Genomic DNA, 246,924 nt, shown 5'->3' with positions numbered 1-246,924 from the left:
ACGGTACAAGAGCGAACCGTGAGGACCGAGAGAAAACGAAAACGAAGACGAAAGAGGGGACAGGGAAATGGAAGGAAGGGACGAGAGAAATTGAGAGAGACCGTGTGTGTACCGAGAAATGAAAACGATTACGAGAAAGGAGGAAAGGGATACTTGTCAGATTAAAAGGGAGGAGAAGGGAGAAGGCCACGCGACTCGGAGACCAGGCATAATCTTGCTACATCTACACCCACGCTTACTAACCGACCACTATACCTCTGAACTCCGCCAGAATATTTCGCCTTGACCACTTTAGGTTCTATCCTTTCTTCGGCCTCATTCCTTTATCTTTTCCATTCTTCTTTTTCCTTTTATTTCTCGTTGCTTTCTCCCACTTTTTCTCGGTACAGGGAATCGGTCGGTGGCCCACCGGTTCGTAGGAAACGTTAAACTTGTTCTTGGGTATTTCCTTAACAATATTATCCACCAAAGCGTGAATCGTCTCACGAAATGTTGATTTTTTTAATGAATTCCATTCGGTAAAAAATTGTGTTTACTTGCATTTATGGAAATAAGCGAGGTCGTGTAAAAATAGATATTCCTGTGAGGTTCGATTTATTTTCTCTATAATTTTTTTCCACCCCTTACCAAACTCGAGACGTAACCCATTCCAATGCGTGAAGATAAAGGTGATGTATATCGCGCACAATGCCATCGAAAATAATTTTGCACGATTGCGAATAAAATTTGCTCGATTCTGAATGCTGATGCAAGTTCCTGAACGAAACGGGAGACCCATTTTGCGCCAGATACGAAGCAGATCGTGGAAATCTGCGTTCGCCGCTTATCGCAGGTGTCTCTGGCCTTTACGACATTATTGCAGATTATATTTGCAAGAAAGTTTCCCGCGTGAAACAGCCTGTAGCACATATGCGAACGGAGTGCGTTACCCTCGTGTATCGTTCTCTCTTATCGCCCGACAACCGCTTATCAAGCGCCAGACTGGCAGACTCTCTCCTCAGGTGAATACAGGTATACATCTGTCTATAGTCGCACCTATCTACAGTAGAACTTAGAGAGAGAGAACGATCTTTTTGTATCCTCCCTGTTATCGCGAATTCCGGAGCGTCGAGCTTCCATCCGCCACGTTAAGTCAACGGTAATTGAATTCTCGGTACTTGCTGATACGCTTACACATACTCGGGCCTATCGTGGTAAAAGGCATCCACCTCCCTTAGAGAAACGCTCCAGATCCATACATTCCCGTTTCTATTTCGTTGCAAGCGTCATTAAAAAATATGATCATTTTACTTGCGTGGTTATTCTGTTACGAAAAACATGTAAGGTGGAAAGTCTAGACTTACAATTATTAGGCTTGCTTTATTATTTTTTTAAAAAGAAAATTGTAGACTACTTTGTATTGGAATTTTGCATATATATTTATTGAAGTTTTGAGTATATACAGTATTTTTTTCAAGTACAAATGATGAAAATTGTATGAATTACAAATTGTTGAAGAAACTTCCACTAAGGGAGTATTCCGGTTTAGACATGCAATTCTTAGGCTTGCTTTGTTACTTTTTTAAAACGAAAATCGTAGACTGTTTTATATTGGAACTTTGCACATATATTTACTAAAGTTTTGAGTATATACAGTATTTTTTTCAAGCGAAAACAATGAAAATTGTACGAGGTACAAATTGTTGAAGAAACTTCCACTAAGGGAGTATTTTAGTCTAGACATGCAATTCTTAGGTCTTTCAATCTTGCATTTTATAGAAACAAAATCATAGACTACTTTGTATTGGAATTTTTTATATATAGTTGTTGATGTTTTGAGTATATACAGTATTTTTTTCAAGTAAAAACAATGAAAATTGTACGAGCTACAAATTATTGAAGAAACTCCCACTAAGGGAGTATTGCAATCTAGACATGCAATTCTTGGGCCTTTCTCGTTATTTTTGAAAAAGAAAATCTTAAAGTACTTCATATTGAGATTCTGCATATATATTTACTGAAGTTTAAAGTATATACAATATTTTTTTCAAGTAAAAATAATGGAAATTGTACGACTCACAGATCATCGAAGGGAGTTCATCTTTAGGGGATATTTCGCTCTACACATGCAATTCTTAAGCTTTTGTTATTTTTGGGTAACAATGTATAATCTTCTAATTAGAAGCCAACTTTACAATAGACTATTGTATATGAAATACTAAAACATAAATTTCTGAAACAGAAAAACCGATTTAGTATAGAAATTTACAAATAATGGAACGTAACACGTAATACATAGTATACAGGTTGTACGCATTAAACTTTGTCACCTTTTTTTGGCATTTCCAATAATGCAATCAAAAAATGTTTCAAACAAAAGTTTATCAGTTTTTGGTGGACTACGTGTTCGCATAATATTAAATCTCAAATAATGCTGTTTACATAAAAAAGTCGATGCAGACTTGACATTTTTAAATGGCACCATATGTTCTTAACATCATAGGATTGCTTCAAAATTCAATTATGTATTACACCATGACTTTGAAATGATCTTGAATTCAATAATTTTGCACAAACGTAATATTAACAAAAAATTGTTTATTTAAATCCATAAGATAATTCAGGTTACATCAAATTTTCAAATCGATTTTTCATCTTCTATAATACAATTTCAATTGCAATGTCGTCATTTTTTTCTGGAGCATTTGAAACTTCTGAGACTTATTTCACTTTACATAGAATCTCTATACACGTATATACAATTGTATTACGTTGTTTTATACAAGATCCAGTTTACGAAATTTTTAAATTACATTCTTTAAGGAACCAGAAGATATAGAGACATCTCTGATTTTGATAAATATACTTTTTTCGCGTTTTGAAAAGTATGTAATATGTAATGAATAGATTTTCAAACTGATTTTACATCTTCTATAATACAGTTTCAGTTGCAATGACGTCATTTTTTTCTGGAGTATTTGAAACTTTTGGGGTTTATTTCATTTTACATAGAATCTCTATACACGTATATACAATTGTATTACATTGTTTGATACAAGATCCGGTTTACGAAATTTTTAAATTACATTCTTTAAGAAATATGATATAGAGACATGCCTTGATATTCGTCTGAGCAACTATTATTTCTATGTTAATAACAGTAACGTCGTCGTTTATCAAACTTATTAAATTCGTTCGGGCTTAAGTTTTTCACGTCGAAAGTGTTAAGAAGAATAAGGAAACGAAGGGGACGGAATTGAATTCGTTTATTCGTAGGCGAGTTCTTAATTTAGAGGCACTCGAAGAATTTATCGTGAAGTTCCTGGAGAAGGATGCTCGTCCGGTTGGTCGCGTGCCAAAAGCAAATTACCTTAACGAGGAAAAGAGGGCCAGGTTTTATTGGAAATCACGTAGCAGAGAAACGGAAAGGGACGGAAAGATCGGCGAAAGAATTCGCTGCCAGAGGTGCACCTTCGAAGACGCGACACCCACGAATAACACGGACGTAGCCGGACCGTGGAAACCGTCGGAGGATCGAATTCAATGGGACACCATTGTTATTTATTCTCCTAGGCGTGACTGGCCATGGTCCAACGGCCCACGTGGCCGCGATTATTTATAAAATCGGTACCGAATAGGACGACGTGCTGCGCGTTAACGAGTACCGGTGTCGCGTCATTGTGCAATCCTGGACGAAACGCCGCTCTCCCATAAATAAGAAAACAAGAAAAAGTTAACATGGCGCTTCGCTAATAACGCCGATAGTCGGCGCGTCGTTTCTAATACGATAACGGTTTACCGCGACGATCGTGCGACGATACTGTCGCGTTACGCCTCGCATAATTGGATGGGTCCTCTAAGGCAATGCATTTGAAAGACGCGAGGGACTTAATAAGTACGTCGTCAAAATAAATTTCAGATAGATTTATTATTTCTGCTCCTCGACGTTTCATTTACAGGCGTCGTTAAATTTAATAATGCTACAATCGGAGGGGAATATAATTAATTAAATGCAGGGACCGACGCTTCCCGTTTCGAATCTCAATTATTATTAGAAAAGTTCCATAACGAAACATAAAACGTTAACGAAAGAATATGGCGATTTCGTTCCTAACATGTCTTCTGGTTTGCAGAGATTTTACTGTTTGTAGATGTTAGAATATATTTCCACGCTAGGTGAATTTTCTGGATCGTTGAAATGTTTTTTATATCTGTCATTATAATCAGAACATCGTTACTGTTAGAAGTAGACTGCGGATTTTTATTAATAAAATTAATGAAATGGGAGCTGTGTAAAGCGTTGTCTCTAAATGCAATAATTCATATCTTACTCGAAGTATTTCTTATATTTTTGCACATTAAGTGCATTCTGTAGTTTTTTATAATTATAAGATACATTTTGAAAGTTACGATGAAAGGAGTAATATCTGTTGTTAATTGAATTATTAATAAATAAAAGAAAATTATAAGACGAACCAGAGATAAGCACGAAAGCAGTCTAAAATCCAAACGAGTACGTTTTCGAGCTGCGAATTTTTCGAAGGGTCCTTGTACGATTGAATTATTAATAAATAAAAGGAAACGCGCTTATAAGGTAGACGGTAGATAAGCAGTAGATCTGCGCAAAAGTACATTTAAATCACCAATAAACATCGTGTTCGCGTGGAATGCTAATAAATTATCCGGTGGCAATCCCCTTTCTACGAGATACTGGCGAACGGAAACGAACGCACCAAGGCAGTCGTAAGCGTGGAACAAGATGGAAGAAACGACGACTCTCTGTATATATATGCAGGCACCGACTAACGAGTTTACATTTTAATCACTTGATCGATCGATCTTAATCGATGTCTCTTCCTTTCCGATAAATCTCTGAGGATCGTCGGCCTCCTCCGCGATCACGGAGGTCTCCTGCGGCATACGCCCGCTTCTGTGCATCCTGTGTAGCTCTGTGATATATTCACCAGCATTCCACGCATTCCGACCTCCTCACTTTGTCAGTAATTCTTTACGAATTTAATTCGACGAAGTTTCAAAACCGAAAACAAACGGAATGGACGAACGACCACTAATGACTGAAAGGAAGTATTAACTATAGATTGTCTGACATAAAGGTTTATATTTAAGGAATAGTAAAATAAATTATTGTTTCATAATCAAGTATGTTGGTCTTTTATGTGGAATCACCAGATACAAATATAAATTCATGGTACGACTCTGATTTTGGTAAATATGCTTTCTTTCGTCTTTTATAAAGTATGTAATATGTAATGAATAACGATAAAATATTTTAGACAATGTTTACTATTTTTGTTTGAAGCACCTGCATACGTATATGCGCGATACACTGTACGTTCTCCACTCTTTTTACGCATGTCATTAATTTCGTCCATTCAAGAGACAAATAATATCACGCCAGGACAGTAAAGCGATGAAAACACCGTAAAAGCTGCCATTTTGTGGATTTAATACACCATAGTGTACTATGGTGAATAATTATTTTCTATAATATGCAAAATAAGTACCCGTATTTCGATGAAAATAGACGAATACTTTGCAAGAAATATTACCAAAGAAGTACTAATTCTTAAAATATCGAAACAATAGAGTTTTAAATCAAACAATGTTTTTCTTTAATATTTTATCCTATCGTCAGAATTCAAGATATTCAAGATGGTCAAACTGTTTCGTGAGTCATAGATGCCTAATTACAAGGATAGAACAATAATTAGATTCCCATATTAAAACACAAATTTGCAATTTAATTTATAATAGTTCCTCTAGCCAAAAAACAGTTTAATCGTTCATAATGGTTAGTTGGTAACTAAAATCATTTAATTAGAAATCGTTGAAGAAACTCCCACTAAAAGAGGTCTTTTAAGCTTATATTTTTTAAAAAGAAAATCGTAGACTGCTTTGTATTAGAATTTTGCATATATATTTGCTGACGTTTCAAGTACATACAGTATTTGTTTGAAGTAAAAACAATAAAAATGGTACGAGCTACAAATCGATGAAGAAACTGCCACTAAGATGCAACCAAAATCATTTAATTACGGATATCAATCCTTCTGTCTTAATTTATAAAATATATCTTCCAACAAAAGCGATCGATTTAACATAGAATCACCTCCGTATAATAATTATTGCAAAGATCACTTGTCTCCAAAGAAATGGAACTTATCTCGATAGATTTTAAATTACTTATTTTTATTTATCGTCAATAACTGCTAAGATGCAACCAAAATCATGTAATTACGGATATCAATCCTTCTGTCTTAATTTATAAAATATATCTTCCAACAAAAGCGATCGATTTAACATAGAATCACCTCCGTATAATAATTATTGCAAAGATCACTTGTCTCCAAAGAAATGGAACTTATCTCGATAAACTTTAAATTACTTATTTCTATTTATCGTCAATGAGATTGAGTTGAGATTGCATAAAAGTCTTGTTCATATGTCAATTTGTGATTTCAATTTGACTAGACGTTCGGAGACAGACAATTCGAAATTTGCTCGATCGTATCGTATGAAATATTTAACGTTGGAGTTGAAAAGACTGGTATGTAGTCTGTCATTCAAGCGAACGGTGATAAGATTTATTGCCAAACTCATTGAAGATTTATGATCGTTGCGCATAATACATACATTTTCAGTTTTGATAACACAAATTATTCATTATTCCTTGCGCGGACGTTGTTATTATCAGAGAAGTTGTTTGGAATGCATTTAATAGGACAACATTTGTCACGATGGACATTTACAGGAGACAATAATGTGAAAACCAGTAAATCACCTAGTCGCGCGTCATTAATCTAAGAAACGAGGACTAACGTGGCGTAATTCCCGTCATTCGTGAAACTCGTGCATTAGAATTGCCACAAAGAATGATATTTTATGGGATCGGGTAATGCGCGATGCATTCGATATAGGTTTTAGCGATTTATATGCGATTTCAAAAGTGATTTAATTAGGACAATACGTTCTTCGATCGAACGAAGATAATATTCATGTCGTTCCATTTATTTTGTCCTAGAAAAATAATCGTTATTGTCGAAGCTGCAAACTTTTAGAAGCGTAGGCTTATGCACGAGCAACGATAGATTTTCATCCATAAATAATTGCTTGAAAATGTGACGAAATGGCTGCAAAGACAATAAGAAAATTAATAGAATACTGTAATAATTAAATAAAAGTATTCGATATGTGTTTTAATTCGTGAATTATTAAGTTGTCCTGGTGTTTTGTTTTTCGTTCCTTTCGTTCGATTCTTGATTTGGTTTTCATGTGTCCTGTCTATATATTACTTTTGACAAATTATGAAAATTAACCAGCCTTTCTCGTATCAAATATTCTAAATATTATCATTTTCTACGGGATATTATTTGTGTATTACTAATGGAGGTTAAATTTTATAATTATTCTTGTAGAATAACTCTAACACGTAAAAAAATTCATTCCAATACCATTATAAATAAAAAAAAATACAATTTATAGAATCGTTAACTTTCCGTTCTTGAAAGATGCTCTGATAAGTTTGTAACAAATAATAGATGCTGTTGATGGTTCGTTTTCAAAAATAGATAATACACTTGATATTACTTTGAACAATAAACATCATATTCAATAAAAATACAGTTCCCTTACCATTTTAAATTCGGACGTATCGTACGTGACAACCAAATAAATTTCAGATCGATACCGGGGTATATTTACATGTTTTCAAGCAAGTAACTTTAATTTGTACCGTTCGACGAAACGTAATTAGCGAACGAACAAAATTTAAACGTCAACGTTCCCATCGAAACTATCGGTCGCGCGATCGAAAAGTAAACAGCAGGAACGGAATCTATATTCTAGATAACATATTACTCTTTTCGACCTGATGTAATTTCCCATTGCCGATTCGCCCATTCGTCATGTCGTCGTTTTATTGTCAGTAGAACGTAAATGTAATTTCACGGAGGTAGAGACTGGAAAGTGACACGAGGAATCGTTGTAAGCCACCTCGCTGCTGCACAGTAGAGACAGATAATTGTGCGCCAGTTTACGAGAACGATAAGTTAGCCCCTCACAAAAACTAATACCCAGCAAATAACAAGCATTACTTCTTATACTTACACGGGCATACGGGCACGATGTCGGCCCTCTGGGCCAAACAGAGCCCAGCCAATATTGCATTATGGCTGCATGATATATGCATTCACTCGTTTTACACCTCTGGTTACCGCGTACCTGGCTACGCACAGCCTCCGCGTTTATAAGTGGTTTAATGTGCACGATGGTGGCTGGAAAATTCTGAGATAAGGGAAAAACTCAAATCGAGAACTTTCATTAATCATACTAGGCGTGACCCGAAACTATACATCCTTCCAACACGTTAGGCAAATGCACCTATTGTTGCGGATTCTTTTTCTATTAAGGTTGAAATGCACACAAATAATTGTTATGCCCTTAAAAAGTTTGTACAATTCGGTGAACTTGCAGCTGAAGAAATAAAGATATTGTTCGATCATTACTAGACTGCGGATCTTCATGCAAATTCATATTTTTATTACTAAAATTAATGAAGTTGGAGCTTTGTAGAGGGTTGTCTCAACCCCTAGATATAATAATTCGTACCTTACTATAAGTATTTTTTATATTTTTGCATATTAACTAAATTCTATCTAATCATTACTACATTTTTCATGTATCGATATTTAAAAGAACATGAAAGATGCAAAGTATTCTTTTGATTACCAAAGGATTGTTCTTTAAATAATAAATAAATTCATCGTACGGTTTGAAACCGATCAGGAAAGAGTTTCTAGTCGTTTTTAATGAGGAAATGAAGTTCTCAGAATTCCTCCACATTAAACTCAACTTAACAAAATGGGGCGTTGAAAAGTAGAAAAAAAAAATTTTACGAATAAACAATCCATCGAAGGAGGTTAAAACTAAACTGCAGACGATATATTATTTTTTTGAACTCCAAAGACAATAAAAAAGGGGTCCATTTGCTTTCAGAAATTTTAATCTTCGCGTTAAGAAATTATAACCGAAACTATATTTTGTTTTTTATTATCACCAATTACTAAGTATATTATTATTATTTATTATTTAATCCCTGCCTAGTAAGCTTCCAGGTTACATGTTTTCATTTTTCCATGTAGTAAACTATAATTGCACATGCTTTCTTAATCCTTTCCAATTATTTACGGTCAGTCACTAAATATATATACAGCAATCGATGATTACTCATATTTTAAGGCCGTAATTACTCAGTTCTCGACATGTTCGTTTTCCCTAAATGGAGGCAGTTCCTTTTGACTGAAAGGTGGGGTTATATCGGTTTGCGTGTGGCCGTCGAACCACACCGTTCCCGAATCGTTGGGATCTTGTGCTACCGGGTTGTCTTAATTGGACCAACCATGAGTACACACACACGCACATAAACTCTGCTTTTTCGGCGATCGTCCTTATCTGGCCGTTATTCGTAACTGCTACTACTTGGTAACTGGAAATGTCGTCGATCCTAAATGGTTACACGGTGAAACGTAGAGGGGCAGACAAAGAAAGGTAAAACAAGAATTAAGTTAAGGAAGTAAAAGCAAAAAGAGAGAGATGGGGAGGGGGAGAAAAGGGATGGGGCAGGGAGAATCTGATAATTCCGGCGAAGCACACCGACGGGAGGAACATCGATTCGTTAAATTCGATAACACTATCGTGTCTACGACCGGCTAGAAGTTACCACAATAGAGGCCTGCGAGTACGTTTCCTCGATTCAGCCGAAACTGATACGCGCGTAAATGCACTGGTTCGCGAAAGTATTCGAACGCTCGCTAATAAAACGTTGAACAATAAAAATATGCATATCAAACTTAAGTTCGAGAAGTAACAGAATTGTATGTATTAAAAATTTGTAACGAATCCGATAATTCTTGGAGAAATTATAGTATATGCAAAGACGAGATTAACTGGGTAAACAATGTTTTTGTACAGAAATTTAAAACATTTAAACAAGTTTCATGTTTTACTATGAATGATATTGGTTTGTAATAGTGTTAGAATTAATATTAAAATTGCGTGAAGTTCAATTTACGAATCACGTCTGCTTTTGGAATACCTATACAGGGTGTTCGGCCATCCCTGGGAAAAATTTTAGTGGAAGATTCTAGAGGACAAAATAAGACGAAAATCAAGAATACTAATTTGTTGATGGAGATTTCGTTAAAGAGTTATTAACGTTTAAAGTTCCGCCTGTACTGAATTTTTTTCTAGAAAGTGGGTAGGATTTCGCGGGTAGGTCAATTCATAAAAAATTATTGTAATTGATCCCCGCAACCGAAAATAATTTTTCCAGAACGATTTGAAATTTTTTAATTTTTTCGAAAAATTTCACATCTTCTCGAATTTTTTTCTAGAAAGTGGGTAGGATTTCGGGGATAGGTTTATTCACCAAAAAGTATTGTAATTGACCCCCGCAACTGAAAATAATTTTTTTAGAACGATTTGAAAATTTTTTTAGGCACCTGCCCCCTGTCGATTTTTCCTAAAAATTCGTTTTTGATTTTTAGAAATTTTATTTGACGCCCTACAGAAAAGTTGTGTAATACTTTTTTGTAGGTACTCATGAGCTCTACTTCAGAAAAAAGTTTCATTGAAATATATTCATAATTGTAGGAGTTATGGTCGTTTGAAAATTGGACCATTTTTATGGGGTTTTTCTCATTTTGCGGGGTTAAGAATCAACTTTTCGAATATTTTTGCGATTTGCACATATTCTCCATCAAAATACGCGTAGTTTGCTTTTTTAAACATTAAAATCGTTCAATCCGTTCAGAAGTTATGACGTTTTAAATATTCGCATGAAAATTCGGGCAGACATTTCTGGCCAGAAATTATATTTTCGGTAAGGAATTTTTTCCTCGAAAATGCGTAGGATTTCGGGGGTAAGTGTATTCACCAAAAATGATTGTAATTGACTCCCGTAACCGAAAATAATTTTTCCAAAACGATTTGAAATTTTTATTTTCCGTTGAAAAATTTCACACCTAGAATTTTTTTCTAGAAAGTGGATAGTATTTCGAAGGTATGTGTATTCACCAAAAATGATTGTAATTGACCCCCGCAACCGAAAATAATGTTTCCAGAACGATTTCAAATTTTTGAATGTAATTGTTAATAACTTTTTAACGAAGCTTTCATCAACAAATTGGTATTCTTGATTTTCGTCTTATTTTGGCCTCTAGAATCCCCCATTAAAATTTTTCCTAGGGGTGGCCGAACACCCTGTATAATAATATTCTTCTATAGTGAAGGTAATCGGTAAAAATATCGGTATAAAATATAGTAAAAGAAATCATTGAAGGACGTAAGTCAGGTATTTTTTTATAAAATATTACCAATGATCGAATAATTATTATATGAGAAAATCGTAAGAAATATAATAATACTTGTAAAACAAAACTTTCTGATACAATAAAGTGTGGTATAATTATGTGTTAGTGCAGAAGGTGTGATTACATTTGTACTAAAGGACCCTTTCATAAATAAGTAAATAAATATTGCATAAAGCTGATCAATAAGTGTTTCAATTTTTGGAAAATTCGAACGAGTAGATTTACAAAGCAGAATCAATCGTTAATAATAATTGCATTCTGATTTATTATCACGCCTTGCAGAACTTTCGTTTGTTCGAAAAGATTCTATAGACACGTTGAAATTAGCTTCGCGTCTTTTCGCTGGCAACGTAAATCTTTCGTACGGATAGGCGTCGTGCGGTCTTTCCCATTTATACGCGTTTAAAATGTAGTTTCCATCGGCATTCTATGACATAATGCGAGCAGTCACAATGCAACCGTTTGTCGCTGAATTAGGCACGGTTTAGCGGCCATTCATGGAATTTTCTGGCCAACGACAATACGGTCCCATAACAGGATTGAAAAAAGATTCGCACCCGAAAGTGCAAAGGAGAAACCCAGATGGAAGATGGAAAAAGAGAAAATGTACAAGTAACATATATTTCATAGAAAATGAACAGGGAAATAATTTAGTAAGATTTTAAAACTGCATCGAATAGATCAATCAAAATTACAGAGTTCAAAAGAAAGATGCAATTTTTAAACGCATTAATATATAAAAATGAATAAAATTTAATTCATAAAATACAATAAATACGAAACAAACACTATCGAGCACATTATTTTTTCTATTTTTGTTTCTTCTATTTCCCTTTTTTTTTATATAGTTGAGATTTTTTTAAACGATGTTATTTTGTTAACATTAAAATTATATTTTATTCTTCTTTTTTATAGAAGAATTGTAGGCTACATCTGTAAATTTAATTACTAGAATATTAATTTTGAATAAAAGTATGAAACATCTTATTGCTGACTTAATTGGAAAATATAAAATACCACGAGGTAGTAAATATTTCGTTTGATCATTTACTATTTAAAATAAAAGTCATCCATTCGGAGGAATGCTTGGGACATTTCCGGTAGTGTCTCCCAGATATCTCGCAGGAAGTTGGAGACAGCTTACCCTAAAATCCGTATAACGACGAGAAATGGGTACGGTTTGACCAAATGTGGTCGCTTCCACGACAATAAGTTGACCTCGGTAAACGCCCAATGGACAGTCTGCGGCATTGTGACCGCCGGTTTCTTTTTTAATCGTTACGAATTCCGTCATGGGCGAATTTATGTGTCGATTTTCTGGGTGGTCGAACGGACGCGGCACCTGTTGGGGGCAGAATTTTCTGTGAACTTTTCGCGCGTTACCACGCCCTGAACCGATGCATCGCGTATAACGGAAGCGCCAGACATACTTTCACAGAGTTTTCACCCTTAAAAAGGTTCTCCTGCGAGCGAACAGCCCTTCGATTCTTCTCGAGATGCATAGAAACGGTCGCTTCCTGCGCGCAAGACATTTCTCCGAGTTTGTCGTTATAAATCTTCCGTGTCGTTGATTCTTAATCCTGGTCCAATGGACTCCGGGTCCGTTTGGACCCATTCAAACTATAACGCTTTGCAGGTCATTCTAGAAAGACGCACACGTGCTCCACGCGTTGAATATATTAAAATTTATTCTAAAACTCCTTTCTGGAACTGAGTAGCCACCATTGATGACAATTGTTTTTCGTTTCTTCTCTTTCAGTTAACTGTTTTGTTTTATTTATAACGAACAGTGGACTTCTGATACTTCACTATCGATTCTTGCAATTCATTTTTCTCGTTCTTCTTTAATAGTAGGCTTAACGTCGCATCAACGGCCAGGTTATTAGCGACGATATATTTATAATTACAGTATTTGGTGTAGAATCTTGGTTTCCCTAATGTACTCAAGGGGATCGTGAATCTTGTTGGTCTCGGTGCTATCTTTAATTGCGGGTTCAATTTTATGCTTGTTATGATAAACGTCGTACTTAGGACAGGACAGGATTAAATGGTCTAGCGGGCCGAGAACTTGGTTTGATTCATACACTGGGACCGGTTTTTCATTTAGTAGGTAAGAGTGGTCGATCCTAATACGGATGATGGCAACTTGTTCTCTCTTATGCGAGGTTTGTTACATTATTAATAATGAAAATAAGTGACAACGATTTTAGACATTGCTTTGGACTATCCTTGAACTACCAGAAAACTGACGTTTATTTATATTCGAATCATTTGACATCATTATCATCAATTTAAAACAGCCATTTTATTTTCACTTGTTGCTATCTTGCTTAACTTTTTTCATACGATTTTTCTTTTACATTTCCGATACGTTCTTACGATAAATGTATGTAGATATTATATAGATACAGGTATGTTGTTAAATTATCTTCTAATTTCACTTATGTAATCTAAAGACCCATCTTTAGTTATACGCGTTATATCAAATGCCTCGGATTAACGTACATATTTCATTAGTCGAACGTTATAAATGTGAACGTTGGAATACTTTCGTGTATCACGATCGTTTCAAGGGGGGATCGTACATACCTATGCAATCAGAGCGAGCAGGGAACAATGAGAACGAGCGAGACCTTATAAAATATGTAGTACGGTATCGGGACTGGTATCCCAGCGAGCGAGGATTAATATCAAGATGGAATCTCTTCTAATGGTTATTGACTTGATATTCGCTGTCCGTCGGTACTCAATTTACCGAAGGCGGGACCACTACAGGCTACAAAACACGCGTGTGCACGCTGGTGAAACAACGGCGAAGAAATCGACCAGCCATTCTCGATCCGAGCAGATCCTCGATCGAGAAACGTGTACCGCTGACGCCAGAGAGCCGCAGACGCCGCCAGAAGAAACGCTCAGGAACCTGTCCCGGACAGGCCGGTAGATAAGCAACTGCAAGATAAGATACGCTAATTGAGAGATCTTAATTGGAGGATGCACGGACCCGCTCGGATCGTTTTCTCTGGCGGACATACCGCCGCCGTCACGGCTATTTCTTTTAGGTCTTCGTGAATCCTTCAACTTCCTACACCGGGATCACTTACGACTGCGGGGCGCGCTGGAAAAGTGGCGAATTTTAAGGGAACCGTAGAAACAAATTATACATTTCAATGGAAATTCGTATTATTATTTTATTACGTCAAATTAAACATCAACGCTTCGATTGCTGGGTCAAAATCTTTCACAAGTGAAACAGTTTGTTCTTAGACAATTGGATACTATGTACTTGGGAGTCTTCTAGTGTGAACCTTTGAAAAAGCGACTTTCTTTTTTGTTCAACGCTTCGATTGTTGGGTCAAAATCTGTTACAAGTACAACAGTTTGTTTTTAGACAATTGGAAATTTATAGGGGACAGGGAAGAGAGTGAGTGGATTCTAAATATAAAATTTTAGCTTAGAGAATTTAATAATTTTCAAAATATTAAGTTAAGTTTGGCTGTACATATTTAGATTGAATGAGATCGTAAGGGGAACCTACTATTATTTTAGTGTAATTTTTGTTTTGGAACAGCCTGTACGAACGTTTAATACAAATCCAAGGACAGTGGCGAGTAGACTCGTGTCACAAGCCTTCTATTTTTCGTCGTTGATACCATCTGGCCAAGTGTACCTTTCGTATGGATCAGTTCCCGAGCTACGAGATACTAGTTCATACAGATGAAAGAGGATCGTAAAGCAGGTATTATCCCGTAAGATAAAATTTCCGGTGGCGGAGCACGAAAACGGCCGACAGGGGTAATCTTGGGATCTCGATGGAGGAACGCAAGGCACGGGGGAAACTGCCTCTCGTCCATTGGCGCGTGAATTCGTACGGGGTTACGGGGGTACCGTGGATCTAGAGAAAAATAAAAGGTAGAAGGAGCGAGAATAGGGTGAAACTTAACGGCTACGCCGAGTCCCAGGGCTCGTGATTTCTAGATCAAACACTCGAGAGCGTTAAGAAGGAAGTCGGGAAGGGGTGGGTTGTTTGAGTCGGTCGATCCGTGCGAGAAAAAGAGGTGTCAACGAGCTACTATGAGGGATCGAAATTGGAGGACCCATTATTTTTTTTGGTTGCTCTCTGTCTTATTCTTCTATCCCCCCTCGATCCTCGTATAGGAACCTTTCTATTCAGGATCCCCGGGGAAGGGTGAAAAGGGTGGGGTTGCAAGCGAGAAAATTTTTTGACATTATTTAAGGAGCCCTCGTGAAACCACTCCCGCAGAAATCAACGGTCGGAATTGGAGTACCGGCGGGAGTGAGACGTCTATCTATGCCTTCCGCTTTTTCTTTTCATACATAAAGGAACGTAATACCTTCTGAACTGTCGCCGTAAGCAGAGAACCCGGCCGTTCTCGTCCGATCTGATCGCCATTACTCGTTTGATTTTAGCTTTAGGTCTGGGTTAGCGGATTTGCGCATCGTTGGACACACGAGTGCTTATGGATTCGATGAATCCATTCTCGGGGATGATAAGGAGCCACTCGATCGAAAACTTTACAGGCTAACCGATTTTAATCTGTATATGTATGGGACCGTTTATCTTAAAAGTGGAGTAAGTCCATGTTTGGAGAAAAATATTTATATATAATTTAACGCGAATTTTTTGTTTTTAGAGAATTTATAATTTAAATATTGAAATACTTGCTTATTTACAATAATTGAAATTTAGTTAGTAAATGGAATTGCGTAGTCATTTATTTTATTAGTTGTGCAAGGCCATTCATGACTTTGAAAAAAGATATTTATCAAGTTAATTATTAAAACACCATTTATATAATGAATTCACATCTATTTACACTAATAGAATTTTATTCAAACTGTGTAGACTTAATCGGGAAGGAAAATGAATTTACACCACTTTGAAAATAAGCGGTCATAATTTACAAGTATATTGGATTTATTTATATTAATATATTATGGTTTGAACTCGTATATCCTGATACATTTTACTCGATTTTGCGTATACTGTTTTCAACAGTAGAGTCAAATATTATATATTACAATTAAAAAATTCGAAGTGAATTTTAAATATCGATAAAAATGTAAAATGGGAAATAAATAATTTATAACAGCGTTTGCTCCATTCCATACTATACGTCTTTTGTTTGAAATACTTTTCAAGTATGTAATTTATTTGGAAGATTTTACCACTCTGTATTATAACGTATAAAAACTATTTTATTACAAATTGTGGAACAATGATGTTTTCTTAGCATTAGTTTCAGGCGTCGTTAATATGGAAACCATTATAACTCATTTACTTTCTCAGGGAGCCACGTTTAAAAGGGTTGCTTAATTGCCAGTATTAAATTACCAGAGAACTAAATCCCTCGCGAACATTACCATGTAATAAATTAGCTCACTTTGCATAACTCGTTGAAGTAAATTAAGCGATAACACCTTTATCATAGTGGGGTGATTTTGTAGCCCTACTTTCTTACTGATTAATCATGATTAAAATATAGGGTGTTCATCGATACGTTTTTTAAGTAACTGCAGGGATTGCTGGAAGTGTTCATTTTTTGTTATTTTATGCTAGTATTATTCTGTCCTCTATCTTTTATAATTCAAAACTTTTGTAAAAAATTGTCTTTCGCTGCACATATAAGCAAACTAGATAAATGAACATTCTCGATATAGATATATTAAAAATAGAAAGAGTGGGATTATTTATTTGTGACGACTTTGGGTGTGATTGTATCATTGACTACCTAAATCAATTATTAATTTAATAAATTCATAAGAAACTGTTGAAAATCAAGCTTAAATAGTAATAATTAAATAATATGTTATTTACATTTATTTGTCTCTCTATAATGCATATTTATAAATATTTATATAATAGGTAAATATATTATTAACAGAAAAAATTTACTCGAATAAATTTTCTATTGAAAATAAATTTAAAGTGGAGGTTCCCCAACACATAGGATTTGAGTTGGTTCAAATATTCAATTTATTTATATAGTCAAGTGATTATTAAGTGGTTTTATATTCGTAAAAGAATTACTAAATAATAGACAAAATTTATTTGTTGTTATTTGTTGAAAGTCAAAATATTTTCTACAATATTGCTAACATAAACATATTCAAGATACATATATCTTCGAAAACACAATGGTCTTTGGATTCGCGAAATTATCAGAAAAGCATCGAAAAACCTGAAAATATCTCTAGAAAAATGCCCCTCCTAATCGAGATCCCCCACAGCCCTAACACTTTAATCTACCGAACTTGAATTAAGTAAATCATTCGTTATAGTTTTCTAACCAGAGCCAAATAATTCTATCTTCTGTTACATATCTCAAAGAATACAAACTATTGTTTACTATTTATTGACTAGCGATAATTCTCAAAAATCGATTATCAAAACGAATTTCTCCCCCGATTACTTCGCGTAATGCCGTCGTTCTATCATAGTGGAATTATCATAGAGGACGAGGAATGATTGAAATAAATACCACAAGATATAGCAGTGTATGAGCGTGTATTTGACAGTGTTTTTCCTCTCTCGTACGGCGGCACACATTATTAGAACTCGCAGTACGTATGCGATTTAAGGTGGAATGTTATATTATTGCTAATTGCTGCCGGGTGTGCTGCACTCGCTGTAACAGGCTGTTTAATTTAACGAAATTCAACACTATTGGTACGATTTAACGCAGAGAATCGTCGATGCAAGAAAACGATTTTACATTAGTTTTAGTAACTCGAAGGTCGAGTTAACTGTCGAGATTATTGCCGACCCCTTTGGATCTTTCCGATATAAAAAAGTTTGAAATTACGATTTATTTGGCCGGCGTCCAGCGTCCGCCGTGCAAGTTTCTAAACAGAATTTACCGATTTTCCACGACGCGAGCGCAGCACGTCCGGGATACATCGACACATCGATTTAATGGGTAACGGGTGGGCCTCTATGTTACAACGCGAATTATAATGTAGAATATCATCATCATCATCATCATCATCATCATCATCATCATTATCATCCTCATCATCATCATCATCCTCATCATCATCATCATCATCATCATCACCACCATTATCGTCGCCGTCGTTCATTATACAACAATCATCGTAATAATTATTATTATCATCGTTTCGTCGCGATAGATCACCGTGGTATGCCTAAGACAAGTCAGTATTAAATATCTTACAATACACATCATCTTCCATATATTTATTTATATATATATTTATACTTTACCTTTTTTTTCTTTATTCATTATGTATACTATCTATTTATAGGGTATCAGATTCGTCTCTTGTGTTCCATACGTTTACTTTTGCCGTTCTCGTTTAGTCGATAATGAAAAAAAAGAGTAAAAAAAAAACAATAAACAAACAAACGGAGGGGAAGGGGGTGGGTGGGTGGGGGTTGAAGGGTGGAGAGGTAAATGGTCGTTTGGTGCTCAATGTCAGGTCACGTGTCGATGATGGGATTCATTTGTCGAATGTGTTTATGCATTTTTTTTTTCCGCACATTAAAAATACGATCCTCGTTTAAAAAATGTCGTCACTGAACGCTAAACACAACTAGATACGTACCGCTTCGAAATATCGAACAATCGTAGAAAAAACGTGGAGTCACGTAATATAAAAACTAAACGCGAGATGATGACTTGACGTCGAGCAGACTGATGAGAAAGATTTAGTGACAAGTATTATATTTCGCTCGTCGGAAATCGCTGCGCTTTTTCATTTTCGTTTTTTCTTTTTTTTTTCGTTTCGTTTTCCTCGTGGATATTTAACCAACACGCAAACGCTTTGTCGCTCAGTTGATGAAGCGCGTGAACACTATGAAAGAACCGCCTCGTCCGTTCCGTAAATTTCTTAACTAACAAACGTCAACTGTTGTTCTCGAAACACCGTTGTATGATCATCTACGCTTCCACATACAAAACAAACGAGTAGGTTAATTTTTTCGAGATGGCGTTTACAACATCATATTACGATACAATACATTACGCATTATATTTAATTTTTTTTTTTTTTCTGTTAATCGGTTATAAGCGTTGCAAGTTTAGGTCTTTCTTTCCTCGATGGTCAGCTGCTGACATTTTTAATTCTGTTTCGCGTGCGACATCCATCGTACTTAGTTTTGTATATGCCACGTACCGAGAGACGAAACAAACGAAATAAACGATAAACTAGTATTTCGTGACTCCTATCTCGAAGTACCATACGATTAGAGATAAAATAGTTACAAACGGTAGACGCTTAAATAAAAAAAAAAAAAAAAATAAATTCATAACAAACGTTACGCGAAAATTGCTAAAAATTGCTAATAAAAAAAAAAAATCTTACACGATTATCTACAATAGCATCCCCGATTCGTCAGACGGAACGTGGCTTCTCTACGAGTAATTTGCTGCCTACTTCTTCTCAGCGACACATATAAACACCGTACAAGGTGGAAATAGGGCCTCTGTACGCACTGCCACTTGTATGAAAACAAAATTAACTAATCAGCTATTGAGTATTTTCGGATTTAAGATTTAACATTGAAATATGTGAGAATCGTTAGGTCTGGGGGGGAAATAAGCAAGGAAAATGATACACAGTCGCGTCGGAAAGTAAGTTACTCGTCCATTGATAAACAATGCAAATAACGATAGTTTTTAATCAAACAATATTGGTCCCTCAATATCGTTTCATTAAAGAATTCATCGAGTTACAGAGCCAACGATTCCGAAGGAGCACGTTTCATCCTTGGAAAGTGAGTCATTCATTGATAAATAATCCATTCGTTGGTTAAATAATGGTAGTTTTAAATAAAACATTCGATAGTGATCCTTCAATATCGTTGACATTTGTTTCGACAAAAAATTCACCAATTTGCAGGGTCAACGACTCTGAAGAAGTTAATAATTCTTCGTTTTTAGTAGATGTCTGTTGCAACATTTATTCCTATACTCTTTTTGAATGTCGCTAAAACCGAATCTGAAACGAATAAACATTGATATTTTAAGGGTAGAACGATCTACTGATTGCAAAAGACTTCGACAAATCGTTATAAGTTCAAAAAGCTGTCGTACAGAGTATTAAGATACAATTTATTGCAAAATACTAAAAAGATTAGGACGAACTCATCTTCCAACGCTATCATTGTAGTCACGTTGCAATTATGTTATCTCTGTACGATAATTCGTTCGTTGAATTGCTGCAAATATTCGCATACAAGAATCAAACATATTATCTGATTTGTTTCGTAAACTTACTTTCGGACGCGACTGCCCGGCGAACGCAAATTTCTATCTTAAAATAGATTTCGCATCGTCGGTAAATAAAGTATGGTTTTTGCTCGGTAAAGGGCGAGGGTGAACATGGAACCAAACACGGAGGGAGATAAAATGAAGAATCGCGAATAGAAAATGCGGTTCGCGGGTAAAAATGGCGAACGGCAAACGAAGGAAGAAGGTATGAATAGTTTCGAACGACTCGAGTCAGGAATGAATAAAATAAAAAGAGAGCAGCGCACATTTCCGTACACGTACGAGTAAAAGGTCTTTTTTCTCGAGCGGTTTGGTTTTTTTTTTTTTCGTAGTATCTAAATATGATTTCAATAAATAAGCTACCTAGGGAGCGATTTCTTTTTGGGAGGATAGGGGTAGGCGCTCCTTGCGTGGCGAGCCAGCGAAAACGAACGTCTCGGGGATGGCTCCTCTCGGCTTTAGTTTTCACGCCCTGACCGTAACCGGAAAAACAAATGAGAAATAAAGCTAGACGAACGACACCCGCGTAGCCGAGGAACGTTACATCCCCGAGCATCGTTGATTCGAGTCGCCACCGCGTCCTATATTTGAGTTCCTAGCCTAGTAATACAGTCTGCGATAGCGTCCTAAGGATTAAGTTCATCAACGATCATATATAATATATTACACACACTCACACGCGTTTCGAGGTAAATACAATCGCACGCAAATATCCACGCAAAACACATACGCTCGTACACGGACACGCAGTTTATGACAATGTTCTCGGGGACTTGTGTCACTTTCATTCTCGTCAGAAAATAGACTTCTGTGTGATTATAACGCACCACGCGGCAAAATCGCGATAGAAAGTAACCGTATTTTCAAGAACGCCTCGTATAAAATGCTCGGAGATCTCGTTATTATTTATCTGGTTTCTAAAAATCGTTTTGAATAGGTTTACTAAAAATATATACGGTATCGTATCCTGCTTTCCGTGAAGGTGTATACCGATTTTTCTTCTTTTTTTTTTTTGTCGAAAAGGAGCGTGGGAGAGGGGGTGGGCCCGTTGGAAGTAACCGACAATGGGTTCTTTCACACGCCGTCCATACGCATGTCTTCAAACGCACGCACACGCACACAAAATTACACACACTGGCGTGTGTGTACAGGGTGTTTGTTTTATCTGGGAACACGGAACATCTCGAAAAGGATTTCAGGTACGAAAAAAATATTTTCCTGATTTTTTACGTCGATGGTCAAGTTACGATAATTTTTCATACTATAATACAAGTTCATACGAATCCAATGAGGTATACTGGTAAATCTTTTTGGGTATCAGGAGAGATATAGTGGATGAAATTTTTATGACATCATGATTCACCGATAAAGATTTGTTTTATAATTTTGTTTTGGTTATTCTTACGACAAATATGAACAAACTCAAGAGTTTATATGGAAAGACACTGAAATACTGATTGAATCAAGCTTCCGTTTCAGGATGAGTATTTAAATTGAAATGTATAATTTATAGTATGATATTATGATATTTAAAAGAGTTCGTCTTCAATCAGAATTAAGGGGAGAATTTTTAAACGCGAAAACATGAAAATAGAAGCATATCGCGATTCAGGTTTCGAGAGGTAGACAACAAAATTGGTAGATCTAGTACACAATTTGTTGAGAATTCGTGAAAAATACTATATGTTGTATATTTTCAATCTTTTCAATCGTCGTGTAACTCGAGTTAAAGACCATATTTTTGGATTTACGAATACTTCTCAATTTCTAGGTGCACAGACATTGTAAATAAGAAATGAGGGGCAAGGACAAAATTTTTTCCTCTCACATTACAAATAATATATTTATGAAATGGGTGAGGTTATTCGAGTAAGTCAGGACTATAGTACTCCATTAATACTAGAATCTATCTATCGGAGGTGTCAAAATGATTTGTTTTTCAAAAGAACAAGTATTACGACACAAAATTGTGTTTCTTCTAGAAGCATTTGTTTGAAACTAAATCAGACATATTCGTTTACACGTGAGAACTTTGGAAAACATAAAAGCAGTACAGTAGAACGTTGATTATCGAATTACAAGTGGAACATATAAGTGTCTATAGTACTGCAAACTTTATCATTGAGGCTGTTTATATTTTGAAATTGTCTTGTAAATATTAGATATAAACACATAATCAGGAATTGTTTCATTTACATTATGAATGATACAAGAGAAAGAATGGTATAGGAATTGAACAGTTTTGAAGGGAGTTTCTAGTTTAGAGAAAACAATAAATGCCTTCCAAATATTCAGTACAGATGAAATAAAAAACTTGATTGAATCGAAGAAGTATTAATATACTTTTCATAATTATTTTATTTTATTGGTTTTCCCAGATCGATTATTGGAACGAATTTCCCTTCTTAATAATTCTGATAATCAACGTTTTATCGCATAGGTATCCAACAACCGAGCAAACATAGCTCACAAATTTGCTTCGACAATTTTTATTCAACGTATAAATTTACTTTCCCAAAAAAAGTATTTGACCTATACAGAAATTTGATAGGAGAAAGTTCCGAAATTCTAACGAAATCAAAAGGTTCCAAATGACCCATCTCGATACATGTAAACAAGAAAAAAAGTAACGAAAACAATTTTCAAAAAAGGTACACTGAAAATTGGGTAATCATTAGCATTAAAATAAGAAACTAACTCGACCTTAAAATCTTCAAAATTTGCGTTGAAAACATTTTTCTCGTATCTTTTCAGTCTTTTTTCGAGCGTTTCGCGTTTCCGGATATGACTGGCCTTGTACAAATTAGATTTATTAGAAGGGTAAAAAGTTATTCGGCGTCTGGGGGGTGGGGGGAGAGAGGGGGGGGGCAGTCGTTGATAAAATAGCATTTCTGAAACAACCGCACCTCGACCTTCGACGTCGACGCGACGGCGAGGAACTGCGTGTACGTCGCGAGCACGCACTTACGCACACATTTTTCACAAACACACACGCCGGGCAGGCAAGCAGAAGGCGGACAGACGGGCACGCATGCACGCATACACGCTACATTAGGCGGCGTAATTAGCACAGCGAGCGAGAGAGTTTGCGCGACACGAGCTCTACTGCGCGAGCGCGCGGGAGAGTCGCGTTTCAGCGCACGCCCACGCCGGAAATCTTGTTACCGTTTTTCGCGCGACAGGCAGAAACGCACACCGACACGTCGCGACCGCGAAATCGTCGCCACGGATCAGACGACGCTCTACGATCGAACCGATTTAAGTTCGATATTCAACCGTTTCAACAAAAACAAAAAAAAAGAAATAAAATTTTGTTTCCTTTCTCGAAATTCCGAAATTAATATTCCGACGGTGCGCGCGCGCCGCTCTCGCGTCCTCTCCGCGCATCTATTGCGATTTGTGACAGCGTTTGAAGCACGACGGCTGTTCGATTGTGCAACGATTTAGGCCGATCGCGTGTGCAACGTTATATTTCCTTCCATCGCTAAACGATCGACAAGTATTACCAACGAATTTCACATTCTCTCGCAACCTCTGTCCCGCTTGTCTCCCGGTTTTCGAATCAGCTTCGAGCCTGATGGAGACCACGAGAACACGATCGATGGGGGCTTGTGAATATGGACAAAAAAAAAAAGAAATAAAATGATCGATGACAAACGCTGAGTCGAATGGATAGAAAAAAAAAGAGAAAAAAAAACGTATGACATTTAGCGATGGGTACGAAAAGGGGAACTTTTACGATGTCGTCCGTACTTGCCTGAAAGGATTCAGTCGGGGCAAGTTGTGAAATAGAAATCTATCGACGCGCAACAAAAGTTTATATATCCGGTTAGACTATACCTTCCGTACGTTCGTACGCTCCTTCCGCGACTAAATTTCGTTGTTTACCTCTAACGAACATCGTCAGTTGGAAGAATGTACGCGAGCGAGCAGGAAACGTAAAGCGAGCCAGCTTTATTCGTTGCGATCAATCGAGGCGCGTGCTTCGGTGCCGCGTTTCAGGTGATGCCGCGTTGTGGATTCCTGACATCTCAACCGTACGTTCTACCAATGTATTTGGCAATCTGATCTCAGGTTCTCACAGGTATGGAGGAGGCAGTCTTGATCGGCGAGCCAATATGCGGCTCAATACTTACTGGTCTCGACGAACAAACGCCGTCTTCGCGGTACCGAGACCTTCTCGTCTTGGCGCATCTTCCAACGATTCGAATGCCGATAACGATGCGTCGTATGTATAATCTCCCTCGTATTGTCGACCTGCAACAGGGAGTTCTTTGTGGCCCTCATCACGGGCGACGGTTTCTTCGATCCAAAGTACGGATCCCGCGGATCCATTCCACCCATGTCGGCGTTCACCAGGCTGTTGTGATGCTGGATGTCGGTGTGGGGATTGTACTTAATGAAGTTAAAACACTCTTGCCGACCGCGTGGATTCTTCATTGGCTTGCCAAACTTGTTGAACCCTAAAAACCGCGAACTGTTCTCCACGCTTCTGTACCTCAAATACGAACCGTTGTACTGCTCGTAGAACTGGCACCTGGGACCCTTTTGCTTCTTAGGCTGCAAACAAACGTATACAGATTTTACTTAGTCGTAGTCTACAAGCTGATGAAGGTGTAAATGGCTAGACTTAAGATACGAATGTAGAATCATAGAGTGAAGAAATTTTTCCTTTGGAAGTATGCTTGCAAACGCTTCGTTAAGAAGGTACAGTAATGATTCGTAAAATGAACGTCGATCTGGGGTTAGCATGTTCATTTTTCGTACAGCGATAGTGAATTTCGACATCAGTAGTCGCTTTTATTTTTTGCCGATTCTATTATTTAATTATTAACACAGTAAATAGCATATTTTTAAGAATATCCTTCTAGAGTAAATAGACTGTGATCTTTAAATGCCAGTTGGCGAGTTCAATTTACGAATCACGTCTGGGGCTCATTTTAAGAATCATCACTGTATTGTCTTCTATATTTACAAGACTTTGGAACGAATAACATCGAAATATGTAGGGTAAAAGTAAGGGAGACCAATTTTTCTAAATTTTATTTGAATCACCAATCTAATAAAAAGTATTCTCAAGTATATTTTGATCCTTTATTTTTAATCCCCTCGATCTTGATAAGTGGATGCATCTTATAAAATCATTCGTAATTTTTTAATAATAATTGAGAAAGCTATTATGCTTTTTGCTTCAGTAGTTAAGTTTAGCATGATATGTTTCCAAAATAAAAATTGAAGAAAATACACTACAAAATAAATTTGAAAATATTTGAGTGACAAAGTCACAACGTATCAATTTGCTCCAATATGTGCCTTCTGCATATGCTCTATATATGCCTAAAGTTTCAGAATTTTAAGAATTTCCGGTTTGGAGATCATCCCTTGTTAGGGAAGTATTAGATAGATGTATATGAAATTTCGTATTTTGTGTATTTCTATACTTTAGAGGATCCACGGAAAATTTTCAGAGAACATGCAGATAGATTAAACGTTGACTGTACTATCAGTCGCGGATTTATAAGAATTCAAAAGGAAAGGGATAGAAAAGAAATCACAAAAGAATTCGAGGTTCTGAGAATTCAAAAATGTTACCTCTAGAAATTATAAATAGCAACGTAAATATTAAAATTTCGACGATTGTTCAGAAAGAAACAGTTTGAAGGGATCAAAATTCAGATAAGAGATTCCTTTTATCAATTTCTTCCATACTTAGCTAAAAAATATTGCAATTTTTGATAATTTCTAATTAATTCCACACACGTTATTATGCAAAGTTTTTTTTATTTCTCTATTTTGCAATTATTAGCTTTCACTAGTTTCCTATTCAGGAAACGTGTTTGACAGTTAAACTACGTTATAATAATGTCCTTAAATTACAGTTTTGCAATTTGTTGTCGCGTATAAATTAATTCGCTTAAGGCGACGAAATTACGTGGAATTATATCCACTAATTATGAGACAAACAATTACCAAGCCAACAAGTTTCCCCTGCTTGTTGAAGCAAATGTATCGCTGGCTCTTTTCCGCAAAGATGTATAATTTCCTACTAAAATCTTCGGACTGCGTCGTAAGTTTTTCTGAAACATAAACAGGAAAGAAACTCAATTATCAAATGGAACAAATAAATATTATTTCTAATTATACAAGAATACTTCGATCGGCATATTAAAACAAATTGTAAATTTACAATTTTCTTGATATTATGTTCCACCAAGGTCTTAGTTATGGTCAATAATACTATACGATAAAATAGTAAGAGGCAAATATTTGTTTATTAAATTAATTCCTCTGCATTAAATCATGTATGACATTTACTCAAATTGAACTTTATTGTCTTGGTGTCATGAAATGACCATCTTTAGAAGCATGAAACAGTAGTGAGTCCAACAAGCAACACGTCAGGCATTGTATGTTTCTCGAATTTCAATTGAAAAAAGAATATCATCGAGGCAAAGGAATCGATCAATTCGGTTTTAAGGGAGGATATTTTATCCTATATCTACCATATGATAAAAATATATTCCAACGCTCAACACTTTACGAAAGAAACGTCAATCTTTTGGGCAAGGAATATTTTGGAAAAAATAAATCGAAGACGACCTAAAATCGAATAGAACCTTTCAAAGACAGCCATTTTTTCGTTGGATTGGAAAATTCACACTTTCGATTATCCGAAAGAGTTGAAAAAAGACATTATCAACCACGTTACATAGAAAAATAATTAAACTTAGGAAACAATTTCAAGTTAAAATTTTAAAAGGCTTCTTTAAACACCTTTGGTAGAAGTAGCATTGAAGACTATTAGGAGTCGAAGGATTATAATTCTATGCCAGTTGGGTGGGGACAAGCTAGAAAAATGTTTGTCCAAAATGCTAAATTTTGGAGAATCTCGCGAAGTCGATTATAGGGGGGAAATAATGTGATTTAGGAAAGTATTCAGAGACGTCGGTTGTCGGGGTTAAATGACAGAATGCAGTAGGCAAACCGTTTTGTGGTTCAGTATGCGAGTTGGCATATTTCCGAGAACAGATCTCGTCGCAGTTTATGGCGTGAGTTGTACCTACATCGATGTTCGGAGGCCCTCTTCCAGGCACTGTTCGGCACCGAGAAAAGAAGAAAAGGTTGGTTAAGCCTACCGCCGGGGCTAGTTGGTGCTAATGAAGGTGGCACAGACCGACCGGTGTGTACTTTTCCACTTAGCGGATCCTGTCATGCCTCGACCCCAAAGTGCACGTTGCGCTATGTTCAATGCAACGGCGTGTCCCTCTTTTTCTTTCACACCCGCTATTACGAAATTCTGCTGACCGACGAGCAGGCGTCCTTTGTTCCGGATAACGAAAAAAAAAGAATAAAGGGCTAGGTGTACAGGTGCACCACCCAAAATGACCGTGCTTTCCACACGGGAAACCATTTCCTACTTTTCACGCGAAACGTACTTGCCATTTATTTATTTTATTTTAGATCCGGTTGAACGACTTTTTTTCTTTAATCGAACCTTTCTATCGGATGATTCGGAAAATTCTTCGCGTTGTTGCAAAACATTTACAGTTACTGTTCTTATTAATACTTTCTATTTATTTTTGTCGTATATTGTTCAAGCAGTTTTGTTTTTCATTCGTTTAAAAAACAGAAAAGAGAATATAAGAAAGAATAATATATATTTTAAAGGTTTTTTATTCTTTTATTCGAAAGTAAATATTACAATATTACCTATGAACATGACTACAAACCAAATACAATTTTACACTATAATAATGCTAAAGATGAACAAGGATAAATTATCAAAAGAATATACGTCACAAAGAAAAAGTAATAGATGGTCAATGACAGTTTTTTCCATCTATTAGATACGACATTAATGTCTATAAACTTCGGGTATTGACAAATCCAGAACATCGTTTAGATAGAAGAGTTTTTTAGGGGTTAACTAAAAAAATATAATTTATCGATATGCAACAATATAAAACAGAATATAATTACTATTGAAGAAGTAAAACCAAACATTTATATTTTAATATGATGCAATCTGCTCATTCGTTTGAACAATTTACTTACACGTACGTTTAACGTCATCTATAGCGACAAGACTTTTCACTTTGCGATTAAAACAATCAATTCTGAACCTTTGAACCTTTTGCTTTTTTTTTATTTATTTAAAAGAAATAAATTCAAATTAATGAATGTGGTTACGAAAATAAGTACCAAGATCTTAATTTACGCAGTTTCCAATTGTCTAGAAGCAAAGTTTCGTTTCCGCGGACAATTTGAGGGGTTTGGTCTGGGCAGTGAACGCGTTAATGTTTCGACCCCGGGTTCCATGAAGGCTAAACGTTCGCATAGCGCAGAAACACGAGCGGGAGTAACGGTATTTAATTTGCGTAGCGTCGAAAAGTCGGGAGGAAATAATTAATTTTCGTCTGCGTTACAAAATAACGTTCCTTAATTGATAGATGCTCGACGGTAAAAGGTACGATGTCGCGATTGTGAGTTTTTCTTCGTTCGTTTGCGAGCCACACGAGCGTGGGTATAAGCGTCACGCGTAGAGAAAAGGAAGGAGGTAAGTCTGCAGGGTGGCCCATTTGCTGGAGCCTCGTTAAATTCAAGTGGTTCTCGTCGGGTGCCTTCCCAACATCGAAATCAAGAATGTCCCCGAACTGCCTCGTAAAGTCCCTCTTTTTCCCTCTTAGTTCCTCTCTCTTTCCCTCCTTCGTTTTTCTTTTGCGTTTCTTTTTCTATCGCGGCCTGCTACCAGCCTTCAGGAACGAGAAAAAGCAAGAAAGGACTTAATCTGAGACTGTTTTCTGACAAACCTGCCATAGTCTATAGTCCGCGCCAATTAATTGCGGCACTTTCGTTAATTAATTGGATTCACCTTTCGGCGGATGTCTATCGTAATGGCATCATCTACGGTCAAGTGGGCCAGTTTCTTCTTGTTTTTTCTGCCACTAAATACATCTTACTCCGGAGTCGCGATAATTGATCGTTCCGCGATTGGAATCGATACGTTTTATACGAAATAACTTTTGTATTATTTGTCATAGCAAAAAGAACGTTTCGAAGAAATGTTGCATGATATTGTAAGGGACGGTACAGGTTTCACTCTTCAAATTAACCCTTTTACAGACATTCACCTTTTTACGTTATAATTTAATCTTTCTCCAGACAAACTTGTTTTCTTAAGTTGTTCTAAACTAAATATTTTATTGCATGTATCTAATAATTCGTAAACATAAAATGATATGAAATTAACGTAAAATATTTATTTAACACTGCAAGTATAAATTCTCATCAATTATCACATAAGTAATAAGAAATGAAATCGCAAAAAACAACAAAATTATATTGCATTACTTCACTTTTGAATTACCCACAATGTTAGTTTGCAAAATGGTGATTTTGATTTGCAAGAGGATAATTATGATCTGTAAAAGAATTAGTTTTCTGTCATTTAAATATTTTCTTGAAATACGGTCAACTTAAATTTTCTAAACACAATGAGTACTTTTTCTTTGTGAATTCGTTTAGCCAATTAAATTCTGCATAAAAATTGAGACATTTTTAAACGATACTATATTAAAAAACAGACTGACAACGAGCGAACAGTTAATGAAAAATGATTTCAAGTTAAAATTCTGAAAACTAAATTTAATCCATAGAAAAGATCGAAAGTTCGTCGAGTAAATATACACATAGAATAAAAAATTTATTTTCGTACAAACAAACCGAGTTCGAATATTACCCAAATTTTCACAACGAACTTTCCGAACAATCGAATAATTTGACGAAGATTGCTGAGCGAATACGGAACCATAATGAGCGTTATCGATGACAAAGTCCCGATATTAGTCAGAAATATGGGGAACAAGTTCGAAAGTATCGCCAGAAATTTCCTTCTTCCGCTTCGGAACGTCCGCTTTTCAATATGAAACACAACGTACCTGCGAAGAGCGGCGACGAAAGAAAGTACGACGATAACAACCCGAAACTAATACCACTGGCTCGAAAGATGATACGTGTACGTTATTTGTTTGTTCCAGTTACCCATTACCGAACTCCTATACTTCCGATACCTAGTCGCCGTCGAAGCAATCGCGACGAAACTTCGACTGTTCCGTTTGAAACGACGGTTATCGTTATCAAGTAAGAGAAGGGTGGTTCGTGCATAGAGGTCTGGACGACGACAAGTACGGTATTAGATATTAGGTCATTCCATAAGTTCGTGCCATTTGTCCTTTTCAGACTATTGGAAAGGAATAGCAGAGTACGCAGGGCAGTTTGAACTTTGGGTAATCGCGTATTTAATAACCTTTTACAAACGTCCGCACACTGTTGTGTCTTACAATAGACCGACGATCGTTACAGTAATAGATGAGAAAACGAAGCACTAATAAATTGATGTCGTTGCTCTCTTATCAAGCCAACACAGGCTGCAGTAATGATTCTTAAAATGAACGTGTTCACTTCTCGTACGGCGGAGGCGAATTTTAACACCAGCAGATGTTTATACACAGCGATATCATTGTCGTTTATTCAAAGGAAAAATTTATAAATTATACAGGGTGTTCGGCCACCTTTGGGAAAAATTCTAATGGGAGATTCCAGGGGCCAAAATAAGACGAAAATGAAGAATACCAATTTTTTGATAGAGGCTTCGTTAAAAAGTTATTAACGTTTAAAGTTCCGCCTGTAGAACGGCAACCTGCGTACAGCTGCGTGCGCACGATAGTGGTTCTCACTCAGCATGAGAAACTCTACTTAGTGACGTGTCGCCAGCCATACAGTTTTCTGAGTGACAGCCACTATTGCGCTTACGCAGCTGTTCGCAGATTCCCGTTCTATAGGCGGAACTTTAAACGTTAATAACTTTTTAACAAAGCCTCAATCAACAAATTGGTATTCTTGATTTTCGTCTTATTTTGACTCCTAGAATCTCCCATTAAAATTTTTCCCAGGGATGGCCGAACACTCTGTATAACATCGAAACAATTTTATTGTAATTATTCATTTTAATTTAGCCAGAATTTAATGCATCGTATGGTATTATGTTATTAAATTTTTTAATAATTTAACGTGGTAAATAGCACATTTTTAAGAATGCCTAAAGTTAATAAGCTGTCTTTGAATGCCAGTTGGCAGGATCTGACGAAGAAACCGAGCGGTTTCTGGGCTCTGAAGGAGATCTCCCAAGTTGCGAAAGATAGAAATATTCAACTAACGAATCATGTCTGGGGTTCTTTTTAAGAATCATTACAGCAACGAGAGTAGAATTTTTGATTTGGTAGAAGAGAAAGTTCTAAAATGAATGTCACCTATTTTGTGTATCTCAACACTTCTTCGTAGATAATAAGTATTAAAATATTGAACAGTCTAATGAAAAATTAAAAAGGATTTATAATGTCTGTATACATAATAGTTTCCAAGGAAAAAGTGGGAAATGGGTTTTCAAAAAATTGTATGATACGTTTGAAACACTCTTTCAATTTCTAGTAAAAAATTTGACACAAACTTATGGGATCACTTAATATTAGGACATTTAGCCGAAAAGCTCACAATATTTTTAATTGTTGTAACTTTGTAAATAATATTCGTACAACCTTTGTAAAATCATTTTAAAGACAGAACCCTATACTTTCATGGCTCTAACACGTTTTTGTTGAGTTACTGACTAACGACAAACTTTCTTGCAACTTGCTGACAAGCTACTACGTAGTTGAAAAGTGATATCAGACTTCACGATAACGACTTCATGACGGAATAGTAAAAGTATACCAACGCCTTTTACTGTAAAAACTGTGACAGACTAATCGTTGGTTGTATAATCTCATTAAAGTGTAATTTCATTACAGTTGCCACGATACACGTTGATTACACATTGATTGTATAGTTTTTAAACACTGTATACATTTATTTATTTATTCAAGTCGTGAATATCGAGATTACGTCAATACATATTTCTCTTATAATACACATCAGAAATTGCTAATATTGGAAACGGGCTTTCTATAAATCGCTACAACTTACGCACATGTTATTTGAATAACATATCCACTTGCAAGTTTTTTAGTAATCTCTTAATTACTGCTTCCACCATCTAGTTCAATTTCATATTCATCAAATTTCTTTTAAAATGAAGATTAGAACGCGTATTAAATATACAACGACTCTTTTTCTGATACTACAGAGCATAATTAGAATAATGGGGCAAATTCCAAAAATTGCACACTGTTTAAAATAGTTTGTTTCAGTAAAATTGATTCCTATTTCCTGTTAACATTAAACAGACCATACAAGAGTCAACGTATCAAATAAAACAAGCATATTATTTTATTATTCTCGTAATAAACACGTGTTTCGTAATTTTGGACTTAGGTCACTCCAATGGCGACGATGCAACGCAATAAACGGTCAGAGCTCGATCACGGAAGAATAAAATTTAAGCATAACTCGAATCGCTTAACTCGAAACCAATTGATATTTTTCGTTAAAAGGGGGAGGGGGAGGATTGGGTTTATTTATGGTATGCTCTCGTATTCGGCGAATGCGCGAGAAGATGAAACGAGGAGACGAAGAGGAGGCAGCTAAATTTTTCGCATCGGATCTCTGTCTTCAGTTCCCCGAGCTTCCTCTCCTCGCACGCTCTGGTTCTCTCTGATCGAAGCCGCCGCGAGATTAGAGGCTGCCAAATGAATTAAAAGCCAATTTTAATCAAAAGCGGGCACCGGCTTTTAGGCACGATTACCCCCGATAATAACTGGTAGGATGGGCCCTGCGCGTAAGTAGGAAAGAGCGAGACAGAGGGAAAGAAGAATGGATCCCATATATTACTTCTACGTGCTCCTCACGATACAGGAACCGATTCTTCCCTTCGTTATAGGTTCGCAACTAATAACTTTCTTCCATAGGAAACAAAATGCTCCCAAATTGTTATCCAATCCGAGACATTCTCTTACCTCGATACGAGGAAATAGCGAAAATCATCTCTATCCGTGTTACGAAATTTTTTAACAAAATTAGACAGACGTTCGAAATTATTTTCGTTACTTTTTCCCAACCGGTCGACTGAGAACCACTGGTGTGCCACAATTTCGCGATGTCGACGTTATGAAAGCTATAATATAACGCGAAAGCGAGCAGGCCAGTACCGACCGCGTAAGCAGAGGAACAAGGGAAAAGAGGGCAAAATAAGAGAAGGAAAGTATAACCGCGACTCTTGTTATAAGCCTGCCAGGTATAATAGCGATCCTGTCGTTAACACCTAAACGCACGATTCGTCGGCGCATGGGAACGGTTCTGAGTAACCGCCGTCAATGCACAAGATTACAACGAAACGCAAATAAAGGAACGCGCACCGGTTGTCACAGTACGGATGAAGGCTATGACAGGTGCAACCCTGATTTGCCCGACTGACGCGGTAATCACGGCTCTCGGAAACTAGAATAATTAAATTCCAAGCTGAAAGGTTATTGTTGTGGCCGGCATCTCTCTCCTTTCGACGTCTCTTTCGTCAAAGGCGTATCCATGGCAGGACAATCAATTTAAAATGTAATTTTCATTGGAAATAAATGACCCGAAAACCGTGATACCATTTACTCGACGAATGGTTTTGTTTAATACGTTGACTCGTGTATATTTTGTTTAATATTAACGATAGATAAGAGTCAATTTTAATAAGACTGCAAAAATATCTGGAATAGTGGCACTAATTCAATTTCTTGGACTTTATTATTCTGCGTTTGTGTATTATATTGGAAAGTAATTATTAATTAAGTTTTAGTGTAGCATTTTTGTTCTTTTCTAAACAAAATTCTAATAAGCGCCCTTGACTTTCATCTTTCTCTTAGGTTCTCTTCGATAAGGTTCTTATTGTGAAGCAGAACTGCTCCAATAATCACAGATTTAATATAAATTATTTTTCACTATCGTTAACACGACGGTACACTATAGATAAACACGATAGATACGTTATGTACGATGTAAGCTATGGTGAACGATTTTAAAAAAATTAAGAACGATGCTTTGTCTTCCTGCAACACGTTGAATGCCAAACATGGCGACGCGATGAGCCACGAGCACTCATCGTGGAGCAGCAGCGCGTTTGCATCGAGTTAGACCTATTATACAATTGTTTTTTCATCAAATCGAAGGAAGGATCAATATGTAAAATTGTGGAAATTTTGTATTTAATCTTTTTTAATATATTATATAAAAATCTATTTTGGAAAGAGAACAACCCTTACTATGAAATCATTATTTATTACTGAGCCTATAAGTGAAGGCTTACATTTTGCACCTCTTTATTTGTTTTTCCGTGCAATGTGAATTGAAAATTTGTTGCATAGTTTTCTTTTACACAGGGGGTTCGACCACCCCTAGGAAAAATTTTAATGAAAGATTCCAGAGGCCAAAATAAGACGAAAATCAAGAATATCAATTTCTTGATTGAGGCTTCTTTAAAAAGTTATTAAGAGATTAATTTATAGAATTTCAAATCATTCCGAAAAAATTATTTTTGGTTGCAGGGGTCAGTTACAATCATTTTTGGCAAACAGACATACCCCCGAAATCCTACGCACTTCCGAGAAAAAAGAGTAGGTGCAGTAATTTTTTGGCAAAATTAAAAAATTTTAAATCGTTCTGAAAAAATTATTTTTAACTAGGGGGGTGTCTTACAGTGATTTTTGGTCATTACACATATCCCCAAAATCCTGCTCAGTTTCGAGAAAAAAATTCATTACTGAAAATATGATGTGAGGCCAGAAATGTGTCCCCAAAATTTCGTGTATATCTTTAAAACACCATAACTTCTGAACGGATTGGACGATTTTAATGTTTAAAAAAGCAAACGACGCGTATTGTAGTGTAGAATATGTAGAAATGCTAAAAATGTTCGAAAAGTTGTTCTTTGACCCCGCAAAATGAGAAAAACCCCATAAAAATGGTTCAATTTTCAAACAGCCATAACTCTTACAATAGTGAATATATTTTAATGAAACTTTTTTCTGAAGTAGAGCTCATGGATACCTACAAAAAAGTATTAGACAACTTTTCTGTACAGCGCCAACCAAATTTATTAAAAATGAAAAACGAATTTTTAAGAAAAATCGACAGGGTGCCTAAATTTTTTCGGTAAAATTGAAAAGTTTCAAATCACTTTGAAAAAATTATTTTCGATAATAGGGGTCAATTACTATCATTTTTGGTCAATATACATACCCCCGAAATCCTACTCATTTCCTAGAAAAAAATTCGAGAAGGTGCTGAAATTTTTCGGCGAAATTAAAAAATTTCAAATCGTTTTAAAAAAATTATTTTTGATTGCAAGGGTTAATTACAATCATTTTTGGTGAATACACATACCCCCGAAATCCTACGTTCTTTCGAGAAAAAAATTCTTTACCGAGAACATACTGTGTGGCCAGAAATGTTTCCCCGAAATTTCATGCGCATGTTTAAAAAATCATAACTTCTGGATGGATTGAAGGATTTTAGTGACTCAAAATTCAAACAATGCGTATTAATGAAGCTTTAGAGCAAAAAATACATTGGTAAAGTCTACTCATACATCTCGTCTGTGGTGAGAACTATAATCGCGTGCACGTAGCTATTCGCAAATTGTCATTTTACAGACGGAACTTTAAACGTTAATAACTTTTTAACGAAACCTCAATCAACAAATTTGTATTCTCGATGTTCTTCTTATTTTGGCCTTTAGAATCTCCTATTAAAATTTTAATAACCATGGTGGCTAAGAATTTACATATGTTGTTTGCTAGATAGGTGGACCACTCCATGAATTTTGAAAGATTCGCTAGGTTGTCGAAAGATCATTATAAACGACGGAATCCGAATTGTTCTTAATCCGCGATTCGGTAACAAATGTGTACCGGGGCGGTCGTTAATTATCCATCGCGATTTTATAGCATATAAATCAACACGACCCGCGCGGTCGTAAAACAGATTCGTAAGGTCGAGGTGGCTAATTAACGACCGGTACGCAAACAAACAATTTTCTACGCGCGGCTAATTATCTGTCAAGTCCTCCGGACTCGCGGAGGAGGTATCCACGGAGAGTCGTTTCGCCGCTCCGGCAGTCAGAATTCAAAGCTTCAAGGACGCTCTCACGGTGTCTGAAACCCTCGCGCGAGGACGGTCCGTTTCGCGAGCGTAGCTTGAGTAATCGCCGGTCAGGAGAGGCTCGTTGTGCGGAGTAAAGTGCCGAGAGAGGCAGGAGATACGTGTAACAGAAGGAAAAGGTGGAGGCAGAGCGGCAGCAACGGTAGACGAAGGAGGTGGAAAAAGGTGGAAGAGGTGGACGAATGTGATGGATCTCGGGGAGGTGTAGACGCGGCGCAGCGTGCGGCGCGAAAACTGGCTCCTCTGTTTGCACAAGCCTTCTTCCCTCCTTTCAGACCTTCCTTCTCTCCCCTTCCTCGCGAGCAGGAATCAGAAGAGGAGCCGCCTCGCACTCGCGCCGCGGATAAGGCGGACAGCTCGTTGCTGACACCGACCACGAATACATTCGTGGATTCGACCTTACCGTGAAATCCTCCTGGTACTCTGGCGCTAATGATCGCTGCCACGATGCCGGAAGCCCGGTATCCGGACATTCATAAGGCTACAGAGTACCATTCGAACGTGCTCGATGCTCGAAAAATCTTTGAGAAGACACGAAGAAACGAAGGAACGTTCGCCAGTTGCGTTGCTAGTCTGACCCAGGTCATCTGCTCCGTACTCTTGTAATTATGGGGTTGAGCCCATAAGTAATTGCCCTTTTTCGTGCCAACTTTACTCCTCTTTTTAAAGAGTCGCTGAACAACTTGGTCTGTGGAACGTGTTTTCCATTATTGCGTGTAATCTTTTGTAAAAAAAAGGAACTTCCTTTGATGATACAAATGTTTGAATCAATTCCTGAACATGGTCTTCATGGTAAATGTTTGTTCATTTACAGAGTTTAGGTCTCGAGACTAGGTTTGACGAATGAGGAAGTTGAGGTAAAACGGACCATCCTAATTCCTTAATTTTTCTTACGTTTCTCTTGAAATTGGTCTAGTAGTCTGGTTGATTGTTCAACACACAACGTTGCTGTAGTTGTTCCTCTTTGACCCTTCTTTCCATGAAGTGTCTTCAGATTCTGGCTGAAGTTGTTGATTTTCAGCTATTCTGTGTGACACTTCTGCTTGTACAGTTCTTTGGTACAGTGGACTCACGGAGTTTGAACAAAAATACCAAATAACATTTGATTAAACAAGAGATCGTCTATTGAATGAGCGGGGTTCCAGCTGAGAAGGAAGAAAAACGAAAGAACGTTGGGAAAAGGATCCATGAGGTCCATTAGACTTCCAAAAGAATAAAATAAACCACTGCTTTATAAATATAAGTCCATTTGCATCATTTGGGCCAAGAAGTGTCAACAATACTAAAGAAAGAATTGGACAAACGAAGGATCACTCGTATTATTATTAGAAATTCTTACTTCTGACATATAATATCAACAGAATAAACTCAACTGCACATCGATTGGAAGAATCAGACTTTGAAATTAAATGCAAGATGGGTGTCTTAATTTTCTTAGGAATATCTGAAAATTCGAAGATACAAAATCGAAGATACAAAAAAAGCAATATTATAAAGTTAACAAAGAAAGAAACGAAACGACGAGTCCAGGTTTCAAATATTTTCATCTGTTCGTAAAAGTTAATAAGATGATTTAAACGGACACTGGTAAGAACAGTTTTCTTCCGTTTTCATATGGTAAATAGATAAATTTGCATAATGTACGATTACACGTCCGATAACTGTTGCTTTTCCGTCAAAGACCAAGTACACCCGTAACTGTTTATGCAATTAATTACATTTATTCAATCTCTGCAACTCCCATTGGAGATATTTCAATGTCTCGCTTCCGAGATGCAACTGATAATATTCATGGGCAATTTGTCGTCGAATTACTCCTTTATACGTACCGATAAGCGAGGCTTGATAAATCTTTCGTAGAGATAATCGTCAGAGCATTACGAGTACGAAACTTTCTCTGTAACTTCCATTAATATGTTGAACTCGATTTCTAGAAGAACGACCCTGAACCCGACTTGGCGAAGGCACGACGACGACGACGGTTCTAATAAATAAGTACGAAAACGAGTACAAGCTCCTTCCGACACAGTTAAAGACGAGATAAACAGTGTCTAGTCGAAAACAATCGAGACGAAACGAGACAACGGGACGCTGTAATTCATCGTGAGTTCTCGATGTCCGCCTTCTTTTACTCCTTTCGTTCCTTCCTCTCCGTCTGCGTTCGTCGACTCCGCGGAAATAGAGCTCGGTTATTAGTTCGAAAAGATAAAACTCCAGCTAGAAAGGGGCTCTCGGTGGCGCTTGGTAGCAAAAGCGAACGAGATAAAGCCTTGCCCCCCACTTTGATCGATAAGAATCGCTATAAATTTAGATCTTTAGTGCCCTAGCTCCAAACGTTTATTTCTTCGAGGAGTTCGCCACTCTTTTGTTCGGAACTCTTATTAAATCGGCTCCACGCATTCTCCTATTTGATATATCTTGGTCGAAAACCATGCATAATTTTTATACTCATTATTCTATCGTTGTGTAATTACTTTAATCGGTTCCACGAGGCTCTTACGATGGAAATATACTAAACACGACTATATTTCAATAATTTTAATTCCATTTCTTAGGATTGCTGGTTCGTAGCACGCCTCAGTGTTATTTTTTTAGCGACGCACACGACAGAAGATATTTTTAAAAAGATTTGAAAGATGTTCTTATTATTGTTGATTCGAAAATTAGTCCTCACCTAGACCGTCATTTTAACCATCAACTTATAATCACAACGATAATTAACCCCCTGGAGTACAATTTAATTACGAGAAATTGTTCAAATGTATACTATTCAATTATGGCAAGGAGTTGCAGAAAAAAAGAAATAAATTACAGTTTGCTACGTTATCAACAAACGGTACAACGAACGAGTTTCCAACTGCGGATAACATCGATCCGTATCGCGTGACACTTTTGGTCTTTGCGATTGGTTCGTATAAGAAGGAATACGTGGAAAAATGCACCGGGGCAAACATAACAGATAGATTGCCAACGAGGTCAAAAATCTGATTTTAGTTTACATTTTAGGAGGAATCTGGACCATCGTAATACGAGTGATTGAAGATGGAGGGAGAGACTCTTTTGCCCCTGTGCCTCCTCACTTGGAAGTTTACCAGCTTCCTACAATACATTTCCTTCTTCCACTTTTAGCATTACAAAAGACTTATTGCATTCAAGGTGATTCACACCACATGTATTTTGGTAAATACTATTCTGTTTTGGAAACGCGGTAAAAGTAATTGTTTTCATCAATCAAAATTACTCTACAATTGTACTTGCATAAGATATGTGCTTTGGTCTCTCTATGTGTCTCGATTTTTAATATTATATTTCAAATTTAAATTTAACTACGAAAAATAATTCGTATCTTTAACATTGTTTCTATTAATTTTAGAAGTTTAACTTGAAATTATTTTCCTTGTTCAATCATTTCTCCTCGATTGACTCTTTGGCTTTACAAAAATATTCTTTGTTCGACAATTATTCCCACAGTCATTTGGTTCCAAATGTAACGGTATCGAAAGACACCTCTTAGTCGAAATAGGTGTGCATAAAACAGCGGTAGAAATAGTGTTAAGATGTTCCTCGTGTATTCTAGGTCAGTGTAATTAATTACAGTTTTACTTACGATAGGGTGCATTGTGATCATCGCGTCCTATGGCATTGATTTTGCGGGCCATTACGGTAACATTGCCGCTGCTGCAAGTCGAGTAGAGACTCACGGAGCGCACCATTGCCGGCACCGCCCCGCACATCACCACCTGTAATCGTAAACACATTTGCACTATACTAACCGTTCGCCAGAAGCTACAAACTTCAACGAAAATGCTACTAAAATTCGTGTGCTTTCCGACGAAAAAAATTAGGCGGAGAAGTAATATTTATATCTGTCGAAGAATCGACATCTCTATTTAGAGATTAGCTATACAGGATGAGCCAATAAGAACTATTATTTAACATATCTTGTTATTTATTAGGTTTATTAAAAAATGTGTCGATAGATCTTTTTCTTAATGAGATACTAAAAGACTAACAAAGGTATATAATTTGTAAGGGAAATATGAAAATAAATGTGACCAAAATACGAGCAGAAATCAAACTTTATTCGTGATCCAGGTCACACGTCTCCGTAGTACGGTCTACTGTTTTGTTTAGCGTATTCTATTATTAGCTTAGGTATCGATTCAAATAAATTTGCAACAATATCTTGAATCTTGAGCGCGTGAGATATTTACTGTTTATACCAAAACACTCGCACATACGTCCCCTATGACTTATATCGAAATTTAATTATTTGTTTAATTTTACATTAACGAAAAATGGTTTTTCTTTCGGAGTTATAAAATATAAGAAAGGATAATAGAATAGTCTGAAGTACAAGAATAATTAGGTTTCGAAGAATAGTACATGTAAGGTAATAGGAGGAAAATACAAACACGAAAGAAAGTAGACAGAAAAACAAAGTATAGAGAAGTATGTGTATGTATTTATTGTTTACATACAAAAGACAATAATAATTTTTTACTGAATAATATAAATATCTGAAACAATACGCTCGATCATTATAAACAACCTCAAACATACAAAGTGAGCCACATAATATGACGACTCAAAATAATTCTCAAATACAAAAGATATTTGTTTCATGAAAAAATGTTTTCAATAAAAGTTACACGGTTTCCAACGGGACATTTAGTACCTCAATCAGATTCTCGTTGCTTTAGTTTTGTCACATGAATGTTGTAATAATATTTCTGTATGTTAAATTTGATGTTTTATTAATTAAAAACTTAAATTGTTCCATTTCTTTCAAACCATCTTCCGAGATCTTTCATTGTAGTCTGTGACGATAATTAACAAGCTAACGGAATCCCGTAAACGAATAAAATTGATACTGGTGTATTCATTTTATAGTAAAACCGTGTAGGACTGATATCTGAATATTCATGGAACGTTGAATTTAGCGGTTTGAAGACATTTGTGGTATCGAAACTCTCGCGGAAGTCCCCGGTGACACGCAATAGCCTTTGTGTGAATCGTGCGGCCATCAAAGCGTTAATCAGCGTGAGAGATACACGTTCAAGTGTTTCCAGAGTCATAGCATTACACGTCCTAACGATACGGTCCTTCATGTCTTCGAGTGTCGTTGGTAGCTCGCGATAAACTTCGTTTTTTAGATGCCCCCCGGAGAAAGTAATCAACCGGCGTCTAGTCAGTAGATCGAAGTGACCATGAAATTTGTTCTTCGAATCCAATCTATCGATTGTGTCTTTGTAATGATTGCCATGCTTAAGCATAACGAGCAAAACTAGTCTTTGTGTTGATACTGTATCGTTATTGTTTGGTAAGGTACATTTGTTGATAAAAGTGGCAACGTTTCAGAGAAAAAGATAGAATGTTATTTCGCTAATAATCCTTGAACATTTAGGTTGTGGGATTCTTTTTGAGATTAAACAGAACTTGGAATCATCATTATGGATCATGCATTAACCAACATAAACTTTTTTCTATCTTTCACCGCTCAGAAGCTGTGGACGTGGCTAAAGTGTAATTTTAGCATTTTTTATTCCATCGTTTCTTCGCACGAGTATGCTTGATATTTTCTACACTAATCGTCACATTTTTATCTTTCTATACCGAAGGGAGGAGGGAAAAATTCCAAGAATAACTGTTTTCAAACACGAAGAATGTCTCTTTCTCCACTCACAGCTATTAAAGATACGAGACTCTTAAATTCGACTGAGATAAGATATTTGATATAATACAAGATATTAAATAAACTTTTAATATCTTGTAAATTCTTTTGTCGGTCATAACATGTGCTCCATTGAACCAAATATGTTGTTCCTCTGATATTTGTCAAGGTCATTTTATTACACAATTAATTTATCACACATAAATGAAAATTTAAAAACGTTAATTTGACTTTAAAATCTCTCCCACTACACATAAATATTATATAAAAATAATATTTATACCGTACGGTGTCCTCCTTTATATCGAATAATTTTTGTAAAATTTTGTTTATAATATTCCATTATTTTCAGTTTAAGGAAACACACTTAATAATAAACATTAAAAATCAGGAATGAAAAGATGCAGATTGCGATGCTCGTAATCGGTTTTTATCGTACCTTTACGAGTTGTAAATATTGATCTGTTATTTTTTAGCGTACAGCATGGGACGCAATAACTTATAATAACCAAATTAAAGTTTTATATGCATTCCCGGAAAGTCAATCATTATTTTACCGCGCAATAAACGACACGATCGGAGGAAGAGATCCGCAGTTCTCAGGATTTTTGAAAAGACGAGAAGACACATGAATTCGCGCGTGTTTTCGGTTCGACGACCGAACACAGAATCGTTAAAGGAGTCACAACTCTTTCACGACCGCGAACAAGAACATTTTTACGGGCGATTAACAAATCATAGCATCGAATCATCCGTCGAGTCGTTTGCCGGGTTTCTTTTTGCGGTTCGTTCGCGGGAGTAAAAAATGCACGGTATTGTAAAAAGACAGAAGAACGTCGTTAGAGCGGAGACTACAAAAGATGGATACCGATGGCAAGGTTTGTTAACGAACGAACACGGACTGTCCATTAATGGCCACGAAGTGTGGCATCTTTTTTAGTTTTAGAAGTGGCGCCGTACCAATGTTACGACGACCAGACAAACATTTCCAGCGCGTAAGTACTATACGCAAATATTCCGTACGCCTTGATGCTTGTTTATTCCCGGTACAACGAAAAGATGCTTTTATATTTTGCTCAAAAATGTCAACGAAATCAAATCCACCCTTTACACTTAGAAAAAAGATTGGACAGGACTAGATTAATGCATAATTATTTATTTATTATTTTTAGTACAAAGTATATTTTAAAAAGAATGCTCTCTTGCTGCGTGTAATTTTATTTAATATACAAGAGACTTAATTCTTTGAGTATCGTTAAACAAATTCCTTGTGCAAAAAGAAATCAAAAAGTCTTTTACCATTTTGCAATCCGCGGTTTTGTTATCGAGATATAGAAAGTTAAAGTTTTTGCGCGTGCGAATGTATGGACACGCCTTCGAATGCGTGAATTGAGTCTGCGCATGCGCGCGATCAGCTGACTGGGGATATCACTAACGCGCGCCATGAATTCCATCGATAAACTTTAAGCATTTAAGTCTCGAAAACAAAACCTCTAATCGTAAAATGGCAAAGGACTTTTCGATTTCTTTTTGTTCAAGGAATTTATATGTTTCGTTTTATCCCATCATTTTAAATGGACAGAGAGCTAATTTAATAATAACCTTAAAGAATGTACGAAAGAAATGGAAGTTTCAAAGGAATACACATAAATACGTTAATGTATAAATTATTTTTACCTGAACAACAATAGTAAAAATTATTTACAAGCGAAAAACTCCTACGTGTGCACGTGTATGTTTTTAACTGACATTTGCTGTATAAACTGTCACATAATTTTGGTATAATTATCGATAATAAATCTTGCAAACGAACCTTATCTGATAGTTTCATCGGAAATGTTCAGATACTTGAAGGAACGAATCTAGATGTGGGATGATTATATTATAAAATGATCAAACTTCGAAGTTCGAGTTTTTAACGGAAGATTCTCACGTAACATATATTAATTAATCAATAAAAAGAATCGACATAACAAAATTATTCTCTGTAATTTGAAGGTGTCTTCTTTTATCTATAAAAAGAAACACTCCAAATTGAGAATAGTCTTTCCAAAAAAAATTCGTAAATATCAGTTACTTTTGGAGCTGTCACGCGAGAATCCCACTTAAAAGTTGTGTTGCGGACAGGTTCAATTATCTCGAGAACGTGGCGTTTAGCAGAGCCGTAATTGATTTCGAATAGAAACGGTGCTTGGTATATTTTCAAGAGGTTTTTGAACTTCTAAATTGGTCCCTTTAAATGTCATCGAAGTCTTCGGTGGGCAATTGTAGAGACTTCTTGTTAAATTGACTTTCAGCACGCGATCCTCCCGAAGCTCGACCTCTTCGTGCAACGGGTATCTTTGATCTGACCTAGTCACCGTTCGTACACAAAGATCTGGCACGTATCCGCTTACGTATCCATCGAATAATGTAAGTATGTAAGTTTACGGATTCCGCACGAACGCGGCCAAAGCCCTCGTTCAAATTTTACACGGCTCGTTAAAGGCACTGTAACTGGGTCAGCGGTATTTCCCTTAAACTATGGATACAACGTGAAAACATTTCAGACGACTGGAACGCTTTTTTAAATGTAATTGTGGGAAAGTAGAACGAACGTTATCTATCTTTGATACACGAATAGCCGAGGGTTATATTTGGAATTCGTTTTTCCATCGTGAAAATTCATACAACGTACGTCAGTTAAAGTGGTACATCTACACACGTAGGAGTCCTTCGTTTCTAAATTATTTTTACTATTGTTATTCGAGCCAAAGTGACTCTTTGTTAACACATTAATGTGTACTCTTTTCATGTATATTAGTTACGAACTAAAAACTCTGTTTAGAGTATATCGATTAAGAATCGTACATTGATTGCTTTCTAATACTTTGAAACAACTACGACTAGCTTCAACCATTCCTGAACGATATTTTACTTCATTTTATTTCAGACATGTTTCATAATATTAATGTCTGTTGATTTGGGTGGCGTTTGTATTGGTTTCGGACAATTATAGAGTAACCAACTTTTTGCAACTTTTTGTGAAGCTTCCTTCGCACATTCATCAAGATTATTATTAAACTAGCCCTCTGTTCGTTTAAAACGATGGGATAAGAAGAAACATATAAATTCCTTGAACAAAAAGAAATCGAAAAGTCCTTTGCCATTTTACGATTAGAGGCTTTGTTTTCGAGATTTAAACGCTTAAAGTTTATCGATGGAATTCATGGCGCGCGTTAGTGATGTCCCCAGTCAGCTGATCGCGCGCATGCGTAGACTTGATTCGCGCACTCGAAAGCGTGTCCATACGTTCGCACGCGCAAAAACTTTAACTTTCTATATCTCGATAACGAAACCGCGGATTGCGAAATGGTAAAAGATATTTCGATTTCGTTTTGCATAAGGAATTTGAATATTTTGGTTTGTCCCATCGTTTTATGATGCTCGAAGGGTTAAGTGTTTCGTATATTAAAGAAAATTAGTGCGACTTGATGCACATAGACTTTACTAACTTCGCAATCGATTGGAATTTTTACACATAGGAACGAACGTGAAATAATAATTTAAAAATTAATATTAGTTTGTGTAACAAGTTCATTTGCATCGATGACGGTACTTTAATATTTACCATTTGATAAATTAAAAGCAGCCATACAATTTCTTAATATAACCATTGTTTCTATTTAGGAAAGAAGTTTAAAGCAATAGAAAGAAAACTATTTAAAAGAATTAACTAGTTCCAAAAATAATATTTGCTTTATTCCATGTTTAAGGAAACATATTAAAAATTAGGAATGAACAAAAGAACAATACTCGTCAGTTTGTATCATTGTTACGGGATGTAACAACTGAATAATTAAATTAAACGTTCTAAGTTCGAGTTTCGAAAGAAACGCAAACGAACGGGTTACACAACCTAACAGTAGGAAATAAACATATTCTGTGCAGTTACTTACCATCAGGAGGCACAAAATCTTCGCTAAAACGGCAAGCTGTGGTAACCTGCAACAATCAAGAATATACGTGTTAAACGTCAGTTTCTTAGTATTTGGATTTAAATTAAAATTACAAGCTTTTGTAAATATTTTTGGGGAGAAAGGCCAATTTTCGTTCCCCGAAATTGCATCAAGGCAGCCAGTCGCGTCTATTATAATTTTAAATGAATTCTGGGAGTGCAAAGGGTTAATAAACTTTAACCCTTACATTAATATTACATTATCTAAATCTTATTCACAATGTTACTTCACGATTTATGAACACCCTATTATTCAGATAATGTTATATTTCATATACACTTACTGACAAAAGTTAAGAAATAACACAATCGTTTACTAATTTCTATACAGGATGTTCGGCCACCCCTGGGAAAAATTTTAATGGGAGATTCTAGAGGTCAAAGTAAGACGAAAATCAAGAATACTAATTTGTTGATGGAGATTTTGTCAAAAAGTTATTAACGTTTAAAGTTCCGCCCGTACTGAATTTTTTTCTAGAAAGTGGGTAGGATTTCGGGGGTAGGTCTATTCATCAAAAATTATTGTAATTGACCATCGCAACTGAAAGTAATATTTTTGGAACGATTTGAAAAATTTTTTTTTCGTCGAAAAATTTAGGCACCTACCCCCTGTCGATTTTTCTTAAAAATTCGTTTTTGATTTTTAGTAATTTCATTTGACGCCCTACAGAAAAGTTGTGTAATACTTTTTTGTAGGTACCCATGAGCTCTACTTCAGAAAAAAGTTTCATTGAAATATATTCACTATTGTAGGAGTTATGGCTGTTTGAAAATTGGACCATTTTTATATGGTTTTTCTCATTTTACGGGGTCAAAGAATAATTTTTTCGTTATGGTTAGAATTTCTACATATTCTACACCAAAATACGCGTTGTTTGCTTTTTTAAACATTAAAATCGTCTAATCCGTTCAGAAGTTATGACGTTTTAAAGATATACACTAAATTTTGGGGACACATTTCTGTCCTCACATTATATTTTCAGTAATGAATTTTTTTCTCGAAACTGAGTAGGATTTGGGGGGTATGTGTAATGACCAAAAATGATTGTAATCGACTTTTGCAACCGAAAATAATTTTTTTCAGAACGATTTGAAAAATTTTTTTTTTGCCAAAAAATTTCAGCTCCTATCCTAATTTTTTTCTCGAAAGTGGGTAGGATTTCAGGGATATGTCTGTTCACGAAAAATGCTTATAATTGACCCCTGCAACCAAAAATAATTTTTCCAGAACTATTTGAAATTTTTTAATTTAATTTCTTAATAACTTTTTAGTGAAGCCTCAGTCAGGAAATTGACATTCTTGATTTTCGCCTTATTTTGGCCTCTAGAATCTCCCATTAAAATTTTTTACACCCTGTATTTTCCTCTATCTTCTAGGATACACAGGAAACTAAAATTAGCACAGTAAGATAACATTTTATTTTGTTTCTTCAATTCAGTTCAATTTTAGTCTTTATATTGATATAGGAAATGTTATTTTACTATTATTTTTAGTTTCAACCTATAGATCCTGGAATTAGTAAACGAATATGTCGTCTTTTAACTTTTATAAGTATATAATGTCGTCCAATGTACCCTTCATTAAAATAAAACAACGAGCAACAGATTATCTTTTGTGGTTTTCGTTTTGTATCGCTTCGAAGTTCCATCGGTCTTATTGGAAGATCCTGTACAACGGAACCTAATCGTTCGCGATCTCCGAGTGATTAATGATATTCAAATAAATTTCGCACGATTACCTAGCACGGTCCCATACGACGGACATTACTATTAGCAGCGGTACAAATTGAAAGCACGGGACGCGGCGGATCGCTCCTGACAGATAAGGAAAACATGTACGAGATAATTAGCGGTGGAAAGAAATTACGGCCGACAAATTGCAACGTGTGGCTAGTTCACGATTCTATCTTCATTCCGATACGTTGATAATATTTCTGTAATTAACGGAATGACAAAATGCTGTTGTTCGTAATCTTCCTCTTTTAACGCGCGCTCGTAAGAAAGTACTTTGCATATTATAGAGCAAACCGGTACTCTTAGATACCATTAATGGACACGCAACTGTAATACAAACACTCTACAGTTTACTCGAAAGTTTATGCCTGTCGAAAATTCATTCGACGTTCGAAGTTAGACAAGTTTTGTATTGATAATCCGATATTCTTCTTAATATAAATTCACGATAATATTAGTAACGATTTGGTGGTAAGATTGTTTTCATTGAATATTTCTAAATGTTCTTAAACGATTAAGAAAGTTGTTTAAATTGTACAAATTATAGTGATTTGATTTTCATTGGTGCTTGTTAGTATTTATTTTAAAGGGCAGATTCTGGTTTATTGTATGAAGTCTGAAGGAACTGATTATGAGCCAAAATTATTAGTTTTGTATTTGTTTCCAGGCTGCAGAATAATGTGTTTTAATGTGAACCGAAGGAACGGTTTCAACGCTGCAAAAAGATAACCCATTCCATAAATTTTCGATTGACAATTGTGCAATAAATATTACTGCACAAAAAGTTCGATCTTTTGGAAAATTTACAGTAGAATACCTTTTTAAGAATGTCAGAAGAGGTAATAATACTTTAATTAACTGTCAGACAGCAGGGAAGTCGGTTTCAAAAAAACACGATGGCGGATCTTATGTATCGATTGCATTTGACAGAATAACGATCCAATATACATGTACATACAAATTATTTTAGACAAAAGTTTATCCGAAGAAACGGTTTCAACGCTGCAAAAAGATAACCCATTCCATAAATTTTCGATTGACAATTGTGCAGTAAATATTACTGCAAAATTTACAGTAGAATACCTTTTTAACAATGTCAGAAGAGGTAATAATATTTTAATTAACTGTCAGACAGCAGGGAAATCGGTTTCAAAAAAACACGATGGCGGATCTTGTGTATCGATTGCATTTGACAGAATAACGATCCAATATACATGTACATAAAAATTATTTTAGACAAAAGTTTACCCAAAGAAACGGTTTCCACGCTGCAAAAAGCACACAAAATCGTACGAAAGCATAAAAATGTCCGGAATGGCCCGAATCCAATTGGGAACTTATGGTCGAAAATATTGCTAAAAACATGGAGCAGAACCGTATCGATAAATATTTCTCGTCTCGCGCGAAGAATCTTCGGAATTTAAAAACATAGTTTGCGATATCTCGGTCCCGGTGTTGAATGTTCCTCGACGGATAATAAAAATAAACAATGATTCGTAAGAGACTGATGGCAACTCGTGCGTTTCGCTGTATAATTGTATCGAATCGTTATCGAACAATGTTTTTCCACTTTCTACGATCCACTTTCTCGTAGATCGGATGTATCCGCGAGCGGTTAATCGCTCTGGCGAATTAAAACATCGTAACGGGCGTGTTATTTTCTTCTAACGATGTCGTTGATTTACGATAGCGAGAGGAAGAAATCGGGAAACGTTGAAATTAAGAGTAATGACGGAGAACGCCGTGGATTGTAAATAATAACCCAGTTGCGTACGAGCTGCGTGCGGTAAGCCGCTGGAACAGAACTTGCGTAATACGAATGCATCTCGTGTTACAGAACACAGGTGAACAGCAGCAGCCACCAACGGTACCCATGACGCCGGGGAACGTTCATTACTCGTTCAGTTTAATTCAGCTGGGTTATTGGCTCGTTGGTGGATCAGCGAGGTGGACCCAAACGTTCCTTTCTTTTGCATCATCCCGCCTACCTCGTTCGTATGCATTTTGATGCGTTGGAAGGAATTCCGTTGGCACGCCAAACCTCTTAAAACGCTTACATTATTTTGCTCGCGTCAACTGAATCTTTGTAGGGGAACGATAGCAAACTCTACCCACCGAATTCCCTCGTAATTGTTACTTCTCGATTCAATATCTCGTTGCTCGATCCACCGTTACATTTTTGCCAAACGTTCCCCAACGACTACGGGTCCATTCGAATAAACTATTGGGGCTTCGAATCTCCGTGAAACTCTAGTTTTTAAACAGTACTAAACGAGCTCGCGAAAGTTTAATAATAGGTAAAAGTTTACCTACAAATACAAATAACGAGAAACCTAGTACCAAGATGAGAAATAGGAGAATAAGTCCGCCATTTTAAGGGTTAAAATCGTACACCTAATGGGTTTTTCTCTCCAAATTTGAAAATCGTATTAAATGATTGAAATTTATATACACGGATATATTGTTTCATATTTCCTTATTTGCTGTGTGACGGAAATTTTAGGTGTATACAGTGTATTAAATTTAATTTGCCAGCAATTTTTAGGAGAATACTATCTAGCATAAATTATTTACATTAATATTTCTTGTAGGAGAATCAAATGTATTTTCAACGTATTTTAATTGTCGTTTTTTATTATTCACTACACCAATTGTAATTTTCTTTGTAGGATACTGATTTTAGTTAATGAAAATCTTAATTATTTTCATGGAAAACTTTGAGTGGGTTTTTTTTATTCGATTATCTATTAGACGACAGAAACTTGTTGGTCCTTCATTTTGTTCTATTTTCTTCAGAGTGTTTCAGTCAATTTTGTCAAAAGTTTTCATTAAAAATGTGTTGGAAAAAATAGCAAACCATCAGTTAATAGTGAAATAAATTACAAATCTTACGAAATGTTGATTCTTTTTATAAGAAATCGTTAAAAATGGATTGCAGGACTAAATTGCCTCCCGTGGTGTAAGTCGTGTGCGGATGTGGTGTGTGAGTGATAAATGTCGCGGATACGATGAAATGTCGGCGGCTTTAGAACTCGTTATCCGAAATGACACTCGACACAGATTATGTAAAATTTAGATGTTATATTCATATTGCAGATCAAGCCTGTCCACGCGCCCGGACACGTGTCCAAGAGCCTCCACCACCCTGATCATGTCGCTATAGTATGACAATCGTGAGCATGCGTAGAGAAACAGTGACACGCGTGAAACGTGTGACTAATATCGACACTTCCCCAGAGATACTGATACCTTCATTTGTTTCGACACAGCGTTGGTAACACGCGAGTGATTTCATTCGATTGAAAAAATAATTTATTTGCAATTGTTTAGTTACGTCTTTCGATAAATATCTGTACGTCGCCGTATGTTTTCCTCCCCACAACTTCGCCTTCGTGCTTCTTTGTTTCTCTTTGCTTTAGTTTCTGCCATCGTTTGCAACGTTCGAATATTCGAACTCGGCAGATCCGAGATCTCGAAACATCCGAATAATTCGAAAGATTCGAACATATTACGATCGAATGTTTAGTGTAGAAAAAAGGCAAAAATAGAATTTTAGCTACTTCCTTTCACTCTCATAAAAGTGGTAGGCGAAAAATTCTTCAAAGCTGACAAAAAATGGAAAGAGTCTATAGATTCGTATAAAAAAAGTACAGATGGTTTTCGGACTGTAAATTATGAAATTATATCAGATCTTTAAAATTCAAAAGAGCTGACAGTATATGGTCGATTTCTATTCTAAAAATTTACGTGAAAATTAATATAAAAAACTCTGGAATTAAAAGTTTATTTTCAAAGTGTCTTTTTTTATTTCTTTGAAATTCCTTTATATCGTTAATATTAATATGAATTATTTTAGTAGTAAAGTAATAAATTAATTAACAACATTTGTTCGAAAAGTAGTACATATTACAAATACTTGAGAATAAAAAAACTCATGAAAGTAAACCACTTATAAATTCTTACGTGTGATTTATTTATTGAAAGTATAATTTATAATTTTGTTTCATCGAACTAATGTGCAATGTACTACTTAAATAACAGAATTATTTATTTTAATCAATTCAAGATAATTTAGATAATAGATTTAAGATTGAAGGGGTTAAAAGACAACTATTAAATGAATTAAACAAAAAATAATAAATCTAGGGGCTTTGATAAACACCACGTGTTCATCTAAACGTTAAATGGAAGATAGTTGAAAGGTGAAAAATGTTGCAACAAATTGTTTTTTGATATGAATGACTATAACAATACCAAAACTATAATTGCAACATTTTGTACTTTTTTACTATTAAATAAACAAAATACAAATTTTTTTACAGACTTAGAAGTTAAAGAACTAATAATTGTAATTATTGTCTCGTTTTGGAAAAATGTAAGAAAAATTATTCTTATGACTTTTCTGCATTCTATTTTTTATAATTTTTTCCGACGCCTTGATAAAAAATGCGTTGCAAGCTTAAAATTGAAACCGAAGACTTCTTGCAACATTAAAAGTAAGAAATGTAGTACGAACAGTGCATGTAACAAACACGACGGAGGTAGACAGCATTAAATACATATTAATTAAGAAGTTGATTATTCCGAATACTGCGTTATTTACGTCATACTTTTTTTCTCTTTCCATGTGGGTTAATGAAGGTACACGTTTCGATCGTAACGTTAAATTCGCACGAAGTCTCATTCTGTGTATTTATCATCCGACATTCGGTACACTATACATCAAGTCATAATGTACAGTGAGGCATAAAAAACGCAGTCGACTCGAGTTTCGTGGTTTAATTGCAGTACCGCGTAAGCTTTGAACGAATACTTGACCGACTACAGAATGCTCGACGTCGCATTCGCAAACATTTCTTAAAAATTAATTTCTTTCTGAAAAGGATTCTGGAACGCAATAGCAATTTTACATTTACATACGTATTAACAGGTACGAAAAAAGTGTTAGAAGAGTAAACAAATATGAAATTATTATAGTTCGTGAGACAGAAATTCTCGGTTATGGTCAGTGTCAAGTTGTATTGTCGAATGAATCACAAATCAAACCCGATATAAAAATGTTGGTTTCTCAAATGCAGATTCAACCTTTCCACCAAATTTTACAATTTAATTTTTGATAAATGAATTAACTCTGAATCCTTTTTATTTTTTCTTATTTTTTACGTGTATAGCTCAGGAGGTATCTGTCGTTTGATGTATTGTAAGGATTTATGGCAAGAAGGAAAAGAGATTTGGAATGTATCGTGATTCTGGAATGCAATGAAATAGCATCGACCTTGTAATACAATGTATGCCATCGCGCTAAATTTTTCTGACGATGCAAAACATTTGAAACAAACATTCAAAGTAGCATTTACCTTAAAAATTAATTAGTTTTTATTTCTATGAAAGATAGTTATCAGGGAATCTCAAAGAAACTCGAAAAATATTAATTAATCCTTACAGAGCAAACGTTCATATATTTCTATCCTTTTTCTTTGCTTGGTAAAATACATGTACGAGTTGTATAATTTATTATATGCTAACAAAGAGTAAACACTGTTATCGATAATGTTGATAACAATTGACGATAACTGAACGTAACCAAAAAATTTTTTCATCGTGGATAACGATTACCAATAACCAAAATAAAATTTAGTTACGATACTTGGTTGCAATCGAATAGAATAAAATTTCAACCGTTTTCACCGCGAGACGAAGACACGTAGGTCGTGGAAGTATATTTTTATTAACTTCGAACGAGTTTATGGTCGACGTGGCTGGTCGAAATTTTGCTTGATAAAAACGCTACCGATTCGAATACCGCGATATACGTCATGGAAATCCTCGGAATGGCAAAGTTGCCCCCGTAGACTCACCTTCGCGTTCGACCTCGAGGAGGACTCTTCTCATCAATACTAGAAATACTGGAAATACTGGATTTTTCACGGAGAACGTGCTGTCGCGTGTTACGACTGGTGCCACATAGTCTGCGCCGTTAGAAATTTTCCTCGTTACCCTACCTGCCCCCCTCCCCGTCGTCACTACCGCTGAAATACTGCCGCTTAAATATTTTCTTCGTTATGTAACGACTGCCGAGAAATTTAAATTTAAATGCCTTTCGATGAATATCCATATCGAACTACGATCAAGCATTTTCCATCGACCAATTCGATTTGTTATGTTGGTATGGTGGTCCGGCAGATGAAACATTAATTAATGTATTTTAAGATCGTTTCACGACGAAGGAACTGATTTTCATAAAATATTTAATGTAACTTTACTGTTAGGAATGCTACGAAGTAGGATGTATAGTACAGCCCACGATATAGCAAGGTCGTAAAGTAACATGTTTCGGTAAAACGAACGAATTGACAGTTATATGAAAAGATTAGGGTGTGCAACCATGGTCAGGACCGTACAAAGAAAAAATTCAACTCGCATAACAATTTTTCTTTCTAGTTCTTCGATTTGTTCGTATTTACTATTCATATTTTTTTCTGATTTTTATTACTTTATTCACAACCCTTTTAGGTGATTTAATATTATTTGTTTGTTCCTTGATTAATTCAACAATTCGTCGGTGGAATTTTTTATATTTATTATGTCTCTTTAAATTTATTATCAATTGGTGTTGGTTTTTAAGAGTTTACCACATTAGTTTGCATGTATTTTACCAAGCAAAGAAAAAGCAGATTAATAAAATAAAAGATGTAGTTCAATATTTTTATATAACGTTCACGTATCTAAATATTTAATAATGTATAGTATGTTTTACATTTCATTTTACGAACGTGGCTTTTTCCAAAAGCAGTAATCAAATTTTCACAAAAAAATTCAATTGATTACACAAACTTAAATAAAAACCATGAAACTTTACTTTTTTATGGAAACCTTGTGCATTGAACTGCAAGATAATAAAATTTGAATGTGGATTGAACGAACCCCGGGAATCCATTATCCGAGGGTAAATTCTGCCATAACTCACCGATTCGCCGTGAACATATCTGCGTGTCACCGGTTCGAAGTACTCGTATCATCTCAATCCATGTATACAGTAAGTTCGACGAATCGTGACACTAATCCGGCTCAGAGATTGAAATACTCTCTTCTATCCGTATGCTCGAGAGTTCACGGATCGACTGATTTTTCATTAGAACGACACAATCTATAGTTGATAAATGCCACACGCTAGAATGCATGCGTTATGATTAATGGCGTCCCGAACGATACACAATTCCAAACACTTACGAACGACACCCGATGGTAACAGCATCGATCACTCGGCTGATCCACCGGAAACTGATTAATCCTTCCGTCAAGCACGATTTGAACAATCAGTCGTTCGACACCTAGTCGAATCGTAACAGATATCGCGAAATCTGTATTCGACGATACTCGAGCGAATTCTATGATTGCGCGCGTATCGGAATTTCTTAAGAATTCGCCCTGATTACGTCGTATCAATGTCAGTCGTCTCGTAACACTGACGCAACGGATGAAAATTGGTCGCGTGCAACCAGGCGAGTGGATCTTGACGGATACACCCGTCGCGAAAATTAAAAGGCTAATTCGTCTCGCGAGAATCGAATGGCTGATCCGTGGAGGGTATTTTTCTCTTTAACCCGCGAATCGATCGTCGAATAACAGTTTCGCGGGCGACTGTCGCGCGCTACCACCGAGCAGATCGCTGATCAGGGTCCCGAATAACCGGAGCACGAGTCGCGAGAGTTTGTCGTCACCGTCGTGAGATCGACATGGTGAATGCTACCGAGGATACAATCCGGCGTGACATCCCCAGCCACGTAGGAACTCGTCTAAAGGGGATTTTAGTGGGGATATTTGTCGCCTGCCGCGTGAAAAACTGCCAACACTTGAATAGGCCCCGACACTCCGATGAAAAACGCGGCTACCGAAGCCGATGGCTCTCAGCTGGACACCGCCTGTCGGCTAGATGCCCTGCGTGGACGTGGACAACGATACCTTCATCCGATCTAACGAGCAAATTCGTTTTGCGCCTCTCCCTAAAAAACTATGCTAGCATGATGACGTTCTTCGATTAAGGGATGCTCTAGTCTGGATGTTAATTTTTTACGTGTTCTTTGGAATTAAAAAAGAAACTATAACACTCTTCTACCGGATTTCATTGCATATTTTGTGCCTATACTTAACAAGTAAACACAATTTTTTCGTAGAAAAATATTTATAATCGTTCTTCGATTAAGGGATGCTCTAGTCTCGATGTTAATTTTTTACGTGTTCTTTGGAATTAAAAAAGAAACTATAACACTCTTCTACCTGATTTCATTGCATATCTTTTGCCTATACTTAACAAGTAAACGTAATTTTTTTCATAGAAAAATATTTATAATCGTTCTTCGATTAAGGGGTGTTCCAGTCTGGATGTTAATTTTTGCCGTGTTCTTTGGAATTAAAAACGAAACTATAACACTCTTCTACCGGATTTCATTGCATATTTTGTGCCTATATTTGACAAGCAAACATAATTTTTTTCATAGAAAAATATTTATAATCGTTCTTCGATTAAGGGGTGTTCCAGTCTGGATGTTAATTTTTAACGTATTCTTTGAAATTAGAAAAAAAACTGCGGCACTCTCGTATCTGATTTCATTGCATTCTTTGCCTATATTTAACAAGCAAATACAATTTTTTTTGTATAAATATATTTATAATCGATAGAGACGTATTTGTTCGGGGAGCCCTGTTTGTTGAATATGGCGTCTTCAGAACTACTACGATTCCCCGACAGTTTTGCTTATCCAAAATGAATGAACTAAAAATAATTTTGTAAAATATGAGGTCCATACCAAAATTGTGCAAAAATTTTGATATCACTTTAAAGCTGGCATATCGGTTTGTTTGTTTTATTTTTCATGTGCAAACAGAAGTGGAAATGGCAAAAGACATTTTGAAAATTTTAGTAAGTACGATAGAAATACGTGTTCTGGGGATTCTCTCTTTTTATGCCAATCCCATATATAAAATGAAAAATAAACGTAAATATAAAAGATTGTTAATAACAATGACCGAATTTATGTGTTTCTATGTTAATATAAGTGACGATGATCGTGTTTACTCGTGTTTGCATGTGTTTAAATAATCGCATTTACTTATGGTTGTATGAGATCATGCATGATAATATCCTTGTTTATCTATATTTGTATGTAATCACATATGGTAATCGCCAGTGACAATAATCGCGTTCATTTGTTTTTGCATATGATTGAAAGTGACAACATTAGAGTTTGTGTGTTTGTATGTCGTTCTAAGTGACAACAACAAAAATTGTGCGTTTTTATGTCATTGCAAGTAACAAAAATTGCACTTAGCTGAGTTTATATATAACTATAAGCAACAATACTCGAGTTTGTGTGTTTGTACATCATTAAAAGTGATAATAATCGCGTTTGTTTATGTTTGCAAGTGATTGAAAGTGACAATAACTGAGTTTGTGCGTTTGTATGTTATTTCAAGTAAGAATAATCGCGTTTATCCAAGTTTGTATGTCACTGTAAGCAATAATACTCGAGTTTGTGTGCTTGCACACATAATATAAAACAATACTCGCGTTTATTTGTGACTGTACGTGATTATACTTGACAATAATCGCCTTGTTTGTTTGTACATCAATATACCCGAATATAATTGTGTTCGTCAGTGATTCTTAGTAACAATAATCGCGTTTACCCGTGTTTGCGCGTGTTTATATATGCCAATAGTTGCATTGGTGTGTTCGTGTTGTTATTAAAAGCAGTGCAAATCGAGTTTATTTGCCTTTTAATGGAACAACGGTAAAAAATACCGACGTTTCTGTTAACAGAACCAACAGATTCGCTACCTTTCTACCGAACGTTTAGCGTTGACAATAGTAAACCCCGAAAATACTTCCTGGTGCAAACGTGGTGAATTGCTACAAATCACGCGTGTCAATGAATCTCGGACGACAGTAGCAAATTGTCATGTCCGACCGTCTGGGTGATGCGCCACATTAGCAGCGGAACATTCAAGATTAACGAGCAACGCGTACAATCATCCTCCTATAAATTCAACCACCAAAAGCCCACAACAAATCATGCTTCAGGCTCAATTTGTAACTCCATAGATGTTCTTGACAATGTGTTAGCGCGCGTAGAAAATATGACGGACGAATTAGTCAACAAAATTGAATTACTATATTCTAAAATAAAAAAAGTACAGAAAGCGCCTAAAATTAATCGTAGAAGAGATTAGGATCTTCTTCAAACTATGGCGTTTCGAGTGCACCGTTTTTGAGGATATTGAATTTTCAGGAAAACTATAAGTGTCCTTCGTATTTGTTTAGTTCTGACTGAACATATATCTTTATTGCATTTTTAAACGATTTTAATTTTCCAATTTTTATTTCATCAACGTGCTTAAGATTTACAAAACCCAGATTTAAGTTTCCATAGTTATTTGTTAGCACTTTCTGTTGAATCTGATCAATTTAACGATACGAATACATATTTTTAGTCAACGTGACGGATTTCAATAAAAATTTATGCAACGAATGTCCCCGTAAATCTAGTTTTAAGGGTTCTATTCGAGCAAAAGTTCGCAGTTGATTCTCATTATGGTTCTCCGAAGCGTGAACATAATTCTCCGTGAACCGAGAGGCACGTTATCGCGGCAACATGTCATGGTAGTCGTAAAAGCCTAATCTCTTGGCTTAAAGGGGTCTTAATATCTTTGAGGCCGAAATCAACCCCTCTCTTCTTACTATAAAGCATTCCATTTCACGATTGATTTTATCGGTTAGCACTCAAGTACTATATACTCCAAAAGACCATTTTTTAATATCTAAATATTCTACTAGTGCGTTAATTATGTGCAAGAGAAATGTCTTTAGATCTTAAAGAGGCTAATTCGTGATTAGACGTTTTGCATCGCATAATGATAGTTAATATCTAAATTTGACGTTTTATAGATATTACTATTAATAATTGCTACTACCAAAATGACTACTCAACTTGGACGAATTTAAAACGTATCTTGTGTTATTACTCTTTCCAAGAAAATATGAATTTGCAACGCGTCTAGTCACTACATTTTTCGAGCGAAATCAAACGATCCGTTTCCTGAAATGACGAAATCCTTTCTACGAATGTGCCCACCGAGTCATCCAGTTTACACTTTCTTGTTCCGTGGAATTGCTGGAGACGTCATCGACTTCGTCACCGAATGTATTTCAATCACACATGCTACACAGCATGCAAAACCATTTCAGATATTTTTGTTTTTAATTGTTTCCTAGGATAATATTGAAATAATAAAATCTTATATTTATAGTTTTGGAGAACTCGTCGGAGAGCCGTGTCTTTATCGCTTTTATTGATTTTTAAATATGTCATAAGTCATAGAGGACAATGTTTTGAATAACTTTTTTCCTTTGGAAACATTGATTTTAGTTTTCGAAATATTTGCATATTAGGTTTTAAGGATTAAAGCATATTTGGCTGGTCAGCTTGAGACCACCACTTATCGTCTGTTTGTATAAACACGTCGCGACATTTATTCGGCTGAAATTATTTAACAATCATTTGAGTGGATGATTGAACAAGTATTCAAATAGGTGGACACATCTTACGTTCCCTCTATATTTTCTTAAAATTTCGACTATCTCTTCCGAACGGTTTATGAAATCCATTATACTTATTGCATTTATATATACTACCGTTCAAAAATACTTTTTTATAAAACGTGATATTCCTTTGTTAATAGATTGGAAGCAACTGTCTAAAAAAAAATTTTATTGCATATTTTAACGAGTTTGCAAACAAAATTTTGTGTTTTTTTCAGCGTGTTATATTCTGTATTTTCTTTTAGACAAAAATAGTTTTTCGGTAAATAGAATCTTTTGGAACTATTGTGTTCATATTTTCATCGTCTCGTCATTTACTTTGAAGCATTCACGATTTTTAAACTTTAGATTACATATATGTAGAATATTTTAAGAAGTTAATAATTGGAAGGCCCAAGATTTGGAAGTTATCCGAAGAAAGATGGCCATTTTGATGAGGCAACAATTCTTTTTACTTTGAACCTATGAAGCCATATATTAGTAAATATAGTAGAAAAATTTCAAGATGTTCAATTTTTAAGAGATCTAACCTTTCTAATACATGTCACAAGGCCACCTCAATAATTTAAATTTAAAATTACAAAAACAGAATCACACGGTATCTGACATACTTGGTCATATTAACGGTTTTCAAACTGAAATTAAACTATTTATTGTAGAACTAAGAATCACATCACTTTCCAAAACAGTATTAAAATAAAAATTTCTTTCAATATCTATTGCGACTAATGGTCATTCAAAAAGAGTTTGAAAGGTATTTAAAATACAATCAAATCCTTTCCTATTTAGTAGAAGCGAATACGGTTTTCAATTTTTCATCCAGTAAAATAATATTGATCTATTCGATAATCAATACACAACCCTTTTTAAAACTCGTTTTCAACAGGATTTATGCCAATGAAATAATATTTCTTCGAAAACAGACACCAATATATAAATAACAACTTTAATATTAATTTTTTTAGGAGCATCAATAAACAGTATTTCCTCGTTAACCATTCTCTCTTATAATAGCTTACTTCTCTAACGTTTTTGCAGGCGCATTGTTCTTGATCCCAATTAACATGAACATAAAATAAAATTAGTAAATATTTATTAGTAAATAATAAATCATATTCCCTAGTTGGCCATTATCCCTAGTATTTTTGATAAAAGCTTACTTCTATAACATTTTTGCAGGCTCTTGATCCCAATTAGTATGAACATAAAATAAAATAAATAAGAAAAATAATATTCAAACAATTACCAGTGTGACAAAAGAAATACAATTAGTCGGAAGAAAGTGAGTAATCACGAAATATGTCGAAAGCTTCACTTCTAATGAATAGTTTTCGATTAGAACGAGACTACTCGTTTATGTGATCAGAGAGCCAGACTCACAGGGGTCAGTTAAGCGGGTGTCCACGGTACTTCGGTATCGATTTCGTCGCTACTCGCAGCGTTCGATTGTCTCGAGCTACTCGATTATCCGCGTACTCGAACAGTTCGGTCGGTAATTCGAGATCCAGATCGCGCGGGACCGAGTCACCGTGTTTTTTTCCCGCGGCGCGTACGCGCGGCATGCAAATTATGTCGTTGATCGAGCCGGGAATTTTTTCCCCTCGCACGAGGAGCGCACTCGTGGACTGGTGGCAACGTGAAGTGGCAGATAGTAGTCGCCGGCGTCGTCTGCTTACGAGAAACGAGCCAAGGAGACGAGCAACGATTGAACGCGTCCTGGAACGCTGCATAGAGGACCATCGTCGTCCGTCAAGTGTTCCACGGCGGAGGAGACAACCTGGGGCGGGTGGAAAGAAGAGTAAAAGATATGAGGAAGAAGAAGAAGAAGTCGAACAAGAAGAGGAGACACGCGAGAAGAGTACGTGACGCGGTTTTTGCTACGGAGCCGCCGCGACGTTACGCCGGCGTCACATTCATTCTGACACGCTCCTCGTCACCCCCCATTCGATAAAAAAACATTACTATCGAATATCTATGATGGCGGAGGAACGAAATACCCACCCCATAGCCTCCAAAACTGTTGTAACAATTTCTTTTATTAGCTTTTTAAAATCATTTTAACATTCAAAAGAGAAATTTATTTTTATTGTTTCAATCTTAATGGGTACGTTTAAATGCAATAGCATTTTCACTTTCTTGTAATTAGTAATATTTTGTGACACGTTGCATCATTTTGTTGGGACGTTTGTCGGATGGACTACATTCAGTTTACTTGAATTAATTTCATTTCATCATGATTCTATCGCTGCTCTCTGTGCTATAATTAATCTATAATGTAACGATCCGATAAATCATAAACGGATTGCATTCATCTCGATATTTTATACGTACTGTTAGAAAGGAATTTGTTGAATCTTATCTTCAATGGGGTTGGATGGCATAAATAACTAAATTCCTTTCATTGTAATGCTATTATCTGTGTCAGAGGCTAATTTATAACGATCCGGCTATTATAAGCAAATGCTCCATATTTACATTATTGCATGTATAAAGCTTCGTTTGTACTCTCTTCATTCTCAATTATTATAACAGGAGGAAAACGAGTAGAATTTCGATAGAATCCAAGGAAAACAGAATTCGTTCTTTACGAGAGATTGTATGGGTCGAGGATCGATTCTTGGTTGAAAAGATTGATTCGTCTCAGAATTGGGCATACAAAAATTAATTTATTGAATTTTTGCCAGATTTGAAAATTCGATAAATATTTTATACTAGTGTAATATACGAATTAGCTCGAGTTCATTGTTATTATTATTTTTCCAACAAATATTTCATTAAAAACATTGCTCACTATTGCGTGTAACAATAATTTTATGATTTTTCAAATGTGATTGACATAAGTTCATTGATTAATTAGTGTCTTTTTTTACTAAATTTTCCAAGGTAAATAATTCAAAATTTAATTCACATTTTTAATTTTTTCGTGCAATATATACGAGTCAAGGACTTTTAATCAATAAAGCGAAAACATTCAATAGTTACATATTAATATTTGCAACGCAACAAGTGGGATAAACGTTGTTTCGACGTAACGCGTTTCTACGATTGCTGCAACTCTCGAAGAGAAATTCTATTTTGTTTCGAGAACTCGAATTCGTGTATGAAATTTGGCCATTTAGCACCCTGCACGGTCCCTCCGACTTGGTAGACATTGTGTTCACCATGTAGGTACACATGTATATAAAGCGTTTCGTAACGGAGCAAAACGTCGAAACTTTCACCATCATTTTTAATACCCGTCCCATCGAAAGCTGAAATTTTCTTTTCCAAACAATTCGTTCGACGGCAAGTTTTCTTTTCACGGTTCACGTAATCCTCTCGCGTCGCTTCTTTTAATCTTCGCCGTATATAATAGATTTTCGTGTCTGGTGTCACCAGAAATAGTCGACGATGAATCACCGAGAAACGGATCCTTTACTCCGCCGATCGAATACCACCTAGCTGTTCCCTGCATTCCTAGCGTTTTACTTAGGTCTACTTAAAAGGGTTGGATCGCCCGAAGGCTCTTAGGGCGGATATCGGGTTCGAACGAGAGTCCTCGTCTAGGCCGGTTCGGACGAAACTATTAAACAAGGCGCATCCTGCGGGACCATTCATTACACGACTCGCCTCGTTCATTAAGCGAGCGTCAGTTAAGAAGGCCATGGTTAATTGAGTTTTAGGAATTCATTTCGTCGCACGATAACCCTCGGTGGCTTCCTTCGTTCTGGCCGACGTCTGGGAATCTCGAACGCCACGATATTTTCCAAAAATAACTCCCTACCCGTCCAATTTCAAATTTCGAATTTTTTTCACGTCTTCGGTTACCATTTTAATTCCTTCGGTGCTTCATAGCTTCCAGAATTATCAAAATATTCAGTCGATGGCTTCTCGCTAGGTTAAATTATTTATTATTTTGATCGAGTGCAATTCTGGTTATCGAATCAAAAGTAGCACTTTATCTTAAACTTTTCATGGGTATTAACACTAGGACTACCAAAGAAGTTAAAAGGAACCATTCGTAATTTCTGATAAAAATTGTAAAATATTTACTGGATTGGATTTTTGAAAATTTACTTTTCTATAAGAGAAGTTTCTGTTGCATTATAAATTTCTTTACGTATCTATTGTTTTAATTTCTTTGGTACACTACAATTCTAGTTCTAGTGTTAACACATCGTCTGATACTTCTCTGTTGCATTTTGATCTTGACAGACTGTCTACATACTATAACTAATATGTCTAAGTGTCATTTCACAAAAGAGGCTAACTACTCGATTCATATTTTCCTCAAAAGTGTGAATAATGTTGAAGATCTTGGAATTTAATATCACAACAATCTGTCCTTCGTTAATCACATTCATTGATACGGTCAATACATCCCTAGGCTTCGAATTCAGCTCGAATATGCTTCCTATCAGAATATACAGGAAGACCAAGCTTATACTATATGTTACTGAAGTCAAATAGATAACAAAGTTCATATAAACTTACGCCAGAAAGTGTTTTATTCAAAAGATACAAGCTTTTAAAAATATTTATGATTCATTGTGACAGTTATAAGAAATATTTGAAAATTCCTCCCCCTGCAAAAATTCGTCGAATTAGTAATTGTCGAACTTTTATAAATATTCAATCTGTATTAGAAATAATAGTAAATGCATTTCGAACAGAAGTTTATATGAACTTTTTTTATCTACTCGACCATAGTAACCCTTTTTGGGCATCCTGATTTCTATTATCACAAAAAAATCCACCTGAATTCCAGCACGAGCAGAATGCAATATTTATACAAATTAACCCATTTATTAATAGAATGAATGAGAGCTTTATAGAGCATTGTCTCAACAATTCGTATCTTACTTCAAGTATCTCTTATATTTTTGCATGTTAAGTGCATTCTGTAGTTTTTCGAGAATTATAATTTCCCATAAACGCATACACGTCCGCGGTCTAGTAATAATCGAGCGTGGCGGAGAGCAGGATCGCGAAGGTTTAATATCGTGCACGACGTCAGGATGTTCATTGCGAAGATAAGTCACGATAAAATTGTTCACGGATCAAAGTGGAAGCCGTTCCCGTTGCTCAATGCAAGAAGAAAGTTTTATTTTGAAAGGTGTCGCCGTTCGTTTCAGCTCATCCACGCGTACATTTGTTGTACGACCTGTAATCTCTAATGGATTCTATAGGCATTTAAATAACCATCTCGCCCACCCACCGTCACTTAACTCTCTCTGTCGTTTCTCCGAACCCTCACACTATCTGGGCGGTGTATGCTGTGACGACAGGAAGACAACTGCTCTTCTCCCGGCCTTTCCATTTTTTTACCGTTACATTCAACCGAATTATTTGCCTTCGTCCTACGTCTTCACGAAACCGTTCGCGCGACGCAATTGGGGTAAGAAAACTGTTCCTCGAACCGTTTCGAAATTCAATTTTCATATTTTCTTTTTTCTACTCACTGTGTACTCGATTATTTACTAACACGATACAGACCGAACAGGGCGAAGATTTACGATGAGTAAAGTACTCCAGAATTATCCGGGGATTTTACGTATATTAAACAAAACAGAACCATTCTTCTGTGTCATTTGTTGCAAACAAGCAAACATGCACCATCTCTGCGAATACAGAAAAATTTGAGTCACAAAGAAAACATGGAATTGACCACTGCTTTCACTTCAGAAGAAGATATAGAAAACACCACTAACGTTAGATCTATGGATCTATTGATTACACATGTTTTTCTTTAAATCTATTACGTTTACATTAAACTGCAATTTAGTTTTTAAATTAGGATATGTATTCATACCTTTACATTAATCAAATTAATTACAAATTGCTAATAAATGTTATTTGTAACTTCCTGGGACTTCAAATATGAAATCTTAGTGTTAAATACACACAACATAAATACAACACAAATACAACGAAAAATATTTCATCGTCAATGAACTAAATGTAATGTTAAACCTCTACTAAAAAAGAAAAAGATAGTTTAACAAATAGAAAATTAAATCATCTGAGAAGAGTTAAATATAAATATCGTATGAAAATTGAATGCAAACCCTGGATAGTGAGTGTTTGTTAAGAAACTTATAAACAATAGTGGACGCAGCTTAAATTTGACGATGAAAAGAAATTAACGGATAAAGAGACACAGGCTTCGATAAAACCATAGTTGAAGAAGTCATGATTCTTTCTCGTATGTTACGTTGACGATGAGTCAGCGGAGTTAGTCACATGAAACTGGGAGCCAACGAATCCACACAAGAGCCACTTTTAGGGAACTCTGCTGGCAACCCGAGCTAACAGACCCAACTTCGATCGATTTGACCGATGATCGTACGGATTGCGTACACTTATTTCCCAAGCAAGGGTAAACAACAATTGTTGGCCACCTACCAGTGATCGGCCATGTTTTAAAAAGAGAAGAATATTAAGAATGTTTTCCTATGATTATATTTAAATTTCCAGTAGCTTTCGCTTCAAATGCAATTACTGTTTCATCACTGGCTGCTCATATTATAATTAAATAAAATGAATAGTCATGACTCATTTAATTTGCAGTGAGACTGAGTATAGTTGTCATCTATTAGTTATCGATTGGCTATGTTTTAAAAAGAGAAGAATATTAAGAATGTTTTCCTACGGTTATATTCAAATTTCCAGTACCTTTTCACTTCAAATGCAATTACTGTTTCATCACTGGCTGCTCATATTATAATTAAATAAAATGAATACTTGTGACTCATTTAATTTGCAGTGAGACTGAGTATAGTTGTTGTAATTTATTAGTGATTGGCTATGTTTTAAAAGAAGTAGAATATTAAGAATGTTTTCCTACGGTTATATTCAAATTTCCAGTAGCTTTTCGCTACAAATGCAATTACTGTTTCATCACTCACTGCTCATATTATAATTAAATAAAATGAATAGTCGTGACTCATTTAATTTGCAGTGAGACTGAGTATAGTTGTCATCTATTAATGATTGACTATGTTTTAAAAAGAGAAGAATATTAAGAATATTTTTTTACGGTTATTAATCTACGGTCAAATTTCCAGTACCTTTTCATACTATAATTAAATAAAATTAATTATTGTTCACTTAATTTGCAGTATAGCCGAATGAAAAACTGTAAGAACGAAGCTTACGAATTAGAGACTCAGAATAAATTGTTTTTGAATAAAATGTTTTCTATTACTTTAAATAAATACGGTCAACGAATGCTTCTGTCGGTTACGTTTCTAAATTAACTTTTGTACTTCGATAGGAGAAGTAAAACTCGAGAATTTGTATGAGATAAAGGTTTAATGAAAACATTAATTAACGATACTTTATTGTAAAAGGTCCCGATCCGAAACGATCGTTATGTGCTCTGTTAAAAATTAATTTGTGTCGTCGAACGAGTCATAAATCTCGTGCGCCGGCGAATACTATTTTTGGCTCGATTGCGTGTTAAGGAAAGTATTCATGCGAGGTAACGAGCATTTAAGAATTGTCGATAACAGAAGCGTGGGAGTATGCGGCGATAAGGTCGCAAAGTGGACGGTGGAATTTGTGTAATCGTTCTTAGGAATTTCGTGAAATCGGTCGCGTGGGGTAGACCCCAAAAAAGGAACATTACGTCGATGACTTAACGTGCATCGCCGACATACCTGACGCTGACATTGCCCAACGTGACCAGTACGGCTAATCGAATGTTTACTTGCCCCAGAAAAGTTATCGGGCGCTCATCAATGTCATACTCGACAATGCTCGATCGACCATAACTATCGTTAACAATTTCGTTGGCCAGCAGCCGCCATTGCGTTTCACGACAAGTAGCCGCGATATCAGCACGGTAGAACTCCATTTATACGAACCTAATCGGGGGACAAACTGCTCGTATAATGGGCACACCCACCATTTTTAACTTTTATTTATTTACGTACGCCTTAACTCTTGGACGGACAAACGAAGTGAAAGAAAACGAGAAGAAAGCTAGGAATGACAATAAACTATGAGTTTCATGTTTAAAGCTACGAAAATTAGAGGACACGTCTGAAGAATTCCACAACTTATTAACATTCGTACAGTTTAGTCGAAATTAACAATTCAGGGCCAATATTAATACATGAAAGGGGCAATAACTGTCGGCCATTTTTAATTTTTCGTTCGTATGACCAGAATTCTTGTTCGAATAAGTGCTCAATCTTCGATTCAATTTGGTTAAAAGACAAAAATACCAAAGATATAAACACGAATACTATAATTTTGTTAATTGTATAAAAGAATTAATTAGTTTAAGGATTCTACGAATGCTGGATCTTTTAAATTATTTTTACGTGCTTCCAGCTGTGTTTGCGGCCATTTAATAATTTTATTTAAGGAATGGAGGGCGTCGATATGTTTAAGAACTATTGTCTGCTTTGTTTTTATTACCATTTTATCGTTTTAAGGATTTGGAAATCTCGATTCCATAAAATTCCGTATAAATATGTTTCGTTCAGATAGATGGAGGTTTACCATTTTCTTCGAACATTTCGCATCTCTAATTTTGACGCTAACTTTGCGTATTACGATCGAAAAGAATCCTTCGCCATCAGAGAACTTGTATTACATACATTGTTGCCTGTACGTGCAATACTTTAATTAGTATAAAAAAGAGGGTAAAGAGAGTAGGAAGAAAAAGGCGATAAATGGTCTGTGAATTACACAATTACCAGTCTGGCATCTTACGATAGGAAAGTCATTATAGAGGAACGACTTCGGACTTTCATTTCACGGTGCTTTTAAATTAACCTTTCATGTTGGTGCCCGTTTGTGCCTTTGTTCGTACGGGCTATTCTGACACACTGTAAATCTTCCCCCTGCGCTCGATTGTTTTATTCCTATTGTATCCAGTAGTTATCTGGATATCGTGCCTAATCGGTATTCGATAAATGTTTTTTTAACACTATTCATGGCGAAGATGGCAAAAGAATTTTAAAATTTTTCCTCGATAACGTGATATTAAAAATAACAATTATTTCCACAATTACATTCTTAGAAACAGTGTTGCATCGAAAAATGCACTTGCACCGGTCAATCAGTCATTTTCTGCTGCAATTATATTTTCGATAAAAAAGGCAATAAATAACAGTTGTCGATTGATTGATGAAAAGATGACGTAGTACCATTCATACTTTTACTATTGTATAATTTCTTTTCTATCTTTTTTATAAACAACGTAAAATAGTTGTTTTACAGTATTGCTAACGAATGTGAAACAATTTATTATCTAGGAAAACAATTTCCCCTAAATTGAAGTTTCATTACCACACAGAAATTCATTTTAAAATTTACTGTGCAATCTACAAATTATTTTTGTCCTGAAAGTTTAACTCGCATATAAGGGTATCAAAATCACGATTCTACTCTTCAAAAAACCCCCAAAACGATTCGTAACAAATAATATATAATCTAACAACATTGTTAATTTACTTCGCGTGTTTAACGATTCAAACTACAGTGAGGTTTGTTACTGTCTTTCAACTTCAGTTCCTCAAAATGAATAATCTATAAATTAATAACACCATTAATTTAGTTTGCGTTTTTAAAGATTCGAACTACTGGGCGAAGGTTTGCTACCGTTTGAAAAGCTTCGACCAGTACCCCCGCGTCTACGCGAGCCGTCTTTGATGTAATTAGCAAGTGATTTGTACGTGAGTAATGATGGTAGCAAGAAAGGAGAGGGAAAGAGAGATAGAATGAGAAAAAGAGAACGTGGAACCCTGCTCTTAGAGTGGAACCAGTTCAGAGGCGGATGTAAGTGCATCGAGTAAAACGATCGGTCCTTTCGCGAAGCGGGAGGGACTTCGTCATGGCCGGGTGATATCCAATCAGGAACACTGACAACGAGAACGCGATATCCAATTGGCGGTACGCCGTGCTGCTAATTAGCTCCGATAGTCTCGATAGTTCAACGACGATCTAACTGCGTCTAGGTGGTCCGACACGGTGTCGTTTTATTTGCACAAACAGTAACTACGACTCTGTCACACAGAACTGTCTTCTGTTACGCGACGATCAACGCTAAATCCAAAGATCTAAATGTCACGTGACGTCTCAAACTAACTAATATTTATTATAAGAAAAAAGTTGTACAGTTTTTGAGGGGGCATTTAGTAATGTAATTCTTGATATTTTATTAATTTAGATAAAGCATCGAATTATACGTACAAAAATATTACACCGAGCAGGGTACAAAATTAATAATTACTGAGCTGCTTGGATAATACCTCTTACAAAATTGTCTAACTTTTGTTCGAAATATTTTTTCATAAAATATCTTAATAGTTAGAGTCTGTCAGATTCAACTCGTCCTGGAATGTTTAAACAACTTTTTAGTCATCCAAAACTATCATGGATTCCAACATTAAAATCTCTTCTTTGCAACGACCTCTTCAAACGTTGATGCACAGTTATTTTTATTCTTTCTAGAGTAAATGTCAAGATGAATTAATAATATAGTAATTTCTTGTGTACAAGGAAGAGGTTTCTACGCGAAAAACTAAGTCCAAAATGTAGAATAAAATTTGTTCCTACTATGCTTCGTTTTCGAGATAATCGGATTTGAAATTTGCCTAGCGCGTCCGACCATTATTCGCCATTTCTACTTACGACGATCTCTAAGTCCTACTCCATTGCACGTAGGTCCCATAAATTTCCAAAGTCGATTTTCTCGGAAATGGAACCTCGTATCAGAAAATTTTATCGTACATTTTCGACATAGCTTTTTACGCGTAATATATAATATACATAACATACATAATATTGAACCTCTTTCGGATGTATCATGATTACTGGGACACCCTGTATAGGTATAGAATAAATAATTCACCTTCGAAAATTGAATTATTTTATCACTTTTTGCAATTCAATTTCCTAACTCGAAAACTTCGTTCAAATTTTCAACTGTATATATTTTTCTTAGATGAAAATATTGTTGCAATATTTAGACGCTACTGTATTTTGTTTTACCTGGACTTCAGACCAGTTAAATACTTATATATTTGCTAATATTACGAACGTATTAGTTTATAACAAATATCATTGAATTTTGAAATTACTGATTCTTCGATATTTATATCATCGATGGTAATTGTGCTCACAAATAGAATTTCGAGAAACATTAAATTTGAAAGATTCAGTATTTACAAATTTTTCACGAGAAGCTCGTTGAATAACAAACTCTTATCACGGTACGTTTTCACATGTTAGAGTTTGTAGAGTTGTTCACCGATCCTGTAAATGGGCCCCGTCGATTCCGGTCAAATTCAATTTTTGTTTATCCTTGTTTTATGGAAAAAATGTGCTAAAACACGGTGCCTGTTGTATCATAATATTGATATTCCGGTAGTGCGCCAAAAGTATATTCACGATTGCGTCTCTCGAAAATGTTCACAAAGAGACTCGAGTAGTTGCTAATTGAAACGTATCGCCATCATCGACAGTAGAAATTCCATTTGAATGGAAGAAGATTGAAAGGCAAACAATATATAAAACCCAGCTCTTGCGTTAGAAATGTTTGACTAGATTACTCGGTTACTTTATAATATTTATTTTAAATAAAATTTATCGAACCGATTCGATTCCTGTGCTTGTGAAAAATTGCATAAAACGAGTGGACACTTTTGAGCCCATTGATTATTGCAAATACCTTACGCAAGTACTATACGACGTGGCTTGAGAACGAATATAAGTAGATAAGGTCCGCGCTAGTCAGACACGCTAGCCAGACGCGTACACTTTCTCTCTTCGATGAGCTTCTATATTTTATGGAGTCGTTCCATGAACAATGTTTATGTAAAAATTGTGGATAAACAACTATTTGGTTAATGATTATTCCAACATTTGCATTCCTTAATTTTTACAATAGCGTTTGAGATTTTATTAAATGTTTTCCAGTTACACTTTCGTCACTGTTTTCGCTCACTATTATACAGGGTGTTCGGCCTCCTCTGAGAAAAATTTTAATGGGAGATTCTAGAGGCCAAAATAAGACGAAAATCAAGAATACTAATTTGTTGATGGAGATTTCGTTAAAAAGTTATTAACGTTTAAAGTTCCGCATGTACTGAATTTTTTTCTAGAAAGTGGGTAGGATTTTGGGGGTAGGTCTATTCACCATAAATTATTGAAATTGACCCCTGCAACCAAAAATAATTTTTCCAGAACGATTTGAAATTTTTTAATTTTGTCGAAAAATTTCACACTTTCTCGAATTTTTTTCTAGGAAATGAGTAGGATTTCCTGGGTAAGTCTATTCATCAAAAATTATTGTAATTGACTCCTGCAACTGAAAATAATTTTTTTAGAACGATTTGAAAAATTTTTGTTTCGTCGAAAAATTTAGGCAGCTACCCCCTGTCGATTTTTCTTAAAAATTCGTTCTTGATTTTTAGTAATTTCATTTGACGCCCTACAGAAAAGTTGTGTAATACTTTATTGTAGGTACTCATGGGCTCTACTTCAGAAAAAAGTTTCATTGAAATATATTCACAATTGTAGGAGTTATGGCTGTTTGAAAATTGGACCATTTTTATATGGTTTTTCTCATTTTACGGGGTCAAAGAATAATTTTTTCATTATGGTTAGAATTTCTACATATTCTACACTAAAATACGCGTCGTTTGCTTTTTTGAAAATTGAAATCGTCCAATTCGTTCAGAAGTTATGACGTTTTAAAGATTCGCATGAAAATTCGGGCAGACATTTCTGGCCAGAGATTATATTTTCGGTAAAGAATTTTTTTCTCGAAACTGAGTAGGATTTCGGGGGTATGTGTAATGACCAAAAATGATTGTAATCGACTCTTGCAACCGAAAATAATTTTTTTAAAACGATTTGATAAATTTTTTTTCTGCCAAAAAATTTTAACACCTACCCGATTTTTTTTCTCGAAAGTGGGTAGAATTTCAGGGATATGCCTGTTCACCAAAAATGCTTATAATTGACCCCTGCAACCAAAAATAATTTTTCCAGAACGATTTGAAGTTTTTTAATTTAATTGTTAATAACTTTTTAACGAAGCCTCCATCAACGAATTGGTATTCTTGATTTTCGTCTTATTTTCACCTCTAGAATCCTCTATTAAAATTTTTCCCAGGGGTGGCTGAACACCCTGTATAGATTTTGGAAACTGTACGAGTTTCTCACTATAGTATAGTTGCGTACGCTTTCTCTGTTCGAGTCTTTATACTTTATCCAGTCGTCCTATGAACGATATTTAGCGTTAAATAATTTGGGAAATTCCAAAAAATTGATATTTACTTTTCAACTGTTTCTAGACGTACTACGTCTTTTGAGCAATTGACAAAATTGGACAAGCATATATTGAAAAACACATAATTCAAAAATATTCTTCTACTCTCCTTATTCTGCTAATCATTTTCTCAAACATTTAGATAGCTTTTTAATCGGAAAGGTAACTCGAGAAGATTTTTAAATATAAAAATTGCATTTAACGAATTTATTGCTTCCTATATTTTCAACTTTAAAAATTGGTAAGCTTATGTAGCTATGAGAAAAAGCTCGATGGACTTTCTTTCCATTAGTAATATATATAATAAGTTTAATTTAAATTTCATTCTCAACAATCATTTTAACGTCCGTTGTTTATCCTCACCAATTTTTGAAAATCGCACAACTTCCAGTGAGCTCAGTTGTAAAATATAAAACAACCGACACGTACCAGCTATTTGTATCTTGTTCACACTCGTTCAACTTTCCTTCTTTCAGTCGAATTCGTAAAAGTCAGCTCCCCGCGTAAGCGTTCGCCGAGTCCAGAACTGTTACCAAACAAAAAAATTCGTCCGGTAATAATTTACGATCGAAACGTAACGTTATCGTCGCAACGTCCGCGGTGGCGTCTCGTTGGTGAAAATTCGCATAAAATGGACGTATTTTGACTCGCGGCGGTCCACGAGCGTTCTTTTTTTTTCTCCCCGCTCAAATCCGCGAAGAACTTACATTTCGGTGGACTTTTTATTTGCGTTTCCAAGGCGTAGTCGTGCACGCCGCGCTAGAACGGTGTCCGAAGTAGATACCTACACAAATATCACGGGCTATTCGATCGAGATACTTTTGTTTTTACGACTTTACGAGCCGTATCACCGATTGCTCCGTTTGTTCAGGTTCAACGGTCGGGCACTCGGGATTCCAAAGGCGGTTCATCGTCATCCCCCAAACTACCACGAGAGCGCAGTCTCGCTTCAACGTTCGACATTCACCTTCCTACGATTCTCGTTTCTTCTACTTGGAAGTTACCCGTGGCGTACGAGAAAACTTAAGTCATTAGGGTTCGCGATAAAGTTCGGCAAAGCGGTCGGTCTTCGAAGCTTTCTTGCACAGTCAACGAAGTTACGGATACTCCGCTGTCGAGTAAAGTTGCGAGAATCGAACATGATATTAGAGGAAAATAAAAGAAACTGCACACGTCGCCGTTGGTTTATCGATGTTGGCGTTTTCGAACGACCGTCGCTCGTTCTCCGCGCGTTTAACGCGCTTCTAGCAAATTATTCGTGTCTCTTTTCCACGATTCATGGAAATGATTTTAAATCGTACGATAAAAACGAAATTTATATTTATTTGGACAATTTTTATCAATTTCTATTTATTTTTTTAAATTATCGAATCTCCCTGATCAGTAATACGATGTGAGGCTATAGAAATGAAATTTGGCGGAGGAGGGAGGGGAGAGGTACAGATCTCAAATACGAAATAGCTTGACATAATTGAGGATGATATTATTATTAAAAATGACGGTTGCCCATATAAGCAGAATCCAATGTATTGTACAAGAAGTTTGTTCATTAATATCTGGGAAACCATTAATTAACCTAAGCTGCAACTTTTAATTTCAGTTTTTTCTCCTTCCTTCTTTTTCCTTCCAAATTTCGTAACGTTGAGCCTCTGGTGTCTTTTGGAATTTCATTCGAGTATATGATTAATAAAAAAAAAAAATGGAATAAAATTCTACGCGTCGTGTATATTATTAGTGTCCTATGTTTGTCACTATACCATGGTCATTTTTAAACAGAATTCTCTATTAATACAATATAACTAACTGGCTACCTATAACTCCAGTTACAGTTGTTGTATAAGTCTAGAAAATTTCATTAAAATCGACGAAGATGAGGTCTGACATGTAATTGATCTTCAAAACGATTACGATGAAAACTAAAATTAATTTTGTTTTCATCGTCATTCCATAAAACTTTTTAATTTGCCTCGTACGTTTCTACCTTGCAAAAGCGTGCAAACTATATATGCAATTACAGTTGTTGTACAAGTCTACAAAATATCATTAAAATCGATAAAGATGAGGTCTGACATTCTTGTAATTGAGCTTCAAAACGATTACGATGAAAAATAAAATTAATTTTGTTTTCATCGTCATTCTATCGTCGTTTCTACCTTGCAGAAGCATGCAAACTATATATCCAATTACAGTTGTTGTACAAGTCTACAAAATATCATTAAAATCGATAAAGATGAGGTCTGACATTCTTGTAATTGAGCTTCAAAACGATTACGATGAAAACTAAAATTAATTTTGTTTTCATCGTCATTCCATAAAACTTTTTAATTTGCCATGTGCGTTTCTACCTTGCAGAAGCGTGCAAAGACGATACAGAGTTTCCGTTTTGGTCTCCAAGCGGGCCGAACGATCATCGACCCGTAAATCTAGTCTCACCAAATTCCCTGTCAGGCGGATCCGATCCGAAGATCTCATCGTATCTTCGCTGCAAATTTGTACGTACACGGTTCAGCTTTGTCCGAGCTTTCGCGTGTTATGTTCGAAATACACATGTGACCGGTTGTATAAACGTATCCGTACACAAGCATCGGTAACCGCAAACATTGTGTCATTGTCACGAGAGCACGGGTAGTATCGCGTGTAGGCAGACGCCAGCCAGTCCGCACGATGAATTATACATCGTGAATGTTTTCGGTCTCGAATTTGCATCGCCCAAACGGCTACCGCCTGCTATTCTTAGCCACGGGACACCCTTTTCTCCCTTCTTCGTGCCTCCGTCGCACACTCCTCCTCTGTTATTGGACGTCAAAAAAGGAAGAGCTTCATCTTCTGCTCTCCTTCTCTGTTCGACCACGACGAACAAAGAAGCGAGACGTACCGACCTCAGGACCCGTCCATCGTTTCTAACTACACGGTATACGCGGCACGATGCAATCTCGCTGAAACTAGAAATTAATTATCCGCAGTCGCGTGTCTACTATCCTGAATTAACAAGCCGAATTTCCAGGGGGTCTAGCTCAAGGACAGCCGCCATTCGTCGCGTGTACCAGCGCGGTAATTTTAAAATACCCCTAAACAATGCGACTGAATCGCTCGAAGGACGAACGGTTCGTTCGGTTGCACGATTCATCCTTCGAAATTGGAGACATCACGTGCATTCAGTAACCCGAGAATTTTTAATAAATATTTATATACTCTCATTGGTATGAAAAGTGATCTGGGTAACTGTTCTTATATCACAATTTTGATGTAACAATTTAAATTATATATTAAGTACGTTTCCATACATTTATAGTTAAATATTTATCGTAGTTCTTGATCAATCAAAATATAACTTCCAACTATAAATGTACATGAAAATTGTGATTTAAAAACGAATAGGTTGACCATTTTGTATACTTAATTTTTAGAATCCTGACCAACCAAAGTCAGCAAGAACTCCTCTGGTAACCTTGTAATATTGATAAACAAATATTCTAGAGTTTCCGAATATTAATTTGATTCATTGTTAGGCGAAGAGGCGAACGCAAGAATGGGAGTCCTTGTTCTAGCGTCTCAGTCGCGAGCAACGAACGGGGTAGAAGCAGCAGCATCGAGAAACAGCTTATCGCGAGACACCCGGCGATAATAAACGTCTGCTTTACGAGCGTGAAAAGCAGATACGCCCGCAGCAACTGTATCGAGTAAACGAAAAGACGAAGGGGAAATGAAAAACGGGGGAAAACAGTCGACGAAAGGAAGCGGGGAACGAAGGAGAAGCAGGAATGGAGGGGTCGTGGACGCGACTCGCGCCACGGAGGAACGTCGTCGTTTGTTTTCCACGCGCCGGCGGAAACGAACCTCCTCCGATAAAAGCCAGAGTTACGATCGAGTTTGAGGCAAAGCTAGGGAAAGAGATTGCCAACGTAACGGCAACCGCGCTCACTGCAGAGATGCTGGACGGAGCCCCGGGTGCACCGGGTACACCTCATTCCACTTTCTCACACTATGCCAGATCACGCGTACGTGAGCTCGTAGAGTTTCGGAGAGTCGACAAAGGTAAACTGACACATGCCTCTTTTTCGTTCTCCGAAGCTGCCCGAAGTAATTTCGGACCATCTCGTGGGAGTCGAGAGAGAAAGGTTCTCATTTGCCTTCTCGTAACGTACATAGCAATCATATGAAAAAGTTAATGGTCTCTGCTTGTCTCTGCTGCCCTTCACTGGCCCATGCTGACCATTGCTGACCACTGCTAATACAACTGCTGCCAGCTTCTACTTGCTTTTGTTGACCTCTGCTGTCCACTGCTTACCATTCCTAATACTTCTGACAACGTAAAAAGATTACTACTTGCTACTGCTTGACTCTGCATGCCTCTGCTGGTTTCTGCTGATCACTGTTGACCACTTCTGATATATCTGGCAACGTATAACGATTACTACTGGCTTCTGTTTGTCTCTGCTGGCCACTGATGACCATTCTTGATACTTCTGACAACCGTATAACGTTTACTGCTTGCTATTGCTTGCCTCTGCTGGGCCACCTCTTCCCATATCATGTCCTGATAACAAAGTCTAAAATGGGCCTAAAACCGTCAACGCCATACCTGCGGTCGATCAGCGATACTTATTCATTTATTCAGTAAACGTCACCTCCTGTACTGGCGGCTACCAGAGGGCCACGTTCTTGCCTCTCTCGCAAGCCCTCGACCGACCCTCCGTTTCTATACAATGTGTATAGTCTATATATATAGTCTTCGACTAACTTCTAAATGGGCCATTCGACTATGGAACGGCCTGGGAGCAAAACGTACCGAATGGAACCGGATGGGGAGTCGACTAGCAGAAGTACTGGCGACTACCAGAAGAGAGAGAGTGAAGCAGTGGTCAGCAGAAGCCAGTAGAGCCTGGTAAAGGCTGGCAGCAGTCAGTAGTAATCGTTATACGTTGTCAGAAGTATTAACAGTGGTCAGCAATGGTCAGCGGAGGCCTGTTGGAAAATTCAAAAGTACATGCTACTTTATGATGGACTATATCGCTATCGTCGGTCAGAATGCCCAAGCTGGTCTAGAAGTAGTTCGTTCCGTACATGACGTGCCAAATATAACAGATTGTTAGTTTCATTTAACTTTTTCATATGTTTGCTATGTACGTTACGAGAAGGCACATGTGATCCTTTCTCTCTCGACTCCCACGAGATGATGGCTCACTGGCTGTGTAACACGATTCGGATCGGTATCGCATTAATTGCATGCCTTACCAATTGTGCACTCGTGGTTTTCAGTGGGAGAGTCATTGATGACGTAAACTGGTTGTACGGTGTTTGAGAAAAACATTGCACATCTTACGTTTTCTCGTATTTGGAACTACGGCGATTAACGTTCGTTAGCTAACGCTAGCTATTGAGTTATACATATCATGGCACTACCTTTTTTGGGTTTATCAGAATAATACTAACAAATGTTTTGTTTTCTATTTCGATATATAACGTCGCGTCAACCGCTTTGTGGGTTATTAGCGACTCAGGTAGGTCATAGTCTGTTGTATAGTCTTGATAGTTTTAGATATTGTAGGGGATTCTTGGTTGTGCTGTTATTTATCAGGTTGTCTTTCAAGATGGGTTTTATGTTGCTCTTTAGACGAATTGTACTGTATTTTCTACAATCCAAGATAATCAATACATTTGTGTTACATATTAAATAACACAGTTTTAAAGTCGTGGACAACTTCAGGTTTAACGTTGTCATCAAACCCAAGTTTATTCATGTATTCCTAATTTATTTCAGTTTTTCTAAATAAATTTTCAAATAGTTTGTGACAGAAATAAACGACATTCTACGGGTCTAACCTTGGAAATCTTACCACAACTTAGAATGCAAAAGAAAAAGACATCTACTACTAAATACGACTTAATACACATTATATTTTTGGTAAAGAATTTTTTCCCACAAAGTGCGTAGAATTCCAAGGGTACGTGTATTCACCAAAAATGATTGTAATTGACCCCCACAATCAAAAATAATTTTTTCAGAATGATTTTAAGTTTCTTAATTTTTGCACATTAACGGGGGGTTACTGTACAATCTAAGGCAAATGGATATTTTAATACGTCAATAAATTTAGGCATTTCTGCACGTACAATATACAGTAATGTACATAACAATGTATTTTTTATTAGCTACAACGTTGTATTTTAGATTCCGTATTTCGTAAACATAGAATGCGAAGGAAAACAATTATTTTAAATCTCAAGTAATTGATATTTCAATATGTCAACATATTTAGGCACACATGTATATAATATACAGTAATGATTCTTAATATGAACACGTGATAGTTAATTTGTTTCTAGGCTACATAACAATGTGTTTTGTATTACTTATAATGTTGTATCTTAGGTTTTGCATTTCGTAAACATAGAATACAAAAGAAAACATTTATTTTCACCCCATAAACGACCGGATTAGACAAGCACGGTTCCTAAAAAATATCTACCTGACTTAAGTCTGACTAAAAATCTAAGACAATTGGTGTGTTTCCTCCGTAAGTGTGTTGGCTAAGAAACTGTCGTTTCTCGTGGAAGCGAAACCGTGCTGTCGAAAATATAGAAGAACGCAAGATAGCAAAGAGCAGAAGACGAAAACGCAAAGAAGACTCTGAAACGAACTGGGCGGAGCAGGTTGCGCTCAAAACAAACAACCCAAGACGTCTCAATCCTGTCGAGTAGCAGACGTTGTCTCTTCCCGCTATAGTAATCGTTCTTTCCCCGTATGAACTCGGCCACGATGATGATTGAATGCGGCGAAAGGTCGAAATCGTTGTAAATGATTTCTCGGGTGGACACGTAACGTTTAACAATGGGTAATTGATTGCTCTTACTTAGAACCTGGCGAGACGAGAAGATTCGCTGTGATGTTAAATCACACGGTTATGAATTATTATTAAATTAATCAGAGCTCTTAATTAGCCGTCACGCGAGGGCTCGACCGTTTCGGTACAATTACATTTCATTTCTCATACTTATTACTTCCACGTTTTAACGACATAAGTATGGTGTTTCTTAGTGATTTTTCAACCCTGTTTTCTACTTAAATTTCTTCGTCCGGACAGGTTATTGTATTCTATATTAAAGAAGAGAACACAACTCGCGATTCATTTCTTCTGGTAACAGTCTTGTTCTGGTGGCAGTGATAGTATTGTCATTGCTGCCATAATTGGAAATCTTTGACAGTTTTACGGAATGCCACAAAAACAATTGACAGAGCATACAGAAATTGCGCTTCTGCTTTTGGGAAAATTAAGAAAGGGACATAAAGTTTAACGTGTGCTTTTTACTGCATATACTACATTTACATGTAACTACATATTTTATATAGTAAAAAAAAAAATACATAACATATACATGCAGTAAACAGAAATACATGCAGGCATACAGTCTTTCTTTCGTTCTTGATTAGGTACATCAAACTAAATAAAATAGATATACTATTGCGTATAATGTATGAAGAATATAGTTCAATTTTCGTCAGCTACTGGATGAAATAACAAAGTAAGACTTAAATGTATAATTCTAATTGTTATACAGTGAGCAATTTTAATATTAGGATACACAGATACCGTACAATTTTTACGAATTAAATTAAATTACTACATAGGGTTTAGTTAACAAAAGCATCAATTTTATTTGTACAACGTTTATTAGATAATATGTACGAATTAAGACAATTGCAGTAACGTCTAAAGAAATGTTAAAATAAAGACTAAAAGATGAATGGAACAATATTACTATTGTGTGTTGAATATTTGAAAAAATAATTGGAAATATGACGCAACGATTAAAAGAGGTAATTTCTCAAAAAAGATACACGATATTAATTTACAATTTATTTGTAAAAATTAGCAGAGAACCCTCGAACTCTTAAAAGCGTCCGAATAATTCTGCAACTTCAAAATCACACATGATTTTATTTAAATCATATTATCTAATAAACTTTACACAAATAAAATTGATGCTTCAGTTAACCAGACTCTAAGATAATAATGCAATCTAAGACTCAATATACAGGGTGTTCGGCCTCTACTACGAAAAATTTTAATGAGGGATTCTAGAAGTCAAAATAATACGAATATCAAGAATACCAATTTGTTGATTGAAGTTTCGTTAAAAAGTTATTAACAAAACTATTGTTAAAATTTGTCCATCTACACGAATTTTTTTCTCGAAAGTGCGTAGGATTTCGGGAGTATGTCTATTCACCAAAAATGATTGTAATTGACTTCTTCAATCAAAAATAATTTTTTTAGATCGATTTGAAATTTTTCAATATCGCCGAAAAATTTAGACACCTATTTGAATTTTTTTCTCGAAAATGAGTAAGATTTCGAGGGTATCTTTAATGACCAAAAATAATTGTAACTGACCCCTGCAACTAAAAATAATTTTTCCAAGACGATTCGAAAGTCTTTTTTTTCACCCAAAACTTTCAGCACTTACTCGAATTTTTTTCTCGAAAGTGGGTAGGATTTCGGAAGTATGTGTATTCACCAAAAATGATTGCAATTGACTCCCGGAACCGAAAATAATTTTTTTAGAATTAATTAAAAATTTTTTTTTTCGCCGAAAAATTTAAGCACCTACACCCTGTCGATTTTTCTTAAAAATTCCTTTTACATTTTTAGTAATTTTGTTTGACGCCCTACACAAAAGTTGTCTAATACTTTTTTGTAGGTACCCATGAACTCTACTTCAGAAAAAAGTTTCATTGAAATATATTCACAATTGTAGGAGATATGGCTGTTTGAAAATTGGACCATTTTTATGGGGTTTTTCTCATTTTGCGGAGTCAAGGACCAACTTTTTGAATATTTTTGCGATTTGTACATATTCTCCACCAAAAGACGCGTAGTTTGCTTTTTTAAACATTAAAATCGTCCAATCCGTTCAGAAGTTATGACGTTTTGAAGATTCGCATGAAAATTCGGGCAGACATTTCTGGCCAGAAATTAGATTTTCGGTAAGGAATTTTTTTCTCGAAAGTGCGTAGGATTTCGGGGATATGTGTAATGACCAAAAATGATTGTAATTGACCCCCGCAATCGAAAATAATTTTTTTAGAACGATTTGAAATATTTTTTTTTCGCCGAAAAAAGGCACCGACCCCCCGTCGATTTTTCTTGAAAATTCGTTTTTGATTTTTAATAATTTTGTTTGATGTCCTGCAGAAAAGTTGTCTAATACTTTTTTGTAGGTACCCATGAGCTCTATTTCAGAAATAAGTTTCATTAAAATATATTCACTATTGTAGGAGTTATGACTGTTTGAAAATTGGGCCATTTTTATGAAGTTTTTCTCATTTTGCGAGGTCGAGGATCAACTTTACGGATATTTTTGGAATTTCTACATATTCTCCACCAAAAGACGCGTAGTTTGCTTTTTTAAACATTGAAATCGTTCAATCCGTTCAGAAGTTATGACGTTTTGAAGGTATACACGAAATTTCAGGGAAGAATTTCTGGCCTCACATCATATTTTCGGTAATGAATTTTTTTCCCGAAACTGCGTAGGATTTCGGGGGTACATCTATTCACAAAAAATGATTGTAATTGACCCCTACAGCCAAAAATATTTTTTCCAGAACGATGTGAAATTTTTTTTCATGGAACTTTCAACGTTAATAACTTTTTATCGAAGCCTCAATCAACAAATCGGTATTCTTATTTTCCGCCTTATTTTGGCCCCCAGAATCTCCCATTAAAATTTTTCCCAGAGGTGGCCGAACACCCTGTACGTCTTTCTAAATCGTAAATGAAATTACAACGCGACAAGAGTGAAAATTGTACGGTGTCCGAGTATCGTGTACGTTTTTTTTTTCTATTTTCTCGATGCAAATACCCCACTGCGCGCCGTTCGTCAGCGACCACCGTAGCAGGCGTGTTAATTAAACAGACCCATCCCGGTACGAAAGAGCGATTCGAAGGTTGGTTAAATACCTTATTCGTCCAGCGGGAACTTTTCCCAATTCTTTCCGTAGCCGGGAGTTCTTTCGTAACGATCGATTAAAATTCCACGGTAAAAGTGTCGTTATTAGAAAATTAGTCCCGAACGGACGCCCGCATACTAGTCCCCCGGCACCGTCTTGGCTCCTGCTGCTTTTTACGCCTCTGCCCCGCTAATCTAACTACCAGCCGCGGCGCAACGACCCAATCAATGTTTTCCTCGAATGGCTCGAATACCTCCGTAAAGAGAAACAAGCAAACGATTGCCCCGCGCTCTAATCGTCAGGGCAAATATCGCCTGTGACCACCGCCGTGGTCACCGCCGCTGCGACCGTTGAAATGCAAATTAAGAGAAAGCTTTGCCCGCGCACGGAACAAGGATTTACCATAATCCTCGCGCGACTCGCGAGTACCCGAAAGACCCGAAAAATACGTTTATTTCCCGGCGAGATCTGGATACGGTTCTAACAAGACGAGCACCAAGAACTCCGGGAGTCGCCAATTTGACCGAAACTTTGACGCCTTCTTCGCGCAAATACCATCGGAGAGTCAATATTTTTCGAGTTATTCGAGTTTAAAGTACAGTAAAATGTCACAGGCCGGAGTGAAGTTTGGAACGAAACGTGTTTCGAGACCAGTTTCACATATTTTTCTTTTTTTCTGCGCCACTGCGTCTATTTTTTTATATCGAATATCAGAGTCTTGAATACTTCAATCGATTCTTCTCTTCTGCAGACAAGTATTAACCCCTTGCTATACAGTCATGAGCCTACTCATTCGTCATCAAGTTTTGTATATTTAAATCAACATATTTTTACATTCATGAAATATTCGTAAAACAAATCTATTCTTTTTCGTTGTCGTTCCTTGTACGAACAAATTTAAACAACTTTTAAATGCTTCAATCGATGCACTTCTTTCTCTTCTGCAGAAATATATTAACCCCATGCTGTACAGTTTATATATATATTAAAATCAACATATTTTTACATTCACGAAGTATTCGTAAAACAGATCTATTCTCCTTCGTGGCCATGCTTTAAAATTAAATAGTATACATTTGACAAATTATTTGAAATTAAATGGTACGTCAAGGGGCTAAGGGAATTTTAAAATTACTAATTTAAAAGTTAATTATCTCTATATGATGCTAGATAGAAGAACGACGTGGAAAAGAATTAAATGTACTGAATGGAAGGAAAACGGTCTAAATCTAGGAATTATTAACGTACACAGCTATTTTTAAACATCGAAAAATATTTAAATATTCTCAAATATCCAAAGCAACCAGTATATGTAACGATCTTTGACTCGTTTCGAGCGAAACAATTCATCCTGAGCACACAAACAGAGGAACATGAAATTTCCTCAAATATAGTAGACATCAACTATTCCATCACGAAAATCAACCAATCGAAAAGCTACCAAATAATTATATGTACAGGCTCTCTAATCTGATAGCCATATATGGATGACACTAATTTCTACTATGAAACTAGAAAAATTCATTTTCAAGTTGAGATGCTGAAGGAAATAAATTTGGATAGGATTTGTGGATTTTAGGTTACAACAAATTTTGTACAAAAATTGTATGGTTTTCATCTGGCAGTGAACGTGTTAAGGTGACTTGAAAACGATCTGACGTAGAAAATAGTTGCTCGGCCGAGATGCAACGATGTTCAAGTGGAATTGATTGTAAAAAATGTGAGTTTAATGAAGAAATTTTTACCAATCACCGAGTTCGACGAAACGTCCAACGGAATCGAGATTTTTATCGAAAGTAGCAAATACGCGAGGCCGCAAAAGTGTTATATTCGCGGCGGCAGTGAAAGTGGAAATACGACAAAGAAACACGATGGGGCTTTTTGAGACGGTCAGTAAAGTGACAAAGATTCCGAACTTGGTGATCGCGAGTCTAGACTCGACAAGAGGAGAAGCAAAGAAAACGGAAAAGATGTGCTTCGTGTTCCCTCTATCAATACATTTACCTTGTTTGCGGAGCACTTGTAGTTGGCGGCCTGTATTCGTGGAATGCGTGTTTCAATCGGTTTTCTCCGAGGGACGCGTGGTAAAGTTTAGTCGAGAAGAACGTCAACGAAGAAGAGCCCTGAAGATATATCGTTCATCGACGCGAGTTCCAAAGTTATTAACCTAATTTAATATTATTTCACTCCCTTTGTCCCCTCCCCGAAGGTGCACGCGTTTCACCAAAATTCGCGCGAACGCCGCCATTTTGTCTCTATCTACTATCGGAAGTAATAAATTCAAACGCATTTATTATTGTTTACGGCGTCTTCAATGATATTTCTACAATGTGCTAATCGATTATCTTCGAATACAAGTTATCGATAATTATCTTTTTAATTATTAATATTATCTTGGTCGCGCAGGCGCTTCAATAACAACCGATAGTGATTTTCACGCTCGAAGTCGGGGACAAGATGGTCCTCGTCTGAGTTCTTTCTCGACAACGCGACTGTAAATCAGCAATACTCGAACCAGAAAACAGCCATGCAACAGCAATAATTATTGCCGAACGATCACACAGGTGCACGCCGTGTTTTATCGATTCGCGTATCGGAATACTACGCGTTCTACGTTTTTATCGGTATTTTTATGATCCATAACGGGCGTACGGGTCCACGATGGCAGAACTTACGGAATTTCTACGCATTATCGAGTCGACGTGCACGCATACGATTACAACTCGTATCCATTTATTCTTGTTTGCATAGAGTCGAGTTCTAATACTCGATGTTCTACTAAATCTAGCGATCGTCGATGTTTCGATCTGTGATTTCATCATTCCTTTAATCGATCGTTCTTTCTCTTTATCCAAAATAACTGATAATATTATCTTTGCAAATCGAAACAAAGATTAATCGTAACTCCAACTAGACATAATAAGGTTCATCCCACGTGTGTAATTGTCTCTTTTCAATTTAAATTAGCTTTATCGTTCGTTCTATTTTTCATTAATTTTTATATTTCTAACCGTTTCAATATGTCTTAAACATAACCGGAAGCTTACGTTGTAACATAATATTTTTCAAAATAAAAAAACTTAAATAATAATCTTTTCCACAGATTCGATAGCATTTAACAATTTCATACGTATTAAAGTTCCCATATAAATATTTCGAAACCAACGCATTTGAAAAATATTAAATACAAAAGAGGAAAACACAAACGTCTTAGTTAATTGATAGTTGAGCGTTTTCAAGATCGTTTGAAGCTCAATTTTGTTTCTTTAAATAGGAATCTATATTTCTGTTTACAAATTTTTATTTTGCAGGAAGATGAAAGAAACTTTCATAGAAGACATTTTTTTTATCAGATTTTGATTTATGTAAATAGTAATTGGAAGAAAGAATTTCAGTTTGGCTATTCTAAAAGTCAAGGATGGAAAATTAACCCTTTGAAGGTGGCCATTTTGGAGCACGAAAATTACTTTATCCAATGTGAAGATTCTATTTTAGTTTAATGAATCGTTACATACGGATTAAAGGAATTAATTTTTCTTAATTTATTCGATAATAGTAAAAGTATATTGTCTATAATATGCATACAGTTATATAAACAAAACTTCTTCATTTCTTTACTTTCTTTACCTTTACAGGACTTACAATATAAAAAGAATTACATAATAGTGCTGCACAATTTACGTAGCATATTTTCAAAATGCTTTTCATTTTGTGCTAAGTAATAACACAATCTGTTATGTAATTCATTTCCTATTTTGAAGAGTTTCTTTTTTAATATTTCTGCATTCCTCCACTATTTTATTTTTTAAGTTTTCAATATTGATCTTGGCTTAAATATTACAGACTTTGAATGCCCATCTTTGCTAACAAAATTAAAGACAAATGTGTAATTGTTAATACCTTCTAGTTCCGCCAAAAGATAAACAAATTTCTCCACATTGGGAGTTGCAAATTTGAACAAATCTTTATTTTATTAAATACCTTTTCGAGAGTCTAATTAAAAAACTTCTTATACAAATGTTTCTTTTTCACAGAATAAACATCTGTAAATAAAAATGACTGTATAAACACTCAACTAGAAAATGCACATCGGTACGAAATATTTAACAAAATTTATTTACAACGTATTTAGAATTTTGAAAAATAGATTATACGCCTATTAAAACACCGTTTATTTACAAAAAGTAGAACACCAATTCGAATTTGCAGAAAGTGTACGATTATTAGAGTAATGTCAAAATCGATTATACGTTTTATAAGGGACGTTATAGATTAAATAAATAGACGTTGCATTCCTGATGATTAAAGTCGACGGTTAAACGCGATATATGCTTCGATTATTTTGTTTTTCGTCATAAACAAAATTATATGGCGGCGAGAACCACCAAACGCCCGGGATATTAAATTCGTACGTCTTTTCCAAAAGTTACGCGAACAATTTATATTTATGTTAACTGTCCTCGTACTGCAACAATATACATATTATACGTTCTTCTGTCGATAAATCTGAACAAATCTCTATTTTATTAAATACCTTTTCGAGAGTCCAATTAAAAAACTTCTTATACAAATGTTTCTTTTTCACAGAATAAACATCTGCAAATAAAAATGACTGTATAAACACCCAACTACAAAATGTACATCGGTACGAAATATTTAACAAAATTTATTTACAACGTATTTAGAATTTTGAAAGATAGATTACACGCCTATTAAAACACCGTTTATTTACAAAAAGTAGAACACCAATTCGAATTTGCAGAAAGTGTACGATTATTAGAGTAATGTCAAAATCGATTATACGTTTTATAAGGGACGTTATAGATTAAATAAATAGACGTTGCATTCCTGATGATTAAAGTCGACGGTTAAACGCGATATATGCCTCGATCATTTTGTTTTTCGTCATAAACAAAATTATATGGCGGCGAGAACCACGAAGCGCCCGGAATATTAAATTCGTACGTCTTTTCCAAAAGTTACGCGAACAATTTATATTTATGTTAACTGTCCTCGTACTGCAACAATATACATATTCTACATTCTTCTGTCGATAAATCTGAACAAATCTCTATTTTATTAAATACCTTTTCGAGAGTCCAATTAAAAAACTTCTTATACAAATGTTTCTTTTTCACAGAATAAACATCTGCAAATAAAAATGACTGTATAAACACTCAACTAGAAAATGCACATCGGTACGAAATATTTAACAAAATTTATTTACAACGTATTTAGAATTTTGAAGAAGAGATTGCACGCCTATTAAAGCACCATTTATTTACAAAAAGTAGAACACCAATTCGAATTTGCAGAAAGTGTACGATTATTAGTGTAATATCAAAATCGATTATACGTTTTATAAGGGACGTTATAGATTAAATAAATAGACATTGCATTCCTGATGATTAAAGTCGACGGTTAAACGCGATATATGCCTCGATTATTTTGTTTTTCGGCATAAACAAAATTATATGCCGGCGAGAACCACGAAGCGCCCGGGATATTAAATTCGTACGTCTTTTCCAAAAGTTACGCGAACAATTTATATTTATGTTAACTGTCCTCGTACTGCAACAATATACATATTCTACATTCTTCTGTCGATAAATTTGAACAAATCTTTATTTTATTAAATACCTTTTCGAGAGTCCAATTAAAAAACTTCTTATACAAATGTTTCTTTTTCACAGAATAAACATCTGTAAATAAAAATGACTGTATATACACTCAACTATAAAATGCACATCGGTACGAAATATTTAACAAAATTTATTTACAACGTATTTAGAATTTTGAAGAAGAGATTATACGCCTATTAAAACACCGTTTATTTACAAAAAGTAGAACACCAATTGGAATTTGCAGAAAGTGTACGATTATTAGTGTAATATCAAAATCGATTATACGTTTTATAAGGAACGTTATAGATTAAATAAATAGACGTTGCATTTCTGATGATTAAAGTCGACGGTTAAACGCGATATATGCTTCGATTATTTTGTTTTTCGGCATAAACAAAATTATATGGCGGCGAGAACCACGAAGCGCCCGGGATATTAAATTCGTACGTCTTTTCCAAAAGTTACGCGAACAATTTATATTTATGTTAACTGTCCTCGTACTGCAACAACATACATATTATACGTTCTTCTGTCGATAATGCCTTTGGTCAATAGTCATCAAGCTCGAGCGACACGCACGCAGACGTACTCAGGCGGGTATGCGAGCTCGCAGCCTTCGCGCAATGCTAACAGGCCTTTGCGGAAAAAGTTGGCGCCAAAAATATTTACCGTCCGACGGCCACTATACACGAAAGTACTCCAACACGAATAGAAATGCGACGAGCAATCGCAATTGCGGTTATATCAATTCCTTTCTAGTTTCCGTATTTTTTTTTTCTCATCAAACCAAATATTTAAATAATTATCATATTATTCTCCCGATGGTGACCGTGATACGTTTTCACGCACGCGAGCAGACGGGATTCTTCGTTGTTTTCATTTACGAGAACATTTTGTGGAAAAAGTCGCGATATTCGTGCTCTCCTGCTTAATACTTTATCGCGGTATCTGCGAGTCGCACACTTCAAACTTGTAAAAAATATTAACGGAAGAGCTTTGTTGGCGAGATCTCTGATTTTTGCAACGGTTACGTGTAAAAGAATATACAAGAATAACGATAAATAACTAGAACAATGGTAGTAGCGATGTAATTACAAGCGAGAAGAACATAGATAAACATACTTCCTGCTCGTACTTTGTGAAAAGTAGAGTGTTTCCAGTACATTTCCAGAGTGGCATAATCTACTGCATATTTCTCCTTTTCCGTAATCTCGTCGAGCACATTTTGTTTCGAATTTTCTTAGAATTTCCAAAACTCAGGCATCGTGAGGTAAATAAAAAAAAAAAATACGTAAAATTCAAAATTCAGATGGAACGAATCGTCCTGAAAAATTCTTTAAAGATCCTTTTTAAAAAATGGATCCACGGAACGTTTCCTATTTCGTGCGGACCGAGATCTCCGCGTTATTTTCGTTCTCTTCGACTTATAGACGCCATTGGACTCAGCGTCGATAATCTAATCTCGTGATAATACGTTACGCGTGTTCCCGTGTGGGTGTAAATCACACACGCAGCGAGGAAATAAGGAAACAAAACGGGTAACGCCAACGAACCTCTAAATTTAAGCGAGAGAAAACGCCGCGAAATGTATTTAGCGTGGAACGACCGTGGATCGTAAGAAGCTGGTACAAAATGTGTACGGACATCTTTGTAGAATCACGCGGTCATCGATCGGCGGTTATGTAAGCCCAATACAATACTACTTGCTATTCACACGAATTCCTAATACTCTATCGAGATCGCTATCGTAGCTACTAGAAGTAAACGAACTTGTTTTCTGAATCGTCCCAGTCGTATTGATTATTGTCCCTGCTAATGGAAACTGCCTTCTCGAAATTCACAACCATACGTTGCAAAACTGTAACAATTTTATTTCTGGTATACCTTTAACTTCGTAGAGATTTTATTGAAATAAAAAACGATCGTGAAGGTGCAACTGTTTCTGTCTCTAGAGATTAGAATAAACATCGATGCTGGAGTTTTGATCCAGACGTATAGTTTCAGTTGGTTAGTACTGTTTAAATATTTTGAAAGTTATGATATTAAAAATTTAATGATTATTTTCTCAAGACACAGTATACATTGTACAGTAATTCGGGTAAATAAGTTTTAGAATGAAATAGAAATGCAGACGCCATTTCAAAGGGTAGTTTAGTACTCACGGTTTCGAATGACATATTTTCGTAAATATATTTAATATTAATTTATTAATAATATTAATAACACACTGTTACGTATTTCTGACCTGGTTCGAACAGCAGATTTTTAAATATTAATTTGTAATTTTGGACGTTGTCTGGTAATAATTTTAAATAATTTTTCGATGGAATTTAAATCCAGGCACTAGGGCAGCTATAGTTGTTATTTTTCACACCGAATTTTACAATTTAATAAATAAATCCTCTCGGATTCTTCTTTCATTAAAATGTGATAAGAATGAAAATTTTCTAAAAATCGAGAAGCAACCCCATAATATGCAGTATGAAATCACCATTCTATTACCACCTAGATTCATAATATTTTCATCTAAATAAAACCATTCGATTAACAGATCAATTAAATTAAATTTTGCTCCTATAAAAGAAAAAGATAACCAGAAGAAGACCAGTTGATCGGTTTGAAATGCAATAGATTACATTACAAAAATGAGAACGATATTTTATGAAATTCTAAATAATAAATATAAAAAAGTCTAGTAGAAAGGACCTCGATTTTGAAAAATGAAGACCATCATCTAACTTATTTTAGACTTATTAAAATAAATTCTAACGGTCAAGCACGGGCATAGCAAAATTTATTGAGAGTAATAATTACTATGTTTATTTTAAGTTTCCTTCGAAAATAATAAATAAAACTATAATACATTTTGTCGTACGTAGTTTCCTTGCAATTATACAAATTTATAGGAAATATAAAAATACGTGAATAATTAGTACCGTATATTTCCATATTTTCTATATCTCCAATAAATTAAAAAATACATTTTAACTTTGTAACATCATTTCTCTCTGCTTTTCATTCGATGGAATTAATCAGTTTGCAATCTTTTAATCAATCAATTTAAAAATCTTTAAACTTTCTTGCATAGCCAGGAGTGTTTTTAAAATAATATTCGTCGCCATTCTTTCGAGCTATATTATTTTCTGTAGAAGAGAAAAACGTTTCATCGAACATCGTCGATCTCGAAGAGCAATTATTCGCAATATCGACCAGCGTTTACCTTCTGATCCTCAGATGTATCTACTTGGACAATATCGAGCATGAGTTACGCGCATTTACGCTAAATTTTACGTATGAATATAAACACACAGCCGGCTATATTGGCACGAAAGGTATATCAGCGAGGTTTATCGTAGCCATTACGGAAACATTAAGTTCCTCTGCCAAGGGAACCAGTTTGATGGAAGGGGTAAAAATGGTTCGGTGGTTTCCGCTTCGAGCAACCCTTGGTGCTTGTTCGTTGCATCAGTGATGCGATTAGTTACGCGTGACAACAAAATAAAAAAAAAAAAAAGAATTAGTTTTCACAGTAAGCGAGATAGGTGTTATCGTTATCGCTATCCTATCGAGAATCGCATTAATGTCGTAAGATTCTTGCGTTTCTGCAGCTTGTTAATAATAACAATCGATCTCCAATTAAGTTTAGAATAACATTAACTCGTCGATAGTTTTCCTTATCTATCGATATCTTCGACACTTTTACAAACTGCAGCGTAGGAAATAGAAATATTCAATAGTTCAATGGAATGCTTGTTATTTTATAACGTATTTTTCGTATGAATGGCATTATTAAAAAATTTACAAGCATCAAAGAAATTTATAAGCCACATTACCATGCATTCAATTCGATATAGTTTTTATTTTTTTAAATTATTATGCACTTCAATGTAATGGCTAACTGGTTCATTGAGTATTTTCATTTTATTTTGTCTTTGTGCATTTAAAAATTTCTTTCAGCTAGCATATTGCGTTAATTAAATAAAATTGTAACATTCGGAGTAAACCATCTATCCATTTCTGAAGCTTATTAAAATTTTTATTATTCGTGAACATGTTAAAGAGACTTTGTTCGAAGAAGCGCCGGTCACCCGTGACCACCAAATCAAACAACGCGTTAATTGCTTTAAAGTCATCGTGATTATCATGCTTTCTTGCGTTTCCACTTGCTTTTCTATGGTATATTTCGCGTTTAGCGGTAAATTATGGGTGCAAAATGCAACAAACTGTGGAAGTTCCTGAATTAGACGTGTTTCGTGGAAACTGTTACGTGCATAACCTGATGCAAAGTACAAAGACGGTATAGTCGGCAGTGGTTCTAAGAAAATCAATCGACAGTGTTCGTAGAAATCATGCAGTGCTACGATATACAGGGTGTCCCGCTCCAACGATGGATTTTCCACGCGAGAACGATAAAAAAAGTACCTACAGAGGGTTAATTAATGTCTAAGACATGTTATAAAATTCGAGAAAGTTAGATATTAGTATTTTTCTTTGTCGAAACGATAATATCTTATGCTACTAGGTCATTCCATAAGCTCATACTAAGTTTTGTACTAGAACTCAAAGCTATATTTCAATACTATGGAATTTTATGATGAACAGTGAACTCTTTCTCATTTAACAACTCCATTTCATTTCTATGGTAAAGTCATTATATCATCGTTACAAAACTTGTTTGATTTTGCGTTGAAACACTGTAGTTGAATACTATTACTGATACTGTTACTACTACTCGTATTCGTACACTATAAATGGTGTTCCACTATAAAGGAAAAGAAACGAAGATTCTTATGAATTCTTTCTTTATTTTTACCAAATATCGTTTATTATACTGTATTACCTCTATTTACGTAGTTTTTCTTTGTTTTAATATTGAATGTATAATAATATAAACAGTACACAAATCAATAATACCTGGTGTTTATATTTTTATATCATTTTTATTATACAAATTCGTTATTATATGCAGTTATTACCCACTCGTATTTGTATTCTACAATGGCGATTCACTATAAATGAAAAGAAACTTGTTTGAATTCTCTTCTGTGTTACTTCTATTTACGAACCAGTTTTTTTTGTATTTTGTTTTGTTTTTCAGTATTAACATGCATGTAATGCCCAATTATAAAATCGATAGAGAGATATAATAGTATAAACAGTATAAACACCAACGATACGTGGTGTTTTTTCAAGCAGTCACTCATCCTAGTACTGTCTGTGCCCAAACATTGCTTAACTTCGGTGATCGAACGAGGACCAGTGTTTTCAACGTGTCATTACCGTTAACAATTTTCATTTTGAATTTATTCAAACGTCAACCCTTAAATATCTCAACGTATAAAAAAATGAATTCATAAAAAACAAGCTTTTTTTCATTTACAATGAATCACCATAATAGTGTACAAACACGAGTGGGAGTACAGTATATATTAAATGTTTTTTCCGAACGACATTTGGACAAAAAAATTTGTCACTTAACAAAAACACATTACGTCTCCAAATAAACAATATTTCAATTTACTAGAAGCCAAGATCAATCAAAGTATATTATTTATGAAATATCAATTAACATTACTTAAAATAACTAGTTTCATATTTGTAATTTTCACCCAGCTCTGTTCCAAACAATTCTAACCTAAAAGAAAATCTATTCATACATATTTGAACGAGTTTCTTTTATCGTTTACGTGTACATAATTCGTTGCTGAGATACCGCTCTTTTTGCGTGTCGTAATTTCGTGCAAGCACGGAAAAATAAACAGGAAAGAAAATTTCCGTAGAATCGATGGAGAAAATGGCCGAACGCACCACCCTGGTCGCGGTCGGAAGAATCGGCTGCAAAAATTGAGCGGTGAGAGTGCACCGAAAGAGAAGCCAAGGCAGAACCGAGAGGTGCATTAACATTCCGAGCATAATTCCAACATAAATATCGGCTCGTAAGATATGCAAAGTGTGATCAGCAGAAAATATCTGGCAATTACACTTATTTTGGATGCCGCCTGGCCGTGAAGTAGTTGATGTAGTGTATATCGATCCCGAGAGCCCTTCCGTTTAACGGATCATTACGAACGTGTTACAAACACGTCATTTGCGAAACGCCGGGCAACTATAGTATCGACATCGTCGTAAAAATAGTTGCGGGGTTGGTTTTACACGAGAGCACCGCGGAAGCAAACGATACGCTGTCGACGGAGCTCGACGACCCCTCGATACGATACGGTTCATCCTAATCTTTAAGATAGATTAACGTTAGATTTACGGAACCTGTCAATTTCACGGGTGTCAGATTCCATACTTAAAGTCACAGAACTCGTAAACATTACTTGTTGGCAATTTGTGTTAAATTTTATCGATGCAACGATACCGAACAATATACCCTAATTAAAAGAAATATCGTATTTTAGTGTAATCTTCAACACGAAAGGTTTCGATAAAAATATGTGCAACTGCAATGCATTAACTGTCAAATCGAAACTTTGATTTTAGACGAGTGAAGAGTTCGTTGCAATAAGGGGGTAGCTTTTCGTTACGTATCATATTTTTATTAACAGAAGTGTGATCTACTTGGTGCAAATAGGAATTAGCTCCGAGAGCTGATAAGATCTCATTTATCTTCTTTTGTTGCATTTATATATTTTAGTTAGTATTTTACTATTTTTCTTTAGAGCTTACGCGTTAGACAAAATTTGCTAATTAGATTTAGCAAAATTTTACCTTCGTCTGATATACTTACTGTTGTATAGTTGATCGAGAAACGTATATGTATATAGAAACGGAAGGGTCAGTCGAGCGCTTGCGAGAGAGCAGCCCCTCTGGTGGCGAGTGCAGGAGGTGTCGCCACACTGTATATACCATAATACATTTTGCCAGAAATACTTTAATATAAGTTGAATGCTGTTAATTTATTCGTTTATTTGACATAAATACATTTTCATATTTGGCTACTGCAAATAAGAAATGTTTCGTAAGATATAATAGTAATTAAAAATACTCGTATTATTAGTGAATAAAATGCAATTAGTTCCATAAATCTGATTCAGTGCTGCAGATATAATCTGGAGTTATAAAAATATGTAATATCGAACGATTACACTATCAGACAAATTGAAAGTTTTCAGTTTTCGAAAAACACGAGTTTTTGTAAAAACCCAGGATCGTCGACAAAAAGGAAGTATTACATGAAAAGTAAAAACGTTAGAAGGTTCAAATTGGCCTTAAAAGATAGAGAGATTGTTTTTGGTTCTAAATAATTATAAATTAATGTCAAATTTTAAAAAACACGTTATTTTTGTATTTTTACGAAAACTGTAATCAGGGTTGGCACGCCAGGGTCGTAGCTATGTCTATTCAACACCGATAGAAACGTATAATGGAAAACCCACTCTGTGTAAATAATATTCGATTTCTTTTTTAATACCTCAGTGTTCTTTTTTTTCATATATTTGTATGTATACTAATAACCAAACTGTGAAGTATTTCTTAATGAATTTCAATTAACAAAAATTCCATTGAAAATTGTTGTTCCTAAATTCTTTAAACTTAAAAGTAAAGAAAGGGTATTTAAAATTGACTATTATCTATAACATTTGAAATAGAAAATAATAACGATAATTTATCACTTACTTCTACATAATATGAAACCATTATCGAAAGACAAGCATCATGTAGTTTCTCTCAAATATTAACCAATGCGTACAGCTTTTTCCGACGAGTTTAGTTCGGTTGTGAAATTTTCTAGAATACATTTCCAGAAAACGGGTGCCCTATTAGGCGATTTTATCGCTGTCAATTACACGTAGTTACGGCACTGCCGTGTGCCAAGCCAAGCGAGCAAATGCCACACACGCGTCGTCGACTTATATTTTCCCGACTTGTTCGAATCGAAAGCCGTTTCGACACTTCGTGCGGACGGTTTCTTCTTTAGAAATGTCCGCAGAATCCGATCCTGGGCAGAGTTTTCGTGCTGGATAAACAACTTTCCGTAAAAATACAAAAATAATACGGCGAAAGTATGCGAATTGACCTTTTTTTAAAAATTTGACATTAATTTAAAATTATTTAGAACCAGAAACAATTAATAACATGTGTTATAGTTGGGAAAAGGCCACCATTAACACGAACGTATTTGATGTAGTTATTATTAGTTTAATAATGTTTTAATACCACATAGTGTAATTTTTACAGAAATAAAAAAAGGGGCACGATGTTTCACTATCGAGTACTACACATTTTAGCGTCGCGCGGGGAAGCCCCATTCGGATAAGTCTAATAGATGGCGACACTGCATTCCTCAACATGTACCACTATATTCGAGAAACTCTCCTCCATTTTTTAAGGCCAATTAGAATCCTCTAATGTTTTCACTTTTTGTGTAATACATACTATTAACTGTCGGACAGTTTAATTGTTTTTAACGAAATAGGGTGAAACAGCATAATTGAGTAGAAAAATACAGGCTTTGCGAGGACATGGAGTTGTTATTTTGAAAAAGTGCTGCCAAGAGGCGGATAACCTCGTTGCACGAGTGGTTAGAATGCAAATAAGGGTGTCGTACATAAATGCGAGGGTTACTCAGTAATCAGGCACAAAGTCTTGGTGTTTGACCCAGATTAAAGCTATAAACAACCGAGTCATAACACAGAATAGAACACCCACCGCACACCAAAGGTTTATGCTGCCTACACGCTACCTACGTTCCACATCAAAGTCTCGTATTTTAGTTGACGAAACGAAGAGTTTTCGGTCCTCGACCATTTGCAAACGACGTTCGAACGCACTAAATTTAACCGTAAGACCAGATACATAAACCGACGATCGCGTCGTTAACCAAATTACTATGTAGCTACAACGATTTAGTATATTCATATACTAAATTTCAGCCGTAAGACCAGATACCATAAACATCGTGTCATTGAACAAATTACTATCTAACTACGACAAATACGATTATTCATAATACTTCTCGAAGAGATTTTTTTCTTACACAGTAGATATTTTTATTTTGTTTACATATTTTGTCTACTACTCAAATATTTCATATTCTCGAAACGATAATTTATCTTAACAGTTCTTAATACTTTAATGGCTAAACTTTTCACAGTTTCGATCTAGTGGAAATATATTTCGTGTATTTCTTCATCCTCGGAAACATTCGTTACGAGCTATTTCTGAATTTATGAGAATCGAAGTTTCTGATTAATTTGTTCGAATTTGAGTCAACTACTCTCGAAAACGATTCATCGATTTCATACGAAAAGCTTGGAAAACAACTTTCTGTAGCGACATTGCAGACTAAAGTCAGGCACATGAAAGTGTTAGAAATGCTATTATAACAAATTATGAATATTGGTATATTATAATGGATGCACGAGATAAAATTTGAACCTCAACAAATATAATAAAGGTGACTGAAACGACAAAATCACACTGCGCCTTGCTGCATTATAAACATACCTAACAAAATTGTTTATACTATTTGCATGCAATTTAAAATGAAAGATGACCTAACCCAGACACTAGATACAACTTAATTTTTAATTTTCAAAGCATATTTAAAATCATTTATGTTGTTTATATCGATTTACTTAATCCTTTTTGTAAGGTTTCAAACTTGCATTAGATCTATTGGAAAGTTCTGATCGATATTTAAGCAAAAGGAAGCAATCAAATTTGTGTACTTATTATTAATGTTCAATTTATAGTGTAATTTCCACTAATATTAACAATTTCCTCGATGACAAAAAGAAAATACTTTGCTCGTGATTTAAATATATGTTAAGCTATGTAGCGCACACGTTAAATTATTAGAAAGAAAATAATTTCTCGTAACGTCGATAAAGTTCAATTTATCGTACAAATATTCTGCGTTGCGTCCATATTTTGCGATTGATTCGATCGTTGCTCGACGCTAGGGCGTCGTTTCGAGATTTCAGACGATTTCGAAGATCAGTTTTCGTTGTCACGTTTGAAAAACGAGAAAGAAATCAGGGCCGGCAACGTGGAAGATAAATGAAGAAGCGTTACACAGAGGAAGAAAGCCCCATCGGGCGCATAAATAACGAGTGGAACGTCACGTGTGGCAATTCCGGTGGACGCTACAACGCTGTAGACCGCGCTCGATACAACAATTTTCACCGTCGATGTAACTCTGTGATTATCAGTTACGGTACTGATATATCGTCGCTGGAGTTATTATTCTCTGATTGAATATGTAATTGCAACCTGGACGGGACGAACTAACAGCCCATTAAGCCCGATCTCGCGCAACAGACTGCACCCCTTATATGGGACGCGAAATGTTCCTTATCCACTCTGTAATCGATGGGATCATTAGATTAGACAAACAGTGAGCTACGAACAAATTTTTACTACCACGTATATGATTTCTTTAATGGGTTATTTAAGATCTATGGTGAAATGTGTTTTTTAAACTTTCTTTGGGGAATTTTTTACGTAGATACCATAACACCTTTCACTGTAAAATCTGCAAGGGTTGTTTAAATAATTTAAACATGTACAAACTAATACTACTATTATGTACTAAAATTTGTTCAGCTGAGAAAAGTTGAAATTGCTTTTAGAAAAGGTCATTCCACGAAAACGGTGTAAGATTCTTAATTAGCGTGGGTTTTGTTACAGCGGGTACTAGAATAAAAGAAAAATGGCGACTAAAATATGTTTAAATAATTTTATTTAAACAGCGTTATTTTTACTCAACACTGACAACAAAATTGTTAAGTAAAGTGTTCTAGTTACTTCAGATTATGCTGAAACTTAGTGGCCCTGTAGCCAGTAATCAAATTTAAAGGCATTTACAAATATTTTTCATAGTTTTCAAAATTGTCGATATGACAGTTATTTAAAGATCAGTATTAACTGTTTTTCATCAAATTATAACTGCTAAACTAGAATGAAATATTAAATATTTTATATACAGGGTGTTCGGCCAGCCCTGGGAAAAATTTTAATGGGGGATTCTAGACGCCATAATAAGACGAAAATCAAGAATACCAATTTGTTGATGAAGGCTTCGTTAAAAAGTTATTAATATTTAAAGTTCCGACAGTATTGGATTTTTTTCTCGAAAATGCGCAAGATTTCGGGGGTATGTTTATTCACCAAAGATGATTGTAATTGACCCCCGCAATCGAAAATAATTTTTACAAAACGATTTGAAATTTTTTAATTTTGTCGAAAAATTTGATCACCTTCCTGAATTTTTTTCTCGAAAATGCGTAGGATTTCGGGGATATGTATATAAATAAAAAATGATTGTATTTGACCACAGAAACTAGAAATAATTTTTTTAAAACGTTTCGAAATTTTTTTTTTCAGCGAAAAATTTAGGCACTTACCCGTCGATTTTTCTTAAAAATTAGTTTTTTATTTTTAATAAATTTGTTTGACGCTCTACAGAAAAGTTGTCTAATACTTTTTTGTAGGTACCCATGAGCTCTACTTCAGAAAAAAGTTTCATTGAAATATATTCACAATTGCAGGAGTTATGACTGTTTGAAAGTTGGACCATTTTTATGGGGTTTTTCTCATTTTGCAGTGTCAATGATCAACTTTTCGAATATTTTTGCGATTTGTACATATTCTCCATCAAAATACGCGTAGTTTGCTTTTTTAAACATTAAAATCGTCCAATCCGTTCAGAAGTTATGACGTTTTAAAGATTCGCATGAAAATTTGGGCAGACATTTCTGGCCAGAAATGATATTTTCGGTAAGGAATTTTTTTCTCGAAACTGAGTAGGATTTCGGGGGTATGTCTGTTGACCAAAAATGCTTACAATTGACCCCTGCAACTAAAAATAATTTTCCCAAGACGATTCGAAAGTCTTTTTTTTCACCCAAAACTTTCAGCACTTACTCGAATTTTTTTCTCGAAAGTGGATAGGATTTTGGAAGTATGTGTATTCACCAAAAATGATTGTAATTGACCCCCGCCACTGAAAATAATTTTTCCAGAACGATTTGAAATTTTTGAATTTAATTGTTAATAACTTTTTAACGAAGCCTCCATCAACAGATTGGTATTCTTGATTGTCGTCTTATTTTGGCCTCTAGAATACTCTATTAAAATTTTTCTCAGGCGTGGCCAAACACCCTGTATATTTATTAAAAAAGAAAATTTGTTAAATAATTGTTCTTCAATTTCAAGGAAACATTTAATTTTAATACTGAGGTATGATTTTAGAAGTCAAGAATAACTGAGAGTTTAGATCTATTTGTCAAAAAATGACCCTCCAAATAAACAATACGAGAATTAATCGAAATTGACGCTGTGAGTGATGTAAATATTATTTAACGCTAGCGATGAATTTAAAAAATAATTAATAATATAGTCTTATTCATTCTTCTCGAGTATCGAGTATTAAAAAAGGAGTCATTTTAATTTTAACTTATTTTCCGAGTTGTATTGTATACGAAGTTAAAATTAAAACCTGCATACTCCTTGAAATTTGCATAGTTTGCTATGCAAGTGTGATTTTTGCCGTGTGCTTATGTCTAAAACTGGCCTCGGTGTATTTTTATATTTTATCCAGCGTATGTATCGAATTTAGCCTGATCGTTTACTAGTCACACCGGATTTAGGTTGATCGTAAAATTATTAATTCATCGAATAAAGTTATTTTTAGCATACTGTGTCGTAAATAAACATTATTTCATTGTCGATTTATTTGATAATATTGTTTGTTCGCGAAATATAAACAAAACAGTACAGATTTGGGTGAAAAAAATACCATAAAAACGTTCAAAAATTTTTGTTTCTTAAAACAAAGCAACGATTTTTTAAAAACTAAGCACGATAAAAAAGAAGACTCGGTCTCACCTTAATAATATAATTTATGAAAAATTATATAGTATAAAAATATAGTAGAAAAAAGACAAATGTTAATATATTTTTATTTAATTTTAAATGTGTACTTGTTACAAAATAAATAGAATTGTATTACTAGTTTTATCAGAATTAATTCTAATGTTTTGATGTCTTAAGTGTAACCACTAAAATCATCAAGAATTTTCTAAACTAGAAAATGGGAAGCATGATGTGGTTAGAAAAAGTGCTCCAAAATTGCAAACTCCCAAGTAGTTTCTTTTTTTGAATAACTTCCTCAATATTAACGTTAAAATTTATTTTTCACCGTCGAACAATTTTTGAATCTTCATCTAAAAACCATATTAATTTCTATATAATTAAAAGCGACTTGTCTCTTTTATTAAACTTTGTTTAAATCTGTATTAATTACAGTTTCTTTCGTGAGTATCGAAGATTCTCACCAAGATTCTTTTTTATATATTTTTCTTTATTTCCTACATTATTACGATCACCATAATGACTTCAGTGTTACAGTCACGACATCTTATCTGTCGAAACATTCTTCTTCTTTCCAAATTATTAATTACGTACAATGCATTTCTGCCGTAGTAAAAAATAACAAAAATAACATTTTTTTAAGCTTGATTTTGACCAGGCAAAATCGACGAAAACGATTGAATTATTTGACAGGGACGTTGGAATTACCAGAATGTTATACAGCGAAGAATTGGACATTCTATCAGCCACCTCGTTCGTCATCAATTAATATCCATCGGTATGTATGGATATAACGGATGATATACCGTAAATACTTCACGGGCATTCTGTAACTACGAGTCGAGGCCGCCCGCGTCGTGAACTCAAGATGTTTATTTGGTTTTCCCACGAAGAATGTCGTGAAGAACACTCGAAACTCAGGCAACCATGTACGCAAAGCACCGGAGAGTTTCCGAGACCCGATGCTTTGATCGTTGTCATTGTCAGCGTTTGGAACCCAAGGTGAAACGAATAAGGTGTGGAGCCGAGTACCGTGACCATTTTTCCAATTTTGATCATTCATACATCGTTTACAAACGAATGGATGGATTTTTATCCCATTGTGTTACTCCTTGTTCGTTTTAACCGTACTGTTAAACATACTTTCGTTCGCAGGTACTTGCGAACGTTGCTTTCAATTTTCTTATTTCTTCTCGTAATTTTAATAATGTTATTACATGTCTGTCCCATTTGCAATTGAAAATTCTGTTCTTTCGTATGTAAAATGGACGTTGTATATCGTAAATATCGAAACTGATTTTTTTATGTAATATTTACAATAATGCAGAAACATTTATTTACAAAATTTTGTGCTCGAAATGACGATTTAGAGTGTTTAGGAACGGACAAAAATAAATATATCTGCGACTTTTGCTAACAAAATTAACAAAAATAGTTTCACTGCTATAGTTACACTTAACTTTACGACTTTTTCAAACTCATCATGTTTGACTTGTAAATTTGAAAATGCTTTATGCTGTAATTTTGTATACAATTAAGGCAGGATTTTGGGTTAGAGATTCAAAAATTATTCGACAATGAAAAATGAATTTTAACGTTGATATGGAGAAAGTTATTCAAAAAAGAAATTAATTGGGGGTTTGCAATTTTGGAGCACTTTTTCTAACCACATCATGCTTCCCATTTCCTAGTAAATTTGAAAATGCTTGACGCCTTAATTTTTGACATGAATTCTGTCAATACAGGATTTTAGATAAGAGATTCAATAATCTTTCCACGTTGAAAAATGAATTTTTAACGCCAACAGTAAGAAACTATAAAAAAGAACAAATTGTGAAAATTAAAAAATGCATCAAGCTGCAATGTTTTACATAAATTCTATCAAGGCAAGATTTTAGATAGGAGAATCAATAATCGTTCGATGTTGAAAAATGAATTTTAACGTTAACATTAAGAAAGTTATTCAAAAAAGAAACTAATTTGTGGTTTGCAATTTTGGAGCACTTTTTCTAACCACATCATGCTTCCCATTTTCTAGTAAATTTGAAAATGCTTGACGCTGTAATTTTTGATATGAATTCTGTCAAGGCAAAATTTTAGATAAGAGATTTAATAATCGTTCGACGTTGAAAAATGAATTTTAACGTTAACATTAAGAAAGTTATGCAAGTAAAACTAATTGGAGTTCCGACTTTTGATCACTTTCTTCTACATTTTTAAAGTATGTGGTTAAAGATAGATATGCACAAAAGGTTGTAAAATATAAAAAAAATCACGAATGTTGAATTGTGTACATCGAACGCGGTTAAGTTCCAAGTATTGTTGTGGTCGCCTTACAATCGATAAAGGGTCGTTGGCAGAAACTAATCCAATAGGCGCGACTAATGCATTTTTTAAGACCTTGTAGGGGGTCGACGTCACTGTAAGTCGATATCCATAGCTCAAATGTCATGGTTTGGTCTGTACTTGGAACTGAGGTTTACCTCTACTTCGAAATGCATTCGATTCCTCGTACAAAAAACAGAAAAACAAAATACATATTAAGACATTATTATTGCTACTGATTTTTTGCAAGACAAACTGTCACAAAACCATCTTCGTTCACCCTGATGGGACGAAATTAGAATTTTGCTTTGGAAAAAATCGCGAGAAAATATTCTCAAATGTGTCAAGAATAATTATTCGGAAAGTTTATTTTGTCAAATCTTGTAATCGACTAATCAGGTGAAAAATTCTGGTTTTCTTCCAGATAACATTATTGATTTTGTTTTTCCGAAAAACAGATCTCAGAAATTGAAAAGGAATTTTACACGAAGATTTATAATTTTATAATGAAAGGTGTTTTCTTTTCTAAAAATTTATTCTTAAACATATTTTTCACTTACATTGACTTCTATATTTTTTTCGTTAATAGAATGGAATGTCTAATTAACAGATAACAAAGATACCACAATCAACATGCGCGCCTAACGCGTAGGACGTCGGAATATCAAAGAATATTCTACAGATATCAGATTAGGTGATTGTCTGTATCTAGTAAAAGATTTGGAAAACGCCTACATAAATTCGTGTATCATAGATCGTGGAAATACGGAGAGATTAGAATGTGTAATTATAGAACACATTTTCTGTCCTATTTTTATATGTATAATCATATAGAATCTATTTTTCTTTATTCTGAGAATTTCCATCGACTACAAAGCATTTCTCGAGGAAGTTATTACGAAGAAAGTGCATAAATTACGAAATATTTTTGTTTTATTTTTGTACGTGCAATTATGGAGAATATATTATTATTCGTCTGCAGGAACATATTAACGAAGAAAATAGAAAAATTGTTGTTCCTTATAGAGGAAGACTATAACGTTCAATTATAAAACGTTTCTTTTGTTTTATTTTCATACGTACAAAAAACTATTTTGGTAGCTGATAATAAAAAAAATAGAACATACAAGATGGCCAATCAAACTTGACCAAATCAATTACTTTCGTAACTACTAAACGAACCAAAATTTTGTTTATCACGGATGAAAAAGTTGTAGGTACCCATGAGAATTTACTTGAAAAGGAGACACGAAAGATATCAAAAACGTCGCCATATTGAAGGTCCTTATTAATTAAACAAAATTTTGATTCATCCGCTAATTACGAAACCAATTGAGTTGGTCAAATTAGGTCCACCTTCTGTTTTTATTTATCTAAACTTAATTTGAAGAAAATAGAAAAATCGTCGTTTTTAATATAGAAAAGAGAATATAGCGAATACAAAACGAATATTTAAAAACGATCGAACAGGCGCCTGTTTTATCGTTTTGTCGACGAGATAATTTGAAGCAATCGTCTGTCTGTCAATGAGACATTGTATGATTCTCGATAATACTGATAGGGACAAATTCCGACATCGATCTGGTCTTAAATATTTAGCTTCTCGATCACTGACCCGTCTCAACGAGACCGTCTCGCCGTGGACGCGACATTTCCATCGCTATGGTTACAGCAGCAGTTGCTGCACCAGCAGTTCGTCGTAGCTGACCATTGTACTCATATGTACTCCCATTTACTACCAAAGGAGTACGATAACGCGTCAAACGTGTTATCACGTTCGTATCGTCTTTCCAATCGAGACGATTCGTAGTACCAACTCGCGTCGGCGCTACGAGATCCTTTGTCCCCTTTGGTTCATTTTATTTCCATACTAGACACCCAAAACTAGCATTTCGCGTTATAATTATGCATTGGGAAACATTCCTCATTTATATCAGGCCAAAAAGTTCGAGTTCTTAATCTTTTGCACTCCAATGGCGTACATAATAATAGTAACACAAACTTAATTGACGAAATGAAGAAATTTCAAATTTCGAATATTTCGAATTTACAAATACTTTGTAAAATTACTTTGCAGTCGCATATTAATCCTTTGCGATCCAAGAAGCCATTTTCATGGAAGTAACTGGCTGCTTGAATGGAATTTTGTGTTTCTCATTTTAAGGAATATCAAAATCGTTTTGTTTCCCTTTCTTTAATTTCTTTGGGAAAAATACAATTTTAATATTCCTTAAAACGCCATCAGAAGGTTGCATTTAGTAGCGTCACAAAATTGTATTCAAATCAGGGTTAGACAAATTTTATTCGTGAGGAACGAATAAAAATTTTAAATTTCTATGTAAACTAAATTACATGTATATTTCGTGCGTAAATTAATTCATAAATTTAAACAGACTTCTTAAACCAAGTCAAGAGCTAGTTTACGAACGATATTGAAATTTTTATTCGTTATTCGTGAATAAAATTTGCCCAACTTTGATGCAAATAGCCAGTTACTTCTATTAAAATGAATTCTTGGATTGCAAAAGGTTAATATGCGAATAGAAAGTAATTTTCATGGAAACATTTTTATGGAAAAATACAATATGGCGGCACGTTGACTTTCTAACAAGGAATACAAGAAAAAAGAGTGAAAATGTTCTCGTCGAGTCTGCCTATTGATTCGAACAGCGGTGGTTCGATCGTAGCGTCGTTCTTCCAGCAATTACGAGACGAAATTCTAGGTTAGGTCTGGGTTAGGAATTAGAAATTTGTATTCGTTATTCGAAAATAAAATTTGTCCACCTCTGATGCAAATAGCCAGTCTATTAAAATGAATTCTTTAAAGATATTTGCAATTTTTAATTTCTTTGGAAAGGAGGAATTTTAATATTTCTTAAAATGACATCAAAAAATTCTATTCGGGTAGCCAGTTACTCAAAATGAATTCCTGGATTGCAAAGGGTTAATATGCGAGTACAAAGTAATTTTCTCCATTTCTCCATTCGTCGTAGAAACAGTTTTATAGAAAAGTACAATATGGCGGCACGTTAACTTTCTAATAAGGGATACAAGGAAAATAGTAAAAATAACGATGAAAATGTTCTCGTCGAATCTGCCTATTGATTCGAACAGCGGTGGTTCGATCGTAGCGTCGTTCTTCCAGCAATTACGTGACGAAATTCTAGGTTAGGTCTGGGTTAGGAATTAGAAATTTGTATTCGTTATTCGTAAATAAAATTTGTCCACCTCTGATGCAAATAGCTAGTCTATTAAAATGAATTCTTTAAAGATATTTGCAATTTTTAATTTCTCCGGGAAGGAGAAATTTTAATATTTCTTAAAATGGCATCAAAAAATTCTATTCAGGCAACCAGTTACTCAAAATGAATTCCTGGATTGCAAAGGGTTAATATGCGAGTACAAAGTAATTTTCTCCATTTCTCTATTCGTCGTAGAAACAGTTTTATGGAAAAGTACAATATGGCGGCACGTTGATTTTCTAATAAGGAATACAAGGAAAATAGTAAAAATAACGATGAAAATGTTCTCGTCGAGTCTGCCTATTGATTCGAACAGCGGTGGTTCGATCGTAGCGTCGTTCTTCCAGCAGTTACGTGACAAAATTCTGGGTTCGACGCCCCCGTCAGAGGTCGGGGAATGGAAACGCGGACAAAACAAGATGCGAGGAACTCGCGACAAGTCAGCGGGATAAAGTTTTCCCGGTGACGGTGGCAACGGCGCCCGAAAACTTGCGAAAACTCCGAGTGTCCGTTGGAGCTCAGGTTCGCGGGGGTAGGTATCTGCACGTCGAAGGAGGCCAGAGAAAGGAGGCGAAAGGGATGGAAGTTAGCGGAGGCAATACTCTAAACCAAAGTCGATGGCCGGTGTAACCGGGGTACGAGGGGGGAAACTGGAGGAAGGGGGAACACGGAGCACCGAGTACAATCGACTCGGTAAGTTCAATTTGTAAACAGGACTCTCAATAATAGAAAATTGTTACACCCCGGAGAGTGAGTTCTACTAGTTTTGGCAGAAGCGGGACGGGTAAAAGGTGAAACGAGAACAATGTGTACGAAGTTTAGCGCCAAAGCGATACCTGACTGAGAACTGTAACGAAAGAGCAGTTACCGAAACGGTTACACGGTATTATTCTGTTTGCAAAGACTGTTTACTATGTGTACACGCGATCCTGGAGATTGAAGAGCTTACCGTTTATTCGCGAGAAAACAGGAAATGCGCTATTATCAACGACCATGTTGTTTCTACCGTTCTATGCTCCTCACTGTCCCAGATTCCAAGTGCAAAACTTTGTGGATTCTACGGGCGCAGAGAAGAAAATGTTATGCAAACATGGGTTGATTAACGCTCGATTAAAAAGTTAACAAAAGTGAGAAGTTCGATGGAAACAGAGACGCGATACAGTACTGGAATAATATTTATGTTCGTTTTGTATTCATCGTATTTACTATCTGTGGTTGTTGAAGCTATCGATATTAATTTCTATTAGAATAAGTACGTGTGATGAACTAAAAAAAATTGAGGATGCATTTACGGAAATGAAAATACAAATGAACTTCGTGCAGTGATAAATTCTGTGGTCCAATAGTAATATAACATGTAATTTATTCAGGTCTAATAAACCATGCAGCAAAATTACAAAGGTACAGAAGAAGAGATGTTTTATAAAACTGTTTTGATAGTAATACACAAACACGGGAATTCCCCGCGACTGGCGTGTTTTACTTGGGGATTTCTCTATGGTCGACCAGACTCCAACGTAAAGCGCCATCGTGCAGCCATAAGCGTGCCACAAATTCTATTTTCAATCATTGTGAATCTTGCATTCTTGACAGTGTTCCATTTCAAAATGGAGTATTAGAATTTCATGTTATTGTTTATAAATAATATTTACGTATGATGGACCACTGAAAAAATTGAGGATGCATTTATGGGAAATGAAACTTCGTACAGTGATAAATTCTATTTTCAATCGTTGTGAACCTTGCATTATTGACAGTGGTCCATTTCAAAATGGAGTATTAGAATTTCGTGTTATTGTTTATAAATAATATTTACGTGTGATGGACCAATGCAAAAAATTGAGGATGCATTCACGGGAAATGAAACAAAATACAAACGAACTTCGTACTATGATAAATTCTATTTTCAATCGTTGTGAATCTGACCATTTCAAAATGGAGTATTAGAATTTCGTATTATTGTTTATAAATAATATTTACGTGTGATGGACCAATGCAAAAAATTGAGGATGCATTCACGGGAAATGAAACAAAATACAAACGAACTTCGTACTGTGATAAATTCTATTTTCAATCGTTGTGAATCTGACCATTTCGAAATGGAGTATTAGAATTTCGCATTTTTGTTTATAAATAATATTTACGCGTTCTGTAATTTTATATATGGAATCTGACACCTATAAAATTGACGACTTCCGTGAATCTAGTATTAAAAAGTCACTTGACGATCGTTTAATCCCTTGCCATACAGTGACAGATATGACTCGTTACAAGATCTTGATGACATCTTTCACAATCATGAGGCTACTTGCTCGTCATCAGGTCTTATCTATTAAAATCAACATATTTTTACATTCACGAGGTATTCGTAAAACAAATCTATCCTTTCTTCCATTTCTCGTACGAACAAATTTAAACAAAATTAAATAGTACACGTTTGAAGAATTATTTGAAATTAAATCGTACGTCGAGGGGTTAAAGAAAATTTTATCCAAGAACAGTAGTTTATAAATCACTCTGATTTCGTTACAATTTGTGCCCCCCAAACGATACCAAATCCATACTTAAATCGTTTTAATAAGAAGAAATACGTTTCATTTAATGGAACATTAAAGCATATTACAGAAACGTCGACGACTTTGTTGCGATTTCCCTGTGCCAACGATACCGAATACACACTTAAATCGTTTTAATAATCAGGGACTACGTTTTATTTAATGGAATATTAAGGCAGAAATCAGTGTAGGGCGCGGAGACGTTTACGGCACGGTGTACGTATTACTAAATTGACCGCTAATCTTAGCTTGCTCGACCTTCTTATTTCATCTTCGACATGGCTGTCATCACTCTTGGCGTCCCATTAAACTTTCACGACATAAAAATTAATTGCTGCCGGGGCAGTTTGCGCGGGGGACACTCGTTAGAGGGTCCTGCGGTACCCGGAGCAACGTCAGGCATAGCAACGAGAAACACGGAGGACCCGAGTTTCGTGTCTTGTCCTCCACCCTTATAGAACATTGACATGCATGGTGGTAGTCGATTCATCGAGCGGATCCACGACTTCCCGTCCCCGTTCGTGTTACTTGGCCGTTCATTGTGATTTACACGATCATTAACGTATACCGGCCAGAGAAAGAGAGATTTACGCCGTTTTGGGGGAAACAGCTGTCCCGCGGGAACCGGGCCGTTTTGAAGGACAGGCCACATACGAATATTCACCGACAAAACGTTTTACGAGTGATCCGGCTCGTTATTCCTCGGACCCAAATCGAACTCGAGCTCCTCGTCGATGGTTTTTTTTCTACGTATCATCGTACCGTTTCGTTTGTATACCAATAAACAGATTCCTAGCTGACCCTACAAATTTTACTTCTTGGGTATAAATCTATTTTTATGGCGGTACGCGGGCATATCCTTAATTGAGACATCCTCGTAAGATACTGGGCATCACGGCAAATTTGTAAAGGGCGCCTATTACACGTAGGATGTGGTTCTATCTTTGTCCGTTTCACTTGTTAATTTTTACGCTTTGTTTGCTCTCGTCGCGTTGGATAAAGCGTACTTGCATCGAGAAAAGTTCCTTTTGTCTCGAATGTGAAAAAGGATCTCGCGTTAACACTTTGGCCACGTGATCCACATATGGGTAACAGAATTTTTTACTATGGAACTAGAACATTTCTCAGGATGAAATTTGAATACGATTCATGAATTTTAATTACGAAAATAAGTACTAAGACAAATTTGATGTTATGTAGTTTACAATTGTCTAAAATTGAAGTTTTGGTCTAGAAAAACATTTTAAGATTCTAGTCTGGCAGTCAATGTGTTAAGTGAAGCCAGGTCATCGAACATTCTCAACGAGTGATACGATTCAAAAGACAGAGAATTAGTATCTGGTTGACGATAAATGTGGATAGAAACGAGAATGACATCGTCTCGTAGGGATATTCTTGACCACCTGGACCCTCGATCTCTCTTCGTCCCTAGTTTGCTATCCCTCTTTGTCTGTTTCTACGTTCGAAGCGAGCGGTAAAACACAAAGAACGTTGTCCCCTCGCGTTAAATGTGACTGTTCGGTTCCGAGTCAGAGATGCCAGAAAGGCACCGAAGGTGCTCTCTCACACTATGTCAGATCACGCGTACGTGAGCTCGTGGAGTTTCGGAAACCCGACAAAGGCAAAATGACGCATGCCTTCTTTCTCGATTCTCCGAAGTTGCCCGAAGTAATTTCAGACCGCCTCGTGGAAGTCGAGAGAGAAAGGCTCACACTTCCCTTCTCGCTATTGAACAACTAATATCCGACCTCTCGTCAACAGGTCTCCACTGGCCTCTGCTGACCGCTGCTGACCACTTCTGGAATTTCTGACAACGTATAACGATTACGACTGGCTACTGTTAGTCTTTCCCAGCCTCTGCTGACCGATGCTGACCACTCCTGGAATTTCTGACAACGTATAACGATTACTACTGACGTCTGCCAGCCTCCGCTGGCCTCTGTTGACCGCTACTGACTACTCCTGTTACTTCTGACAACGTATAACGATTACGACTGGCTACTGGTAGCCTCTCCCAGCCTCTGCTGGCCTCTGCTGACCACCGCTTATATTTCTGACAACGTATAACGATTACTACTGACTTCTGCCTGCCTCCGCTGGACTCTGCTGACCGCTACTGATCACTCCTGATACTTCTGACAACGTATAACTATTACAACTTGCTAATGCCTGCCCCTGCTGGACTCTGCTTGCCACTGCTTGCCACTGCTAGCCTCTGCTGACCACAGCTGACCACCCCTGATGCTTCCGACAACGTATAACGATTACTACTTGTTACTGCTTGCCCCTGCTGGACTCTACTTGCCTCTGCATGCCTTTGCTGGCCTCCGTTGGCCTCTGCTGACCGCTGCTGACCACTGCTGACCACCGCTTATATTTCTGACAACGTACAACGATTACTACTGGCTACTGCCAGCCTCTGCTGACCTCTACCAGCATCTCCCGACCTAAGCTGGCCTCTGCCAACATCTCCCGACGTCAGCTGACCATCGCAGACCACTGCTGACCGTTGCTGATAACTTGTGCAATGATGTAATATAATATAATATGTTTATATGTATTAAAGTTTTGTATAATGTAAATCTATGGCAATAAATGATATAATTTCAAAGAATTCTATGTATTCTCATCATTTTTTACCCCTCTTTCCCTCTCCAAATTTCCCACCGCCAGAAATTTCTGCGAATTCCTGTAAATGACGTCATTTCTAAGAATTCCTGAAAATTCTCGGATCCCTGGAACTTACCGGCGCCCCTGAAACTTCTCGGAATCCCTGAAATTTCCAAGAAGTTTCAGGCAGCGGCTAAAATTCCGGCCTGAATTTTTCGGCAAAAATTACGTAACATTACGTAACATTATGTAATATTACGTAACATTACGTAATAGCTCTTTAAAATGTTTCGCGGCCGGAATTTTTCGGCAAAAATTACGTAATATTACGTAACATTATGTAATATTACGTAATATTACGTAATAGCTCTTTAAAATTTCTCCGGCCGGAATTTTTCGGCAAAGATTATGTAATGTTACGTAATATTACGTAATTTGAAATCGCGGGAAATTTGAAATCTTTCCGGGGAACTTAGAAAATTTTAAAAGATTCGGAGTGTCTTATAACTAAGAGAATGATTTCAATAGGGAAAGAAGGGTAAAAATGATGAGAACACATAGAATTCTTTGGAATTATATCATTTATTGCCATAGATTTACATTATACAACACTTTAATACATATAAACATATTATATTATATTACATCGTGTCACAATTTCTCAACAACGGTCAGCAGTGATCAGCGATGGTCAGCTGACGTCGGGAGATGTTGGCAGAGGTCAGCAGAGGGTGGCAGTAGCCAGTAGTAATCGTTGTGCGTTGCCAGAAATATAAACGGTGGTTAGCAGTGGTCAGCAGCGGTCAGCAGAGGCCAGCTTAGGCCAGGGGATGCTGGCAGAGGTTAACAGAGGAAGGCAGGAGTCGTAGTAATCGTTGTACGTTGCCAGAAATATAAGCGGTGGTCAGCAGAGGCCAGCAGTGGCAAGCAGAGATCACCAGGGGCGAATAGTAGCAAGTAGTAAGCGTTATATGTTGTCAGAAGCATCAGGGGTGGTCAGCAGTGTTCAGCAGAGACGAGCAGAGGCATGCAGTGGCAAGCAGAGATCAGTAGGGGCGAACAGTAGCATGTAGTAATTGTTATACGATGTAAGAAGCATCAGGGGTGGTCAGCAGTGTTCAGCAGAGGCCAGCAAAGGCATGCACAGGCAAGCAGAAACCTGCAAAGGCAAGCAGAGACTTGTAGGGGCATGCAGTAGTAAGTATTAATCGTTATACATTATCAGAAATACCTGCAGTGGTCAGTAGCGTTCGGCAGAGGCCAGGAAAGTTCAGCAGAGACAAGCACACGCTGACAGAGATCAGCAAAGACCAACAGAGGTTAGCAGAAGTCAGTAGTAATCGTTATGGTTGTCAGAAATATAAGCGATGGTCAGCAGAGTCCAGCAGAGGCAAGCAGTAATCAGGAGCAATCAGAAACAGTCGCTGTATGGTGTCAAAAGTTGTTGGGAGTTCTGTATTTTTGTCAGCGCTGGTCATCAGAGGTCATCAGAGGCAAATGGAAACCAGGAGTAATTTGCAGAGTTCGGTAATGAACTCTAGGAAAGGCAAGTAAAAATGCTTGGACAGTCGAGATTCCGAATCGTATGCCGTAGACGGGAGGTCGGATTTCAGTTGTTAAGAGCGAGAAGACAAATGTGAGCCTTTCTCTCTCGACTCCCACGAGGCGGTTTGAAATTACTTCGGGCAGCTTCGGAATAATCGAGAAAGAGGGCATGTGTCAGTTTGCCTTTGTCGACTTTCCGAAACTCTACGAGCTCACGTACGCGTGATCTTCCATGTGTGAGTAGGGCACCGGGTGCTGAATCTGGCATCTCTGTTCCGAGTAAGGCGCACTTAAGGCGGGAATACTGGGACTGCTAAGCCACCGAGGATCAGAAATCAAGCGTCCAAGAGTGGCGACGAAAGGCATAGCGTGTCACCGAGGTATTCTCTTTTTCCCCACTCTTCCGGTTCCTCTTCCTACCGGTCTCCCTCTCAGCACATAGTTTCCTTCGTGGAACGGGCTGATTGACTTTTTAATTGAACCACTGCGCCTGGCAATTACTTCCCGTCCCTCTGTCCCTCCTTCGCATATTTTACATGCTCGATAATCGTCCGAGCGTGCCTTCTCTTCTTCGTATTATACGTAATAGTTTGCTACGATCGACCACTTTGCTTTTGCTGCTATTTCTGTTATTCCTTGCTCGAACTTTACTTTTATTGTAGAACTCTTCGTTCAGATTTTGTCTACCGTGACATTAGTATAGTTGGTATATTTTATTTGTTCTTTGAATATTATTCTCTATTCGTGAATCTACACGAATCCGTTTGAACAAGTTCGAAGCTGTTTGTTTTCTATTTCCTTTATCCGTTTTCGAATGAAATGAATTTCTTTCATTTAATATAATGAATAACAAATAATTTGTACATGTATGTATTAAATAGTTGAAAACCGTATCGTAGTAGACAAATATTGTAATATTCACTTCAGAGTACATACTGTTTGCTAATATACAGGGTGTTCAGCCACCACCGGGAAAAATTTTAATGGGAGATTCTAGAAACCAAAATAGAACGAAAATCAAGAATATCAATTCCTTGACTGAGGCTTCATTAAAAAGTTATTAAAAAATTTTAAATCATTCTGAAAAAATTATTTTTGCTTGCAGGAGTCAATTACAATCATTTTTGGTGAATACATATACCCCCGAAATCCTAGGCATTTTCGAGAAAAAAATTCATTACCGAAAATCTAATGTGAGGCCTTGAAATGCTTCTCAAAATTTCATGCGAATATTTAAAATGGCATAACTTCTGAACGGATTGGACGATTTTAATGTTTAAAAAAGCAAACGACGCGTATTTTAGTGTAGAATATATAGAAATTATAAAAATATTCGAAAAGTTGTTCCTTGGCCCCGTAAAGTTAGAAAAACTACATAAAAATGGTCCAATTTTCAAACAGCCATAACTCCTATAATTATGAACATATTTCAATGAAACTTTTTTCTGAAGTAGAGCTCATGGGCACCTACAAAAAAGTATTAGACAAAATTTCCGTAGGACGTCAAACAAATTTATTAAAAATGAAAAACGAATTTTTAAGAAAAATCGATCAGGGGGTTAAAGGTGCCTAAATTTTTCGTCGAAAAAAAAAAATATCGAATCGTTCTAAAAAAATTATTTCTGGGTTCTGTGGTCAAATACAATCATTTTTGGTGAATATACATACCCTCGAAATTCTACCCACTTTCTAGAAAAAATTCGAGTACGGACGGAACTTTAAATAATAATAACTTTTTAACGAAGCCTCCATCAACAAATTGGTATTCTTGATTTTCGTCTTATTTTGGCCTCTAGAATCTTCCATTAAAATTGTTCCCAATGGTAGCCGAACACCCTATATAGAAATTATGATCTGTTACTTTAGATTTTGTCTACCGAGACATTCGTTGTAATCAGAATAGTGTATAGTTAGTATATTTTATCTATTCTTTGGATATTATTCTCTATTCATCTTCGAATAAAATGAATTTCGTTCGTTTGATATAATGGACAAATACATGAATAACAAATAATCTGTACATTAAATAGTTGAAAACCGTGTCGCAATGGATAATTATTATAATACCTACTTCAGAGTTCACACTGTTATATTGAAATTATGATAAGAATTCGGCGATGAAACAATTTTTTGGAGTTAAAGAATTTAGTGTATGATCATTTCGCTGGTTATTTATTAATCCAACGAAAATAATCGTGTCACGCATTTTCCCGGAAAGTTGAATTTATAAAATATTTTCTCTGTTTGAGCGCGTCAAACTTTCCACGGCTTGGATATCTGCGTGTTTGCGGCCATATTTATACCTTCTGTTTGCACGATAATTTTAGCGAGTCAGCGCGTTAACCAAGAATGTGTATACGATTATCACGATTCCAATGAGAGGAGCAACTCGAGACTTTATAAACGATTTACGCACTTCGACGATCCAGTTTCCCTGTCTATAATACAAACAATAAGACATGATCGTTTCGTCGTGTCGAAAATTTAATCGGTAATCGAATTTAAAACAGATTTTAAGTAATCTTTTCTATCGGTATTTTTAAGGATTTTATTGTTTAACACTCCTTTTCGTACAATGATGAGTTTGACTCATATGTTTACAATCCAGTTTGCACTATGAAGAGCTAAGTATAATAAAATGCCAACATTTCGAAGCAGTAAATTCAGTTTCTTGGTCAGAAAGACTCCCTTGGTTGGGTATTCTGGTGTAAAAGTTTGAAAAAATCGATTTTTTTAAAGTATATCTTTTCGAAACCACAACATATAATAATAATAGATAGATTTATTTATTTCAGTTTATAATTCCAGGAAATGAACACAGTTTTACATTAAGTATTATTAAGTATTATCTCAGTATTTTCTGCATCAACCAATGAAAGTATGTGTTTTTTGAAATATTATTTTCTTATCCGCAAATCTGTATAGAATTAGTTTGAAAACGATTGAAAATTGGTTAGTTATTGAGGTAAAAATAAAAACATGCAGAAATTTTGTAAAACAAAACTATAACAACTTTTACTTTACCTAGCTTATGAATGTAGCTATTATACAAAATATATACAAAAATAGTATACGTATATACATATATATTTTTTACTTTGTGTACATGAATTTTTAGGACAAATTGATACCAGAGCCTCGTAACTGAGGCTTTTAAGTTACTCTACATCTCGTTTCAGATTTTTACGTACATTAATTTTAGAACGAGAATTACAAAACCTTAGGGGGATGATATTCGAGTATAATGGTGATTCACTATAAATGAAAAAAGCTTATTTAGTATGAATTAAGTCGTTTTTGAAACTGGGTATATGGTATTTTTCCATACATTGAAGTATTCAAGAATTTAAATTAAAAAGAAATCGAACAGTCGTGGTGGCACGTTAAACAAATTGGTTCTCATCCAGTCATCGAAGTAAAGCTGCATTGTTCGCGGTCAAGTACAGTACTTTGGGATGGGTGACCGTTTGGGAACACCGTGTACTGTTCTTGGTATTATTATTGTATACTGTTTATATTATATCTCTCTAGAGGTTTTGTAATTGGACATTACTAGCTCGTCAATATTAAAAACAAACCATACAGTGTAATAAAAACATTTGGTAAAAATAAATGGAAAAATTTCATGAGAAACAAAACAACTTCGTAAACAAAATACATCACAGTAGAATAAAAAACATTTGGTAAAAGTTAAATAGGATGAGTAGTTCATAAGAAACAAAATAACTTCTTAAGTAGAAGTATTACAGTCGTAGTAAACAATATTTGATGAAAATATAATTGGAAAAAATTCACAAGAAACAAAACAACTTCTTAAGTAGAAGTAATACAGTCATAGTAAACAGTATTTGATGAAAATATAATTGGAAAAAATTCATAAGAAACAAAACAACTTTGTAAATAGAATACATCACAATAGAATAAAAAACATTTGGTAAAAGTTAAATAGGATGAATTCGTAAGAAACAAAACGACTCCTTAAGTTGTAATAAAGTTGTAACAGTACAGTAATAAGTTGTAATAATCCAGTTGTAATAAATAACATTTGGAAAAAATGAATGGAAAGAATTCATAAAAAACAAGTTTCTTTTCATTCATAACGAACCACCATTACTGCGTACGAGTGGGAGTAACTGTATATAGTAACGAATTGTTGTAAACAGCACGTATTGTTGACTTGTATACTGTTTATATTATCATATCTATCGGTTCTATAATTGGATCTTGCTCGTTAATATAAAAAAAAAGCTACTTCCTAAATAGAAGTAACACAGTGTAATAAAAACAACACTTGGTAAAAATACACGAAAAGAATTCAAACAAGTTTCTTTTCATTTATAGTGAATCGCCATTGTAGAGTACAAATACGAGTGGGGAGTATATAATAACGAATGTGTATAATAAAAATGATATAAAAATATAAACACCAGGTATCATTGATTCGTGCACTGTTTATGTTAGTATACCTTCAATATTAAAACAAAGAAAAACTATTTCGTAAATAGAAGTAACTCAGTGTAACAAACGACATGGAGAAATAATTCATAAGAACTATAAGAAAAGTGGTAAAAATCATCTGAGTAAGTGATAGATTTTGTCAAAAAAAAACGCTTAAAAATTCCAGACCAGACGACCCCGAGGCGATTAATAGAAGCGTAAGATGAAAATATCGAATCGAGAGACGGGTAGAAAAATTGCACAGAGGAGGGGGGTGGTATATAATAACGAATATGTATAATAAAAATGATATAAAAATATAAACACCAGGTATCGTTGATTCGTGTACTATTTATGTTAGTATACCTCCAATATTAAAACAAAGAAAAACTATTTCGTAAATAGAAGTAACTCAGTGTAACAAACGACATGGAGAAAGAATTCATAAGAACCATAAGAAAAGTGGTAAAAATCGTCTGAGTAAGTGATAGATTTTGTCAAAAAAAAACGTTTAAAAATTCCAGACCAGACGACCCCGAGGCGATTAATAGAAGCGTAAGATGAAAATATCGAATCGAGAGACGGGTAGAAAAATTGCACAGAGGAGGGGGGTGGTATATAATAACGAATGTATACAATAAAAATGATATAAAAATATAAACACCAGGTATCATTGATTCGTGTACTATTTATGTTAGTATACCTCCAATATTAAAACAAAGAAAAACTATTTCGTAAATAGAAGTAACTCAGTGTAACAAACGACATGGAGAAATAATTCATAAGAACTATAAGAAAAGTGGTAAAAATCGTCTGAGTAAGTGATAGATTTTGTCAAAAAAAAACGTTTAAAAATTCCAGACCAGACGACCCCGAGGCGATTAATAGAAGCGTAAGATGAAAATATCGAATCGAGAGACGGGTAGAAAAATTGCACTGGGGGGGTGGGTGCTGTATAATCGATCGCAAGAAGAGCTTTACGCATATTTCCCTGTCGTCTATCGGAGAACAATGAGTCCCGCCACGCGAGCGCGTGGACAAAAAAGACGAACGAACGATCCCCCATTATTTCGCGAGGGTGGGAACCACGCATGGGCGTGCGTGCGAACCTAAGCGCCTATATTCCGCTCTCGTACATCCTTTATACTTTATACGAACGTACGTCCCCCGTCTCCTCCATATGCTTCTTTGCGGCGAAATCTTGGATATTTCCCAGAGAGGTGACATTAAAAGTGCAATAGCCCGATCTCAATGCGGCCTGATCGTTCGGTTAACGACCGTCAGAAATGGCCACGTCTTGGCTCGCCTCTGTCGACTACCGAGCTAATAATAAAAAAAAAAGAGGAGAAAAAAAAATAAAAGACAGATAGGAAAATGGACGCTGCAATCGTGCACGTGTCGTTTGTCGATGGGCCCTTCTGTTCCCCGGGAGTGTGCCGTTCGAGATCCATCAACATAGATCCCCGACGTCGTCGTTACGCGGAAACCGTATTGTGAGATTTGTGTGCAGAAGGGGGTTGGCCAACCTTACCCACCGTCTTTTGTGCCTACTGGCGATTCTACCGAACGGGTCGATCGTTTTACGACTATGTGGCCACGAGTTCTTACAACATTTATTTCGCAAGTTCGATAACGTACCTTCCGCGACGTCGTAGGACATTCGCGAACTGCATTACGTTCCGTCATGTTCGAGGACGATTATTGTCCATCGAACGACGACACGGTGCTTGGTGATCCTCGAGAAGATTCTCGGACTAACGATTTTCATCGAATTTATGGGAATTTTACGGTAACAAAATATTTTACTCGTAATTTTATTCGGTGACACAAAATTTTAAATGGTTAAATTCGTGATGTTCGTTCGATATTCATCGTGAAATATTTCGTTTTATAATTAGAATTTTTATTTTTGTTTAACTAGTAATAAATATTTTATCGGAAAACAAAATAATATTGCTGCGGATCTTTATGCAAATTCATAGTTTTATTAATAGAATCAATGAAATGGGAGCTTCATAGGGAGTTGTCTCCTAAATATAATAATTAGTATCTCTACTTTAAGTATTTCTTATATTTCTGCACATTAAAACATTAATTGTGGTTATTTAAAAAAGTGATTATTTTTGATTTACATAGTAACATGGAACGTAGACAAATGTAAACTAATATGTATTTTTTCACATTAGAAACAATAAGCAGGAATCTTAGCTCTTAATGCTCCTTCAATTTAACAACAGAATAATAGTATTCTGATTTAATAAACTTCTGACAAATCGTCCAATAATTGAATGAATGATTACTTACAATTAGTTTGAGATGATTACGTTTTCCAAGTTCGTAAATTATACTCGAAATTTCATTATTTATTCATGGGAAAAACCTAATATTATAATGATTATCATCTTTCTCCACAGAGGGGGATTGAAATTAACTCCGTAAATAAATTACTCCTTTTTTAGCTAAGTCGTAAATATAAAATTTTTTAAATTTCTCAAAGGAAGTAGTCTTTCATATAATTTTTAACGCATGAAGTTGTACGATTAAACGATATAAATTACTCAAAATATTGTTCCTATTCGACGCGTACATTTAATAGTTAATATTTCTTGGTACATTTGTCCTAAATATACCCTAAGTCAGGGCATTACTTGATACTCCGTTACCTGGTAGCACCGGTAGCATTTAGCCGCAAACACTCACTGTGGCTGGAGCGCCTCCAACGTTTGCCTCGAGGTCAAAACTCAATCTGACCCGAGAGCCGACTGCCACGCACCAATGCGAATAAGTTAATTACCGTGAACAGTCAATTTCTCGCTTGCGTATTTCACTTCGAGTATTACACCGGAACTAATAACGCTTGCAAAATCGTCGGACAATATTATCGAGGCAGCATGAAGATATTAACCCTTAAATTGACGTTCACGCGATATTAAATACTAATATAACAATTCGAAGAAACCAGCAACTTTGTTTTCTAAAATACATCGTCCAATAATTGACGATTAATTTCAAATTTCTTACTGTGATACTGGTCTCAAAATCGTACAAAATCTTCATACAATATGAAGATATTATTCTTCAATGTAGGCACGATATTAAATTTTAAAACAATAATTTTATCGAAGGAACCAGAAGTATGTCTCTAAAATGCATTGTGTAATAATTTCGATTCGATTTAAAATTTCTTACGATGCAATACCGGTCTCAAAATCGTTCAAGAATAATATCAATAATATGGAAATATTATCTCTCGAATTATCGTACGTACCATATTAAATTCTAATATAATAACTGAAAGAAACCAGCAACTTTGTTTCCCAAAATACATCGTCCAATAATTGACGATTAATTTCAAATTTCTTACTGTGATACTGGTCTCAAAATCGTACAAAATCTTCATACAATATGAAGATATTATTCTTCAATGTAGGCACGATATTAAATTTTAAAACAATAATTTTATCAAAGGAACCAGAAGTATGTCTCTAAAATGCATTGTGTAATAATTTCGATTCGATTTAAAATTTTTTACGATGCAATACTGGTCTCAAAATCGTTCAAGAATAATATCAATAATATGGAAATATTATCTCTCGAATTATCGTACGTACGATATTAAATTCTAATATAATAATTCGAAGCAACCAGCAACTTTGTTTCCCGAAATATATCGTCCAATAATTGACGATTAATTTCAAATTTCTTACTGTGATACTGGTCTCAAAATCGTACAAAATCTTCATACAATATGAAGATATTATTCTTCAATGTAGGCACGATATTAAATTTTAAAACAATAATTTTATCGAAGGAACCAGTAGTATGTCTCTAAAATGCATTGTGTAATAATTTCGATTCGATTTAAAATTTTTTACGATGCAATACCGGTCTCAAAATCGTTCAAGAATAATATCAATAATATGGAAATATTATCTCTCGAATTATCGTACGTACGATATTAAATTCTAATATAATAATTCGAAGCAACCAGCAACTTTGTTTCCCAAAATACATCGTGCAATACGGATCTCAAAATCGTTAAAGAATAATATCGAGCAATATAACAATTTAGAGGAACCAACAGTGTGCCTCTAAAATAAATATTGCAATAATTTTCATTCGATTTAAAATTTCTTTGCACTATACGATGATAATGCACATATTTAATACCTTCGTTGCTTTAAATAATAGAAAGAAATGTTTATACTGTTTCTTAAGGACCCTAATATGGCGGCAGTTTTTTTGTGAGTGGAAGTATAGAAGTTAGTCGAAAATTTAGAATTTTGTGTATTCGTGTGACATTTTCAATTTTGTGTAGACGACTTAAAAAACACAACTGTTAAGGTATATTTAGACTAACATAGTATTAAAACATTATCTACTGTTTACATCAGAGACTACGAGGAGTACACGCGCCATATCGTTTCTAAGATTACAACTCGAATAATTTAATACCCGAATGTGCCTCTGAAGCTACTAGTTTTAGAACAGATGTAATTCGACATTATTGTTTTCGAAATTCATTAGATAAATTTTGCTATAAAAATATTGATATCATAATAGATTAAATTCTTCACCCTGGGGAATTTACAAACTACAAATTACTCAAGATTAAGTTTCTCAATATGGGCAATTCCTTGCATAAATATTAATGTGAATTTTACTACTATGTTATTGAGAAAAAATTATTCAATCTAGAAAACAATTGCAAGTTGAAGTTTTAAAAACTACCTTTTGGTAGAAATAGTGTTTAATTAATGGAATGGATAACTGAAACTATTTTAAAGATAAAAATGTCATCAGATAAAAAATTGCAAATTTTATAAAGAAATCAGGGCACACATTTTCAGATTTTTCAAAGGCAGATCTCTAAATTTTCTTTTTATTCATTTAAAAAAAAAAAAAAAATTCTGATTCTTCTCGATGAAATCAGAAGCAACGACAGCTCAGTACGACTAATAATTTCGGAGATAAAAATACTTTTCAAACAAATTCTAAACCAGCAAAATTATAACTTAAATCCCCCCCAAGTTCACGTGGGCCACAGTATATTTAATTTTCTTTTCTTTTGTTATATGTCATTGTATTCTTCGTTGAGTATTTTGTTCACTGCTTGGTCCATCCACAGAATCTTCCTAGAACGAGCTCTTAATTCTCGGCTGTATTCTCTATAATCTGAACCTACGCGTTTGTGTCACTCTTTTAAACGCTCCCCCATGCAGTCTGCAAACGGGTGTTTATGTGCATGAAGGGAGAATGAGTATACGCGATACGCACAGCGTTAAGTTACTTTCATGCCGCGTTTGCTATACAGCAAAATTCTTTCAGCTAGTCTAGAGTCCTCGTTGTTGGAATTTTTGTTATCGAAACTTGCAATGGCGTTCAAAAATTGGAATAACGCGGAAGATACCATTTTAAATATTCCATATTCGAGCTTGAAAATAAATCCATTTTAATTGTTATCGTTCGTTATTCGTGACTCTGCAGATTTACAGATACAAATTCCTGAAGTAACCTTATTATCTTCGTTACATTTATTACACTCCTACTTTACTGTAAATTTTATAATACTCGTGTGGAATTAAAATAGAGTCAGATTGTCCCAAGAAGCAAATATTGAAAGTAAGGTTCCCTGTCGTGACAAATTTTTCTATTGCAACTTATACAACTATTAAAGTACGTATTCTCAGGTTTAGACTAAATGCTACTTTTTTGCAGAATTTACAAGAATATTATTTCTATAATAGACTATCGTGGTTCGAGTATACACTCTTGACTAAGCTTTAAACAAATGGAAATAACATTCTAATGCAAACATCTGTTCATAAATATCGAACTACGAGACAATATCTTTTTCAACAAAAATTAAATATTCACAATATACGATCAAAAATTTAAATTTCTCTTAGCACACAAAATATAATTTCTCAGGAAACCTTATTTTTTCATTAATTCTCGTATTACAGAAAGTTTGGAACAATTGAAAGAAATACTAAAAAACAATCGTCGACAGGATTCAACCACTAATTTGGACGATCGTTTTCCGATACACTCGTCGAATGAAAATTTCAAATCGTTCCCTAACATTTTAGCGAAATCCAAGACACACGATACGTAGTAAATAGATATTAGTTTCATTTTACAATTCACGTCACTCCACAAGGTTAATCAGTTTTTATTCCGCGTTCGTTAACCGGCGACTTACGGACGAGAGCGTAACGTCTTAAATAGTCTACGAAAACAGTGACCTTCGTTTAGAAACGTGGAATATTTGAAATTCTGGGATACCCGGGGGACCAAATAGAAGCAACGAAGCATTTTATCGGGCAACGGGTCGATCGGATGAGCTCTTCTACACGTTTAATGTCCTCAAACAGATAACACGAGTGGAGGTACTCGTCGTACACCTGCCACGGACAGGGAAACACTAATGCTGGTAAACGAAAGCCTTTACTTAGCGTGTTGTGGACCCAAGTAATTGACCAAATTACTGATAAGAAAATTGCCAGCCGATTCCTGGGAAAATCACTCCTGTATTCTTGCGCCTTGCCCAACCGGGAAGGGAGCAACAAAGTGCTTCCACTCCGTGACGAAGGCTGAAAGGGTGATAAAGGTAATGGATCTTCTATTAGAACACCACGTATGCCCAGGAATCTTCTACTTAACACTTTCGGTTCTAATCGGAAATCAAAGGACAGAACTCTCCAATATTTTCGGTTAAGTGACATCTAAGTGAATTAAGAAGTTAATAAATCGGTGAGGTATGGATTTCGAAAGAACCTACGAATCTTTATGAGAATAATTACAAGGTGACTGTAAAAATTAAATTAAAAGTAGCTGTGAGAAATATTTTTATTCTTAGCTTTCTCGTTAAACGCTAGTTGAGTCACATCTAAGTTAATAAATTGAACAGATATGGATTTCGAATGAACGTTTACGAATCTTCATGAGAATAATTACAAGGTGACTGTAAAAATTAAATTAAAAGTAGCTTTGAGAAATATTTTTATTCTTAACTTTCTCGTTAAACGCTAGTTGAGTGGCATCTAAGTTAATAAATCGAGCAGATATGGATTTCGAAGTTTTCGAATCTTCAGATGCCAAGAATGATCACAGAATCAATATTTATAAATACTAAATTCTAACTTAAATTACATCTAAGCTAAATAATACTAGAACTACCGAACTGGTCGAAATTACCCACTCTAATAAAAATTGTTAGAAACTTATTCGATTGGATTTCTGTAAAACCATGGTTTTCTATAAGAGAATGAGTAAAGATAGATTTCTAACATTTATTTATCTATCATTTTCATTTCTTTGGTACAAATAAATACACTATAATTGTCGATAGTTCCAGTGTTAAGAAGTTAATAAATTGAGGGGATATAGATTTCGAAGAAACGTTTACGAATCTTCAGATGCCAAGAATGATCACAGAATCAATATTTATAAATTTAAATTTTAACTTAAATGACATCTAAGCTAAATAATACTAGAACTACCGAACTGATCGAAATTACCCACTCTAATAAAAATTGTTAGAAACTTATTCGATTGGGTTTCTGTAAAACCATGGTTTTCTATAAGAGAATGAGTAAAGATAGATTTCTAATATTTATTTATCTATTATTTTCATTTCTTTGATACAAATAAATACACTATAATTGTCGATAGTTCCAGTGTTAAGAAGTTAATAAATTGGGGGGATATAGATTTCGAAGAAACGTTTACGAATCTTCAGGTACCAAGAATGATCACAGAGTCAATATTTATAAATATTGAATTCTAACTAGCTTTGAGAAATATTTTTATCCTTAACTTTCTCGTTAAACGCTAGTAAAATTATTATCTGGGGTAGAGGGTGTTTTTCGGAAATCAAACGGAGAATAATGGTACGAATAGCGTAGAATTCTTTCGAGAAGGTATGACTATGATTCTGCCGATTCGGTGGATTCCAAGAGCATGTTTGGACACTATGCTCACTATGTTCGAAGCTATTTGACAAAGCCTTACCGTCATAGTATTCGATATCAATCCGTAACACGAGGCAGATAATATTGTTACTACGACCTTGTTTTCCCCGATTGGATTATACTCGTACTTGTATCGATACTAGAATTCGATAGATCGAACAAGGAAATACCAATATCTTATAAAATACATACTTTGCTATTTATTGACCTTTCGTTCAATCAAACGTACACAAACTCACAATAAATTATAATTAAAATATGTTCGGTAATTGCTGCGGATCTTTATGCAAATTCATATTTTTATTTATAGAATCAATGAAGTGGGAGCTTCATAGGGGGTTGTCTCAACCCCTAAACTTAATAATTCTTATTCACATCGAGTACATTCTGTAGTTTTTTGAGAATTTCTCATGAATGCATAAATATCCACATTAATTACAAATGTTCAGATATTTTCTAGTGGATTAGAATCTCAACTTCGACCAAGTTTGACGTTTGTTCGATGTTCATCATGCAATATATCATTTTATAATTAGAATTTTTATTTTTATTTAACAAGCAACAGTTAAATATTCCATTTTATCAAAAAACAATTTCTTGCCTTATTTTGTCTCAAACCACTGGAATAGAAATTAAAATCATTTTCGAATTTTTTATTTCTGGCTAATGCAATAACACAAACCGTGGCATTTAAAGTATCTTAAACTACATGCAATCAATTAAATAATAATAAAATCAAGGCTGCAAAATTTTATTAACGCGTATGAAACTCATAAATTTGTTAGTACATCAAACTTGATCAATGAATGCAACAACACAAACCGTGGCAGCTATTTAAAATATCTTAAACTACATGCAATCAATTAAATAATAATAAAATCAGTGCTGAAAAATTTTATTAACGCGTATGAAACTCATAAATAGTATTTGTTAGTACACAAAACTTGATCAATGAATGCAACAACATAAATCGTGGCAGCTATTTAAAATATCTTAAACTACATGCAATCAATTAAATAATAATAAAATCAGTGCTGAAAAATTTTATTAACGCGTATGAAACTCATAAATTTGTTAGTACACCAAACTTGATCGATGCAACGATGTGAATATAATATCCAAATTGAAAGGAAAATCCGCGGAATTAATATCCCGTAAATCTATCGTAAACTCCCTGTAGGATTACTCGGGAACAAGCATAATTTTATTTGTTCAAGCCTCGTTTAAAATGCAAATTCCACCGTGTAACGTGGCAATTAGAGCATCTGTCGCAACGAACAGAAAAGATTCGTCGAGCAGCATCGAAAGCGAATCCCGTAACTGCGCCTCGCGTATTCTCGCGATGTATGTCAATAATGGATCGAAGTGCATCATCGATCGGTACAACCGGACTCATATCCGCTAAAATCTTTCTTGTGTTCACTTGTTATTCATATTAGCACATGTGCCGACGGGATTTAAAATATTTATTCGTTTATAGCGTGGGTCGTGGCGTCGTCGGGTTCTTTCCCTTTTGCAGAAAATTTTGTAACGATTCTCGGTAAACGACGCCATTTTCCCCCCATAACGATCGCGATCCGTCAAATATTTGCCTCAAGTTTCTTCACCCCGCCAGAAACCTCGCGAAAAATCGCTGAAAATTACGCGGAATAATTAAAGGCCCAATTGTCCTGATATTGACTTGATATTATGACATATTACTGACAATATGTGTAAAAATAACATCTGATCACTCATTACTGGGGAATAAAAGCTTGACGAGACAGAATGCGATACTATGTGAGATGAAAATCGCTAAGATAATCTGTTTATTCGACAACGTTCGAATTTCAAATCGCGACGATTCGAGACGTTTATACAATTATCGATAAATACAAACAAAATAATACTGTTATATAAATATAGTACAGATAAAATAGCATTTATTAATTACTAAAAAATATGATAAAAGCTTGTGAAAATCGTCAAGATAATCTGTTTATCCGAAATCGTTCGAATGTCAAATCGCGACGAGACAATTATAAAATTATCGACGAATAAAAATAAAATAATAATATTATGTAAATATAATACAGATAAACTAGCATTTATTCATTACTAGAGAATATGGCAAAGGCTTGTGAAAATCGCCAAGATAATCTGTTTATTCGACAACGTTCGAATTTCAAATCGCGACGATTCGAGACGTTTATAAAATTATCGACAAATACAAACAAAATAATACTGTTATATAAATATAGTACAGATAAAGTAGCATTTATTAATTACTAAAAAATATGATAAAAGCTTGTGAAAATCGCCAAGATAATCTGTTTATCCGAAATCGTTCGAAATTCAAATCGCGACGATTCGAGACAATTATAAAATTATCGACGAGTAAAAATAAAATAATAATATTATGTAAATATAATACAGATAAACTAGTATGGTTTGCAGTGATCGAATTGATCGGAAGGAATCAGGAAACGAGCGGCGAATAGCTCCAGAGCCTCGAGGAGCTATAAAAAGCAGATAAGGCTGTTGTGTCTTTATTAAGACCTATTTATAGGGAAAGAAAGAGTGGTATTTTGCACGGATCGATAAAACGTTGGTTCGACCACCGGGAAAAGAGAAAAGAAATTAAAGAAGAAAGTGGAACGTTGACGAGTGTGGGAGCGAGAGACCGTCTATGCGATCGTTGCTTAATCGAGCGGGGCTCATCCAGAAAGCATTTTAATTGCGCGTTTCACTTATCTAAAATATGTCGGCTTATCGACGACGTATCGTCTGATTTTCCAACTGACAATCCATTGCTTTCGATAACCGCCAAAGCGAGGGAATTCTATCGAGCGTTCGCATTCATCGGAGGATCGAGCGATCCAGCGTCGTTGTCCGTCGGTCACGTGAAAGGCGAACTCATGCTCGCCCTTCGAAGCAAGAAACGTACGTCATGTCGGTGCACCACACTGGCTCGACCAATCATCCACATGGCAAATTAGAATCGGATAATTTGGAAATAATTAGACTGAATGTATCTAGCTTCTTGTATCAAAGATTCGAACGTATTTGGATCTATGTCGTCTTGCTTGGACTCGATCGAAAGTGTAACTTGAAATCCTCTCGTTCCGAGCTTTCATACTTTCATCGACATCGAAAACTATATTGAACGATAATAAGATTAAAATTTTAGAGGAAACTCGAATACGAATTTATAAAAGAGTAAAATTGGGCTTTTGAAGATCGTTGACGAACGATTCTCGATAGAATTTTGTTTAAAATTATGAAAAAATATAAATGGTCAAAGAAACTGTGTAATGGTAATCGATGGGAACAAGAAAATTGAAGATAAACGTATTAAATTATAATTTGAAATCCTCTCGTTCGAGCTTTCATACTTTGATCGACATCGAAAACTGTATTAAACGATAATAAATTTAAAATTTTAGAGAAAACTCGAATACGAATTTATAAAAGAGTAAAATTGGGCTTTTGAAGATCGTTGACGAACGATTCTCGATAGAATTTTGTTTAAAATTATGAAAAAATATGTGTAATGGTAATCGATGGGAGCAAGAAAATTGAAGATAAAAATATTAAATTATAATTTGAAATCCTCTCGTTTAAGCTCTCATTTGTTGATCGATGATCATCGAAAACTGTGTCGAACAATAATAACGCTCAAATGTTAGAGGAAACTTGAATATGAATTTATGAAAAAGTAAAGTTTAATTTTCCACGACGAACGAATCTCGATGGAAATTTGTTTGAGGAAGTATATCATAGTTATTTAGTATTCCAAACATAAATGGTCGCAGAAACTGCGTAACGGTAACCGAGGAGAATATCGAGAAAATCAGGGTAAGATAAATGTAGTAATAACTGACCAAGACAAATGTCTCAATACCTGGCCATCGATGCTAATATTAATTATTATTAAGTATACGTGGAATTTATACTATTTAACCATACAGCTTTACGCAATAAAATTTATATCGACGATTATCGATAATTAATTCTGTTATTGGGTGACAAGTTAATTCTCGAATGACGGACTCTGGGTCCACTGTGACCCGAATTTGAATTTTGTTATTCCGCATTCCAGAACAAGATATCCGATCAAATTCTTTCGTTATCGTATTTGTACAGTTCTTACTTCATAACGTTATTAGCTTTACAAGCTTGCTTAGTATTATTATTATTTATTAAAATTGCGAATTTGAAATTCTCGAAACATTCGAAATGTTTTCCTCGTATTTCTGAAAACTGTCCATTTTGCATGATTAAAATCGTATCAAAGAATTTTTTATTCAAAATCAAAATCAATCAAAATCTGAGGCAGAAAATTAAGGAGTAATGAATGTGAACATTTTTCGAAAATAATAAAAATGAAAAATTAAATATTAATACAAGAAAAATATTTAATCAAGATACTTGTTTAATGACGATGAGGTATTTCTTTGAAAGTTTCTTTAAATTTGGATAATAGAATTATATCATATTTTCAGAGTCTAAAGATAATTGCAGAACCCGGAAGTAATTATTCTCGCAAATAGTTATCAATCTCTTCTTTGACAGTTTGACGCCATTAATTATAATTGGAATCTTCGTATAACTGCTTTTTTGTTTTTCAACGTTTTTATTGTACAAATGTTTTGTTTTTCACCTCTGTATTATACAATTGTAAAAGCCATACAGACAAGTAAGGAATGATCTAGAAACCTGATACTTGATGTAAAAAAGCCGAATGTTAAACGTCTATGCATTCAATAAAACCTTTTTAAAATCTGAAATGAATTGAAAAAATTCCGATCATATAACATTTCCAATAAGCAAGTCATTTGTGAAAATTTAGCGAAATCGGTTTCAATGATGACTGTCGAAAGTAAATAATATTAGTCGCGGTCATCCCATAAAATATTGAGACACAGATTATATCGTCTTATCAACCGTTTTATTAGGTATAATACTTTTAGTGACTGGCATTTTCAGTACATTATTTTCAAATATCTTTAATTTACAGACTACAAATAGAGCCTTCAATTATAATCGTTACATATTAAAAGAAGGAATATATTAGTGTATTTATTTTCAAATTATCTTCATTCTAAATGCATAATAACGATGCTTTTCCAGCAGATATCTGATTAGTATCACGGTATATAATTTTAAATGACACTTGCTGTAAAACAGTTATTTTCGGAGACGTTTCAACCACTGCTTTTAAACTATAAAAATTAGTAATAGTTTCAAGCACCCCTTAATATTTCCTCTCCAAAATTGCCTAGTTTTGCTATTTTTAAGGAATTTGGTTATTTAATCGCTAGATTGAAAGTTATTTTTGAAATTGTTTCAACAATTATTTCTGAATCATAAAAATAATGCAAACTTTCGAGATTTCGAGGTTTCAAGCGTCCCATCACTAGATATTTCCCCCAAAATTGCCCATGTTTTGTTATTTTTAAGAAATTTGGTTATTTGAGTGACACTCGCTAGATTGGAACAATTATTTTTGAAATCGTTTAGACAGTTCTTTCCGAATCTTAAAAACAATTTTCACGAAAACAAATTTTCGAAATTTCAAGCGTCTCATCTCTATGCTTAGCCTATGCTTAGTCATTTTTAAGAAATTTGGTTATTTGAATGACACTCGCTAGATTGAATCATTATTTTTGAAACCGGTTCAACAATTTTTTCCGAATCATAAAAATAACGCAGATTTTCAAAATATCAAGTATCTCATCCCTAAATATTTCCCTCAAAATTGTCAATGTTTAATTATTTTTAAGAAAATTAGTTATTTAAATAACACTCACTAATTCGAACAGTTATTTTTTCTGAATCATAAAAATGGCACAAATTAACCAACACTCGTTACTTAAAAACAGTTACTTTCGGGACCGTTTCCTCAATTCCTACCAATAAAAATTCCAAAAATATTTCAGAGCGTTCTCAATTATAAAAACGATGCAAACTTTCGAGATTTCAATCATCCCACCCCCAAGTTTTCCCCCAAAAATTGCCCATATTTTGTCACGTTCAACGAATTCAATTACTCCTGCAACACTCGCACTTAAAAGCAGTTACTTTCGGAACCGTTTCCTCAATTTCTACCAATAAAAATTCCAAAAAATGTTTCAGAAAGTCCCTCCTCAAATTTCCCCCCGATCACGTTACTTTCGAGTAGTTTATTTCTTTTCCGCAGATCGTGTGTGTAAGTGTTCCCCGATGTATGCTTCTGCATGCTACAAACACTTACATTTGGTTCCGCGTTAGACGATGTAGATTGAGGAGATCGTGAAGGGAGCGCGTAATCCGAAACGGACGTCATCCCAGTATTCGTATACGAAAACCTTTGTCAGCCCAGGAGTCAGGATCATTCACCACCAAGTCGTCGCGTGCGCACTCGCGACCACTACCACCAAAACAGCAAACACCGTTATCACACCATGTCTATCACTGACCATAGGACCCCCAGGAGGCGATAGACGGTGGATTTTCGAACGGACGCGCACGTACCACGAACGAGGAACATTCAAGTGTCCGAGTACCGTGGCGGAGACGACGAGATTGCCTTTTCACCGGAACCCTTTCGAACCATTTTAAATTCGATCGCCTCGAACGAATTTGAGAAACGATACCCTCGGAACGATCCGTCAACGGACCGTCTCGAGGCAACGATACTCACGAGTCGGCCGGAATTAAGTGGAAAAAACACTCACGTGCTTAAAGTGAGACGCATCCAGGCGCGTTGCGTCAGCAGCGTCGACGCATTGCGTCGGGCTGGCCTTCTGGAACTACTTTTAAAATCCTTGCATCTAGCGACTCCCTCTCTCTTCCTTAATCGTGCAATTCTCCTTTGGCGACGCGAATTTTCTCACCCACGGTCTCGCGACAATGTTTCTCCACGGGTTTCGGTCGTATCAATTCGTGCACCACATTTCTCATTCACTGGACAGGCGTGACGACGACTCGAAGAGCAAACTGTGAACCAGGGGGGTGTAAACGTGCGTGCACCTTACGATCGCTCTCGCGCACTGCCAGAAACGTAAACACCACGAACGCGGCGGGGGCGCGCGCCTGCCACGGAACAAAACCTTCCTACGATATCGGCCACTTCAACGAGGATTCGCGTGAGAAAAAAACAAACCACGGTCGTTCACCCTCTAAATATTCTCGTTCCCGTCGAAGGCACTTTCTCACTCGTTACGCGCGATCGAGCCGCGAACAGTAGGATCGGCACAGGTAGTACGAAACCACTGGGCGCACTTGGACCACCGCCAACATAGCTGCGACTAGCTGCCCTGTGCGTTGCTGGGGATCGTTGGCATCCATCCAAAATTACGTGTTACGAGGGGTGAGCGTAAAGAAGAAGCAAGAACGAAAGAGCGGGGTGGGGAGGGGGGGAAAAAGGAGAAAAAGGAGAAAAAGGCGAAAGAGACCCGGGGGGACTCCCTTGCGCGAGGTGAGGCCGTACCCTCGAATCCTCGAGCGGACCCGTTGCCCCGCGAAACTTTTCTCGCTGGTTCGCGAATGCTCGACGAAAAAATAAAAGATCGAGAGGGTCGGTGTTGTGTTGTTGTTGTTCGCTGCGAGCGGGTTTCTCGGATCTCTTGGCAAACGCGTTGGCGTTACACCGATGACAATCAACACGTACGAGCGCCACGGCGTTGTCACTGCACGGGCACAACTACAGCGTTGCGGCGACGGCGGCAGCACAACAACACGACCGTAGCACGCGCAGCACGACGATATACAACCGCTGCTTATGAGAGTCCGGAGGCTCGAAGGCGCGCGAGTCAGTCCCACTAGTGTTCGCTCCTCGCTTACCTGGCCGCTGCCCTGCTGCCGTTACTTGCCTAGACCGTACCCCCACCCCTCCACTGCCACCCCTCCACTCGCTGCGTACACGAGCCTGCCCCTCCATCGCGGTTACTTTACCCCCCTACTCTTTCTCTTCTTTCAATCTCCTACCCCTTTTTCTCTAATCTTCTCTCGCCTACTCTTTAAATCTTCGACATACCACCCCCCACCGACCCTAGCTACCCTAACGATAGTCCCTTCTACATCGTGTTTCGTACGGACAAAGTATCGGAAAGTTCGTCTATATTATTTATTTTTTAGTTTCTCTAATCTTCTCTCTATTTTGTCCTCCATGTAACACGTTCACTGTCAGATCAAAACTTTGATTTTAGACAATATTGTAAACTATTTAAAATTTGTCTCAGTATAATACTCATTTTTTGTAACTCCACTGAGATTCACTGAGATTTTGAATTTATTTTCTTTAACATGTCAATTTGAGAATTAATTTTTCTAGTTTTATGTTTGGTAAATACGATCACCCATGTATGGATAATGCGTCAAAGTGTTAAATCTTCATCACGTCACCCTCCAACCCCAGCTACCCTAACGATAGTCCCTTTTACATTGTGTTTCATACGGACAAAGTATCGGAAAGTTCGTCTATATTATTTATTTTTTAGTTTCTCTAATCTTCTCTCTATTTTTTCCTCCATGTAACACGTTCACTGTCAGATCAAAACTTTGATTTTAGACAATATTGTAAACTATTTAAAATTTGTCTCAGTATAATACTCATTTTTTGTAAGTCCACTGAGATTCACTGAGATTTAAAATTTATTTTCTTTAACATGTCAATTTGAGAATTAATTTTTCTAGTTTTATGTTTGGTAAATACGATCACCCATGTATAGATAATGCGTCAAAGTGTTAAATCTTCATTATGTCACCTTCCAACCCCAGCTACCCTAACGATAGTCCCTTTTACATTGTGTTTCGTACGGACAAAGTATCGGAAAGTTCGTCTATATTATTTATTTTTTAGTTTCTCTAATCTTCTCTCTCGCCTAATCTTAAAAGTGTATAATTTCTGCGAAACTAAAATCTTGATTGTAGACGGTTGTAAACTACTTAAAATTTGTCTTGGTACATGTTTTTTGTAACTTTGCTAAGATTGATTGATCATATTCAAATTTATTTTCTTTAACATATCAACATGAAAATTAATTGTTTCAGTTCCATATTGAAAAGTCTTGTCAAAGTGTTGTAAAATTGTTTACAAGATCAAAACTTGGATTTTAGACACTTGTAATCTACTTAAAATTTGTCTTAATATAATACTTATTTTTTTGTAATTGAGATTCGTTAAACTTATTTAAATTTATTTTCTTTAACATGTGAATTTGAAAATTAATTTTTCTAGTTTTATGTTTGGTAAATCCTGTCACCCCTGTATAGATAAGGCGTCAAAGTGTTAAATCTTCATCACGTCACCCTCCAACCCCAACTACCCTAACAATAGTCCCCTCTACATCGTTCGAAAGTTCGTCTATATTCTTCCTCTATATTATCTATTTTTTAGTTTTTCTCCTCATTCCTATATTTTGTCCTCCTCGTAACACATTCAATGTCAAATACAACTTTAATTTTAGACAGTATTATAAACTATTTAAAATTTGTCTTAATATAATACTTATTTTGTATAACTTCACTGAGATTGGTTAATCTTATTTAAATTTGTATTCTTTAACATGTCAATTCCAAAATAAATTTTTCTAGTTCCATATATGGTAAATCCTGTCATCCATGTATGGATAATGCGTCAAAGTGTTAAATTTTCACCACGTCACCCTCCAACCCCAGCTACCCTAACGATAGTCCCTTCTACATTGTATTTCGTCGGGACAAAGTATCGGAAAGTTCGTCTACTTCATTCTTCTACGTTATTTACTTTTATTTATTTCTTAGTTTCTATGATCTTTTCTCTAATCTTCCCTCTTCATAACACGTCCACTGTCAGACCAAAACTTTGTTTTTAGATGACTGCAAACTACTTAAAATTTGTCCTGATACTTATTTTTTGCAACTTTACTAGGATTCGTCAATCCTATTCGAATCTATTGATTTGAGAATTAATTGGTTTAGTTTCATAGTGAAAAGTCCTGTTAAAGTGTTAAATCTTCACCATCCCACCCTCGAATTCCAGCTACTCTAACGATAGTCCCTTTCTCGTGTTTCGCGACAGAAAGTACTGGGTCGAATCGAAAACTTCGTCTCTCTCATCATTTATTTCTACTTATTCTTTCGTTTTCGTAACCTTGCGGGGGGATTCTCGTCTAACCGCTCTAAAAGTAGGGGAGATGTAATAAATATTAACACAAGTTCCAGGTATATAATGTGAAATGACATTTGGAACACGCTCGTCTATCATGCTTGGACAGGATGTTATTAGACAACTCCATAATAAACGAAATAACTTTTCTTATTATTTTAAAATTCTAATTATTAGGTCTACAGGAAAGTTCTAGACATTTAACGTGTATACACTTAAATTATGGGTACAGGAAAGTATCTCGTGGAAAGTATTTTTTTGCTGTTATCAAGATGAGGAAAAGTTGTTTATATCAATGGAAAATTACACTATAAATCAAACACTAATAAATAGTGTACAAATTTATTCCTTTTACTTAAAAATTGACCAAAACTTTCTGTTGGACCTAATAAATGCTCTTTTAGCAAATATAATCCTTCTTTCTTTTTTTAAATCTTTAATTTGGCGTTTCAAATGGGACAAGTGTAACGTGTTAAATAATTTTAAACCTATTCTAGCAATAAAAGTACTCGATAAACAAATCCAATAAACAAAATGTCCTTTCGACGTCTAATTAATCTTTATCTCGCAGATTTGTAAGATAATATAGATACTCGAAATATATATTCTTCTTTTGTTTCAATCAATCTTCGTCTTATTATCAGAATCACAATCATACAAGAATCGATTTCTAGTTATTCTTTCGTTTTCGTAACCTTAATTATTTTCTCACCTCTTATCGTAACTATTAGGGGCACACAAAAGCTTTAGTCCTTTTTCCAAGCGTTTATGTACAATTATTTTCAATTTATTTCAAATTCTTCGTGCCCATTTTCTCTCGTTTCGTTACAATCGCGTGGTCAATAAAGTTTTCCAATAAGAACGATGAGAACTTTCAACTCTCATGGCCGCCATATTTATTACTCATTGGTTCGAGTCGCGTGACATTTGTATTCAGTTTCATTATAGAGATGCACAGTTGCTCAACGCGTTGAAATTATTAAAATTTTCCAAATTCTCATCCCGATATCAAAGTTCTACCGTCTCTTCCATCGTGGTCAGCCCTTCAGGAATAAATAAATCACAAAACACAACCGACAGACATTTCCCGACAATTTTACAGCGAAACTCGCGGCAGAAGGTTCGAACAAGAATTTATTTCAAATCGTCTTGTCCTTTCCATTTCCCCTCGATTGGTTAGAAACGCGTGGCCCGACCATTTCCACCGATATCCTCCGTTTTTCTTTTTTTTTCTTTGTTCCCATCGATGTTATTTTTTTCTCGTACAGCGACGACCACGCGATATAAATTACGACACACACCTAGAGACTCGATTTTCCGTATTCACAATGCACGGCGCGACGACGTTACGCAATTCCAGCCAGTCGAGGTTTATTCTCTCCAAAGAGTCAATGGCGCGGTTATTTGAATACATTTCGATAAATGTCGAAGTTGCACCGTTCCGACGATGGGGTCGGCGATGCGCGTCGAATAAAAGCGGAAAAGGGGAAAAATACACGGGGAAATACGAATACGCCGAAAGCTGGCTCATCTCGCGCGGGCGAGAATGAGACACTGGCTGACGAAACGCAACCGTCAACGTTCACCAACAACGAGATAATTAATTATCAATCGAACAGCGATTATTAGCGACGCCCGTGCGATCGTCAGAATGCCGGGATTACGAGCACGGTTCGTTCCGTGCAGTTTGTCACTGCGTCGCCAGTGATGGAGAATTACATTGCGCGAGCGACTCCACATTTCCTATTGCTTGCGCCCCGGAATGTCGTTCAAGGGTCGATCGATAACCGAGATTTTCGATTTTATAAAATATGTTTCAGATTAGAAGAATCGCTGGGACTGATCTCAAAATAAACTAAATTTATTGTACTTTGAACGTGCGCATTTATTACCTTTCTGGGCATTCAAAGTCATTCAAGTAAGATGGACACGAATTGTGAGAAAGAATACAAACTGGATTTGTGATTGTTCGAGGATCGCATGATTATGATTTTATTGTTTTTGATCATTTTTTGACAAGAAAGTATACAACTGTTTTTATCGAATTAAAGAATCACTGGACCTGGTCTCGAAATAATTTATTATACCGCGAACGTACGTATTTATTGCTTTTCTGGTCATTTAAAATCTATCCAGCAAATAATGGACATGAATTGTTAGAAAAAATACGAAGTGGGTTTGTGATTGTTCGAGGAACACCTGATTATGTATTTTATTGTTTTTTTATCATTTTTTGGCAAGGAACTATACAACTGTTTTTATTGAAATATTTCACACATATTCATTGATATTTCTGAAGTGTGTAAAAATCATTAAAGAATCACTGGACCTGATGTCAAAATAATTTATTGTACTTCGAACGTATATATTTATAACTTTCCTGGCTATTCAGAATCATTCAAGAATAATGGACATGAATTGTGAGAAAGAATACAAAATGGATTTGTGATTGTTCGAGGAACACCTGATTATGTATTTTATTGTTTTTTTATCATTTTTTGGCAAGGAACTATACAACTGTTTTTATCGAAATATTTCACACATATTCATTGATATTTGTGAAGTGTGTATAAATTTTTTCGAAGTAAAGTATTAATAATTATCCATTCTGTGTATTCTAGAACGTAAACAAAAGAAACGTCTTATGATTTCTAAGGTTTCAGGCATTTTGCACGTTTGAAATGAAAACTGAAATTAGATTCTTAATTAGGGTGAGTATAACTATAGCAGATAATAAAGTAAAAATAAAAAGTCTGGAATTACAAAAATGGTGACACTTTAATATATTAATATTTTTGATCAGACTTATGATTTCTAAGGTTTCAGGCATTTTGTACGTTTGAAATGAAAATTGAAACTAGATTCTTGATTAGGATGAGTTTATCTATACACAGATACTACAGTAAAAATAGAAAGTTAAGAATCACAAAGATGGTGACAATTTCGTGGACTAAAAAAAGATCAAAGACATTCGACTGATTTTAGCACAAGCTATAATGATTGATGTGCTGAAGATGTACAACCTGGGAAAAATTTTAATGGGAGATTCCAGAGGCCAAAATAAAACGAAAATCAAGAATATCAATTTCTTGACTGAGGCTTCGTTAAAAAGTTATTAAAAAATTAAATTAAAAAATTTCAAATCATTCTGGAAAAATTATTTTTGGTTGCAGGAATTAATTATAAGCATTCTTCATGAATAGACATAGCCACGAATTCCTACGCATTTTTGAGAAAAAAATTCGGATAGGTGTCTAAATTTTTCGGCGAAAAAAAAATTTTTCAAATCATTGTAAAAAAATTATTTTTGATTGCAGGGGTCAATTACAATCATTTTTGGTCATTACACATACCCCCGAATTCCTACGCATTTTCGAGAAAAAAATTCCCTACCGAAAATATAATCTGAGGCCTGAAATGGTCCCCCAAAATTTCATGTGAATCTTTAAAATGTCATAACTTCTGAACGGATTGGACGATTTTAATGTTTAAAAAGGCAAACGACGCGTATTTTAGTGTAGAATATATAGAAATTATAAAAATATTCGAAAAGTTGGTCCTTGACCTCGCAAAATGAGAAAAACCCCATAAAAATGGTCCAATTTTCAAACAGCCATAATTCCTACAATAGTGAATATATTTCAATGAAACTTTTTTCTGAAGTAGAGCTCATAGGTACCTACAAAAAAGTATTAGACAACTTTTCTGTAGGGCATCAAACAAAATTACTAAAAATGAAACAGGCATTTGTAAGAAAAATCGACAGGGGGTAGGTGCCTAAATTTTTCGTCGAAAAAAAAAAATTTCGAATCGTTTTAAAAAAATTATTTCTAGGTTCTGTGGTTAAATACAATCATTTTTGGTGAATACACATATCCCCGAAATCCTACGCACTTTCGAGAAAAAAATTCAGTACAGGCGGAATTTTAAACGTTAATAATTTCTTAACGAAGCCTCTATCAACAAATTGGTATTCTTGATTTTCATCTTATTTTGGCCCCTAGAATCTTCCATTAAAATTTTTCCCAGGGGTGGTCGAACCCTCTGTATAATTTTAAGAAAAATGTGTTTAAAGTTTTATTACTTTCGTGGACTAAATGAATGTGAAAGAAACGAGAGGTTTGGTCATTGAATTTTATAAATATCTCAAGTCATATTCTTGAAGAAAATATAACAAAAGATCTATTTTTTCCAGGCTTTGCAGTAAAATAAATAATATATGTATAGATTCAATCAATAAGCAAAATAAACAAGGGAAAGATGCACCACTGATTTTTTCCCAGAACCAAAAATAATTAAATATTACTATAATACTATTAGATAGTATTACTATATTGTCGAAGAGGTTAACGATGTATTCTTAACTCTGAAAGTTAAGTTATTTTTGGGAGTAATGATCTCTGTCCTGAAAGTCTTTAATATAATAATTGCTTGGAACAATTTGTACAGGAATACATTCAAATAAAAACTAAAATGTTCCCTCATCTAGAAATTAATCGAAATACTTATTTTTTGGACTGAATCGATGTCTATCTCTAATATTAATATTTCTCTATTCAAACAGAATTATTTTAAGTAGAAAATACCAAGATAATCGGACTCTCGAAATTCATGCTGCAACAAAAGTCGAAGTCCATAATTATTTATTTCCCGTTTTAGCCTGATAAATAAATACCATTAAGAGGTAGATAACATTGAAAGAAAAATGCTTGAAACAACTATTATATTTCATAAATATAGCCAAAGAGATCCTGTTTGCTTAATATTAATATTAATTGTAAGATTATTTGGGACAGTCACCCTATTTTTGTACATCGAACGATCTTAATTAATCTTTCTACCGTCCTCCAAAAAAATAATTTACTCATATCAATCAACAGGATTTCCAAACTTCGAGCTACGAAACTAATTACTGTGACAAACCCAAGGCCCCCGTAATTTACAATTGCCTGAAATAAACCTTTTGTTCCGACAGTCGACGCTTCAAAAAGTGTCGTTACAGATTTACAGAAGCTATCCCAGGTTTCCTCGGTTCTGGTTCGTTAAAATTCCAGGCCGGTTGTCGCCAAATCCACCTCCAAATGGACTAATTTTTCCTTCCACGAGACTGAGCTGTCGCGTGAGAAAATTTGACACCTCTCAGGGCCGTATCTCTCTGACAGGCTCCTCCTCATATTTGCAGATCCGTCTTTACGTAAACGTGACGCAAAACTTTCGGTTCCTCAACGCGCGGGAGCACCGATCACGCACTAAACAGTTCATCGACCGCGCGAATTAGGAAAATAAACAAAATTCGCCTCGTTTCCGAGCAACTTTGGTGAATTTCGTGGACCGTTCGCGAGCACGTCCCTGAAGATCGGCGCGTTTGATCGTTACGCGACACGATTTTTTATCTCGACTATCTGGCCCGTGGGTATATCGAGCTACCTAATGACAAGTTACACGGTTTCCGAATTGCTTCGGGAAGAACGGAACAAGCAGTCAGTTTACTGCCGGCCGCGAGAAATCGGTAGGAACGGGAATCGGTTTCTGGGGACCTTGTTGCTCGTTTCATTCTGGAAAAGTGACGAGTACCGATACCCGCGCTACCCGGGTCGACTCCACGAAAATACCTGACCGTGGTACCTACCTGAAACCTGCGACGATGTAAATCATCGAACAATGCGACAGAGCCTTTTGTCTTACTTATCAGTTAGAGTCACAACGCTCGGACGGTCCGGGTTAGATCTTCCGTTTTCATCCTCGCGTTACAAAAGGAAGACCGTCCGAATCGCCGAGGAACTTTCGACTTTGGGTCCGGGGCGACGTGTCAAATACACTCCCAGCCAAAAAGATACCGCCAGGTGTCTTATCGCTAATTTTTTTTTAGCAACGCGTATACAGTTTTGCGTGAAAAATAATGACCACCGACCTTGGAATGTATGGAACGCTGGAAAGTTGCGTATTCCAAGGTCAAAATGATCTATTTTGCTTATATGAAATTGTTCGAATATTTATAAGATTTAATTAGTGAGATGTGTATGTTAAATTGAAGTAATTGATATATTGGATCTACCAGAAAGTTCTGGTCGTTTAATAGACACTTAAAAATATTTTATTTTGTCATTAAGGGGGGAAGAAGTTGTTGATATTAGTGGAAATTAAATGTTAATAATTTGTACACCAATTTATTATTTTCTTTTATTTAAAAATCGAGTAGAATTTTCTGGTAGATTTAATAGTATGATACAGGTGTATAACAAGGGATGAAGCCTAAGACTACATAAGTGAAATTAGAAAATAATTTAACAATATACAGGGTGTTCGGCTACACCTGGGAAAAATTATAATGGGAGATTCTAGAGGCCAAAATAAGATGAAAATCAAGAAAACTATTTTGTTGATGGAGGTTTCGTTAAAAAGTTATTAATGTTTAAAGTTCTGTCCGCATTGAATTTTTTTCTCGAAAATGCGCAAGATTTGGGGGGTATGCCTATTCACCAAAAATGACTATAATTGTCCAACGAAACCGAAAATAATTTTTCCAAAACGATTTGAAATTTTTTAATTCTGTCGAAAAATTTGTCCACCTTCCTGAATTTTTTTCTCGAAAATGCGTAGGATTTCGGGGGTATGTGTATTCACCAAAAATGATTGTATTTGACCACAGAATCTAGAAATAATTTTTTTAGAACGATTCGAAATTTTTTTTTTTCGACGAAAAATTTAGACACCACCCCCCTTGTCGATTTTTCTTAAAAATTCCTTTTTCATTTTTAGTAATTTTGTTTGACGCCCTACAGAAAAGTTGTCTAATACTTTTTTGTAGGTACCCATGAGCTCTACTTCAGAAAAAAGTTTCATTGAAATATATTCACTATTGTAGGAATTATGGCTGTTTGAAAATTGAATCATTTTTATGGGGTTTTTCTCATTTTGCGAGGTCAAGGACCAACTTTTCGAATATTTTTATAATTTCTATATATTCTACACTAAAATACGCGTCGTTTGCCTTTTTAAACATTAAAATCGCCCAATCCGTTCAGAAGTTATGACATTTTAAAGAATCGCTTGAAATTTCGGGGAACCATTTCAGGCCTCAGATTACATTTTCGGTAAGGAATTTTTTTCTCGAAAATGGTTAGGATTTCGGGGGTATATGTATTGCCCAAAAATGGTTATAATTGACTCCTGTAACTAAATATAATTTTTTTCGTATGATTTGAAATTTTTTAATTTCGACTAAAAATTTCAGTAGCTACTGGAATTTTTTGCTCGAAAGTGGTTAGGATTTCAGGGGTATGTGTATTCACCAAAAATGATTGTAATCGACCCCTATATCTAAAAATATTTTTTCCAGAATGATTTGAAATTTTTTAATTTAATTTTTTAATAACTTTTTAACGAAGCCTCAGTCAATAAATTGATATTCTTGATTTTCGTCCTATTTTGGCCTCTAGAATTTCCAATTACAATTTTTCCCAGGGGTGGCCGAACACTCTGTATATCAGAAGTGTAAAATAAAAATAAAATAGCTGTTTTAAATTGGCGACTAAGATAAACTCCATCATCTTAACGTTTACAATATTAATTATAACAAGATATTATTTATTACGAAATATGAAATTTGTGACATACGAAGGGAAATATCATAAATTTTTTATTTTGTCGCAAGAAAGTTAGAAACTTTTTAAACGATTTTTTGCGAATTATTAACATCTTAAAGAAAAAACGACTCTGTTGCAAAAAGACTCATGTCTAAATCCCTATTTGCTACGAAGCTAATCACAGATTATTATAAATGCAACAATCAGTTTTATAACAACTCCTTGGATCAGAAAATCCTCCAACGCACAGAATTTCAACAGATTTTGTTCATTAGTCGATTGGAAAGAGTAAAGAATCTAGAATATTTAACAATTTGTCCACAATATCTTAAACAGTGGAACATTATACTTGAAAAAGTAATTGTTGTTATATAACATTCTTAATCAGGGTCGAAAATATAAAGATTTAATTTTCCAGATTTAATTAGTCGAATAAAATTCTTTTCGTTATTCGTTATAAATTATTCACGCTTGAATAATGTTTCAAATGCTTGCAGATGAAGATTAATAATATTATTACTTGTTGGTATTAAATAGATTTCATTCGAATGAAACATTAATCGAAATAAAAATTCAATCGTCGATGGAGAATGAAAATTTATTCGCCGGCTAAATAAAATTGTGCCTAAAACCGATCGCTGGATTGATACCTAAAACAACTTTCCCGAAGGGCCACGAAGATTGATTTAAATATTTGCACGCGCAAAAAAGTGAACCATATAATTATGTATATTCCATATCTTTTAATATTCCGAGGCAAAATATACGGTTATCGATTATACTCCGTCGTATTAATTAAATAATTTATGTGTAACTTGCGAGGAACACGATTTTTATTGGTCGAATAAACTGGGAGAAGCGTTACATTTTTGGATATCGATGCTTTTAATTGTTTCATCTGAATTATTATTATAAAAATATACGTTATGTTATTATTGTAATAAACCAACTGAAAATAGAAATAGAAATACTTTCACGTTTATTCTTTCTTCAAATTGCCGTACATAATTATGCAACCAATGAATTATGTGATTATTTGCATGACAGACAGAATCGAAGGTATTTACGATATTAATAATATGATTGAATTGCTGTTATTGACATTTCTGTTACCGGCGTAAAGAGGAGACGGTAATTGAAAAGGAGCTGTTATTGCTTTGTCACAGATGATATAGGGTGTTGCAAAATACATGGCGAAACCCGACAGCGATTTCTTTCAAAGAAATGAATCGAACTTGTGGAATAAATTGCTTTGCTTTAAAGCAAATCGAGGACACTTTTTCATTAATGTGAGACTTATTTTAATTTTGCATCGTTTTGTGTTGGATTCAATTGAGTTTCTTTATTTTCAATTTAATGTTCCAACGTGGAAATATCTAGTTTAGGAGATGGCAAATTATCTTCTTCATTGTCAGACTTTATACAATATTGAATTGTAGTCTGCTAAAATTGCAAATTAAATGAAAAGAGCTGATGAAAACCGATCTTTTTGTAGGTATTACACTTTTAGTTTGTGTTTTAAAAAACTTCATTTTCGTAATTAGGGTCATAATAGCAGAGGTTAAAAATATTCCGAAAATAATATAATATAAAGATCGAAACAGTTATGGAAAATCTTTATTTTGAATAACCGGAAGACCTGTTTTTCTATTGTTTATTAATTCTACTATTGTTCTTAAAAAAAATTGTAATATTTATGAGTAAATAATTTCATGTATGATAAAGTACTTTAGACTTATGTGGCCAAAGAAAGAAGCTTTTCTCTTATTAATAAAATAATAATTCTGTAACATTTATTAACTTCTTTATCAATTACAAATATACTTATTGCTTGATATCATTTAAAATTGTATTATAATTAATATATCCTTACTGTATATACGAAGATAAATAATTTTTCTACCCTCACCTGCGATGTAGCTATTTGAACTCGATATATAACTATTTTGAAACTGAAATAGAACAAACATAATGACGGTACTTTAGAACTGAAACCGAAATATGGTTGAAAACATCAGTTCTACATAACAGTTATTCAAAATGAAAGAGTTCTTCAACCCCTACATAACAGAGTCTATAATAGATTGTTTAAATCCTGTTATCTATTACAAATTAAATAAGGTTAGCAGTTTTCTAAATATCTCGATATTCCAAATCCTTCCTCCGTTGATTCTAAAAGATCCTTTTCTTAAATAGTCTGCCTTTAACAGATTGATTGCTTTCTTTCAAACACTTGTAACAAATGATCCCTAAGTTTTCTAGATATTTCGATATCCCAAATCACCAAAACAGTATTCCAAATATGCTTTTTCCGTTGATTCTAAAAGATCCTATTTTTAAATACTCCGCCTTTAACAGATTGATTGCCTTTAACCTTTTCTTTCAAACACTTGCAACGAATGATCCCTAATACCCATAAATTTTTAAATAATATTAGTATTTTAAGAATGATAGAAAATTGTAAGTGCACCATTGAACTTGGTCATTCCGCTCTCGAGATTGAAATTTAAACAAATGTCAAATGCATTTTTACAAGCGAAAGAACAGACATGGTGGTGGTCGTGTTAAGATTCGTGCGTCGAATTTCCTTTAAAGGACTGAAAAGAGACTTTTTGGCCAACTCGAATACTGCAGGTGGATCTGTACGGAATACTTTACATCGTAAATGCATACGTCATACGGGTTCTCCTTCGGTCTCGTGTACTATAGTATTCACGAGGCCAATACTGAGCCCTGTGGCGCAGCGGCATAGCCTGGCCAGACCGCATTTAATCAGTTTGCGGTCGCGGCTCGCTCTCTTATATCCTTTTAATATGTTTTCTCCTTTCTTCTCTTCCTTTGCTCTCGCGCGACACCGCGACGTGACTCAACTCCCTCGCATAAGCTGCGCAATACCTAAGCACTTTGCCTCGTACACCTTCTTCCTACGGAATCTAGAATCTATAGGGTTTTCCAATAACAGCGATCAAACTTTCCATCGAAACCAAACGAAAGCTATTAAAAAACACCGTACTTTACTATCAGAAAATTTAATTTATTTTATAAACTTGATGGGTAGATGTTTGTTAACACTAGGTTTACGGACACTCGTTGCGCATATTTTTATTATAATTCGCTACGTTGACAGTTGCATTGAAATGCAGTTTTTTCTTTTAATTAGAGTATACATCCATATCGGTACATCAATTCAATTCAACATAAATTGCTAACAAATAATATTTATGAGTCCTATAACGTTAAGTTTAGAATCTGAATGCGTCAAATTGACGCGTACCGTAAACCTAGTGTTAATGTAGCAACCGAGGGGTCGGTCGAGCGCTTGTGAGAGCGCGACCCCTCTGGTGGCGAGCATTGGAAGCAACGCCACAAACTTCAAAACAGTTTGGTCCCTTAATTTTGTTCACGAGTGTACTTAAGAAACTGTTATAAGAACTGTTTTATTAGTTAAACTGTAATATTTTTTCTTTATGATAGAAATAAAATATCTTTTCTACTTTCTGTTATTTATTGTCATTTTTATATAGCTACTAAAAGAATCATAATTTACTGTCAGAAAAGTTCATTTATTTTATAAACTTCAAAATTGTTTGGTCCCTTAATTTTGCCCATGATTGTATTTAAAAAACTGTTATAAAAAGTCTTCTGTTAGTTAAATTATAATATTTTTTCTTTATAACAGAAATAAAATATCTTTTCTACTTTCTATTATTTATTGTCATTTTTATATAGCTTCTAAAAGAATCATAATTTACTGTCAGAAAAGTTCATTTATTTTATAAACTTCAAAATTGTTTGGTCCCTTAATTTTGTTCATGAGTGTATTTAAAAAACTGTTATAAAAACTCTTCTATTCAATTAAATAGTATTTTTTATTTATAAGAGAAATGAAATAGTTTTTCTAAATTCTATAGCTTTTCTGCTTTTTATTAGTTCTTACCATTTTTATATAGCTACTAAAAACACCATAATTTGCTAACAGAAAAGTTGATCTATTTTATAAATGTCGTTCAAAATTGATTGATCTTTTAATTTTGATTATGAGTGTATTCAAGAAACTGTTATAGAAATGCCACTCTTTTGTTTATTAAACTATAATATTTTTCTTTATAGCAGAAATAAAATAAACATTCTAAATTCTATAGTTTTCTGTTTTCTATTATCTGTTGCTATTTTTATGTATAAAATAGTAGTGTTCTTATAGACATTTGTACCTCTGTACTTTTCTTACGTAGAATTCTTCTAATTTTGATTTTACATTTTTAGTTATACTCTACTTTTATTTTCAAAACCCAAATAGCCACCAAAGAATGTAAGTATTCCGAAAAATATTTTATAAAACGTAATAAGTGCCCTAACTTACGTAAACGTACAGTATTGCAAAATTTTGTGAAGTACCAACGACGAATTAGTACACGTTATAGCGTGTGGGAAAAATGTCTTACATCAGCGTTTCTCAAATTGGGTCCGCGCATTCTCGAAAGAAAATAAAATTATATTGTATCGTGGAATTCGAAAACTGGTTCTCGTAACACTTTATTCTCTTTAGCTTTCTTATTCTCGCTTATTAAGAAGTAATTAATACTATATTATTGTCATTCGGATCGTTGAATTTCGTGGACTTTAAAACGAGGCATAGATTTTTGCAAAAATCTCGGAAACTATTAAACACCCGAACTTAAAATTTCATAACTACGATCTACGCCCCCTCCCCTTCGTCCTTCCAAAATTTGACGTCAATCGGCCACTGGGGCTCCCCGGAAGAATATCCACTTTTTAAAATAGTGTTTTAAACGCGATTAAATAGCAATTGTGCCTCTACAAATTTAAATTAATTAAATTCGGTTTCTGTAAATTTAATATAATATTTAACATCATCGACGTTTTCTGATTCCTATTTCATGGAGTTGACTGCATTCTGACAATAATTATCCGTTTCATATAAAACGCGAATTTGCTTCGAAACAACATTTAATATTCAAAAGATTATATTGTTAAATAACTTGTTATTAGAGGGTTACGTATCGTGCAATAGGAGGACGACACTGTTGCAAATGTTAATAATTCCGTAAGTAAATATGAAAGAATTATTTAGTTGTTTCGATAAATTAATTCGAAACAACATTTAATATTCAAACGATTATATTGTTAAATAACTTATTAGAGGGTTATGTATCGTGCAATAGGAGGACGACACTGTTGCAAATGTTAATAATTTCACAAGTAAATATGAAGGAATTATTTAGTCGTTTCGATAAATTAATTCGAAACAACATTTAATATTCAAAAGATTATGTTGTTAAATAACTTACGTATTGTGCAATAGGATGACGACACTATTGCAAATGTTAATAATTCCGTAAGGAAATATGAAGGAATTATTTAGTCGTTTTAATAAATTAATAGAATGCTGATCGTTACCGGTAAAAAACCCAATGGAACATTTTCCATATTATTCATACGGTTATATCAGTTTTTTCGTAGAATTCGGGAGTCAGAAGGTCCCGCGGCGATTTTTAAGACGTTTTACGCCTGTTTCAGGGGCCGCGTGGCAATTTAGTGGAATTAAATAATAGTCCGTCCCATTAACGTAACGACTCGGCTGGGGATGTCCCGCAGGATCCACGAAAGGATATCGAAAACGGATGGAGGCATACCAGGTACGTTCACGTTTTATTTCATCGTAACGTGCCACGAGGTATATGTATACCTTCATCTCAGAAGTCAGGACCCTCCAAGGTTATATCCTCGATCCTGTGTGGTCCTGAATGGCTCCTCGAATTATTACCACCGATTTCGGGGATTCTTACGTCAATCTTAAAATTTGTCAGGAGTCCCTATCTTCCGATCTCACGCTCCCGTTGACATATTCTAGACTCGAACATCCGCTATTGACGCCATCCATCTGAATTATCTCTTAATTTCTAGCAGGATCAATTATTCGTTAAATTATCTAAACGGAGTTTTGACTATATTCGTTATATCGAAGCTCTGGATAATCTGGGTTAATTTTAGTTGACAAAGTAAGTGAACTCGGGTTATTCAACAAACAATTGTCGCGTAAAATGAAGACTTTAAATCTAATTGTAATTGTTAACACCGTTAATTGCTACGCCAGTTTTCTATGTACAAAGATGTCAACATTTGTTCAAATTATAACGTGAAACATAGAAATATTTGATAATTCAATGGTGAATTTGTTAGTTTACAATATTTCAAATTAAAGAAGCGTTATTTACTATTTTACATAGGATTCTTTCATTGTAAATAAACACGTTGTAAGTTCAAAGTGCCGGTCACCGGTGACCACCGTGGCAATCGAGTTAATTGTGATTTTTTTTGACAAAGTCTGTTGCCAATTATAATTTTCTTTCCACATACAATTGATCCTCGAACAACCCAGAGGTTAGTGTGTATTGTTAGAATGAAATTAATTGGAGAAGAGAAAATGTTATTTTAGGGAGGAAATATCCTAGAACAGAACAGTCATTTATAATATATTAATTAACAAACCCAAAATTAAATTTCTGTCATCGAAATCTAATTATTTTATCTTAACTTTTAAAATACATTTTGCAACAATTACAATGCTGCTATTACCTGTCAAATAATTCTATTCATCTTACATTGTTACAATTTATTTACGTATCTCTAAACAAATAAATGTTTTTTAAATATGTATATTTTTCGAAAATTACTTTTGTTCGAAATTTTTCGAAAGTTGTCTTTAATTTTAGATGACATACAGTTAGCATAAGCACAGTGTTTGCTAGTGTATGCAAGTGTTTAACACGGTATGATGTAAAGAGGGAGATCCTCCAAATAATAAAATGTCAATCTCGTAGAAAATTTGACGAATTTGGACCAGTTGCAGGTCATCAGGGTTAAGGTGCTCACATTGCAACTTCGTAGACAGTTTGCTAGCGATTATGTTCAAACTCGAACCACACCGGTGACTATGTCTTTAAGTGATCCGCGCACGAGACCCACCGCAGCTTTGTGACATCACAACTTTCCGCTGCAATAACATTCGCGCCTTTACAACAACAGCTCATCTTCTGAGACGAGAGACCCACTCTGCAACAATAATACTGCATGTGTGGCCACCACAGTGGTGCTCATGCTTTTGACATCGTTTACCACCAACAGCAGACACCAAACTCAATATTTTTATATATTTGCTCGATCTATATCGAGGAAACACCGACTTCGATACTCGAAACGTAATAGTTTCGAAGAAGTGTGTTATTTTGTTTCAATTTTGAGTCGAGTTTTATGCAGTGAATTGAATTGCAACATCTTCAAACATGGTGCAACTCGTTCTCCACACAAAACTATTACTTAAGATGAAAAATCATTAGTTTGGAAGACTTAGATACTCGAAATCTAATATTTTCGAAGAAGTGTGTTATTTTGTTTCAATTTTGACTCGATTTTTATGCAGTGAATTGAATTAAAACATCTTCAAACATGGTGCAGCTCGTCGCTCCTTACACAAAACTACCACTTCTGTGAAAGATCATTAGTTTGGAAGACTTAGATACTCGAAATCTAATATTTTCGAAGAAGTGTATTATTTTGTTTCAATTTTGACTCGATTTTTATGCAATGAAGTGAATTAAAACATCTTCAAACATGGTGCAACTCGTCGTACCTCACAAAACTACCACTTCTGATGAAAGATTATTAGTTTCGGAGACTTTGATACTCGAAAACAAGTATTTTTGAAGAAATGTGTTATTTTATTGTAATTTTTACTGAATTTTTATGCAATGAAGTGAATTAAAACATCTTCACACAAAACTACCAGTTCTGATGAAAGATCATTAGTTCACAAAATATTTTAATAATATTACACTAGTAATGCTACCATCCACAATATTCCGATTAAAATATTTTCTAAACTAATACTTTTTCGCCACGAGTTCACTACTTTCCTGTAGAATAGTCGTATCGAATGATGTCTTTAAAAAATGTATAATTTCTTCCCGAAAAACAAAATTGACCTTCGTGAACTCTTTATCTATTTATTTAGGAAAAATTCACTCACATCAGATTATGTATTCCCTCAAACTATTTTTTAGTATCATCAAAAATTACGAAGTCAATTGGGACGATTTAAATGGATCACCTCTATGGAAATGGGTTAATTCCTCGCAAATGAATCTAACATATTTCACGTTTAATTAAATTCCCAAAGTAAATATTTTGAATATTTTGTGTTGGGGCGTCGAGCAACAGTAGTTTCAATAGTAGTTGCTTGTTAGAATTGGAGATTTTCCTCGAAGGAAACGCTGGACGAAGGAGTACCTCTGCGAAGTTTTATAAAGAAGCTATAATCCGAAGAGAACGCAGGGGAAGCGTGAGTCGGACTAAACGACGCGATGCAGAAACGTCGCGAAGAAAATGTTCTAAACTACGAAGGAAATATTTGCAAACAAGTAATGGACGCATTAGAACGGCGCCTCGATAAGTGACAGAACGTCCCCTTGTTGTTCGAATGGACAGAAATGTGTGAATGAATTTTCTGTTCGCAGAAAGCGCGGAGAGTTTCACAAGATTTCCATTCACAATGACCGGTCCCGATGCTCTTTCGCTTCCTTCGCCGTCAATCATCGAACCGTTGGGCGAAACGCACGTACGCGCACGGAAATAATGCAAAACAGTTTTAAACCGACGGTGTCAAACACGTGGCCCTCGACCAGAAGCTTGAAATTGATTTTATTCGAACTTTTATGTCCGCTGACCGCTCATGAACGCGTGGACGCTTTGCCAGAAACGTTGTCAATCTTTGGATTATAATAATTTAAAAAAGAAAAAAAGAAACGTAACACAATCTTTCTGGGAGGGTTATTTTAACACTTTTTACCGTGGAACTGAAAAGATTTTTAAGTTGAGAACAGGGAATAAATTTGGATGAGGTTTGCGAATTTTACAAAAATAACTGCTAAGACAAATTTTAAGTTATATAATTTGTAATTGAAAACCTTGCAGCGAAAGGGTTGCAATTCAATTTTTTTGTAAATGTTTTATTTATGAAGTGTAGTAATATAGAACAGAATAAATTTAGATGAGGTTTGGGAATTTTACAAAAATAACTGCTAAGACAAATTTTAAGTTATATAATTTATAATTGAAAATCTTGCAGCGAAAGGGTTGCAATTCAATTTTTTTGTAAATGTTTTATTTATGAAGTGTAGTAATGTAGAACAGAAAATAAATTTGGATAAAGTTTGTGAATTTTACAAAAATAACTGCTAAGACAAATTTTAAGTTATATAATTTGTAATTGGAGACTTTGCAGCGAGAGGGATGCAACTCAATTTTTTCTAAATGTTTTATTTATGATGTATAGTTATAGAGGGTGTTCAATCACCCCTGAGAAAAATTTTAATGGGAGATTCTAGAGGCCAAAATAAGACGAAAATCAAGAATATCAATTTCTTGACTGAGGCTTCGTTAAAAAGTTATTAAAAAATTTCTGAAAAAATTATTTTTGATTGTGGACATCAATTAAAATCATTTTTGGTGAATACACATACCCCCGGAATGGTAACCACTTTTGAGAAAAAAAATTCGAGAATGTGTGATATTTTTCGTCGAAAAAGAAATTTTTCAAATCATACTAAAAAAATTATATTTAGTTACAGGAGTCAATTATAATCATTTTTGGGCAATACATATACCCTCGAAATCCTAACCATTTTCGAGAAAAAAATTCCTTACCGAAAATGTAATCTGAGGCCTGAAATGTTTCCCAAAATTTCATGTGAATCTTTAAAATGTCATAACTTTTGAACGGATTGGACGATTTTGATGTTTAAAAAAGCAAACGACGCGTATTTTAGTGGAGAATATATAGAAATTATAAAAATATTCGAAAAGTTATTCCTTGATCCCGTAAAGTAAGAAAAACCACATAAAAATGGTCCAATTTTCAAACAACCATTACTCTTGCAATAGTGAATATATTTCAATGAAACTTTTTTCTAAAGTAGAGCTCATAGGTACCTACAAAAAAGTATTAGACAACTTTTCTGTAGGATGTCAAACAAAATTATTAAAAATCAAAAACGAATTTTTAAGAAAAATCGATAGGGGGTAGGTGCCTAAATTTTTCGACGAAAAAAAAAATTTCAAATCGTTCGAAAAAAATTATTTCTAGGTTCTGTGGTCAAATACAATCATTTTTGGTGAATACACATACCCACGAAATCCTACGCATTTTCGAGAAAAAAATTCTGGAAGGTGGTCAAATTTTTCGACAAAATTAAAAAATTTCAAATCGTTTTGGAAAAATTATTTTCTATTACGGGGGTCAATTACAATCATTTTTGCTGAATAAACACACCCCCGAAATCCTGCACATTTTCGAGAAAAAAATTCAGTACAGGCGGAACTTTAAACGTTAATAACTTTTTAACGAAGTCTCCATCAACAAATTGGTATTCTTGATTTTCGTCTTATTTTGCTCTCTAGAATCTCCCATTAAAATTTTTCCCAGGGGTGGCCGAACACCCTGTATATTTAAAGAAAAATCATTTGAGAGCAATGTTTAAAAATATTTAATTATATTTTCATTCTTACAAAGCAACAAAGAGGATAAATTTCCATTATTTTGATATTTTTCTTTCCCATAATATTTTGACCTTAAAAGTTAAATATATTTACAAACTTTCAAATTCGTTTTATAATCGTTGCCTCGACTCTCGAATAAAATAATAATGTAACGAAAAATATTGATGTCAGGCTGAAATACTTGGACGAACGTGCACACATAAACGGGTCCATGCGAACACGGACGGTTGTTTGTAGCGATAATCGTACGTAGATACATATAATAGAAACACTGACGCTGATTGAAAAATAAATTCGAGACATCGGCGTGCCTTCGATAAGATTGCACTTCGTTCGTTGTCGTTACTCTCTCGTTATCGTGCCTTATTTATTGTTTGCAGATACACCTATACCGGTGTCCAGCAGCGATTAGACGAGCGCGTGTTCCATTTTCATCGAATGTGCCGCTAATACCAATTGGCATGATCAATTATGCGATTGTAACGGGGGGTCCTTTCCTCTTTCTTACGTCTACGAACAAATCGTATCGATAAAATCTGTATAGATTCGTATTTGAAAACGAACGTTCAAAGTAATTATTGAAATTTTTTAGAACAAAAATCGTTAAGTAAAAATTAACTCCTATTTCGATGAAAGTCAGTTATCGTCAATTCTCGAAGAACGACGTTATTAAAGAATCTTAATTTTTATTTATTCAAAAAGTTGTTGAACATTTAGAACGTTCAAAATAATTATTAAAATTTTTTAGAACAAAAATCGTTGAGTAAAAATTAACTTCTATTTCGATGAAAGTCAGTTGTCAATTCTCAAGGAACGAAATTATTAAAGAATGTTAATTTTTATTTATTCAAAAAGTTGTTGAACATTTAGATAAGTAATCGTTGAATAAAAATATCTTTTATTCTGTTCTCTGTTTCATATTCATTCTTTCTGTAGTTTATTTTAAGCTGGCGATGATTAAGTAGAAAAAAATTTCGCTGTTCATATTGTTTACTGGTAATTAAAGAAACTTTTCCTCGTCGAAATTGATTACTGCAATTAAGAACGAAATTTAATCATTTGTAATGGTTAATTAATTAATCAAATAATTTAATTACAGATATCAATCCTTGTGTGTCATAACTTTTAAAATGTATCTCATAGCAGTTATGATATCTAAATAAAAATATACTTCGTTCGAGGAAATGGAAGCAGTTTCCTCGTTAATCAGGCCAATTGTGCCTGTTCGATCGAAGTAAACAATTGCACGACAGGAATATATTATCGTAAAAGAAAGTGTATAGAATTTTTGTTCGATTTGTAATGGCAATGAAAAATTTTTTAAAATATCATTCATCGTAAAATTAATGTTGTGGGATATTATCAAAATTTAATATAATTTTGCAGTTTATTGTATTATTACCAGAACGTAATTGAGAACTAATGCAACGAGTAGATAAACAATTAGAGAAAGAAGAAAATTCGACGTAGAATTAATATTGTAGTTAAACTAAAATATTGTAATTTCAATTAAAAAATTAATGTAGTGGGATATTATCAAAATTTAATATAATTTTGCAGTTTATTGTATTGTTACCAGAACGTAATTGAGAACTAATGCAACGAGTAGATAAACAATTAGAGAAAGAAGAAAATTCGACGTAGAATTAATATTGTGGTTAAACTGAAATATTGTAATTTCAATTACAAAATCTTGTTTCCATATTTATAATTCTATCGATCTGTTCGAACGAGGTTCGATATTGTAAGAGATAAAACGAAAGGACGAATCTCAGATTGGACGGCAAATATTGTTTAAAAATATAGCGTCGAAGGATCAAGTAAATATAAATGGCGAATTACGTCGACCGGATCCAGGAAATTCAATGACTCACGGAAGTATTCGAACGCTTCCTATTAAAATTTTAAACAAAGACAATAAACATACTGCCATATATCACAATAATGAACAAATAAATCTAGAAAGTATATAATAAATAATATAGTTGCACCTAAACCGAATACTTTTTATAAAGAAATGATATAATTTTGTGAACAAATCGAATGTTTACACTTCATAAATATATATAGTTTATAATTCGATAATACATCGATTTCTTTTTAGTTCTTTTGCAATTTATACTTGATTTTTCCCCATTGAGTTTTAATTGAAGTATTTTAATTTCATAGTTCAATTTTAAGATAAAAGATAATTAATTATTAACAGGTAACTTCTACAGAATAGAGTTGCACAGATCTGCACAGTTTTCAGGTTTTCAATAGACTGATTCAAAATCAACATTTTGTCCACTTGAAATTTCAAAAATTTCTGGGAAATACATTTACAATAATTTAATTTGCGTTTGTGTGCGCCATGATCAGACACTGAATTTCTTACATGTCTAAAAGAACATTAGACATTGATTAATCGATTAAAAGACGATGGAATTATACTAGGAAGTTTCAAAAATTAACTCCATAAAGAAAACATCAAATATTAAGAAATACATAAAGAATGCTATTAGTTTTACTACGAATACAACTCGTTTTTGTCATTTTGGGCTCATCGTTTTCAAATATTTAAAATTTCGTCATTCAAAAATCAGATTTACAATTTATATTTTCTCCATCGAACAATAATGGGTTTTCATTCCTAAAATAAATAAATAAATAACTTGTACCAAAAGTACGACTCGTGTTTCTCATGTCATCGTCGGCATAAAATTAAAAATTATTTAAAAATCTCATTTCTTCGACATTTTAAATTATCTTTTAATATAATCAGATAGATCCATTCGTCCATTACATTACCTATAAATACTAAATTTACTATATATCAAATACTAATCTACTAAAACCTCACATTTCAAGGTTTATTAATGAAAACTCACTGTATTTACTAAAAAATCACAATTTACTATCACCAAAAAGTGTTCCCACTTATACCAAGTTCAGTAAATTAAAAATCATAATATTTACAAATTTCCAACGTCCACAACACAGTCTCAAAGTTCGTGATACACGAAATTTTCGATGCGTACGTACGGTGCCTTATCATTTCGTCCCACCGGTGGTACCAGTTGCCAGTGTTCGTTACCGAAGGCAACATAATAACGACTCGTTCCGAAAAAGAAGTTTCTGGGAAACACGACGCTGAAACGGAACGTGTCCAGGGACGAACAAGAGATCTGGCTGGTTTTGAAAAATGGTCAACCCGTTCACAAAGCGGACGAGGCACGACCACGTGGTCCGTGGAACGAAGGTTACGCGGTCCACGTGTCGACGTGCCATAGCCCACGTGTCGATGAGACTGGCCCACGCGAATGCGTGCGCGGTTAATCGGAAGACTTAACACGGCTCTTTACGCAAGCGCCAAGTACCCATCGTACCAACGCAAAGCCGTCTTATCGAGTTCCCTCGCGTAAGCCGTGCCTAAGAATCGTTTAATCGAGGATCAGCCTGATGTTACTGCCCATAAAACCGAGCGACCGAGTACCGCGGATTAAATGGAAGAGGCTGTTGGTCGACTTCCGACTCTCCGGAGGGGTTCTACGGTGACTCCGGGACCGTTTCTAACAGGTGATATTAGCGCAGCTCGCGACCACTGTCGTTTCTCGTTAATATTAACCCTTTGCACTATGAAGTCACCTGTGGGCTCAAAACTATTTTTCCCTGAAACTCTTGAGGGATAAGATCACTGTGAAAATCTGAAATAAAGCGTTTTTTTATGGAAAAGTAGGAGGATAATAAAATTCAAGTATATTATTAACCATGTCGTTAAGTGTTGAAAAAAGAATGCTTGTTCAAAAATAGTGCAAAATGACGACGCTGGAGCCATTCTCGCGAGGCGTGTTTTGGGTTTGAGCAGTGTGTGTTGGAGATTTGAAAGTTAACTTTGTTTCTTTAAATGGAATACTTTTTATATCAAGATGTGGGAGAATATCAAATTCTTAGTAAAAAAGTGTTGAACTATATTAGCTCTAAACCTAATAGCTAATATTGCACTTCGTTTCTTGACAGTTTTCTTCAAATTGAAGATTCAACCTTATCACAGATTTCTGCAGAACAGTGAAAACTGTCGAGAAATAAAGTGAAATTTTCCATTGGTTATTAAGTTTAGGGCTAATACAGATACACTTTTTTTACTCAGAATTTGATATTGATAAAAGGTATAGTATTTCATTTAAAAAAACGAAGTTAATTTTCAAATCTCTGAAACGCTTTCAACTATAAAAGAGACAAATGCACTACATAGTGCCCCCTTTCAAACTATGTAACTTTTTTATACAAAATTCTTTTAAGCAACGCATACTTTGGAAATTGTAGAAATTCACAAGTTGCAGAGATTATTCCTTTAATTTTAACCCATTTGCATCTTCACTCTAAATGTGAAGCCTGCTTTATAAATCAGAGATGCTCAATTGAAAGTCTTTCAAAGATTATTAAAATGAAATCATTTTATACAAGGTTATTTTTTTTTTTAAATGTTTTAATCAGTATCATAATTTTTAAAATGATCGATACATAAGACACACCGAGACTCACTATTCATATTATATCCAATTTATTTTGTACTGTGCGTAAATCTATTTTCGACTGTAAAAATTTATATCGTATAGTAATGGGATTTCATCCTTATAATAATGCATAAATAAATAAATGATAATTGTGACAATGTATAGGGGTAACAGTTGCTTCAGGAGAATAATTAATTACATTCATGAAATGTTTATGATTTGGAAGATCATAATTTAAAAACAAAAGGACAAATTTGATTTACTAAAAGTTGAATTTAGTTGAATTGAAATCAAGGTCGCCTATTATCGACTCGATTAACTATATACGACACAATGCATCTACAATAATTAAATTGAATATAGAGAAAACCAACTGCTAATTTCCAGTCTAACAAACTTGCAAAGGTAAATCATTTTGTCGTCAGCAAACGCCAAAAGAATGTCAGCATTTTGAACATAATGCATCAGGTTGCATCACAAAATATCGCTAAGCAGTAATATTACAAGAACTGAAAGTAAAAACGTCTTACGATAAAATATTACCAACAAATATCGCGAAAATATAGATTAAGATTCCCACTAAAATCTTTAAATCAATTATAAAATATATCTATACTGTTTAAAAAATTTATCTACAATTGTTTGTCCTCCTCAGTTAAAAAAATAAATTTTTCATTTCAGCTTAATGAACAAGACTATCCCAAATTTGATCTATTTTTAAATTTTGAATTTGAATTTAGTTTTCATCGAGAGTTTGAAATTTAATTGACGCGCAACAAATGTTATTTATTTTGAATGCGAATGATAATAATTCATTTTAAGTGCTTTTATAAAAACATCTTAATTGCGTATTGTTTTCGTAGCACGTGACATAATTCATCCGATTTTGTACTCTTACGTAAAACAGCTGTTGAATTAGCGTGCATATTATTATATTAAATGTTTGATCGATCACGTCCTTTTTTGCTGTCCTATAATTTCCTCCGCTATTTATTGATAAACTTCCTTATCGAACGATTGAATTAATTTTATCATTTCGTACTTCAGCGATTCGAGTGATTATTTACACGCTACCAAATATATCACATTGTTCATAAACCAGCGTAACGCTCAGATAATATCGATCATGGTTAAGATTAATCATCTTATCGCGGATGTTATTTCGAATTGGTACCGACGTTTTTTTCCACAATAATATACCTTTATGCAGAAACTATCGATTACGGAATAATATTTTTATTTCCTGTCGCGTTAACAAAATTCGATTCGATGTGAATTATTATTTTGAATAGGATGATTGAATACTACTTAAACGTTAAAAGGGGTCATTGCAAATAATTTCTCATTGGCTTTTTACTTTGTTAATAGATACGAATTATTTTATTTAAAAATTATTTTATAACGACGTTCTCCATATTATTAATAATACTAATTTACTCATATTTATGCATCCAACCTGGAATAAATTTTTCTACTCGTTTACAACTTTATTTTGTTTTTTCATTATAATTTTAAACTCTCCTTAAACGTAATTTTGTTTTGAATTTTATTATTTGTACGTTTTTATAAAATAGTGTAGGAATTGTAGAATCGTTTCGAAGTTATTAAAAAAGGGTTTGAAGAAATTTTTCAATTCTGTTTATAATTCTGAGTGATTAGAAAAGGGTCTAAAATTATTCGATAAAGTTTGTAAAATCTTATGAAAGTATACGTATATGCGTTTTACTTTCGTTGACCCATTGATCAAATTTTGCAAATAAAATAATAATTATTACTGTCTTGGTTAAAGTTTTGAGTCGAGCAACGCTTTGGTAGAACTTGTAGAACTTAGTATAGTGTCGAAAGAAAGTTGTTCAAATAATAAAATAATACATCTTTATCGATACATAGCCAATCATGTTGTCTGATAGCACAAATATTCTGTTTGACACAATTTCGATAAGGAATTTTATCGCATATTGCAACTCAAAGGAAGAGGTATATAATAAGAAATTCTTACTCATGGTTCTTCCCTGGGTGTATAAGATGGTCGGTGTCATCGGGAAACAATCCTGGTTTTCCCAGAAGACACCTTTCACAGTTTTAATTTTAACAAAATTAAACTATTCGATCTGTTCGTTCGAAATAAAAAAATCTTCCCAGGTATTAGTTTCAACAATAAGAATTGATATTTTGTTCCACGATATTTAAAAATCTCTTTGCAATTATAAATATTCGTTAATAAATGAATGCATCTTCATTTTTGTATATAAATTACAGAAAAGAATTGTTTAATCCGTTGAGTACCTGAGGGCCCAAACAATATTAAACTTTTTAAATTATAAATGTAAAATAACTGTAAACACTTTTTACGTCTTGTATGGTGTTTTTTAATTAATTAATTCGTTCATTTCCTGATGAAATAAAGTTACAAACTTTTTTTAATGAATGAAATTAGTACGATAAATTGCATTTTTATGCACTTTTGCAGATTTCAATAGACGAAGAAATTAACCCTGTTCGAAATTAGAATGGTATATTTATTATAATTTTTAGGAGTTTACTTATAATATATTTAAAAATCATCAAAATGAAATGGAAAATTAAATAATTACTAAACATTCATTATATGAATAACATAACAAATATATATATTAATGATAGTTGTATCTTTTCAAACTCTTTTTATATTAATCAAAAGCAATAAAATAATACTAATACTAATATTATTCACTATACTAAGCTTTCAAGAAAACCTTAGGGGAAATTTTTAAAAATTGTAAGACTTCCAAGGCAATCAAGCTTTAAAAATTTAAATTCAGATTCGAAACGACTCGAATCGATTCGAAATGGTCCAAATCCCATCACAACACATAAAACCACTGTGTGTTATGCGTTTTATATCTTTGACAGTTGATCAGTGAGAAAGAGTATCCAAAATTACACACAAATTACTAACACGAATCTGTATAAGTGATTAATAAACTTGGCTATTAGAGTTTTTCAAGGATTTTTATTTTTTTCTGAAAGAATGGCGAATGATAAATGTTTCGAGTAATCCTAATTCGATAGATAGGCTAATGTATTAGAATTTTCCAAGGGTTTTTAATTTTTTCTGAAAGAATGACAAATGATAAATGTTTCGAGTGATCCTAATTCGATAGATAGGATAATGTATTAGAATTTTCCAAGGGTTTTTAATTTTTTCTGAAAGAATGATAAGTGATAAACGTTTCGAATGATCCTAATTCGACATTAGAATAATATATTAGAATTTTCCAAGGATTTTGAATTTGTTTTGAAAGAATGACAAATGATAAATGTTTCGAGTGATCCTAATTCGATAGATAGGATAATGTATTAGAATTTTCCAAGGGTTTTTAATTTTTTCTGAAAGAATCACGAATGATAAACGTTTCGAGTGATTCTAATTCGATAGCTAGAATAATATATTAGAATTTTCCAAGGGTTTTTAATTTTTTTTGAAAGAATGACAATTGATAAACGTTTCGAGTGATTCTAATTCGATACTTGAGATAATATATTAAAGTTTTCCAAGGGTTTTTAATTTTTTCTGAAAGAATAATGGATGATAAACGTTTCGAGTGATCCTAATTCGATAGCTAGGATAATATATTAGAGTTTTCCAAGGGTTTTTAATTTTTTCTGGAAGAATAATGAATGATAAACGTTTCGAGTGATCCTAATTTGATGGCTCGGATAATACAAAAAAGCGTGGAATTTCGCTTTTCCAACTTACGTCGGTGCGATTCGAGCGATAGTGGAATGTGTCGGACAAATAAAAGCGTAGACAAACATAAAGAGGCTACAACGAAGAGGTCGAGAGGAATGTTCTCCGCAGAAATACAGCTCGACTGGGCCCAGAATGTCCGGTTAAAAGTGTTTGCATAAGGGTCTCGTCCGACTTCTTCGCCGGTTCTTCGATACCGAAACTCACGACGAGGATCTATCAGTATCAGTTGCCATCTATGTGGTTACCAACGAAACGATACGTGAAATTTATATCGATCGATCGACTGCCAAAATTGTTCCAGTGCATCTCGTATATTGCATTAAACTGAACAATTTGGAAGATAATGAATAATTTTTTAAAAACAAGAATAAACCTTCGTCCTACGAATTAATCAAAAGCCTTCGATTTGTCGTTGTATTTATTTGTATAATCTCGTTAAAATTAAAGTGTCCTATCTAGATTTATTTTTTTCAACATTTTCTCTTGAAAATTAATCTTTTTAGCTGCTCAGTGAAAAGTTGTTTCATCCATGTAGGGATTAGTAATAAATAAAAATACTATGAGGCAAAATTAAAATATCTTTGTACTTTTAGTACTCTTAGAAAATGCAATTGCACTTTTTTTATGAACCCATTTCAATGTGATTAGTGAATTTTTTTAATTTTTACAAAGAAGTCTTATATTTGGTCGAACAATTAATAAATCGACCATTCGATTTTAATTAAAAAAAGTATCTTTAGACTATAAACTTTGTTTCTCTCTCTTAGAATTACCAAAAATAAAATCGAGAAACAGCTAAATTTTCAGGAGTTAATTTCAGTCCTTGAAATTAATTTAAAGTTCATTTAAAGTGACTTCAGGCAATAATTAAAGAAAACTCAAAGATAGTCATAGCAATTATACAGTAAACTTTGATGCTTGTCCACGATAAAATGTGCTCGAAAGAGTATCCAAATGAAAAATTCAATTTGGTTTGAAAAATCTTTGTTTTTCATTTTTAAGAATGTCAACATAACGATAGTGAAATTGTTTCAATATTGGTGGAAAGATCGATGTATCGAATATTTCTCCACTGTGGCGTAAGTCTGACAATGAGTGAAAAGAATGTCGTAGAGGAAAAACAAGTGCCAAGCGAGTTTAGCAAATAATCGAGGGATTAATGATTTATTGACACGACGATTGCAATAGTTATGTGTAATGGGCAAATAGGAATGCGTGCTTTTTCCGTGAAAACGAGAGTATGGAATACCGATCGGAACAGCTCCACCGGAAGCTCTTCGGACGATGACTGTTTCGTGCCTTTCGCAATTCTCTGTTCACATATTTGTCATTATTCACCGACGTTACGATCATCGAAGTACAATGGCGCCATATACTTAACCCTTAATCAGTATATTTGCAATAACTAGCATCGTGACACATTTATCTACTCCAAAATATGCTAATAAAATATATAAAAAGCAGACAACTTCATCTTTATTTTATGCAATTATAAAGCACAATATTCATTACTAAAAGTTTTTCGCGATACTAATTAAGGGTTCAGAATAAGTTAGAAAAATTAGTAAAACATTTAAGATTGTTCAATAATTCCATGGTAAAATCATTGACGATACTATTTATACAGGGTGTTTGGCCATCCCTGGGAAAAATTTTAATAGAGAATTCTAGAGGGCAAAATAAGACGAAAATCAAGAATAACAATTTGTCGATTGAGGCTTCAATAAAAAGTTATTAAAAAATTAAATTCAAAAATTTCAAATCGTTCTGGAAAAATTATATTTAGTTACAGGAGTCAATTATAATCATTTTTGGGCAATACATATACCCTCGAAATCCTAACCATTTTCAAGAAAAAAATTCCTTATCGAAAATGTAATCTGAGGCCTGAAATGGTTCCTCGAAATTTCAAGCGAATCTTTAAAACGTCATAACTTCTGAACGGATTGGACGATTTTAATGTTTAAAAAAGCAAACTACGCGTATTTTGGTGGAAAATATGTACTAATTGCAAAAATATTCGAAAAGTTGGTCCTTGACCCCGCAAAATGAGAAAAACCCCATAAAAATGGTCCAATTTTCAAGCAACCATAACTCCTGCAATAGTGAATATATTTCAATGAAACTTTTTTCTGAAGTAGAGCTCGTGGGTACCTACAGAAAAGTATTAGACAATTTTTCTGTAGGGCGTCAAACAAAATTACTAAAAATGAAATAGCAATTTTTAAGAAAAATCGACAGGGGTAGGTGCCTAATTTTTTCGTTAAAATTGAAAAGTTTCAAATCACTTTGAAAAAATTATTTTCGATAATAGGGGTCAATTACTATCATTTTTGGTCAATATACATACCCCCGAAATCTTTCCCATTTTCTAGAAAAAAATTCGAAAGGGTGTGAAATTTTTCGACAAAATTAAAAAATTTCAAATCATTCTAGAAAAATTATTTTTGGTTGCGAGGGTCAATTATAATCATTTTTGGTAAATAGACATACCCCGGAAATCTTACCCACTTTCTAGAAAAAAATTCAGTACGGGCGGAACTTTAAACGTTAATAACTGTTTAACGAAGCCTTCGTCAACAAATTGGTATTCTTGATTTTCGTCTTATTTTGACTTCTAAAATCCCTCAATAAAATTTTTCCCAGGGGTGGTCAAACACCCTGTATTTCCACTGTAATCTAAGGAACTCAATCTGATACTGCATTTACGTGTTTTATTTTATTTTGGACGTGTCATACGAAAGACACTGATAACTTTAATATCAGACTATATTACTGCTCTATACAATTTTTTGAAACGAATCGTTTAAAATTGAATTTAATAAATATGGAAGTACAACTGTTATTCTATATTTGATCATCACATAAGTTCGTTCGAATTACTAATTTTGAAGATAAAGTGTTTTACTTTAAATAATATCCTTACTTTTCTATATAAGGTGTTCGAATAAAAAGTTATTACAGTACCTATTATATAAATATTTTGACTATGGAATTTGAAAAATTAATTCTCAAGCTGAGATGTGGAAGAAAATAAATTTGAATGGGATTTGTGAGTTTTAGCAAGGTTACACAATTGGCAAGGTTACAAAAATTACTGAAACAAATTTTAGGTTATGTTAATAAATTATGATTTAACACTACGGAAATAGAAAAATTAATTCCGAGACGTCGTGGGAAAGTAAATTTGGATAAGATTTACGAATCTTTGCAAGGATACAAAAATAAGTACTGAAACAATTATGGTTTAAAATCAAAATTTTAAACTTGCAAAATATTATACGGTTTAAATCTGTCAACGTGTGAAGTTACAATTGTCAACATCGTCAAAGAGATCCCTCCGCAAACCAAAAATCAAATATTAAAATAGTTTTCTAAATATCGATTTAGAACGTTTCGAGCCTTGAAATCGGACATCTTTAAGATTACGAAAATGTGACTTATCGAGGTCTTCGCCTGGGGGCCTTAATATACAAAGAACAGTGTTAAAAGAAGGCAACGTATACGACTTACCGTATAAAAATCCGATTTGATGATTCCTGCGTAGCACAAAAGGATAAGTAACCGGAACGTGGGCGACGCGAACACGCATTTTAATATAACTAAAATCGATCGCAACGAGACTCACGGTGGACTGTAGATACGCGAATGGTCGATGCCTTGGCGTTGGATTTGATGACTTATTGACTCTGGTCCCGTGTTTACCGGACTCGGTACGACGGCCATGCGGCGCCAAGCTTCGAGAAATGCGGCCACCTTTGGAAGCGAACACATCCGACCGACCGATTGATCGATCCCGTTTTTTTCCCACGCTGCTTGTTTTCCAATTCGTTTTGCTACCTTAGTCGGCTGGATCATCGTTATCGTCGCTTAATTTGCGAATCTTAATCCGTTTTCGTATCCCTCTTACATTTATTAACCTCTTAACACTCGTGTCAGAGACTTATACAGTCACCTCGAGACGTCCATTTTGTGCAAAACTTGCGATACTCGCGAGCACAATCGACACATTTGCCAATTGGCGGTGAGTTTGTTATAATTGGACTGCGGATGTTTATGCATTTATGGAAAATTTTAATTCTCAACAAATTATGGAATGCACTAAGATACGAATTGGTATATTTAGGGGTTGAAACAATCCTCTACAATGCACCCGTTTCATTAATTCTATTAATAAAAATATGAATTTGCACGAAGATCCGTAGTCTAGTTGTAATTATTGATATCTATGAATTGAAACAATATTTTATATTATTACCCCGTAAGTTTTGTACTAGAACTTAAAGGAATATTTCAAATGTATTATGGAATTTTATGATAAACAGTAAACTATTGCTTATTTAATAACTTCATTTCATTTCTACGCCAATGGTTGATCTTTCGTTGAAACGTTGTAGTTGAATACTATCATTGATACAGTTACTGTTACTCGTATTCGTACACTATAAATGGTGTTCCACTATAAAAGAAAATTTCATTTATTTCAAATTTCATTTTCATTTATTCTTCTTCTTTTATTTCTTATTTTTTCATTTATTTTTACTTTTGTTTTTATTACACTATGTTACTTCCATTTACGAAGTAGATTTTTTTAATTATTAATGGGCAAGTAATGCTTAATTACAAAACCGATAGAAACGTATAATAACAATATAAACAGTGTAACAAATTAACAAATAAGTGGTGTTTTTCCAAATGGTCACCCATCCTAGTTCTGTCCGCGCCCAACGATGCTTCACTTCAGTGATCGAACGAGAACCATTCCATATTAAATAACATTTATTAGACACTCAATTTGATAACAAAATTAAAAAATATATAGTTACATTAATGTAGATATTCAATGTTTTACAGAAGTCCCTACTTATGCTAATCTAAGCTTTACCTTCACTTTTTGTTTTGATATTTATTTGAACATTGGTTGTGTATTATATCGAAATAATGTTAATTAAAATATTACAGAGTATTTATTCGCAGTCATTATAGAAAACTAGGGCGAAAACCAGTGTTTTCAACGTGGCATCATCATTGACAAAGTTTGTTTTTAATTTATTCAAACACAAGTCCTTAAATATCTCAATAAAAGAAAAAATGAATTTATATCAACTTCAAAAACAACGGTTCAATTCATAAGAAACAAGTTCTTTTTCATTTCGTGAAGCGAATCCCCCATTGTAGTGTACAAATACGAGTGGGAGTGACTGTATATATTAACTTGACAGCAAAGCAGGATCATCAAATATATTATATATAGAAAAAAACTAATGGACTGGGGAAAAAAGTAACATTAGATCTATTATGTCCAGAAAGTGGAATAATTTCTAGGTTATCTTCCAATTCGAAAAGGACAATGTTTGTATGCATGGTAACATTTCGATTTTAGTGGAATTCAAGTAACGTGCAAAAGTTTTTACGCGATTTCGATTTACTATTTCTTTTATTTATACTTTTTATTTATTACTACATAGTTTTGTGAAATATAATTTAGAGAAGCTAGGATCACCATTTTATATGTGTCTAATTCAAACAAAGCGCCATGAAAACCCAGATACTTCTGCTTTTAGACAAAATTAAGTATTTTGATTATTAACACAAGGGTTGATTTAAAATAGTAAATGCAAGGTTGGGAAAATTTTATTTTATTTATTAAATTTGTAAACTTTCTCGATTTAAGAGGGTCTTCTACTGCGAAGTGCATTTGTTTAAATTTTCTTGTGGAATTTTTTACGAATAAACAATAACACCTTTTGCAGTCAAATTTACAAGGTTTATTTCTACACGTTTCAGTGGCATTTTAAAATTTTTTGCACGGAAAAAGAGTTAAAATTGGTGGCAATGCATATTCTCAAACATAGTCAAACATAATTGCTTTTAAAAAAGGTCGACTCACAATGTCCATGGCTCAGACCATTTTGTTTGCTTAAAATGAAATAATATGAAAGATTCTTAATTAGTATGAGTTTGGGTATAACTAGTAACACTGAGCAGTAAAATCGTGCAATCAAATGTAATAAATAAAACGTTTATGTACAAAAATAGTCACTATCAACTGCTTGTCACAGACATTAAAAAAGGGGAGCAGAATGAGTATTTGAGTTTATAATATGAGTCGAAAAATTTGAGCAGTTAAATCGTGTAACCAAACATAATCAAAAAGTTGTTTATATACAAAAATAGCCACTATCAACCATATTTGCGTTCATAATTACTCACAGCACCGTGAACGGTTGCCCACAAAAGGGGTGAACGTGCTAAAAAAAAGCGTAAAATTTTGCAACAGCCGTACGTTAAACTTGTTTTCATTCGAATCATCGAAGGCGTCGTGAAAATAGCCGTTATGAAATTCGTCGAATATGGAGTACATGAGCCGTGTTAGAGGATGAACAACACATTAGTCAAAAGCAGTTCACGTGGTCGACGAGTACGCGCTTGGTATTTGTGAGCTGTCTACCAATTTGTTTCACCGTTTGACAAATGCATTCGGGGCCAGGATGGGCAAGTAGTTCGGCAAACTCGTTTGATGGAACGAAACGGCGGAGGGAAAAGTGGGGAAAAATAAAGTGATACGAGTACTCTCGTGCTGGTAACGACGATGGTAGTGGTGGGTCCGTATTACAGCACGCCGCTTGGATAGTAGATTGACGTTCGCGTTTGTGTTACCATCGTAGGTATTGGTCTTCCCGTTCAATGTCGGTGTACGTGTGCGTACGCGTGGTACGTAAATCGCGACGATGTTGGGGTGATATCGATGATGACGGTGGAGGAAAAGAAGCGTCCGTATTGGTCGGAGACGACGACACCGGTGATTGGTGTGGCAGGAGGGGAGTACAACAGACCGAAAGGGGAAAGGATAGCGAAGGGTGGTGGTGGGCTGATGCTCTGATTTGGGTTACTAAACTGTAAACAAATTCTAACTTTTCGTTCCATCGATTATCGATTGGCGCCGAGTGCACAGACCTCCGAGTACACTGGCACGGTATGTGCGGTGTACACGTCGATTTCATGAGTAATACGAGCGTAGATGATAGCGGGTGTCTCTAGGAGCACTATTCTTCCGTAACAGCCGACGACGATCGTAAAGAGATCACGATGCGAGTTACGATTCAAGTTACGATACAAAACTTTCTCCCCCGGCAGCTAAATTATGAAGTATTCATCGGGGCGAACAAAAAACGATAAACACCGATTTGTAATGTCGATTCTTTTTTGAGCACGGCAGGAACAAAAGTTGGCCGAATTTTAGATCCATTCGTAAACTAACTTTTGTTTACGTGTTATTCGTAAATTTTTTTTATAGAGTGTCTTCTAGCGTCAACCTTTGACAAAATCGATTTCTTTTTGAAGTTTCTTAAAAAATATAGTTTGGAAAATATATCTGGAAAATGTTATCCTTGAACTCTTGAAATTAACGAAGTTATTTCAAAGGACATGATTTATAATTAAAAGCGTTTTTCTTGAAAGTATGTTTACCAGAATGGCGTCCAGGATATCTCAAAATCCTCTTGAACAATTGGCTTATAATTTTAAGTGCACGTTCAGTACACGTATCACTATAGCTCGTACCAAAATGAACCTAAAATTTTTATATTTTATCTTACTTTAAACCCCGAAGTTTAAAAGAAAGCATGGAAAGATCGATAATCAAACTTCAAAATATTGTCATTTCTTTAACTATCGACTTTTTTCTTTTATTTTACTACCAGCTATATCCGAACTCATACTAATTAATATACACGGTAGGAAAAATTTTAATGGGAGATTCTAGAGGCCAAAATAAGACGAAAATCAAGAATATCCATTTCTTGACTGAGGCTTCATTAAAACGTTTTTGAAAAATTAAATTAAAAAATTTCAAATCATACTAAAAAAATTATATTTAGTTACAGGAGTCAATTATAATCATTTTTGGGCAATACACATACCCTCGAAATCCTAATCATTTTCGAGAAAAAAATTCCTTATCAAAAATATAATTTCAGGCCAGAAATGCTTCTCTGAAATTTCATGCGAATCTTTAAAATGTCATAACTTCTGAACGAATTGGACGATTTTGATGTTTAAAAAAGCAAACGACGCGTATTTTAGTGTAGAATATATAGAAATTATAAAAATATCCGAAAAGTTGTTCCTTGACCCCGTAAAGTTAGAAAAACCTCATAAAAATGATCCAATTTTCAAACAGCCATAACTCCTACAATAGAGAATATATTTCAATGAAACTTTTTTCTGAAGTAGAGCTCATGGATACCTACAAAAAAGTATTAGACAACTTTTCTGTAGGACGTCAAACAAAATTGTTAAAAATCATAGACGAATTTTTAAGAAAAATCGATAAGGGGGTAGGTGCCTAAATTTTTCGACGAAAAAAAAAATTTCAAATCGTTCGAAAAAAATTATTTTTTATTGCGGAGCTCAATACAATCATTTTTGGTGAATACACATACCTCTGAAATCCTACCCACTTTCGAGGAAAAAATTCAGTGAGTCGATCTTTTTTAAAGGCGATTATGTTTGACTATGTTTGAGAGTATGCACTGCCATCAATTTTAACTTTTTCCCCATCCAAAAAATTTAAAAATAACATTGAAACATGTAGAAATAAACCTCATAAATTTGATTGCAAGAGCATAGTTTATTCACCAAAAGTTTCACAACAAAGTCTAAACAAATGTACTTCACACTAGAAGATCCCATTAAAATGGTAAAACGAGAAGTGATATTTGACAATTTTTTTACAGCATAAGGGTTTGATGAAACTTTTAGCCACTTTCCACATATATTGTTTAACATTTCAAGATACAAATATTTTTTTTTCGTTACGTTTTATCGACTATGAATGAAATAATAAATGTTATTCGACAACGTTGATCGGCGTGCAGTCTAGAATTTTTTTCCTTTGATCTAGAATAAAAAATCGAACGACATTTTGTTCATAATAGTACTACGCATCGTATGAACTAAAATTCTCTTTAAAGAATGCAAAATTGTCGAAGATACACGACTCTGAACACAAAAAAATGATTCTTGCAATAAATATCTAATTTAATTATGCGATAAACATAGTTGAAATAATTTTTATTATGATGGATGTTAGTTCATGCGATGTGTAGTACTATTATGAACAAAATGTTGTTCGATTTTTTATTCTAGATCAAAGAAAAAAAATACTAGACTGCACATAAGAAATAACATTTGTTATTTCATGCAAAGTCGATAAAACGTAACAAAAAAAAGTATTTGTATCTTGAAATGTTGAAGAATATATGTGAAAAATGGCGAAAAGTTTCATTGAACCCTTATGCTCTAAAAAAATTGTCAAATGTCACTTCTCGTTTTACCAATTTAATACTTTTATTCGTTATAGGCGAATAAAATTTGCCCAACTTTGCATTTCCTATCTAAAACTAAGCCTCGTGTTAATAATCAAACTACTCATTGTTTTTGAAAACGGTAGTATGGAAACAGTTATTTTGGGAATTATTTCATCGAGCAAACATAATTTTTAATAGCAATGATGCAATTACACACAAAATGTTTAGCATCCTTTATAACCATTACCGAGAATACTTTTATATTTATCAGGAGTTAATTATAATTTTACATATTTCAAGAAATATACTATTTTAAAAATTTCATGTTATTAATCCCTATATTCCAAGAGTTATAGAACTTTGAGTAAAGCCACGTTTAGTTGTAAATTTGTTAAAATGTATATTTTCTTAAGTTTACAGTATCGAAATAAAGAATATTTAAAATGTGCTACCTTTTTGCCCGGTAGTGTAAGTTTTTTTTTTTTGAAGTATAAGAACGTTTGCTCGAAATTTCTTTTCCTTATTCGTCGATATGGAAACGCAACAAAATATTATTGAGAGTCATCGATGAAGAATTTTTATCGGATACAAGATCTACGACGATTCCCCGATGACAATCGAGGGCGAGGAAGACCGCGACGTCCCGCGTATTCGCGACAAATATAAAAATGCAAATGCGAGTGGAAAAGGCGAGGTAGAGCGTAGAGGAAGAAGCCCGCGATCGTAAACCGGTGTGACGCCAGCAGAGACGCGCGAGAATTGCAACTCAAACATAATACGACTCGAAGAAGGACGAAGAACTGCTGGTTGCTTCGTTGGAATACTTTTGGCTACCGCGTAATCGGAGTTCAAACCGGATTGAGGGTGTAAAGCACGTCACTACCGGAGACCCCACATCGAGAAACACTCTGTGCACCTTAATGGCGCCGTGGAAAGAATGCTTTATCAAAAAAGATACAGTTACAGAACTAAAACGTCCGTAATTAAAACATATTCGTAACGCCCAGTAACTCTAAAGTCGAAAGCAATAGAATCTGAAAGAGACGGTTGAAAATAGTCATTCTCCCTACGGATTGGGAAATGACACTTTGGTTATTAGGTTGGTGCACAAAAAGATATTTTCATAGACTAAAAAGTTCTCCAGAAAATTCTACAAATCAATAATAAAACTTAATTTCCTTGAGAAGTTATTTTATTGTGAAATCCCAAAACAATTTTTTTTATATTTTCGTGAAAAATTTAGTGTAAAGTTTTGTTCTTTCGTATCTTTTTAGTCCACGAACATAATAAACTTTTTATGAGTCATTCTCGGAACTATATTTTCTAACTGGTTTCAATGACATCTAAAAATCTAGTTTTTGATGTGTATCTTCGATATAGTTTTTTATTATATGAAAAACAAGCTCCAAAGTCGAGAATTTTTCTAGTAAATTGGTATAGAATATTAAGGTATAGTTGATTGTTTCTTTTTACATTTTAATAGAACTATAATGGTAGGATCAATTGCATTATTCTTTTCAAACGGAGCTAGCCAATTCTTCTCGCATAAATCGATTCTACGTGAAAGGTGTAAGATCGTCGAAAACTGGATACTTTGGGAGATATTTTTTTCTGTTTTTTTAAATGTTACAATTGTCTTTCAAAGTATCGAGTTCTCGATAAGTATTACCTTCTACTTTCTGCATGTAGAACGGTCTACTTCGTTCCAGTTCAGCTAATAACCACAATCTGTAAACTAAGAGCACTCAAGATACAAATCTATCGCAAACTGATTGAAATGTGTTTATAAATCGCATTCCTTTCTTGACACTTGAAACCACGGCCATCGGTGCGTTGCGCAATTTCAACACAGAGAAAAATACGAAACATATAATCAATCATAAAAAAAACAACTGCATACTGTATACAAAATTGAATACAACTCAATTTTTCAATTGTTTCTTAAACAGTTCTGATACGCAATCGTTAAAATTAATGTGGATTTAATAATTTAAATACCATCGCGTTTCATTTTATTTTCATCGTGAAAACATTATTATGATACTAGCGTCCAATCGGAAACATACTTTTTAATAAAACACTATACTCCTTTGTTAATAGGTTGAAAACAATTGCAGACAAAATTTCTTATTCAAATCTAATTTCTAAAAGATTCTACATTTTGAATAGAAATCATTGTATGCATATTTTTATTTTGAAACATTTGAGGTTTTCTTTAATAGACGGAATGTTCAATATTTGGAAGTTATAAACAAATATGGATTCGAGTCTTTTTATAGTTTTAAACTAATTTTTTCACGTCTAATATGTGTACGGTAAACTATTAAACTTAATAAAATATTTGTAACGTGATTTAACAATACTGAACCGCTTCCAAACTTTCGACCAGGCACGTTTCGGACGAAATATTTATTATCGCGTTTAAACTTGGACGGGTACGGCTTTCGAGCGAGTTAATTGATCGATAATGGCGTCCGAACGAGCGAAAATTTCAGATTCCCAATAAAGTCGTCGCACGTTGGAGGAATGATAAACAGCGAAGGCGGTCGTTGATTATTACGTAAAAAAATGATACTTTATTAGAGCCAGTTCGTGGGTATTAAATCTTGCAATACCGAGGATACGGTGGCGGTAAAGGAAGGTTTCCTATACAGTTGTGGCATCCTTTAGCTCAGCATGAGGTACATTGTGATGCATTCGAAGTTCCATCGCTTACTTTTGCTCTCTTTGAGGGCTGACCCATTCTCACGGACCCGAGGAGTCTGATTCTCTCTCTTAGTGAATACAGGCGATGTATAAATGACCATTCAAATGAGGCTCACGATCGCGCGGCCATGACGTTTGTTTTCTATTCGGCTTAAATCCAAATGGCAGCCCGAGTCGAGTAAGGAGGATTAACGGCCGCCTTTTTTTCTAAATGGTCCGCAAGGAGGCGAAAAGAGAGGACGAAATGTCGTCAGTCCTTTTCACTTTTTCGCTTTGCATTGTGCCCCTTGTATGAAAATCCTTTTCAATACAGAGCCAATAGTCACAAGACACACGCTTGTCATCGCTAATAAACCGCTTCGACTTCCATTAACGTTCTAAGAAACGTTTTTCACCTACGTTTCGTGATCGCGATTGTTTCGCAACCGCTGCAATTCAAGAACCTTATTCACTATACCATAAATACGAAATTATACACTTTTCTATGCAGGGTGAATCGTCCGAGATGTTGAAATATTTTCGAAACCGCTGGCTGTATTCAGAATCGTTATTCAATTAGTATTTTTGTACATGGACGAGTAGATGACACTTGAAGGTCAAAAATAGAAAGACAGTTAAACAAAATATATTTTTTGATATGCTACTCGATTCAGCTGGTCATTCTCTATAAGAAAGTATAAACCTAGTTGCATCGAAGAATCTCTACTTTAGGAGATATTTTAATTTAAATATGGCGTACTACTAGTACAACTGGCAAACATCTTATTTTAATTACATGTGATACTTTCGTCTACAAAGTGATAGAGTCTCCATTATTATGTTTACTGGAAAACCTTTATTTTCGAATATATTTTAATTTAAATATGGTAGAGTACTGGTACAACTGAACGTAGATGACATTTGAAGGTCAAAGATGCTTTTTAAATAAAATATATTTTTTGATACGCTACTCGATTCAGCTGGTCATTCTCTATAAGAAAGTATAAAGCCAATTGCATCAAAGAACCCTTACTTTAGGAGACATATTAATTTAAATATCGCAGAGTGCTGGTACAACTGGCAGCCATCTTGATTTAATTAGATCTGGTACTTTTGTCTACAAAATGATAGAGTCTAAGAAGTTGGATTTATCTGTAGTATTTTATCTATTATTACGTTTACTGAAAAACCTTTATTTTCGAAGATATTTTAATTTAAATATGGCGGAGCACTGGTACAACTGAACGTAGATGACATTTGAAGGTCAAAGATACTTTTTAAATAAAATATATTTTTTGATACGCTACTCGATTCAGCTGGTCATTCTCTATAAGAAAGTATAAAGCTAATTGCATCAAAGAACGCTTACTTTAGGAGATATTTTAATTCAAATATGACATAGTACTAGTACAGCTGAAGTCACGTGAAAGATACTGCAATCAGAATTCCATCGATAATGCAGACATTCTTAGATTATGTATTACGTTTTACTTGAATTAGTATACAAAACGTTATCTGTAGTAAACATAAGAACATATAAAGATAAATCCTACTTCTTAGTCTCTATCACTTTGTAGAGAAAAATAACGCATGCAATTAAAACAAGATGGCCGTGAGTTGTACCAGCACTCTGCAACGTTTAAGTTAAAATATTTCCTAAACTAAAAGTTCATTCATATAACTAGCTTTATACTTTCTTATAGAGAATGACGAGCTGAATCGATTAGCGTATCAAAAAATATAATACAATATTTAAAAAAACAAATTTTACGTACGTTTGTCAAAAAAAAAATGGTTCCTTCCTTGTGCACGATTTATTTTTCACTTATGCTCGGTTGTAGTAGCCGCGTCGACGCGACCTGTATACGTATATACATTCTGACATTTAGACCGTTAATAGAATTATTGAATTATTACGCCGCGCGTCTTACAAATCAAATTAACCATGAAGGATTGCTTTATGAACACAGGAGAAAGAAAACTCAAACTGCGACTTTAACCGACGGCTGTTCCATTATTGCTAAATCCCTAACAAACGGCCATTGTCGCGAGTGTCAACGGCTTTCTGGACGCATAATCGAGCCAAGATGAACTGCAACGAGCCCAAAAGAAGAGGGAAGAGATTTTCGTCGGCCTAAGCTGATTAACTCGACCGCCGTTTAGCAACCGGTGATCGAGACTCGTTCTGGATATCTGCACCGGGATAAAGGATCGTTCCCCATCTGGTTTACTCAGCTGTGAATCGACCTGCAAACTCCGCGTTCCACGAACAAATTGTTTGCAACTGTCGGTGGATCGTTTAAACAACTCGTTGACCGACGCAGATTTCGTCAACTAGGATTCATCAAAGCAAGAATAATAATCAGGAATAGATAAATATTTTATTTGCTCACTCTCTAGGCAAACATTTATTCATTTGCATAGGCAATACACGTATTAACGTGTTTATTCGTATCTTATTAACGGAGGAATTTTTGAAGTGGGTGTAATTTAGATGAGGAAAATGTATTAATTCTATTTTCAGGAGATTATGATGAAATATTTGTGTAATATATTCTGTATATTACGAACAGCGACTTAATAAAATATTTATCCATTCTTATATACAGAGATTGTTAATACTGGTTAATTAATACTGGTTTTTGAGAACTCTGTGTCGGCCATTTTAATGGGGAGAAGTGAACAGATAATTATAACGAACTAATATATTTTAGCATTTCCATATAAATATATTATTTCATTTTGCTTTTATTTTGTCTATTTTATAATAATATTTTACTTTTCTGTTCATATTCTGTTATTATTAATTAATTAAGTTCGTTATATACATTTTACTTCGTGTTTTTCTCAGTATTATTACGTTCTATAATTCAAATTTATAGAAAAATATATTTGCATAGAAGTTTCGATTTTAAATTAAATGTTCATTTATATCTAATTTAATCAATTTGTATTTAGTACGTATCCTAAATAATTTATTTTAAGTTCTACTTGAGTTGCAGTTTATAATTAATTTGAGAATAATCACGACGAGAAGAAGCAATTATTTGTATAAATATTTAAAGAAGAATTATCAATTTATATTTGATACGTATCCCAAAATAACTTATTTTAAATTCTACTTGAGTTGTAATTTATAATAAAATTGAAAATAATTGCAACTAGAAGAGATAATGATTTATACAAATATCTAAGCAAGAATCATCAATTTGTATTTGATACATATCCTAAATGACTCATTTTGAAGACTTCCACTTGAGTTGCAATTTATAATTAATTTGAGAGTAATCACGACGAGAAGAAGTAATTATTTGTATAAATATTTAAAGAAGAATTATCTATTTGTATTTGATACGTATCCCAAAATAACTTATTTTAAATTCTACTTAAGTTGCATTTTATAATTAATTTGAGAGTAATCACGAGAAGAAGTAATTATTTATATATATATATTTAAACAAGAATCATCAATTTGTATTTGATACATATCCTAAATGACTCGTTTTGAAGACTTCCACTTGCATTGCACTTTACGATTAATTAAATAATCACGACGAGAAGAAGTAATTATTTTTGTACAAATATCTAAACAAAAATCATCAATTTGTATTTGATATGTATCCTGAATAACTTATTTTAAGTTCTACTTGAGTTGCAATTTATAATTAATTTGAGAGTAATCACGACGAGAAGAAGTAATTATTTTTGTATAAATATCTAAACAAGAATTATCAATATATATTTGATACATATCCTAAATGACTCATTTTGAAGACTTCCATTTGCATTGCACTTTATGATTAATTAAAGAATAATCACGACGAGAAAAAGTAATTATTTTTGTATAAATATCTAAACAAGAATCATGACTCATTTTGAAGACTTCCACTTGCATTGCACTTTAGGATTAATTAAAGAATAATCACGACGAGAGGAAGTAATTATTTGTAAAAATATCTAAATAAGAATTATTTAAACTAAATATCAAAGTTGCAGAGATTGAACGATTCGTTCGTCGGTCGATTAGCCCTAAACGGGCCTTAATTGTGAGTAGACTAACGAGGTGTCTCGTCGTTTTGTCCTCGTCTGCCCTCCAGCGTGGGTGGTGCGTCGTTGGGCCTCGAACGAACGAGGTTCGAAAAAAATCCATGGGTCCGGGAGTAATCGAATAACCGAAATCCCGAAAGCCAAGGTTGTATTACATTCTGATTGGCAGACAATCATATACGAGCCGCTAAATTGAAAATAAATACCGTGCCGTGGAATTATAATTACTTCTTAAAAATCTTTCAACGCCCCCGTCGCCCCGAGCAGAAAAATATTTTTGTCGAGCCGAGAGGGGCGTCGAAAGATATTAGCGAACCATACGCCGCCCTTTTCTGCGTGCCTAATATACGAAGAGCTGCGAAGCGACGAATATAAAACCCGCCGCCTGCGGTCGTTTCTTCTTTCTGCCAGCAGGACTAATGGCTAGCATGGTTTTGCAACTGAAAGGAACAGCGACGCGGTTGAATCCACCAGCGTCAGTCCGCGTAAATTGCCTAATTTAGACGCGAGGCCAGACGGGTCACCGTTTCTTAGCGAGGGCAATCAAAGGTATGCCAAAAGGGGTTGCGTAGCTCATTAGACTACCGCATTCCGCCGATCATACGGCTTCTGCATTAGACCCTTTTCGGTTCCTTTTCAATTAAACTGGCCGAAATTTCTGTTAGAAAGTACGGACCAGAGGCGGGGACCGTGCAATATATGGGGAAAAGTATCCACATAAAATAGCGAGAAATCATAGCGTGACATCGCCGGATGATGATACATCGCAACATTCGCGCCCGGAACACTACATCCTGCGGGATGGAGAACAACTATAATAGCTACATTGATCTATTGCTCCGCGAAACGCAGAAGCAACTGTATCAAATGTGAGATAAAGATTACATAACGTGTAAACCGTAACTTTAAAAAACTTGTGAGGCATAAATATAACAAAATATAGTAGTACACGTCAGTTTATTTATTACCAAAATAAAAAGCTTTTGAAAAGTTTAAAAAATAATTGTGGATTGATGTGTCAAAAAGATAGCAAGTTATTCTTAAAATATATTCAATATATGTTTATAAAAATATAGTTTTTTAATATACTGTGACTTTACTTTTATTTGACACAAAGATTACACAACGTTGAAGCGTAATTTTTAAAAATTTGAGAAGCTTAATATTATATTGATTTCGAAGTTTGTAGTACGTGATAAATATAACAAAATATATTAGTATACGTTTGTCTATTTATCACCAAAATAAAAAAATTTTATTCTAGATAAAAATATAGTTTTTTAATATCCTGTGACTCCACTTTTATTTTACTCAACTTGTACTAAATGTTTTGTTGGAGATTTGAATCATTTTTTAACCAACTTTCGACTCGACTATTTTCAATTTTGCTGAGTGCAATTTAATTCTTTGATAGTTGGAAATTATTTTTCCCTCAAACGTACGGATTTTATTTAATATGCCTAACAATATTCTACAATATTCGAGTGATTTTATCAATCATTCTATTTAAATATTTGGCTGTACGAAGTACCCCTGTTCTGTTGAAAAATAAAATTTTCAACCCTCCCAAATTGCCCACAAAAACGAAATTTTGTTTTCAGACAATTGTAAATTAGAATTCTCATAATTTGTCATATAATTATTTTCATTATTTGCACTCCGAGAGTCTTCATTAATACGAACAATTATCAATACCAAATGCAATTTTCACAAAAACGAAATTTTAACTTTAAAGAATTGCAAACAAGCCTACTAACAATTGATTTTTACAGCCTCGTTAAAATTCCACGAGTCCTATCTAGATTTATTTTCTCCAACATCCAATCTTGAGAATTAATGTTTTAGTGAAAAATCGTGTCACCCATATAGGGTGGTCAACGTGTTACGGGGTAAATAAGTCCATGGCGACCATAAACGATACGACGCAGGTTTCAGCGTTGTCTTTTAACAAGAATAAAGCAGTCGGTCTGGGAAGTCGTTATTGAAACGACGCGTAATCGTCGGCGGATGTCGCGGCATGAAATAGTGCAAATAATTTTACGCTATTTCGAATCACGTGAGTGCTCCATATAGAAACGGAGCGGCGCGTGGCGAGTGCCCGAGGCGAGGTGCAAACCTCGCGTGTCACAAATTACTTTAGCTTGTCGAGGTTCAGTAGGTACAGCGAAGCATTTGCACGCTTACTTATTTACTTGCTCGCTTTGGAACATAGTAATATATCGACTTTACACCGTACACCACTACCGTCGAGCTTCTGTTATCCGCAGCCTCGATACACTAACTCAGACTCTGTATTCTTTCCGTACCGTATTTACTACCTACGATCCATTTCCTCGACGTTTCTTTTCCTCGTTTCTGTACGTAGCCAGCCATTTTGTTGACAGGAAACAACACGCCTGTTACGTGCAATTTGTCTTTCTGCGTTATTACCGCGCCCCTTTACGACTCAATTTAAGAAATCGACGCGTCTAGGATTATAAAATGAAACGCACTCGTATAACTTTATATTTTTACACGCACCCTGTATTAACTTTACGGCCACTGAAACCTTCTGGCTCCTGACTTCGACAACTATACGAATTTCCACTCGATGGCCTGCACCGGAATAGTTTTCCAAAATTTACTGTGTTAAAATTATTTATCCTTTCTATTTAAATATTATTGTAAACGAAAATATAAAAAAACGATTCCAATTGTATTTCTCTAATAGTATTGCACTAATATGCGGTTAGAATAACCAGAATGATCGGTTTTCTTTGTCACGTTTGTTTCTAGGCTACAGTATAATGTAGTTTTTGTTAATTGTATTGTATCTTACGTTTTTAACATAATAAAGTGAAAACAAAAGTCTAAAGAACATGAAATAAAATAGCTCCCAAACGATTCCTAAGGGGTTAAATAATTCTGCACCAAAATAACTGAGGGGGAAAATGTTCATTAGTCACAAATTAACGTTTTTGTGTTTTGTCTATAAATATTCTTATTAAAAATATAAATCACTGAACTTTATTATAGAATTCAATTTATTATCCTTCAACCTACGTCCAGCTTCGGGTCCATTTTGACCCGTGCAAGCTATCCATTTTAGATATACCAATTATCTAGTTTTAATAAATGAAAATAATGATGATTATAGCTGGAAAATCGTATGTGTATAAAGAACGATGATTTAGATTTGGGTGAAAACAGACCCGTCGTTCATAGTTGGAAGGTTGAGACAGCGAGAAAACAGTTTGCTGTTTGGGTTCGAAGAATGTTCCCCGACGATTTGTCATTTAATTTCGAAGGGGTTGTCAGGTTGGAGGAAAATCTGATCCGCGACGAAGCGTCAATGGAGTCTGGGATCAATAGATCGTTCACGCTCGAGATTCTTGCGAGTAAATACTTTGATAAGCTATCATGGTATTTGTAAGAGGATTCTTATGCAGTCGAAAACTTTTAGGTATTCGGCTACCTTATAAATATGTACGAACACCATGTGCACGTATATCAAACGAGATGGGTTGAATGTCTCGGTTTCCTCGAAGCAACCACGGCGAGCCATATATCGATCAATATAGCTCGTAAATACGACTTTACTCGTATCTATTTATTGGCTCGGTATATAAATAGCTGTTGCTTGTAACCTTTTATCGTCGATATCACTGAAAAACAAATTTCTAATATTATAGTCTGCTTATGGGAACTTTTAATTCGCGACGGGTATCTGTACACTTCCACGTAGCTCGTGGCACGAAATAGGGGATGATTTCTCGAGAAGAAATAAATAAAACTTTCCAACTGTTCTTCGACTAGATATTTTTAAACTGAACGTTATAACAAATAAATTGAATTTGAAATTGAAAATAAATATAATTGAATTATAGAAACTGAAATAATATGTTTTGGATAATAATAATTAATGATAAAATTAATATTATTGAATTATTTATAGATGATTTGATTATTTGTAATAATAAATGGTCAGCTAATATATTTGCGGTTAATCGAATAGATAAATATTATGGTTGAAAATATTTAGTTTTGAATAAAACTTCTATTGCAAATTAATTTAGCTCTGAATAGTTATATTATTAAGCGAACATATAAATATCAATTTTATTAAATCCCATAGCTCGTCGATATCATCGTAAATATCAAAGAGAATATCTTTGTATCCTCAAAAATTTTCATTAAAACTTATTTATGAATCTATGGAAATCAGAAATTCTGATTAATTTGTTTGAATTTAAGTCGATGAACTATCGGTTATATTTAAAGACGATTCGTTAATCAATTTCATACGAAAAGCTTGAAATAACTTTCTGTACTGGCATTTAAACTAAAGTGAGACAAACAAAAATGCTGAGAATATTATTATAAATTATTATAAATGTTGGAATACCATAATTAGACATAAGATAAAATATGAACCTCGACAAATGTAATAATTTGAATGGATAATGATATAATGACTGAATTTGTAAAATCACGTACACGTGACAGCGGCCGTCAAAGTGTGAATTTCAGTCCAAGCTTTCTGATTGAATTTTTGCAAACAATTTCTACAGGAAAAATTTCTAAAATATAAATTTTAACATTGTAAACCATAAATAATTACGTAAATAGGTAAAGAAAACAAAATTCTTTACTTCTTTTTCATTTTAATTTCCTTTTTCCAAAATATTCTAATATTTCCAATATATTCCAAAATTTTAACTCTCATAATCAACAAAATATATTTACGATTGTTATCGATCCAAAAGAAGTGAAAAAATCATAAATTTTGATATATAATAATATATGACTAATTAAAACGAATATGTACCAATGTTCACTTATAAAAGTATTAATATTTCTGTACGTACTTTATAATATTTGCAATACAAGTTCATAAAATGATAACAAACAATTAGTTTTAAAGTAACTGGATGTATGAAAAAGTTGATTCGTATTCAAAACCATAAAAAATTGATGATCAATTTCATTACTTTTAATATTTATATTAGAGAAACGTAAGGACCATTTTCGAGTTTTTTATTTAATCTTGTACGAGAATAAAGTAATGAAATACCAAATTTCCGTGGAAAACTCTTTCGAATTAGAGAAATCAATTTCCTATATTGACGATAATCGCATAATGGCGGCTATTGAACAGTATACGCCGGAATCTTGTAAGACTCCATCGATGGGACAATACGAGAGGTATATTCATAAAATGACAACCACTGTGCCTGGACGAGCCGCGTGGCCGCGGAAGATAACCAAGAGCTTAATTGTTTCTGGTCTGGCAACTCTCTATGCAGTCTGCAATACGTACCAGGCGAAGGTGCGCCTTTGTTCATCGAATCGAACGCAAAATTTGCATGCACGGCCGAACGTAAGCCGCCCTCTGAACTTTGAACCATTTCAGACGCAAAAAACAATGACCACACCTTTCTCCAAATGCGATTCATTTATGCAACATGTTGATCCCCAGTTGCTTTCCAAGTATTGAAATTGAAGCTCGTCTCGAGCCGCGTGTACATCCTCGATTTAAAGTCCGTTTTATCGGTCTTGATATCTCGATAGTTGGAATAACCGTGCATCCTTTGGCTGTATTTCAAGATACAGATAAAACTTGGAAACAGGAAATCCCATTTCACGAGATTTAACTCGGTGTCGCGGCCAACGTGGTCTCGATTATTAATTTCACAATTATCCTTAATATACAGCCGGGTCTCGAGTAATTCGAATCTCGCGGGGAAAAAATCTTCGAACCGCAGAGATTTCGTTTCATCGAACTTTCGATGGAGAAAAATTCAAATTACAGAAATAAGTGGAGTTATGGAGGCGAATTTTGATTTACAGAGCTTCACTGAATTCCAATTGTAGAAGTAAAATAATGCACTTCTTTGGGTAGTTTAATTAACAAAATTATTGTTTCACCCCGTAACTGGAATTGTGGGATATTTCAACTCTTCGATGATTACATTAATTTATTCGTAAATAATATTGTGGTCTATTATTATGTGTATCTAAATGCTTAAAATGAAGTAAATTATATAAATGCTGCTTATTACTTTTTCAAAGTGTATTTTGGAATGCTCCACGATACTTATTGCATTTTATAATTGTACAATATCAATTAAGGGTTGAAAAGATTTTCGAATCATCGAGGTTCCACTGTTTTTACATTTGTCACTGTTGGAGCTTTGAGGTGCAAGCAATGTCTTTACTTAAAAGGATTATTATAACACTTGACCCTTGAAACCTTTAAATACGAGCAGCATAAATCTCTACAATTTGCACAAATGCGTATATCTATAGAAACAAAATGGCAAAGAGTCACATTTACAGATGAAAAGAGATTTAATTGAGACAAATCTAACAGTTTTATTACTATTATCACAGTAGAAGTAAAAGTACAATATTGAGACCAACGTAAAATTCCAAAATGGCCGAAGCAAATTACTGTGTTAATAGAAACGCTACTGTAAAGAATATACAGCTGTGTTCTGCAAAGATAAGAACACTGAATACAATGAAAATTGCAAAAAAAACTTCTTAATACGAGAGACTGCAAACAAAATGGCGAAGAGTCATATTCATAGACGAAAAGAAATATAATCGAAACGAATCTAACAGTCCCAGTTTTTAGTATCACAATAAAAGAAATAATACTTTCTAAGTTGTCGTAAAATGGAAGCTAGGAGCATAATGATTTAGTTAAATAAAATGTATGACACGAAGGATAATAGTAAACAGTATATGGTGGATCGTAAAAGGGCAGTAAAGGATTTAGGGAAAGCGTAATCATTGTTTTATATCCGACTTATTCGAAATGGATACTTGGAGTATCCAGGCACCGCGGTTATTGAACAACTGTGAGTACTTTGGTAATTAGGGTTAGCTGCAGCGAGTATTAGGGTTAACTACAGTGGTTCTAGAATGGCGCAACTCTGCCATGAATGTTACACGCGATATTAGAAGGTAAAAACCATTTGTTTTTATATTTTCTTTTGCTATTTCGAGTCTTGTGCCAGTTTCAGTTTCAGAATAATTTGTACATGTATTAGTATAAATCATCCTACGCCAAATCGATCATTTTTGTTCTTTATGAATTCTTAATGTCCACATCTGTTAAACATACGGTTATGAAAAGAATACATTGTAATAAAATAAATTTTGAAAAAAGTTTATTTAGAATCCTTGACTATGCTTTAACTATTAAAAATAACCATATTGGAATGCATCGAATGGATAATAGTAACTCTTATGATTTTATGGTCCTCTTTATATATTTCGATTTTTATAAAAATTGTAAAAAACGTTTTAAATAAACCGTAGAGAAAATCTTTTCTGATAAAGAAAAATTTAATGAAATTTATAGGTCACGTTAATAATGTTCACCATAAATTTTGTAATTAATATATTCGTGAAAATATTGTTTCGTTTCAACAATTATCCTCAATGCGAATAGAATTAAAGTGACGAGTTTATCTCTGTACACTTTTGTTTATAAAGTTAGTCTACTAGTCAAAGATATTAAAAATAATTTGAAGAAGGAAAATATTTCCGTATTTTTCGACGTGGGTTTTCAGAAATTATTGGATGCAGAACACAGAACATTACTGAGAGCATTCATTTTACATTTCGTTGAATAATCTATTACTAAAACACATTTCTCTTAAACGCAAGAAGATACTAAATCAGACATAAAAATAGGGGTGTCGACTTTGGAAGACATTCTCAACGATCATTTTTCTCACAACTTCGTAAATTTAAAAATTCCTCGTCATTTTTCACGTTAGTTCTGTTAACATAGATTCTTAAATAACAGGTTAAAGAAGGTCGCTGAAAAATTAATTTAATATTAAGAAACTTGTAGGAATAAGTTTTGTTCATTTTCCTCTCGCGAGGAACCGGATGAAAACTGTCAATTATGGACGATTATGACGAACACGAGTCCGTAGTTAAAACCGAACGCTATGATTACCGCGTGTTAATTCGTAACATAATAAAGACGTTAAACCGCGTACGATTTGATCCGATGATTCACGAATCGTGGCGTAATTACTATATAAAATGCCAAAACACGGCTGTTACGACGGAATAATAAAAAGAGCACTAACAAAACTGGCCGAACGTTTTAGCGTCTATAATGGCCACCCATATCCTTTTATGCTCCATCCTCCAGCTTTCCACTGTGCTGTTCGAGGCCGACTATATAACATCGACGTGTGCGTCGAATTTAAAAGAATTTTTAGGAATACGGGTATCTCGGTATATTTATCAATCGCCTTAAATTTTACACCGCCGATCTATCGATGCTTCAAACTTTATCTTTGACATTTTATTATCATAAAAAAATGATGGTATTATAATGTACGAGCTCCATAAACATAGGTGTAACGTAATATACGACGCATCGGTTTATGATTTTTTTTTTTTTTTTTTTTACACCGCGCACGTATTTGTTTACGCGTGTGTGGACGAGAAGAAAAAAAAAAAAAGAAAGATCGCGCGTATATGTGTCAGCGTACGTACGCGGCGCTTATTTAGTGGCGCGTCGGCGCCTTTTTTCCCCTTAGGGCCTTAAGGTCGTGGGGTCAGCTGGGCGGGGATGGAAGTCCTTCTCTTCTCTGCCCTTCTAAGACCCTACCCAGATCGCGTGTCTTTAGAAGGAATGAATATGTAAGTATAGGCTCTTCCAAGTAAACCGACGCTAGCGCCGACTCACCGCGTTCGCGATTCAAAATGACGGGGAATCCCAACCGGGGAATCGCGAACGACGACCAAACGCAGGCGGCCAAAAACTTGACTAACAAACGAAATTGACAGGATTTACCACTAAATAACTTTAGTAGCAGACTATATATTAGAGCTTTAAACAATTTTTTGATACGAATCGTTTAAAATTGAATTTAGCGAGTTACAAAAACCGAACATCGAGAGGTTCTGGAAATGTATGGAAGTAAAATTGTTATTCTATATTTGATCATCACATAAATTCGTTCGAATTACTAATTTTGAAGATAGAGTGGTTTAATTTAAATAATATCCTTACTTTTCTGTATAAGCTGTTCGAATAAAACGTTATTGCAGTACCTATTATATACATATTTTGACTAGCACGTCACCCATATGCAATTCACCCATGATTTACTATTATGGAATTTGAAATAATTAATTATCAAGCTGAGAAGTTGAAGAAAATAAATTTGAATGGGATTTGTGAGTTTTAGTAAGGTTACAAAAATTACTGAAACAAATTTTAGGTTATATTAATAAATACATAATTAACTACTATGAAACTAGAAAAATTAATTATCAAGCTGAGACGTCCAGGGAAATAAGTTCGGATATGACGTATGAATTTTAGCAAGTTATGTAGTTTACAATGGTCTAAAATCAAAATTTTAGTCTTGCAGAACATTATATAGTTTTTATGAAAATGGAATTTTATAAAAAACATGAATATTAATTAGACTAGTTAAATATTAGTAAGAATATTACTATTATTTAAGAACGAATAAGGAATGAATTTCAAGACTTCGTTTTTATTGAAACACGTCGGGACTTGCTATTTAAAATAATTTCTTTGAACAAAAGAATATCAGTTCCATTTATTTCAACTGACCGAATGCAGAACAAATGTCTTCTCACGTACACGTAGAATTTAAATGGGTTGTTACGCGTCCATTAAAAATTATTATACTCGGAATTTGATCCTTTATTAGCTTGCGCTGATATCCTCGACGTTTAGCAATTAAGAAATCCGCTGCTTAAATTTCATAGCGATTTAACGACGTTTTGGACGGAATTGAAAGAGCATTTCCTCACTTGGGAATACCAACATTATAAAATAACGAGCAAAATGTGACGGAGTTTCGCGGAAAGACCGTAAGTCGGTACTTTATTCGGTGAAACGAGGGGACTAGTAGCCAACCAGATACAAGAAAGATGTCGCAAATTTACAATCAGTAAAGTCGAAAGAGGTATAAGAATGCGAAGGTGGACGACAATGCGTAAGTGCTGAGGAACAGTGCGAAAAGGAATATGCCGCTATTGCCCATAAATAAGAAACAAGCAAGGTAATCACAAAGCTGTGAATGTGGCTTTCCTCGAGGTGGAGTCCTTCCTTTATTGTTAGTCAGATATCTTCTTTTCCTTGCTCGTCTTTTTGCCCTTTCTTTGGCCCGTTTCTCTCTCTAGTTTACTCAACAACCATGGCTGAGGTCTATGATACTTTACACCCATCCTCCATCGTCTCTTTTCCTTTCCTGGTTACACTTAAAGGTTCTTTACTTCTTTCCTGTTTTCAACGCTTCCCTTCTCCGTGTTTATTCCCGACACATTCATTGCCGCGTCATCCACATATGGGTGACATGAGTTTTAAGGAGCTAAGAAAATTGATTCTCAGGATTATACGTTTAAGAAAATAAATCCATGACAAAGTGTGAATATGCTAGTTTCCAATTATCTAAAAACAAAGTCTCGATTTCGTGGACAATTCGAGAGGTTTGGTCTGGAACTCAAAGTGTTAACGTTTGCACTTGTATCCAAACTTGTCCAAAATGATTACCAGATTTAAAAATGGTCGTCAATCAATTGAAGATGATCCTCGATCAGGAAGGCCTTCGACTTCAATTGACCACATTCACATTCAGAAAATCAAAGATCTTGTGTGTATTAACCTTGCAGAAGAGGTTGGAGTATCAATTGGGTCATGTCATGAGATTTTGACCGAAAAATTAAATATGCATCCAGTTGCAGCAAACTTTGTTCCTCGTTTGATGACCAAAGTGCAGAAGGAACATCGAGTGAACGTTTGCCAGGAACTCCTTAAAAAGCCAACGATGATGAAACACTCGTTCAAAGGATCATCACGGAGAACGAAAGTTGGGTTTATGGATACGACATTGAGACGAAAGTCCAGTCATCACAGTGGGTTAACAAAGGATCTCCACGTCCAAGAAAAGCACAAGTTCGATCCTCTGACAAGGTGATGCTCACCGTTTTCTTCGATTTCAACGAAGTCGTGCATTCTGAATTTTTGCCTCAAAGTCGAACCATCAACGCTCAGATGATCCTCCCCAAACCTCCCTATTCCCTAGATCTTGCTCCCTACGACTTTTTCTTGTACCCAAAATTAAAATCAGGGCTGAAAGGACGCCGTTTTGACTCAATTGAGGACATCAATAACAAAGAAGAAGAATTGGACATTAATCCAAAAGAAGCTTTCCAGGAATGACCTACTTTGAAGGAGACAAAGAGCAATAAGTTGTACATTAAATAAAAAAAATACAGACCTCGTACGCTGACAAACGTGTTAACTAAAAAATTGTCTCATCAAATTTAATGAAATTTGGTAGACATATTTCCAGCAACATTGTCTATCGATGTAAGACTTTCTGTTAACGAGTCCTCGAGATATTTAAAAAAAAACATCGATGAAAGATCCCTTAGTTTAAACCGCTATAATCTCCACAATTTTTTTGAAATCCAAAATACGATTGTTTCACGTCGACCGCGAATTTAATCGATCCGAAGTTGTTTCTATGACAAACTTCCCCGGGGGGATGTCCATTTTGTTTTTACATTTGGCACGCCTTTGCAGATCGGTTTCAGTACGGTGGATGAGTTAATGTTTAATGGTTTTTACGCGGATCTTCTAGTGTATGAAAATACAGAAAATCGGACGTTCCGTGTACACGAAACCTAGTATCTTAAATCCTTCGTTTCCATATATGTGCTGTAACAGTATATTTAGGCGCTGTCCGTTTGTCTCTTCTTTCCGCGCGTCCCATCCTGCTTCGTTGGTACCACGTACCTTCCGCGCGGCAAAGGCTGTAAACATTTTGGCACCGCAATACAAGAACAATAATTTAGTGTTCGCAAGAGGTCCGGAGAATGCGTCGGGCCTTTTTTGTCGGTACGGTCGGCCCTCGATGTACGTGCAAGTGGTGTAACCAGGCACGAAACGCGCGCCGCACGACGTCGACTTGTCGATTTTTGTGAAACGACGCGTATCCATCTTGTCCGTGCCGTTCCCAGTCGTTCACTTGCCGATTCTCGCTACGAGGGTATAAGCGGATTCACACGGGACGATAATTAGCAGTAAATCACGGAAGCCAATATACAGAGCTCGGTTTGGTACTCCGTAAAACACGAGGACGGTGAAATTATAATAATCGTGCCGCGCGCGGCAAAGAAAAATTACCGGCCATCTTTGTGGGTCGAAACCCTTGAAACGACCGACGTAGAATTCCTCGATTACTGGTTTATTTATTTACACGCGGAACAGTTGTTTGGCCGAACAAATCGAGTAAAAGTGTCACAGGTTAGACGATTTTACAGCTTTATTCATTATTGTTATTGTCGTTTATTAAAATTCGATAAGTCGTGTCTTTGAAACAAATATCAAAATGGATCCAAAATTAGACGGGGGTTGAAGGATAGTCGAATTAAATTCGTTAAAAAAATTCGACGATTTATATTTTTATTGAGAAGAATATTTATAGATGAAGTACGAACATTAAAACATAGTAAGTTATTAAGTTAATTTCATTACATGGTGACTAACTTCTTTTTCCCCAGTTATTTTTATGAAGAAACTGTTTTAGCCTCTTACTGTTTGGATTTCATTTTATTACGTTAAAAATGTAAGGTACAATATAATTAACGAAAGCCATATTATACTGCAGCCTAGAAAAAAATGTAATAAAGAAAATCGATCATTCTAGGCGAGTTGGGCCGAACAAGTGCCAAACTGCCAGACCAAACCTCTCACATTGCCTAGGAAAATGGAATTTTGTTTTTAGATATTTGGAAACTAGCATATCATGACATTTATCTGACAATAAACAAGAGCAAGCTTGTAGATGCAAAAAATAACAAAACTGGATAAAAACTGTTAGAATACGGTTGCAATTAAACAGACAGTAAACGTTTAATTTTAATATTAAGTTAGAAGAATGTGAAAAGATTAAAATCAAGCTATAAAAATATAAATAGGAAGATTTTTATATAAATAACTTTATTCTAACTCTTTAACACTGCCAGACTAAACCTCCCAAATTGCCCACAAAAACGAGACTTTGTTTTTAGACGATTGGTAATTAGCATACTTATAATTTGTCATAGAATTTCAAGATACCTATCTACCTATTTTCTTTAATATTTAACCTTGAAAATTAATTTTGTTAGTTGCTTAGTGAAAAATCATTTACTCATATGTGAGTGAGATGACACTTAATATGTTAACTGAACAATTAATAATACCAAACGTAATTTTGTGATGTGACTTCTAAAACTAAAAAAATATTTTTTTTTTCATTTTATAAAAACACTTGCTACCGATGTATATTTCTGAAGATTATATTTTCTTGCTCCATTCACGTTTAAAACACTGTTCTATCGTTTAGTATAGTATATAGTATACTCTGTATTATAATTATCTCTCTAAAATCTCTCTCTGGCAAAATTCTCATTATAAATGAATAAACAGTGGTTCGTCGTACGAAGTCGCTGTCATTTTGTAAAAAAACTTGCTACCGATAAATTTGTATATTTCTGAAGATTATAATATTTTCTTGCTTCATTCGCGTTTAAAACACTGTTCTATCGTTTGGTCTGCGTATCATAATTGTTTCTCTGATCCAATAGAACGCTATTTTCTGAGATTGAGCCGGTTCACGTCAATTTACTATACTCGAGTTTCTGTTTGCGTTTAAAATCACGAATGGGGATTAGTATTTGTTCTGCGTTAGAACATCGTGCAAAGCTGTATGGAGAAAACAACAATATCGATAGGTTATTCATTAATGTTAATAAGTTCTGCAAGGCTCTAAATTTTGCCTCTAATTTCCATAGCTTTAAGGGGTCATTCACCTGTGGAAGTTGCGAAATCGAGCGATTTTCATGAATTTGTTTTAAAGCAAATACTACGTCTAACGTTGCGATTCTTTCTTGTAGTTTATTTAACAGTATTTTAGTTATACATTTACATTTTTTATACAGTTTTAAATAATTGGTTATTAACGTTATTTTGCTTAGAGTAAACAGATATTTAAAAATCACGTCTCGCTGGTGTAGATGATTGGGAACTCTCACGGTGGTTTGAAATCAAAAAATTGGAAAGATTCTTAATTAATATGTTTATTGTTATCGTCTATGACAAAATAAATTATTTATATTGAAAATTGACAAAGTGGTTAACGTTGAAAGTGAAAATTTCAGAATTTCATACCTCAATCGGTAATTTTTTAATTAAAAAGCTATATTATATTCAACCTAAAAATATAATTCTGGTATCAATGAGAGCTAGATATACGTGAAATAACCTGTATAAATTTCAGAGCAATCGACCTTGTAGTTTTCGAGAATTTATTTATGCCAGATGAACAAATTACGTTTCGAGAAAAATGTACCAAATTTTTGTAGACATTACTCTGAACAATACTTAAAATTTTTCTTTAGAAATTAAACAGTGCATTCTTAAATTACTTTGGAAAAATGAAAGGAAAAGAATCGATTTTTCGAAGGTGTCACAGAGGTTCCTTTCAACGTCAAACTCGTAGTTTATTGTCATCTTTAAATTAAATATTAACCCTTTGCACTCCACTGGCGCCAATATAGCGACAAACATAATACGTACAATAACACAAATTGAATTTAGGAAATATACGAATAAAATTTAAATTATAGGCATTTATATATTTTACCTCGTACAACGAACCACTGTTTATTCATTTACAATGAGAATTTTGCCAGCGAGAGATAATTATAATACGGAGACCAAACGATAGAACAGTGTTTAAAACGTGAACGAAGCAAGAAAATATTATAATCTTCAGAATGACACCTCATAAAACGAACCATTGTTTATTTATTTACAATGAGACTTTTGCTAGGGCCAGCAAAGGATCGAATATCATTTCGAGGTGAAATTCAGCGCAGAATAACGATCCGTTAATTGCAGTAACGCAGATCGAATTGCGTTTGTCGACCACAATCGATGACAAGGAAGAGGAGGAAGTAAGTTAGGCGAAACGTAACCGCAGGCCAGAACAGGTATATGCATACACGTAGACGTATGGATGTACGTTACGGGACGCCATATAGACTAGCGCCACATTATTATTTTTAAGACTGGTTGGATTGAATTTTTATAGGTCTGTTCGCATACTCTTAGCGGCTCAGTGTCGCTCAAACCGGAGGATGAATTCCAATTTTTATGGTATCGTTAACGAGGCACTCCAATGCTTGAACACCATCGGTACGGTAACAAGGCCCACAGACAACCCCATGAGTCGTGTTAGCATATGAATGCCGGAATGGTGGAGGTAAAAGGAACGAAATACAGCTAATAAAAGGAAGAAGCTTTGAAAAGGGCGCCGCGTTGGATCGGTTTCGTATAATAAGCCCCTTCCTCGGTACCGAAGGGTGTTAAGGTCCGCGTAAAAAAGGGTTGAATCCACCCTTTGAACCTTACTACCATTGTTAAGAATACAAACGACTTCGGAACTCATAATTTTGGATCGACTGCCAACCGAGGAAATATTTCATCCTCTCCAAAGAAATCCTCGCGTTTGTGTACCCTCTACGCGCGGTTAATCGTAAACGAATGCTTCTTTGTGCGACCGAAATGAACTTGTTAGGCTCGTTAAGGGCAATATTCTAAATAACAACACCGAATCTATAATTATAAATAACAAAATTTTGTACAATCATTGCGATACCGAATTTAATCCTGGAATGGATATTACAGCTTTGGCGTTTTTTATTAGACATTATGAATGCGTAGAAAATTCTGTAAAAATTTGGTGAGATAGTTGAAAGTGTGTAATTTAAGGGTGTAAAATTCGAATGTTGAGAAATAGTTGAAGAACCTTTTTATTTATAATTATCTTGTATCACGGGAGACGAAATCAATGTCCTGTGGGAAAAATTGTACTTAACGATGTTCAGTGAATAATAAAAATTGATTTCAGGGATTTATATTTATGATTTGATGTTTTTAGTAATTTTAAACGGATATTATAAATTTTTATAAATGCTGCTGTTTGCAAATTACCGTTTTACAGACGGAACTATAAACGTTAATAACTGTTTAACGAAGCCTCGATTAACAAATTGTTATTTCTGATTTTCGTCGTATTTTGACCTTTAGAAACTGGCCACACATCTGGCCACACATTAGATTTTCGGTAAGGAATTTTTTTCTCGAAAATACATAGGATTTCGGAAATATATGTATTCACCAAAAATGATTGTAATTGACCCCTGCAACCAAAAATAATTTTTTTAGAACGATTTGCAATATTTTAGTTTCGCCGAAAAATTTGTCCACATTCCTGAATTTCTTTCTCGAAAGTGCGTAGGATTTCGGGGATATGTGTATTCACCAAAAATGATTGTATTTAACCACAGAACCTAGAAATAATTTTTTTAGAACGATTCGAAAGTTTTTTTTTCGGCGAAAAATTTAGACACCAACCCCCTGTCGATTTTTCTTAAAAATTCGTTTTTGATTTTTAGTAATTTTGTTTGACGCCCTACGAAAAAGTTGTCTAATACTTTTTTGTACATACCCATGAGCTCTACTTCAGAAAAAAGTTTCATTGAAATATGTTCACCATTGTAGGAGTTATGGCTGTTTGAAAATTGGACCATTTTTATGGGGTTTTTCTCATTTTCCGGGGTCAAGGACCAACTTTTCGAACATTTTTGCGATTAGTACATATTTTCCACCAAAATAAGCGTAGTTTGCTTTTTTAAACATCAAAATCGTCCAATCCCTTCAGAAGTTATGACATTTTAAAGATTCGCATGAAATTTTGGGAAGCATTGTTATGCCTCAGATTATATTTTCAGTAAAGAATTTTTTTCTCGAAAGTGCGTGGGATTTCGGGGGTATGTCTATTCACCAAAAATGATTGTAATTAACCCCTGCAACCAAAAATAATTTTTTTAGGACGAGTTGAAATTTTTTTTTCGCCGAATCAGCACCTTGTCAATTTTTCTTAAAAGTTCGATTTTCATTTTTAATAAATTTGTTTGACGTTGTACGAAAATTTTGTGTAATACTTCTTTATAGGTATCCATGAGCTCTACTTCCAGATTAAATTTCAAAGAGATAAACTCACTATTGTAGGAGTTATGGTTGTTCGAAAGTAAGATCATTTTTATGGGGTTTTTCTCATTTCACAACTTATCGAATAGTCTTGGAATTTCTACACATTCTTCACTAAAATACACGTTGTTTGCCTTTTGAATCTATAAAATCTTGCAATCCATTCAGAAGTTATAATTTTTTATATATACACATGAAATTTTGAGGAAACATTTCTGACCACACACTGTATTTAACATTAGCCGAAGAATTCTACTGTATTAAGCTTTTAACATACTGATGGCGACCTCATAAAATGAACCGGTTTTACCTTATTTGAATAGAAAATTTTACTAGAATCTTGAAAGATCGCAATATTCCAAAGTTAAATGACAAAGAAGAAATTTTCAGTTTTTAATTTTAAGTTTCCAACGATTCTATGGCGATTCACCGTCTAATCTACTCTCGAGGAGAAGTTCATTTAGAGGATAAGATCTTCGTTCCGGAATCCCAGCATAGGTTAAAGATCGCGCGGGCCAGAGACGCCTTAATTGTCACATTTAGATACCAGATTATCTATAATGTTTTACCGTCTCCTTCCTGTCGGGATGCTCCCCGTAATCGCGCTGCAAATTCATAGCTCCGTGAATAGAAACCTATTCACCACTGTCAAGGGATCATAATAAAATAAATTCTCCGCGGTGATCGCGTGTCAATAAGATCTTCTTCAATTTTTATCGTTTTACACGGCCATAAATTCTACGCGCTAACAGCTGTTACTAAACACGTCATTCCTTGTGCGCGGAGGACGTTCGAGATCGTTTCTCAGGAATCTTTCGTGATTGATTTAAACCATGAAAGGGTTAACCGTGCAGAGCGGGCCCAAAAATAGGCAGGGAGGAAATGAGTAATGTCGACCACGATTTCAGAATGGTAGATGCATTTGTGGGCAAAATTAAAAAATTTCTTAACATTCTATTTATGTTAAACGATGCTATGTGCCAAATAAAATCATTTTCAAGCCATATCTTCGGGCAGAAATATTAATAATGAATTGAAAATTTGAAATAGTGTTTGGACAAAACTGTTTAACATCCTCGGAATTAGTGGAACAAGGACTTAACATTCTATTTATATTAAATGATGCTATGTGCCAAATAAAATAATTTTTAAGCAATATTTTCGGGAAGGAATATTAATAATAAATTGAAAATTTAAAACAGTGTTGGGACAAAATTATGAGGCATCCCCAAAATTACTAGATGAAGCTTCTAACACTGTTACGTGCAAAACAAAACTATTTATTTTAAAGTAACACCATATATCGTAAAAATTTTTAATTTGAACCAATATAATAAAACTTCCCTTGTATAAAATTATTTAACATGCCCAGAATTAGTGGAATAAGAACTTAATATCGTATTTAAATTCCACAATGTTACGTGTAAAATGAAATCATTCATTTTCAATTAATACCTTCTTATATATTATAACAAATTTTCAATTTGACTAAGAACAATACAACTTGGACAAAACTATGAGATAGTATCTTTGAAAATGTACACAATTTTTCCATCTAAATATACATTAAAATAATTTACAATTTCCTTCTCGATTACTACTTGGTTATCAATCTCTTCTTATTTCAAATATTACGTGAATGCTAAATAAAATTGAGCTGCAAAAATAATTTAATTCCCAGAAAAACCATCACTCTGAAATAATTTTTGTTCGTGTTTATTGTGTCATCTGAAGAAACGAGGCCTTCAAAAGGATGATGCCTGAGGCTGTGAGGCCCCTCTAGCCTCCCCCTTGGTCCGTACCTGGAATTACCCCAGATTTCCCTACGTTTACATGTACATACGTTAGCGACAGTCCTGTGGGGTGTTTTCTTTTTTTTTTATTCACCAATGTACGTAGCACAGACATACACACAGAAGATAAAAAAGGGGTTCGCGTGCTGTCGGGGCCACGAAATATACACCGTGTACCGAGTCACGTCCTAGGATAAAAGAAAAGAGAAGAAAAGGGAACAAAGGAAGTGGAAGAAAGAGAAGAAAAATTATGGAGAGCGAGCCCCGGTAGTAATAACATCAGCGCGTCTTAATGGAGGCATCAGCCAATACTTGTGGCACAATTTCATGGGGTTTACGATGGCGTATATCAGGAGTCCTGCGGAGTGGATCAGCCCCCGGGGTACCAACGTATGTCCCACTGTGAAATTCGTACCTTTGCGTCTTCGTCTTGCACTTTCACACTTTCGCTCGTCCGTCCTTTTCTTATTCGCGTTCTGTCGACCTTTCTCGATCGTCTCGGCTCCAATAGAAACGGCAGTAAAAGGTGTTTTTGATATCGCCATAAAAATCCGTTTATGACGTCCTCGAAATTTTTGGAAGGGTACACGAGCGAGGGCGGGACGGGGAAAACGTGGTTTACAAGAAACCGTAAACACCACGTTTACTGCGCGTGGTGGAAAAAAGCATTGTTATTTGAATTATAAATGTAAAAGTCATACGATAATCGTGAAGAAACTATTTTTGAATTGTTCAAATATTTGTGAGATTTTTGAAGAAGACGAGCAACAACAAAAATTGGAATAAATTGATTTCTATAATCTAAGAGTGTTGTATTTGTTCGTCTCAGTAGAAAAACGTATAATCTTGAGCCTTGTACTAGTATTTTTTCATTTTTATAATTAGAAAATGAGAGAGTAGATTTAGATACAATTATTATTAAGCTGATATTTCTGCTCACCAAAAAATTAAAAAGGAAAAAGCAGCCTAAGAGCAACGAAACAGAACATAAATTAGTTTCACGGATTAACTTTTGTATTTTTAAAAATTAACACGATATGTAAAACTTTTATATAAATAGCATAAATAGCTTCGTTTCTCTAGTACTAATAACAAAATATATAATAATATATTAATAATATAACTTCCACAAATACTGTTTTCCAATTTCCTTTATATTAGTTAATGTACTATTAATGATCTATTACTGTATAAATATTCTGTATAAAAAGAAAGTTTACCAAACCGAATATTGGCATCGTACGTTGGATCATCGAGCGAAACAATACGAAGCATCGAGATAATAAAGTTAAGTCCACTTTGCATCGACGAAGATTAATTATATCGCAACGATTGTTTCGACGGATAAGTGTATCTGTAAAAAGAAGACTTGCAGGCTTGACCGACAAGTCATCATATTGTAACATATTACGTCAACACCAATCAATTAAGGGGGAGCCATCGAAGTTGATACGAGAGATACGATCCGACGAGTGGGAGGGCGTACTCTCGAAGCAGGTGATGGGCACCATTGTCTCGAGTCACTCTGGCTCCAGCAGCCGGCTATAATTTCTTTCAGATGCCAGATAACGTCGACATACCTCCAATTGAGATCGATATATGCTCAAGAAGACACTGCCGTTGACAGCTTAACTCGAGCTCGATGGAATTGAATTGAGAGAGGTCAAGATCGTTCGAACTATTGTCAGAGTTTAGGGGAGTCTCAACCCTCGGAGTCTGGGACCCTCCGTTGACACCCAACGCGGGTCAAAATTACCCAGAATATAGCAAATGACCCAATTATTATTTATTTCTATAATTATTGTATCTCATTATTTAATATTTCTAATTTGAGAAAAACGTTTTTCCTAAATTCAATTTAAGAGGAATATTTTGGGATCTATTACTACCAATTCTAACAACATTCATATCTATTTATCAAAAGCACTTCTCCTTTTATCACTCACTATCAAATATTTTTAATTTAAGAAAAAGGTTTCCATTCTTTTTTTCTAAATTCAATTTAAGAAGAATGTTTTGAAATCCATTACTACCAATTCTAACAATAATCATATATGTTTATCAAAAGCACTTCTCCTTTTATTACTCATTATCTAATATTTTTAATTTACGAAAAAAGTTTCTTTTCTTTTTTTTTAAATACAATTTAAGAGGAATATTTTGTAATCTTTTACTATCAATTCTAACAACATTCATATCTATTTATCAAAAGCACTTCTCCTTTTATTTTTTATTATCTAATATTTTTAATTTAAGAAGAGGGTTTCTAATCTTTTTTTCTAAATTCAATTTAAGAAGAATGTTTTGAAATCCATTACTACCAATTTTAACAACAATGATATCTGTTTATCAAAAGCACTTCTCCTTTTATCACTCACTATCAAATATTTTTAATTTAAGAAAAAGGTTTCTATTCTTTTTTTCTAAATTCAATTTAAGAAGAATGTTTTGAAATCCATTACTACCAATTCTAACAACAATCATATATGTTTATCAAAAGCACTTCTCCTTTTATTACTCATTATCTAATAATTTTAACTTAAGAAAAGGGTTTCTATTCTTTTTTTCTAAATTCAATTTAAGAAAAATATTTTGTAATCTATTATTACTAATTCTAACAACATTCCTATCTATTTATCAAAAGTACTTCTTTTATTTCTGATCATTTATATTTTTATTTCAAGAAAAAAGTATTGGTAAGTTTCAAAATTTCTATGATTTTTTCTAAATTCAATCTAAGGGGAATGTTTCAGAATCAATTACTGCCACACCCCACAAATGTTTAACCGAATTTTTAATACCCCACTTACTATCAACTGACCACATACTGTGAGGATAAAAATCAGTTGCAACATTTATAAACAATAATTGAGTACCAATGCGATGTCGTATTTTAACATACGACGAAAAACACTTAAACGTGAAAATTCTAATGTAGAAAAATAATATACATACGTAACATGTTAACGAACACGTGTGTTAAAAAAATCGCGCAAAAAAGTCTCACGGTTTTCTTGCGAAAAATTCCTGAAAAAGGGCCGGAATAACCCCTCGAATCGTGACGAGCAAATCGTTGCAAGAGTTTCGAGAGTCGCTGTATCTTTTTGTAATGGCCTAGCCCTAGGATCGTAGGGACTACTACGGGGCTAAACAGTATTGCTCGCAGTATTTGTTTTCGAACACGGTTCGGATGTATCGAATAATTTCGTCTCGGTCTACGAGGCTGCATAGATACCGCCGTGGAATGAACTCCGCTCGAGCGTGCCTGACATAGTTTCGATGATCGATGTCTCTCGATCCAACGATTCTGGAGGAGGTTCGGGATGTCAGGTGCTTATGGAACACCATGTATGTTCACAGACAGTAGAGAAGCAAGAATGAAGGAATCTTGTTTTTTGAGGACAGTCGTCGTTATCGCGCCACCCTCTATTAATCATCGAACGATGACGGGCACTCGCTCGACGTTTCTCATGCATTCGATTCATTTAACTTATATTTCATGGCGAGTCAACAGCTCCTCTATCTGTTATCGAGACCCGAAGCTACCTTAAGCCTCCTTTGATCCGACGGCGCTACCGTTGTCGTCGGATTTCTCGCGAACAGTCGGGATAAGATTGCACGCGTCGCTGCCATAATTGGACGGATTGTTGCATAAAAATATACAGCCCGAATCGCGTAACTTCTCCGACGCGAGCAACTCCTAACGCGTTGATTGCCACCGCGGTCACCGGTGACCGACACTTTTAACTTATAACGTGTTGCAATATTATTTAGATTAATTTGAAATATTGTAAAATAGCGCATTCACCATTCAATTATTCAATATTTCGAATTTTGGCAAATTTTATTCGCGAATAACGAATACAGATCTTAGATACGTTCTTTTAATTTTCTTTAATCAATTCTTTTGATTTTTAATCTATTCATGTATGATTTAGTGGTATTTTTACTTTATTATTATGCTCTTTTAGGATATAGGAAAGTTTACGTTTCACTCGTAAGTTATTCATTGATGGAAGTTCACGATCGAATTAAAAATCTTTATTTACTCACAACAGTTTTTTAGCTTTGTGTCAACAAATCGAATATCAGGATGCTCTTTTCCATGTTTCGTTAAAATTGCTTTGCCCTAAACCTAATAATTAGCGAAATATTTATTTAAAAAAAAATTTTACGCGAAACACTTTCTCGTGGGACCCATACTTAAGGAATTAGTCGAAAGGGACAAGTTAAGTGACTCACCCTGTGTATATTTTTAACGCCATCGTCGATTAAATATCATTAATTAATTTTATATATCGCAATGTCAACGAATATATTATACAATGTCACTCCTGGTTTCGTAACCGAGCAGTTTCGTCGCGATCGAGCACTCTTTGAAAGAGAAAGCTATCAATTACGTATTTTCTTAATTTTTGCATTATATCTACGATTATTTACTAAAAACTTTTCTCAGCCGTATAGAATGGGAGCAATACTCGGTTAATTTCAGATTAATCGTCACGAGGAAACAGTAAATTATCTGATTTATTTATTCTCCTGAAATTATCGGTCTTGGTTTCATAATCAAGCAGTTTTATTGCGATCGTAAGGTCGAATTATCAAAGGGAAAGCTATCAATTATACAGGGTGTTCGGTCACCCCTGGGAAAAATTTTAATGGGGGATTCTAGAGGCCAACATAAGACGAAAATCAAGAATACCAATTTGTTGATGAAGGCTTCGATAAACAGTTATTAACGTCTAAAGTTCCGACCGCACTGAATTTTTTTCTTGAAAATGCGCAGGATTTCGGGGATATGTCTATTCACCAAAAATGATTGTAATTGACCTCCGCAACCGAAAATAATTTTTTCAGAATTAATTAAAAATTTTTTTTTTCGTCGAAAAATTTAGGCACCTACCCCCCTTGTCGATTTTTCTTAAAAATTGCTATTTCATTTTTAGTAATTTTGTTTGACGCCCAACAGAAAAGTTGTCTAATACTTTTCTGTAGGTACCCATGAGCTCTACTTCAGAAAAAAGTTTCATTGAAATATATTCACAATTGTAGGAGTTATGGCTGTTTGAAAATTGGACCATTTTTATGGGGTTTTTCTCATTTTGCGGTATCAAGGACCAACTTTTCGAACATTTTTGCGATTAGTACATACTCTCCACAAAAATACGCGTAGTTTGCTTTTTTGAACATTGAAATCGTCCAATCCGTTCAGAAGTTATGACGTTTTAAAGATTCGCATGTAAATTCGGGCAGACATTTCTGGCCAGAAATTATATTTTCGGTAAGGAATTTTTTTCTCGAAACTAGTTAGGATTTCGGGGTTATGTCTATTGACCAAAAATGCTTGCAATTGACCTCTGCGACTAAAAATAATTTTTCCAAGACGATTCGAAAGTCTTTTTTTTCACCCAAAACTTTCAGCACTTACTCGAATTTTTTTTTCGAAAGTGGGTAGGATTTCGGAAGTATGTGTATTCACCAAAAATTATTGTAATTGACCCCCGCAACCGAAAATAATTTTTCCAGAACGATTTGAAATTTTTGAATTTAATTGTTAATAACTTTTTAACGAAGCCTCCATCAACAAAGTGGTATTCTTGATTTTCGTTTTATTTTGGCCTCTACTCTTTGGATGGCCGAACACCCTGTATATTTTCTTTATTTTTCTCAACCGTGTAAAATTGAATTTCACCCGCCAACGAAGAAACAAAATAATAAATCGTTTCGCCACTAGATAAATTTGTTTAATAACCATGAAAAGCAAAACGTTCCTTAAACGAGAAATATCTCAAGACATATTTCATCTGGAAGATCTTCTGCTGTCCTTGAATTACTTGCAATCAGTCGTTAAAGATATTGTATCGTTACATTTATTAATAAAAATGTCGAGCGCAAGGTTCACTCGCTCCAACTCGCCGATACATATTGTCTGCAACGCTAGATTAAACGCAATACAATTTTATTGATATTAACCTGTATTTAAACTCAAATTAATATATTTTATTTTTCTACAATGAGAAGCTCTATTTAACGAAACTACATGCACTTGATTTGGTCAATTATTTATTTAGTATAGGCACACTGATTTATTTATTCATTTCGTTTCGTTTAAGGTCGTAGAAACATATCAATAACTTATATATTTTTATTTTAGATTATGTTATATACATTAATGTTCTTTAAAAAACTGATAGTTTCATTGTGTTTTGAAATATCATTTTTATTTTCGTGTTTTTCTCTGCTATGATGAAAATTATTGCATTCAAGTATAATATGTTTCATACTGAGATTTATATTACAATTTGGACATTTTGGAGCATTTACCTTTGTTATTAGGTTGTAAATGAGTTAATTTAGCATGTCCTATTAATGTTCGTATTATTGGTAATATCTTTTTAATTTATTTAGATCTATTTTATACTCTCCAGTTTTGTTACGTGGCATTCTCGCAGATACTAGGTCCAGTTGTTCGAAAGTCTTCTCTTAATCTCACTGTTAAGATTTTCATATGAAATTAATTTAGAGGTATTTATGCGATGGTATCCAAATAAACTGAATGCCTTTATTATTGTCCTTAATATATTTTGAGTAAATTGTTTGGATTTCCTGAGTTATCATGTCAACTGTTTGAAAGTCTTGGGTAGCCTCTAGAGCGCTTTTTGGATCTGATAAAATAGCAAATTGATTGTATATTGAGTTGTCGATAAATTCTAGAGCTTTCTCGATAGCAGTTATTTCACACGAGAAAGATGAACAAATGTTTAGAAATTTGATTTTGAATTCTGTCGTAAGGGTAATTATAGAGCATCCATCTGTATGCAACCATATTTTCTTCCACAAAACATGACTTCGTCCACTCTAAATAAATAATTACCTCAGAACAAATGCATGCAGTTTCATTGAACGGGGCCTCTCATTGTCGAAAAATATATTAATTTAAGGTTCAGTTCACGGTAATATAGCGTTTAATCGAGCGTAAAACGTCCCCTGTACGCTTTATCTCGTTTCGCCAGGGTAAGAGAAAAATAACGAGAAAAGAAAAGACGACTGGAGCCTCGCGGAGGAGATGAGTCCCACGAAAGTTTCAAGATGAAATTTAATTTATAATTTCGTAAGTGCTGCAAAAGGGAACGGGCTGTCGGGACGTAGGCGCTGGGTCGTGGCTGTCACCCCTCCGTAACGTGCAACCCCCTCGAAACACGCGACCAATACGATAAAACTATCGCGCCACGTGTACGTACACGCGTATATGTCCCCGAGCAAACCCATGTTCCACAGATTGGCAGCCATGGGAGTCTTCCAAGGGATCCGAATTCAATTTCACAGCTCGTGAACGTACGTCAGCTTCGCCTGACGAACTAGACGCCGCCAACGTCTTTTTCTCTACGCTTGTTATGCGAACGCATATCCGCGGGCCCACTTACGACCGACAGAGAAGCATATTAATTACGAGGCTGGCCCATCAAACGCATAATCCAACGCAGACGCGAGGCGAGTGTCCCCCATTAGCGATCTCTTATTATGTTTCCTTTCACGCAATAACGGGAAGAATATCTCTTACACGGGATACAAATATTATATTATTTCTTTTACTGGTACATTTATTTCTAAGGATATTAACATTTATGTAAATTTTGTAAAATTTAAAAAAAGATATTTCAATTTGACTATTTCTCTCTTTCTCGCACGTGAGTCGTGAGAATCGTGACCGAGTGACGTAATGTTTACTGCTTACTACGAGCACGTGAGGTCAATGACCTCACGGTGAAAACAATGAAAAGTAAACAAACGCTTCGAATCCTTCTATCTCCGAAATTAATTATGCTATCGACTTGAATAAACACTCATTTTAAAGGGCACTTCATCCTCTATTCGATGAACATAATAACTTATAATTTATGCTGTTTTCTATATTTATTTTGAAACTACATACTTAAAGAATATACGATTATACGACTCGTGTGTGATAAAACTGGATTATAAATTGTCTATTAAATTGAAAATGAATTTAAATTTGTATACATCATTGCTTTCAAGGGCGTTTTATCCCCTATCCGATGAAAATTAAAAAATTTCGACGTAATTTCTAAATTTTCTATATGAAGTTAAAGTACAAAGAATGCACATTTGGAGTAAAAGTTTTGAATATTTTTGTAGAAATTTTTAAAATGTATGCTTTAAGAGAAAATATGTGACATAAGAGAGAAGGTATCTTGCGAATAAACTTCAAAACACAACTTTCTATACCTATAATGCAAAAACTAGAAGTACGTTGCCTAACGAAAGAGAAAAAGACAGGCATGGATGAACCGATGGTAGGTTTAGCGTTAAAAACTCGTGCAATATTTTGGAGGAAAGTCAGCGAATTATTTACGTAAACAGAGAGAAAGAATGACTTCTTGTGGCACGTAAGGATCCCAGGACCCTTTCGGCAAATGACCACCTCATTACATTGTCTTAAGTTTCAAGTTCTATGAGAACCTTTTGGACAGGAGGTGGGTCTGCGGTTGAGTATGACGAGGGTGAGGGTACGTACGATATCAGAAGAAGGCGAAGAGCAACGAAAGGGAGAGAATATGGAGGAAGTGGAAGGGGTCGACCTCGGAACAAAAGGGCCCCGAGTCGAGTGTCGTATTATTTCAAGTTTGCATACGTTTCGTGTTTCGGTCCATTATGTTCACGAGAGATTCCCTTGCAATGAGCGCCAACGCGTTCACGAAAAAGTACTGATCATTGCCTAAAAGGGACGTCGAGGCCCGTAAAAGAGACGCCGGGGCCAGAATGAAAAATAAAGGAACGAGACGGAGAGAATTTCACGGATATCTACCTGGATTCGCGGTATCCTGTTATTATTGCACGCCGGTTATCGACTCGAAATGTATCAGTGTTAGGGCAATTACCAACAAAGTTTGCCCTCCGAAGAAAAACCGACGAGCATTGTCGCCGCGCGTCGAGAAGGGAATTAAAAACAATTCGAAAGGATAATAATTGCAAAAGACGTCGTACGGACCGCCATTTTGGCCATCCATCGTGCTTTCTTGTCGACGGAGAACCCAATAAAATAGCAGAACAATTTAGCAAACGCGTCTTTCTCTTATTTGCCGCAGTTATTTCTACATCGTTTTTCGTTACTTTTATCTTGCTGGGATTTTACGTCCTCGTTGTTTTCTTTTCTTGGTAACGAGCAATATTCTGCTTAGCAAACGATGAATACTCTCACAGAAGATTTTACGACCGTGCTTCGAATCGGCGAGCAACCTTCGAATTTTTTTATTACTCTGGATCGAAACAATGCGTTTCGAAGATTCGTGTAAACAGATGGCAATCTTGATCGAGTGAAAATGATCCGCCATCAGTGCTGCTGAAATTGCAAGGAATAATCATATTGCTCGAATAGTACAGTAAATGTATAAAAAGCAAAATTGTCGCTTTACTGAAAAATAGTTCAGCACATTTTCTGAATTTCAAGAATATCGTTGGAAATTCTATGAGTTTGGCAAGCTCCTGAGAAGGATTTAACGCTGTTTCTACGAACCACTATACCAAATTATTTGTTTATTTTTGAAATTATTAAAATTTTTAATTTTTAAATTGTATCTTTTATGGTCTGAAAATATTTTTATATTACAATGGCGACAAATCCAACTTAACGAAGCACTATGGTTTGAATATATCGTTTGGTAGAAAACGTTTCGATGATCAGCTATAGTGAACAGATCACGGTATACGTGACTTGAACAGAGGGGGATGACTATACATAGAAGGGATGAGAATGGGATGACACCGTTACATGTTAACACGATTACTGGACACCAAACGTTTCCAAAGCTCTGCTCCTCTACAACATACTGTTCTACAAGCTCGTGTCTGAGGATCAAAATGACATAGGGTTATTGCCATACCGCATGCTACTATCTGTTCTCGGAGATCAGCTCGTAATTGTTACAAATCGTTCCGTATCCACGCAAACATTGATCCACTCTGCAAATTCAAGGATAGTTAACCGGAAAGAAGCAAGGTGACTACAATAGCTAGCCAAACCAGCGTACAGCGATCGACTTTCGATGTTTCTGCAATTGTACTTGCGATAATGAAAATGGAAATGAAAGAATATTGTTGTTTTATCTCCCATAATTGCTATTTCTGTTTCCTTCTTTGCTCTGATCACTATTAAATATAATATTAGAAAAGTAAGTAAGTAAGTTTTATGAATTTTTGTTTTAAGAAATTATTGTTAATTTGGATTGAATGTACTTTTGCAGCGAAGGATTTATAAATTCTAAAAATGTTATCGACTTCGTATCAAATTTTATAAATCTTTATTTACTCTCATTTAAGAGGTCCTCGTGTAATTTAAAAGTGACTGATATTTTACAATTTTTGTTTTAGGAAATTATTGTTAATTTGGATTGAATGTACTTTTGCAGCGAAGGTTTTATAAATTCTACAAATGTTATCGACTTCATTTTAAATTTTGTATGTACATATAATCTTGATATTTGCGTTTTATAATAATTATACTGCTTTCAAAATTTAAGGGGCCATTTCTCTGTGACAGCTTCAAATAAACGATTTTCTTTCTTTTAATTTTTTCAAAGCACATATATTTAAGAATGCACTGTTTAATTTTTGAAGAAAATTTTAAAGTATTGTTCAGAGTAGTGCTTTGCAAAATTTGGTACTCAATTTTAGCATAATACTTTGAACGCGTTTTTCTCAAAACATAATTTATTCACCTGCCATTGATAATATCTTAAAAACTATATGGTTGATTGCTCTGAAATTTCCACAGATTATTCCTTGCATTAGTAGCTCTCATTGATATTAAAATTATATTTTCGTGTTGATTGTATCATATCTTATTATAAAATTGCCGAAAAAGATACGAAATTTTGGAATTTTCACTTTCAGCGTTTTGTCAATTTTCAATATAAATTATTTATGTTAACACTGACGATAATAATAAACATACTAATTCAGAATCCTTCAAATTTTTTAATTTACACGTCCATGAGAGCTCTCAATCGTTTGTGCCATGTGAGACGTGGTTTTAAAATGTGTGTTTATTGCAAGCTAAATAACAATACAAAACAAATGGCTTCAAAATGAATAAAATACGTAAACGTACGACTAAAATGTAATTATATAAACTAAAAAAAAGAATTACAACATTAGACGTAATATACACTCTAAAAAAATTCATGAAAATTGCTCAATTTCCTCCCTTAAGTTTACATGCATGTATTTATTATTTAATTTAAACAGTGATCGTTCGAATACTTTCGTCAGCCATTCTAGTTACGCATGAACTCTCAACAATTTAAAATTAGGTGCGATAAAATATGCATAATATAGTCACAAGATAAGTATAAAGTCACATCGTAAAAAGATTCCCAAATTTTTAGATAATTTTAATTGCCGTTGTAGTCGTCTATTTTGTGTTTGTTTAAAATTGTTTGATGGCACAAACTCCGGGCACTGAAGCACTCAAATTAGGTGTGATTAAATATGCATAATATAGTCACAAGATAAGTATGAAGTCTCATCATAAAATGATTCCCAAATTTTTAGATAATTTTAATTGTTGTTGTAGTCGTCTAGTTTGTGTTTGTTTAAAATTCTTTTATGGTACAAACTCCAACCACTGAAGTACTCAAATTAGGTGTAATTAAATATACATAATATAGTCACAAGATAAGTATAAAGTCACATTGCAAAAAGATTCCCAATGTTTTAGATAATTAAAATTCTAGTTGGAGTCGTCTATTTTGTGTTTGTTTAAGATTATTTTATGGCACAAACTCCGACCACTGAAGCAGTCAAATTAGGTGCGATAAAATTATCATAATATAGTCACAAAATAACTAAAATTTCATCGTAAAAAGATTCCCAATTTTTTAGATAATTTTAATTGTCGTTGTAGTCGTCTATTTTCTTTTGTTTGTCTAAGATTGTTTTATGGCACAAACTTCAACGACTGAAGCACTCAAATTAAATAGAATTAAATATGAATAATATAGTCACAAAATAAGTATAAAGTTACATCGTAAAAAGATTCCCAATTTTTTAGATAACTGTAATTATCACGGTAGACGTCCATTTTCTTTTGTTTGTTTCAGATTGTTTTATGGCACAAACTCCAACCACTGGAGCACTCAAATTAGGTGTAATTAAATATGGATAATATAGTCACAAAATAAGTATAATGTCACATCGTAAAAAGATTCCCAATTTCTTAGATAATTTTAATTGTCGTTGTAGTCATCCATTTTGTCTTTTTATTTAAGATTGTTTGATAGCAAAAGTCGCGATAGCAGGCACGAAGAAACGTTCTGTGTGTGCGCGTGTGGTTCTGTTAGGCGAATAACTTGAAAAACGATGCGGTCGCTAAGGCGCGTAATCGGTATCGCGGGTGATTATGTCAAACTTATTAAAATGGCCGGGCGAAGAGAAACGCGAGGAGGGTTCCGAAGCTATTACCGTGGCGTTGTAATACAGAGGTGTCGCGTCGCCATTGAAGCTATTACTTGGTAGCACGTAGTAGCACTGGCTGAAGCAAGAACGTTCTCCACGCGCAAAAGGGACGAAGTACGAGACACGAAAGAGTGCTGAGATGATCGAGCAAGCCTGGAAACCAACGTGGACCTAATTCCATTACGCGAGTCGGTTATAAAGATACGTTATTCTTATTATAATAAACATTACCGGCGAACGGCAATAAACGAACATTATTGTTATTATCGTCGAACCGCTCGTACCGAGGCACGTTTATGCGTGTAAAATCGTACATAATATTGTCCGCACTGTTCCCAGCGCGTCGGGTTCGTTGCTTCTCGCGGATTTTACGTCTTTTATGCGCGTATTAGACTACATCCGTGCATTAATTTAATTTAATAACTCCGCGGCCGCGTTAACGAATCCGCCGGACCACCGAACTGTCCTGCTGCACGTAAATATTTACGTGGTTCCGTGCACGAATATTTATAGCTCGAAAGAAATATTTACGCCGCTTCCGTGCGTATCTTTATTCGGAATTTGTTAATCGTTTGTGTTGCAGGAACTGCACGACATTGGTAAGTTTAAGAACGTGGAAAAATATGTTTTAGAATCATCCTATACGTGATTTAGATCTATGTATACTAATTTAAAAGGATATTGTTTCGAGAATCAAACGAAAATTGACATTTGTCAGAATTGTGAAGAAATTAGTAGAAATTGCACAAAATCAACTACTCTCTTCCATTGTCTTTCTATTATACTTTGTAAAGCCGCTGTAGAGACTTGTAATGGAGTCTCAAATCATTGAGATTATTTTCCAATTTCATTGGAAAAATATATTTTAGAATCATCCTATACGTGATTTAGATCTATGTATACTAATTTAAAAGGATATTGTTTCGAGAATCAAACAAAAATTGACGAATAAATTTGTCAGAATTGTGAAGAAATTAATAAAAATTGCACAAAATCAACTACTCTCTTCCATTGTGTTTCTATTATACTTTGTAAAGCCACAGTAGAGACTTCTAATGGTGTCTCAATGGTGTCACAAATGGTGTGTCAGGAACTGCACGACATTGGTAAATTTGAGAATGTGGAAAAATATGTTTTAGAATCATCCTATACGTGATTTAGATCTATGTATACTAATTTAAAAGGATATTATTTGGAGAACCAAATAAAAATTGGCGAATAAATTTGCCAGAATTGTGAAGAAATTAATAGAAATTGCACAAAATCAACTACTCTCTTCCATTGTGTTTCTATTATACTTTGTAAAGCCACAGTAGAGACTTGTAATGGTATCTCAAATCATCTGACTAAAATATTGTAACTTCTCAAGAAAGAATAAAATTGCTTGAAATAAAAAAAAAGAATAAAAATAAACGTCTAGAATTCGCAAAGAATTTTCAAGTAAAAATTGTGACCTCTGTAAGTAAATTTAATATTTTCGAATGGTCGAGTATTAATTAAAGCTAGAATAATTAAAATATCTTAAAAGAAAATTGGAGAAAACCTAAATTTGCCTTAAAATTGGAACTGATTTTGCCTTGTTTACATTGCGTATTATACGAGTCGCAACGAATTACGACAACCGTTTTTATATTTCAGTTTTCCAGCGAAATATATCAAAGGGGTGAGTTTTGATCGTAGTCGGTATTTCGCATGAAAAATTCTCAACTACTCGCGTCGCCTTTAAGTAACATAACTTTTACAACCGAAAGTCTACCGTACAGTGGTATAATTTTTCGAAGGACGCCTTAAAGACCGCCATTCCGATACGATACGTTAACCACATTCGCTTTTACGGGAGAAATTACAAGAGTTTGTGCTTGGGGTACCGGTTTCCGTCTTACAGATGTTATCGGGCGCCACTGCGACGCACGCCACGTCTACCTTCGCGATTGTAAAGCAGATGCTTCTGGTTGTATTACTCCTGCTTTTAGGGTTTTGGAACTATTCCGCCATTTTCTACAACCTCGCCTTAGAACACATAATCACTGTGCAGAGTCGAACGAATTCAAAATTCCGTTTCCACAATTTCTTGAAGCGTAACTATTGCGTAACCATTCGTTTAAAACAATTAGGGGTTTGGAAACTACTCCGCCATTTTCTGCAACCCCCGCTTTCAAACAAATATAATCATAATGCAGAGTCAAACACATTGAAAATTTTGTTTGTACCATTTATTTTCTATTGTGTAACCATCTCATTTAACAGAAATAGGGGTTTCAAAATTATCCCGCCATTTTCCAACCCTCTCCTCTTCCTTAAATAATATAATCACAATACAGGGTTGAACGAATTCAAAATTTCGTTTCCACAATTTCTTAAAGCGTAACTATTGTGTAATCTTTACTTTTAAGACAATTAAGAGTTTCGAAACTACCCCGCCATTTTCTGCAACCCTCGCCTTCAAAAAATATAACCATACTGCAGAGTCAAACGCATTGAAAATTTTGTTTGTACAATTTTTTTGAGTGTAACTATTGTGTAACCTTCTCGTTTAGAACAATTAGGGCTTTTGAAATTATTCAGCCATATTTTGCAACCCTCTCCTCTTCTTCAAATAATATAATCACACTACAGGGTTGGACGAATTGAAAATTTCGTTTCTACATTTTTCTCAAACGTAACTTTCGTGTAATCTGTACTTTTAAAACAATTAGGGGTTTCGAAACTATTTTTTCCAACCCTCTTCCCTCCATTAAATAACATATTAATTGCAGTAGAGATAAATGAAAAGGAAATTTTATTTCTGCAATTTTTTAAAATAATTGCATAACTATTTTGTTTAAAACAATTAGGAGTTTCGAAATTACTCCATTATTTTTTGCAACCCCCTTTAAAAAACATAAACACTGCAGAGTCGAACGAATAGAAAATTTCTGTAATTTTTAAAAATTATTACATAACCTTTTCGTCTAAAACAATTAGGGGTTTCGAAACTACTCCATCACCTAAATAACATAGTCACAGATAAATTGACAAGTTACATAACTAATCGCAAGACTCTGCATTAGTTTTTACATTATTTCGATTGCAAGATAATATTTCTTTCGTAAAACAGAAACCTCGTTTGTTTTTTAGATCTTACACGTACTAAACATAAAATTGTTCTAAAATTTGAAAATACAATTGAATTTTAGAAAGAAATATAGTAAACAAACGACAGCTTTACTTAAAATTTTACCAATCTTATAATTGTTTGTTCTCCCAACATATTAATGACTTGCAATCGATATTGTAAATTTAGTTTTCCTATGGACTTGTGCTTTCTTAAGAATTGAAAACGTCATTTCATTGATTTTGAAAGTGGCGTAAGTCCAATCATAGTCATCAAAAACATATTATTTTCTAAATAATGTTAATTATGCTAATTGGGATGATAAGTTTGACACTCTTAGAAACCCAAAAACATTATTCTACTATGACATTTGTTATCCATATTTTTAAATTTAATCCAACGCAAACCCTTCAATATCTCGATTCGAACATAAATGGACTTACGTCACTTTCAAATATTCTTTTTATATTATAAAGATTCAAATAGCGTTTTATTTCGTTGGGCGCGAACGAAATCGATCGAATCGACGAGCGGTGGGCGTACACAGTGGAGGCGAAACGAAAAGCTGAAGAATCGGATCCCGGCGTCGTATCCGGCGCAAAATAAAAATAAAAAAGAAAAAAGAAACCGTTCATTTATTTTCCTCGACAGGAAGCTGCTCGCAGATCACGATTTTCCGTGGCACGCACCGTACATGTAAATTAAGAACACGGCGCCGAGAGAGATTCCGACTGAGATGTTGCTCGCGATCACAGGCCAACCTACGAAGAGGTCGCAATCTCTTCGTCGTCGCGAGGGAAGAGAGTCCTCCATCCCTCCTTCCCCCGACGCGTACGGGAGATCACGACGATAATGATGATGACGGCGATTACGAGATGACGAGAGAACGATGAGGGCGCGAAATATGGCAAAATGGCTCGTAAAACAAATCGACGAGACTCGTTCGATGTTGGTCAAGTTACAAAGGTGTATCTCGGCCGTTTACGACCGTCGGTAACGATCGTATCTCGACGGCCCGTTGACAGACAAGCTTAATACCGTTAGACCATTTCATTTGAGATTCGTTTAAGCACGGTTACACGTGTTGACACCCATGGCCGATGCAAATAACGCCGTAGCCTCGTCTTGAGTAAACTAGACGACTTGGGCAAGAGGAAACGGTCGCCTGAGTTTTCGTCTCTCACGTACGTACTCTGATCTGGCTACTGAAATTATACTTGGATCTTCAGGTGTTATTTATTTCTTCGATTCTTTCATTCTTCGTTACTGAAAAGATCAGAGTGGGGCAAATTTTCTTCTCGAATAACAAGTATTGATTTTAAGGGGTATTCGTTGTCTAAATGTCGATTGTTTGTGTGCTTTTTGGAATTAAAAAAGAGTTGTGACACCATTTTGTCGAATAGATTTCTTCTACTATTCACTAATAACTAAACCTATTCAAATGCATTTCGTTGGACGGGGGTAATTATTTGTGATGTTTGTAACATGTAAAATACGATTATTCTTTAGTTTATGCTGAAGTAAATAATAAACTAGACGACTTGGGCAAGAGGAAACGGTCGCCTGAATTTTCGTCTCTCACGTACGTACTCTGATCTGGCTACTGAAATTATACTTGGATCTTCAGGTGCTCTTTATTTCTTCGATTCTTTCATTCTTCATCACTGAAAATATCAGAGTGGGACAAATTTTCTTCTCGAATAACAAATATTGATTTTAAGCAGTATTCGTAGTCTAAATATCGATTATTTGTGTGCTTTTTAGAATTAAAAAAGAGTTGTGACACCATTTTGTTGAATTTTTCTAGTCGAATAGATTTCTCCTACTATTCACTAGTAACTAAACCTCTTCAAATGCATTTCGTTGGTTGAGAGATAATTATTTATGATTTTTGTAACATGTAAAATACAATCACCCTTTAGTTTATGCTGAAATAAATAGTAACTTTTTAATTACACTAAGTATTACAATAAAATTATTTTTTAAACAAGAATCTCATATTTTGTACAGGATCTACTCAAGGCTAGTAATGCTTTCTAAAATATCTTTTATATTTTCTAGGCAATAAAAATATGTTAAGTACGAGGTTTTACCCTACTCTTCATCACGTACAAAATATTGTAATTAAACCGTACGCTAAGGGATTAATATTTAAAATGGTTGGTAAGAAGAACGTTACGTTTCGGTTTGTTTGTGTTTGTGTTTGTCCGATTGCACCAATCCCAACGCTTTTCTACGCACTAAACCGTTTAGTATTAGCGGATACTATAAATTACTGGACGCGTCCGAACCAGCCTTTAGGGTGAACCAGGGTAATTTAGGTTAGCGGATAATACTAATCGCTTCTATTTCTTAACACTTTTATGGCCGCACGGTTCACGCGAGACTGTTTCTCGATGACGGCGACTTTCGTGAGGTGTTCGATAAAAGTTCCCTGACAGTTTTTCAACCCAAAACCTTCAAACTTAGTACTTTATAAATATTAAAATATTAACTCTACATAGAAGACACTTTGGAACTAAAATAATTCCGAAATATTAAAAAAAATAAATTTGAATAGGATTATTACTAAAACAAATTTTAATTTATGTAGTTTACAATTATATAAAATCAAAGCTTTGGCCCCCGTAAAAAATTTTACAATTTTGGTCTAGTTAAGCAGACGTCAATTTTGTTAATTTAACAATGCTCGACAGTATAACCTTAAATATCAAAGAGAGGCCATCTTGGTACACTTTTTTACTACCCTCAGACACTTTGCAAACTGTTTCTGAATTCTGAATTCATATAAATCGAAATTTCTGACTCGAGTGACTTTCAGTACCAGGATACTTCGAATATTATTACAAGCAATTATAAACATAGAAACACCATAATGAGCATACAAGATAGAAGTTGAACCTGAACAAATTAAATATTGACGACTGAAACTATAAAATTCACATAGAATAAATGAAATTAATATTCAAACACTAGAGTTTTCACTTTATCGCGATAAATATGTAAATATTAGAAAAATATAGTGGTGAAACACGGAGGTCGAAAACGAACCACACACACGCGATCCAGATACGAACGAAGTTATGGGCCGATCGGATACAAGTAACTTCGTTTTTTACATTCGCAGTCCATTTTGTTCATACACGCGTGGTACTCGTATCGCGTCATTGAAGACACGAGTCAGCTTGTGTGCAATAAAAAATAGAATGCAAAGGGTGGGTTCTACGTCGAAAAGTTTCGAAACGCGTGTATATGTAATGACACGCGTAAAGGGCGAAGAAAGGCGAGAATGGAATGCGAGGACGTTGCTCATTAGCCATCGAGCAACTTCAATCAGATTATGGAGGTTGCCTTGGCAAGGCTGGTGGTAGCTTGTTCTGTTCTGGCTGCTCTGATTGGCCAGGCGTCGATACTCTTCGCGAGACGAGGATCTCTCCTAAGTATTTTATCGAGGACCATGTTCACCGAATGCTATCCAGATGACTTTATTATTTCGCGTCTTCGACGTCCGTAGGGCTCATTATGCAACAATTTTTAAGCACTTGGGCGTTTCATTGTATTTGTAATAAATGACGTTGACGAAACTCTCGAGTTGTCATTAATATTACTATTGAAAATCATAGTTTTAGACTCATTTAATAATTTCACTGCCTTGTCACATATGGGTGACAGGATTTCCCACTATGAGATTAGAAAAATTAATTCTCAGGTTGAAATATCGAGGAAAATAAATTTGAATAAGATTTACGAATTTTATCAAGCTATCCAGATGACTATTATTTCGCGTCTTCGACGTCCGTAGGGCTCATCATGCAATCATTTTTAAGCACTTGGGCGTTCCATTGTATTTGTAACAAATGACGTTGACGAAGCTCTCGAGTTGTCATTAATATTACTATTGAAAATCATAGTTTTAGACTCATTTAACACTTTCACTGCCATGTCACATATGGGTGACAGGATTTTCCACTATGAGATTAGAAAACTTAATTCTCAGGTTGAAATATCGAGGAAAATAAATTTGAATAAGATTTATGAATTTTATCAAGCTATCCAGATGACTATTATTTCGCGTCTTCGACGTCCGTAGGGCTCATTATGCAACAATTTTTAAGCACTTGGGCGTTCCATTGTATTTGTAACAAATAACGTTAACGAAGCTCTCGAGTTGTCATTAATATTACTATTGAAAATCATAGTTTTAGACTCATTTAACACTTTCACTGTCATGTCACATATGGGTGACAGGATTTTCCACTATGAGATTAGAAAAATTAATTCTCAGGTTGAAATATCGAGGAAAATAAATTTGAATAAGATTTATGAATTTTATCAAGCTATCCAGATGACTATTATTTCGCGTCTTCGACGTCCGTGGGCTCATTATGCAACAATTTTTAAGCACTTGGGCGTTCCATTGTATTTGTAACAAATGACGTTGGCGAAGCTCTCGAGTTTTCATTAATATTACTATTGAAAATCATAGTTTTAGACTCATTTAACACTTTCACTGCCTTGTCACATATGGGTGACAGGATTTTCCACTATGAGATTAGAAAAATTAATTCTCAGATTGAAATGACAAGGAAAATAAAATAAGATTTATGAATTTTAGCAAGGTTACAAAAATAAACACTGGACCAAATATCAAATTATGTTTTACCACTATATGGAACCAGAGAAATTAATTCTCAGGTTGAAATGTCGAGAAAAATAAAATAAGATTTATGAATTTTAGCAAGATTACAAAAATAAATATTGAATCAAATTTTAGGATATGTAATTTACAATGGTTCAGAATAAAAATTTTTAGTTTTGCAGTATATTGTGAATGTATTAAAGAAACACAATTCTCTAAGAATAAATAGAAAGCAGAAAATTACAATCTTAGAATATAATTGAAATCAAACGATCTTGATAGACAAAAAATTTATTTTATTAAAGTAACAATTTTCTGTTTACACACACTGTTTCAATGGGAGGCATTTTCAGTGTTTGTATAATAGAATTTTTATATAATAGAATATTTTTAGAACGGAACAATAGGATTATCTCCTCTATAAAGTAATTCTTTTTCTTATGAATTCACAAATTTTCAGCACCAACATAATACTCGATAATCTAGGAGCTTGTTGCACCCACGCACCGACGTATTGCTAGCATGATAAGAAGTATATGTGCACAGGTGCTCCTATACGAATCTGATCATCCTTTTCGCGACAATACGCTTAAACACATTTCAGAATCAATATCATTATACTCGTCGACTAAGTTAGATATAATTATTGTTTATGGAACGGTAAATTCAAAATGACGTCGTCTGCAGAAACTTTTACGAAGTAATGGTGAACTCGTGGTAAATACTAAAATATTTGTCACTGACTTCGCTACGAATTGTTCCGAATACAGCAAAAAGAATATTATAAATTTACTCTAGTAGAAAATATAATTAAAGTAGGGTTAATGCAGCAGCAAAACAAAATAATTCCCCAGAAATGAATTAAAACGTTATTTATGAATTCTATGTTCCATTAGTTAGAAAGTACCAAGCACTCTCGATCGTCGAAAAGTGTAATTGTAAACATCGTCTTTCTAATAAATATCAAATTTTCCACGGGAACAACAAATTCCAGAAAATACGTCAAAACTAAATTATTGGATGCAAGGAGGATAGCTAGATCTGTTTGAATTTATCATTATTTCACAGCGTAATTTATTGTATTCTGTGCGAGTTCGCTAACGACTGACCCTACAATAAGTGTTTGCGTATGTTTGTTGCGTGTTCGATACGAGTGTTCTAGCCTAAATCGTTCGACGACGTTCTCGTTCCCTTTCTACATAAATATACATCAGGAAAACCTCCCCCGTCAACGTCGATCGATAAATCTTCCGATCAAACGAAGCCAGATACACGGATACTCTCCGACAAACCCACCTAGCCAACATAATTAAGTAGTTGCGACACTTTCTATGCGTCACGTCGCAACGGAACCGTTACGGTTACATCTACTGTTACACTGTTCTCTGAAAGGTATAATTATATTGTTGAAGTGAAATTGATCGTCCCGAAGTGAGGCCGCTTTTCGTATATCAAATTAGTGAATCGATGGGCGCGCCGGGTGCGAGAAGCATACGCGTGTAAGCGAAATGACGATAAAGGGAACAAGCACGATGAAGACGAGGAGAATGGTCTCTTACGAAAGATAGACCGTCGGAAGACCGCGGTGGACGGAAGGAGAAACAAAATGGAGGAGGAAGAGCGATCGAGATGCAAAGCGAGAACCGATCAATCGAGGCCGTGTGACAGGCGGACGGTGGTATCTCGAGCATCGACACGACAAGTACCTTGCACACCGTTCCGAGTTACCTACGGGCCTTGAAACGTATCTTCATTTCATTGACGTAGGTAGGACGCTAACACCGACGTGTTGAATAAACGCAACGATCTCGTAGGTCTTTAAATTTGGCAGAACAGAAGAAAACAAGCCAACCGGCGATTTAAAAATAACTCACCGCCGGTGTCTTCCGTTCAATACATCGTACACGCTCGATACTTCATGTATAGCTCAAGGAAAACCATTTACGAAAATTTCGAGCGGTTTCACGTTGCGTCGAGTACACTTCCGGAGTTGGAAATCGAGTTTTACTTTTTATTCGAACGCGATGTTTATTGGATATTTTCTTTTTCGTTGTAGATTTTAAGGGTTCAAAAGAGCCTCTCTTGTACGAATAGTATTCGAAAAATCGATTATCGAAACAAAGTCTGTATGTATAGTAGTCACTCGCTAATGTTTGCTACTCTTTCGATATTGTTGTTTAGTAGTGAAGCAATTACGAATGAATCACCGAAAGAATAAAAATAAAATTGTTGTATTTTCTAATTTATAACTGTAAAATTATTTTAATCGCATTGCAGAGTTTTTCCTAATGGAAACGATACCAAACAAGGCCATATTTGCTTTTACTGATAAGAATTAGAAAAGGAATGCAAAATAAATTCTACACTTTTTATAATAGTAATGTTAGTCACCTAGCCGTGGTACTTGAAAATCCGGGTAAAGTTTTTGGATAGCCAATTTTTTTCTATTTAAAAGTCAACTACAGTGGTCCCTTGCTAACGTTCGCTACTCTTTCCCTCGATATTGTTCGCAGCATCATATCAGCTGAACGTTGTAAATCTAATCGTTAAATCGTAACAAACTAACCATACATCCTCGAAAACGTGAATATCGAAATTTAAGAATAATTTTGAACAATTTGTTGGCGGAGGCTTCGTTAAAAGGTTGTTAACGTTTAAAGTTCCGCATATATTGAATTTTTTTCTCAAAAATGCGCAGGATTTCGAGGGTATGTATATTCACCAAAAATGATTGTAATTGACCCCTGCAATCGATAATAATTTTTCTAGGACTATTTGAAATTTTTATTATTCGTCGAAAAATTTAGGCACATTTCTGAATTTTTTTCTCGAAAATGCGCAAGAATTCGAGGGTATGTCTATTCATAAAAAATAATTGTAATTGACCCCTGCAATCGATAATAATTTTTCCAGAGTGATTTGAAACTTTTCAATTTCGCCGAAAAATTTAGGCACATTTCTGAATTTTTTTCTCGAAAGTGGGTAGGATTTCGGAAGTATGTCTATTCACCAAAAATGCTTGTAATTGACCCCTGTAACTAAATGTAATTTTTTTAGAACGATTTACAATATTTTAGTTTCGCCGAAAAATTTAGGTATCTACTCGATTTTTGTTCTCGAAACTGAGTAAGATTTCGGGGGTACGTCTATTCACCAAAAATGCTTGCAATTGACTCCTGCAATCGAAAATAATTTTTTTAGAATGATTTAAAATTTTTATTTTTCGCCGAAAAATTTAGGCACCTACCCCCTGTCGATTTTCCTTAAAAATTCGTTTTTAATTTTTAGTAATTTTGTTTGACGCCCTACAGAAAAGTTGTCTAATACTTTTTTGTAGGTACCCATGAGCTCTACTTCAGAAAAAAGTTTCATTGAAATATATTCACAATTGTAGGAGTTATGGCTGTTTGAAAATTGGGCCATTTTTATAGGGTTTTTCTCATTTTGCGGGGTCAAGGACCAACTTTTCGAATATTTTTGCGATTAGTACATATTCTCCACCAAAATACGCGTAGTTTGCTTTTTTAAACATCAAAATCGTCCAATCCGTTCAGGAGTTATGACGTTTTAAAGATTCGCATGAAATTTCGGGGTAACATTTCTGGCCAGAAATTATATTTTCGGTAAGGAATTTTTTTCTCGAAAGTGCGTAGGATTTTGGGGGTATGTCTATTCACCAAAAATGCTTGTAATGGACCCCTGCAATCAAAAATAATTTTTTTAGAACGATTTGAAATTTTTTAATTTCACCGAAAAATTTGACCTCCTTTCGGAATTTTTTTCTCGAAAAAGCGCAGGATTTCGAGGTTATGTCTATTCACCAAAAATGATTGTAATTAACCCTCGCATCCAAGAATAATTTTTCCAGAACGATTTGAAATTTTTCAATTTAATTTTTTAATAATTTTTTAACAAAGCCTCAGTTAAGAAATTGATATTCTTGACTTTTGTTTTATTTTGGCCTCTAGAATCTCCCATTACAATTTTTCCCAGGGTTGGTCGAACACCCTGTATAAAGACCAGACATTGTGAACATGCAAAAAAGATTCGGAGCAATTAAAAATGCAACACAAAATAGATTGACAGTCACTGATAAGTGTGTTAAAAGTGATAACGTTATTAACAAATCAGTAAAAAGCTACATACTTCGCTCTGACACAGAGAACAGCAATTCCCAGATTATTACGCCTCCCTCGATAACGTTCCCATCGCGGATCCAAGCTAACGAACATTAACGAGGGATCGCCGTAGCCAGCTCTATATTCTACTCCACCTTTCCGTTTTCAGACCGCGAACTCGCACGTATCGAGCACAATATTGTCCATAAATACTTCCCGAAGATGAATACGATCGTTAACGTTCACAGAAGTGCCTCGGAACTATCATTACCGCGGCAGAGGTGCTTAGGGATCTTCGAAAACAAGTTTCGCTTAGCCGCGCGGACGGGCGCAACCGGAGCGTGCATTAAAATCGCGTAACGTATTATACAGCCGCGCGATGGCTGTGGAAAATTGAGAAAACGAGTGGCGAAAATGCAAAGAACGGAATAGATGTTGCCGCGGGCTAAATTGAGACGGCAATTTTTCGTTGGCGAGTCGCGACGCCGCAAAGGACCCTATCGTCGTCGTGTACCGCGTGCAAAAGAGGCGGTTACAAGAAAGACTGCGAGCAGATGGATTAATGTAAAGGCGTACGACTCTAACAAGCGAATTATCTCCGAGATATATTGTGCCGCTTCATGGGTGGTTAACTCCGCGCGAGCAGCTTCCAAAGAGAAAGAAAGAGAGGGACAAGAGTTCCCAAGAGTACTGGTAAAGAGCCGCGGCGGCCAGGAGGAGGAAAAATAAAGCGAAAGAGGAAGTGGCGGATACAAGGAAGAGGAACGAAGAGGGGGGGGTTGAGAAGGAAAAAGACGAAGCGAGGTCAGCCAGCTTCCAAGTTGAGATGACTCTATAGCCAGCCTTCTTCCGCCTCGTCTCATCGTAATGCCTTGTAAGCTCTACTAATCTCCTTACCGGTTCTCTTTCTTGATTTACCGACGTGTTTTCATTGTCTTTGCAGACTTTACTAACCAACCGTAAAAAAACTACCCTGCAAGCGCTCCTTTCGCCGAACTGTTACTCCTATCTGCGGCGCTGTCGATGCAATGCCACGCGAGAGAACCTTCGCCGATTCCCGGGCACGTTCCGATTATGCGTTCGAGTTTTCATGTACTTACAGGGTCTTTCGGATTTAAATGGCCAGAACCATCAAACAAATCCGTCGAGCCAATAAATTTTTCCTACGCGAGCATGCTTAAAAGATGATACCGTCTCCTGTACGAGGCACTCGCGAACGTACTTCCGGTGGTAAAATTTATTTGTCTTTCGCTTTACGATGGTCGTACCCCAAAAAAAGCTTCTTCTGTGCATTTTCCACCCGAATGGTTACAAAGACGAGCTTTCGACAAATAGCAGTGTTGGGAAAAAGTTATTTGTTATTGTAAAAATTATTTGCACGTAGTGAGAAATTTTATGGTATTTTTGTGTTTGAAAGTAAGAAGTTTTATCCTTTTTCTTTTGCAGACCAAAAATTGTCAGCTGTCAAAGGTGACTGATTCTACCTTGGAAACATAAACAGTGTGCTCGTACTAGCGGAATGCAAACTAAAATGAAAGATAACATAGTTTCTAATGGTCTAAAGTTTTCTTAACGCATCATAACGTGCGAAGAAACGTTGTTGTGTGGTTATAACAGTGGAACGAAGGTTCATTTATGATAGAAAACGCTCGTCAAACGTTCGACTAAAGGTAAGTTCTTCCGATAGTTTTCATTGATTACTATGATGTGGTATTTCATGAATGTTTACAATGCTACGGTCAATAAAGAGTATTACTTGGGTGTTTCACCCGAATTTCCGACTGAAAATAGTGGAATGCTGATACCACAGCCACCGTATTCGTCTAATATGGCCTCGCCATCTTTCTCTTCGCAAGAATGAAGAAAACTATGAAAGGACGCGTTCGAACCGAAGACATCGAAGAAATCAAAAATCGCTGAGCCAATCGAACGAAGAAACGTGGACACAAGTGTATAATATTCAACGGGGACAATGCAAATGTGGTAGAACAAATACAAACTTTTTCAAATACTCCAAAATTGCATAAACTGTTTGATCAAACCTCGTACATCATGTATAATGTGATCTAATGTACATCGAAATAAAACGAGCACTAAATTATCATTTGTAATTTTCATTTGGTTTCGATTGTTGTATCACAAAGAAAAATCCTGTTTTATACGAAAATCAAGAATATCAATTTCTTGACTGAGGCTCCAGTAAAAAGTTATTGAAAAATTAAATTAAAAAATTTCAAATCATACTAAAAAAATTATATTTAGTTACAGGGGTCAATTACAAGTATTTTTGGTGATTAGACATAACACCGAAATCCTACTCACTTTCAGGGAAAAAATTCGTGTAGGTACTGAAATTTTTGGACGAAATTAAAAAAATTCAAATCACACTAAAAAAATTATATTTAGTTACCGGGGTCAATTACAAGCATTTTTGGTGAATAGACATACCACCGAAATCCTACGCAGTTTCGAGAAAAAAATTCCTTACCGAAAATATAATTTCTGGCCAAAAATGTTACCCCGATTTTTCATGGAATCTTTAAAACGGCATAACTTCTGAACGGATGGGACGATTTTAATGTTTAAAAAAGCAAACGACGCGTATTTTAGTGTAGAATATATAGAAATTATAAAAATATTCGAAAAGTTGTTCCTTGGCGCCGTAAAATGTGAAAAACCCCATAAAAATGGTCCAATTTTCAAACAGCCATAACTCCTACAATAGTGAATATATTTTAATGAAACTTTTTTCTAAAGTAGAGCTCATGGGTGCCTACAAAAAAGTATTAGACAACTTTTCTGTAGGGCATCAAACAAAATTATTAAAAATGAAAAACGAATTTTTAAGAAAATCGACAGGGGGTAGGTGCCTAAATTTTTCGGTAAAATTGAAAAGTTTCAAATCACTTTGAAAAAATTATTTTCGATAATAGGGGTCAATTACTATCATTTTTGGTTAATATATATACCCCCGAAATCCTACCCACTTTCTAGAAAAAAATTCAGTACGGGCGGAACTTTAAACGTTAATAACTTTTTAACGAAGCCTCCATCAACAAATTAGTATTCTTGATTTTCGTATTATTTTGGCCTCTAGAATCTCCCATTAAAATTTTTCCCATGAGTTCACATTCTGTATATTGAAAAATAAGCTTAACACTAGAACAACCGTACTGATCAAAATAATCCATTCGTAGTTTCTAATAAAAATTATTATATAACAATATATATTAATAATAAATTTATAAGGAATAATAAGTTCATATATATATTCATATATATGTATGTTATGAACAAGAAATATTATAGATAACCAAATTTGATTACATTATTAACTTCACTGGAATTAGCATTCGTCGATTAAAACATTAGAAAAACACTAAGAAAATCATGCCTTTTTCGACAAGTCTGAACTAAAAGCTATCTTAAAACTATCCTAAAAGCGAACGATTATATCTTTTGATAGTATACATTCATAAAAATTGCCCAATATAGTGTTTACACTTATCTGTGCTTAATAAATATCAAGAAATTTAACACACTCTTAAGGGTGGATTTTATTTCCTGGGCACCCGCCTTTCGATAAAATTGGTGTAAAGTATTCAAACGTAGAAAGTTCAAACTTTAAAATGCTTCTTTTCTCTCATCCAATGAATATTAACGAAACCATGCAAATTCGAAGATTGAGCTTTCATAATATGTCCGGCTGTTCGGGGCAAACACCCCACTGTGCGTCGGTTCGCTTTGCAGAAAATCAACTCGAACGCCCGTCCGCCATTCCTCGGCGGTGGAGCTCGAGGAATCCTTCGTTCGCGGGGCATCCGACTTTTTCTGGGAAGAATAATATTTTCTTATGACGAGCGGAGTAGAGGAAACAACTCTCTCCTCGTGTCCCAACCTACCGTGCCGATCAATGGGGAAACCGAATCCGCCTCCACGTCTCCACGATGAATTTTTCCGCGGCACGCACCGACGAGCACAGAATATAATGGCGGTACATTGCACCCCGAACATAAATTCTGCGATCAAAGTGCATCGCGTCGCGCCAGGGCGAACTTTAAGGATTTTATGTGATTAAGTTCCTCGACGGCTTTCTCTCCATTTTTCTTTTTCTTCGACTCTTGCGTTTCCTTTATCTTTGCCCCCCGTCCCTCTTCGCGGATCCCTCTCTCGTCCGTCTCGTTCCACGAATGATTCACTGTATCCTTCCCCCCCCCCTTCTTATTTCGTTGTTTTCATTTCTTTTTTTTTTTCTCTCCATCGTTTCATTTCCCACGCGTTGGTCTCATCCTCGATATCTTTTCTCCTCATCTGTTCGGCGGTAGTCTTGGCACCGATCGATTAACCGCGTCGTTCCTTGCTACGACGGTCCCTTTCCAAGCCCGGTAACACGACGCGATGGATTCTAACGCTTTATCGAGTTCGACTCGAACACGGACGACAAATCGTCCAAGTTTTAAGTATTTTCAAAAAGAATCCATCCTGCGAAAATATCCCAGTCGCGATGTGTTGGACGGTTCTCGGTGTGCTGGTACTACTTCCAATAACGGTGGTAGCGTCGGAGGGGGGTAGTTTCGGCGGAAAGCGGGCGAGAAGGGAGAAGAAACGGAGAAAACCAGAGAGGGAGAGAGACGGAAAGCTGAGAAAGCTAGCCATAAAATACGTGTGCATGGATGCATTTACGAACTCCCAGGCTCGTGGCAACCGGGCCGAGTTTCGGAGGATGAGGGATGAGGATGCAGCACCAGGGCGGTGGTGGTGGCTGCTTTCACGTAGCAAAGTTGTTGCCAGTTGTTTTCCCGGGGGACAAATTTATAACTTCGTCTCGCTCGAGAAGTTCGTGGAGAACAAACCAAAAATCGCCGCACCGCGAGATCTGCTATTGGTTTTTCATGATGGATCAACGGAGAATACATATCCCGACTACCTACGTTTCACCGGATTTGTTCAATTAGCACGGCTTCGATGGACACTATTTCCCTCGACCCACTTTTCATCGGAATTTTCACCAACTTTCTTACGTCGACCATTGTACCGTCGGTATTCTAAAATTTTTCGACGTGACTTCAACGTATAGGATACAATAGAGATTAGGGGGAAAAGCTGATTATAAAACTGCTAAATTGAGGCGTTGTTTTAATTTTCGTAAAGGGCTTTCGAAATAATGTCATGTTGTGTTTAATCTTTATACCTTGAAACACTTTCTTTTGTTCAAAATGGCATATTTATTATTAAATAAAGGGTGGAGTCTTTTATTATTACTCTGGTGGAATAACTGGTAAAAAATGCATTTGTTTAAGTTACACATTAAAAAATGAGCTTAACACTGGAACTACCAAACTGGTCAAAATGAAATGCGTAATTTCTGATAGGAATTATTACAAATTTACTCTACTGGATTTTTGCAAAATCGTGGTTTTCTATAAGAGAATGAATGGACATTTATTTTCATTGCATTATACATTTCTTCAAGTATCTATCGTTGTAATTTCTTTGGTACAAATAAATACACCATAATTGTCGGTAGTTCTAGTGTTAATACATTTGGAGTAAATTTTTTGGATTTTCTGAATTATTATCCTGGGTGGAGTCTTTTATTATTATTCTGATGGTCATATGCGAGCATACTCAACATACAACAATATCCAAACACGAAATTTTTACTCGTGTTTGCTCTGAAAAAAGAAAGTACTATTTGAAGTCAAAGCTAGCAGGATACCAATAATATTTTGCGTTAAATTAAACTTTCATAAGAGAATTAAAGGGTTAATGTAAAAATTAACTTAAAACACAAATAAATAATTTAGGAATTACAAGTTTACTAGATACTGTTTATTTATAAAAGTTTATCATTCAAGCCCTGATCAAAAGACAGCATTTAAAATTATTTTCTAAATTTAATCGTTCCTCCTCGATCGACCAAATCTCGCCAAATATTTTTTTTCCAAGTTTGTACCGAACCATGAAAATGACCATAGTTATTATCTTGTTTAAAGAAAGTAGAAATAATTCACTTTGAGATGAAAATTAATTTGTACTGATAATTTCTTTGTTTTCAATTTACGGTATCTTTTTCTCTTACAAAATGTCTTTTTTTTGTATCGAACCATGAAAGTGACTATAGTTGTCGTTGTCTTGTTCAAAGGAAATAATTTACTAATTTATAATTTACTAATTTAAGGAATCTAATGTATAACTGTGCTCGTAAGTATGCGTCCGCTATTATTGCGAATTTACGAATCCGTGCATCTCATACTCGAGATTGCATATTTTTGGTATTCGCGGGCCAATGTGTTCGTGTATCCGCGAATTACAAAGTGCAACCGTAATAAGAGTAATAGTAGAACAACCTATAAACTAAAAACACGGTTTTATTAAAGGAAAAATACTTTGCATACCGTATTTGCGTAATCGTTGCTCTACATACCTACTTATATGAATTGTTGTCATCGAAATCTCTGACCTACAATGGGTTAAAGTACGTATTCTAGTTTACAAATGTGTAAAATCAATTACTTTATTCTTTGTTGCTAGTGGAACGATGTAATATTCTCGAATAAAGTCAATTTCATGTTTTTAGATTTAACAGGTGACATAAACCGTTTCAACAATATTAAACCGACGATGAAATATCATCAATACAAGAATATTTTTTATTGTACCAAAGATTAACATTATCCATAACTTAAATCTCAACTGAATTATTTTACTTAACGTCGATTTTTGCCAAATTGATAAATAGAAATCAATTTTCCCTTAAAGCATTAAAAAAATAATGAATTAATGAAGGATTATATAAATTTACAAATAATTGACATATATTAAATAATCCTGAAACTTTTCAGACAAATTGTATATTGTTCGATAAATAATGAGAAAATTTAAATTGAAAGATATTTTTCATATACTCCAAGAATATTTCTTTCTACTTTAGAGAACGTATAAATTATTTCTACTTTAGCCTAATGTTATCGACAGTTTTTGCAACAGAAATTCATAAAGCTTATCTTTACTTTCAAATTCTATTCAGTACTCCAACGTAAATATTCGGATCGTTCGATAAATAACGAGTGAAATTCAAATAAAAAAATTCTCTCCTGTTCTTCGAAAATGTCCACTTCTACTCTAGCAAGCGTTAGTCCAACATTATCCACAGTTCTCCCAAGAAATATTTCTAAAGATCACCTAAATCTCGGCTCGTTACGCGAGAATCCCCACTTCAGAGTTCGGACAAACGGCGTGTTGGAGATCTTTTTAAAAAAACGTGGGCGGCTTCCGTAATTTTCTCGAAAACGTGGGCGGGCTCCTGTAATTTTCCCGCGTTGGAACCATGACGCGTCTTAATTTTCACTCGGTTACCAGCGACGAAGACAGTGTTTCCCAACACAGAACGAACATCGCGCAGGCGAGGCAGTTTCATTAATTTTTGGTGGGACTAGAAAATTACATTCACTGTTTCGTTTCCTTCGTTTCGAGTGCCTATTCGTATTGTACTTTTCCAGAATTTAATTGATTATCACGCTGAAAGGGGAGGTCACGAGGCGAGGTACGATCCAGAAGAGATTGGGGAACACTGAACCGAGGCATCCAGGCGTCTGGAATCCCAGTCGAAAATTGTGCTAATTCCTTTAAAGTGACCCGTGTTCCGAATGATCGGCCGTTCAGGCATAAGTAACACAACAGGTAGGTAGAAGCAAAGGATCACCGGGATGATAGTGTGAAAGAGAGAGAAAGACAGAGGTTGGAAGAACAAAAGCAACGCCCAAGCTCCACAGGTGCTCTCGTGAGTGGCTCTTGGTTCGTTTGGATAACTGCGGACGAGTCGCCAAGGCGTTAAAGCAAACAGCGACCGAGATGAACTTTCTAACGCTATGCTGATACCCGGGCGGTTGGTCTTCTTAGGTCCCTTCAAGGTTCCTAACCTCTTAAATTACCTGTGCATTTCCTAGTGCAAAACTCTGTTCCCTGGAAAGGATTTTTTTTGTTCGTGGAAATCGCGTTTCGTGGAACCGCTGGTAATTTTTCCATTTCCAATCTACAGTACGGAGCAAAATGGTAGCACCGTAATCTTTGCATCATAAATAATGATCACAAGATAGTTGACACATTGGCGACCCGGTGAAGAAAATTCTCCAAATAACCGAATTCTTTTTGCTTTTAAATATTATCAATACTGTTAGAATTAATTAGATCGTGAAAAAACTATTTTACGTACTGCTTCGAATTTTAAAGGCACCAAATTTTTTTATGTTTATTGTAAAAATATTTTTTGTAATTTTACTACAAAAATTTGTTATAAATATTTGTTTAAGTTAATTTATATATGTGAAATTATTCTGGCAAATTACTACAAAAGCAGGCGCTAAACAAAAATAACCACTAATAGAAGAACAAAGAGTGCACAATTTGCACGTGAAGATGCTCACTAAAATGGACGAATGTTATATTTTCTGACGAAAAGAAATTTAATCTGGATCGATTTATGGAATAGTTTTGCTAGAATAATTTGAAATAGTATTTATAGCTATTTCCCATTGTAAGAAATGTATCTACCCCTTTAAAAGAAATGAAATTCTTTCCTATAATTGTTTTAGAATACAACTGTTCCATTAATTTTGTTATTTATTTAGTGTTTTTAAGATAATTTTGCGACTAAGTAGATAATAAAATGAAAAATATGGAGTATATAGTTTAGTGATAAATAGCAATAAACGACATAGTGTGTAATCTTTGTTAATTGCTTCCCAACAAAATATGGAAATACTACTCCATACATATTTTTTTTTTTAATTATATGTTTTTCAGAAGGAAAATTTTTAGTTATCTAAAGTTGAGTTTGATGAATGATGAAGTAGGAAAAAATATTATGAATATTCATCTTTTGGGTTAATAAATACTAGGAATATAAATTTTTGAAAATAATTAAGTTGTACAAATAGCAGAAAGAGAGCCTTGATGCAGACGAACGATTTTTTATACAAAAAATGACCCATAATTTAAAAAAAGACTTGGATTTCGATAAAAATTGAAACCATATAATTTCCAGACTCGCTGTACTCTAATCTGCTATTGTATTCCAAAAACTTGCAACGGTGCATCGAGTGTAGGAGACAAAAATAGAAATGAAAGATAAAATATATATTTAAATACAAACTAAATATGATTTGTTTATCGAATTCTTGTTAAATCTACTTGTAAAACTCTGAGTTACTAAACGGAAACTATTACTAGGGATATACACCAACTGTCCGGAAATTTCCAGGCATACAAGTAGCGCTATCTATCAGCCAATCAGAGAAGCTTATGGTGACAAGTTTTAACCCCAAACATGACTTTATGCAGCCGGTTGCTATCAATTCTATGTTCTACGCGTTCGAATATTGTTTGTTTCTTCACCCTCTGTAAAAATTGTCAAACAAACACCCTATTTACGGCCGTTCTTCATTTAAAACAACTTATCAGAATGTTCCTACAAAATGGATGACTAAAAGACTATTTGACATTAAGTTAACCCAGAAAACTAGCTTGTAGTTCTATTTTTCTAGAATTAAAAATTTCTGTCTTGTAAAACACACGATGTACAACATTGAAAATGGCTAGACGTCTCAATTTTTCTGAATTTGTCTCCATTTTTGGTTCGATGTTCCTTTGTCTCCAAAATGGACTCTCCAGACCATATAGCGTATCTCAATTTTCAAATGTTCATTAATTTTTAGAAGACTTTTTTAACTAATTCAGCGTCATGAATCTACTACTGATTATTAAAAGCAATCTCCATTAGAATTAGATTTTTTTGTATCTGAATTAATACTTTTGTTCAGTCTAGAAATACTACTTCTCTAAAAAGGGCTAATAATTCATTAGTTATTCTATCCTTACAAAACTTTTCATGTATTGTTACGTAATTTTGCAAAAGAAAACTGCACTAATTCAAACCGCGACAATTATATTTCTGACCATCAATTAACAATTTAAATAAAACCATCTCATTTCTTGCTCACACTTTCGCTCGTAAATAAGGAAAGAATAATTTCCCTATTTATTTATTATTTTTAGGTCATTGATACTTGATATCCATTGTCCAAAACTGGTAGGGCAACTACGTTCAGTTAAATAACTTTTTCTTTATATGTATAATTATTCTTAGATCATTTCTTTACAATGATGCTCCTATCTACCAAATCGCTCGTTCTATATTTGTTCCAATCGAATGGATTTAATAGCCCATTTAATAGTCCATTGAAATAGACTGTTGGGCGAATTTCATTCACGAATAACGAATAACGAATAAAAGTGTTAAATTCATTCGTAGACTCCCCTTCGTTCGAAGATTCTTTCGTGATTCAAAGCCTGTTAACAGATTTTTCAAATCGATATCCAAGCGTACGAAGCCGTTCAATGCTAGTTTACAAACCACTCTAAAAATTTGACTCGTTATTCGCGAATAAAGCCCAACTCTGTTGGCAAAAGCGACAGCAGAAGAGAGCATCGGCCCGGTTTGGTTCACGAGGATCGTCGCCAAGCGTTTTACGACGGTCGATGAACACAGATCAACAATCGCGAGACGATACCAGTCCCAATGAGCCGTAGTAAACTAACTTTATTGTGAGGTCTAAAGTGTGGAATATCTGACCTGCTCGGAGAAGTGCAAACGCGTCTCGTAACGGCACCTGCTTCGCTCCTACTGGATGCACTTTAAATACTGGTATCGAACAATGCCCGGACCGTACGACGCCGGAATTTGATTTACAGCGGAATTCCTACGACGCGGGACGTAAACAGGTACACGCTACGCCCACCGCTCGATGTTGATATATAAATCGCGAGACGTCGCGAGTTTTCAAACGAAAATGGTAATGGCCGTTGCGCAACCGCTCTGTCAATGCGCGCGCGAACACTGTTAGCTGTTCCGGTTGGTTTACGGGGAAATTTTGCAAAAAGCACGCTCATTTCGGAGGATAGAGTCCGGGCAAAATTTTAGTAAATTTTATCAAGTAACAAACAGAAATCTTTGACTGGTACGTAAACTAATTTTTATTTGCGGTTGTTAATCCGTTCGTAAATTAGACACCATTAACACGTTCACTGCCAGATGAAAATCGTGTAATATTCTGTACAAAAATTTGTTTCAGTACTTATTTTCGTAATCTTGTCAACATTTACGAACTTTTCAAATTTATTTCCCTCGACGTCTTGAATTGAGAATTAATTTTTCTAGTATCATAATGGTAAATCCTATTATATATCACCTAATATGAGTGACGTGGCAGTCAAAGTGTTAACAGATTTTTTTTAATCGATATCCAGCAACCAGAAACTACTTTACGATCGAATTTGAATGCAATCGGTTAGATTCTACCTCTCAGGATCGAGGATGCTTTGTAATTGTGAACAGATAATTGCAAAGTTAAATATCGAAAATTCAAACTTTCTTAGACAAGATTCCACTTTAAGAAGACATTCTTTTACAACTGAACGACGATCTCAATTTTATGTAACAAAGTAGAACTGAATAAAGACTCTCCAAACATAGTCATAATTAATAAATTGATTGCAAAACCAAGACTATAAAATTGTAAACTACGTAAACAGAAATGTGTCTTAGTGCCTCCATGTTTCTATAATCTCGCTAAAGTTCAAGAATTCTATTTAAATTAACTTCCTTTGCCATCTTAACTTGAAAATTAATTTTCTGAAAAAGTCCTTTAATCTATACAGGGTGTTCGGCCACCCCTGGGAAAAATTTTAATGGGGGATTCTAGAGGCCAAAATAAGACGAAAATCAAGAATACCAATTTGTTGATGAAAGCTTCGTTAAACAGTTATTAACGTTTAAAGTTCCGACCGTATTGAATTTTTTTCTCGAAAATGCGCAAGATTTCAGGGGTATGTGTATTCACCGAAAATTATTGTAATTGACCCCCGCAACCGAAAATAATTTTTCCAAAACGATTTGTCATTTTTTTTTTTCCGTCGAAAAATTTCACACTTTCTCGAATTTTTTTCTAGAAAGTGGGTAGGATTTCGGGGGTATGTCTATTCACCAAAAATGATTGTATTTGACCCCAGAACCTAGAAATAATTTTTTTAGAACGATTCGAAATTTTTTTTTTCCTCCGAGAAATTTAGGTACCTACCCCCTGTCGATTTTTCTTAAAAATTCCTTTTTCATTTTTAGTAATTTTGTTTGTCGCCCTACAGAAATGTTGTTTAATACTTTTTTGTAGGTACCCATGAGCTCTACTTCAGAAAAAAGTCTCATTGAAATATATTCACAATTGTAGGAGTTATGGCTGTTTGAAAATTGGACCATTTTTATGGGGTTTTTCTTATTTTGCGGGGTCAAGGACCAACTTTTCGAATATTTTTAGAATTTCTACATATTCCACACTAAAATACGCGTTGTTTGCTTTTTTAAACATTAAAATCGTCCAATCCGTTCAGAAGTTATGCCGTTTTAAAGATTCGCATGAAAATTCGGGCAGACATTTCTGGCCAGAAATTAGATTTTCGGTAAGGAATTTTTTTCTCGAAACTGAGTAGCATTTCGGGGTTATGTCTATTGACCAAAAATGCTTGCAATTGACCCCTGCAACTAAATATAATTTTTCCAAGACGATTCGAAAGTCTTTTTTTTCACCCAAAACTTTCAGCACTTACTCGAATTTTTTTCTCGAAAGTGGGTAGGATTTCGGAAGTATCTGTATTCACCAAAAATGATTGTAATTGACCCCCGCAACCGAAAATAATTTTTCCAGATCGATTTGAAATTTTTGAATTTAATTGCTAATAACTTTTTAACGAAGCCGCCATCAACAAATTGGTATTCTTGATTTTCGTCTTATTTTGGCCTCTAGAATCTCCCATTAAAATTTTTCCCAGGGTTAGCTGAACACCCCGTATATATCGTATCAAGGCAGTGTTAAAGAAAAGAATGTTGCAATTGTAGATTACGTAAACAAAAATTTTTGTCTTGCTGCCTCCATGTTTCTATAATCTCGTTAAAATTCATGAATCCTATCTAAATTAATTTCCTTCGCAATCTTAACTTGAGAATTAATTGTTTGAAAAAGTCCTCCAACCTATATATGTCGTGTCAAGGCAAAGTGTTAAAGAAAAGAATGTTGCTAGCTTATTACGACACTGAATGTCGTTGCAGCAGCATTAATTTATCAACGTTGCAAGAGTCTCGTTTTTACGGATGCAGAATAAAATTACTTAAATTAGAAACGTTTCTTCCGCTCAGTTCCGATACCAAAAAGATGAACGAGTCTAATAGTGGGTATTGAAATCAAACGTTATTATTATAAAAGCCGATATTCCAGGTAATCGTTGACCGATATCTGGATAATATGCCTCCAAGTACTGGAATTCTGTATCGGAATAAGCAGAGGTAAATGATCCATCGGAGCATTCGTTCCTCCGTACTGTTAACCTCTTTTAATTCCTTGTACAGTCCACGACAAAACTATGAAACACTTGGATTTTATAGTGTTTCTCGTAACCAGCAAGAAGCATATAATCAATGATGTGTTTGAGTAATTTAATCGATATAAATATTTATTTTTAACGAAGCTAGAATTTTTCTTCTCTCAGTACGTGTGTTCCTAACATATAATCTACTTCTAGAAGTCCCAATACTAGCATAAATATGTCATTTATAGCGAAATAAACTTTGTTTGCTCAATATGAAAATTTGAACGTCTCAAAAATATTACAGAGTCTGACGAAACAAGTAGGACGTAAAATAAATCTTCCATTTTGTTTTCTCTCGATATTTTCCTCGTATTCAATCCTCTAGACCTTCCAAAATGTTTATTTCTAAATTTTAACACTCTTGATAACATCCCTATTAGTAAAACAGCGTTTCAAATTACATGTGTCTTTAAAAATAACAAATTTAAGGAATACACTCTCCAAACAATAATTCTAATAAAAAATATTTGTCGAAAAACTTTCATACAGCAATAAATAATAAAAACACACGTCAACTCGTATTAATATCTTTTGAGTAGGCCATATTGGGAACTTTTTTAAATCCCAATTTTTGCATTCGATTTTTGAAATTCGATTTATTTTCTTTGAGACAAATTAAATGCAAAAGTATGAATTACATTTCGATCGACAGCGATTTTACTTTTGCTAGGTCATATTCGTAATTGTGTAATTCTCATTAAACATTCTGAACTTCGATTTACAATCATGCATCGAAGATTCTTCTTGCGTTTGTTTTACACAGACTTCGAATGAGAGCTCTAAATTTGGCGAACTTACTACCGTCAATAATGCTTGCGATACACGATCGGGCATAAAGGGTGAGTGTCACGTTAGTTTACATTCCTTCAACGAATTTTACGACGCGGTTGCACGTTGTAAAAATCATTGAAGGAAGTTTGTACATAACAGAAAAAGTATTGGAACAAGTACCTCCACGAGGACGAAATTTTGGTTGAGGAAAGAAACGATGCGTTATTCTTTTATCGTTGCAAAGACATGCTGACAATTGACATTCATTGCATTCTTATTTGTATCCAAACCCGTTATTTAAATTAAACTTCAGTGGAACTCAACGTAAATTGCTGAAAAATAATATTCTTTACTTTTGTTGCATCGAGTACAAAATTTGAAATCATTTATTAAAATCTTTGCTATCGAGCTCGTAAATGATCACTCAAGATACTTTCGAGTTACTTTCGTTGGGGGCGTAAAATAAATTTTTGGTTAATTTCTATATTGCAAATTCTATAAGATTAAAATGCATGAAAAATGACGAAAAAACTGATTTTTAATTGTTTTAATTACGGCGTATCTAATTAAAGGAGGATAATATATACTTTTCGTAAAAATTCTTACGAGCTTTTCATTTTTTGTAAGTTGGATTTTCAAAAGAAAAATCTGAAAAAATTCTATAAAATCCGTAGCTACAACTAAAATGACACTGATTTTTTTCAAAATTATTAACAAGATAGGAGAAATTGGCCAAGCGTGTAATTTTCAATCCCTCAGGTCGAAATTCGACACTAATTTGTTATCAAATGACTCGTAAATTGAATTCAGGAACATCGAGAACTTCTATAAATGTTGTATTTACAGATACGTGTATATATAAATGTTGAAAAATAGACACAGAACTTTTGCAACGCAGAATTAATGCACCCATCACCGTGAATAATTAACAATGTTATAGAGAGATCACGATAATTAAGAAACTTGTTTTCATAAATTGGTAAACGTATCTGACCGTAGTAAATTGTGTAAACACAGTAAAAATGAGTAAATTATGTGTGATATATCTTGTTACACTAAAAATCGTTTGCAAAAGTAATCTTACTTTGATATTTGTAGTATTGTTTATACTCGATGCTGTATTACAAACCAGGGGTGACGACCTTCTTCGCTGAGTCGCACTTTCAGCCAACCGCTTATCCCACTATCAAGTTCTGGACTAGTTAGGGTCTCAGCGATCCTTCGTCCCAACTCTGCAGAGTAGGCATAGCGAGGGAAGTTCCTCTGCGCTTGAGCGGAACAGAAAACTAGGAGAAGGGGCCTTACCTGATTCGCGATAGGCTCAGACCGTCACCCTTGTTATAAACATTATCCTTAAGTCACGAAACCGACAGAATTGAGATTTTCATTTACCATCATGACACCTCAACTATATTTCGTTAATATGAAAGGATGTTTGCCAAATTAAAGTGAACGATAAAATTTGACATTTTCATTATTGTCTATTGAATATTCATGTTCACTTTAATAGTCACATATGTTATTGTTTTTCACAATGTAATAGGAGCAACATTGTATCTTTCTATGAAACTCAGGTAGGTGTAGTTTTACAAAAAATACTGCAAAAAGAAACTGTTTGGTCGAGAAAATAGAAAAAGTACCAAAAATATAGATGGACGACAAATTCACTAAATAAAAATATAGTGGATAGGATTCATAATAGAATGTTTTATAAAACTGCAATCCTGAAGAAGTATTTCGTTCTTAGATTTTGTAATTGCCTCTATTATTTACTATTTGAAGACAACTGATTTATTACAATTCTTTTTGTGAATAATGTTAAATAAAAAATAGGATAATATATTTACGAAATTATTTCATAAACATACCTCGTAATATTGATATCGCGACGACTTCGAATGCGATTTATTAATATAATAAACGCGTGGAAATTAGAATTAAATAATCTAAACGATTTTCTAAACTACGATTCGAATAGAAATCGTCCACGACAGTTGTAAACGTCGTCGATCGAGTCGCGTCAAGTCGAACAAATTCGTAAAGAGTTAAACTTCCTACGGTGTCACAAAAAGATAAAAAACGCTTTTGACAAAACTGCAGATAAATAACCGCGGATTGTAAACGTCAATCTCCGTAAAAAATACAACCTGTTGTGGCATGTCCGATCCGCGTAGGAGGCATATTTTGGCGGGCTTCTTCGCCGCGCGTTTCACGTAACGCTGTACGGGATCGATTATTGCCCGATTATTTATGGCCAACTGCAAAAGTCAGCGGACCACGGACGTTGATAATGGCGACATTGCAAGCTGTTTTCGCGTGTGCATAATCGCGAAGCTTCGTTGCGTGTCCGCGATTATAACGAACCAGTTCTATAATCGTGCATCGATATATTAACCCCTTAACCCCTCGTTTTACGATTTGTTTCCAAGCAAATGCACACAATTATTATGAATAAAATTAATATTGTTGAATTTTTATTGAATTTTATTAAATTCTCAAATATGGTATGCAATACTATAATATTTTAGCTAGTCACAGTTCTTGATGTCGAGTGTTAGGCTACTCGTCATCAGGTCTTATACGAGGTGTTCTTGAAGCTTCAATCAACAATTTGAAAAAAAAGTTATTAACAAAATTATTGTTAAAAATTATTAATAAAATTTGTCCATCTACCCGAATTTTTTACTCGAAAGTGAGTAGGATTTTGGTGTTATGTCTATTCACCAAAAATGATTATGATTGACCTCTGCAACTAAAAGCAATTTTTTTAGAATGATTTGAAATTGTTTGATTTTTACAAAAAACTTGTTCACCTACTGAATTTTTTTTCGAAACTGAGTAGGATTTCGGGGGTATGTCTGTTCACCAAAAATGGTTGTATTTGACATCAGAACCTAGAAATAATTTTTTTAGAACGATTCGAAATTTTTTTTTTCCTCCGAGAAATTTAGGTACCTACCCCCTGTCGATTTTTCTTAAAAATTCCTTTTTCATTTTTAGTAATTTTGTTTGACGCCCTACAGAAAAGTTGTCTAATACTTTTTTGTAGGTACCCATGAGCTCCACTTCAGAAAAAAGTTTCATTGAAATATATTCACTATTATAGGAGTTATGGCTGTTTGAAAATTGGACCATTTTTATGGGGTTTTTCTTATTTTGCGAGGTCAACGACCAACTTTTTGAATATTTTTGCAATTTGTACATATTCTCCACCAAAATACGCGTAGTTTGCTTTTTTAAACATTAAAATCGTCCAATCCGTTCTGGAGTTATGACGTTTTAAAGATTCGCATAATATTTCGGGGTAACATTTCTGGCCAGAAATTATATTTTCAGTAAGGAATTTTTTCCCCGAAACTGAGTAGGATTTCGAGGGTATGTCTATTCACCAAAAATGATTGTAATTAACCCCCGCAGCCAAAAATATTTTTTCCAGAACGATTTGAAATTCTTTTTTTCGCCGAAAAGTTTTCCGATCGGTATGGAACTTTAAACGTTAATAACTTTTTAACAAAGTCTCAACAAATTAGTATTCGTGATTTTCGTCTCATTTTGACCTCTACAATCTCTCATTCAAATTTTTCCCCAAGGTGGTCGAATTAGTATATTAAAATTAATTTACATTTTTACATTCACGAGGTATTTTTAAACAAATCTATTTAAATTTAAACAAAATTAAATTTCAGTTTGAAAGATTATTTGTAATAAATCCTATGTCAAGATATGTTAAAGTTGAGTTTGCATAATCGAGTCAAGAGGCAAAGACTCGTTATTTTCACTTAAGGGGTTAAGGGATTATTCCGATCTAGAAGTTTAAGAAAATGGAGGGAAGAATTTTTTCAAAGTATCAGATCGCGTTTAGTACAAGATGTAAACATTTCTTGTTACGTAAATTACATATTATCATATTTTTACATAAGTATATTGCATATAATCGGACGAAAATGCTACCGAATAGTTTCCAAGTGAGAAATCTGAATTGTCTTGGACTTTCTCTCGAAAATCAGCCATTTCTTGAAAACTCAGAGTCAGACAATTCCTAGCATCGAAACATATTGTCACATTTTTACATAAGTATATTGCATAAAATCGGACGAAAATGCTACCGAATAGTTTCCAAGTGAGAAATCTGAATTGTCTTGGACTTTCTCTCGAAAATCAGCCATTTCTTGAAATCTCAGAGTCAGACAATTCCTAGCATCGAAACATATTGTCACATTTTTACATAAGTATATTGCATACAATCGGACGAAAATGCTACCGAATAGTTTCCAAGAGAGAAATCTGAATTGTCTTGGACTTTCTCTCGAAAATCAGCCATTTCTTAAAATCTCAAAGTCGGACAATTCCAAGAATCGAAACATATTGTTACATTTTTCCATAAGTATATTGCATATAAATCGAACAAAAATGTTACCAAATAGTTTCCAAGAGAGAAATCTGAATTTTCATGGACGTTTCTTAAAATTTCTTAAAATTTCGAGGTCGGAGGAGTACTTCCTCTATTAAGGGCTTCAGGGTGACCGAGTCAAGGCACCTGGCACCTTCGCGTTGCCCTTTTCTTCCGTGTTCTGCCTTGCGGCTTGCAACGACCCACTTTTGCTCGTCCTCGATATACGACATGATTACGAGCACGAATATAAAGGGGAAGAGAAAAAGGGAGAGATAGAGAGAGCGGGGTAGGGGGGAGGGGAGGGAAGAAAAAACGGCGGAGGAAGATTCAGGAAACAGAGGGAGTGCAAGCAGGTAAGCGTGGAATCGCGATTGGATCGGTGCCAATTCCTCCCGGGAGATACGACGATTTGAAATTCAATGCGATGAAAGGTTTGCCTCTTCTTCTCTTCCTTTCATCCCTGCCGCCCTCTTCGCCTACGTCTTCAAGCACGCGCTTTCGGCCGCGTCCAACTCGCTAAACTATATAGTTCGATCCTGTAATATACGCTGGCCCTGAAGTATATATCCCAATTCGCTAACCCAGAGACCGGAAGCACTGGCAGCCTTTCAAGTTTCCCAGGTTCGGAATCCTTTTAATTCAGATTGGACTTTTAATCGGGAGTAGTATTTTTTTATAATTTCATTAACCCCGCCACCTATCATGGGCGATCCTACGCGACCCCCTTCGTTTCGAGATTCGCGTCGGCGAAAACGCTACATCGATCGAGACTTCTCGAGTGGAAAATATAGTTATATGCCATTTTGATATGGCTAACAGGCTTTAATCATCCACGCGATCCAATGTAATTTTAGTGGAGATTTCGGAAACCCCCTTCGTTTCGAGATTCGCGTTGACGGAAACGTTAGATCGATCGAGACTTCTCGAGTGGAAAATATAGTTGTCGGAATCCATTAAAAAGTTTTTGTTCTCAAATTGAATGTTACTTCACGTTGTGTAAATAAAGTTATGTTAGCTCTAATCGATATTTAAATGTAATCGATGCAAAGAATGTCACCAGAAACGCAAACGTGCGTCTGGTTAGCATTGACATTTGGATGTGGCCTTTGAAGGTTGTCTGGTTACCGGAACGTTTAAAAAATGAAGGGTTCGAAAAAGAAACGAAGAGAATTAGAAGGGTTTCCAGACTGAAAGGACGTGCGGGAAAAATTAGAAAAAGAATCCCTGCAGAGGACTCATCGGTTGTCGTTGTACATTCTTTCGTGTTGTTGAAGTGTTTGTGTTGTAGTTAACAGTTATTAGTTTATTTAGTTAAAAGAGTTAAGAGAAACAAGAAATGCATAGAGTGACGAGACAGAGGCTTGGTCGCCCTAGAGAAATGGCCAATGAAACTGTTTCTCCGACATAGTTATATGCTATTTTGATATGGCAAGCAGGCTTTAATCATCCACGCGATCCAATGTAATTTTAGTGGAGATTTCTGAAACTTCTTGTCGTTGCCTATAAGTCCTATAAAATATCGAGATCGGAGGAATCGATGAAACTGACCTCAAAGTAAAGTGAATTTATCGTAGACACTTCGAACGTACGCGTTTATCTTTCTACATAATCGCCATTTAATGCAACACATTCTTCCAAACGCTCCATTTTAAGGTTTTCGTTTCGCTCGCGTGGAAACATTCTCTAGTCTTTATTCTTGAACTTTGATATTCGATGGGAACTGTTGACCTTTCGATACTTCTTTTAATTTTGGGGAACAACCAGAAGTCTGATACTGCCAAATTGGAATTGCACAGAGGATGTAACCTTCTAACGTTAAAAATTCTATCACTGATGCTTGGTACGTGACTCAGAACTCGTGATAAATGGCACTGTTATGCAACGAAGTTACACGGAAAACTGAAAGTTTGAACGTTTAGACTAAACACTCGAGGTTATCGAATGCAGATTAGAATTTGTTTACATCCCCATTACTTGTACAATGGTATTGTTGGAGATCTTAGGTATCAATTAACCCTTGCATTGTGTAGATTTAGTTCATTAATGCATGCAAAATCTTTTCATGAATATTTTTAAACACATCACAGAGATTGTCAAGAAAGAGTAGATGTTATATGATACATTACATTCCTATATGTTCATCAATTGACTGTACATAGATTTAAACAAATAATCAAATAATAGTTTAAATAATTTTTCCAAATTAACGATTAAACTCGATGCTACTAACAATAACAAATGAAGATTCAATCCAACACGTTTGTATTGTACTTTAGAGTTACGAATTATTTTTCATTCGAATACTCTTTTGCAAGTAAAATTTGTTATAAATATATAAAACGTACAAGTTCTCCTAAATATACAAGTTTTTCCACTTTATAAACCTATAAACTTGCAAGTGTAAGAATTTCCACATTTTTGCCACGTTGTCATACATAATTATCATAAATTGCATCTATTTCACTAAAATTAAACATTTCTTCTGTGTTTTATTAAGTACCAACGAAAAATCTAGACCATCTAGTCTTTCAATTGATTTTCGATAAAGATAAAGATGATGAATGTAAACATAAACAAATTTGAATTTAATAATTCAGTAGTGTTCTCGAAGAAGATTAAATGAATGAAAGGAGAGCATAAAAATAATTCAAACGATCTTCCACTCGTCGTGAGAGATGAAGAATTATGTGAATAAACTCCTGATGGATAAAGGATGATGGATGAAAAGTTTTATCCCATCTACACTTTTTGTCTATAACAAACTATCCAACGAATAAGCATTTTAAAAACAGTGACAACATCAAAATAATCTTTACGTTGGAAAGAACGTTGGAAAGAAATTACGGTATTAAACAATGACTGTTTTAAATAAAATAAAAATAATAAAAATTGTACAATAAATCTGTATGAATTTTTCCGGTGTCTAATATAATTCGAAAAATAATTGAAAGTGTGCACTACGTTGAACAAGGTTGCTACAATTTGTGTGGTCCATGGCGGATGGTTTTCCAACGGAATGGTGTTAATATTCGGAGTTCAAAAGACGGAAACAGATTAATTAGAAACGTGTCGTTGAACGGAGAATCTTTTGGAAACTCGCCCCTCGCGTACGTGGGCTCTTCGTGCGGTTGGAGAACAACAAAATGAGGGGCAGAACGTCGTTGACTCGGAAATATCGTGCAGGACCTCGCGTTTGACGAATCTTCACGTGCCATAAGAGCCATTATCGCGGCTACGAGTATGTGTCACGAGGGTTTGGGATACTATCCTCCGTACGATGTTCCCCGAAATCCTGACAAATTTTACTTTCGTCGAAAACAAACTGTTTTGCTTTGGACACTCTCTTCGTTTACAAATCGAAAACATAATTTATTTCAAGATATTTTCCAGACAGGGAAAAACTGGGGAAAATATTACGCAATATTCGTAGGATTCAACACATTGGCGACTGGTGATTCTTGTGGAAAAATTTTTAGACGATTTCAATCGTGGAGAATTATTTTAAAAAGCGTGCAACTGCGATTACTTTTTAAAATTAATACGCACGTATTGAAACGAATCTTTTTTAATTTGGATATAAGTAACTTTGGTAAGATTGATAATGTTCGAAAGCAAACAAAAATATCATTATCTGAACAATAGTAAAGAAATCTCGTTTCCGGTCGTCAATGTGTTAACTGTCCGCCGACGCGACGAAGGTGTGTCGATTCTGACTCGTATTCTATCTTTGTCATCGGGCGATTTATAAATTGTTTATAGTACTTGAGTTGAAAACTCGGGCTCGAATAGTTTTTCAACAAGCTGCAACTCAGACATTTTTTACTTCGAACTTCGGGGAGGGATCAAGTTACTCCATCTTCGTCCAAAAAATGCTTTCTAAACCTAAACACTTTTTATACTTGTATTTTATATTTAAATATTAACATAAATAATATTTTATTCAATGTAAAATATGGAATCTAACGTACAGTGGTTTGACTTCCCATAAAAAGCATTAAATTCGTATTGTTATCATTATTTTCTTCGTTAAATCGATTTTTCACAGTTTTTACAGATTTAATATTTAATATTTAGGGTCTACGGAACCTTTCTAACATAATTCTGTATACCTATTTCTACATCATTTATCACGTGTTAATTAATGACGGTGAAGAACATTATACTCCTCTGACAAATTTCGTTTTTTAATAGACACAAACATTTTCTAATACAAGTTCAAATCTTAGAACGGGCCATTCTTAAATGGTTTAACGCGCAATCAATTCTTTAAATATTCTATTCCAGTACTCGAATATTCTCGATTGTTTCCCACAAGTTATTTTTCAAAATGTAAATAAAATAAATCTACATTTCCAATGATGGAACCATCACTTTTTATTTTCAAACACCACGAGGATCTATCCGACGAAGATCGATTTATTTCACTTTCATTCGGCCAAATTATCTTTTCTATTAGATATTGCAAAAATCAAATAAGCCTTAATATTTGTCTTCGAAAGAGTAAAATTAATCAAATAAAGCACTGTAAAATTAATTTCCTTTGATGCTTTTCGAGCTGTGCATTTGCAAATTCTTTCCTAAATATATAGCAATAACTTTTTAAATTTAAATTTAATTTAATTTTTATTAATAAATTCAACTTAAATTTAAATTTAAAACTATGTAGAAAAACGGTATTGTTCCTCGGACTTCGTGGCGGAATATTAATTCTGACGTTTCCTACTTGTAAAAACTGTGACAGGCTAACTTGATTGATTTCCAATCGCGAACACGAACATGGCAATGTTAACAAAGTTTGACTGTTGATTCCGAAAATTTAAACACGGTGAAAACTGACTCCTCGAGGAAAATTTATGTCAAATAAAACAATAGAAAGTCCATGTGTCTGTCTTACATTAATCACATTTTTAAGTAAATTCACTTTCGTCGAAGAAAATTTGTAATTAAATAAAGTAATTACAGAAATACGGATTTAATATTGATCATTAGGAAAGTAATATATTGTGCGTAGCACGATACTTTTTATTTGTTCTATACTCAAACATTGAATTCAGTATTATATTTTCTGTTTTAATACGTATTCTGTGTTATTAAGTTTGATTTCATCTTTTAAAATTTCAACTTGAAATTGTTTTCAAAGTTTCTTCACATTAACAATTATTTCGGCAGTTATTTGCATCCAAATGCAAAAGTTGAAAACACACCTTTTGGCAAAACAGGTATGCACAAAACCGCGGTAGAAATAGTGTCAATATATCGCAAAAGTAGATACCGATATTCGATTAATTCGTCTCTTGATCGAGACATATGCGATAGTAACAAATACCTAGATTCCAATATTTCCCTTTTCGTTGGTTTTTATATTTATATTACATTATTACGTATGACACGAAGGTAAATTCGATGATAAAAAAGAAATCGAGAACTGCTGTAGGGGATAAACGGTGAACACTTCGATAAATCCCAATCGGATAAAAATCGTTTGGGGGAAGTTTGCACAAATGGTAATCACATTTAAAAAAAAAAAAAAAAAAAGAAAAAGACAATATCTTTCATTTAAATATTCACAGACAAACTACTAAACACGATCGACATTCAAAGCGTGAAATTGAAATCCGTTACCGTCTAACAGCAACGTCGAAAATCGTTGGTTGCATCCACATTACGACCGCAACTTTCTTTCTTCGATCTTGGCCCGCAGTGTGTCGAGTGAGAAATCAAGAGGTAAACTAAAAGAAGCTACGCTTCTCGACGTAACTACGAAGACACCGCGTACACATATTTCGTGCACTGACCTTATAACGAACATGTGTCTCCCGTGGACCCTGGATGGACAGTCATTGGGTATCACACGGGGTGGCTCGTAGTATTTAGACGACGGTGGTTTAAGTATGTATTCATACACGCACCGTGCCGGCACGACCTTGACGCGGCGGGTACTCGGCGATGGACACGCGTGCACGCGACGCGCCGCCGTGCGATCCTCGTGGCGCGTCCGGGGAGCAGATTTACGAACGATCGAGCACGATTAAATCCTCCCTCGGGCCGCTCGTTTATCACCACCGACCAGATCTCTCTCTCTTTCCTCGTTTCGAGAACTATTTTTTTTTTTTTTTACTCGTACCGGTCGGACCGAACTTGCCCTTTAAAATCACCGATCATGGTATCGACGACGCGAAAACACCAGAAAGAATGGCCTGGAGGAACAACAACGACGAAGACGAAGACAACGAGGACCACGACGACGACGGTGTCTCGTGGTGGTGGTCGATAGCGCGGCGCTCTACTGACGTCGCGACGCTTCGTCGTGTCGTGGCCCGCGGCTCCTACACGCCCTCCCTCCGCCGCCCCCCACGATGCCCTCAACTCACTCCGGAACAACCCGGAAACTGACGAACCGCC

General features: G+C 34.8%; 1 protein-coding gene and 1 long non-coding RNA gene across 3 annotated transcripts; both read right to left on the bottom strand.

Annotated features, from left to right (window-relative positions):
* Positions 1–17,894: 17,894 nt before the first annotated feature.
* On the bottom strand, positions 17,895–20,515 carry LOC143346976 (uncharacterized). The gene is made up of 2 exons (XR_013080532.1): positions 18,616–20,515; positions 17,895–18,536 (listed from the first exon to the last, which is right to left on the bottom strand). It is a non-coding gene; the product is annotated as an uncharacterized LOC143346976 (long non-coding RNA).
* Positions 20,516–23,317: 2,802 nt separating this feature from the next.
* LOC143350125 (fibroblast growth factor 18) lies at positions 23,318–246,698 on the bottom strand. Of its 2 annotated transcripts, none has more exons than XM_076781977.1 (5): positions 246,145–246,698; positions 46,370–46,415; positions 40,365–40,497; positions 26,594–26,700; positions 23,318–25,183 (listed from the first exon to the last, which is right to left on the bottom strand). In XM_076781977.1, exons 1-5 carry the CDS (start codon positions 246,183–246,185, stop codon positions 24,749–24,751), a joined length of 762 nt encoding a protein of 253 aa, XP_076638092.1. In that variant the 5' UTR covers positions 246,186–246,698; the 3' UTR covers positions 23,318–24,748. The 2 variants fall into 2 exon arrangements, with proteins under 2 accessions (XP_076638092.1, XP_076638101.1); XM_076781986.1 differs by lacking the exon at positions 246,145–246,698 and adding an exon at positions 132,358–132,440.
* Between the last annotated feature and the right edge of the window lie 226 nt (positions 246,699–246,924).

The sequence above is a fragment of the Colletes latitarsis genome, chromosome 2, assembly GCF_051014445.1.
Source record: "Colletes latitarsis isolate SP2378_abdomen chromosome 2, iyColLati1, whole genome shotgun sequence".
Classification (NCBI taxonomy): Eukaryota; Metazoa; Arthropoda; class Insecta; order Hymenoptera; family Colletidae; genus Colletes; species Colletes latitarsis.
Note: the sequence above shows the minus strand (reverse complement) of the source record. Positions and strands in the feature narration are given on the sequence as shown.

Bases quoted from the DNA above. Each gene is read 5' to 3' on its own strand.
- LOC143350125 (XM_076781977.1), bottom strand. From the start codon at position 246,185: ATGTGGATGCAACCAACGATTTTCGACGTTGCTGTTAGACG. The intron at 40,498-46,369 runs GTAAGTAACTGC...TTACGATTACAG, and splicing joins AGATTTTGTGCCTCCTGATG to GTGGTGATGTGCGGGGCGGT. The intron at 26,701-40,364 runs GTAAGTAAAACT...TTTATGTTTCAG, and splicing joins TGATCACAATGCACCCTATC to AAAAACTTACGACGCAGTCC.